Source organism: Mercurialis annua, linkage group LG6, assembly GCF_937616625.2.
Source record: "Mercurialis annua linkage group LG6, ddMerAnnu1.2, whole genome shotgun sequence".
In the NCBI taxonomy this organism is placed as follows: Eukaryota; Viridiplantae; Streptophyta; class Magnoliopsida; order Malpighiales; family Euphorbiaceae; genus Mercurialis; species Mercurialis annua.
The window spans coordinates 45115179-45356352 of record NC_065575.1 but is presented as its reverse complement, the minus strand read 5'-3'; the positions used below and the strand labels follow the sequence as shown (position 1 = coordinate 45356352).

General features: G+C 31.1%; 24 protein-coding genes, 5 long non-coding RNA genes and 2 other non-coding genes across 44 annotated transcripts; 17 read left to right on the top strand and 14 right to left on the bottom strand.

Annotated features, from left to right (window-relative positions):
• Positions 1-4587: 4587 nt before the first annotated feature.
• Positions 4588-8561, top strand: LOC126687269 (vacuolar protein 8). 4 transcript variants are annotated; one of them, XM_050381763.2, is made up of 4 exons: positions 4589-4762; positions 5099-5392; positions 5782-5839; positions 6674-8561. In XM_050381763.2, exon 4 carries the CDS (start codon positions 6713-6715, stop codon positions 8393-8395), a length of 1683 nt encoding a protein of 560 aa, XP_050237720.1. In that variant the 5' UTR covers positions 4589-4762; positions 5099-5392; positions 5782-5839; positions 6674-6712; the 3' UTR covers positions 8396-8561. The 4 variants fall into 4 exon arrangements, with proteins under 4 accessions (XP_050237722.1, XP_050237720.1, XP_050237721.1 ...); XM_050381765.2 differs by lacking the exon at positions 5782-5839 and having other exon boundaries at positions 4588-4762; XM_050381764.2 differs by lacking the exons at positions 4589-4762; positions 5099-5392; positions 5782-5839 and adding an exon at positions 5912-6215.
• Positions 8562-9186: 625 nt separating this feature from the next.
• On the top strand, positions 9187-11553 carry LOC126653744 (peroxisomal membrane protein 11C). 2 transcript variants are annotated; one of them, XM_050347675.2, is made up of 8 exons: positions 9187-9342; positions 9673-9887; positions 10175-10249; positions 10347-10421; positions 10534-10614; positions 10798-10872; positions 10955-11128; positions 11322-11553. In XM_050347675.2, exons 2-8 carry the CDS (start codon positions 9696-9698, stop codon positions 11355-11357), a joined length of 708 nt encoding a protein of 235 aa, XP_050203632.1. In that variant the 5' UTR covers positions 9187-9342; positions 9673-9695; the 3' UTR covers positions 11358-11553. The 2 variants fall into 2 exon arrangements, with proteins under 2 accessions (XP_050203632.1, XP_050203634.1); XM_050347677.2 differs by lacking the exon at positions 9187-9342 and adding an exon at positions 9374-9485.
• A 1847-nt stretch (positions 11554-13400) lies between these two features.
• Positions 13401-17269, bottom strand: LOC126653550 (F-box protein At4g00755). 2 transcript variants are annotated; one of them, XM_050347463.2, is made up of 6 exons: positions 17181-17269; positions 16573-16723; positions 15517-15966; positions 15259-15422; positions 14687-14805; positions 13401-13936 (listed from the first exon to the last, which is right to left on the bottom strand). In XM_050347463.2, the coding sequence occupies exons 1-6, from the start codon at positions 17226-17228 to the stop codon at positions 13669-13671; spliced, it is 1200 nt and encodes a 399-aa protein (XP_050203420.1). In that variant the 5' UTR covers positions 17229-17269; the 3' UTR covers positions 13401-13668. The 2 variants fall into 2 exon arrangements, with proteins under 2 accessions (XP_050203420.1, XP_050203421.1); XM_050347464.1 differs by lacking the exon at positions 17181-17269 and adding an exon at positions 16952-17127.
• Positions 17270-17436: 167 nt separating this feature from the next.
• On the top strand, positions 17437-18512 carry LOC126688254 (uncharacterized). Its single transcript, XR_008790993.1, has 3 exons — positions 17437-17528; positions 18166-18256; positions 18330-18512. It is a non-coding gene; the product is annotated as an uncharacterized LOC126688254 (long non-coding RNA).
• Positions 18513-21669: 3157 nt separating this feature from the next.
• On the bottom strand, positions 21670-22286 carry LOC126687944 (flagellar radial spoke protein 2-like). The gene is made up of 2 exons (XM_050382496.1): positions 22264-22286; positions 21670-22111 (listed from the first exon to the last, which is right to left on the bottom strand). Exons 1-2 carry the CDS (start codon positions 22284-22286, stop codon positions 21670-21672), a joined length of 465 nt encoding a protein of 154 aa, XP_050238453.1.
• Positions 22287-36730: 14444 nt separating this feature from the next.
• On the top strand, positions 36731-38967 carry LOC126686280 (uncharacterized). Its single transcript, XR_007643870.2, has 3 exons — positions 36731-36996; positions 38048-38126; positions 38766-38967. It is a non-coding gene; the product is annotated as an uncharacterized LOC126686280 (long non-coding RNA).
• A 794-nt stretch (positions 38968-39761) lies between these two features.
• LOC126686281 (uncharacterized) lies at positions 39762-40505 on the bottom strand. The gene is made up of 2 exons (XR_007643871.2): positions 40053-40505; positions 39762-39964 (listed from the first exon to the last, which is right to left on the bottom strand). It is a non-coding gene; the product is annotated as an uncharacterized LOC126686281 (long non-coding RNA).
• Positions 40506-50152: 9647 nt separating this feature from the next.
• LOC126653447 (uncharacterized) lies at positions 50153-52932 on the bottom strand. Its single transcript, XM_050347343.1, has 2 exons — positions 52719-52932; positions 50153-51207 (listed from the first exon to the last, which is right to left on the bottom strand). The coding sequence occupies exon 2, from the start codon at positions 51200-51202 to the stop codon at positions 50270-50272; it is 933 nt and encodes a 310-aa protein (XP_050203300.1). The 5' UTR covers positions 51203-51207; positions 52719-52932; the 3' UTR covers positions 50153-50269.
• A 12540-nt stretch (positions 52933-65472) lies between these two features.
• Positions 65473-81509, top strand: LOC126688286 (probable methyltransferase PMT16). 2 transcript variants are annotated; one of them, XM_050382925.2, is made up of 5 exons: positions 65473-66213; positions 67596-68104; positions 80567-80959; positions 81027-81104; positions 81196-81509. In XM_050382925.2, exons 1-5 carry the CDS (start codon positions 65557-65559, stop codon positions 81437-81439), a joined length of 1881 nt encoding a protein of 626 aa, XP_050238882.1. In that variant the 5' UTR covers positions 65473-65556; the 3' UTR covers positions 81440-81509. The 2 variants fall into 2 exon arrangements, with proteins under 2 accessions (XP_050238882.1, XP_050238881.1); XM_050382924.2 differs by lacking the exons at positions 80567-80959; positions 81027-81104; positions 81196-81509 and adding exons at positions 68692-69084; positions 69178-69255; positions 69346-69666 and having other exon boundaries at positions 65475-66213.
• On the bottom strand, positions 69727-73783 carry LOC126688288 (plant UBX domain-containing protein 9). Its single transcript, XM_050382932.2, has 11 exons — positions 73523-73783; positions 72893-72954; positions 72405-72816; positions 72214-72291; positions 72049-72135; positions 71745-71798; positions 71417-71620; positions 71218-71322; positions 70266-70409; positions 70112-70168; positions 69727-70027 (listed from the first exon to the last, which is right to left on the bottom strand). The coding sequence occupies exons 1-11, from the start codon at positions 73604-73606 to the stop codon at positions 69920-69922; spliced, it is 1395 nt and encodes a 464-aa protein (XP_050238889.1). The 5' UTR covers positions 73607-73783; the 3' UTR covers positions 69727-69919.
• LOC126688289 (F-box protein At5g07610-like) lies at positions 76780-78934 on the bottom strand. Of its 5 annotated transcripts, XM_056106219.1 has the most exons (3): positions 78483-78934; positions 77602-78395; positions 76780-77178 (listed from the first exon to the last, which is right to left on the bottom strand). In XM_056106219.1, the coding sequence occupies exons 1-2, from the start codon at positions 78733-78735 to the stop codon at positions 78112-78114; spliced, it is 537 nt and encodes a 178-aa protein (XP_055962194.1). In that variant the 5' UTR covers positions 78736-78934; the 3' UTR covers positions 76780-77178; positions 77602-78111. The 5 variants fall into 5 exon arrangements, with proteins under 5 accessions (XP_055962194.1, XP_050238891.1, XP_050238892.1 ...); XM_050382934.1 differs by having other exon boundaries at positions 77602-78934; XM_050382935.1 differs by having other exon boundaries at positions 76780-77157; positions 77602-78934.
• Positions 81510-81536: 27 nt separating the features above from the next.
• On the bottom strand, positions 81537-86694 carry LOC126688287 (plant UBX domain-containing protein 9-like). 2 transcript variants are annotated; one of them, XM_050382928.2, is made up of 13 exons: positions 86435-86694; positions 85805-85866; positions 85317-85728; positions 85127-85204; positions 84959-85048; positions 84671-84724; positions 84281-84484; positions 83564-83617; positions 83217-83417; positions 83039-83137; positions 82088-82234; positions 81933-81989; positions 81537-81848 (listed from the first exon to the last, which is right to left on the bottom strand). In XM_050382928.2, the coding sequence occupies exons 1-13, from the start codon at positions 86516-86518 to the stop codon at positions 81741-81743; spliced, it is 1650 nt and encodes a 549-aa protein (XP_050238885.1). In that variant the 5' UTR covers positions 86519-86694; the 3' UTR covers positions 81537-81740. The 2 variants fall into 2 exon arrangements, with proteins under 2 accessions (XP_050238885.1, XP_050238886.1); XM_050382929.2 differs by having other exon boundaries at positions 82088-82231.
• Positions 86695-95355: 8661 nt separating this feature from the next.
• On the top strand, positions 95356-97448 carry LOC126687437 (uncharacterized). Of its 3 annotated transcripts, none has more exons than XR_008790923.1 (5): positions 95356-95795; positions 95906-95976; positions 96067-96157; positions 96330-96740; positions 97375-97448. It is a non-coding gene; the product is annotated as an uncharacterized LOC126687437 (long non-coding RNA). The 3 variants fall into 3 exon arrangements; XR_008790924.1 differs by having other exon boundaries at positions 95356-95976; positions 96330-96369; positions 96451-96740; XR_008790922.1 differs by having other exon boundaries at positions 95356-95976.
• On the top strand, positions 97446-98597 carry LOC126687436 (uncharacterized). Its single transcript, XR_007644114.2, has 2 exons — positions 97446-97863; positions 98375-98597. It is a non-coding gene; the product is annotated as an uncharacterized LOC126687436 (long non-coding RNA).
• A 7289-nt stretch (positions 98598-105886) lies between these two features.
• On the top strand, positions 105887-108902 carry LOC126687435 (COP9 signalosome complex subunit 1). Its single transcript, XM_050381996.2, has 6 exons — positions 105887-106339; positions 106426-106746; positions 107352-107468; positions 107549-107634; positions 108141-108375; positions 108443-108902. The coding sequence occupies exons 1-6, from the start codon at positions 105974-105976 to the stop codon at positions 108617-108619; spliced, it is 1302 nt and encodes a 433-aa protein (XP_050237953.1). The 5' UTR covers positions 105887-105973; the 3' UTR covers positions 108620-108902.
• Positions 108903-109496: 594 nt separating this feature from the next.
• On the top strand, positions 109497-114013 carry LOC126687096 (probable pectin methyltransferase QUA3). Its single transcript, XM_050381470.2, has 7 exons — positions 109497-110142; positions 110273-110476; positions 110566-110776; positions 110863-111124; positions 111325-111699; positions 112718-112813; positions 113556-114013. Exons 1-7 carry the CDS (start codon positions 109717-109719, stop codon positions 113776-113778), a joined length of 1797 nt encoding a protein of 598 aa, XP_050237427.1. The 5' UTR covers positions 109497-109716; the 3' UTR covers positions 113779-114013.
• Positions 114014-122736: 8723 nt separating this feature from the next.
• LOC126686534 (homeobox-leucine zipper protein ANTHOCYANINLESS 2-like) lies at positions 122737-128682 on the top strand. Its single transcript, XM_050380635.2, has 9 exons — positions 122737-123467; positions 123571-123800; positions 123878-123995; positions 124068-124751; positions 124843-124944; positions 125029-125241; positions 126802-126976; positions 127059-127426; positions 127870-128682. The coding sequence occupies exons 1-9, from the start codon at positions 123285-123287 to the stop codon at positions 128290-128292; spliced, it is 2496 nt and encodes an 831-aa protein (XP_050236592.1). The 5' UTR covers positions 122737-123284; the 3' UTR covers positions 128293-128682.
• A 6720-nt stretch (positions 128683-135402) lies between these two features.
• Positions 135403-137328, bottom strand: LOC126653745 (uncharacterized). The gene is made up of 2 exons (XM_050347678.2): positions 135934-137328; positions 135403-135652 (listed from the first exon to the last, which is right to left on the bottom strand). The coding sequence occupies exons 1-2, from the start codon at positions 136949-136951 to the stop codon at positions 135615-135617; spliced, it is 1056 nt and encodes a 351-aa protein (XP_050203635.1). The 5' UTR covers positions 136952-137328; the 3' UTR covers positions 135403-135614.
• A 7054-nt stretch (positions 137329-144382) lies between these two features.
• LOC130015707 (uncharacterized) lies at positions 144383-147593 on the top strand. The gene is made up of 4 exons (XM_056106385.1): positions 144383-145487; positions 145567-146004; positions 146096-146908; positions 147034-147593. The coding sequence occupies exons 1-4, from the start codon at positions 144383-144385 to the stop codon at positions 147591-147593; spliced, it is 2916 nt and encodes a 971-aa protein (XP_055962360.1).
• A 258-nt stretch (positions 147594-147851) lies between these two features.
• LOC130015706 (protein MAIN-LIKE 2-like) lies at positions 147852-149333 on the top strand. Its single transcript, XM_056106384.1, has 2 exons — positions 147852-147971; positions 148053-149333. The coding sequence occupies exons 1-2, from the start codon at positions 147864-147866 to the stop codon at positions 149331-149333; spliced, it is 1389 nt and encodes a 462-aa protein (XP_055962359.1). The 5' UTR covers positions 147852-147863.
• Positions 149334-150676: 1343 nt separating this feature from the next.
• LOC126686854 (shaggy-related protein kinase epsilon-like) lies at positions 150677-155804 on the top strand. Its single transcript, XM_050381121.2, has 13 exons — positions 150677-151011; positions 152207-152461; positions 152630-152722; positions 153014-153073; positions 153183-153458; positions 153600-153674; positions 154052-154108; positions 154211-154351; positions 154621-154671; positions 154760-154855; positions 154963-155046; positions 155146-155248; positions 155319-155804. Exons 1-13 carry the CDS (start codon positions 150949-150951, stop codon positions 155387-155389), a joined length of 1425 nt encoding a protein of 474 aa, XP_050237078.1. The 5' UTR covers positions 150677-150948; the 3' UTR covers positions 155390-155804.
• A 116-nt stretch (positions 155805-155920) lies between these two features.
• Positions 155921-158804, bottom strand: LOC126686853 (pentatricopeptide repeat-containing protein At4g21065). Its single transcript, XM_050381120.2, has one exon. It carries the CDS (start codon positions 158576-158578, stop codon positions 156179-156181), a length of 2400 nt encoding a protein of 799 aa, XP_050237077.1. The 5' UTR covers positions 158579-158804; the 3' UTR covers positions 155921-156178.
• A 1131-nt stretch (positions 158805-159935) lies between these two features.
• On the top strand, positions 159936-163383 carry LOC126653434 (E3 ubiquitin-protein ligase At1g63170). Its single transcript, XM_050347329.2, has 5 exons — positions 159936-160710; positions 160950-161069; positions 161162-161294; positions 162636-162800; positions 162998-163383. The coding sequence occupies exons 1-5, from the start codon at positions 160160-160162 to the stop codon at positions 163169-163171; spliced, it is 1143 nt and encodes a 380-aa protein (XP_050203286.1). The 5' UTR covers positions 159936-160159; the 3' UTR covers positions 163172-163383.
• Positions 163384-163758: 375 nt separating this feature from the next.
• LOC126654218 (small nucleolar RNA snoR114) lies at positions 163759-163845 on the bottom strand. The gene has a single exon (XR_007632474.1). It is a non-coding gene; the product is annotated as a small nucleolar RNA snoR114 (small nucleolar RNA).
• A 9-nt stretch (positions 163846-163854) lies between these two features.
• On the bottom strand, positions 163855-163925 carry TRNAG-GCC (transfer RNA glycine (anticodon GCC)). Its single transcript has one exon. It is a non-coding gene; the product is annotated as a tRNA-Gly (tRNA).
• A 3871-nt stretch (positions 163926-167796) lies between these two features.
• LOC126653454 (uncharacterized) lies at positions 167797-170062 on the top strand. Its single transcript, XM_050347350.2, has 2 exons — positions 167797-168035; positions 169063-170062. The coding sequence occupies exon 2, from the start codon at positions 169068-169070 to the stop codon at positions 169998-170000; it is 933 nt and encodes a 310-aa protein (XP_050203307.1). The 5' UTR covers positions 167797-168035; positions 169063-169067; the 3' UTR covers positions 170001-170062.
• A 16665-nt stretch (positions 170063-186727) lies between these two features.
• Positions 186728-189662, bottom strand: LOC126686278 (uncharacterized). Its single transcript, XM_050380317.2, has 3 exons — positions 189576-189662; positions 189184-189326; positions 186728-187716 (listed from the first exon to the last, which is right to left on the bottom strand). The coding sequence occupies exon 3, from the start codon at positions 187709-187711 to the stop codon at positions 186770-186772; it is 942 nt and encodes a 313-aa protein (XP_050236274.1). The 5' UTR covers positions 187712-187716; positions 189184-189326; positions 189576-189662; the 3' UTR covers positions 186728-186769.
• Positions 189589-191053, top strand: LOC126686277 (F-box protein At4g00893-like). Its single transcript, XM_056106148.1, has 2 exons — positions 189589-189679; positions 189804-191053. Exon 2 carries the CDS (start codon positions 189816-189818, stop codon positions 191034-191036), a length of 1221 nt encoding a protein of 406 aa, XP_055962123.1. The 5' UTR covers positions 189589-189679; positions 189804-189815; the 3' UTR covers positions 191037-191053.
• Positions 191054-207775: 16722 nt separating this feature from the next.
• On the bottom strand, positions 207776-208702 carry LOC126688125 (BON1-associated protein 2-like). Its single transcript, XM_050382719.1, has one exon. The coding sequence runs from the start codon at positions 208611-208613 to the stop codon at positions 208050-208052; it is 564 nt and encodes a 187-aa protein (XP_050238676.1). The 5' UTR covers positions 208614-208702; the 3' UTR covers positions 207776-208049.
• A 12863-nt stretch (positions 208703-221565) lies between these two features.
• Positions 221566-222382, bottom strand: LOC126688280 (BON1-associated protein 2-like). The gene has a single exon (XM_050382920.2). The coding sequence runs from the start codon at positions 222278-222280 to the stop codon at positions 221702-221704; it is 579 nt and encodes a 192-aa protein (XP_050238877.1). The 5' UTR covers positions 222281-222382; the 3' UTR covers positions 221566-221701.
• Positions 222383-228193: 5811 nt separating this feature from the next.
• LOC126688306 (BON1-associated protein 2-like) lies at positions 228194-229061 on the top strand. The gene has a single exon (XM_050382958.2). It carries the CDS (start codon positions 228305-228307, stop codon positions 228881-228883), a length of 579 nt encoding a protein of 192 aa, XP_050238915.1. The 5' UTR covers positions 228194-228304; the 3' UTR covers positions 228884-229061.
• The last annotated feature ends 12113 nt before the right edge of the window (positions 229062-241174 follow it).

The following is a 241174-nucleotide window of genomic DNA, read 5'->3' as shown; positions in this document are numbered from 1 at the left end:
TTGGGACGGGGATAAGGATCCCCATAGGATGGGAACTACACCCCCCTGCCCCTCCCCATCTTTGTGGATGAGGAACAATCTTCTCCCATCCCTATACCTCTGGGGGCAATTTGTGGGAATTCCCGTCCTATTAGGGACGGATCCCTATGGGGATCGAGAATCCCCTCTCCATTATCATCCCTACTCAAACTCAAATGTATTTACTCAATTTATACTTAAATTCGAATTTGACATAATTAGGGATCAGCAGAGTTGGCTTACATCCCAAATTATTATGCGAGGCTTGTTTCTGGTGGTAGTATACCAAAAATAAGCTATATTAATAAGGAGGTTGTGGTTCCAAAGAACTTCACCAGTCCAGGCTTTAGCAATTGCAGCAGTAACATGAGCTGTAATATTACAAGAACGATGGGATAACATAAAAGAAATATCAACCATAGAGGCACCTAAGGCTTTGATATCATCAATAATTTGAGAGACAATCGAGAGCTTCCGGTTCTTGTCATGAATTGTGTTAATGACAAGGAGGGCATCAAATTCTACAGGCACTCTTCGGATCCCAAATCAATGCATGCCCCCATATATCTCTGTCCCTGCCCGTATGATTATGAACTATTCATTTAATACGAGGAACGTGACGTGATTATTTACAACAACCAATTGATGAAAGACACATTTATTAATGATTATTTTTTCTGTTTTTATTTAGTTGTCGCTTTTAGCTAAATTTATAATATTAAAAAAGTGTAGTCTATTTTAAATTACAAAGATAAAGGCTCATATAATTCTATTTATTAACTCCACTAATAAAGAATTTAGTTTTGGAAATAAAATTATTAATCTCACTAGTGAGAAATTTAATTTTAAAAGTTGAATTGGTATTTAATGGAGCCATTTAATGGAAAGGTTAAATTTAGAATACAATTGGAGAAGTCACGTAAAAATATTAAAGTGACAACGGTTGACAGACAAAATTATATATCTAAAGTGACATCTAAAAAAAATAGTAGTTTTTTTAATTATATCCTTAAGTATATTTTATTTAGAATTAATCTTTTATTAATTAATTATTGTAAATAATCACATTATATTGTCACATATTAAATGAATAATTTATAAAAAATACTTTATAATCCATTTTTTTAATCCATCTTACATGGAAAATTTTCATTCGTTCAATTTCCATTCAAAAATATATATTTCAAAAAATATAATTTAAACAATTCACTTTTTAATTGTCACATTAGACGGTAAAAAAAATAGCTTAAAAGTGTGGGTTTACATATCATTACTCTAAAAAAAACGTAATAGTAGATTTGATTTACCCAACAATTTCTCCACTACACCCAGTCATTTCCCTTTTGATTTCATTTTCCATAGTATTCCATATAATCAGTGTTTTAAAAACCGGACCGGACCGGCCGGTCGGACCGGTTGAACCGCGAACTGGTCAGTGGTCCGGTCTGAAAAATTTAAAAACCGAATCTTTTGGTGGACCGGGTTGGACCGGATTGAACCGGTAAAAACCGGATATTGAACCGGTAAAAACCGGTGAACCTGAAATTTTTTCAATTTCTTTCAAATTATTTAAAACGGTTGAACCGGTTATTGAACCGGTTAAACCGGTTGAACCGGAAACCGGTGGCCTCACCGATTCGGCCACCAGTTCGGTTTTTAAAACACTGCATATAATACAACCTATGTTTTGATTTCTTATTTTTTTCAACCTTTTCCCAAATAAGAGAATAAAACAAACTTTGCATTTAATGATAAGAAAAATATATTGATAAAGCATTCACTACATAAGAAATGGTGAATCAGATTCGAAAAAGCTTTGCATAATAAACAGTCATTGACGTTGACAATTTAATAGTCAAATTTTTTTATTAAGATTTTGAAGTTTTGTTAGGAAACATCTCCAGAAGAAATTTTGTCGGTGCTCATATATTGATAGTCCCAATTTTTTTGGTTGGTCATCCGGTTTTTAAAGTTTGACCTGACTAGTCCGAATCCGATCTGCGTCGCATATTTATTATAGTGTTAAGTCTGTTAGCGGAATTTTTTTATCTTCACAAAACTCGAACTCGAAATTTTTATTTAAACGATAACAAACTATTTACCATTTGGATCAACTTCGTTGGTAGTCCCGACTTTTTTTTTGGAATAAAAAATAAACGTTTAGTCAATTATTAATGCTTGATTAGCTTTCTTTCAGTCATCAAAACGGTTCGTATTGTAATTATTTGAGTAAATGATGTTGCATGTAAGCTTGAATCAGTTCCACTCATCATTACAGTCTCAAATTCAATAGCCAATTAAAATTAATTTCAAATTATTGCTGGTAGGAGTTCTAAATTATTCCAGCAGGTACAATTATGAGTATGCTATTCAAAATTTGAACTTTCTTTCTCCTCACTCAAAAATTTTAAATCATCATTTGATCTCATGTTAATTCTAATTAAAATATTTTCATCTAGTAGACAGATAATCTGAATAAAATATTAGGGTGACTTGGAATTTTTATTATATTAACATATTTTAGTTTTGAATTTTAATATAAAATCATATATAAAAAACATTCATAAAAAAAATAGTAGCGAATTTATATTTTCTTTTTTCAATTTGAACTTAACTTTTAATCTATTATGTCCTCAGAATATTTAACTTTTCTCTATTTCTTATATCACTATGGATTCTATCTTCTTCTTAAACCGACACTAGTTTAGATTGGAGTCTATCATGATCTTAGAGTAGTTTTGCCATCGGTACTAATAACACTCTTCATTTTTTTTGATTTTTTATTATATTAATAAACAATTAGAGTCAATTATTGGAACAATTTTTTGTGGGAATGTAATTTTAGGGTTACGAACAAAGGGTTTACACGCCCCTGAACTTGTGACACATGGTAATTTAACTCAATTTAAACTTTTTTGAACTAGTTCCAAAACTCTTCATTCTTGGAGATTATCCGATAATTTCTATTTTTATTGCAAAAAATAGTTTTAAAATAATTTTATCGCAACAATTAGGGATTTTCTAATTTTTTTTGCATTTCTTACCTTCGATTTGTATTTTATGCATTTTAAAAATACACTTATGAGATAATTTGATACAAAAATGATAAATTTTGTAGTTAATTGCTGAAAAAAATACAAACTGAATTTAACAACCCCGTATTACAAGTTTAAGAGGTGCGTTGACCCTTTGTTCTTAAAGTTACCTTCCAAATCTAATATGCTAATATTAGTTTTATTAGATTGCAATGTGTATATGCTAATATTAGTTTTATTATACATTCATGTTTTAATAAATACAAATTTATAATTACATTGTATGTAATTTTGAATTTCACATTTCACTCCATCATTACAAATATATTTATACCTATTTATACTATATATAAAAACACGGATGGAGGGAGGGAGACAGGTAAATTTACTGAATCAGCCTTTTAAATTTATTGTTAAAAAAGGTTTTATAGTCATTAACAAATTAGTAATATAATTAATCACTAAAGATAATATTAGAATTAGAATACTAATTAAAATAAAATTGTTTAAAATAAATTCAATGAAAAAAAAATAGCTAAAACGTCTCCAAATTAGTAGGTCAGAAGATAAGGTACTGTTAGCGGAATTTGAAAAATTCAAGTAGCATGTTATTGCATATATTTCAAAGACTTGAAGAGAGACGGAAACTTAAAAACTGCCCAATTCAAAAATAAAAATAAGAATATCATAACATTCACGTAACAAATGTATGAAAACATAAGCCAATAATTTAAAATTGTCATATTATAATGGTTCATTACCAGTCGCAATGAGGATCTCTCCTGGAGCCAGAATGCCGCCTGGAGGCCGCATGAAGCAACTCTATGACAAAAAAATTTCTTTACTATGTCTGCTGCATTTGATTCATTTATTTTGTGCTCTGTTGGTCTCGAAGTTGATATAAATTGATGGGGATTGCCAATTGTAGGTATTTTAACTTGAGATTTAACTTTTCGTCAAAAACAAAAAGAAACACTATGTTTTGATAAAAAAAAAACGAAAAAAACTACAAAATTTGTTGATGTAATTAATTTTAAAATTTAATAAATTGATATATTAAATTTATTTTAAACAAAAACTCTAATTAATTTAATATTAATTATAAAAAAATTGATGTAATTGTAATGAAAATAATTAATATATAAATTGACGATTCGCGTTACGAGCCACGTGCGTAGCACGTAATGCGAAACTAGTTATAGTAAAGGTTTTTTTCTTCAGAAAATAGATAAGAAATTTTCTTTAATTATCCCATTTATTTTAACTAGAATTTACTATCCCATAAAAAAAATCGACTATCTGTACCACACACGTGGCAGAAGATGAACCGTAGATAGACTTCCAAATAAAATCATGCCCCCACTTCACACGTACAAGTTCCATTCAAATTTTATCCAATCTCAACGGTCGAATCTACAGTACCACCCACAATCATAGCCGTAAGATAATCAATAACGTTCGACATTTAAGCGTATCATCTCAGAGGAAATTAAAAAAGAATTAATATAATAAAATAAATCTCAGTTTTCTCTCTCACATTTTTATAGAATCCAAGCAGACAAACACTTCTGACACAATTTTCTTCTAGAGAGAAGAACCCTAGTTTGATTTTTGAATCTGGGATGTGATTGTTTTGTTCACTACATTTTACTGTCTCATATTTTTTAGTTGGGTTTTCAAATTTGAGCTCTTGTTTTTATTATTTTAACGTATTGTTTGGATTAGGGGTTGAGATAGGAAAGGAAGGGAAGGGAATGGTTGTAAAATTTCAACCCCTGTTTGGCAATTTTTTTTTAAAGGTTTTGAGGGGTTGAAAAATATTTCCCAACCCCCCTCAACCCTCATATGTCAACCCCCCATATTGGGGTGTTGGATTATTTTTAACTGTTTTTTTTTTATAAACCCTTCATTTACTTTATTATTTTCCCAAACATGGAAGGGTTATGCACAACCCTTACCTTCCTTTACCGTCCCTTACGGTACTTTACTTTACTTTAAAAACCCGTACTTTACTTTAATGCCTTCTCTCCCAAACAAAGCCTAAGTGTTTTCGACCGTTTGGTGTCTGCTTCTCTATCACCAAACTAAAAAACTTCACCTGGCCATTTATTGTAAGAAAAACAAACACCCTTTTTTATTGGGCTGTTTTTGTTTAGTTTTGAAGATCAAACTGAGGAAATTGACTGAAGTTTGAAGATAAAGTTAATTGTCTGCTGAATCTTCCTTAGAAGCATCTTCGGCTTGCAATTGAGACAGAGGGGGTTTGAACTTGAAGATCAAGCTATGTCTGAGTTGCTTTCTTGATAAAAAGACAAAATTCTGGTTCCTGAGGCTTAAAGGTTTGTTCTTGACGTGGATTTTGCTTCTTTTTTCTTTATGCAATAAATAAAAATGGAGCCTTTTCTTTAAATAAACTAGGTAGCACGGATACGAACCGGCCAAATTGGAAAATTTGGACACGGATATGGACGAAACTGTGTTATTTCAAGTGTTTTTTTATATTTAATGTCTGATACGTCAATTGTCCGAAATATTTCCGAAAGTGTCCGAAACATCAAGTGTCCGGAAGATTTCCGAAATGTCAAGTGTTTGAAATGTTTCCGAGCATTAAGTGTACGAAACTCTTCCAAAATGGGGTTTCGAACAGGATATGTTACTGAATAGAGTATTTGTGCTACCTAGTTAATAACTCATCTTCTTATTCTAATCTCAGTTCAATTTTTACCAGAAACTGAAGATACTGTAAATGGGGAATTTGTGGTTGATGATAGTCAAAGCAATTTGAGGTATTCTTTTTGTTTTGTTTTTTTGCATTTAGTGTGTAGATTTGTCTTGTGATATTAAGTGGGGTTTGGTCCATTGGTTCCATCTTTGATAAATTTTAATACACTCGATATGTATATTATACAACTGTTGATAGAGACTTCTATCGTCTCTTCAAAGGAAAGTCTTTTTCTTCATCTCTCTCTTAAAACCTTATTTATGAGGATAAAATTGGCAATTCAGCTATGATTTTCTGTCTCCCCCAAAAATCTTGACCATTAGGATCATATTACCAAACCCCAGAAGCTAAATCTGATACCATCTTCTTCATAATTGAAGATTAAAGTTGAAAGATTGAGTCTTTTTTCACTTTCTACCATACCCTTTTGCTCAATGGAGGTGATTTTTCATAAGGGTGTTTTTGGAATTTGAAAATTGATTGGTATTAGTTGTCTCTTTAGTTTAAAGTTATTTGGGTTCTTTTTCATGATTTGTTTCACAATTTTTTTAATATTGTTGTTAGTTTGTTTAGAATAAGTCTTTATTAAAAGATTAAATTTTGGTAGGCATTTAATGGTGACTTGAAAAAGCTATGGAAAATGCTGACTTGTGTGGGCATCTTTTGTTGTTTTCAGTGTAACAAGTTTTGTGTGATCATACTAGATTCTTTAAACTATTGATGGTGGCTTTTTTTTGTTTTTGATTTTATTTTGATTTTAATGATATCATAATCTTAATTTATAATAATTTATGTTTTGATGATTGCAACTGCTCCACTGCCTTTTGAATTTTATATGAAAAAATCATTTCTGCTTATCTGTTTATCACTTTGAGAGTTGGTTTTCTCTGTAATTCAGTCGGCGCGGAAGCTTTAGTGGCGAATCTGATCCGTAATCATGGTGGAAGATAGAGGAAAAGGAGTTGTTGAAGATGTTCAATCGGTTGAAGATTGGTTATTACATGGCCAAGAGCTTGTTCCTTGTGCGCTTGATAAAGCTAGAGAGGTTAAGGTGTTTCCTGGCAGGTGGAAGATGATAATTTCAAAGTTGGAGCAGATCCCGTCGCATTTATCGGACTTGTCGAGTCATCCTTGCTTCTCGAAGAATGCTCTTTGCAAAGAGCAGTTGCAGGCTGTGTCGAAGACGCTGAGAGATGCAATTGAATTATCAGATTTGTGTATGGGTGAGAAGTATGAGGGGAAACTCAGGATGCAGAGTGATCTTGATGCTTTATCTGGGAGATTGGATTTAAATTTACGAGATTGCGGTCTTTTGATCAAGACTGGTGTGCTCGGTGAAGCTACGTTACCTTTAGCTGTGGCGGGATCATCAACAGAATCCGAGAATGTAATTCATAGCAATGTGAAGGAATTGCTTGCTCGGCTTCAGATTGGACACTTGGAGGCTAAGCATAAAGCTCTCGACAGCCTTGTTGAAGTCATGAAAGAGGACGAGAAGAATGTTTTAGCTGTTTTGGGACGGAGCAATATCGCTGCTCTAGTTCAGTTGTTAACAGCAACCTCTCCTCGTATTCGGGAGAAAACTGTTACTGTAATCTGCTCCCTTGCAGAATCTGGGAGTTGCGAGAATTGGCTAGTTTCGGAAAGTGTTTTGCCACCTCTGATAAGACTTGTAGAATCCGGTAGCACAGTTGGTAAAGAAAAGGCTACAATCTCTCTCCAGAGATTGTCAATGTCCGCAGATACAGCCAGGGCAATTGTCGGACACGGTGGGGTTAGACCACTGATTGAAATCTGTCGAATTGGTGATTCAGTTTCACAGGCTGCAGCTGCGTGTACGCTGAAGAACATATCAGCTGTTCCCGAGGTTAGACAAACCCTAGCAGAAGAAGGAATTGTTAAAGTCATGATCAATCTTCTCGATTGTGGAATTTTACTCGGATCTAAAGAATACGCAGCAGAATGCTTGCAGAATCTCACTGCAAGCAATGACAGTCTAAAGAGGCTTGTCGTTTCAGAAGGCGGAATACGCAGTTTATTAGTATATCTCGACGGTCCATTACCCCAAGAATCTGCAGTGGGCGCATTACGGAATTTGGTTACTTCGGTCTCTATGGAAATGCTAGTGACTCTCGGGTTCCTCCCCCGCATTGTCCACGTCCTTAAATCCGGATCACTAGGTGCACAACAAGCTGCCGCATCTGCAATTTGTCGAGTATGCAGCTCCACAGACATGAAAAGATCGGTGGGCGAAGCTGGATGCATTCCGCTTCTGATAAAATTACTCGAGGCTAAATCAAACAGTGTTAGAGAGGCTTCAGCACAGGCGATTTCGAGCTTGGTGAGCCTTTCACAGAACTGCAGAGAAGTTAAAAAGAACGATAAAAGTGTGCCAAATCTAGTGCAATTGCTCGATCCGAGTCTGCAAAACACTGCAAAAAAGTACGCAGTTTCGTCCCTTGCATCTCTCTCGTCGAGCAAGAAATGCAAAAAACTTATGATTTCTTATGGAGCTATTGGTTATCTTAAAAAGCTTACTGAAATGGATATTCCCGGGGCCAAGAAGCTGCTTGAACGATTGGAAAAAGGAAAATTAAGAAGTTTATTCAGCAGGAAATAGCGAAAATGTTGCAACAATAATTAATTCTCTGTAAGATAAAGTTTTTATGTTTCATTTTCTGTATGAAACAATGTAGACTATGATCAACCAAGTCAAAAATGTGGTACTATGGGCAATCAGATGTATTATTAATCAATATAACATAATATAAGATTGCTTATGAAAATCTAATTTTCTTTTTATGAGTTCTGCAGCTTCAGATTAATTGTGACCTTTGGCCTTGGACCAAAAATTATCGTCTTTTATCTCGTTTATTCTTATGTTTTTTTTTATTTTTTATGTTTTGGAGATTTGTGTGTAGCTGTCGTGTGTTTTAAATGTTGTAAATCCATGTCGTTAAACCAAAATTTTTTAGTGTTTATTCAAACGCCACTTTATTAAGGTATATTTGATGCGGAACAGGTTTTTAAATTTAAAGATGCTAATGGTGTCGGAAAATTCTCACCGCTTAAATTCGTCATATTTATCTATTTGCTGTTAAAAAAAAGCCAATCTGGATTTCAATTTAATTGGAACATAGAACACGTCTTCAATGACATCTCGTAACAGAAAGATAAGAGCCGTCTAAAACTGTCTTAAATTTTTTTATCTGACAAATAACCATGATTCTGAATCACAACCATTAGATTACATGACCAACGTGAATCAACGGTGACTAAACAGTCAACAATAGAAGCAGTTGCAAACTGGATAAAATAAAATGCAAAAAATTTAAATCATATTTTAAGTTTTGTTTTCTTGTTAAGAAAAAGAGGGAGCCAAACAAGCCCTTATCAGAGTCTATCACAAAAAAAAAAGCTAATACAGACACAAAATTGCTGACGCTGGCCTATCTAAATAATTCTTTTATCTGTTAGTTTTGGTGTTAAAAGGATTTAAAAAATTTAAAAAAATTTAGAAATCTCGATTGTGAATTTCGAGGCAAAATCCATCGGGCACTCAATTCGGTACTATTACACCACTCTTATTTCTCTCTCTTTATATATTAATTTCATTCAATTTCCTAACCATAATCCTCAATTTGATTCGTAATTTCTATTCTCTTCCCGTTGAATTGGAGTGGGTCGTTCTAATTTTTTAGTTTTTCCAAGTAATTTTTTGTTCAGTTTTTCATTTGATTTTGTATGATTAAGTTTTAGGGTTATTTTCTGATTTAATTTTTAATGAATTGAGTTTAAATTTTTGATCTCTGGATGTTAAAATTTGCAGTTTCGGATGTGTTATTGCTGTTAATGTTATTATTGAACTTAATTGGTAACTGTTATTTTGACTTGCAGTTGATTTGAGATACTAATACAGAATGAGTACATTGGATGTTCCGAGAGCAGAACTTGCGTTATTAGTTTTGTATCTTAACAAGGCTGAAGCGCGAGATAAGATATGCAGGGCAATTCAATATGGTTCGAAATTCGTCAGCAATGGACAGCCTGGTACTGCCCAGAATGTCGATAAGTCGACCAGCTTGGCTCGGAAAGTTTTCCGTCTTCTTAAGGTTGGGTTCGATTGTGTGTTTAGAATTATAAATTAATAAGTTCAGTTAAGTTCATTTATCGTACTAGTGAGCTATAGCTAAGCGCTGGACTGCTGCTAGGTAGTTCATTTATCGTGTTCTAAATCATGATTGATGTTGGTGGGTTGTATTCGTGTTTACGTTAGCTCTTTCTTTATGTCTCGAATTGTGAAAAAAAATTACTATTGTGGCTATCATATATTGTATTTAATGTCTTGCAAGTTTACTTTCTAGCATAATTCATGCTTGCTAATCTTTTTGATTTGCAGTTTGTCAATGATCTTCATGCTCTCATTAGCCCAGTTCCTCAAGGAACTCCTCTTCCTCTTGTTTTACTAGGAAAGGTATGGACCAAGTGCTAGTATTTATATTTTTGTTTTTTGTACATGGATATTACAATTTTGTTTTTTGCGACTTATGTCAATTTTCTGCTTCTTTCAGTCAAAAAATGCATTGTTGTCGACGTTCTTATTTCTTGATCAAATAGTTTGGCTTGGTAGAAGCGGCATTTACAAGGTATGCCATGCACGTTCATATCTTCACATTTTGTACGTTGTCATTTTCTTTATTGGACTCTAGGACACTGAGTTTTCGTTTTGTTGTTTCTATTTTCTCTTCTTTTTTTCAGAACAAAGAACGCGCTGAGTTACTTGGCAGGATATCTCTTTTCTGTTGGATGGGATCATCAGTCTGTACCACCTTGGTTGAGGTTTGTAACTTTTTAGTTGCTTGCCTGTGAAGAATGACTCCATGTGGTTATAGATATTCTGCAGTTTTGTATTAAAGTTAATATGAAATACAATTATAGTAGAGAGTTTGAGAAAGAATGAGAAAGGGGTATTTCGCTGGCTATATATACATGCTTTAATGCATTGCGTATTTTTTACATCAGATTGGAGAGCTCGGAAGGCTATCTGCATCGATGAAGAAGCTAGAGAAGGAGCTCAAGGATACCGACAAACATCAAGTTTGTATTCTATGCGATTCACAGACCATTACAGTTGCTTCGTGTATGGTGTTCTATTCTTATTGCTTCTTTTTTCATGCAGAATGAGCAATACCGTGCTAAACTTCAAAAATCAAACGAGAGGTCACTAGCCCTTGTTAAGGCGGGTATGGATATTGTCGTTGCAGTTGGGCTGCTTCAATTGACACCCAAGAAGGTTACTCCTCGTGTTACAGGAGCCTTTGGATTTGTTTCCTCCTTAATCTCGTGCTATCAGGTATAGTTTTAGTCTGTTGTTTGCTCTATTGCTTGCTTTACATGTGCATACCGTTACATGTATCCAAATCTAAAAGTGAAATTGTTTGGATCTAGAAATAAAAAAGCTCCTGCGATTTCATTGCATGATGTTTCCCAAAGATTCTGATTTCGGAAATTTGTTTACTAATGGACTTCTACGTGCTGTTATGCAGTTACTTCCATCGCGACCGAAAGCCAAAACTCTGTGAAGATACAAGTCGGATAATCGCAGTGGAAGTTATGTTAGTTAAATAATCATTTGGTGTAAACTTTCGAGCTGTTCGCCCTATCCTAGGTGACCTTTAAAAAGGTCCTCGCTAATTAACGCCAACGATATAGCAGCCTTTGCTGTCACTGTTCATTATGCTTGTCCGTAATGGTAATAATATATTGATGTTATTCTTATTTGTTGTCAAATTTAAGAAATGGTTACTTGTCTGGACTATAACTATATTATTTGATATCTATAATTTTTAGCGGTAAATTTATGTGAATTACAGATTCTGAGCTTATATTAATAGGGCTGCAGTATCATTTTTCGTTTCCATTAGATTGTTGTATGTCAAACAGGAGTGTCAAATGGTTGGCGGATTTTGTTCGTGTCTAATTATTTTGTTGGTACCATTAGACTCAAACACGAATAAGATTTATTTATTTATCTATATCGATGTAAATATTAAATATTTACATGAACTTATCAACTATTTATTTATCGTGTGAGATACGGCAATAATTAATGTGATATTGATAACAATTTAACTAAAATTAATATATATTTATTGATTGATTATTACATTTATTATTACTTTGTGTCGTTCTATAAGCGGATGGTTCATATTCTTATACAGTGAACCAAGTTCGCGTAAGAATTTCTTCGTTATGAATACGAGTGAAAATTGAAATATGTTATATGTATCATCTATATAATCTGTTTAATCTAGTAAATTGATTATAGATTCAAACACGGTTCTTTTTTCTACATAAATAGAAGCTAATTAGGTTTACGATTTTTAGTCAATTCATCCAAAACCACGGGGATGGACTCGAAACCTGCAACAGTCGGGATCGAAACCAAAAGCTGCAACAACAGTCGGGATCGAAACCACAAGCTGTAGAGATTGAAATAGTAAACATTTGAAAATACAATGGAGAGCTTAGCCACCACCAGGGCTAAGAGAATCCCCAATGAACTCTCTAAAATTGTCAAACTCTTTAAATTAAAAAGTTTGACAATAAATTAGGAGTCTAATGGACTCTCTATTCTTTATATTTAGAGTAGAGAGTGAAAATGACTCTCCATATGTAAAGAGCCATTTTCACTCTCTACTTCATTTTTAAAATAGTAAAATTTTAAATTTTAAAAAATAAGGTAGTTATTTTTACTTTTAAATATTATATTTTTACTTTTAGTCAAAAAACTGAATAAATAAATGAATAAAAAATTAAATAAATAAAAATTATTTTGTTAATATTTAATATTTTATTAATATTTTATATGAAAACAAAATAAAATAAAATTTAATATTAGAGAGGCAATTAATTTAATATTATTATTATTTAATACTTTTATTTTATTATTAATTATTAAAATTATATACAATAAAAAATTGATATTAAAGAGTCCATTGGAGTAAAATTTTAAATATCACTCTTTATTTTTAAGATGTTCTTTATTTTACAAAAGATGCTCTTTATTTTAAAGAATACCATTGGGGATGCTCTAAGCATCCTTACGACAAACATGATTTATTTAGGAAAAATTATTTATTTTAAATTAACAACATATTTTGCCTATAAATTAACTATTAATCATATATATCATTTATATTAATCATATACTCTCTCCATCTCATTTTATTTGTTATTTTTTTTACACGTATTATGAATACGTTAAATATCATATGTACATTTCTTTTTATTTTCCTCATTTTTTATTTTGGCAATATGATGTAGTCAACTACGGAAGTTATTAATCGCAAGGTAAGAAAGAAATATATGTTATTAACACAAATGTGATCAAAAAGTAAAAAAAATTAACAAATAAAATGGAACAGTTTAGCTAAAAAAAATCATATTAAATATAAATAATTGAATTGATCTTTAAAAATATAGAAACTAACACAACTAATTATGCGTTGAATTAAATTGATAATACAATATATTTTAATACATTTTAAACCATATTATAAACAAATATATTTCAAGTCATGCCATAAATAAGAATGAAAAACAACTAATGGTACAGAATCAGATACAAAACTAAACTGAATCTTAGAGATTATTATTCCATTCCACACTCGAAACAGGAAATGTTCAAATTTACAAAACAGTGATAACTCGAAAGAGAAGTGACATTTTAAACCGCTCGACTTGAGAGGTGTTGAACAGAACACCTTTATCAAGTACAAAAAGGTTCCCAGAAAATTCTACACTCAGCTTCAAAGATGAACATTCCAATGCGTTGTTATTCATTCTGAAACAACTTACCAGAATATTTATGTTCCAATCTAGAAAATAGGTTTAGAGAGCCATCTCGTCACCTGATTCATCATCTTCATTCCATTCATACTCAACGATTACACCTTGTCCCCGTAGCAAATTCACTATCTGCTCTAGATCTCTCACACGCTCTTCCATGTTCGCATCTGGGGATTCGCAGGACCCATTTTCACCAACTTTTGGTTGTTCATAACTCTGCGCTTTCAACACAAACTTTCCAGAAGGTTCAAGTATTTCAACACCGAATGCAGGAGATAACGGTCTGCCCATTGCTCGAACGTGAGATATGCTGCATGACGACAATAAAGCACCCTTTTAGTCAGAAACAACAAATGAGAGTCTGTACAAGTTATGCTGCATGTCGTGACCCTATATCCTAGCTGCCAGACAATTACTGTGCAACTTAAGAGGCAATTTGCCTTCTCAACTTGCAAACAATGATCAATTAGCACATATTTGAACTCTATGGTCAGTTTAGTCAAACCTGAGTTTTTTTAATAAATGTGCCCCATTTTAGCATAATGATTATAATCAAAGGAGAGAAACACACGTCAAATCAGGTGTAAGAATGGGGTAAATTGATAAAAAAATCCAAGTTTAGGACAAAATTGACCATAAAGTTAAAATATGTGCTAATTGATCATTGATAACTAATTGAGGGGGCAAATTGTCACTTAAGTCATTAGTGCGCTATCATCCAAAATTATATAACTCGAATGTCTACATTGATTTTCTCGGAATCATGGTGCAAAGCAAAGTGCAAACTACTTTAAGGGGAAAGACGGGTTTAAGATAACTGCATTTAGTTGGTTAACTATTTATTGTGTTTTCTCGTGACATACAACAATCTCATAGAGTCACTCATGCATGTAACTCCTGTGTGTAATCAAGCCTAACTAGAGATGTTCTATTTGGCCAATAAGCGTGATCAAGCCTAACTAGAAATGTAGGCTAAGAGTTTTAACATAGTAATAAATAAGAAAAACTACAATATCAAAATGTCAAATCAGACCAGCACAGAATAGTTCGCAGAACAAACCATATGTAGAATAGGCCATCCATTTCTTGTTTCTGGACACGACCCAGCAGCTCAACTTGCAAGATTCCACCAATGCAAAGAACAGGTTCTGGAAGCTTGAAACTCTGTAGGCGATTCTCCTGTTCAAGTGGGAGAGAGAACACTATCAATCACAGATTTTTACTGCAGGAAGCAAACTCTATAGTTTTATGCAATGATATTGTACGGTAGAAGAGCTTAAAATTCTGATTTTATTCATTATGTCGCATGCAAAGAGAAATAAATTAGTGGCACGTGATCATGTTTGACAAATTGATCAGCAACTGGGTGTTCGCTAGAGCTAACACATATCTATTGCCTCTCATTTCAAATGCATTGCCAAAAACAAATGAGTTATTTCACGTACTTCCAAGATAACAGAACTTTTCAACCCAGTCAAAGAAGAATAGACACTACAAGAAGGCACCACATAAATTCGTAACATGCTGGCAAAAGATCCATATCTTTTTATCAAAATTTTCAAACAGCTACAGCAGTACAATAAAGCTAAGGGCATAACAAAATGGAAGAAAAAAAGAAGAGGCGCAACTTACCTGAGCCATTGCAAACTTTGGGGAGATATAAGTCCAAATGAAATTTTCATCAGCAAAATTATCACACGGCTCAACCATGGAATCATCCATTGGCGCTTTGAGATGACCCATCCTAAACCGCATTGATTTTGCAGAATATATAGGATTACCATACTGGAAAAAAGCTAGAAAAACAGCGGAACTATGTCAACAAAGAAGAACAAATGTTCAAACACTATGAAATAATAGATGAACTCATGAAAGTTTTAGAAAAAAAACCTTGGAAAGGCCGCACACTGATTTCTGTGATTATACAAATATCAGCAACCAGCTTATATGTAAGTGTCTCAGGCACAACAGGATTACTCTGTCCTTTGCTTGACCAGTATGAAGCTCTCCTCGCAACTCTGTCTCTTGGTTCCAAAGTATTATGAATGGCAACTCTGTCTCTTGGTTCCAAAGTATTATGAATGGTTTCCTCTGGATAATTATCAGTGCTAGAAGCAATTATCGAATCTGAAATACACTCCCGAACAGCAAAGGATGTACAACCATGAGCTAAAAAGGCATAAACTCTATGCTCTCTAGCCAGAGTTTCCCTTTCCGCAGAATTACTGCATCCGATTTCCAAAGAATTTTTCGTACAATTTGGTTCAGCAACATGCTCTACATTATGCAAGGAAGGGAACATCCTCATGCACAGCTGCTTAAAAAGACCATTTGTGATCACTGGAAAACATAACATACGGTCAATACCAAAGCAACAGAATTCAAGACAATAAAGCTTTATCCAAAACCTTCAAAGCCGACCATCCACCGTCATTTCAATTATGCTCTAATATCATGATCATCCTACATAGAAATTATCCACAACACTATCTATGCACTTTTAATTACTGTAATGCACATTTACACAGGCATTGGGGGGGTTTGAATGCATGTTGGTGGAGGCATGTGCATATGCGAACAATAAAATATCAACTTGTGGCTCGATTTTCATGACTAATTCTAATTTGCTAGAACACTACCAGAAAGTTAGAACATATGGACTAATTCTTATTAGGCCTAACTTACATACGAAAATTATTACTTTCATAACTTTGCAAGTAATTTAAATAGTTGCAAAGTATAAAATTGAGTGAAAACATATTAAAAAAAGTTAACTGTAAAAATAATACCGCATATTTCTGTTTACATGTGACTTAGTAAAATCAGAAGAAACAAAGGCATGAAAGTAAATGTCTCTTCAAAGAGTTTCTTTGCAACCGGTATTTGAAGGACTACACCCGCGTAAAGGAGAAATGCATATATTACAGTAAAAAAGTAAAAACTCACCAAAATGTCGCCAAGAATGTGAAACACAACTAACATGAACGAGATCAGATGGATCATCCAAGCACATGAGAATCCTCATTGAAGCATCGTAATCAAGCCGACTAATGAAATCCAGACATGTCTCCATCTCAACTTTCACTCTTTTTCTCAACTGCTTAACAGAGAAAATAAATTACTGCAACAAAACTCAATTACCCTAAACAATTCCAAACGAGCAAAAATAAAAGATTCAATTTTTCCTAACATAGCATCAAATTTAACAGTTGGGGATAACAGAATCACAAATGTAAATGTACCCAACATCAGAAACAAAAAATTCCCATCAAAATAAAAAGGAAAAATATGAACTTAATCATTCATCTAACCCCTTAAATTTTACCTAAAAGATTGAACTTTTTTACAGGTAGAAACCAGCATACAGTAACTAGAATTACAAAATGAAATCTCATATGAAATACAAATCAAGAAATGGAGAAGATGGCATCACAAAATTCTAAAAATTAAAAAAAACTGAAGCCCACATCAAAATTATTAAAAAAATCAGGGAAATAACATGGATCAAGAACAAAAAATGAGAAAAAGAATCGATAAAAGCATCAGGTTCGTACCTTAAGAAGTTTTTTTTTTGGCGGTGGTGACAGGGACAACGTTGGCATACAAATCGTATCCCTTCATTTTTGTATTTCTTTTAACATTAATTTTTTAATGGAAGGGTGTATTTGTACAATTCTATAAATGAAAAGGGTTTAAATGTCCTAAAAACAAAACAAAAGAGTTTATTTGTTAGAAAACTAAGTCTAAGTGTTGTTCTGTATTTGTGTAAAACTACAAGAGTTACTTTTAACCTTTTGACTTAAACTATAAGACATAAAAAGAAACCCTATTGCATTATTTTGTTTTTTCTGTCTTTCTCCGCCTCAAGCTTTCTATCTTACTCTGGATTTGATATTGCAAAGGTAATTAATTATCTCTTGTGAAGTTTTTATTCAAAAAAGATTAAAACTTTTGACTTTAAATTATGCTTTTATGTTTTTTGATTAAAAAAACTTCATTATGTATATGAGTTTGATTTTAGTATGAGTTTGATTCTCATGTAATTATCTCAATTATAGCTTCTGAGTTTTTTTATTGAATAAAGATGAAATTTTTCTTCTTTTTATTATGTATAGATGTTATTTATGTGTGTAGAACTGATGTTTTTTCTTTTAAATTTTGAAGATTCAATCTTTTTAGGTTGGACTTTTAAGTTTTACCAATTTTTTTTGCCAAATACTGATGTAGATCTGAACTTTTAGATATGAGATTATCAAGGAAATTGCTGATCTGAAAAAAAAATACCTCACATAAGAAAGTAATCGAATTTGAATAAAGATCTAATCTTTTATTAGGTGTCACTTATAAATTTTACCAATTTCTTTGCCCAACACTGAATTTCTTAATGTTGATCTGTATAGATCTGATCTTCACATATGAGAATATCATTGAAATTTCTGATTTGAAAAAAAAATCTAACATAAGAAAGTAATCGAATTTGATTAAAGATATATCTTTAATCAAATATATATGTTAACTGCATCAGTCCTTTTATGACAGTGATGAAAATCTGAAGACCGATCAGTACCTAATATCCTGGATGGATGACCAGGGATGCGTTCCTATTTCCAAAGTTGCCGACTTTAAAAGGGTATGCTTGCTTTCTTTTGCATTATTTTTGCAGCTTAGGTTGAGGGCATTAATTGTAAAAATTTCTATCTCAGGTTAAGAAAATGACTACAGACATACCATTTATCCTTGTTTTGTTTATTCGTGTTAATTACCTTCTCATTTTATTTGTGTATGTACAAATTGGAATTTTAGCAGAATAGCTTGGAAGGTAGTTTTGAATGGTCTCAAACATTATTATCTCTAATATTGGCATTTCAAGATTGTCATTTTCTTTATGTTCAGATAAGGTATTTTTATTTGTTGTTTGTTCCCCGAATTCGGGGTGAGTGGAATTAGCTCTACGATGTTATTGTTAAAGAAAGGTTTTATGCTGGTTTATCGTTTTATGTAGTAACTATTCATTGTTGTGCTGCTGAATCTTTGTTTTTCCTGCTTGGTCAGTTCTATATATGCCCTGAAGTGTTTCCAGTTAAAAATCCGCCTAAATATGCTCGAGACATATACCTAGAATCTCAAAAGGAACTTTAATTGTTAGGTTGGGCATGTGATTTATTCAGAGTGATTTCCTGTTTCATGGTTTAGCAAAACTATTGCAACCACTGTTAATGAGAAAAGGGCCGTCGAATGATTAGATATAATAATAACACGTGTGGGAGTTTATTAGATATAATAAAATCATAGTTGGAATATCACCTAACAGTGTAAATTTTTGGGTTTGAATGATTATTTGACTTAAGTTATGTTCTTCATGGGTTGAGAGTTTTCTTGATTCACTGAATTCTATTCGACAATCTTTAGCTTACATTGATCATTTATTTTTAAAATAAACTCCTATTAAATTATTCAGAAGGTCTGAATTTTCTTTTACTTTCTTCAACTCATGGTGATGAGGTGATTGTTATTTTTTTCCACTTCATTTAGGTAGTGAGGCGCTGCTTTATTTACATGGCATGTATTTTGATAAGATAATGTTAGGTGTGGGAAACTCACTACCACCATATTCACAATTTTTTTTCTTTCTTTTGTTGCCTGCTGCTTTGTTCATATAGTCTAATCCTTCACAATGGTCGCTTATATGTTGATAGGGTGACAATTAGAAGACGCGATGAGTGGTCAAAATGAATTGCAGCTTCCAATGAACATTCTTCAGTGTCAAAAACTTTGTAATTTTTTCTTGCACTCCTGTTGATGTGCTTTTTATTTTCTCAGGATTGATGATGAAGAAGATGAAATGCTGGTCAATGATCATGATGTTCAGAGGCTGGTGATTGTCACCCAGGTATGTATATGTTTGGCAGCTACACGTTGTGAATGGGCAAGCTATTCTTTTGATAGTACTATTTACTTATTTTAGATAATAAAACAAGATGTTGATAAATGAGTAAGATTATTTTTAGGGTTACACTAATTAGCACTTGTAAGGTACTAGGATTAGAAATCGGCCTATGAAACAAATTTAAATTCGATGATATTTGCACTTAAATTTAGATTGTGATACTTTATATATATGAATGTATTGGATGTGGAGTATTTTTAAGCATTCAAATTGAGCAATAATTCTTAGGGCAATGTTGTTGGACTGGGGATTTAATATTGATAGCAGTGTTACTTGATAATATGTTAAGCGAATTCGTATACTTGGAATCGTAATTGCTAAATTGGAATCTTCTTTTCACACATTTAAGATTTTGTTCTTAAAATGTTTCTTCTCTACTTTGACATAGTTACATGATGATGGCTTTATTCTTACTAGCTTTGCATCACTTAGTCAGAAATTTAATTTCTAGTGTTTTCTGTGCAGAATAGTAGAACATGTGAAGGAACCAAAGCTGGCAGTTAAGAATCTTAATTTAATTCCGAAGAGCAAGCCATTGCAATTAATGATGGCCTCTATTTCTTTGAGCAGGTTTAGAATCGTGTGCTTTTGTAAATAATTATGTACTTGAAATGATTTCATGATTCTGTAGATTTCCATCCTTATATTTAGTGATCCTTGAAATATTTTTATTTTGGCAGGAGCTTAAAAATAAGCGATCCAGTCGCAAAAAGAATAGTTCTAGTTTTGAAAACAAAGAAGGGAACACGAGATTTTGTGTTAGTGCTCCAGGAATCTCAAATTCGAAGAGTGGTACTGGAAGTGGTGCCCATTTGGAGTCTGGAAGCTCTAATAATTCAAGGAAACAGGCTAAAGGTTTTTCAAAACCGTAAATAGAAGGTAGATAATATTTGTTTTTGCGAGAACCTGTTTTTTTTTTTTAATTTGTTTTTTTGCTATTGAGAACTTCTTTTGCTTAGAGATAGAAATTTGAGCATTATATACAATGTCATCAACTTTTAGCTTCTGGTGGTTTATTCTTCTTGATATGGTTCTGGTATGTGTTCTATAAGCTGTAATTTAACCATTTCGAATCCTTTTGCAGGAAATGAATACCCTATATAGGTTTTGGACATATTTTCTTAGAAATATGTTAGTTCAATATATAATGAGTTCCGAAAGTTTGCTTTGGAAGATGCTGCTCCTAATTATTACTATGGCATGGAGTACCTTTTTTAGGTTTTATAGGTAATACTGATAAGCGGTGCTTTTTGACTCTGTTCACATAGTATTCTTTTCCCTCCATTATGACCATCGCCATTTGGTGTATTATTTCGTTTTCTTAAAGTTTTAATGTAGATTTTCCATGTTTAATTGAACATTTATTTTCTATTTATGTTTCCTCAATGTTATTCATGCTGTCGTCAATTTTTTAATTTCACCCAATTACATGTTTTTCCAGATATGGATTGGAGAATAATTTCCGAGAGGACTTATACAGGGATTTTGAAGAGCTCACTCTAGAGATCTATCGAAAAGGCAATATTTATGGCCTAGAGAAATATTGGTAAAACTATCTGATTCTTTTCTCCCTTATTTGGAATGTAGAAGTTTTATGAAAATGCAAGTCATACTTAAATGGTAGACCAACACACAATATGTGCACGCACTTTAACAAGCTAATATTAACATAGTACACACATTTAATGTCTAGCGTTTAGCGCTTTAATCGTGACTATAACTTTTTTGCAAACCAATCGCTAACCTTTGTATTTTTTGCAATTCAATGCATATAGCAAGTCGGCAGTGAAATTATGCTGATCAGGCATGCCTGTATACTTTTAAAACAATGATGTTTTACTACACAGTCTTACTGCCAATCGGTTATATGCTTCGAATTGCAAATATTACAAAGGTTTGGGATTAATTTGCCAAAATTTAAAAGTCGCAATAAAAGTGCTAAGCATTCAGTTACGTGAATAAATGATCAAGACATTAACCATCGTGTTGCTATTATTATAGGATGCGAGTCTAAGCATCCTAATCATTCAAAAGTTAAAAACTTGAACTCAGTTTTGTTTAATGCTGCGCAGCAATTATAAAGTGACTTCATGCATTCAAGCATCAGCTTCATCATCACCAGCATTAGCTTCATCATCACCAGCATCAGCTTCATCATCTCCAGCATCAGCTTCATCATCACCAGCATCAGCTTCTTCATCACCAGCATCAGCTTCATCATCACCAGCATCAGCTTCATCATCACCAGCATCAGCCTCATCATCAGAAGCAGCAGCAGCAGCAGCAGCAAGCCTGCGCTGCCTGCGCTCTGCTGCAGCAGCAGCAGCAGCAAGCCTGTCCTGCCTGTTCTGCCTTCGGTCTGCAGCAGAAGCAGCTTGCTGCTGCTCGTGGCCTGCCCTCACGTATGGCGGAAGTGCTTGAAAAGCTGCAGCAACGGATCTGTCGGACCTTTTTATATTATCCACTCTGGCGGTTGTCTTGTCTTTTTTCTTGACAATATTGTTTTCAAGAATTGCAGCTTCGTAGGTTGCTAAGGATCTGTGGTAAACACTTTATACTTATGTTAATAGTCTGTTGGGTATTTCATATAGCTCACCTAAAACACTTGAATAGCAAGTAATTTCAGTTCTTGCAATGTTCTATAAGTTGCAAATATTGTTGTAATGCAACTTTTGCTAACTCATAACAACATTACAAGAACTGGATGGTTCATGGAATAGTAACCTATGTCATCCAATCATTTCTAATTTATTAGCCCATGTTTCTGATTCATTAATCCATGTTTCTAATTCGGTAACCTGTCATCCAATCATGTTTTTAATTCATTAACATAAGTCATCTAATCATGTTTTTAATTCATTAACTTATGTAAACAAATCACAATTCATTAACCTATGTAATCCAATCATGTTTCTGATTCATTAACTCATGTTTCTGATTCATTAACCCATGTTACTAATTCATTAACCCATGTTTCTGATTTATTAACCCATGTCATCTGATCATGTTTCTAACTTATGTCATCCAATCATGGAATAGTAACCTATGTCATCATCATTTGTCATATGACCCACTTCTTCAAACAAAATAATAATAAACTAGAAAACCCATACCTTGCAAGCGGCTTCGTGTTCTTGTTTCTGGTGTCTGCTCAATTTCTGACGGCAAATTTCACATCTTCCCATGGTGTTAATCTGAGTGTGAGTAAAAATGAGGTGACTGAAATTGAAATCGGAAATGACTGAAATTAAATTTTACCAATTAGACTGAAATTGAAATCTGAATAATAACTTTATGGGCTGGGCTTTTATTTTAAATTTTTTTTTACTAAAGCCTTAAGTAGCAATTTGTCTCCTCAATTTGTAAGTAAGGAGTAATTAAATTTGTAGATAATTAGCCGCATTTGACAATTTGCATTCTGAATTTGTAAATTATTTGTTCTTAAATTGGCAATTTGTCCCATAAAATTTTAAGCTAATTTTTTATATATAAAAGAATGGATAGGGGGGTCGGACAGGCAAATTTACGGAATAATTCTTTCCAGTTTACTACTAAATAAAGGTTTTATAGTTATTAACTAATTAGTTATTTAATTAATCACTATTGTAATTAAAGTTCTAATTAGAATAGATAGCTAAATTATCTTCAATTTAACTTTTACTACGTAAAAAATAACTAAATTGTCTACAAGTTAGTAGGAATACCTATCTTTTAGTTTGACTGAACTATAAAATTAAAATACTCTATTTGGTCAATATATTATTATTTAAATTTCTATCTTATTATTTTTAAAAATATTACTAATAAAAATAAGTTAATTATTTAATTATAGTTATTATAAAACCAAAAGAAGAATAAATTCAGTATGAAAAAAAAAATTAATAACTAAATATATATATTTATTAATAATTATAATAAATTTACTAATATATTCATTGACGAGTTACGTTACGAGCCACGTGCATAGCACGTAAATGGAGCGAATTGCCTAAAATATATAATGGTTTTTACACAGATTCCCTAAAAGTGCTATGGTGTTTCACTTTTCCCTCATCATTTTGATTTTGGCAAAAATCTATCGAAAAAAATAAAAAATTTACAAAAATCCCTCATACCCAAGATAAAAGAAAATGAGACGATATTTTCTTTGGTATTTGTCAACATTTTATTGGTCTATGTTTGAGTCAATCAAATGATGACACGTGACAAATGTGGATTTGGTTAGACAAACTAACCAACCGCAACTGACTACCGGCCAAATTCCAGTGCGACGGCCGGACTACCGTGGTCAAAACCGGTCCGATCGGCCGGACCACCGCGGCCACCGCCGGTCAACGCCTGACCACCGCGGTCAACCCGCGGTCAATGACAGTCAACTATAGTGGTGAGATTTTAAAAAAAATTAAATAAAATACAAATTTGCTATTAGCAGGAATAGAACCCATGACCTCTCACTCTTTATCCAAGCGTCTAACCATCAAGGCAAGACATGTTTTTTATCTTTATTTACTCTTTAATATATATATATATATACACATATACTCTTTAATAATGTATAAAAAAGCATTTAAACTAAATACAAACATATTAAAATGGTTGATTATAAATAATATATTATTATAAAATACTAATAAAATATTATGGTTGTTAAAATTTAAATTAACTTATTCTAATTAAATTAATACTAGTGTAAATTAAATATTAATTTAAAGTAAATTAAGTTAAAATAAATTTATAAATTAATGCATTAGAAACACAATTAACTTAATGTCAACTCGATATGAATTCAAAATAAATTATATAAGTTAATTTAGTTGATATTAAGTTAGTTTTTAAAATTATAATAAATTACTAAAAAAAGTAAGAACTTATAGAATTGATAAAATAATTAAAATAATTGTAGTGAAAATATAATTAATTAGTGTAGTGGATTTTTATAGAGCTATTAAATTTTGCTTGTAATTTTTATAAAATCTTTTACAAATTCATAATGTTTAATTTTTGATTCAATTATATAATATATATGTTAACTAAAATATATTATAAATTAAATATAGGTATGTTACCATTATAATTTATATTTATTGAAATAATAGTATTATTATTAATAGTTATATATAATATAGTGATATTTTTTAATATTTTGCAAAAGATTGCAAACGGTCAGGTGACCGTTTGCAATATTTTGCAAATCAATTTTCATAGTCACAAAGTGGCCGTTAGGCTTAGCACTGTCAAATCCAGGTCTTCTATTTGATCAAATAATTCAACTTCTTTTTGTTAGCAGTTAGCACAGTGCAAAACTTAACTTCAAATAGTCACCGACTCACCGTAACATATAATAAATAATATAATAAGTATAATATAATATATATCTATCTATCTATCTATAACTATCTTATATGTGGGAAGGGGGGGGGACAGGCAAAATTACGATAATAGGTTTCATTAAGGGTATAAATAATAAAGAAATAATTAAACTAATAAGTATAAGTTTGATTCAAATAAAAAAAACTAATTCTAAGATAAAAACAAAAATAATCGTGTTAGTGAAATTGTATTTGAGTTAGGACTTAAAACTGCTTTTTGTTTTTCCGTAAAAATAAAAAACATTCAAAATAAACACAAGTTAGTGTTTTAATAGGATATTAAGACTTTGAATTGAAAGTGATTAATTAATTCTTGATAAATCAAATGGCACTAACTCAAACTCATTAAACCCTATATGAAAGTCATATTGTGGAAGTTTACACGTGAGCATCACTAGCTTAGTATATTTAGGAGTAAAGCAAAAATTATTTTAAGACCAAATTTTATAATTTAGTGAAAAAATAAACTAAAGTGGTCAATATATTTTAAAATGACTTTACTAAATGAACATAACTGTCTATACAAATATTATTTATATACTATAATTTTAATTTAAATAAAAAAATCTATAATAATTTATTTATAATTAAAACATTATATTTAATAGTTTAATCAATATTTATATAAAACAACGGGTCATACAATTATTAGCAATAAATTTATTTCATAACAATATTTCAACAACTAAATAATTTTATTTAATATTTTAATTAAAAAAACCTTATTAATTTAGAGTCTAATTAATAAAAAATCATACTAATTTTCGGATTAATTTTAGGCTTTATCTTTTTAGGATTGGTAGAGTCCTTAAGCATAAAAACTCATTCCATATTCTAGATTAAAAGTTAGAATCCTAATAGATAACAAAACTCTAATTTTAATAGGAATCTTTAAAAGTTGATTCTAACTAATATAAATACTAAAGATAACAGTAAATTTCAATTCACAACATTTGTTATATATAGTGAAGTTTGATTATCATGTAAGTAGTTTTTCTTCGATCCTCTCAATTTTCAAGTGCATATTTTAATTTAGTTTGATTACATTGGTTTTGATTATTTTCTTTTTATGTCATAATTATTTGGTTATAGATTTAATAGTTGAAGTAGCTCTATAAAGCATTATCATAGCAGCCATCAATTTTCTTTCATTTACGTAGATCTTTTTTTATTAGGGTTTATGTTGTTTTGTTCCTTTTTCATATAATTTGTGTCAATTATATTTTATGTCAATTACAATATAACATTATATATGTATATATATAGTGAAACTATATATATGTACACACAAAATAGTGGAAACTAGAAAATGTATAAAATATTCTTTACGGGTACGTAAATATCATCGTCATTCTTCAAACAATCTTATATGAGTTTGTTCATATTCTTATAATTAAATTCTATGCTCATTCTTCAGACAACCTTATATGATTTTGTTCTTATAATTAAATTCTATATCAAGTAGAATTTTAAAGCAATCATAAGCTAGGTGGAGTGGAGCTAAGGGGTGGGTGCTGCGGGTCTATCTCCGCAGTCCTTCAAATTTTTAGACGCTTCAAGTAGGTCCCTATAATTTAAAAGTTTCTCTTTAAATTCTCTCTAAATTTTAACTATACTTTTTCAAATTAATTAATTTTTAAAAAGCTTGACTATAAAATAAATACTTGCCGTCTATAATTTGAGGCAAAAGAAAATAAAAATATTGCATATCAATTTGAGACGGAGGGAGTATATTAGATCAACACACTAATTTTTATATTAGACCTTATCATTTATTATTATTATTACATAGTTATGTTTGATTACCATATAAATTAGACAAAAAACCTAAAAAGAAAATTCACTATATGTGACAGAAAAAAAAAATTTAAATTACAACATGAATTAGATAAATTTGCTATTTGAATATATAATCTAATAATTTAATTAATATTTAATATATATATATATCTTTTCGAATTAAATAAAAAATATTCTATAATTATTTATTAACAACTAAGTACTGCATTAAATATTTTATTAATATTTAATGCAGTAACGGGTCATATGAATATAGCTCACGTGCGTAGCACGTGGCGAAAAACTAGTACTATATATAAAAGCACGGGTGGGGGGGACAAACAAATTTACTGAATAATCCTTTTCAGTTTACTACTAAATAAAGATTTTATAGTCATTAACTAATTAGTTATTTAATTAATCACTATTATAATTAAAGTCCTAATTAGAATAGGTAGCTAAATTATCTCCAATTTAGTTTTTAGTATGTAAAATATAACTAAATTATCTCCAAATTAGTAGTAATACCTATCTTTTAGTTTGATTGAACTACAAAATTAAAATACTATATTTGATTAATACGTTGTAATTTAAATTTCTATCTTATTATTTTTAAAAGCACGGATGGGGGGGGGGGGGGACAGGCAAATTTACTGAATAATCCTTTTCAGTTTACTACTAAATAAAGGTTTTATAGTCATTAACTAATTAGTTATTTAATTAATCACTATTATAATTAAATTCCTAATTAGAATAGGTAGCTAAATTATCTCCAATTTAGTTTTTAGTATGTAAAATATAACTAAATTATCTCCAAATTAGTAGTAATACCTATCTTTTAGTTTGATTGAACTACAAAATTAAAATACTGTATTTGATTAATACGTTATAATTTAAACTTCTATCTTATTATTTTTAAAGATATTATTAATAAAATCAAGTTAATTATTTAATTATGGTTATTATAAAACCAAAAGAAGAATAAATTCAGTATGAAAAAAAATTAATAAATATATTATATTTACTTTTACAAAAATTATTAACTAATTTAATATTAATTATAAATAAAAAATTAATATAATTATAATAAATTTACTAATATATTCATTGACGAGTTACGTTACAAGCCACGTGCATAGCACGTAATGCGAAACTAGTAAATATAAAATATAATATAACTATAAAAATATAAATTATAAAATATAATAATATATATAAATATATTAAAATTAAATAATTTTTATTGACGGGTTCGACCGTTTAACCGCCGGTTCCGATCCGGAACCGCTGGTTCACGGTTCCGACCCGGAACCGTCGGTTCACAGTTCAAAAAATTTAGAACTGGTCTCGAACCGATCATTCGACTGTCCCGGGCCGGTTTTAGTATGGTTACAAATTTGACTAGTTTAGGCTGGGTTTGATCGAACCGGTTCTGGGCAGGTTCACGGGCTGACCCGGCCCATGGCCAGCTCTACCTAAACCCTCTCTCTAAACTAAATCCACTTCTCATATTTTAAAGAAATTAGCAAAATCCCAAAGTTGTCCTTTTAAATTTAAAACTGATACAAATTTTAGCATATATTTTAAAATAGAACTTAATATTTTATTTAAAACAAAAATAAACCTATTTTTTCAAGTGAAAAGAAATCAATTTAATGCTTGAGGGTGCAATTGAAAGTAAAAGGTCGTAATTTGGGTATATTTGGTGGTTTTGCAACGTGAGGGTGCAAACGAATTGGGGGTAAAAGGTGAGGGGTTTTTAAGGGGATAAGCCATTTATGATTAATTTGCCCACAAAATTAATTGGCTTAATGCCTTAAAAAAACCCCGACCTTTTATTTTCTTTTCAATCCTACCCTGACGTTGAAAAAATTGTCAATTTTTTCCCAATTTGCATTTTTTCATTACAATTGTACCCTGAAGCATAAAATTGACCTTTATTTATTTGACAAAAGTTCAATATTTTTTTTAAAATGGTCAATTTAGAGAATTTTTGCCAAATAAAAAAAAGTCAATTTTATATTTTAGGGTACAACTGAAATGAAAAAAATGCAAAATGGGGTAAAATTGACAGATTTGCAACGTCAGGGTAGGATTGAAAAAGGGATGAAATGTCAGAATTTTTTTAAAACATTAAGCCAGATTAATTTATGTGTTAACTGCTCATTGATTACAAGTTGAGGGGGCAAATTGCTATTTAAATCATTTACTAAATATGCCATGTTTTTCAAAAGACTTTCTTTTTTATCATAGTTTTTTAATCCCTTACATTTATACCATATTTTGAAAATTTATGTACTTTTATGCCCGATTTAATTTTATCTTTTTGCTAATTCATAATGAAAAAACGACTACTGGCATCTCCAAGAAAACCACCGCTCGCTGTTATCCACTGCCCTCTCGCCGTTATCCACTTCCTTCTCGCCGTTATCCACTGCCTTCTCGTTTCCGGCCGCCTCCTTTCGCCTTCGACATTCATCAGCGCTGTCCTCTACTCGCTGTCTTTTTGTCTCCGCCACCGATCTCCACCGCCTCGCCGTCCTTCTTCCTTATTTCATATTCTTATTCTTCAATTTCTTATTTAAAATGGCGAAAGCAAGATTAAAACCACCTCTTTTTCATTAATTGAATAGACATCTTTTTCACTAAAATACATGCAAAAAGATTAATTAATGAAATTTCTTTAAAATAATTTAACCATTTGTTTTTCATTAATTGATTAGATTTTTTAAAATAAACTCATTTTCATATTCTTTAAATGCACTGGCAGTATTAATACATTCAATTAGTAATAAATGACTTGTTGGATAATACACACCATTTAAAATATAAGTTGCATCATTAAAAACTTTTAATATATCCAAAAGTGTTATACAAACACTTTAATTTTGTGGATATAAATTAATTTGATCTACATTATAAGAAATAAATGTGCATAATAATTGTTTATATTCGTATGACTCTTTGAGTAATTTATAAGTTGAATTCCAACGAGTTGTAACATCTCTTGAAAAAAATTTAGGTCTTTTTTTATTTTCTTTACAAAATTTAAATCAAGATTTGTGAATGTGTCCATAAATATCAAAGTGCTTTTTTAATTGGTGCAATATAAATTTCAAGTGATTTAATACCATCTCGTACACATAAATTTAAAACATGACATGCATATCTAATATAAAAAAATTTACCACCAATATTTAGTTGACAAATATTTTGCAAATCATAAATTGAAGCGGTATTTGCCGCGGCATTATCAAAAGACAAAGATATTTTTATTACTAAATTATATTCTTGTAAAATATTTAAATTATTTGAAAAATATTATCGGCGATATGACGTTCATCAAAAACTTTATATAGAATTATTCTTTTTTATAAAAGTCAATTTGCATAAACCTTATGACAAGTTATTCCCATGTAAGAATGTTTTTGCCAATGATCAGTCCATATATCACTACAAACTGAAACTTGTCCATCAAAATTTAAAAAGGATTTTTTAATCATTTTTTTTCTTCTTGATATAATTTAATAATTGTTCTTTTTAAGGTATTTTTAGGTATACGTTTTACAAAAGGGTTTAAAGCATTTTGACGATAATTAACAAAACCAACTTTTTTACCAAAACTAAAAGCCAAATGTTCCATACTAATCATTTTAACTAATTATATTTTGTTTTTTTCATCGGAATATTTAAATAAAATTGAAGAAAAATAATCTCCATACCTAAACATTTGCATTTACGTCTTTTGATTATCTATTTGTGTTGGATGCTTATTCTACAAATGTTGTTGTAATGTGCCATAGCCACCTCCAACTTTATGCTTGTAACTTTGAGCACAATAGTTGCATATAGCTTCCATAGAACCATCCGATAATTTTTTAAGTGTACCAAAAATATATCGGATTGGGTATCTCTTTTTTGCACTTGCTCTTGTGAAATTTGACATTTTGTTCATCCACAACTCTTTCACAATAAGCTTCATCTTGATTATTTGGATAATCATCTTCTAACTCACCCATAAGACTTTCATAATTTTCATTCAAATTGACCATAACTTTTAATTGAATAAACTAAATCGGAATACTTGAGAATGTAAGAACTTAGAGAATTGATAAAATAATTAAAATAATTGTAGTGAATAAACTAAATCGGAATACTTGAGAATGTAAGAACTTAGAAAATTGATAAAATAATTAAAATAATTGTAGTGAAAATTTAATTAATTAGTGTAGTGGATTTTTATAGAGCTATTAAATCTTATTTGTAATTTTTATAAAATCTTTTATAAATTCATAATATTTAATTTTTGATTCAATTATATAATATATATGTTAACTAAAATTATATTATAAATTAAATATAGGTATGTTACCATTATAATTTATATTTATTGAAATAATAGTATTATTAGTAGTTATATATAATATAGTGATATTTTATAATATTTTGCAAAAGATTGCAAACGGTCAGGTGACCGTTTGCAATATTTTGCAAAGGCCTAATTACTTAAAAAAATTCCACCTTATAACATTTTTTTCGTTTATACCTTCACCTAGAACAAAGTTTATTTGTACCTTTTTTTGATTTTTTGTTTTCATCTCTACCTTAAAATTTAAATTTTTGACAATTAAATTAATTAAAGGATGAAAACATTATAAATGATTAATAACATTAATATTTAATTAGTATATAAGCTAAATATAAAAGATCATTTTGAATATTTTTTCAAACGAAAAGAGGTCAAATTAGCTTTTTAGGGTAGAGACGAAATGAAAAATTAAAAAATGGTACAAATGAATTTTTTCTAAGGTCCGGGTATAAACAAAAAAATATTATAAGGTGGTTTTTTTTTTAAAGTAATTAAGCGGTTTGCAAATCAATTTTCATAGTCACAAAGTGACCGTTAGAATTAGCACTGTCGGAATCCAGGTCTTCCATTTGATCAAATAATTCTTCTTCTTTTTGTTAGCAGTTAGCACAGTGCAAAACTTAACTTCAAATAGTCACCGACTCTTATTGAAAACAGAAACTTTCAAATTTAAATTCAAACCACATTCTCTCGCTCTCAACACAGCAAGGAAATAGTACTTATCTGCCGGAGATGTTGAATCATGGAGGGGAAATGGTAACTGCTTGAAGGCGGTGAAGCATTTCTCATTTCTTCTCGCATACGATCGTTCAATATGGTTGAGCATTTCCCTACGTAATGTATATTAAGTGATTGGTCATTTTAATTAAGGCTTAATGTCTTAAAAAAACTCAGACTTCCCTTTTCAATCCTATCCTGACGTTGCAAATCTGTCAATTTTATTTTATTTTGCATTTTTTCATTTCAATTGTACCCTAAAGTATAAAATTAATCTTTTTTAATTTGGCAAAAATTCTCTAAATTGACTCTTTTTACATTAGAATAACTTTTTATATTAAATTGACCATTTTTATAAAAAAAATTATTGAATTTTTTGTCAAATAAATAAAGGTCAATTTTATGCTTCAGGGTACAATTGAAATGAAAAAATGCAAACTGGGGAAAAATTGACAATTTTTCAACGTCAGGGTAGGAACAAAAATGGGATGAAAGGTCGGGTTTTTTTAAAGGAATTAAGCCTTTAATTAATGCATGATATTGAAGGTTCTCTTCTCTTGATGCTCTTTATAAATTATTCACTGCATAGCACAGATAATGGCATCTATAATCGTTTTCACTAACTCCATCGTAATTTATATAACAGTAAATTTCACAAATATATTCTTATAATTTTCTGAATTGATCCATACCATCATCAATGTTTGTGATGGTTTTTATTTTCTCAAAACTAACCATCATCTATCTATCATCATCTAACATATTTCATCATACATTATTATTAATCATTTTCATTGAAGACTATGAACAAAAATAGATAGATGAATAGGGAGGAAGAAAAATATGTAAGAACATGAATAGAGAGGAAGAAAAATACCCTAAATCTCATCTTTTTTTGCACTTGATTCCAACAGTTGCATGCTGCAGCAACCAACAAATTTTTTTTTCTTTCATAAATTTCCACTTTAGTATATGATTACAGTATTGGATTTTTTTTATATTTCCAATACAGATATATACAAACTTGCAAAATGTAAAATAAAAATACAAAACACAATCGAAGACAGGTTATTTCATTGTAAGTAGCAAACGAGGCACGATCAATATAAACAAAAATTGTGCTATTAGAATCAAAAATATCATCGTTGCCTCATTTTTGAAACGAATATATATTTTTTTTACTAAAAGAGAGAACCCAAAAGAACCATAAGAAACAACAACGTAAACAAAAACAAGATTGCCATTGCCAAGTCATCAAACTTAATGCCTTAAGCATATAGCAAATTTATTTTTTGTATAACTCATTACAGGATTGTATCCAAGCACAATTTCTAAGTTCCTTAATATTGTAAGGAAGTCTATTTGAATAATTCCCTGAAAAAGAATGGTACTTGTGAGTTGAGAGAGAGAAAAATACTGACTGATTTTGGTGACATTTGGGAAAATAAATTTTGTTATTCGTCCCACTAGCTGAACCTAGTTTAAGAAAAGATGTCCCATAACTTAAAAAAAGCATTTTCTGATCTAAATTATCTACGTTTCTCCATGACTTTGTCTTCTCCGAGAGATTCATCCTTTTGATATAAATATTATTTTGCTCCAGAGTTACCAGCACACAAAAAATTTCCTCATCGTGCTTTACCAGGTAAGTGCGATGAACATCCAGAAGAAAATCTCCATAGATTGGTTGATCAGACAATACACTGTTGTCAAACAAAAATTCGGAAAATGATTCCCCAGCGAAAGAGTTTTCCATCTTCTTAAAATCTATTAATATAAGCCGTCCACCCTTTGCCAAACAGTAACATGTCCCCTCATCGACAATTGGTTGACATCTTGAAAGCTCGAATCTGATGTCAAATGGAATGTCAAGGTTTAACCAATCCGTCCACCCAACTTTAAGGATATAGATTTTTGACAACCAAATTCCAGAAATTCCAGTAACATAGCATTCTTCAGAAGTCGGTGGGGCTGAAAAGGCCAAGCTTTTAAAATCTAAATAAAATTCTTCTTCTTCTTCTTCTTCTTCGTCTTCAAAGTCTTGTTCCTGGTCTTCGTCTTTGAATGAATAAGGCGGGAGATCTATCTTTTCTCTTGTGAATGGATTGAAGAAAAAAAGACTACAATTTTCTCTTGATAAAAGTAACCAATCAAATTTTGAGGAGAGAATAAATGCGCCTGCTAGTTCTGAAAATTGTTGTTGAAAAGAGTTTCCGTAAATAGGATGATAAAATATGCAAGTGTCATACTTCAACTCTACGAGGAGAGGATATTGTTGATCGGACATGGGAGGTGGTGAAAATCTAGAGACAGAATCGATCAAACTCCAAGTTTTCCAAGTTAATCGGATTACACCTACGGCACCAGCATCGATATCAAAGAGATGAGAAAATATTTTGGACTCAAGCTCCGGCGGAAGCTTAGACCATAACTCTCTTTCTTTTATATTATGTAATAATTTTCTTGCCGCATCCATTATATGACCGTTTCTACACAGAGAAAATTTAAAAAAAAAGCAAGCAAAAGATTATAGTTTTAGAGACAAATCAATCTACGAGACAATAGAACTGGTTATTGTTATTAATGTTAATTAGGAATAGGCCGGGAAACAACTGCTAATTAGGGTTATGTTTCTGTTGATAGAATGATTATTTAACAAATCAAACTAATACAACTTACTTGTTGTAGAGCAGGCGGCGGCGGCGGCGGTTCAGTGCAGAGGAGTGGTGGAGGAGACAAGCAGCAGTAAGCGGAAGGCGGCAGAGGCAAAAGCAGTGGTGGCAGGAATGGCTTCAAAAAGGAATTAGTATTTAGGTTTTATATAGTAGTTGTATGTGTCTTTAATCTTTATAGATTACGGATTGAATAGTAGGAGGAGGTTAATTCTTATGAGGATATTACAAGTTTAATTTCTATAAGGAGTGTAACAAATTTTCTCATTTATACATGAACTTATAACACGGATATGAGACAATGAATTAATCTGTGTTAAATGGACATTAAAGGATATGAGACAATGAATTATAATATAACTATCAAAAAGTTGCATTCTTTTATTTGGTCTACCATCTATATAAAAAAATTATGTATGCATAATTTACTAATCCTTTACTTCAAAACACATATATCTATATGTAATTGGTAATTTCGATTTTGAATCTTATAAATAATATCAATTAACTATTATTGCTTTGTCAAAAAAAAATTAACTATTATTGATAAGGCAATTTTTTATATACTAGTTTCGCATTACGTGCTATGCACGTGGCTCGTAACGTAACTCGTCAATGAACATATTAGTAAATTTATTATAATTATATCAATTTTTTATTTATAATTAATATTAAATTAATTAAGAATTTTTATAAAAGTAAATATAATATATTCGGTTATTAAATTTTTTTCCATACTGAATTTATTCTTCTTTTGGTTTTATAATAACCATAATTAAATAATTAACTTAATTTTATTAATAATATCTGTTAAAATAATAAGATAGAAATTTAAATAATGTTATATTGACCAAATACAGTATTTTAATTTTGTAGTTCAATTAAACTAAAAGATAGGTATTCCTACTAATTTGGAGATAATTTAGTTATTTTTTACATACTAAAAACTAAATTGGAGATAATTTAGCTACCTATTCTAATTAGGACTTCAATTAGAATAATGATTAATTAAATAACTAATTAGTTAATGACTATAAAACCTTTATTTAGTAGTAAACTGAAAAGGATTATTCAGTAAATTTGCCTGTCCCCCCCCCCCATCCGTGCTTTTATATATAGTATAGATATAGATCTATTTAATTAAAATTTAATATTTATTTATAATAGACATCATCATCTTTTATTCGAGCGGTGGAGCACCATGATTCTTATTTCATCTTCGTATTCAACATTGTAAATTTTATATTTACTAGTAACGCTTTACGTGTTTTACATGTGGCTGGTAGTGTGATTCGTCAAATAATTATAATGATATTTATTAAAAATAGTTTATCTCATTTATGAAGAATATAAATAAAAAATATTAAATAATAATCTATTATGAGTATTTATCTTAATTAGAATCCTAGATGTCTTAAAATAGTACTCTAACTATAATCATTAAATTAATTTATTAAAAGTGGTTAATCTTAATTAGAATTTTAGAAGATTAAATAATAATTGTCAAATTATTTGGTTTCAATTATGGCCAACTCTCAATTTGATTTCAATTTGCCTATGTGGCGCCTATGTGGCATGCCAAATATTAAAAAGTCAGGACTTTTGTGAAACCAAATAATCCATTTTTGGCCAAAATCGACAAAATTAAAAGGTCATGACTTTTGTGAAACTAAATAATCAGTTTTTTGCCAAAATCGACAAAATTGAAAAGTCAGAAATTTTGTGAAACTTTTGTAAAAAGTTTGACATTTTTACAACATCTGGCCTAACATAAATGAATGAACTTCAATGATGAATGAGTGGGTTTAGTGATGAGGGGATTAAATGTGAAAAGAAATGATGTGGTGTTGATCCTTTATTGTACGTGCTCATTAGTGTTAGGAGAATAAGAGGCACAACTAGGCTTAGTTAGACCTAAACTGCTAAACATAAATAAAAAATGATTATATAGAAAGCTTACAGACTAAGAATTAGAGAGAGATTTTGAGAAGATTATTCCATATGGAAGCAGCTTCCTCAGAAGTAAAAGGGTAAGAAAAGAATATTAGAATAATCTAACTTTTTTGACCCTCACAATCTATTACATTACATTAAAGTTGGACCAAAAACACTGTAGCAGGAACAGTGTTTTGGCAACTTTACCCTTTAAAAATCTGAGTATACCGTTTGTGTCTTATCTCAGTTCCTTTTTTAACCCGTTCTTTTTTGCTAATTACTCTTTCAATCCCCCTTTTCTTTTCAATCGTATCTTTCTATTGCTCCTGTCGTTATCCATCTTCCTCTCTATCGTTCTTCAAAAAAGAATTTACTCTAAATTTTGTTCCAAATTTTATAAGATCATTTAGTTTCGTATTTTTCTCTTTCATCACCCACCGCCGCCCGCCGTCCATCACGATTAACGTCCACCACGACATCGTTTGAGTCCCACAAAACCAGTCTAAGAGAGTTATGGAGTTTTTTTGATAGTGTTTAGAGCTGTGGAGGCTGCACAAATAATGCTGAATGGTCGGCTAGGAGGTTGTGCTTTATCCATGGAGTTTTGCTACTATTAATCATCGTGCATTATACTTTTTTTGCTCTCTCTAAATCTCTGGCTTACGAGCTTTTTTCAAGTGTGTACAACAATAACTGTTTATTTGATGATAATTGCTATTGTTATTTTTAATTCATCTTGAATTTAGAGATAAGTATATTGCATTTTTAATCTCACATCTTCTAATATCAAAACCTATTTTCAAGTTTATAATCAAATTATTTATGGATTTATTATCAACAAATTGCATGATGATTAAACTTAATTGGGGACAATTTTTTTTATGAAGGTTACTCATAGATGTCCATCAAGATAATTGGAATCCATAGGCATAAGTTTATTGTGAGTGAATGTTTTTCTGAATTGAAAATATTGATAATAAGTATACCCTCTGTTAGTGTTTGATTTTTTATGTTAGATTTTTATTTTAATATTTGATCTTTTATGTTAGATTTCTATTTTAGTGTTTGTTTTTGTTCATTTCTTCGCTGTGCTTTTGGTTTATTTTGTTCTATGTTATTTAAATTGATAATTAGTACGGAGTTCTGAAAAGGCAAAGTGAAAAGAGGTATCTTGAGTAAATGTCCAATTTGATTCTTCATTATATAAGGCTTATTTAGATCATGGAATGATAGAATTGCAGATCTTTTCGTAAAATTATCAATGTTACTAAGCTGATTCCTAGAGTTTTACTAATTTTTGATGTTTTGAGATTGAATTTGAGATAATGATATTTTTTGAAGTAGGGTTGTTAATGTATTGATAGATGTTTGGATTTCAATTGGTAGTTTAAGGTTTTGAATTTGCTCCTACTTTTGATTTTAATTTGTGTTCTTATTTTAGTTTTTAGTTTAGTGTTTACAGTTGCTAAATTTTCATGTCCACTTTACATTTTACTATTTTATTGGCAGTTTCACCTTGCAATTTGAAATTTAATGTGTAATTTTTCAAATTATTGTATTTAATTAAATTCTACACTATCGTGAAGTTTATGTTTTAGAATTTTAACTGCGATTCTATTTGTGGTAATTGAAGGTCATCGAGTTTGACGATGCATTACGGAGAGCAAATCTAAGGTGAATAGGCGAACGGGGTGTATTCAAGCCAAATTTTGGTAAGAATGCAAAGATTAATGCTTTAGAAAGCTATTAAAGCCTATAAATTAAACGCTACATTAATCTGAATCTGATGTTTGTTGTCATTTATCAATTAGGGTGTGCAGCAAAACCTCATCTCTATAGTATGATTGTTATCAGAGTTGAGTAAGGTTTGGTACATGGTACAATGATTTATGCCATCTGTACCATTTTATTTGACATAAGCTTAATAATGGTACTTTTATTTTGTCAAACGTCATAAATTCATAATTTTTATTTTTATTTGCATTGTATTAAATTCTTCGATAATAAGGTCAAATAATTAGAATTTGTATCATTTCATAATTGGAGATCATGCTAGCAAAATATAGGAACGTCTATTATAACCAAGCTGTATTTCATCTTTATGATAGTTTTGAACATCATGTGCATAATAAAGCTTCAGTTTGCATGTATATTCATTTGTTATGACACTGCTGCCTCATCTTTTTCTAATATACGGAGATTATCATTACGAGTTATATTTGTAGTTTTCCATGGATATATTATGATTTTAAATCTTATGTAGTTTCAGTTTCTATAAAAAAATTGAAATAACTCTCCATTTGAGATAAATATGTGGCTTCAGCTGACATATAATTTGATTTCACTTGCAGGCTTGGCAGAAACATGAGGAAATAAAAGCTATTGAGAAAAGTTTGAATGAGTACATGTATCAAAATTATGGCCCGAAGCATCGCGAGGGCTTCGTTCTAGTTTATACAATAATGAAGCTTCAACTTCAAGGAGGTTTTTTCTTTCTTTGGAGTAATGAATGAACACAAGCAAACGGGTATATAATTTTGGATAGTCCACGCACCCCCGAAACTTTTTGATAGTCCACGCACCCCCCAAAACTTATAACACGGATCACCGACATCCATCCATCACCGGCAAATAATCTGTTTAAAAGTTAAATAAATGTTTAACATATTTTTTTACATATTAAATAATTAAATATTTTTTTTCAAAAATCAATATTTTTATTTTTTTTAACCGGAGAAACAGTTGTTCGGTCGTCTTCTCCGACGGACAGACCCACTCATAAACTGAACACATGCATAATCTAATCCAAAACAAACAAAATTAAAAGAATTATCAAAATATAAATAACATAAATCAATGAACACGAACAAATTTGCAATTCATTTAATTTATCATGATACGGGCTTACTTTGAAGGGATATTGTTCTTTCTTATTTTTTACTGTAGTTGGGAGTGATGTAACCTTTTCTTTCAAAGCTAAAAACTTACTAAGACCTCATGAACATGCAAACTGAACTTTAAAGACAATTAACGGCCAACTGTCATTTGAATAAAGCATGATTCATCGTCAGCTCCGCCGTAACTCTTGAACATCCACCGTCAGCTCGACCTTAACTCAGGTGCCTTTGTTGTCTGGGCTTTGTGGGAATGTCAGTCCGGTGACCTGGTTCCGAAACCAAGTTTATTGAAGATGTTCATCGGAGGAGGACAATAATAAGAGATAGGTTTTAAATTATAAAGAGAAGTGAAAGGTTTAGAAAGAGAGATATTTTAAAGTGAAGGGTTTTAAATTAGAGTTTTTTTAGACAAATACACTGAAATTGGCTAAATAATATCAAGCCTACCTGTTGACTAAATTTAGTTAAAATATACGATTTGACTAAAGTTTATTGCAAAAATACTTTTCTTTTTAAAGATTAACAAAACAACAATGACGGTTAATACAATTCACCGGACCACCACAACCGGCACCATTTTTGTTGTCGGTGACAGTCCTCCACAGCCATGGCTTTGTGCAATTCAACGCGAGGGCAGACCGATCTACAAAACCCTAAAATTCATGTGTCCAAACTGAATTAAGTTTGTTCGGTTTAATCAAACTGAGACAAAATCTATGAAAGCTAGAGAAGAGGACATACCTGTCGACAGCGGCGGCAGAGGCGGCGAGAGGAGAGGAAATTCTATTTTGCGGAAATGAAATGCGAAGAGAGGAGTTTCAATGTAAAATGATTGAAATTGATAGGTTAAAAAATTGACGAAGGATTAGCGAGATGCAAGAAGAGCGATATCCATTACTGCAATCTCTGCAATTGGAACGCCAAAAATGTTTAAGCCTCTGTTGACACCGTCTTTATAGCAGTATATTTCTAGTGGTAATTTTCCATTGTTAGCAAATTCTTGGACATACTTCACTGCAAATTATGTCTTTTAGGAAGGAGATGGAGCAGCCATTCTTTCACCAGAAGCTGATCGGCTATGCTCCAAGTGGATGTTATTTTATGTGATGCAGCTGGACAAGAGGATAACTTTCTGGTATTCTATCTATGTCAAAGTATAATAATTATTAATTGTGGGGTTTACATATTTTAGTAAATAACACTACATTCTTGTCTTATCTGCAATTTCCCTACAAGCTGGAATAATTCCAATTCTTTAGTAAAATTCCTTACTTTTAAACATTGACTAAGCTTCAATTTCCCATCTTCCTTCACTAAATTTCACCCATACAATTGTTTTATTTTCGATGAATGTTAAAAAATCTATTAGTAAATTTTTTTAAAACCCTTAGATATTTTAATGGTACACATATTTTTATATTATATTGAAACCTATTTACTATTGTTTATTTTTAAAAATTATAAAATATCAAACTTATGGTTTTATCGGTTTACTAAATATAAGTTTAACAACGGTTAACTATCAGTTTACTTAAAAACAATTTACTATTGTTTATTTTTTAAAAAGTTATAAAATACTAAACTTATGATTTATATCGATTTACTAAATATAAGTTTACCAATAGTTGACTATCAGCTTACTTAAAAAGAAATTTACTATTGTTTATTTTTAAAAATTATAAAATATTAAATTTATGGTTTATATCGGTTTACTAAATATAAGTTTACCAACGGTTGACTATAAGTTTACTTAAAAACAATTTACTACTGTTTATTTTTTTAAAAATTTATAAAATATTAAACTTATGGTTTATATCGGTTTACTAAATATAAAATTACCAACGGTTGACTATCAGTTTACTTAAAAAGCAATTTACTATTATTTATTTTTAAAAATTATAAAATATTAAACTTATGATTTATATCGGTTTACTAAATATAAGTTTACCAACGGTTGACTATCGGTTTACTTAAAACAATTTACTAGTATTGTTTATTTTTTAAAAATTATAAAATATTAAGCTGACGGTTTATATCGGTTTACTAAATATAAATTTACCGACGGTTGACTATAAGTTTACTAAAAAAGCAATCTACTATTGTTTATTTTAAAAATTATAAAATATTAAACTTATGGTTTATATCGGTTCCCTAAATATAAATTTATCAAAGGTTGACTATCAGTTTACTTAAAAAGCAATTTACTACTGTTTGTTTTTAAAAATTATAAAATATTAAACTTATGGTTTATATCGGTTTACTAAATATAAATTTACCAACGGTTGACTATCAGTTTACTTAAAAAGCAATTTACTATTGTTTATTTTTTAAAAATTATAAAATATTAAACTTATGGTTTATGTCGGTTTATTAAATATAAGTTTACCAACAGTTGACTATCAGTTTACTTAAAAACAATTTACTAGTGTTTATTTTTTTAAAAAAATTAAATATTAAATTTATAGTTTATATCGGTTTACTAAATATAAGTTCACCAACAGTTGACTATCTGTTCAGTAAGTGTAAATTTTAGCATCCACCTACATCAAAAATAATATATAAATAATTCAATATATTTTTTGATTTGCCATAACTAAGAGTTGATTTTCAGATTATTAATACTAAAAATCAATATTACAATCGAAAAGTACGCTAAAATTTATAATCTTATTGCAATTAAGTCTTCTTTTTTAATGGATAGGTGGGACGTATTCTTACCATTTTAATGAAATAAAAAAATCAAATAATCGCCACTTTAAAATTCTCAAAGAACATATCATAATTCATTGTGTACCAATTGCATTTAATTTACTTTTTGTTCTTCTCAAAAAAAAAATTTACTTTTTGTTTTTCAAGGCAAGACCAATAAATATAATTTATAATGACCTAATCAATAAAATAAACATAATGACTTCCTCGTTAAGAATCAATCATAGTGCCTATAAAGAAGAACAAAATAAAAGATTGTAATGGATTGACTATGAATGCAATAGATCGTGTGTGTTTCTAGACTCCCCACACTCAAAACTAATCTTTTCCAAAAAAGTTTATCTAAACATGATCATAAAATAGAAGAGAAGTTATTGCTTTCTTTATACACTTAAAATCTTTATTTCTCTAAAAACAAAAACAGAATTATTTCTAAATTTACCCTAAAATAAATTTAAAGTTCAACCAAATATTTATTTTATAACACCAACCAGCAAGCCAAATGAGTTAACCCTAAAATCAAAGATTCAAATGTTGATAAAAAAACAAACCTTATTGAAAAAAAAAACCTAAAAATCAAATGAAACTAACAAATTTAATCAACCCATTGTCAAAAACAATCTGTTTTCTAACATTTTACTAATCGTCAACTATAGGTTTACTATCGACATACAAAAAAAGTTTATTATTATTTTACAATTCATTTACTAATAGTTAACTAAGGTGTACTAATAGTATACTAATAGTCAACTATCGATTTACAAAAAAAAAAGAGTTCATCATTGGTTTCAATCGGGAAACTAATAGTCAACTATCTGTTTTCTAACAGTTTACTAATAGTCAACTATCGGTTTTCTAACAGTTTACTAATAGTCAACTATCGGTTTACTATCGATATAAAAAAAGTTCATTATTATTTCACAATTGGTTTATTAATAGTTAACTATCAGTGTATTATCAAAAATTAAAATTCAATAATCCCCCCATCAAATATAAAATTCTTTTATATTGAACCATTTCATTTGAATTGAAAACTAATTATTATTAATAATTAACTATCGGTTTACTAATAATTTACTAATAGTCAACTACCGGTAATACTATCGACATACAAAAAAAAGTTCATTATTAGTTTATTAATAGTTTATTATTAGTTTGCTAAAAAAACAAGTTCAATAATATAAACATGTACAAACAAGTTCTGTTTATTACATAATAAAAAAGTTATAAATCATTAATTTAATTTAATAAAAAAAGTAAAACATAAAATTTAATTTCTTCAATATACTTAGATCTCAATCTTGATTATTTTACAATATGGTAATACTAATCAAACCATTTAATTATTGGGTACATGAGTAATATTTAATCATCAATAGTCTCTGATGCTATATTTATGGTCACTATAGAACTTCTAACAACATATTTACCACCATCATGCACCCATCTCAATGAACCATGGACCACATCATCTTCCATTTCTTTTGGACCCTCCAAAGTGACTTTCTAGCTCAACTTTTCGTTCTTCTTTTTGTACTTCAAACTCATTGGCTCCACTTCCATCTTTATACCATTTGATGGCATGATCACCTTTGCACTGTAACCGGACATCGCCTCTCCAACATTCGTTACAGTCCTATGAAATTCGGAGCAAATTGATACTAATTTAAAGTCAATTTCAGATATAAAAGTAGAAAGACAATTAAAAAAAATATATGGACCAAGCTTTTGCTTCCTCAAAATCTGCCACGAAAATGGAGTAATAAGCAATATCAAACTATACAACATTTTCATGCATCGTTCTGAGTAGGGTTTTCAATGATTAAACCTTCATACATATATAGATTTTATCATTTTGATGATAAAAATGAACTGTGACAACTCAAAAGCATAATACTATGCAAAACCCCATATAAACTTATTCAAGTAAAATGTTGCTCCCAATGAACATACTTGATCATAGTGTATGGATAATATTTTCACACTTAACATATATATTCACCAACATTAGCAAACCCACCAATTACTTCCCTCTAAGAACAAAAGTCTCTTTGTGGCATTTTATCAAACAATTGATATGCATAAGCTAAATAATCCTACAGAAAAAAACCTGCTACTTACAACTTTTAACAAAAATAATCCATTAACTAAAAGAAATAAGATTAAGAAGTACCAAAAAGATTTAAAATTGTTTATGGCCATGAAAAAAGTAATCTAATGTAAACCAACAATCTAATATAAATTTAAAAGACTAAAAGAAGTACTGTTGAAATCCTACATACCAAATCTGATGTTACTACTTAATCCAAAGACATAAAAATGACTCCATAATATCTAATTTAAACAGAACAAGGAAAAAAAAAGGGTATACATGCTTATTATAGTCGACAAAAATAGGTATACTTTTGACACCATGAGGATCGAGGACTGACGGAGCTGGAAGTTCCTGAGTGTGAGCGTGGTGGTCGTAGAATCCTCAAGATCATGATTTCCATTACCATCACGGTTTCAGTATTGAAAACCACCTCTTTCCAATCAACGGCAGCCGCATTTGATAGCAGAAATGGCTGCTACGGCACAGGGAAGGCGGAGGCAGAGGAATTTAGAAGAAACTTTTCAAAATTCTTAAATGCGAGTGAAATTGGAATCATTAAAGCAAGAAGAAGGAAACCCATGATGAATCGGGAAATCAAAATGAGATTCAAATATTTGCCGAATTATTGGAAAAAGCTAACAGTAAAAAAGAAAGAAAAAAGATGGAATAAAGTAAAATTTAAAGAGTTAGTAGCGCGTCGTATGAGTGAGAATATTTAGCACTTATTCGGTGTTGGGCCTAATTTCCTCTTTAAATTAAACCTTGGATTAATTAGACAAAACACGGGATTTAGCCAAATTATTTAGACAAATACGGGTGTAACTTTCAGTTTAGAGATTTAGCTTTTCTCTTCTTCTTTTTTGATTCTTATGCTTTCTAAACTTGAAAAATACGATCTTAGGATTTTCTCTCCATCTCCCTTTTTTCTTTCTCAATTCCAACTCCAATTCAAAACCCATATCATCGTTACTTGCCGCCACCGTTCGAGAAGAGATGACCGCCGTTTACAGAAAATTCCAAGCCTACCGCTGCCGCCGTTGTACGTGATTGTTGCGAGAATCTCGTCTTCATTTTCTCCATTCAATCTCGCCGTTCTTCATATCTCAATGTCGCCGCCATTCATCAAATTTCACTGCCGCCGTTCGTCAAATCTCACTGCTGTCGATGCCATTTACGCTAGATGTCGTAGTCCTAAGCCCGCTGCCGTCGTGCACAAGCCCTCGCACACCATCGTTTCAATCAAGTCTTTTTCAGATCTAAAATTGAATCAATGTTTTGTGTGTTATTTAATCCATTTATTGTTTTTTTTTGTGAAAGATGGTGTTGATGTAATGGTGATTCGATTTTTTTGTATTGCACAGCATGTTGCACTCTAGGTGTTTGAACAAATGCTTGTGAGAATTTGTAATATTTTTTGGGTGTTGGGTAACCAATGGTTAACATTGGGTAAACTGTTAGATAACCTGTAATTTTTAGTTTTGATATATCATTAATGAAATCATTAGTAAACACTGTTGCTGAATTTTATGTTCTGGTTCGATTTTTTTTTTTTGTGTTAGACAGCATGTTGCACTCTAAGTGTTTGAAGAAATGCTTATGAGAATTAAGTGATATATTTGGGTGTTGGGTAATCAATGGTTAATATTAGGTAAACCGTTGGGTAATTTATATTAAATGTTATTTTGAATATATTATTAATAAAATCGTTAGTTAACTGTTGTTGATTTTTATTTTTGTTGCTATTTAACCAATGGTGTACTAAAGGTACACCAGTGACCTTTGTTTTAAATATATTGTTGGTTAACAAATGATTAACTAATGGTTAATCAACAATTTTAAATTTAAAAAAAGACGATTTAGGTTTTATTGTTGATTGCTCTTGTGGTGATGAAGGCGGATGGGTTTATAATAAAATTTTCAACTAGTTTTATAAAAATTGAAGTTTGAATTTGTAATAGTTTTGTTTGTTGGTTAACCAACAGTGTTAGTATACCGCTGGGTAACCAAAATCGTATTCCTAAGATTAAAAAAAATATTTTTGAGAATAACAAAAGTTATTTTTGCAAAAAAAAAGTACAGATTGTATATCTCAAAAAAAAACTTTGAGGTAGTATTCTTGAGAATATTTTATCTTTTTTTGGTATTTATCTAAAAAGCCCTTAAACCTTTTCACAAAAGAACAGGCCCACCACGGTGGGACTATCCGCAGGAGAAGACGGTTGTCTTTTCCGGATAAAAAAATATTTTTTTTAAAAAGGGATAATTATTTTTAATTATTTAAGATTTAAAAAAAGTATTTTTAATATATATTTATTTTTGAAATTTTTTTGGGGAAAATGATTTTTTTGATTAAATTTAATATTAAAAACTATTTAGAATATAGATTGAAATATAAAGTATTAATATAAAGTTTTTGCCAATAAAAAAAACTCATTTAATACTTTGAAGGGATATGGTAATTGGATAAAATTAGCGATTTTAAAAGATAAAGGTGCACAGTTTCTGTTTTTTTTTTTTTATGAATTTCTATTTTCTAAAATTTTGGGTCGTTTCAATCCAATCGGTCCTTCATATCTTGATTTCATCTTCGCATGGAGCAAAATTAAGCATGTCTTGCAGTTTGGAGCAGTGGCGGACGCAATGATTATAGTGTGGGTTTATTTGAGGAAAATATAAATTATACATATGCATATAAATGAAAAATAAATAAAAACATCCATCGGTTTATGTGTGTTTCAAATTAACTAAAGTTGCAGCAACCATGAGATGAAAAATAGAAAAAGTACATATTTGGTGCTTCTATTTCCTATTTTAGAAATAGACAACACTGGTGTGAAATTATTACCATTCTTACACTTTAAATTGGAAACTTACAAATCAAAATTCTAAGCAAAAAAATTGAAACACTTAAAAAGTTAGATGTATTTTTTTCTTTTTTTTTATGTTTATTAAAATTTAAAATTGCACTACTCTATTATTTATCTAAATTTTATTTAATAGTTTTATTTGATTTATATATTTCTTTTATTCGGTAATCATATTGAGATATTAAAAAATAAAATCCATCAGTTATTAAAATTAATAATTTATTTAATTTGACACATGCTAATTATATTTTTCTGTTTTAATATTGTTTATCTAAAATTTATATATTTTTAATTTATATATTTATTATATATGGACTCCACCATACAAAAATCCTAGATTTGCCCTTGGTTTGGAGGTTTTTTTTATATGTTTAAGCCTTTTATGTGGTTCTAAGGGCATTGTACATTGCATTGTAATTCAAGTACACGGATATTTTTTATTTTCTTTTTAAAATTTTGGTACTAGAAAATTCAAAAAAAAATTATTTGTCCTAGGATGAATTTATGAAAAGTTACAGTTTACATGAAAGTAATTCGTTACAAACTATTAGTTTCGAGAAATGTAATTTTATTTGCTTATAATATTATAATTAGTTTCATTTTAATTTAAATACTCATATACATCTTTTTTATAAAATCAAATTACTTTGTTCCTTTTACAACAATAACAAATTTTAACAATAATTATTAATAGTCAATAATTAACATCAAAACAATAATTTAATTACAATAATGATTGAAAAAATAACAATTATAAGGATTCAAAGACTTTAACTACTATAAAGAGATTAAGGATGTAATTATTAAAGAAATAATTGAATTAATAGTAATTAAATTCAAGCTTATTAATTAATTTAATTCCGATAAAAAAAACAAAAGTATAATACTAATTGTGATGGAATTGTTAGTTAAATTCTTATTATTTTGCTAAAACAATATCTATGTACACTGGGTGGAGATGAAGGAAAAGCCATAAATGTTAAAAGTATATATTATTTTCTAATCTTTGGTGTAAAAAGAACTGGTATCACTCATTCAATGGATTAGTATAATTTAAAAACTCATGAGTTCAATTTCAAATTAAATTCTTGACTAATTTATACATAATAACATACACAACTATAATAATAACTTATAGAATAAACATCAATAACAGGTCAGATAAAAGATAACAATATGCATAAAATATGCTTAAGATATCAACTTTCCTTTAAAATAATTATTTAGATTATTTAAAAAAATGATTAATTTTTGTAAATAAATAAAAATTATTTTCTAAATTTAACCTTAATAAAAAAAACTACTACTACTAAATAATGAGAAAATAAAAATAAGACAATATTTTAATAAGTAAATATAAAAGTAAATAAGGATAATCTAGATCATAAGTTTGAGAAAAGTACCATTATGAAACAATTGTTGTATACAAGTCAAATTTTATTAAGTTTGATGATTATTACAATTTATGTTATTATTACAATTGCATGAAATAAATAATTAGTAATTCCTAATCAAACAATAATAACTCATAGTATAGATAAATATGATATAATGGATTTAGTAAAATCTCTAATCAAACACCATTAATTCATAGTAAATACATGTACACTTCCTAATAGAATACCACTATTTTATTAAACGTAAATAGCTTAAAGAATGTGTTAGTGTTAGAAATTAATATTTAAACAGAAAACTATTTCAAAAGATACACGCAAATATTATTTCAGTAAAGGTAAAATACACAAACAAAACAAAATTCAATACTCAATATAACAAACACTGTTATTCAAAACTATCAAAATCTGTCAAACAAAAAAATCAAAATATTATACATACCTGCAGACATACATAATTCAACACACACAAAATTTACAACCAAGCCTATTTTTGAATACCAAAATTATTATTAAATTAAAATAACAAATTCAACACTTAAAATTTTAAAAATTATATAATGCCACAAAAAATAAAATTACAACCAGACCTAATTCTTTGAATATTTTCAATTCAACCAAAATTACTTTAAAAAAAATTAGAAAATACTTAAGAAAATTAATAAAATAGTTAAACAAAAAGAAAATAGAGAAAAACATAATCCTGATAAAGTATAGTAATAATATATTACTAAAATAAAAATATTTAAAGGGTGAAATACTTTTTGTATTTTTTTTATTGAAGTAGAAAATTATATTATTTTAAAAAATAAAATATTTATTCTTATTTTCTCTAATGTAAATGAAGTTGTTTGGAGCAATAAGGTGGGATCAGCTTACTCTATAGTAATAGCTGTGTGTTCCCAGTTGGCTTCGTGAAAAACTGTAAGTTGTTATAACATGCCATCTCAGAGAAGCAGAGATGATGGTTAAGCTTGTCGGTCGATTCCAGCTCAAGGGTGGAGAAACGTGAACATGGACGGTGCAATTTTCGGGGATCGACAACAATTTGGAGCAGGGATTAGTAATTGTTCCATTTTTTCCTTTCGTAATAACTTGTTTCGAGTGTCTATTTATTTTTTATCGGTATTTATGAATTGATTACGAGTAGAAATATTTTTTGAGTGGGTCTTACCAAGGTAAAATCCAATTTTTTCCCACCTGGTTAGGGACAGTTTGGATGATATAGTTGAAGCTCGTTATGTGAATTGGTCGAGGAATGTTTCAATGACAAAATTAATGGGCATAAGTGAGGGATTGAGTTGACTTAAATATGGATCCAATTTGATTACAGAGCCCAATGTGTTGGAGGTGGTTTTAAATATTAGGAATTAGAGTCTTAATAATCATGAGTTCCTAGTCGAGAATTCCATAGAGTTAACAAAGAAGCTTTATGATTTTTTTATAAGACGGTTTGCGAATTAGGCGGCATATAGTCTGACATAAAAAGCATGCTACATGTCAAATCATCAAAAGTGATTTTGTGATTTTTCTGAATTTTTTATATTTGTTATTGCTTTGAATTTGATTTTATGAACTCTATTCATTTTAATTTTTTGAAGAAAATAGTAAAAATTTAATAAGTCAAAAAACCAAAAGTATAAATTTAACTTTACCAAAAATATAAATTTAACTTTACCGAAAGCATAAAATTTAACTTTTTGCGTGTGAAATACTTTTTATTCAAAAAATGGAGTATTTTACAAATTTCTTTAAAAAACTCTAGACAACTCCATATAAGATAAAAATATATATTTAAATCTGATTCATAAATAAGTTACTAAACATACTAAAGAAAATCAAACATGTTTATAAAAAGAAATAACTTGTATTACATTATTTAATAGATGAACTTCAATGATCAGCGAAGCTTACCCATTCAAATTCCGACACATGTACGTCACAAGATAAAGACATTGACAAACTATTGTCTTCTATATCATAAACATATAAACATCTATCATCCGACTTATTCACAAAATAAATTGAGTTCTTCTTCACATTTGATGTTTCTTCTGCAATGCAACATGTTCCCCTTTGAAAAGAGAGAAATATTGTCCAGTCTCCAATGCTATCCATTTTCATCCACCGATTCCTTGACAAGTCGAATTTAGAAACGATAAATGTTGCCACGTCATTATTATAAAACCCATAGTAAACCGCAGAAACATATAAGAGCTCGCCATGAAATTCAATCAAATAGTTCCGGTTCGTCATTCTTGAAAATAATGTACCACCATAAACATCAAATTGATCATGCTCCGTATTAATTGTGGAGAATTCAAGCTCCGACCCTTTAAAATCTATAACTACTAATTGATAGAATATGGTTGTACAGTACAACTTTCCTTGAAACATTACTGGAGAGCACAACAAATCAAAAGTTTCTTGCTTGATAAATTTCTCATCACCTGGTCGACAAAACCATATCGCCTTCTCCGTATTACTAATACACAAGACATAACAATTAGAATTTAACGGAGACGATGATAAAATAAAAAAAATATCGTCTGCATCACATTCTAAGGACGGAAGCTCAAGTTTCTTCGTTGATATAGGATTCAAAAGATAATAATCTTTTGACTCGCTATCATCTTTCAACATAAACCATCCTCCAAAACTAGTGCATATCACTTTATCTTGCACATCTGAGATGATACCTTTGTAACATTTATTTTCGGATACGTTGAACAAAATATTTCCCTCTTTTGTATACGTTTCGTCCTTAGCATAACGAATAGCAAGCCAAGGATGAGGTGGAGAAACTAATTCACTTGTTGTTTCCATGAATTCTGCATATAAATTCAAATAAAAATATATATCAAATAGTGTATCAATGCAACAATTTATAACATAAATTGGTCGAGAGCATTAATTATTAACCCTATTATCCTAGGGACTCTTTATTGTATTTTTCATTTTCATATTAGGAATATGAATTATATTTTATACAGGAAAAAAAATGGTCCATAATTTTTTTTAAATTTTGCAACTCTTCATTTTTATTTTTCATATTAGGAATATGAATTATATTTTATACAGGAAAAAAAATGGTCCATAATTTTTTTTAAATTTTTTTTCGTTTTAGGAAGGAATTACATTATATTTAGGAAAACATAATCGTTTTCTAGCCTAGTCCTAATAAAAAAGAATTGGGGAAACTACTAGAATATCCAACAACACCCTATAGTATTATTTATTACAAAACTATTTCAAATTTTTTTGTAATGAAACCATATATCTCGCATTGTCAAATGAGCAAAGAGAAAAAAAGCCAGATTACACCCTGAAAAAACGACACTCCATAGCATTATCATATTTTGATTTAACTAAATGTATTTGAAGAGGCTTTTAAAAAAAAAGGTTAAGACAATGAACCCAATATTTAATTTATGTTAAATTTTTGTTGAATATATATATATAATTTAGTTCAGAATACATTTTTTTGTAATCAAAGGTCTTAATAATGTTTGTTTAAAGTAAAAGAATTCTATAGTTTAGTTCCTCCTTTTTTTATTGTACTCTTATAATTTATTTCCAGAGTAGTAAATTTAATTATTATTAAAAAAAACTCATCTGTTTTAGTCATGACTCATTTATGATTATTTATTATAATAAATATTTATACTATATTCAAAATTGATATTCACAAATAATTGGTATTACATTATTTAACTATATTTTAAATTTAAGTTTTTTTTATTTATCCATATTAGGAAAATAAGAAATACATAATATTTTTTATTTGATAAAATTAATGCTGGTAATTTTTTTAAAATAGAGATTATATTTATTTGTTAAATTTATGAATTTATATTATTCAAATAACATTGTCAAATTGTTTTATTTGAAAACCATTTGATTCCTTCATTTGGAAATTTTAAAAAAATCAACAATCAAAATAATAATCATCTAAATTTTACTTCTTTCTTTCTTTATTTAAAATAAATCTTTACATTCTGGAAAAACGATATGAATAAATATGATTTACATTGATTACAATAATTACAATAAATCTTTCTTTATATATTTAAAATAAATCTTTACCTACATTATTACTAAGTTAACTACAATAGTTATTTATTAGATAAAATTAATTAAAACAATAAAATTCCAGCTAACTTTTTTTGATGGAATCCAGCTAACTTTATTTAACATAACTTAATAGTAACAATTTACGAATTATATAACAGACAATTAGTACAAAATTATTAAAATAGTATGCAAATTAAAATTACTAATTTGATCAAAAATTATCTAATAAATAAAAAACATTTAAACAAATTAAACTAATTGTACTTACATGGAGGAGAGCAGGCGGCAGCGGTGGCTCCGGAGAGTAGGCGGAAGCGGTGGCTCTGGTAGCGAAGGAGGCAAACAGTAGAGAGGTTTTCCGGCAGCGGAGAAGGAGCGGTGACGGGATGCGAAGCGGTGGCGGGGACGGGTGCAGAGGAAGGAATTAGTTTTTATGTTCAGGGATAGTTTTAGGTTAGAGTATAGTGTCTATAAATAATGAGTAATTTATTCAGTAGGAGGTTAGTTTTACAGAACAATCTAGAAGTTCTATTCCTATACGGAATGTAAGAAAATTAATAAGAATCTAACATTAGATTCTCAGAAAATCTAACCTGCAATTCCACTTATGCCCTTCAATTTTCATCTTATTTGCAGGTTCCACGGAAAACTAGGTGAGGATTTTTACGATCCAATACTTTTCATATTGACTATATCACCCTCATCTTATTCTCATCGTATGCGGCTCCGATTCATTTTACAATCGATCCTCTAATAATTAATACATATAGAAGATTACAATTTATTAATTATTATAAATATTAATTTATTGAATTTATATAAAAAAAATATAAGATATATTTCAAAGCATTTTCATTGGTAGACTTAATATTAAAATTATATTAATAAAAATTAATTAAATACACTTTACAATCACTCAATTCAAGGGAAATCAATTTGTATTCAGTTCAAAAAATATTAATTTGGTATTAAATTAAAAAATAATTATTAAAAAATTGTATTTATAAAATAAAATAACGTAAAAAAATTTTGTATATTAGAAATAATTGACTTACTTTTCTTTCCCCATCTAATAATTTTTCTTAAAATCTTCTCAAATGAACAAGAAAGTCATAATTTGATGATATTTCAGATTCCGCCTTAAGATAAAAGATAGTGTTACCCCAAATAAATCATCAATTGTTGTATGTGTTACTATTTTTTCTTTGTAAAAATATATTTTCTTTAGAAAAATCTCTCTAATAATTAATATTCCTACATAATATATTTTAAATTTTATTAATTATTAAATAATATAATTATTAATTAGCCGATGGTACTTTTTTCTTCTTTTCTCAAATAAATTCATATAAAAACATGTTATATTTTTACGTGTTTTTTAATAGACTACTTTTTAATATACATATTAAATTTCTATTTAGAATGCACGGAAATAAAAATGGAGAAATTGATTTCTTTCAAAATATATGAAACAGAAACATAGGGAAAACGTGTAAATAGTAAAGATATAACAGTATATTTATAAATATTTAAAGTTATATATAAAAAAATATAACATATATCAATAAATTTTGGAAATAATAATAGGCTGAAAATTTCAAAATTATCCATAAAATCCAATAAAATCCAACATAACTAAAAAAATAAATTTGCTAAAATTTTATAGACTAGCATTGCTACCTCTAATTTATTAATTTTCGTTGTCAATAAAAAATACGGATGATTCATCTAAAGTAAGGTTGGCAAATTCAAAAACACCCTTTCTTGCATACTTCTGAATTCATCACCACCAACATCTCATATTTTGGTTCTCTCGTCACTATATTGGGAGTTACTTCTTAATAAAAGACGAAGATTATTATGAGTAAAACCCAAGTCTTCTGCACGCTTTGGAGTTAATCTATAGGATTTTTTTAGGAATTTTTAGCTCTCTTTATTTATAGCCTTTTATGGTTTTTTTAAAACTTTTTAGGAATTTTTTTAAATAGGAAACGAGTTTCTTTTTAGAAAACGAGTTTCTAACTTTTCGTATTTATAGAAATGTCCCAAAATGTTTCCGACGAATTTCTGAGAGTTTTCGAAATGGAAACGTTTCCGAAACGGAAAACTCACCCTAAATAAGGTTCATGTGCATCAAAGAATTCTATGCACAACACAGTCGTAGTGGGAATTCTTCCGTTCTCTGGTCAAAGACTTGGTTGGATGCGGAATTTATTCCTCGAGAAGCGGTACGGACGTAGATGATATCATCGCGACATCTCTTTTCGTAAGAATCTGTCGCCTGATTGAATCTTCTTGTTTATGATCCCAATTTAAATTTTTATTTATTGAAACTAAATCATTAGATTTAATAGGGTTCTTACACTTTTATCTTAAATAGTGCTTTTGAACATAAATTTTAATTTTTTAAGCTGTCTGTTAATTTGAAAATACATTGATTAATTGTTTAATAATGTAGAATGATGATAAAATCAATTATTTTTTTATGTTTAAATAAATAATAGTATATTATGTGAATTGAAATTAGTAATCAATTTATGATATCATTGCATATTTTTTCTCATTCAACAACTTATTTATGAGCAGAATGATGATAAAATCAATTATTTCTCGTTTGCTACTTACAATGAAATAACTTGTCTTCGACTGTGTTTTGTATTTTTATTTTATATTTTGCAAGTTTGTATATATCTGTATTGGAAATATAAAAAAAATCCAATTCTGTAATCATATACTAAAGTGGAAATTTATAAAAGAAAACAAAATTTGTTGGTTGCATCATGCAACTGTTGGAATCAAGTGCAAAAAAAGATGAGATTTAGGCTATATTTCTTCCTCCCTATTCATGTTTTTACATATTTCCCGACATCTTATGATATTCAATTTTTTTAGAGTCCTTAAGAAAGTACTTTGAGAAGCTCATGTTAGTTCTTGGTGCGAGTGAGACATTAAAACTGCTTCAGTAGCGAAGAAAAAAGTGGCTGTAAATTCATTAAAAGTGGTCGTAATATATCTATTGGGACAGAAAAAATCCGGTCGTAAGCCATCGTAATAGGCTCCGTGGTAAAAAGTATTTGGGACGGTAGAAATATTCATCCGGTCGTAATAATTTTGTGAAGGTAAATTTCCCGTCGTAATTTAATTACTACCTTTATAATTTTATAAAGTAATTGCGACCACAATCTAAAAACATTTGCGACCGAATTCCCTTCATAATTTCATAAGTTAGCTTACAAATAATAGTACTTAAGACCAATCCCACAAATTAAACATTCACTTAACAGTGTTATGTCTTCTTTTGATGATTCTTTCTGTCTCCTTCCTCCATTCTTGTTTTTTGCTTCTCCTGTATTTATTACATATCCTTGTTAGTTTATTTGAATCAATAATTAATGTACCACATGCAATCAATCCTAAAAATTAAACATTCATTTAACCATGTATGTTGTTGATAAACAAAGTTAATCACCAGATATTTAGTTCCGTCAACACTAATTTCATTTATATGTATAATCACGGATGAAAAAACATTAAGTTAAGAATCTCATGAATAATTGTAAGTTCAGTCAACTCTAATCTAATGCGAATGTTATTGGAATATCCTATAACCAACCACAGAACTAAAAAATCAGCTCTGATCCTGCCATTAGCTCTGATCCAAAACAATTGCAAAACAATAGTACAATATACATTTAAATACCAGCAATCATCAATAATAATATACAATAAAACAACAGCCAATATACTTAAGTAAAATTAAATTATAAGAATCTAAAAATAAAACTTAACACAACATTTCACATTAAAACACTTGCTATGGATTTTGTAGAGAGGTTTAATAATCTTCATTTTCGACCAATTATTCAATCTGACAATCATCGATACCACTGCCATTTATAAACTCGTATAATCTCATGGTTCATATAAATTAAGGACTGGTCTCATGGTTATTGCATTAGACCTTCGAAACATGTAAGAGCTCGCCATGAAATTCAATGAACTAGTTTCGGTCCGTCATTCTTGAAAATTATATACCACCATAATTATCAAAGTGATCATACTCCGTAATTGTGGTGAATAAGCTCTGACTCTTTAAAATCTATAGCAACCAGTTGATAGGGTCTGGTTGCTCAGTACAACTTTCCTTGAAGCATCGTTAGAGAATACAACGAATCAAAATTTTCTTGCTTGATAAATTTCTCATCACCTGGTTAGATCGCCTTCTCCCAATTGCTAATACACAAGGCATAACAGTTAGAATCAAGTGGAGACGATGATAATATGTAATAGATATCCCCACCATATTCTAAGGACAGAAACTCAAATTTTTTCGTTGATATAGGATTCAAAAGATAATAATCTTTTAACTCGTTGTCGTCTTTCAACATAAACCATCCTCCAAAACTAGTGCATATCACTTTATTTTATACATCTGGGATGGTATCTTTGTAACAGTTATTGTCGGATACGTTAAACAAAATTTTTTTCTCTTTTATGTCTATTTCGTCCTTACTGTAACAAATAGCAAGTCAGGGATGAGTTCTGCATATAAATTCAAATAAAAATATATGTCAAATAGTGTATTCTCATGGCGAGAGGGAGCAGCTCGCTCCTTCTTGGGCGGTGCAGCGGGTGCATAGGCAACAACAAGTATATTGATACTCCTTCTTTTCATTCATCCTCATTTTTTAATTATAAATTTCACAATGAGTCATTATAGGTAAGTTATAAATTTAAGAAAAACTTCTAAATTTTAACAATAACCAATCCAACATTATTTTATATTTTTTTAAACATGTCTTAACCACAATCAAGACCAATTTAAATAAAGACCGATTAAGAATTGAAGATTTTACCATTTGAGACAAACTCATGTGGATCTGCATTCGTCTTAGACAAATTGGTTTTGTATGATAATTTAAGAACAAAATATCATTTCACGCCCCTCACCCCTCAACTTGACACGAAGTAACAAAATATCAATCTTATTTATTTCATTTTTATTAGGAACAATTAATAGTTTAGAAACTAATTAAACAAATCAAGAAAATAATATTTTATTTCAAACAAAAATAAATAAATTTAGAAACCCGAACCTTGCAAGATGCATTGTGTTCCCCTTTCTCATGTCTCCTCAGTTTCTCCTTGCAGATCTCACATCTAGTCATAGTGCTTAGTGTTTGATGCCTTCACAATCTGAATGTAGAGTATCGCCGATCTGAAAGATAAGCTCAGTGGAATGCTCAGTGGAAATGGAAGATTACAAATGATAAAAAAAAAATTACAAAGTTGAGCTAAACACGGGCCTTTATTTAGATCGGGGAACACACTGAGCTTATCATTTAAATCGGCGATACTCTAAATTTGGTCGGAAAATTGACCATGATCCAATTCGAAAAGAGAAAAAATCGAAATATTCAATAATATTAATTTTGACCGGTCATATCAAAATTTAAATTGACTCAACTAATTCGATCGAAAATAAATTATGACCCGATTCGAAAGGAAAAAATAAATTTTTTGATAATATCAATTTTGATATGTCTTACCAAAATGTAAACTGATTCAAATCTACTATGATCTGATTCGAAATGTGAAAAAATTAAAAAATTTAATAATATCAAATTTTGCCGATCTTACTAAAAATTAAACTAATTCAATCAAAAATTGAGTATTATCTGATTCGAATAGAGAAAAAAATAAATTTTTTAACAATATCAAATTTTAACGGTCTTTTCAAATTTTCAACTGATTCAACAAATTCGGTGAAAAATCGACCATGATCTGTTTCGAAAGGAAAAATAATTAATTTTCAAAAATATCAATTTTAATCATGCTTATCAAAATACAAATCAATTCAACTAAATCGGTCGAAAATTGACTATATAACTCGATTCGAAAGCAAAATAAAATAAAATTGATACTACCAATCTTGATCCGTCTTATAAAAATTTCAAACAATTCAATTAATTTGGTTGAAAATCGATTACATGTGATCCTATTCGAAAGGGAATAATGGAAACTTTCAATACTATCAATTTTACCGGGTTTGCAAAAATTTAACCGTTAATTCGGTCAAAAATCGATTACGATCTAATTCAAAAGGAGGAAAAATATATAGAAAGTTTTAACAATATCATTTTGTACCGGTCTTATTACAATTTAAACTGACTCAACTAATTTGGTCAAAAATATATGATCTGATTTGAAAGAAAAAAAATTGAATTATTCAATAATATCAATTTTGATTCGTCTTACCAAAATTTAAACATATTCAAGTAATTCAGTGGAAATCGACTACAATTCGATTCTAAAAGAAAAAAAAAATTCAATAATACAAATTTTTTCAAAATTTAAACTGATTCAACTAATAGGATCGAAAATAGACTGTGATCTGATTCGAAAGGAGAAAAAAAATGAAATTTTTACTAGTCTTTCTAAAATTTAAACTGATTCAACTAATTAGGTTGAAAATCGGCTATGATCTAATTCGAAGGAAACAAAATTAAAATTGTCAATCGCATCAATTTTGATCGGTATTACGAAAATCTATACCGTTTCAACTAATTTGATCGACAATAATTTAACAAATCGGCTAAATTATTAATTTTTTAAAATTCGATTTTTATAAAGAAAATTAACCAGTCGGTCTGATTTTATTAAAAACCCAGGGTTTGATTCATTTTTAGATATTATTTTTTATTTATGTTCTAATGTAAATCAAACCAAAACAACCAAGCCAAAAAATGATCGAATCAACCGGTTCAATTCAGTTTGGAAAAAAATAATTCTTTCAAATTTTAGTTCAAATATGTTTTATAAAAAAATAAAGTTTCAGTTCGGTTTGATTTGATTTAAAAAAAATGATTCAACACTAATTGACCAAAGCGAATGTTCGATTTGGTTTAAAAAATTCTTTAGAATTTTGGTTCAATTTAATTTTAAAAAATAAATTTTTTAGATCAGTTTAAAGAAAAGTCATTTTAGCTTGATTCGATTTGATATTATTAAAAATTGAATTTATCAGTTTGGTTTGATTCGATGCGGATGACATAGACATTAGGCCGATGAGATATAAACCAAATCATAAAACTGTGCTAATATAGCATCTTGTAATCTCTCTGATGGTCAAATGGGGTATTATTATGAGAAAATTACAGAAAAGGGCTGAAAATTGGTCCAATTTTCCACGTTGCTCTTTATCTTTCAGAGTTTACATTTGGACCCATTTTAATTACAACTGTATTTATAGATCATTACCATAAATTTACAACTCTTCAGTCGAAGAAATCAATGCTTCATCTTCTTCTCGAGACATAGTTCTAATGATTTTTGAATGTTTTCTTTATTAATTTTTGAATAGCGTTTTAGAGAAGATGAGTGTGAATTATAGAATTTGAATTTGGAACTTGATATATATATCTAGTACAATTATTGCAATTTAATAATAGATACATGTATAATACATTAATTATAGTTAAAATAAAATAGACAGAATAAAAAAATAATTAATATTAAAAAATAATTTTTAAAAAATAATAATATGGTGAATTTAATTTATATAAAAAAATAAAAAAAAATCAAACATACAACAAACCACTTGAAAATAAATTTAAATAAAATATTGCCAAATTTTATATAATGAATACATCTCTAACGCATTCTTGATATATCTTTGATACATTTTTAATACATCTCCGATACATTTTCAATACATCTCTGTTACATTTTCGATACATTTAGATGTAGTAAATTGAAATTGAATTAATTGAATTAATTAAATTTTTAAATTTTTATTTTTATTTAGCTTAATGCCTTAGAAAACCCCGACCTTTCATCCCCTTTTCTCCTACCTTGACGTTGAAAAATTGTCAATTTTACCCCATTTTACATTTTTTTTCATTTTAATTGTACCCTAAAGCATAATATTTACCTTTTTTTATTTGACAAAAGTTCAATAATTTTTTTTTTAAAATGGTCAATTTAATATAAAAAGTTAATATAATGCAAAAAGGGTCAATTTAGAGAACTTTTGCCGAATAAAAAAGGATTAATTTTATACTTTAGGGTACAATTGAAATGAAAAAATACAAAATAGGGTAAAATTGACAGATTTGCAACGTCAGGGTAGGATTGAAAAGGGGATGAAAGGTCAGGGTTTTTTTAAAATATTAAACCTTTTTATTTTTATCAATTTAATTGAATCAACTGATGCATTTTTATACATACAAAAAACATTTGAAAACAATAATCGATGTATCTCCGATACATATTTGATACACCTCTCGTACATATTTAATACATTTCTAATACCTCTACTATATATATATATAGCAGTATAAAACATAAATTAGTACCGGATTTTTATACAACTATTAAATCTTATTTATAATTTTTATAAAATCTTTTATAAAATATATAATATTAAATTTTTAATTAAATTGTATAATATATATGTTAACTAAAATATATCGTTAATTGAATATTAACAGTATATTAACATTAAAATAGTACTAACTGTTAAGTTAACAGTTTGCAAAAGATTGGAAATAATCTTGATCATAAAGTGACAGTTTGCAATCTTTTTTTTATATGATTATGAGGTGTCCTGAACATTCTTTTAACTATAAAACGGCACTTTTAAAGCTCTCACATTCAAGTAATCCCCATTTGAACCGGATAGATTCTTTGCGGGAGGGAAAGCTCTGACCCAAGTTTTAACGGCTGCATACATGAGTATGGTTTGAACTCGCGACTTCACTTAAGTCGGGAGAGCGCCTTACCAACTCATATGCGCCTTGGGGTTAACCGTTTGCAATCTTGCAAATGTGACTTTGTGACTGGTTAGTTAGATATCTTTAATGTATAGTATAATATATAAAAAAAGCCTTAAATTAATGCACAAAAAACAACCAACTTTCGCGTGTTTTTTGTATTTAATATTAATCTTTTAATTTTGGCAAAAAAATTCACGAACTTTCAAAATTTTGCAATTAAAGACACCAGCACCTTTTTGGAAATAAAATGACACTATTTTCCAAGGGAAATACACACGTAGTCTTATTTGCAAAAAAATAGAAAGTTCATGTTAAATATGTCAAAATTAAAAGATTATGTTAAATGCCCAAAACAGGCAGAAGTTGATGATTTTTGGTGCATTTAAGCCTAAAATAAAATAGGGCTAATGTTATAAATATTTATCAACTTTACACATTTCTCATTTTAATCTCGTTGTTTAAAAATCGTCATTTTCATATACGAACTACCAATTTTTCTCAAATTCATACACTGTTCAAAAATCCGGTGGAAATTGCCGAGTTGGCAACCAGATAGTGACATGACATAACGAACCGGATAGTGATATGTCGGTAGTTTTTTCCTTTTGGAGTGGTGTATAGATTTGAGAAAAAATAATAGCTGTTATGTGAAAATGACGATTTTTAAACGGCGTGATTAAAATGAGAAAACATATAAAATCGGTGAATTTTTATAATATTATAAGTTGGTGAATTTTCATAATATTATCCCTAATTGTATTAAGAAGAGGTTAGTTCATAGAAGGAATTCAGTTCCTGTACATAGGATAAGAAATTTAGTAAGATCTATATAATGAAAATATATACGGAGGTTTTAGTAACTTTAGATTCTCCTTATGCCTAATATTTCCAGACTTGAATTCACCAATTGTCCCTAATTTTAGGGCTTTTTAAGCCGAACCACTTTAAATCTCTGTATTCCTCTTTATAAACTCTAATTTAGTTTAAAATTCTCTATTCCACAATGTAAATAATTTTAATATGTCATTTATAATTTATCCATCCATTTTAAGGTTGCTATTGGGATTTCATGTATCTTAAGATTAAATTACTTATTTTAATTTTTTTTAAATCAAGTAGATTTCAAAATTTATATTTTGAAAAAATAGATCACTTTAGTAAATTAGATTTTTAAATTTGTGTCTCGCGATCAAATAAATCATACGTTTGGTATATATTAGGAATTATTTGATCTAACTTACAATAATTTTAAATCTAATTGATTAAAATGTTAAAAATGACTCATTTAATACTAAAAATAAAATCTGCAATCTAATTAACTAAATAATTGGATTCTGAGATATAAATTCGAGGACTGGGAGCTTTGCTCTATATGATAATACTGCAATTTCAAAATGGTATAAAAATAAAAGTAAATATTGTTTAACTCATAAAAATTAATTTATTTTATTGTACTATCTGACCTGACAGATTTTTATTTGCTCAATTTTTTCAAAAATTGTATGTCTCAGATTTTCTTTTTAAATATAGTCATTGATTTGTTGACACATTAGACAGTCAAATAAGATGGGTTAGTTTTAATGGATTATATAACATTACTCAAAAATAAAATAAACTTACCTAAATTATAAATAACAAACTCGAAGTGAACAATTTCTTTGATGGGCCCATACCTAGATCATAATACGGGCTTTTGAACCCAAATGTTAACCATTTCCACCCCTACCAATGAAATTCTAATACTGCAACGGAATGGAATAAATCTAAAACCATAAAGAAAGAAAAGCACATTTCAACTTTTTACCCAAATTTATAATTTCTTATTCTCAATAAATAAAATAAAAAATATTTACTTATTTTTCTATATTCTTTGTAAAGGAAAAAAAAATTATGCTAATCGTCTTTTTTTCCAAAGCTAAAATTTATTCATTAAAATTAAAATATCAAAAAATAAAAGTCATAACAAAAAAAATTAAATTTAAATTACTAAATAATAAACAACAACTTAATAAATTAATAATAAAATTAATTGAAAACAAAAAATTTAGATATGAATTCCGAAAAATTAGTACAACAATGAACAAAATTCCGTTCGGCTGGGTATTTTGATATCTTTTTTTTCGATATAGCAGACGATTTGCTCGATCCGTTGAAGTCCAGTATTTTCCAGTTTTCATCTTCAATGAGTTTCTAAAAAATTAGATCGACAACCTTCCAATTTCTTAAATCTATAAAAACTTGAATGTAAAGTCCGTACAAACCATAAAAAAATCTTGAAATCTGAAAAATCAAACCAAAAGATATATAAACACCAGATACTTTTTATTCAAACATGATAAATAACCAAACCGAAAGAACAATTTCCTAACGAAAACTTATAAAATCAAAGAGTAGTCTGAGTAGACCTATAATAAGTAGTAGTATGCGCAAAGAGAATAATTTATTGGTAAAGTCGAAAAAATTATCTTCTCCAATCCTAAAAAAATGAGTTAAAAAAGAGCAAAATTTTTAAAGGGACGAAATTTGTGTTAATCCCATTGTGATTATCTATATAGCTTCATAATCAAACTTAACGTAATTTATCACAATTAATTTGTGAAACTAAGGTTATAGGAATCCTAAAAAATTCTATGGCTTTTCTATCCGGTTGCCCTTAATCATGAAAGCTTCAAAAAGAAATTAAGAAGTCTAAAGGTAAAATTCACTCAAGTTTTGTATTGGTTTGCATGATAAGAAAATTTGTGAAAAAAAAAAACACTAATTTAAAACATCTAATAAAATATGTATATCGTCCATATCATGCACATATGCACTTGGCCATTAAGACGACATGATTTGATGATAGTAATATAAAAAATAATTTATTGTTAGTTAAAAAAGAAAGTCAAATAAGAATATGTGTATATTAAGCGTTAATCATTAGATTAGAAGTTTTAGCCCTTAATCATAAATCTATCCTCCAGGTATAGTTTCTATCTTTCTGATAATTAAGGGGGTTCCACGCTAACCAACAAATCATTAATTAATGATCATAATATAAATTGTTCAAAACTACCTTTGCATGAAAATCATACCTATAGATCTTTAATTCAATGATTAAACGGGCTTCCGATTCTATATATTTGCTTAGAGTTTAAAATCCATTATATATATCTTCAAAAAAGGAGATAGAGATAGAAATGTAAATTAATTTAGAGCAAAAGACAATTATCATAACAATTTTAAAATATAATTACTCATACAGATTGAAAAAAAACCACAAAATTTAATAATTTGTAAAATGGGCATACTACAATTAAAATTGATAATTTGTTGGTTGCCGAGAGAAGAAGAGAAAGACTACGTCCGTAGTTGGACTTTTTCTTTATTAATTTTAGTTTTATTGAGTCTTCATTAAATTTTTTGGTTTGAAAAGTACGTTTTATTATTCATTTTGTGTACTCATTGTCCTTTTTTTTACATGAAATATTATCGTTTTAATTTGCATGAAATGAAAGTGTATTGTATTATTTCGTCCGAATAAAAATCGCACATACATAAAATTAACAATAAAAAACTCTTTGAAATACAAAAAATTATTACAAGGGCCAAATAAAATAAACATCATTAAATTACTATTCATACATATACATTTATAAAATTAATATCATAAATTATTCATCATTCTATGTAATTAATACTTATCATTAACTTTTCCAATAATCTTCATTAACTATTCGAATTTGGAATATGAAAATTTGTATGCATGCATGAATGTTAACTTTCATTACACTTGGGAATATATAGTATGTATCAGAAGATTTAAATTTAATTTTAATTTATAGGTAAAAATATAATTTACTCTAAAATGGAAGAAAACAACCTTTAATTATTAATTTACTTGCTTGGTATTTAATAATACAATCATACAAATACATGCTAAATCATGTCTATGCAACAACCTAGCTACGTGCAAACCACAAATTAATTAAAAACCACCATAATTGTATATACCTCCAATATATTATAAATTTATAAGTATATTTTCAAAATATAAAACTAAATACATTTACAGAAAAACAACAATAATATAGGAAAATAAAATTTAAAATGGAATGACGAAGAGAATCCTAATTCCGATACAATTTACCTTAATAAACACATACATTCCATTAATAAATTCAGACAACTTTAAACCATTTCACGAGTAATAGCGCGTACGCGCGTGCTTCTTCTTCACTTTCAAATACTCACCTCTCCCTTTTAATGCACATCACACACCTTCAAAAAAAACTTCACTCCTCTCTCTCTCTCTCTCTAACTTTCTCTCTCTAAAATATATATTTTACCATGCCGCCGATTATATCTCCGGCGTCGTTTCTTGCACTGAAAACCAAGAAAGCAAATTTATACAAAATTACAGTCACCACAATTCTCTGCACAATCTTTTATTTGATAGGTTTCTATCAGAATTCTCGGGGTAGAGTCCCAGTTTCCGCCTCTCACGCTTCCATATTCGACTGCGCTGAGCCAGTCTTCAACGCCACGCTCGACTTCAATCCCCACCACGTCCTCCCCGACCCGCCTCTCAAGGAGGCGCGTGCGTATCACCTCCCTCCGTGTGATTCTGAACTATCCGAGTATACTCCATGCGAGGACCGTAACCGTTCTTTGAAATTTGACAGAGATAGACTGGTGTACAGAGAGAGACATTGCCCGGAGGAGAAGGAGGTGTTGAAGTGCCGTGTGCCGGCGCCGTTTGGATATAGAGTGCCGTTTAGGTGGCCGGAGAGTAGGGAGTACGGGTGGTTTGCGAATGTTCCTCATAAGGAGTTGACTGTTGAGAAGAAGAATCAGAATTGGGTTCGGTATGAAGGTGACCGGTTCAGGTTCCCCGGCGGTGGAACTATGTTTCCTCGCGGTGCTGATGCTTATATTGATGATATCGGAAAGTTGATCAATCTTAGCGACGGCTCTATCAGAACCGCCATTGATACTGGCTGTGGAGTACGTATATTCTTGTCTCTGTCTATACATTTTTCTAGTTTTTACAGCTGAAAAACCAAACCGGTTGAACCATATTGGTTTTCGGACAGCGTTGTTCAGCCGGCATAAAAACGGTTATGAATTTACGTGCGTTGAATTTAGGCAACTGGGCTGGACTGGATTCTTTCTCATTTTTTATAATTTATTTTCCTGTTTTGTACATTTAATAAAAAAATTAGAAAATAAAAACTGGGTTATATTTGAACTGGTTTAGGAAGAATTTAGGTTGCCTGATTAAGATAAATAAGTAAACTTACCGTGTAATTATGCAGAGAGTCCAGTTGTCATTTTTGACCTAGTGATTAACATTATTTTTATTTTTTGTTTTAAATTTTTTTGACCAAAAATATCAGAAAAATGGTTTTTGGTAATGTATTATAAATAACTTATGGTTGAAGGAATATATATTAGTTAGTAGTTACCAATTGGGTCAACTATATTTGGTGAAGAAAAATAATAATAATTGGGTTTACCTTAGACTACACTTAAATTTCATTTGATTAATTGTATGATTAATCATTTTTTAACTTACTTTTGGCACAATTAGGTACGATAAACAAGCATATTAAATTAATTAGGAAGTAGAAGACTATATGTATATAATATAATCCTAATTTGAATAAAAAAAAGACATAATTTTGATTCTTGAAATTGAAGTAAAGTTTATACATGTGCGTCCAAAATTTTAATTGCGACTTGTTTATGAAAATCATTTCTTAATGTGCTTTGAAACTGTCGTTAGTTGTCAATATCAATGAATAGGTAAAATTATGCTGATTGCAATTTGCAAATAATCAACCTTAATTTTTTTTTTAATAATAATAGTAATATGATCATACTTTTTGCAATATCTGTTAGTAATTTGTAAGTCAATTTCTTATGATTTCATCAAATTATTTTACTTTTTACGTTACTGGTTATTTCTATATGGTCGTTATGAAACTAAGCCATAGAATTTTTTAGGATTCCTATAGTATATGCCAAATCTACATGATCATGTAATTATAGTTAGATATAGTGAACTTGCTTAAGCTATATTAAGTAGGGGTTTGCATTAGGTATTTCGGTTGAGTTCGATAAGAAAAATATAAAAAACAATTTTATTTTTAAAAAAAAAAATCAAAACCAAATTGAATATAAGAGTAAAACTTTAGTTCGGTTTGGTTTTTAATTTCATCTTTTAAAAAGTTTAATGACGAAAAGATAATAATATATTATACATTTTAACCATATGAAGTTCGAACACATAAGAAAATAATATTATTTTAACCATGCTGAAATGGTTTTTTAGTTGGGAATGCTCCTATTATTAATGACTTATTTAATATAAACAATTTTTGTAGGTGGCAAGCTTTGGAGCATACTTATTATCAAGAAACATAATAACAATGTCATTTGCACCAAGAGACACTCACGAAGCACAAGTCCAATTCGCACTCGAACGTGGAGTTCCTGCTTTAATCGGTGTTTTCGCTTCCATGCGCCAGCCGTACCCCGCAAGAGCCTTCGACATGGCTCATTGCTCTCGCTGCCTAATCCCATGGGACAAAGATGACCAATACTTGATTGAAGTTGACAGAATGCTCCGTCCCGGTGGCTACTGGGTGCTTTCCGGGCCTCCGATTAACTGGGAAAATCACTGGAAAGGCTGGGATAGAACTACTGAAGATCTTAATGAAGAACAGACTAAGATTGAGACAATTGCTAAGAGTTTGTGCTGGAAAAAATTGATTCAAAAAGGTGATATTGCTATTTGGCAAAAACCAACTAATCATATTCATTGTAAAGCTAACAGGAAGGTTTACAAGGAGCCTCTCTTCTGCCAGGCACAACAAGATCCTGACATGGCATGGTAATTTCATTTTTTAATTTGAAGTGACACTTACTATTTTTGAGCTGTTTTATCACATGCTTTTGAGATTATATGTTGGCTACTTTGATCGAGTTGGGCACATGTCTTATTCCATGCAGAAGTTAGGCATATGTCATTAAGGTCCAATAAAAGTTCACTTCGATCCTCTGACTTGGGACGAACGATTAAAAGAGTCCAAATTTGTGAATTTGGACCCTTTTGATCTTTTGTTATACGTCCGAGGGTCGAAATAATCCTTTATAAACAATTTTTTGTAACGTAGGATTCGGTAAGTTACGTAGGCTATAATTAAACTTATTGACAAGAAATTTGGTTTGCTTTCAAGGTTCCATTTGTCTAACATCTTTGCACTGTTAAGTAGCACTTTAATAGAGATGCCAAAACCAACTGGTTAATAAAGGCAAATACCCAATTGACGACATTCTTAGTTGAAGCTTCTCTTGTTCTCAATTGCTTTTTCTTGCATCTTTTGCCTCTCTTTTTTTACCAATTGATACTATATTTAATTGTTGTTTTGTCATTATGCTTCAGCGTTAGTTGAAAGCTACTAACATTTTCTTGTTTAGGTACACCAAAATGGAGACGTGTATGACACCACTGCCAGAAGTATCCAACTTAAGAGACATAGCAGGTGGGGAGCTAGCAAACTGGCCGGAGCGGTTGACTGCAGTTCCTCCGAGGATCAGCAGTGGAAGTGTGAAAGAAATTACTTCAGAAATATTCACTGAAAATACAAATTTGTGGAAGAAAAGAGTGGCGCATTACAAGTCAGTTGACTATAAACTGGCTGAATGGGGACGATTTCGAAACATACTCGACATGAATGCGTATTTAGGAGGATTTGCAGCTGCGTTAGTCAATGATCCTGCGTGGGTTATGAATGTTGTTCCCGTGGAAGCAGAGATCAATACTTTAGGAGTCATCTACGAACGTGGCTTGATTGGGACATATCAAAACTGGTACATTTTTTTATCTTTCTATTTTTCTACATAAAGTTTTCAAAAAAAAAACGGAACGCTGAAACATTAAGACCGTTTTTTTTTGTATTGTAGGTGCGAAGCAATGTCGACTTATCCGAGGACTTATGACTTGATTCATGCTGATTCAGTATTCAGCCTCTATAAGGACAGGTAAATAACAAATTGCTAATACTACTCATAATAAGGGCTTTATTTCTCCATTTTGGCATGTATATGTAGTAATAAAACATTCCATTGCAGATGTCAAATGGAAGATATTGTGTTAGAAATGGACAGGGTACTAAGGCCAGAAGGCAGTGTAATAATCAGAGATGATGTAGATATATTGTTAAAAGTGAAGAGTATAGTAGATGTGATGCAATGGGATGCAAGAATTGCAGATCATGAAAGGAGTCCGCATGTGAGGGAAAAAATTCTTTTTGCCGTCAAGCAGTACTGGACAGCACCGCCATCCGAACAACAAGAATCTACAATACATTTATAGATATTTCCTTTTTCTCATTCATTGTTTTGAATATTATTATTATAATTATAATTCTTATCAATCAATTTTTTTTATAACTCGCCTTTCCGTTGTCTTGAATATAGCACTTCCTATAACACCAAACAATAAGCATGATATGTAGTTTTAAAACAGAACATTGTTCCTACGAAGTATCATTTAGTTTTTAACATAGTCAGATTCAGGATCGTTGTGTTCAACATACACAGCCTGATCCGTTTTAGTCAATTACAATAGCTTCAGTCAGCAGAGTACTGTTATCAAACCAAAAAGACCGAAACAAAATACAGGGGTGATCTTACATTTGGTATTCTATATGAATTCCAGATACAGAGCTTCCTGTTTATTGGAGAGACCGAGTTCTTCCAAACTCAGTGAGCTGTCAGCTTCAGAAAACGAACGTCTCGGAAATGGCCTAACCTGTTCAAGTGTAAAGTGAAGCAGTATGTTAACAGTGTATATACGAGTCGCACTATCAATTTCACAAGAAAGTTTCTAACTTACCATCCTGTAAGTTCCAGGCTTCACTGCTCTAACAACCTCCATATAGTCAAAAAGAAACTGCATGATAAAGAAAATGCCAAAAGGAAAGGGCAAAATGTTAGTCTAGCCAAGAGATGGACCTTCGCAAAGTTGCTAAAAAATTGTGATAAATTACCTTAAGCTTATCAGACTTGAGAAAACGGCGACTGCAGCGGTCACCATCTGGCATGCGAACAAGAAGAGTTACTGCATTCTCATCGTTGATTGTCGGTTCTTTAGGAAGCAAAGCTTTTTTTGCAGCCCTCAGCCTTTCACATTCCTGTTTTTGACAGGTTTAAACAGAAAAAAACATTAGATATTAATGTTTTGTTTCCATACACAGCTATAATTAATATAATCAGATACAAGGCGAGTAGGAATGTTTTCTTTCAAATTCCTGCCATATTTTTGGAACTGTTTTGAAGTGCAGTGCAGTACAATACAGCTACACTGAAAACAAGCAGATATAAAGCATTAGTGATCACTTGGAAAGAACATGATCCATAACGCAATATTTAACAAAATTTAAAAAAAGTAGCACTTGTTTCTATAACTGGTTTGATAACACAACTTAAACCTAATTTGATTTGTTTAATTAAGTCAAAAACCAATTCAATTGATAATTCAAAACCACTTAAAATGATAAGTTAAGTTTTTTAACTATTGAGAATTTAAGATTGTTAGTTTTTCTACACTAACTTTATAATTAAATTATTACTACTAAGAAATCAGAAATTCCTTTTTTTATTATTTTTCATATCTCTATAATAGTATTGACTATTATGCCCTTATTTCTGATTAAATCATACATGTTCTTGTTTGATAATTCAAAACCTGTTAAAATGATACTTATAAGTTTTTTAACCATTGAGAATTTTAAATTATTATTTTTTTGTTAAAGTGTTTTTTCTACCCTCGCTTTATCATTAAATTATTACAAATAAATTCAAAATTCATTTTTTTTTTGTGTTTATAATATTATTGACTATTATACCCTTATTTCTGATTGAATCATATATCCAAGATGAACATACATATGTATGCCAAATTAAATTCAGCAGTGATAGAACTCAGATAGAAGCACTCACAGTCACAGCCTCTTCAATAAGCATCTCGTCTGGAGATCCAGGTTCCTTGACAGTATTCCTTTCCTTTTCTTTATCAGCCTGAAGAGATGTGAAATATTCATCATCCTGAATATTTCACCAAATGTGATAGTGATAATTCACCAAATTTGTCGAGAGATAGAACTTTCACTAAAAGAAACCACAAGCAGAAAGGTTAGACCTGCTGTTCTCTAAGTAGCCTCTTTTCCCTAAGCGATTCAGATGAGTTCCCAGCTACTTGGTGTGAATTCTGACCTTTACTTTTTCCTGGTGTACTTGGTGGTTGAGGGCCATGCTCGTATGAAGCTTCCTTAAGAGTTTTACCGAAAATAGCTTTCTCAAGAAGAATTGCTTCCTCGATCTCCTTGGATGAAACACCCTCCCACTATCGCCAGAAGGAAAAACAAAGATTCAGCACAAGAGGAATAGAGGTTTTTAGTTACTCTTATTTTTTTTGGACTGCCATTTTCTTTTCTTCTTCTAAAAGTTGTTCAACAATTTCCACTCACCAATGACAATTCTTGCAATTTTTCGGCTCCCCCTTGAAATGATGAGCTTCCTGGCTACAAATCCAAAAGAAAAAGGGTTAAAAATGACTCATAAAGAATTTAAACTAGGTTGCTACTTTTAAGGGAAAATTATTACCTCTTTTGAAATGTTCTCTTCTCATAAGGTCTTAAGAGTTTTAAATTTATGTTAACAAAAACATGACATAAATTGTAATGATTGTAATGGTTTCTAAGATGTTTGGTTTCTAAGATGTTTTTCAAGTTATGTCAGCAATGTGTCACATAAACATGAGAAGAAGCACACCTGACATCGCCTAGCATTTGAACTGTGAACTATTTGGTCACGGTCCTGTCTTGTTAGCTCACGTATTGCCTTTTCTTGCTCTGCTGTCTGAATATGGTTCATGTTGAAACTAACTCACGACAACTGAGATGAAAATTGAGATACACAAATATTCAAAGGCCAAACCTTCAGGGATATTGACATTGCATGAGCCAGTTCATCATCTTCCTGGTTAGGATGCATTCGTGAAAGACCAGATATTCCCTACATCAAGGACGATTGAACGGAACATAATTGAAATCTGCGTCAAGTAGATGACTCTGGCCTTGACATACATCAGGAAATATAGAGTATTTATGCTGAGGAGTTTCATTTACCTCCTGCTTAGAATTCTCTATGGCAGCCTGAACCATTTGTTCTTCTATATCAGCACTGTGCAGGTTTGCTTCATGTTCTCTTGAGAGATTATCTTGAGATTGATAATTATGCGGCAATGAACTTACATCTGCAAGGTCAAAGGCAGGCATAGGTCCTGAATGATAAGGCTGCCCATAACCAGGGTTGTAGTCTCCTCCTGTATGTTGATATCGTGGTTCCCGCCTACCGAAAACAGAAGAACCAATTTGGTTCACAATGTTTCTCCTAAAATTGGGATTCGGTACCAATGATGATAACCTAAAATTTCTCGCAGCAGAGAGAAATGGTGACGGCCCATGGGAACCATTTTGTGTTTGAATTCTTGTATTCACAAACCCTTGCTGTGGAAAAGCAACAGATACAGAAGTAGAACTGCACAAAAACAGGGAAAGATGTAAATAAAATAAAACAGATACCACAGTAAGTTCCCTTGAGTAGAATGTCATACATATGTCTTTCAACTTCAGAATAATGTGCGTTTATAGCCTCGCCAAGATTCAATTCATATTCCTGATAGAACATAGTACACAGAAAACTTCCAGAGGTTACAGAAAATAGAAAAACAAAAAACTGCACAAGTTACACAAAAAAATCGAAACAGTCAAATGTATGCTTAAGCAATGGACATTTATTATGACACAATTTCATGACAAACCATGAGTACATTGAAATAAGAAATTAGTTAATCACAATGCAAGAACAATTACACTAAGCAAAATACATGCAACCAACCAACCAACTCTTTCTAGGGAGATTTCACAAACCATGAGCTGAACACAAAAAATCACAATCGCAAAAGATTTAATAAGAAATCCAGGATTCTTACAACATATGAAACTCAATTATTCAACTTTAGAAACGTTAATTTTTTGACCTAAATCATAAAAAGAACCCTAAAAAACCAAATTGATCACAGTGTTTCCAGATCTCGAAAGAAAGAATATCACACATCACACATCAGTAACAATCATAAAACCGAATCAAACAACGTCATAGTTCCGAAACGCGCAGAGATTCTTGAAAATGCAATCAAGAATAGTCACATTATGAAAAGATAATCAAGATCAGAAAACCTCACCTCCAACTTCTGCACGGCGTGCGATTCAGACGCGCCGGTGACTCTCATGAAAGTGTCGATCGCGTCCCGAGTCGGTCCCGCCATTGCCGTTGAAAACGAAAGAAGAGTAGTAGAGAAGTGAGACTGTGAGAGTGCTCGTTGCGCGCCTTTATTCAACTTTAGAAGCGGTTATTAATATTGTGACACGTGTCTCAGGATCTCGTCTGTTTCCATTTTGGGAAGCCGTTTGGATTCGGCGTGCCTCATTATTTCTAAAGATTTGAAGCGTGCCTTGCATTTATCCTGTTCTTTCTTAAATTGGCAAAAAGGGGTTTTTGATATTTGGGTGCCTAATTCTAAATCAGTGCCTCTTTCGGAATTAATTCTGAAAGAGTGCCTGGTCCCACCCGTTCCGCATTCTAGGAATGCGGAACAGGTGGTGTTCCGCATTCCTAGAATGCGGAACGGGTGAGCAGCTGATTAACTTATTTTAATCAGCTGCTTAAGCACGTTCCGCATTCTAGGAATGCGGAACGTGCTTCCCCAATGATTGGGGAGACAGATTTGTCTCCCCAATCATTGGGGCTGCAATGATTGGGCACTAAATGCCCAATCATTGCAGAATTTTAATTTTAAAAAAAAATACCATTTTAATATACACTATAAACTAAAAACAATTTAAAATATTAACGATATATTAATAATCGATTTAAATGCTTGTTTGATTTAACTGCTGATTTTAGCAAACATTTATAAAAAAAATTAAAAAATTAACAGACGATTTAAATATTTATTTTATTTAATTAATAATTTTAACAGACGCTTATAAAAAAATAACAATTTTAACAAACGATTATAATATACAGAATATAGTAAACATACAACATATACTAAAATACAAAAATCGATAAATGAACAAAAATATGAAATCTAATCCTCATATCTACGAGTCCTCGGTCTCTGTATCCTCAAACCGTGAGTCTCTCGACGGTGCCGCGAGCTGTCTGTAATCGAGTGAAACTGTCTGGGTACCGGAGGGCTCTCGCCGCTGTCGTGGGCGTCCTCGTCCTGGACTGAATGCTGAACGTCTGCTGCTGGTGGTGCAGTATCGGTCTCCTCCTGTGTGGGCGGTAGGAGTCTAAAAGATGGAGGTGTGAGATCCGGTCGTGATAAAAGCTCCTCGTACGCCTCTGAACTGATCTCCGTTATATTTAAAATGCTAATCTTAAATTTATAGCGTTAACATATCAATCGTAATTACTATTACTTTATTTCTAATATTTTTTTCAAATAAAAATAAATTAAACATATCCTAATATAATTGTATGAAATTTCTAATTATACACTTCCTTATTACATGAAATTTTTAATTATATTCTAATATAATTATATTAAACATATCCTGATTTTTTTATATACATGCATTTCTAAGTTACAATTAAAGTCTAATATTTTGCTATATTAAAATTAATTTTATAACAATTTTACATATTATTAAATTTCTAACATTTATAAACACTAAAATTATTTAATACAATAATTAAAAAAATTACACGTACTAACCTCTTGTAGTCCTTTAAATAAATAAATATCGAATAAAAAATATAACACTTCACGAAGAGATCCGTTTAGCTCCGAAATATAACTTCTTCCAACTTTTTCCCGAAATATTTTTCAAAATATAACCTCGAAACTAATTTTTTTTCTCCCCTATACTCTTATTTTTTTTTTCTTTCATTTAGTATAAACCCTCCCCCATCCCTTTTATAGCCAACCGTTGGGAGCTGGTCTCCCAACGGTCTTAAATGCGTTCCGCATTCCATGAATGCGGAACGCATTTAATTTACCGTTGGGAGACCAACTCCCAACGGTAATATTGGCAGTGTTCCGCATTCCTAGAATGCAGAACACTGCTAATCAGATTATTAAATCTGATTAGTGTGTTCCGCATTCTAGGAATGCGGAACACCACCTGTTTAGAATGCGGAACGGGTGGGACCAGCCACTCTTTCGGAATTAATTCCGAAAGAGGCACTGATTTAGAATTTTGGGTGCCTTTGAGGCACCCAAATATCAAAAACCCGGCAAAAAGTAAAAAAAAATTCTCGTAGTTTTGTCCAAAATACAGATCAGTCTTTTATTTTATTTTTGCATATAATTAAGCTCTTTTTATTTTTCAAATATAACAAATAACCCCTTTCGTCCTATACTGTTAGAAATACTCGTTAATGGCTGACATGTCTTTCATAATCATATAGGACAAAAGTTCAAAAATAATTTTAATGTTTAAAATATTTTCCAAAAATTTAAGGTGATAATTGTTCAAAAAGTAAGTTAAAAGGGTTTATTTGTTTAGTTCAATTTTAAAAACACGAAAGCTTAATTATTCCTAAAAAAAAAGTAAAAAAGCTTATTTGTACTTTTAAGGAAAAATCGAGATTTTTTAGATTTTTTGGTTGATATCATCTTTAATACTACAAGTTTAGCTATAGAATCTTCATTATCTTGTTCATGCTATTATTCTATTTACTCATTAAGGACCTTCTTACTTTTGTTATGTCTATTAATTATTATCTTGTAATGAATGTTAGATTAACTATGGTTGGCTAAATTCCTAAGTCTAGGGGTTGGGGTTGTTTGTGATTACCTTTTTTTTACGGAGGATTGAAGTATTTCATTGATTTGAAAAATGACTTACAAAAGTTTCGAGTCTAGCCACACCATTTGTGATAGCGGATTATTACAAGACTCATTATCTCTAAGGGCTTTAATGGCTACTCTATAAGCCACCTAGTTACAATTACGCCTAACAAACGAAAAAGAAAATGATCTTAAGTCTTCACACAATTTCCTGCAATCCTAGAGAATAACATCATAGTGCTTATCCACCGTTGCATCGTTTTGCATTGCTTCAACAAGGCCTTTAGCATCTCCCTCAAAAATAGTGAACGGAAGTCTTGACCTTTCGGCTAAAAGAATGTGCTGCATCTATTATTTTATGTTTGCATCTTCTAAATCAATAACATCCTCTAAATAATTTTTTTTAAAAGGTCAGACACCAGTGGTGCAATTTTACCTGGAATAATCTATTTTTGCCCTCTCTGTCCACTGTTCATCGCATTTTATCAAACCAAACCCCGTCTAATTTCAGGGGAATTAAATGGGAAAAAACCCCGTAAAGTGTTGTGTTTTTTATTGTTTATATTCTCCTATTTAATTTCTGAATAGCTTGCGCGTCAAACAAAATATTTTAGGATTTCAATGTAACAACATCAACATTTGCAGAGCTCGACACAGAACAACTTCATCATTCAAAATGATTAAATGTAACAGTTAAATATTTCACACAAAAACCAGGTCAGCATTCGAACTAGACAAATAATAGAGACAAAGTCCCACATACCATTGTATTAGTAAATCTCAACCAGAAACCTCTAAACTGAATAGAGTATTTGACTTCATAGATTTTGAAATAGATAGATGCCTTGTAATACAAGTATGAATATCATAGCTCTCACTGCTGCAGTTATCACCTTGCATGTCCGTCGATCCACCCGTGTCATAAATCTGCAAGCATCTAAACTAGAAAAAATACTCGATTTCATCTCAAGCTCTTCTAGACAGTGCGTCTTCAGCTTCATAGCAAGTGATAAAACCTGCAATCACAAGTGACCGACCTAAAAAAACAAAATCAGAAAACTGAATGTGAAAAATCAAATCATTCAAAGATGTTTAACAAATAAAAGAAAGATGACTCATTATTACCAAACAAATGTTATAAACAGGACTAAACTAAAGTTTAACAGAAATGTTACAAGAAAATATTTATTATTAACAAACACTTCCCCTAAAATTATATGAAAAATATTGGGAGATCTTGGGTTGGTAAACATCTATCAGTATAAGAGACAAAACAAGAGCATACGGCATCAATTAATGATCAATTTTCAATCATGTGTCCTACTCTCTGTATCTTTTATTTTTCCGCATAATTGTATGTACAAATTACTAAAGCCATTCTTCAATAGATTGACACCAAAACTGTCATGGAACACTAGTTGAATAATATTTTCTAAACCAAAACAATATAATGTACATACCTAAATCTATGAAGATCCCTTGGTGAAGTCATTGAGAACAATAAAGCAGGGAGAGTAAGGGAATACCCAATATTTGCCTCCATTTATTTTTTTGCCTCCGGACATTTTAAACATCACTTCCAGTTTTCCATCTTGAAGATTATAACTGAGGAGCATAGTAGGGAATCCAAGAAAAACAATGTCAGCACTTGGATGAATAGCATAGGCCATAAAATCCTTAGAGATGCCATCCTTGCACAGTTTTCTAACTTCGGGACTTAAAGACATCAAATGACTAATTGAAATGCAATGCTTCAATCTCCAAAAACAGCCCTCAAGAATCCAAAAACAAAAGTTAGATTTGGAAGAATCATGATTGGCATAATATAGCCACCCTTTGGAAACGCCAATAAAGCCAGACTTATATACAGAATTAGGAACAGGCAGCTGAATGGCCTTCGCAATAAGATTGCCCAAGTCAAAACAGAGGAGATACTCTGAATTAGATTGCCTATATAACTTTCCATTCAACTAAACAGTGCGCTCAACAAAATCAACAGAACTAGAAATCGATTGTTCAATGCGAAACTTTTGCTTCATCCAGTTTCCAGTAGCTGAAGAGAATACATCTAGCTTTATAAAGCTGGAAGCACTACAACTGACCTTCATATCAAGAAACCGGATAATTTTGTAGTGTGGCGACATGAAATTTTCAAAAACAAGTGAAGCATAATCATAATTGTCTTTCCAGTGGACATAAGGAACAGCAATGCGCTGCTTGGTAGTTGGGTTGCAGACGTAATAGCGACCATCTTCTGAAAAATATAAAAGCAAGCCGTTGCATAAATCCAGCCGTTTATAACGTTTGCTAGGTATAAGGTCTAAACAAGATTTCACAAAACCTGGACTATCATCATCACAATAATGACCTTCTGGATAAGAAAAATAGGCTGTATCAAAAACGGACGTTTTCCGTAAAATACTGAACAAAAAACCTAAAGGGGCACTGGATGCAATGCAAGAAATTTTGGGGGCACAAACATTAGAAATGAGGTTGTACCACCCTTTAGAAACCCTCTTAAATTGCATCAGACTCTTCACTGGAACTCTACATAGAATTTCAACTACTAAATCCTCAGTTAATGTATCACCCATTATTTTTTACTCAAGAAAATCAAATAGAAAGATAACAAAAATTACAGGATATAATGACCGAGAGCAATTGGAGCTGTTTTAGATACATAAATAACTCTATTAAAACATTTTCCAAAACGGAAAAGGAACAGACTTTATTCTCTAATTTATCTAAATAATTACTATCAAACTCCTTAATTTACAAAATCATGACAAGGGAAAATACCTAATTCTCTGAATCAGGGAAGAAAACTGGAATTCAGACCAGATAGCCACCATCAAAAACATCCAAACTTTACTCTTTCCAAATACACTTTCACACCGCCGCCGCCACCTCGTCGTTGTTTGAAGATAATTAATAGATCTGGCCAAGACTAGACCTGACAATTTTAGACACGACACGATTAAATAATACAACACGACACAAAGTTAAACAAGTTTGGATTTGATGTAAATGGGTTCGGGTCATAAACGAGTCAACTCGTTTATGACATGATTAATTTCGGGTCCAAATGGGTTATACACGCCTAACCCGTTTAAACACGGTTAATTATTTTTAATTAAATATTATTATTATTTTAATTTAAATGTTATCAAATTCTTAATTTTAATTAAATTTTTTATATTATATATAATTAAAATAATATTTATCTCAAAATATAGTAATAATTCTTTTAGTATTATATTAAATAAATTAAAAAAGCAGTTAAATAATTAAACGGGTTTAAACGTGTCACTTTAAATGGGTTGATCTATTAACACGTTTAAATAAACGTGTTTATACGTGTCGTGTAGGGTAAACCGTGTAATATCCGTGTCGTGTTGGATTTTGTATATCAAATTCTATTAATAATCGTGTTGTGTTCGTGTTTAGCCTAATCGTACGTGTCTAAACGGGTTTGACCTATTTATGATCCGTAGACACGAATTGCCAGGTCTAGTCAAGACCACAATGAATTGCATGTGTGTGTGTCTCTTTCCTTAGTAAATTTTATATAACATAATAAAAAATATATTTTAATCAATTTTAAAAAAACTAATAAAAACTAGTAAATTTTAATAATATTTTTTAAAGTGTGCTTTTCGCATGGTAATTTCATTTTTTAATTTGAAGTGACACCTTCTATTTTTGAGTTGTTTTATCACATGCTTTTGAGATTATATGTTGGCTTCTTTGATTGAGTTGGGCGCATGTCTTATTCCAGCAGAAGTTAGACATATGTCATTAAGGTCCAAACAAAGTTCACTTCGATCCTCCAACTTGGGACGAACGATTAAAAGAGTCCAAATTTGTGAATTTGGACCCTTTTTATCTTTTGTTATATGTCGGAGGGTCAAAATAATCCTTTATTGCATAAAGGTTAGTGTTCCTACATAGAAATAAAAATGTTGAAATGAGATAAACAACTTTTTTATAATGTAGGATTCGGTAAGTTACGTAGGCTATAATTAAACTCATTCACCTCAAGAAATTTGGTTTGTTTTCAACTTGGGGTTGGGCACGGTTCGGGGGAATCCGGGAATTGACAAATCTCCGAAACCAAACCAAAAGTCGGGGATATCAAAAATTGGATATCCGGATCCGTACCAGTAATCGGTTCGGTTCGGTTCGGAGATTTGTCTAACATCTTTGCACTGTTAAGTAGCACTTTAGTAGAGATGCCAAAACCAACTGGTTAATAAAGGGAAATACCCAATTGACGACATTCTTAATTGAAGCTTCTCTTGTTCTAAATTGCTTTTTCTTGCATCTTTTGCCTTTTTTTTTTTTTACAATTGATACTATATTTAATTGCTGTTTTGTCATTGTGCTTCAGCGTTAGTTGAAAGCTACTAACACTTTCTTGTTTAGGTACACCAAAATGGAGACTTGTATGACACCACTGCCAGAAGTATCCAACTTAAGAGACATAGCTGGTGGGGAGCTAGCAAACTGGCCGGAGCGGTTGACTGCAGTTCCTCCCAGGATCAGCAGTGGAAGTGTGAAAGAAATTACTTCAGAAATATTCACTGAAAATACAAATTTGTGGAAAAAAAGAGTGGCGCATTACAAGTCAGTTGACTATAAACTGGCTGAACGGGGACGATTTCGAAACATACTCGACATGAATGCGTATTTAGGAGGATTTGCAGGTGCGTTAGTCGATGATCCTGCGTGGGTTATGAATGTTGTTCCCGTGGAAGCAGAGATCAATACTTTAGGAGTCATCTACGAACGTGGCTTGATCGGGACGTATCAAAACTGGTACATTTTTTTACCTTACTATTTTTCTACATAATATTAAGACCGGATTTTTTTTTTTGGATTGTAGGTGCGAAGCAATGTCGACTTATCCAAGGACTTATGACTTGATTCATGCTGATTCAGTATTCAGCCTCTATACGGACAGGTAAATAACAAATTGCTAATATAACTCGTGATAACGGCTTTATTTCTCCATTTTTGCATGTATATGTAGTAATTAAAAAATTCCATTGCAGATGTCAAATGGAAGATATTGTGTTAGAAATGGACAGGGTACCAAGGCCAGAAGGCAGTGTAATAATCAGAGATGATGTAGATATATTGTTAAAAGTGAAGAGTATTGTAGATGTGATGCAATGGGATGCAAGAATTGCAGATCATGAAAGGAGTCCCCATGTCAGGGAAAAAATTCTTTTTGCCGTCAAGCAGTACTGGACAGCACCGCCATCCGAAGAGCAAGAATCTACAATACATTTATAGATATTTTCCTTTTTCTCATTCATTGTTTTGAATATTATTATTATAATTCTCATCAATCAATTTTTTTTATTACTCGCCTTTCTATAATACCAAACAATAAGCACAAACAGGACATTGTTCCTACGAAGTATCGTTTAGTTTTTAACATAGTAGGATTCAGGATCGTTCTGTTCAACATACACAGCCAGCTCCGTTTTAGTCAATTTCAGTAGCTTCAGTTAGGTTAACCATCAGTTTGGTTAAACTTAAGCAGAGTATTGTTGTCAAACCAAAAAGACAGGGGTGATCTACATTTAATGTTCTATATGAATTCCAGATACAGAGCTTCCTGTTTAGCAGAGAGACCAAGCTCTTCCAAACTCAGTGAGCTGTCAGCTGCAGAAAATGAACGTCTCGGAAATGGCCTAACCTGTTCAAGCGCAAAGTGAAACAGTACATTAACAGTGTATATATGAGTTGCACTATAATTTTCACAAAAACATTTCCAACTTACCATCCTGTAAGTTCCAGGCTCCACTGCTCTAGCAACCTCCATATAGTCAAAAAGAAACTGCAGGATAAAGAAAATGCCGAAAGGAAAGGAAAAAATAGTTAGTCTAGCCAAGAGATGGAACATCGCAAAGTTGCTAAAAGTTTGTGACGAATTACCTTAAGCTTATCAGACTTGAGAAAACGGCGACAGCAACGGTCGTTATCTGGCATGCGAACAAGAAGAGTTACTGCATTCTCATCGTTGATTGTCGGTTCTTTAGGAAGCAAAGCTTTTTTTGCAGCCCTCAACCTTTCACGTTCCTGCTTTTTACAGGTTTAAACAGAAAGAAAACATTAGACATTACTATGTTGTTTCCGTACACAGCTACAATTAAAATAATCAGATACAAAGCAAGCAAAAATGTTTTCGTTCAAATTCCTGCCATATTTTTGGAACCGTTTTGAAGTGCAGTTCAATATAGCTACATTCAAAACAAGCAGATCTAAAGCATTACTGATCACTTGGAAAGAACATGATCCATAAATGATCTTCAATTGGATGTTTGATAACACAAATTTTAACTAAAATTAAAATTTTCAGCACTTGTTCTTTTAAATGGTTTGGTAACACAGATTAAACCTAATTTAATTTATTTAATTAAGTCAAAAACCACTTCAGTTGATAATTCAAAACCACTTAAAATGACAAGTTAAGTTCTTTAACTATTGAGAATTTAAAATTGTTAGTTTTTGATTAAAGTGGTCATTCTACACTAACTATATCATTAAATGATTACTAATAAATTAAAAATATCTTTTTTATTATTTTCCCTGTCTCTATAATAGTAGACTATTATCCCCTTGTTTGACAATTCAAATGATATGAGTTTTTTAACAATTGAGAACTTCAAATTATTAGTTTTTTATTGAATTGATTTTTCTACCCTCACTTTATCATTAAATTATTACTAATAAATCAAGCATTCCTTTTTATCATTATTTTTTGTGTCTATAATATCATTGACTATTATACGGTACCCTTATTTCTGATTAAATCATACATGTCCTTGTAGTGGAATCCAAGATGAACATGAATATAAATGCCAAAACTCAAATAGAAGCACTCACAGCCACTTCAATAAGCATCTCGTCTAGAGATCCAGGTTCCTTGACAGCATTCATTTCCTTTTCTTTATCAGCCTGAAGAGATGTGAGATATTCATCATCCTGAAACAAAATATAATTCACCAAATGTGTTAAGAGATAGAACTTTCACTAAAAGAAACTACAAGCAGAAAGGTTAGACCTGCTGTTCTCTTAGTAGCCTCTTTTCCGTAAGCGATTCAGATGAGTGACTAGCTACTTGGTGTGGATTTTGACCATTACTTTTTCCTGGTGTACTTGGTGGTTGAGGTCCATGCTGGTATAGCTCTTTAAGAGTTTTACCAAAAATAGCTTTCTCAAGAAGAATTGATTCCTCGATTTCCTTGGATGAAACACTGCCCCACTATTGCCAGAAGGAAAAACAAAGATTCAGCAGAAGAGGAATAGAGGTTTTTAGTTACTCTTATTTTTTTTGGACTGCTATTTTCGTTTCTTCTTCTAATCTTTCAGAATGGGCCAACTAGAAGTTGTTCAATTGTTTCCACTCACCAGTGCCTGTTCTTGCAATTCTTTGGCTCCCTGATGGAATAATGAGCTTCCTGGCTGCAAATCCAAAAGAAAAAGGATTAAAAATGACTCCTAAAAAATTTAAACTAGGTTGTTATTTTTTAGGGAACATTTTTTATATAAGAAAAATAATAATGTAATGATCACGCTTTTTGCAACTGTGATCTCTCTTAACTTTGCAAAATCACTTTTTGAGGATTTAATTCATCGACTTCTTTAATTTTTACGTTAATATTTATTTCTATATAGGCCATTACGAATTTTTTAATCTTAAAACAAAAGTAGATGAAGTTGATTGATTCTGCATTTTGATGATGATATTTTAAATCTACATGATGATGTAATTATAGTTAGATAGTGGATTTTCTCAACATATACTTTTTCTTTTTTTGATGATTCTAAACATATACTAGTAATTAGATTCTGTGGTTATCGATTAGGGGTTTGCATCCAGTACTTCGGTTTAGTTCAATAGTGAAAATCTCAAAAAACATTTGTTTTTAAGAAAATAAAAAACAAATCGAATAGAGAATTAAAATTTAATTTGGTTTGGTTTTTTGTTTTACGGAAATAAAAGAACAAATCATCTTTTAAAAAGTGATGTGAGATATTCATCACCCTGAAACCAAATATAATTCACTAATCATGTTAGAGATGGAACTTTCACTAAAAAAAAATCCACAAGCAATGAGATTAGACCTGCTGTTCTCTTAGTAGCATCTGTTCCCTAAGCGATTCAGATGAGTGATCAGGTATTTCATGTGGATTTTGACCTTTACTTTTTCCCGGTGTATTTGGTGGTTGAAGTCCATGCTGGTATGAAGTCTCATTAGGAGTTTTACCAAAAAGAGCTTCCTCAAAAAGAATAGCTTCATCAAGATCCTTGGATGAAACACCTCGCCGCTATTGCCAGAAGGAAAACAAAGATTCAGCACAAGAAGAATATAGATTTATTTTTTTTAATAAAAGAATATAGGTTTTTAGTCGCTTCTATTTCTCTTTCTTCTTTTTTTTGGAATACCATTTTCTTTTCTTCTTCTAATCTTTTAGCATGGGCCAACTAAAAGTTGTTCAATAATTTCCACTCACCGGTGACCGTTCTTGCAATTCTTTGGCTCCCCCTTGAAATGATGAGCTTCCTGCCTACAAATACAAAAGAAAAGGATTAAAAATGACTCGTAAAGAATTTAAACTAGGTTGTTATTTTTAAGGGAACATTATTACCTCTTTTGAAATATTCTCTTCTCCTAAGGTCTTAAGAGTTTTAAATTTATGTTAACAAAAACATTGACCTAAATTGTAATAATTGTAATGGTTACTAAGATGTTTTTCAAGTTACGTCAGCAATGTATCTTATAAACATGAGAAGAAGCACACCTGCCATCGCCTAGCATTTGAACTGCGAACTCGCATTTGTTCGTGGTCCTGTCTTGTTAGCTCACGTATTGCATTTTCTTGCTCTGCTGTCTGAACATGGTTCATGTTGAAACTAACTCACGACAACTGAGATGAAAATTGAGATACACAAATATTCAAAGGCCAAACCTTCAGGGATATTGACATTGCATGAGCCAGTTCATCATCTTCCATGTTAGGATGCATTCGTGAAAGACCAGATATTCCCTACATCAAGGACGATTGTATAGAACATAATTGAAATCTGCGTCAAGTAGATGACTCTGGTCTGATATACATCAGGAAATATATAGTATTTATGCTGAGGAGTTTCATTTACCTCCTGCTTAGAATTCTCTATGGCAGCCTGAACCATTTGTTCTTCTATATCAGCACTGTGCAGGTTTGCTTCATGTTCTCTTGAGAGATTATCTTGAGATTGATAATTATGCGGCAATGAACTTACATCTGCAAGGTCAAAGGCAGGCATAGGTCCTGAATGATAAGGCTGCCCATAACCAGGGTTGTAGTCTCCTCCTGTATGTTGATATCGTGGTTCCCGCCTACCGAAAACAGAAGAACCAATTTGGTTCACAATGTTTCTCCTAAAATTGGGATTCGGTACCAATGATGATAACCTAAAATTTCTCGCAGCAGAGAGAAATGGTGACGGCCCATGGGAACCATTTTGTGTTTGAATTCTTGTATTCACAAACCCTTGCTGTGGAAAAGCAACAGATACAGAAGTAGAACTGCACAAAAACAGGGAAAGATGTAAATAAAATAAAACAGATACCACAGTAAGTTCCCTTGAGTAGAATGTCATACATATGTCTTTCAACTTCAGAATAATGTGCGTTTATAGCCTCGCCAAGATTCAATTCATATTCCTGATAGAACATAGTACACAGAAAACTTCCAGAGGTTACAGAAAATAGAAAAACAAAAAACTGCACAAGTTACACAAAAAAATCGAAACAGTCAAATGTATGCTTAAGCAATGGACATTTATTATGACACAATTTCATGACAAACCATGAGTACATTGAAATAAGAAATTAGTTAATCACAATGCAAGAACAATTACACTAAGCAAAATACATGCAACCAACCAACCAACTCTTTCTAGGGAGATTTCACAAACCATGAGCTGAACACAAAAAATCACAATCGCAAAAGATTTAATAAGAAATCCAGGATTCTTACAACATATGAAACTCAATTATTCAACTTTAGAAACGTTAATTTTTTGACCTAAATCATAAAAAGAACCCTAAAAAACCAAATTGATCACAGTGTTTCCAGATCTCGAAAGAAAGAATATCACACATCACACATCAGTAACAATCATAAAACCGAATCAAACAACGTCATAGTTCCGAAACGCGCAGAGATTCTTGAAAATGCAATCAAGAATAGTCACATTATGAAAAGATAATCAAGATCAGAAAACCTCACCTCCAACTTCTGCACGGCGTGCGATTCAGACGCGCCGGTGACTCTCATGAAAGTGTCGATCGCGTCCCGAGTCGGTCCCGCCATTGCCGTTGAAAACGAAAGAAGAGTAGTAGAGAAGTGAGACTGTGAGAGTGCTCGTTGCGCGCCTTTATTCAACTTTAGAAGCGGTTATTAATATTGTGACACGTGTCTCAGGATCTCGTCTGTTTCCATTTTGGGAAGCCGTTTGGATTCGGCGTGCCTCATTATTTCTAAAGATTTGAAGCGTGCCTTGCATTTATCCTGTTCTTTCTTAAATTGGCAAAAAGTAAAAAAAAATTCTCGTAGTTTTGTCCAAAATACAGATCAGTCTTTTATTTTATTTTTGCCTATAATTAAGCTCTTTTTATTTTTCAAATATAACAAATAACCCCTTTCGTCCTATACTGTTAGAAATACTCGTTAATGGCTGACATGTCTTTCATAATCATATAGGACAAAAGTTCAAAAATAATTTTAATGTTTAAAATATTTTCCAAAAATTTAAGGTGATAATTGTTCAAAAAGTAAGTTAAAAGGGTTTATTTGTTTAGTTCAATTTTAAAAACACGAAAGCTTAATTATTCCTAAAAAAAAGTAAAAAAGCTTATTTGTACTTTTAAGAAAAAATCGAGATTTTTTAGATTTTTTGGTCGATATCATCTTTAATACTACAAGTTTAGTTATAGAATCTTAATTATCCTATTCATGCTATTATTCTATTTACTCATTAAGGACCTTCGTACTTTTGTTATGTCTATTAATTATTATCTTGTAATGAATGCTAGATTAACTATGGTTGGCTAAATTCCTAAGTCTAGGGGTTGTTTGTGATTACCTTTTTTTTACGAAGGATTGAAGTATTTCATTGATTTGAAAAATGACTTACAAAAGTCTCGAGTCTAGCCACACCATTTGCGATAGCGGATTATTACAAGACTCATTATCTCTAAGGGCTTTAATGGCTACTCTATAAGCCACCTAGTTACAATTACGCCTAACAAACGAAAAAGAAAACGATCTTAAGTCTTCACACAATTTCCTGCAATCCTAGAGAATAACATCATAGTGCTTATCCACCGTTGCATCGTTCTACATTGCTTCAACAAGGCCTTTAGCATCTCCCTCAAAAATAGTGAACGGAAGTCTTGACCTTTCGGCTAAAAGAATGTGCTGCATCTATTATTTTATGTTTGCATCTTCTAAATTAATAACATCCTCTAAATAATTTTTTTTAAAAGGTCAGACACCAGTGGTGCAATTATTGATAGAAAAAACTTTTTTGAAAAATAGCAATTATATTATCTTTTAGTATTTTAGATTGATAAGCATTAAGATTAAATAAAATTTTCAAAAACGACAAATATTGTAAAGCGGAAAAATTCAAAAACGATAAATATTATGAATAAAAATATATAATGATCTTTTTTTATTATTATGAATAATGCTAATGCAAGCCTCGCTTGGTTGGGGGTAAGTGAGTAAGGGAAGTTTAACTTACCGGGAAGTAGCAAGATTTTCTTATTTGTTTCAACTTATACGTGTTATTTTCCGAAAAGTTAGCAATTTGACTTTCCTTTAACTAGGAAAGTGACTTCTCTAGGCAAATCTAGGTAAGTAGAGCTTTCCTAGTTAACTTGATAGAAAATACAACTATATCCCTATATTTAATTAGCCTAGTTAGTTATTAAGGATAAAATCATCTTTAAATTTTAATTTATTAAAATTAAATTACAACTTCCCGAAAAATTAGTAAGTAAACTAAGTAAAACAATCATCAATTTCTTTTCTACTAACTTTCTCAGCAATTAATTTTTCGAGAAGTATACTTTTCGGGAAGTATACATTTACGAACCAAGCGAGGCCGTAGTTTTTACTTTAAAAGATAACCTTTATGAAAAACAAATATCATAAAATGAAGTAGATGTAAAATCGTGAACATTAAGGCCGCACACATATTTTAAATATTGTTTTTGAAGAATTAAATAGTATCATTCATAACCAAAAACGGTTACATTAGGAAGAAATTCAGGATAGTTGAATGCCAATTTTGATGATCTGACACGAAACGAGCATATTACTCTATTTTTGAAAAGAGGATAATATTCAACCTGATTTGTTGTGCCGACTAACTTGACAACAAACAAGTGGACAAATTTAATGAAAAAATTAAAACATAAACTTTTGAAAAGAAATTAAACAAATGAAAAACCAACACATCGTGCGGTACAATAAAGCGGGTTAAAATAGATGAGTTAAATAATATGATCCATTTAGATAATAGTCTTGAAAATAAAAGTATCACTTATCCCTAATAAATATGTATTTCTATCTTCAAATGAAATATGTTGTTTCATATTTTAATATAATTACTCATCAATATATTTAAAAAATTATTAAAAGGATAAAAAGATAAAATAAAATAATAAATTTTAATCAACTCAGCCAGATTTTTTTAAATATTGTGCTTGTCCAAATGGCTATCAATTTGAGACAGGATGAAGGGTATGTTATTCAATTGCAGTTTAAACTATTAGAATTCACCATTGCACTCTCGAGAGTCATTAACTGACAGATACCTAATTAAATCAACTAATAAGCAAATAACTCATTCTCGCATAATTAGTAACCTAATTAATCAATCTAGTTAGATTGATAAAAAAAACTCTGAAAACACATATTTTTTAATTTACTCTCGCGTAATTAGTTTATAAATTGTTAATTATTATGGTGTATTTCAGATAAACTTTCTCAAGTCATATAAAAAGACATGGCAATGATTCGATAGGCTAAAATAAACCAAATATCAAGAACAATATATAGCTTATAACTAATTCAAAATCTCATAGTCCTAAATAATCAAATAAACAAAACCCAAGTTATTAATCCCCTATTTAGGATTTAGTTACTCCTAATTCAAAACAAACAATAAAGATTAAAGAAAAGTTCATGGTAAAAGAAAATAAACAATAATTCAATATTTCGAAAATCGTTGTGATTTTCGGCCCTCAACTCTGAAAATAATCTTGTTGACCGATTATAAAAGATTGAATATAATTATCTAAAAACACTATTTTAAAATTTGTAGTCTAATATTAAAAGTGCAAATCCTTTCTTAGATGTAAAAGACCTCTTTCTATATAGCTTTATCTCCGAAATTAGGGTTCACAAATTAGGTGAAATCCCAAAGTTATCATGTTGTATTGTGCACGACATTGAAGTTAAATAAGGACAAATTCGTCTTTTCATTTGTCAATTAGTATTGTGTGATTAACATGCTGTTTTGCCTTTTTTTTACAGATGATTGAAGAATTTCATTGATTTGAAAAATGACTTATAAAAGTCGCGAGTCTAACAATACCATTTGCGATAGCGGATTATTACAAGACTCATTATATCTAAGGGCTTTAATGGATACTCTATGAGCCACCTAGTTACAATTATGCCTAGCAAACGAAAAAGAAAACAATCCTAAGTCTTCACACAATTTCCTGCAATCCTGGAGAATAACGTCACAGTTCTTATCCACCATTGCATCGTTTTCCATTGCTTCAACAAGGCCATTTGCGATAGCGGTTTATTACAAGACTCATTTAAGGGCATTATCGATTCTTTAAGTGCTAGAGGAGAGCTTCCTGAGGTATTGTGTCGTGATTTTCCGCGTTATGATCCTTGTATTCGTCCTTTTGCTGTGGACCTTTTTATTTCATTATGATTTTTTTTAGGTTTTTAATTAGCTAAAATTTGTTGGAAAGTCCCAACTACTTGGTACTGAACATACTCAAGGGCGGACCTAGGAAAAGCGTATGGTGGGCAACTGCCCCCCTTATAATTGTCACATTTTCTATATTTTGTTTCTGTTTTTATAAATGTAACATTTTGTTATTTTGTTTAGATACGAAAATCTTGTATTTTAAAGGACTTTTTTCTCTTTCCCCCCTGTTAATGGAGTTTCTCCTTGGGCATGTGGGGAAGATAACTAAATACAAATTAAAATTTCTAAAATCTGAATTTTAAATTTTAATCAAAACCATTTCAATTTATATTGAATTTGAATGTTTATATTCTTCATAAAAAATAAATTTTAAAGATAAAATTACTTAACTGGATGGTGCACTCCGGTTTTAGATTTGCGGTTCAATCCGGTTCTTCCGGTTTAATTCGGTCAAATTCGGTTAACCCAGATTTCCGGTTAATAGTGGTCAGTCTAACCGGACCACTGTTCAGCACCCGGTTCAAGCGGTTCAATTGTCCGGTCCGATTTTTAAAAAACTGTTATTTTATGTGGTTGGCTAAGATATTTATTTTCAACATATTAAGTGTTTAATTGAGTTTATAAATAAAAGTATAATTAATATTTTAAATTGTAGGCCGATATTTACAGTATTGGAGTCGTCTTTTTGAAGCTGTGGCATCCGTTTAGTAGTCGCACTGAAAGTACGCATTATCGATTCTTTGAGTGCTAGAGGAGAGCTTCCTGAGGTATTGTGTCGTGATTTTCCGCGTTATAATTCCCGTATTCGTCCTTCTGTTGTGGACCTTTTTACTTCATTATGATTTTTTTTAGGTTTTTAATTGGCTAAAATTTGTTGGAAAGTCCCAACTACTTGGTACTGAACATACTCAAGGGCGGACCTACAAAAAGCGTATGTTGGGCAACTGCCCCCCTTATAATTGTCACACTTTCTATTTTTTGTTTCTATTTTTATAAATGTAGCATTTTGTTATTTTGTTTAGATACGAAAATCTTGTATTTTAAAGGACTTCTTTCTTTTTCCCCCTGTTAATGGAGTTTCTCCTTGGGCATGTGGGGAAGATAACTGAATACAAATTAAAAATTCTAAAATCTGAATTTTAAATTTTAATCAAAACCATTTCAATTTATATTGAATTTGAATGTTTATATTCTTCATAAAAAATAAATTTTAAAGATAAAATTACTTAACTGGATGGTACACTCCGGTTTAGATTTGCGGTTCAATCCGGTTCTTCCGGTTTAATTCGGTCAAATTCGGTTAACCCACATTTCCGGTTAATAGTGGTCATTCGGACCGGACCACCGGTCAGCACCCGATTCAACCGGTTCAATTGTCTGATCCGATTTTTAAAAACTGCTATTTTATGTGGTTGGCTAAGATATTTATTTTCAATATACTAAGTGTTTAATTGAGTTTATGAATAAAAGTTTAATTAATATTTTAAATTGTAGGCCGATATTTACAATATTAGAGTCGTCTTTTTGAAGTCGTGGCATCTGTTTGGTAGTCGCACTGAGAGAGTACGCATTATCGATTCTTTGAGTGTTAAAGGAGAGTATCCTGAGGTATTGTGTCGTGATTTTCCGCGTTATGATCCTTGTATTCGTCCTTTTGCTGTGGACCTTTTTACTTCATTATGATTTTTTTTAGATTTTTAATTGGCTAAAATTTGTTGGAAAGTCCCAACTACTTGCTACTGAACATACAGAGAGCGGACCTAGGAAGAGCGTATGGTGGGCAATTGCCCACCTTATAATTTTGAGTCCCTTTAAAAAACGTTGATATGAAATTGAAAAACATGATTTTGTCACCTTAAATTATATACTTTCCCACCTTAAAATTTATTTGTTGCCAATTTTACTCATTTTATAAAGTTTTAATATAATTTTACTTATTTTATAAAGTTTCAATATAACTTACATACTGTATATTTACAATTATTTTTGATAAAAATATTGTTAATAGTTGTAATACCCCGTAGAATTATTAGTGTTTATTTTCGCGCGTGTCCAATTTTAATTAATTAGGATCTCGAAAATAGTGAATAAATTCACGAGATGAATTTATAAGTGTGAAAATGTGGTTTGGTATGTGTTTTGCCTTAAGTTTGACTTTTGGCAATTTTACGTGTTATAAGTGAATTTTGCGATTTTTCACTAAAAACCGTCAAAATAATTATTTTAATTATTTTTAAAGGCTCAAAAATATTTTAATTCAGCCCATATGATATGATTTAATGTTTTTAAATATTTGAGAAACTTGAATTTATTTTGCCCCTAGAGTTCGATTTATTTACAAGAATGCCATAATGGCAAACTTGTAAATAAATGAAACATCAAACTAATATCTAGATATTTCTCTAGACAAGCTTGGTGCCCAAGCAATTCAATCTTCTTCTTCATTTTGTGTGGGTGCCGAATACATCATAACTCCAAATACAAAACTTTACACTTTGATTTTCTTACAAAATTTTCTTAACGAAAGTTGACGGGAAACTTGCGTAGATCGTTAATCTATATTTGCATGTTGAATCAAGGTGAATTTCAAAGCTCAAAACCTTACTTTTATTTTCTGATGTTGATGAGTCTTAGAAACATGCTTAGGATGGTTAAATATTGTTGTTTGATGGTTGATTAGTTGGTTTTAGTTGCTAGTTTGATGGGTTTCGGTTTTAAAATAATTTTTACGTGAAATTAAATTATTTATTTTTAATTTCTGGGCTGATCTATATGATGAGACTAAAATATGCTTTAAAGTGTAATTTTCATGGATCAAAAATGTTAAATAATTCGGGTATTAATTTAATGGTTGGAGTTTCGATTTTTAATGGTTTTAAAGCTTAAAAATAGCTTAAAAAGAGTAAATAGATGGATTTTAAATTTCTGGAAATAAATTTTTTTACGAATGATTTAGATGTTGGGTTGATGGTGAATAAATTTTTAGTGGTGAATTTTTAATGGTTTGTTAATCGCGTTTAATTTTGATAATTGTTTGTTCGGTAAAAATTGTTTAAAAAAGGTATTTTCGTCATTTTAATTTCTGAGCAGAAATTATTCATGAAAAATTTATGAAATATATATGATGGTTATTTGTGGAGTTTAAATGATTTATGTAAAGTGTTTTGACGGATTAATAATCGGTTTTGATTATTAATGATTATTTCGGTTTTAATGGTTGAAATTATGAAAAATAATTATTTTAAAATTATGGGCTGCTATTTTTAAAAGAGATAATTAAAAATCGGTTCAAAATAAATTTTGGTGAATTTCGGTGTTAAAATGGCTTAAAATGGATTTTTAAGTGTTTTTAGCGTTTTTGAGTTTTCCAGCTAAAACCACCGGAATACGGTGACCGGAATATGAGCAGAGGGGATAGAGTATGGTAGCTCAGTCCTAAGCTCAGCTGGCAGCAGTTAGTGCCGAAATGATTTTGACGGAAAATAAAGGAGGCCGAGCCCCGGGTACAAAAATATTTGACGGAAAAATATTTTTGGATATTTTAAAAAATTGTGGTATATTTGTTGAAATTTTCTAAAAGTGTATTTTAGAAAATTATGTGAATTGTTTAAGTGTTAGAATTATAATAGAATTATAATTCTATGTTTATTTAATGAATTAAATAAACTATCATGGATGGAGTGTATCGTATAGAAATACGATGACGCGGAAAGAGTTAGTCGGAATCAAATTTGGTTATGTGGTTATGCGGTTTATTTGGTTGAGTCGGTCTAGAGTTATCCTAGAATTTAGAGTTAATACATTTATTAATGTTTAATTTCTAAATTAGATCCAGCGAATTCTGTCGCGGAAACCGGCGAGCTAAGGATGTTATCCTTGAATTTCGAAGCGTTTAATTATGTTTTGAAGTGTTTAATTGAGTTTCGATTGTTTCAATAAATGAAAAAAAGAGTGAAAATAGTTTTAAAAAATCATAAATATAAAATTGGTAAATATTTTAAAGGGTTAATTACATATAAAATCACCACCTTTACACGAATTCTCAAAAATAACACGACCTTTAAAACGTGTCAATTCAGGGCATCACCTTTCATTTTTTTTCAAAAATAACATGGGCACGTTTTTAGATAAAATTTTGCTGACTTGGACACCAAATGAGAGTGCAACGTGTCATGCCACGTCAGCAAAAACGCCACTAAAAATGTGCTCATGTTATTTTTGAAAAGAAATGAAAGGTGGTGTCTTGAATTGCCACGTTTTAAAGGTCGTGTTATTTTGCAATTTCGTGTGAAGGTGGTGATTTTATATGTAATTAACCCTATTTTAAACATTAAGGATGTTTTTGAAATTTTTTCCTAATAGCCACGTCATCAGTTAGACGGAAGAAACTAACGGTGGTGCGATCTGAGCCAGTTTCGACAATGTCAGGGGATAATTGAGCCAACTTCGACCTCAGGGTCTTATTAATTCTTTCGCTCTGACTTTAGGGGTTAAAGTGAGCCTTTTGCCATTAACAGACATATAAAGTTTATTTTAATTGCAAATAAAGTTGTTAATATAGTTCACTAAAAAAGATATACAACTAATTTGCATAATAAGAGAAATTTTATAATTCCAAATAAAATACAAATAAATATGGATTTAGTTGTCAATAAATTTTTATTGTAAAACATTTAAACTCAAATTTTTCAAATAAGGATTTAATTTTTAAATCTTATATACAAAATAATATAAAAATAACAATAGTACTAATAACACTTTGTTTTGATCTTGCACATTTTTTTGTGTAAATTTTTTATTTAAATATGAAATGGTTTTATTAAAAAATACTAACAAACATTTAAAGAGATTAAAAAGGTGTCGGCTATTCAGACTACAATCTAATAACGCACATGATTTGAGAGACATGATTATTTTTAAAAAAATTCATGTCAACCACATCAATACAATTTTTTTTTTTAACAATAGCAAAACTTATAAATATAAATGATAAACGTAGTATATAATTAAAATAAATTATTATTAGATGTTACAGTTAAATATATGCTAAAATCTGTATTAAAATTTAACATAAAATATAATATATTTTAAATTTAATACAAAATACAACATTATATTAGTTTTGCATTTTAAAATTTAATACTAAATGATAGCATTATACTATATCTATATACTATCTTATAAAAGAGAACCCAAAAACACTGTACATTGAACAGTGTTTTTGGGTTAAATTTCCAACTCTGTCCCTTGATATTTAGCATAACTGCCTCCGTACCCTTTCCTTCAATTTTCTTTTTCTAATGAAATTAGGTTTAGCGGTGGTCTTCTCTTTATCGCCGCCTCTCTCTACCTACGCCTCTTCTTGCAATTCATTCTCCGTCGACTTTGAAGAAGATATTTATGCTTCATCAAATCACAGATCCGTCAAGGAAGAAGACAACACAGATGGATGTTGAAAGCGATCACAGTGGTTTCTCTAACTTTAGTTCTGACTCAAACATCAGCGGCAGGCGTCGAACATGTCTTTACCGATCACGTCTCAGTTTGATCCTCTTCTGTTTTCCTCGACGTGTTTGATGTCGACCTCTCTTTTTTATCTCCCTACCTCTCTCTTTAATACCTAATCATGTATGTCTTTTAGTTTGTCTTTTACTTTTTTGTTTTTCATGAATCAGTGATGATAGAAGTACTGCTCTCAATATCTCAGACTCTATTTTAATTATCTTTTAATCTTTCAGGCTGGAATACAGTAAAATATGATTTACGACGCCACTACTATTGAGAAAGCTGATCTTCTACTGTTTAGCAGGTCATATTAGCTTCCTCCTTTGTATTTTTTTTGAAGAATACCTTTTTTTATTGTGGAAAGTGCACATAAATTAATTTATAATGTTTGTAGGCAATTGATCCAATAACATGCAAATGTCTGTACAAAATGCTCAATCGAGATGTATTTCATGAATAAATGGCACACTTCTACTGCGAAAGAGGTAATTATAAACTGATTTGGCTATTTATATACAATTTTGAGCTCAATTTGTTTAGTTTTTTTCTTTTGGTATTGAAGTCAAATTGTATTTGATTTGCGCAGCATTTTTATAACATTTTTATATAGTGGACGATTACGAGAGATGATAAACTGAAAATTTGCTATTTTTTCAGAATCTAATGATTGTGCTAGATGATAAACTGAGGCAATCAAGTGAGTTTCTTCATTATTGATGTAATGCAATGAATATATGGTTCATTTATAGTTCAATAAAAGAATTTTGATGCATTTTAGCGTTGGTTATATGAAAATCGAATGAGCAGCTACGGAGCAGATGTGTGAATATACTTTGCATTGGCATTGATGGAAAAATTTGAATGGGCTCAAGGTTATAGAAAACATTTTTGTTTGCTTTATATGGATTATAAGAATGGTCTTGCCCGACACCCAAAATCTTTAGCATATTGTTAATTACGTTGTCCTTCATCGGAATTTTAAGAGCTTTTTTTTATAATGTAAATTGACAGTATCATTGGTTACTTTGAATCTTTCGCAGGTTGCCGGTGCGATGTCAACAAAAATTGGTAAGTTGTGCAATCTGTTAAGCTCCTCATGCCATATGTCTAAAAGTTTGTCTTTGAGTTCTTGCCTTAATCATTATATTTCATGTGTTTTGTGGCCTGTTATTCAGAGATTATATTTTTGGTTTTTCCCTTCATGTTTGGTTGTATTGTGTATATTTAATATTTAATGCTTGTGCGAGGTATGCGTGGCTAGCATCGTTGGCATGCAATTTTTTTTGTAATGTGAATAATTGATTAATTTTTCCAAAAACAACAAGAAGAAAGTTATATTTTTGATGTGCATGGACATTTGCATTGCTCTATGCGACTAATCTCAGTGTAATGATCTTGGAATGCATCAACTTGATGATGTGGATGAGCTCTTTTTAAAACAATGATGCTAGCCACGCATATGGAACAAAAATCAAAAGTTTATTTTTAAAAATATTTGCAGCTTCTTTATTAGTTTACCCTTTTTGCTCCCCTCATCAATTACATTTAATTTAAGGCACGTCCTGGCATTTGTCCAATGTCACTCGCACATATTCAATCTTAACTTAGATAGAACATATGCTTTCAATCCTTTCAGTTCTTGTGCTAAAATTCATGTTCAATTGCTTTTAAATTTATTTTTCTGTCAATTTCTTGATTGCAGAGAAGGATTACCTTTGCCTATATGGATTTTTCAATGAATAGTAGTATCAATCTGGCTGTTGAAGAGGTGCCTCCGGAACTTCCAGAGCCTTATTTGAGTATTAATTTTGCTAGAGATGGAATGCAAAAAAAGGATTATTGGTTGCAGTTCATAGTGATGCATGGTTGCTTGCCGTGTCCTTTTATTTTGAGGCTAGATTTGGATTTGACTAACCTGATAGGTAATTCATTTTCTCATTCGACAACTTATTTGTGTGCTACTATGCATCTGTTGAATTTTTAGTCCCTTCGGATTTTTACTATCAATAGGCATGGAGACTTTGTCATTGTTAATTTTCAGCTTTTATATGTTGTCAATGTGGAAGGATAATGATTCTGAATAAGCAAATTCATTATCAGTTTTAACAAATATCACCAGGCTGTTAATTATGAGTTTTATGTTGGCTTGCGCCTCAATATGATATTTGAAGGGAAAGACTCATGAAAGAAGGTACCTCGATTTTTTATTTTCTGATTATGTTGCCTTTTGTGTTTCTGAATTGATCATTTTTTCTGCATAAACTCATTGACTAGCAATCTATAAACCTGTTGCTGCTATCTATTTTCTTGAGCATGTGTACTAATAAATATATCCGAGGTAGCTAATTTTGGAATTGGTTTTGAATATAAAAGGTTCCCCATTCAATTTCCGGCTTTACAATTTTTATGAATATCTGCAAAACTCATACGTTATATGATGTATAAGTATCTATCGCATGAAGCTCTCCAACAAATTAAGTTGGTCTCTTGGGAGTTCTTCCTAGCGCTGTATGCTTAAATTAATGTACACCTACGAATTTGGGTTTACTTTATGGAGTTCTTTAATTTATGAATAATAGGCACAAACTGAAAAGGTTCTTGAGGAAAATAGTTATAACAAATTTTATTTGAGCCAGATCGTTAATAATATTTTGATGCGGCATTACTTATGATGTTTGTTTCATGTTCTTTCCATGTTTCAGAAACAAATATGCCCTTAAAAGTCTGCCAAGGCATGCAACCTGGATTCGCTCAAGTGATTTTGTTGAAGCTTTGCCTGAACTGAACTCTTTTGATTCTTAATCTGATAAGCAACAGATGTCTTAATATTATCTTCCCAATTGACCTGGATTTGACATGTTGAGATTGATTGTTTTCCAGGAGAAAGTACTAATTAGTAGTATAATAATTTTAAGCTTTTACTTATATTTTATTCCATAAGCTGTGTAAGATAATACCAATTTTGTATTTAAATGTTAATTATGGATTATTACTTAATCTTTTATTACGCATTTATTATTAGATATTTGTAAATTGTGTATTATCTTTTTTAGTTGTTATACTTTAAATTTAGAAACAGTTATCCCGAAGCAACGCGAGGGTTTCGTACTAGTATTAAAATGAAACAAAAACGACCTAGATGTTAAACAACTAATATCTTTTAAAGAGCAGTGAAACTTTTTGGGCAAATGATGACACGTTGTTGGCTTTTGGGTCTTTGGCAAATAAAATCCAATGAGTGAAATTGCTACATTCTACCGCCACCTAATCTATATCTATCTATACTATATATAAAAGTAGGGAAAAGGGTCATTTATGCCCCTAAGGTTTGTTTATGAGATCAAGTGAGCCCCTAACGTCCATAAAGGTTCAAATATGCACCTAACGTCTTAAAAAATGAACAATCAGGCCCCTAATTTGACTTATAAATGAGACGTTAAGGGCACGGTTGTCAAAATCGGAGGGCTGTTTGATCAATTTTTAAGACGTTAGGGACATAGTTGAACCTTTCCGGACGTTGAGGGCTTACTTGATCCTCGAGTCAAACCTTAAAGGCATAAATGACCCTTTTCCCATAAAAGTACGGATGGGGGGGACAGGCAAATTTACCAAATAATCCTCCCTTAATGATTCTTTAAATTATGGGTTTATGGTAATTTGTTAATCAAATAATTTAATAATTTGAACATTCGTTTACTATTATTACTAGGGAATAATTGAATTAGAATAAGAAATCTATCTAACTACTACTACTAAAAAAGAACTTAATTAGATTCCTTATTCTTTTACCAAATAATCCTCCCTTAATAATTCTTTAAATTATGGTTTTATGGTAATTTATTAATCAAATAATTTAATAATTTGAACATTCGTTTACTATTATTACTAGGGAATAATTGAATTAGAATAAGAAATCTATCTAACTACTACTACTAAAAAAGAACTTAATTAGATTCCTTATTCTATACAAATTACTAAAACTTCTTATTATGCAATGTAATCTTTAAACAATATTTTGTCCATTAAACCTCTTTTCAATAGCAAGTTTCTTCGGTCATTTATCAGATATTATTATTGGGTATGCTATCACATGGAAAGAAAAAAAAATTAATATGTCAGTTTAGAGTATTTCGTGGTTAAGAATAGTTAAACATTGAATCATATATTATGATGGGATGCATCTAGATTATTTTTTTGTTATTTGTTAGTTTGCATGAAAATTTTCTGCATTTGTTTAGCATTCAGATAATCTTAATTATTTTAATTTATATTTTTGTTGTCTTTTATAACAATACTTAATAGATTAGGTAATAAAAATTAAATAATTACTACTAATTTTTTATTAAAAATTGGAGTCGAGAAATCAGAAAACGCACCCGAGCATCTCAACTAGGTTGACACCCTCATAGCGTATACATCATTTTTCTCGCAACCATATATTAAAATCAAAAGAAAAAGTTTGATTACAAATAATTACTCCTAATTATTATCTTTCCGAATACAATAATTATTAGTGTTAATTAAAATTAGAGTAATAATCAAAATAAACTACTTATAATATTATATAGGAATAATTGTTTAGAGTACAAACTCAAATAGACTACTTCAATATTTAATAACTATTATTTTAATTATTATTTAATTATTTAGAATTTTAATTAAGATAAATTATTTTAATAAATTATTTTAATAAATTATTTTAATAAATTATTAATTTAATTATTATTTAATATTTTCAATTTATATTCTCTATAAATAATATAAACTACTATATCAATAATTATTTAATATTTTACACTTAAATATAATTTATAATTATAAAATTAATTATTAACTAAACATACATATAATATTTTGGCGAGTCACACCACGAGCCACGTGTGAAACACGTAAAGCAACACTAGTATGTTAAATGGGGTAGAAAAGTAACATTTTTGCTCCTTATATGTGTTATGAATTACACTTCAATCTTTACTTTTTATTTTTTAATAATTTAATTGTTTTTGGAAGATAACGAATTTTGTTGAAGACACCTTATTAATTTGATATTAAAATAAAGATATTTTATAACTATAACATAATTAAATGATTGATTTAAAAAAAATTCTATCATATCACTTTTATTATGTATAGAAAAGATACAATTAATTTAAAAAAAAATTAAAAATTATAAGATTATTTAAATTTTATTCTGATTTTTTAAAGATCTTTCTTATAAGTGTATTTTGTTAATTATGTATAGAAAAAATAATTTTATGTGTATTTTAAATTTTAAAATACATGTTATATAAAAATAAAATAAAAACTCTATATATGTAAAAAACATTAGGTCACAAATGGTAAAAAGAGCTTTTGACTTTAAAGTCCCCTCTTTATCCATAAATATGCCAAAAAAACCGATCAAACCGATTAACCGAACAAAAACTGAAAAACCAAATTAGAAAATATGCTTAATGATTTAGATTTAGGAATTGTAGTTTTAAAACCATAGTTAACCGGTTAACCAGTATATATATATAACCTATAAAAAAATTAATGATTAAAATACACGTATAAATCCTAAACATAAAAATATGTGGAAAAGATATTTCATTTATAAATAGATTTATATTTTAGGAGAATATACATATAAAAGTATTTTATAAAAAAACTATTTTTCTTAATTAAATATATACCTAATAAGATTATACGTATAGGATTATAGTTGACATCTCACTTGGACAACACAATAAGTAGAAATAAAAATATATTTATACTATGTTTAAGATTCTGTATCTAACATTTTAAATGGTTATATGGTTAAAAACTGCAAAACCAATAATTAAACCGTTAACCGATTTAATGGTTAACCGTTTAAAATTTTAGGTTTTGATTTTTAATTTTAAAAATTATATTATTATGAACCGGTTTACAAATTATTCTCATGGACCGGTTAACCGGTCCATGCGCACCCCTAATAAATATTAAAATATTGGTGAATACGATAAAGTGACGTGAATATAAAGAATAAAAAATTAATTTTATTCAGTTAAATATATTTAGGAAAAAATGGTCTTAATTAGCATATTATTGAAATTAATGATCAAATACAAGAAATTATTTTTATTGGAAATTTTTATGGACAACAAAGAATATCTTGCTTTGCATGAGTCTGATCAAATACTTTTAAATTTTATAATAGAATGCGAAAATACACTTACAAATTATGAGACGTTTTATAATTAGTAATAAATGTAAAAGATGCAATATAGTAATAAAAGATTACTAGGGTAATCGGCCAATCAATATTATTTTATCGGTACAATATCTGATCCTACTCTATTAATAAGTTTTATTATACTAATTTTGTTGGATGTAGTATATATATTTTTATATTATATAATGAAAATCTGCAGCGTAACCCGGGTATTGTGCTAGTTAGCACTAAGTGTATACATAATTAACCAACACGAGGACTTCGCCAAGGGGACCCTTTATCTCCACTCATTTATGTGTTGTGTTATGAGGGTGTCACACATATCCTAGCAAGGGCAGTGCAAGCAAACACACTGACAGGAATACGTATAGCTAAACATTGTCCAACTATTACACATATCTTCTATTTGCAGATGATACTATCATTTTTTCGAAAGCCACATTTTCAAACATAACTGTAATTCAACATCTTCTTAAGCAATATGGCGACATCAGTAGGCAGTATATAAATTTTCACAAATCGTCAGTTATTTTTAGTGTCAATGTTGATCCTTACCATAGAAGCCTATTGACTCATCTTCTTCAAGTTCCCCAAAACATCATTCAAGAAAAATATATGGGCCTCCCGTTTCAGCTACAGCGTTCTAAAACTCGTTCTTTTGCTGGTATTGTCTCCACAATTGTATCTAAGTTACATGGATGGAAGGAGCAATTCTTATCTTCAGCTGGCAAAGAAATTATGATAAAAGCCGTAACATCTGCTATTCCAGTCTATGCCATGATGTGTTTTATTATTCCAAAATCCCTTTGCACCCGTATTACTCGGGCAATTCGTCAATTTTGGTGGGGACAACAACTTGACGAACGGAAAATTTGTTGGATATCTTGGCAAACAATGAATAGAAGTAAATGGGAAGGAGGACTTGGCTTCAAGGATTTGGCAACCTTTAATCATGCGCTTCTTGCTAAACAATGCTGGCGACTGTTACATTCCCCACATTCACTATTATATAAAGTGTATCAAGGGAAGTATTTTCAAAACTCAGATTTTATACATGCTTCCATAGGTAACAGACCTTCGTGGGGATGGCGTAGCCTCCGTTGGGGTTTCCAACTACTCTCTAAGGGTCTCAGATGGCATATTAATAGTGGCACTTCCATACACTGTCTTTCAGATCCATGGATTCCGAGCTCATATCCTTTTAAACCCAAATACTCGGCCAATATTCATCTTGCTCCCCAATTTGTGGCACAAAATTAATCCTCAACAACGCAGTTGGAATGTGCCATTAATTCAACAAATCTTTGATGCAGAAGATGCCTCAACAATTCTTTCAATTCCTCTTCCTTATTGGCCGCGACAAGACAAATTTAGTTGGCATTATACATCCAATGGACAATATTCTGTCAAATCAGGATATTACATGGCTTTACACCAAGGTTTCCAACCGTTTACATCGTCTATTCCTGCACTGAACAAAAAAGATTGGCAATTCTTATGGGGCTTATTGATTCCTCATAAACAGAAGCTTTTTATATGGAGATGTCTGCATGATGGTCTTCCGACAAGCATAACTTTAAATATACGCCTACATGTTGATGCGACATGTGGGTTCTGTGGAATACAAGAAGATCTTATGCACATACTTTTCCATTGCACTAGAGCTCAACAAATTTGGCTCACTTCCCCTTTAAATTTTCGTTTCATATGGGAAATGAATTCTACCTTTGCAGTGATATGGAAACACGCTACATCTCAACTTCAGCAATTGGATCCTTCTGATGCAGCTACTCACCTTTTTGTTTCCATCCTTTGGCATATTTGGAAATCTCGAAACAAATGGATTTTTCAGGGTTTAGAGACTCCTACACTTACTGTTATAAATACTGCTCTTCAAACATGCCAGGAATTTGAAGAAGCTCGGAGGTCGGACCAACCAGGAACACGTAGGACATCACATAATACCAGTCAGTCTGTTCCGGAAGACACAAATATGGCAATTCCGGATGGATTTCAAAAATTATCTTATGATGTTGCGGTGAATTCTCACAAAAAATTTGGTTGTATTGCGGTGGTGGCCATCAACTCTTCTCATTCACGTCTACTCAAATTTTCAGCTGTTTTCCGACATATATGGGACCCTGGCATACTGTTTGACACTTCGAGAGACTATGAATTGGGCAATTCAGAATGAATGGAAGAATGTTATTTTTGAAGGCGATGCACTCCAAGTATCCTCTATTATTAACTCCAACATTTGTAATGTTGCAGTTTTACAGGGTATTTGTGAAGACATTTGGCATCTTAGACGATCCTTCACTTCGACAATCTTTCGATACATTCCGAGACGGGCAAACAAGCTAGCGCACCAATGGGCACAATCGGTCAAAGCTTCATATAGTTAACCTTAATCATTTTTGTTTCTTGATTTTTTAGTTTTGTTGTTCTTCTATCTATCTCTGTTTAAAAAAAAAATCAAATAAAAATGGCTTAATCACTAAAAAATACCAAACCTATACGTTTTGTGTCAATTATAGCCAAACCTTTAAAAATCACCAGATTTAGCCAAACGTTATATGTTCTGTTTCTTTTTTAGCCATTTTTAAATCGAACCGGTTTTTTTGACACCATGTCGTCCACATCACTGCCAACTAAGCAATTGGCTGGCATGACAGCTGAAATATTTAAATAAGGTTTGGCTATAACTGACAAAAAAAATAGGTTTGGTATTTTTTGGGTGAATAAACCTGATTTTAAATTTAAGCCAATTATTAAATTTAATAATTAGTAAATTAATTATATCATTTATGAAATTTATATATATTTAAAAATAATTAATATTTCCTATTTCATACTAATTAAAATTAATTTTAATTTTTATTAAACCTAATTAAATCTAATAAATTTATATTATAATATATTTTAATAAATATGTAATTAAAAAAATGAATTAATGTATTACTTAAGAATTAATGTTGAATTGAATTTGGTGAAAAAGTTTAATGTTCATGATGATTTTGATTTTGATTTATTATTTTTAATGTTGTTGAGATCTTGTTATGACTTGGTTTAGATAATAAATAAAATAGTTATGTGTAAATTAAGATAAGTTTTTGGATATGCCGAGTAAAATGACATATGCGTTTATGCTTATAAACATCATGATATATATTGATTACACCACAATGAGCTTCAATTTTTAAAGAAAAAAAATGAGAAAATAATTACACTCGTCCTATTAAATAAGCAGTCTATTCAGCGATTATTTTTATGTTTATGTGTGTATAGTTGAATTATGAACACTGTCGTATGTTTGTTGTGTATATTACTCTCAGATTGTTCGTCGGAAGACGAACAATTGGGTCTCAAACGGCGGCGGTGTCAAAGAACCGACGACTGGAATTAAAAAAAAATGTTAAGATGAATATGACATTTTTTTGTTTTTAATAGAATTTAAATTAATTATATATCCATCAAATATGTAAAAAAATTATTAGAATTATTTAAATTTAATAAAAAAATAAATTAATTTTAATTAGCGTTAAATAAAAATATTACTTTTTAAATATATATGAATTTTATTATAATATAATTAATCATTTTATTATTTAATTTAAAAATTAGTTTTATTCACCAAAAAATACCAAACCTATGCATTTTGTGTCAATTATAGCCAAATCTTATTTAAATATTTCAGCTGACATGGCAGCCGATTGCTTAGTTGGCGGTGACGTGGACGACATGGTGTCAGAAAAACCGGTTCGATTCAAAAATGGCTAAAAAAAAAACAGAATATATAAAGTTTGGCTAAATCAATCTGGTGATTTTTAAAGGTTTGGCTATAATTAACACAAGACGTATAGGTTTGGCATTTTTTGGTGATTAGCCCAATAAAAATTTGGTCAAACGTGTAAATCTTTACCTTTCAGGAAAAAGAAAAATAGAGTTTCAATAAAAAAAAAAATAGAGTGGCAGTATTAAACGATGTCGTTTGTACAAAAGTTAATACAGTTCTTCTCTAATTAGCGGCCTGCCAGCCTGCCTGAGAGAGCAAAATCAAAAATTAGAAGCCCTATCCCCCCGAGGAAAAACACCGCCGATCACGATGGAAGCCGACGAAGAGATTTACGCCAACGGAGGCGACAGTACCAGCCACCCTAGACCAATAATCAGCGGCGAGCAGCTCGACATCGAAGCATACGCCGGTCTCTACTCAGGAAGAACCAAAATCGCAAGGCTCCTCTTCATAGCCGACCACTGCGACAACCCTACTATGCAATTAGAGGCGCTGCGAATGGCGTATGAAGAAATCAAGAAAGGCGAGAACACACAGCTGTTTCGCGAAGTTGTTCTTAAACTCGACGGCAGACTTGGCCCTAATTATGGTACGGATAGCTCCTGGTGCGAAACTGTTGATCGGAGAGCCGACCAGCGTAAGGAGAGGCTCGAGAACGAGCTCAATGCGTACAGAGTAAGTAAAACCCTAGCTTAATTGTCTTTGTAATTGATGACGTGGCATTCGATTAGGGTTTTAATTTGTTGTTAATTTTGTTGCAGACGAATTTGATTAAAGAGAGTATAAGAATGGGATATAATGATTTTGGAGATTTCTATTATGCACATGGCGCTCTAGGTGATGCTTTCAAAAGCTATGTTCGGACTCGCGATTATTGTACTACATCGAAGCATATTATTCATATGTGTATGAGTGCGATTCTTGTTAGTATTGAGATGGGTCAGTTTAGTCATGTTACTAGCTATGTTAGTAAAGCTGAGCAAACTCCTGAGGCTCTCGATCCTGTTACTATTGCGAAGCTACGGTGTGCTGCTGGATTAGCTCATTTGGAGGCTAAAAAGTATAAGCTTGCTGCCCGTAAGGTTTGTCAGCTTCTGCATTATTAGTTCTCTATTCTATGCTCATTTTGTGAAGACTTAGAATATCTGCATTGTGGTTACAAGTGTATTATACTTTGTAAGTCATGAGATATATGCCTAGTGTAGCTGAGATAGCTATATTGCAGTAATCTATTATAAAAGTTGTAACATGGCTTTAGACTGATAATTTTTGGCCAGTAAGGATAGGTTTTTGAAGGACTTGGGGGATATGAGAAATTGATTCTGTGTTTAACGCTAGTCACTAAAAATAACAATTTGATGCTAAGACGTATCAGGTTGATATAAATCCCGCTGTGATCAATAAATATGAGAACAAGAACAGCATAAGTTCCGTTTGGCTATCACGGGACTTTAGTTTTTTTAAAAATTTGTGGCTTTGTTTCTCTGTCTGGCAATATCCTTGCTTTTGTTTGGCTTATGATAGTTGGGCCTTTCTTATAAATGTTGAAAGGCAACGAGTTTCATATACCAAAACTCAATGACGCTTAAGTACTACTTGTGGATCCTCATTATGAGTGTGTATATTGTGTTGTTAGCAGTGGATAATCTTATTTTCTTGCAATTTTTCTGTTGTCGTATGTGTTCAGTTCCTTGAAGTGGCTCCTGAATTGGGAAATTCTTTCAATGAAGTCATTGCACCTCAAGATGTTGCAACATATGGAGGGCTCTGTGCTCTTGCAAGTTTTGAGCGGACAGAGCTGAAGGTATTTCATCATTTCTGATTCTATGACATCTTAATGGGAACTTCAGTTCTAATTTCTGATTCCATAATTTTCATTTGCAGAACAAAGTAATAGACAATTTGAACTTCCGCAATTTCTTGGAGTTGGTACCTGAAGTGAGAGAGCTAATTCATGACTTCTACTCAAGGTACACTAAAACTGCAAAGAATATGTTATCCTAATTTCGTATAGTATGCTTTGATTTTGTGACAAATTGCTACAAAATAGCTAGGAAAAATTGCGGTGGTTACACTTCTATATGATACTCTTAAGTATAGCAAGGCAGAGGAAAATAACTTATGTATTTAATTTCATCTATTTAACAAAAATGCTATTAAGGTTGGATTGTTTTTAATTCGGGGTGTAACTCAAAACTAGAGAAGAAAACCGATAGTGAGGTGGTGAATCTACCACATCTTCCTCCTTTTAGTGAGGGACATGCAAGAAGCTAAAACGTTGCAGGTTAAAATATTTGTTTGACATTCTTATGCTATTCGTCAGGAACGGAATAATGAAACAAAAGGCTGCCATTTCTAATGTCTTATTTCCAACTGTTTAACGGTCTTTGACTCTTTATCATCATCGTGAATCTTTTTGGGTTCTTTTTTGGTTAAAATCCTGATAACATAAACATCTCGTCTTGTTTCATTGCAGCCATTATGCTTCATGTCTAGAGTATTTGGGAAATCTCAAAGCAAACGTACTGCTCGACATCCATTTGCACGATCATGTTGAGACATTATACGATCAAATTCGTAACAAAGCCCTCATTCAGTACACACACCCATTTGTGTCTGTTGATTTGAACATGATGGCAAATGCTTTTAAAACAAGTGTTGCAGGGTTAGAGAAAGAACTCGAAGCCTTGATCACCGACAATCAAATACAGGTGTTTGTTCTTGCTTCTGTTTGTATCCTCTTCTTTGCTTTATTATCAAACTATATTTCGTTTGCAGGCACGGATCGATTCGCACAACAAAATTCTTTATGCACGGCATGCAGATCAAAGAAACGCCACATTTCAACGAGTTCTACAAACCGGCAGTGAATTCGATAGGGATGTTAGAGCAATGCTGCTGAGGGCAAGTCTTATCAAACATGAATATAATCTGAGGGCTTCTCGGAAACTTTAAATTAATTGATTTTGGAGCTTGACGGACTTTTTTTTTTATTACAATTTCTGGAGCTGTTCAAGATAGTAGATTGCATCTTAAAGGCATCAAGAAACTTGATTTTTTTTTTTTGAGCTGGGATCATGCAGTACCCTGGTCAGCATATCTCATTTAGTTTACTGAGCTGTCCATGGTAATTAGATTTTGAGGATTACAGGGTGCATGTGTAACAATTGCAAGTATCGGGGGGTGAACTTTTATTTTTGTATATACTTGGATATATACCAGAAATTGCGGTCGTTAATTTCTTTTGCAATAAAGGTTCATTTCAGCCCTCCCACTTAGAACAAAAGACCAAAAACATCTAAATTGGTGATTTTTGACAAATAAATCCACAGTTCATCAAATCTGTATCATTTTACCCCCAATGACCCTATACTATAATTTCAGGATATACATTTTTAGAATTCTAAGGTAATACAAAATATATGTTTTTAGAATTCTTGGGTAATATTGCTAAATTTTATCAAGATGTCGGTTTATTTATTTAACAAATTTGAACACTTTTGATATCTTGTAATAAGTTGGGGGCTTAAATGAACTTTTGCTGATTTATTTTGTCACGTTATTTTTACTATTAAGCCTAAAAAATACGAACTATGAGAGATTAATTAGTACTTGAATAGATCTATTTTATTGGTTTAATCATTTTCTTAAAGAAGGATTGGCTTTGCAGCTGTCGTGCTGCAGCTATCTAATTACATCAATTAAAACAAATTTCATTTGTCTGTTACCAAGCCAACTATCTATTAGTCACAGCTGTACTACACCTCGCCACAATCTCATGCATTCACCGTCAGATCCATCACCGCCAAGTACAAATAGCCCTGTCCACTTCCACCTCTAACTAATACCACACTTGCAAAGACTTCCCAAACTTTCCACTCCATCTTCACCGATGGAACTGTAAGAAAATCCAATCTGTAACGCAGCTTCTTCTTCAAAATCCCCTCACCGTAACTTATTAAAACCACCGTTAATCTCCGCCGTTCAAAAAGATAAAAAAAATCAGTATCATCACAATGTTTTAATCAGATCCGAACACACCAGAATCAAAAATGGGTCACTTAAATCTACCGGCGTCTAAACGGAACCCTAGACAATGGAAGCTTCTAGACCTAGTAACAGCAGCATTCTTCTTCTTAGTATTTCTCTTCTTCCTATTAGTCTTCACTCCACTAGGCGACTCTCTCGCCGCCTCCGGTCGTCAGTCTTTACTTCTATCCACGTCAGATCCACGTCAGCGCCACCGTTTAGTGGAGTTGATTGAGGCTGGCCGACATACTCAGCCAATCGAAGCTTGTCCTGCGGATTCCGCTGATCACATGCCGTGTGAAGATCCAAGGCGTAATAGTCAGCTTAGTAGAGAGATGAATTTTTACAGAGAGCGGCACTGTCCGGTTCCCGACGAGACGCCTCTCTGTTTGATTCCTCCTCCTAACGGCTATAAGATTCCCGTCCAATGGCCTCAGAGTTTGCATAAGGTATCCGAAAATCGAAATGTTGTGTTTGTAATGTAATTTGATTGAACTAGAAATGAATTTATGCAGCTAATTGGTATTATTGAGTGGATTGAATTGACAATTAGGCTCTAAGTTAACTACTATGCTGTAGATATGGCATGCAAATATGCCGCACAATAAAATTGCGGATAGGAAAGGGCATCAGGGATGGATGAAGGAGGAAGGTGAATATTTTGTGTTTCCTGGTGGGGGCACTATGTTTCCTGAAGGGGCTATTCAATATATTGAAAAACTCGGACAGTATATTCCTATTAGCGGCGGTGTGTTGAGGACTGCGCTTGACATGGGATGCGGGGTAGGAGTTGTTTTCCAGATTGTTTTTGCTTTTAGATGTTATGTGTTGGATGATAAATGTGGCGTTCTGTGATTTGATTGTTATTGTAGGTTGCTAGTTTTGGAGGTTATTTGCTCAAGGAAGGGATATTACCCCTCTCGTTTGCGCCTAGAGATTCACACAAATCACAGATACAATTTGCCTTAGAAAGAGGAATTCCGGCATTTGTTGCGATGCTTGGCACTCGAAGACTCCCGTTTCCTTCTTTCTCCTTCGACTTGGTGCATTGCTCTCGGTGTCTGATCCCTTTTACAGCCTATAGTTAGTTCTCTTTTCCTGAGGGCTTGTGCATTTCTTTTTGTTCAGCTACATCTAGTTAGTTCTTACTGTGGAATAATATTTTTCAGATGCAACTTATTTTATGGAAGTGGATCGATTACTTCGCCCTGGAGGATATTTGGTTATCTCTGGTCCTCCTGTTCAGTGGGCTAAACAAGACAAAGAATGGGCAGATCTCCAAGGTGCGGCAAGGGCACTGTGTTATGAGTTGATTGCTGTGGATGGAAACACTGTCATTTGGAAAAAACCAGCTGCAGATTCATGCCTGCCTAACCAAAATGAGTTTGGGCTTGAATTATGTGAAGACTCGGATGATCCTAATCAGGCCTGGTAATAAGCTAGCAATGCATTCTCAATTTCTGAGAGTCGAGTGGAAATGAATTTTAAGAAACTTGATGAAAAATACCTTTTTGGCCACATTGTCATGTATACGTAATATTATGATTTTGACTTTACAGTGTTTGATATGTGAGATGTAATCTGATTGTGACTAGCCAGCGATCTTAGAATAAGGTTTATTTGTATTGCAGGTATTTGAAATTAAAGAAATGTGTGAGTAGGATGGCTTCTGTTGATGGAGATCTTGCTGTTGGGACAATCCCAAATTGGCCAGATAGGTTAACAAAAGCTCCTGCAAGGGCCATGATGATGAAAAATGGAATTGATCTGTTTGAGGCTGACACTCGACGATGGGAAAGGAGGGTATCATATTATAGGAATTCATTAAATATGAAACTAGGGACTCATGCTATTCGCAATGTCATGGACATGAATGCGTTTTTTGGGGGTTTTGCTGCAGCACTGTCATCTGATCCTCTGTGGGTGATGAATGTTGTTCCTGCTGGCAAATTGTCAACTTTGGGCGTCATTTTTGACCGAGGCCTCATTGGGGTGTACCATGATTGGTAAGTTAGTCTTGCTCTTTATTGAAAATGAATAAAACTGTATGTGGATGTTACTACTATTGATAATATGTATTTCTTAGCCTTCCAAAATTGTTGAACAAGCTATGATCAATTTGTTGCATATGATGAAGTTGTCTATAAAGGGCGGTTCAATTAGACCCAGATAGTCATAACAATTTACTGTCTGGACTTGTGCCTAGTCCGTGCATTTGTTGCATCAATGGTTAAACTGGAAATGGAAACCCGTATCCTAGTGTTCATTGTAGTATCTCCTTTTATAATGTGTAAATCAGGAAACAGCATGGAATATGCTGCAGTGGTGATGTAACTTTGTTTGGTGGAGGCGGGGGAGGAATTTCTGGTTAAAGCTGTACAGCACATATATCAAGTGGAGTAATCAAATGGAATGTGGATTCACATGCCTTACATATGGGAGAAACTATACTACATAAATCTGATTCTGCTAAACAGAAAAGCTCAAAAGATTAGAGACCATGAGAGTAAAATTGTTCTTTTAATTATTGGGCTCCTAAAGCAAAATTGAGTTAACATTAGCTTTTACCTCCCGTTTGCAAGTTACAATGTAATGTTGGGGGCAATCTGCTAGGATGTGGTACTCTAGGAAAGAAAGTTCTGCCAGTTTCGTGTCTGAATTTTCATCATCATGTCTAGGAGATTTTTATCATGACCATTTGTCTTAACTACTAGTTGTTAACATCGTCTTTTATTGCAGCTCGTATTCCCAAATAGTATTGTGATCGTCATCCTGTCATTACATTATTATTGCTGCACATTAAATAAATAATGCGGGTTGTAAATTTTTTATTTTGCTGTATTTGGAAATTTTGGAATGCAACGGCCTACATGGCCTTCTCCTCTATTCATTGCTGTTTGTCAATTTCTCCATGTAGTTATCTTGTTAGTGGAAATGAACTTGTCTTGGAATTATATCAAGTTAACAATTGCAACACATCTTACTTTTACTTATGGTACTGATTATGCTCTTAATTTGTAACAGGTGTGAACCTTTCTCAACATATCCTCGAACTTATGATCTCATCCATGTAGCCAACATTGAATCGCTAATTAAAGATCAAGGCTCAAGCAAACACAGGTACTGTGAATCTACATTATGTAGTTCACTCGATAGTTAATAATTTCCTATTCGTTTTAACCATATTAAGAAAGTTACCTGCTTCATTAGGAATTTGTGGTTTTTTTGTGGAACTCTTTTGATAGCAGCTAGCTGATTGACACCTGCCTTTGTTTGCCTTTTCTATTGCTTGCTTGCTGTTTAGGATAATTCATTCTTCTTTTATCAAAATACGGAAACATTGTTGTCCATTATTCTTTCAGGGAAAGGAAAACTATCGTTGGAAGTTTAATATAATCGTGATAATCTGCCTGTTTATCTTATGCTAGGCATGCATGCTTCATTAGCATGTTGATCTGCATTAGTAAGTAGAATTGAACAGCATATGATGCTTCGTGCTATAACTTTTTTCCCCATTTCATGCATGATTTTGATTGTAAGAGATTGATGTAGCATTATACTACATAACAAGTATTATGCTCTTGGCTTGTTGTTTCCTAGGTTCTCTTTATATTTGTTGGTTCGATACTTGGACGTCGTTCAATTGGTGAAGCAGTGAATTATTCTTTGTATTTTATGATTATAAATATGAAATCTGCCACATAAAGTCTTCTTGATTTACATAAAGTAGTAGTTTATTGCATCTCTTGCATAAAACTGGTGTTTGTGCAAGTCGAACTCCATTTATTTGCAACCTTAGCCACATTAGCGAGCTTACTATCGTTAAAATTCGGAAGTTGATCAGTCATAAATTATATTGCAGATGTAACCTTGTTGATTTGATGGTGGAAATGGATCGAATATTACGTCCAGAAGGAACGGTTGTGATTCGCGATTCTCCTGAAGTTATCGACAAAGTGGCTCACATAGCTCATGCTGTAAGGTGGACGGCTACTATACATGAGAAAGAACCTGAATCGCACGGGAGAGAACAAATTTTGGTAGCTACAAAAAGTTCCTGGAAGCTTCCTTCAGCATCTCACTGACACAATTGCTCTTTGTAATGTACCATTTTGTCCCTCCCTTTTTCTCTTTTTGTTAATTCTTATATGATGCCAATTTGTAATCTGCATCCATAAAATGGCTGCAGATTCCTTTCTTGATTTTGTTCTGCTATATTTATGTGAAGGAACAGTAGGAAGTATAAAAATGAAAAAGACATTCAGTTTTATGTTCAGAATAGGTATAGCTGAAGGAATGATAATTTCATATTGTGATCCATTCCAACGTATTTGACTGTCACGATTCGACATTACCTTCTTCCTTGCCTTCTTGACCTAGGGGTGTAACTCGAGAGCTACTTGGATTAATTCAAAAAATTAATTGACTCGATTAATAATTTAATATTGAGTTGAGCTCGAATTGATTGCCAAATCAAGTTCAAATATTAAAATACTCGGTTCGGTAGGCTTGCGAGGTCGAGCTTTAGTTTATTTACGTTTTTATCCTTCAAATTATATTCACTTTGTCGACAGTTTAGGACAAACCTATAAATTAAGAAATTTAGTTTCTCTAGGTAAAATGAATTAGTTTATAAAAAGTATGCTTTACTTTTTTTTAATTGTTCATTTAAGTGAAATTATCCCTTTTTTTGTCTTAATTTTAAATATAAAGATATATAGAATATTATTTATCAAGTCATTAGTTAATTAATATGTTATGAAGGCACAAATTTAGTTCTACAAAACTGAGCCACATATTTAATAGAATATTTATATGAAGGATAAATTTGAAAGATAATTGTTAAAACCATCTAAAATTCCTAAAACGTTAAGTATTTAGAGAGAAATATATTTGCATTGATTTATTCTTAATTAATGTAATATTAATTTTATGAATTTTTTTTGCATTTTTTTAATATATTTCATTATAATTAATAAGGGCACATATTAAAATTACTCATTAAAGTAGTCTGAGTGTGAATAATTTTTTTTACAGTGGGGGCCTATAATTTCAAATAAAAAAATTTAAAATCATGTCCATCAATTTGAGATGGTTGGAGCGTATAATTACAATTATTTTTTTATATGAAAAAAAATTAATTTTTAAATATTACAGATAATCAAGTCGAATTTGATCTTTAATTACTCTATTACATACCAATGAGTTGTAGCTCAAATGGTATAAGCGTTCGCAACAATTTACTATATTGTGGTCTAAATTTTTTACACAAGTGCGTTTTCCTTTACAATTATCAAAAAAAAAATATTCTATTACGTTCGAGTTGAGTTCGAACTCTTAAAATAAAATTTGATTGAATTTATACGTTCAAGTTTAGCGGTACTTCAACTCAATGCGATTGCAGTCAAGTACCGTTGTGAAGTCCGGCAAATTGGAGGCAACGAAAGGGGCAAACCCCGTGTAATAAGCGCGGATGGTGGCGTGGGATAGGTGAGAAAATAAATTTGGTTGGGTAGAATTGGACCTTGTTTTCACGTGTAAGTCCATACAAGGGTCCCATCTTATTAACTTTACACATTCATTCATGTTCGTTCAGTCTCTGAATTACAATGCAAACTGTTTGGCTTCCCTAATAACACAAGAAAATGAGACCCCAACTCATAAAGTTAGGAGGCAATAACCGGTCAAGTTTGGCGAGGTCGTATGCATAAGGAGCGTGTCTACGTAGTGTTTGATATAATGTTTAGCAAAGAATGTTACTTTTAGGGTGTCAAAATTTGTCATGACACACTAACAAGATTCGCCTAACGCGAAAAAAATAACAGATTAGAGTTGAGGTTAAATGTTTTTTATGTTATAAGCGACTTAATTTGTTTATAATACGACTTAAAACGTGTCATGCTGGGTTGGCATTCGAATTCATCCAGTCTGGTATAATTTAAAACTTATAATACCATGTCCACTAGACCCGAAATGTCGATAAATGTACAAATTATATCGTATTAGTGCTATTTATATTGGATATGGTTAAATAAATGAGTTTAATATGTTGTGTTAGTATATGATCAACTTTTGGTAATTTTTATAAATGAATCAAACGTGTCACATTGGTATATATTTCATATTTTTATTCGTTTATAATAAATAGATTAAATGGATTGTGTTGTTATGACTCACAATTGACCAACTGATTAAGCGTACTATATAATTCATTTAATTTTGTGCCTTGTTAATGTTAACACGATTATTTTATGAGTTGTCCGTGGGTCAATACGATACGAAGACGTCCCATTAATTCATTTTGACACCTTTAAATGATCAAGGATGTAGAAAAATCAAACTAAATCAAATAAATAATTAAACTAACTCCATAAATTTGATTCGGTAGTTAAACTCCGCTCCGAGCTTCGATTATACTGAAACTTTATAGGTGGTAGAGGAGAAGGCCTGAAAAAATAAGGAACATAACTCATTATATAAACATACCTTGTTGATATGATTCATATTCTAATTAACTCATTTATAATAATTGGATTAAGTGAGTTACATTGCTATGACTCGTATGAGTCACATAGCTATGACTCATAATTGACCAACTAGATTAAACTTGACATGTATAATTCGTCTTGTCTCGTATCTTGTTTATATTTACCTATTATTAAATTATTTATATTTGACACTCTTAAATGATCAGAGATATATAAGAATCAAATCGAATCAAACCAAACCAAATAAATAATTGAACTTAGCAACTAAATTTGATTCCATAATCGAACTCGCTCTGATTGAACTGAAACCTTATGGGTGGTAGAGGTGAAGGGACTCATTCATAACTCATTATATTGTCAATGCCACCTTTTTGGTTAACTCGGTACAATCCTTTCCGAGAGGGACCATCTTTGAACTTCTAATGAGAAAATATGAACTCTTGTCATAATCTATCTTTGAAATTCATTTTTTCAAACTTCATTGCCTAGAAGATTGCTTTATTTACAAGAAAGAGACTACACTTTCATTCATCATCCAAACTTATACTACATTCCAATTCAATCTTTTAAATTTTCCTTTTGGTTGTTCCATTATAACTAACACTTTTTATTTATGATAATTTTTTATTTTCTTTTTCTACTAATTTTCTTTTATTATTTTTGTTAGATTTTTTTAAAATACGTGATATTTAATGTAATATGAAGATATGAAAATAAAATTACATATTATTTATTGGTTTTTCTAAAATAATGTATGTAAAATACTTTTTATTAGATTGAGAGGAAATATAAAACATGTTTAACTTTTTCTTCTATAACAATTTTTAGATTTTTTTATATAAACTATGTCTATCACATCATTTGTAGAAAAAGCTTATGACATATAATACATTATTAAATTGATTGTAATATTATAGTTTAGTTTATTAAAGTTTTCGCACATTAAATGATGTGTTATAGTATCTATTGGCTATGTCTAAGAATGAAATGATAGACTATGTTTATGTAAGAATTTGTCTATTTTTCTATTATTTTGATAGCTGCTCTAAACCAAGATGATGACTAGATGATCTTGTATAACAGACAGCTTAATTACATACATAATTTACTGCAATACTAGTAAATATAATCATAATCAGTTTCCTTTCAAATTAATCATTTTGAGTTTGATTTTTATGTTCAACATAGGCCGAAAGATAATTCTTAATGCTCAGGCTGAAGGTTTCTATATGATATAGAAAGAGCATATGATATGATGGATAATTATTTATCTTATAAACAAATGAAAAAATATTAATATAAAATTAAATAATAATTTTTTTACTACAGAAAATTCACCTTTTAAAAATATTATGGATCCGCCCCTGTACAAAAAGAACTAGGGGGTTGGGCGCATCCGCCAATCTCAGCAATTTTAATTGTTTCTATCGTCAAACAATGATTTGCAAAGTCATCATCGTTTTCGGTTATATTTTATTTTTAGTCATTTTATCACACCCTTAACTCGGTGGCTGACTATTATTTCCCCCCTCACCTCCTTCATTCATTTTTATGGTTCTCCATATAATATTGACTTAAAGCTAATTTACGAACTAAAATTTCTTATATACCAGCTTATGTTGAAGTTGCTAGAAACTAGAAATACGACTTGAACATAATTTCTTTAGTTCCTTTTTCAAAATACAGAGTCATCGCCTAAAGATAAAAGAAAGGCGGCTTAGATTGCATTAACAGTCATGGGCTACAACACCAAAAATATTAAAACAACGCCATTAATGCAACAGCATATAAGAAATGGAGGTGGTCGGCCAAATATACTAATAAAAATATCAAAATATTATCTAACACATTACATGTACCCCGTTAATTTACAAAACTCTCTCTTAACATATGACTTTACATTTTAGACATGTATGTAAGGGCGTCAAAAGTTTATATAAATCCACTTTATTGATACGATTAAAACCAATATGAATATAGTCCATTTAACTAAATATATTGAAACTTCCAGTTCTAACATAACACAAATTTTAAATGGCAACACGGCACGACCACTGACAGCATGCCTCTCCCTCCAAATTTTTAAAATTGTTAAAATTAGCACCAACATTTGAATATTTTATAATTTAACCCCCTTAATTTTTAAGTTTGTCTATTTATATAGTGTTTATTGCAATTTGACCCTCGCTATGTTGAAGTCCTAGTTCGTCACTGGGCACGACTAACATATTAAAATAAATAAATAGTACAGCAAACACAAATAATACAACTAACATGATTTACTTAACCTATACGACTATTTAAAATATTTAAAAATCAATTAACCTTAAATTTATCAATATGTACCCAAATTATGCACATTTAATATAATTTAATTTAAATTTTTAATAACTTTTTTAAGATTTTTTAATAATTTCAAATGTTTTTACTTTTATACTATCACGAGTCGTATAGTCTATAAATAGGTTAGGCAGGTTCGCGAATCAATCCATGACACACTCATTTATTTCGTGTCATAAACTGTTGACACAATTTTGAAACGAACCCGCTAAGTCGATCCGTATCCGCTAATATTACGATTTTGCAAAATCAGATTCCGGTCTCATGATATATTTTGACAGCCTTATATATATATTGATTATTTAAACTGAAAAGGAGAAAACTTATTATTAACACTCGAGCGTTGTAATATAAAATGACGTGATAAATCTGTTGCATTAGATAAATAGTATTATAGAAAAACACTTTTTTTCCTTTCAGAGAAGGAAAAAAATGGCAATATGGGTATCTGAAATGTGTTGTTGTATCCTTATACCTGGAGTCATGGAATTAATTAGGGATTGTTGGCATGCATGGCCAGGAAAATTAAAGGAATTTAGGGTTTCTGTTCAGATTACAACCAAAACAGAGTGAAAGGTCATGTGGCTTGTGGGCCTAAAGATTATAACATAACCCTTTTACCCACTCTTTTGCATTTTCATTACTCTTTCTTTACATCTCCACTTTTTTTTTAAAGACTTTTGATTGCAAAATGCCACTTTTTGTGACAGATTTTGATCTTTTTTTACATGTTTATTAATAACATATACTAACTAGTATGGCAACTTCTTTGTATTTTCTCTATTTCTGAAACATGCTTTTTCCTTGTCCTTCATATCTACTATGAGTTGCACTCTCCTTTTGTACTTATGGAGATGAGACAAATAAATTAGGTTGAAATTTTGTAATCATGCTTTAAAATTAGCTAAAGAAGTTATCAGTTTTTCAATAAAATCAAGCCAAGTGAATGTGTGACAAGTAGGCTACCTCATCATAACGATTTGGACTACTCGGGAACTACTCGAATCAACTCAAACAATTAAAGTCGAGCTCGAGTTATTAGAATTTATTCTCGAGCCAAACTCAAATATATATATAAAAAAGACTTGTAAAGCTCACGAGTCTAAACGAGTTTCTCATACACATAATGATAATAATTTATTTTTAGCTAAATTATTTTTTAAATCCAAATATTTACGTTTTTTATAAATTGCGACTAAACCTTTTAATTTTTTACAATTATATGTCAACTTAAAAAGTTTATTACAATTGTTGTCAAATTTTTAACGTCTCACTTTTTAAATCCAAATTTTGTTGTCTTTACCAATTGCGACCAATTGGAAAACTATTTAGAAATTGAAGTCATTATATACTTAAAAGATTTGATCGCAAATTGACTATGGATGCAAATGTTTGGATTTAAAAAGTGATGTTCAAATATTTAAATAGAATTGCAACAACTTTTCAAATTGAAATATAATTATAAAAATTTAATCGCAACTGATAAAAAAATGTAATTTTCTGGATTTAAAAGTGATTATAATGACTTTTATACCTTTAAACGCATCATATATATGATAATTTTTGTTTTTCATTGAACTTATTCAAATCGATAGACGCAAATAATTTGAATGTTAATTGTTTAGCTCATATTTAAATCTTAAATTTGTTTGAGTTTGAACTCAAACTCGATCATATCATTTATATATAGCTCGATTTATTTACGCCCCTAACTCATCAATAATTCTATTGATCTTCACTCATTTACATACATTTTCCATATATTTTTGACACTATTATCAAATATGGTAACTAAAAGGAACAAATGTGATAAATACCCCAAATAGGACATAGCTAAATCAAGCAAATAAGGTTGTCAAAAGGGCAAATGCAAGAATAATTATTGCTAAAACTGAAAATAAATCACAAATTACCTCATCTAGTACTAAGTATTATCAAAATTAACTTATTTGATTTCAATTTATGAAGGATGAATGGTACAGCTAGCTACTTCAATTTCCTAAAATTATTGAAAAATCATAAATGGTGGCAGTTTTGATGACTAGAAATTTGTTGGGTAATGGGTGCATGATTTACAATTGTAGCCAAAGAGCATTCAGTTCTCTTCCTATCAAATTTGTAGTATCCAGTTGTATAAATAATTCATACTAAATCATTTCCTCATAATTTGTTGCAAGAATAAATGAACAGTGGTCATGTTTTTGCTCATCAATACAATTCATTTTGTAATTGGATGGTTGGTGTACTGTTTTCTTTATTTTTTCTGCTTCAATTTTTTGGCTATTGATTGAGTGCTAGTAATTTACTAAGTATATACTTTAATTTAATTACGGATGATCCGATGGATAAAATTAGCTTGTCGTAATACACAAAGTATAATATTTCCTCTATCCCGTTAAAATATAAAATGTTCTTATTTTTTGTCTCATAAATATAAAATTTAGTTTTTTTATAATTGAAAAAGGAGAATTTGTGGAAGAATTTGAAACAATTTGCTGCCCAACGATTATATAATAAATATAAAATTTACCGTCTTAGTGAATCCTAACTAGCTCGGTTCACATTAATCCTCGTAATGACTCCAGATATCAAATGTTGCTTGTACTTAAAAAGTTTCAAACAACTTTAATTTAAATTAATTGAGTGTATCCAGTTTTAAAAACATTCATTATTGTATAAGCAACAAACTAAATGTACTTTAGTCTTTGATAAAAAAAACAAACTAAATGTACTGCCAGTAAGGAGTATCTAATTAACTTTGATTACATAATAATCATTCTAGTTACAACAATAATTAAGCCTATTAAATAACAATTATTGTTTCAATAATTAGTAATTTTGGAATCCATAATCATATTTGAAATACATAAATAGCAATTCTCCTTCTTTGAGTATTAAATTTGGTTGAAAATGGACTGCGATGATACATGGAAAGTCAAATAAGATCATCATTTCATACTCATGTTCCCAGTACATTTCTTAATTATTTGCCATCATTGCATTACCATATGGAATTTTTACCATTTCATAAGGTAATTCGGTGAATATGGCAGTAAATTTCAGATTAAAATAGCAGAATCACCCCATTCCTATTATGCCCCCTTAATTTAGGATGAGCAAGAAAATAAAAAGATAATACAGTACTCAAAATCTTATTCTGCTGTTTAATGTCCTAATTTGTAATTTATAAATTATTACTAGTATTATTTTTGGTATAGGTTTAACATTTGGTGTCTTGGATGTCATTTTGAAATCTTTTATATCTAAATTAATTTTTATTTGACCCGAATTTTTATTTATAAAATTAAATTTTAAACGGTTGTATGTCTGGATTCTAAAAGTATATTTTAAGCCCGCAGTGTCATTATAAGCATCCTAAAAGTAATTAAGAAATATTTTAAAAAATCACCTACATATCTGAGTCAAGTATAGCATATTAATAATTTCATCATATCTATAATTTTCAAATCTTATTAGAAAAAAATGGTCAATGACTGTTGATTTTGACAAAAGCCATCTCAATTTAATTTATAGAAAAAACAATATTAAGTATTATTTCATTTATAGTTTATAGCAGTATGAATAAAATAATCTACATGAAGTTTAGTCTGACCAGTTGGACTTTTAAGTCTTAATGTATAAAAAATCAAAAAAATCCAAATTGATAATTAATTTTAAATTATTCCCATATGAAAGTAAGCAGAGTATTTTGGGCCAAAAACCATTATTCGGATTGATAGTTCCACACATTGTTGTAATATGTTATTTTCTCAATAAGTCAATCAATAATTACGATATTAAAATATTTAATTATTATTTAATTTCCATCATCAAATACCAAAAATCGTAAATATTTTGTTAATTTGTTATACGAATAACATAGCACAATCATATATTAATCTCTTCAATTAGTAACATATTTTTGGACATTTTCCTAATAATCTCATTCAAGATTGAAACAGTTCCTACAAAACCCTAAAAATAGAAGTATTCAATTGGTTCTATAATCTAAAACCAAAACTACAATAGAAGTTGAAAACAGGGACAAAGACAAACAACGGATCCAAACCCCTGTAAAAAGTAAAAACTTTTCAAACCCATACCCAGTTTTTCCTTTTTCCTTTTTCCTTTTCAGATCAAAAAAATAAAATCCATTTTATTCAACAAAGTTTTTAACTTTTTGATTTTTATTTTGTAGTATTATGAACTGTTATTATATTCACAGACTTTGAGAGAAAGAAAGAGAGTCAACCGATCCTTTTTGGATCTTTGTATTTGTAAGGCTTCGAAGACTCCACCACAGATTGCCTTTTATCTTTCTTTTTTCTTCAACTTCATCTTCTCTGCAACAATCTTCTCTCTAACCATGCACACACCACAACTATTCTATTTTACCATCCTACCCTTTAACTAGGGTTTCCCATTCTTGTTCCTTCAAAACTCACCTGCAGATTCTTGTTAAACACTCAACAGCAGACAAAAAAAAGAGAGAGGGATAGAGAACGAAGAGCTGAGCAAGAGTTTTGTAAGGGTTTGTTTTTGTTTTGCTGGCCTTTTTTCTCTTTCTTTCTCTCTACAGAGAAAATTTAGAGACATTTGGACATTATTATACTCTTCTTCAAGTGTAGACAAATCCGTTTTTAGAAGTGCTGATTTTATGAAAAGAAACGGAAGCAAATCTCTGCTTGATGAGTGCTGTGTGAAAATAATAATAATTTTTGTTTAAAGAAAAAAGAGAGGAAAAAGAGGCTATAAACAAGTTCATGAGTTTTGGGGGTTTCCTTGAAAACGGAAGTCCAGGTGGTGGTGCAGCAGGTGCAAGACTCGTTGCTGATATTCCTTACCACACCAAGAATATGCCCACTGGTGCAATTGCTCAGCCGCGACTCGTTTCTCCCTCACTCACTAAATCCATGTTCAACTCACCCGGCCTCTCACTCGCTCTCGTACACTCTCGCACACACCCTACTCCTTAGTTTATGCTCAGTTCTTTTCTTGATTCTTCAACTTATAGATGTTTTTTTTTCTTTTGGATGGTTATATTTTTAGCAACAACCGAACATAGACGGTCAAGGTGATCATCTCCATGTGGCGAGAATGGGGGAGAATTTTGAGACGTTGGGTACTGGTAGAAGAAGCAGAGAAGAAGAGCATGAGAGTAGATCTGGTAGTGATAATATGGACGGAGCTTCCGGTGATGATCAAGACGCTACCGACAAGCCTCCTCGGAAGAAAAGATATCACCGACACACTCCTCAGCAAATTCAAGAACTTGAATCGTACATATCATACCATTTTTTAAATATTTTAATCTACTTAAACACCATTTAATCTGATTATTTGATGATTTTGACAGTCTGTTTAAAGAGTGTCCTCATCCTGATGAGAAACAAAGGTTGGAGCTTAGCAGAAGGCTTTGCTTGGAGACTAGACAGGTCAAGTTTTGGTTTCAAAATCGGAGAACTCAAATGAAGGTACTTTTTTCTTAAAAAAGAAACTTCATTTTTTTCGATATTTTCTTGTTATTGAATTAATTTGCTGCCCAGACTCAATTGGAACGACATGAGAACTCGCTGCTCAGGCAAGAAAACGATAAGCTTCGAGCGGAGAATATGTCGATTAGAGACGCTATGCGTAACCCAATGTGTTCTAACTGTGGCGGTCCGGCTATAATCGGTGATATTTCACTTGAGGAGCAGCATTTGAGGATCGAGAATGCCCGATTAAAAGACGAGCTAGATCGTGTTTGTGCGCTTGCCGGGAAGTTTTTGGGTCGGCCTATTTCTTCATTAGCTAGTTCTATGGGTCCTCCAATGCCTAACTCAAGCTTGGAGCTTGGTGTTGGCAGCAATGGTTTTGGTGGTTTAAGTCCTGTGCCTACAACATTGCCTTTAGGGTCTGATTTTGGTGGTGGGATTTCAACTTCTTTGCCGTTAGTGACTCAAACTAGACCTGGGAATGCTGGACTTGATAGATCGCTGGAGCGATCTATGTTCTTGGAGTTGGCGTTGGCTGCAATGGATGAGCTGGTTAAAATGGCACAGACTGATGAGCCTCTTTGGATGAGAAGCTTAGAAGGTGGTAGAGAAATATTGAACCATGAGGAGTATATGAGAACATTCAATCCTTGCATTGGGATGAAACCTAGTGGATTTGTATCGGAGGCTTCGAGGGAGACTGGCATGGTCATCATCAACAGTTTAGCCCTTGTTGAGACTTTAATGGATTCTGTAAGATCATTTAATTACTTTCTTGATTTTGTTCTTGATTTATGTTCAATTATGAGTATTAATTTCTCGATTCTGGTTTGTTTTTCTCAAGAATCGATGGGCAGAGATGTTCCCTTGTATGATTGCCAGAACTTCTACCACAGATGTGATATCTAGTGGCATGGGTGGAACTAGAAATGGTTCACTTCAATTGGTAAGCAATGTAATTAAACCATTTATTAAATCCTTGTCTCAGTCTTGGATATAGATGCTAATTAGGCCATTTTTGGTATCTTAGATGCATGCTGAGCTGCAAGTGCTTTCGCCTTTGGTCCCCGTTCGAGAGGTCAATTTCCTCCGATTTTGCAAGCAGCACGCCGAGGGTGTTTGGGCTGTTGTTGACGTATCTATCGACAGTATCCGAGAAACTTCCGGTGCACCCGTATTTCTGAACTGCCGAAGGCTTCCGTCCGGCTGCGTAGTTCAAGATATGCCTAATGGGTATTCAAAGGTAAATGATCTTCACTTAGAAGTTTGTTGATTTATTTGTTGTCTTATCTTTAGCTTAAGTTGAGATAAGTTTAAGTGAACATAATGATAAAAACCAGGAGCATTTTTCATTCCCAAGCCAAGTTAATTAGGCTCATTCATCTAAGTGTTTTGTTTTGTCTAGTGATTACTCACTGAATCACCACAGTGTCATGATTCCCCAATTTATTTTAGTTTATCAACAAATCTGAACCTTCCTAGACTCTGAATTACTAGTATTTTATTGATTTGGATGCTTCTTTTGGTCCCCAAATCTTGTTGTTTATTAATTTCAAGTTTCAACAACTAGGGTTTCTTAATAAATTTAAAAATTTACTAATAGTACTTTACGAATTCGAGAATACCACATTAAATTTAGCATTAGAAGGCTCCATTACTTAATTTCTGGTGCCTTGAACACATTGATTTCATATACTAGTGTAGAAGTAAATGCCTAGTAATCTTCAACTTCGATCGAATAAACAATATTTTGATGTTTCTATTCCAATCTTTGATGCTGTCTTGATTCAATTAAATAATTGATCTTGATTCTTGAATATGATCTGGTTCCAGTCTTATGCTGTATTTCTATTTTGTAATTAAACTAATCACATACCCACATAGTCAAACTCCAAGACCCACTATTTTGTTTCCACATGAAAATCCCATCTTTATTTAGACTATTTTAGACAACAGTACACATCTCGATGTCACCTTCTACGTTGTACCTTGTTCTTTCAAATCTTTCATTATTTCTAACTTTTTTAGTTCATGTTAATCCTTTAATTTAGACCAACCTCGAGCCATTTCCCAGATTTGCCTCCATTTTTGTTTTTATTCATCACATTATACATTAACAATTTTAATATAGTATAGTAATCTTAGATAGCACGGACAGGATACCGGAAAATAAGATATTTAAATACGGATATGGCGAAACATTGTTATTTTAATATTTACTACTCCCTCCGTTCTTTTTTAGTTGTCCATTTAGACAAATAAATTTGTCTACATTTAGTTGTCCATTTAGAATTTCAAGATAACATTAGCTATTATCTTCCAAATTTAACCCTCCCTAATAAATGACTCTATAACTCAATTTACAAAGCATTTATTATATAGTAGGGTTATATTAGTATTTACTTCTATTATTTAAGACAAAAATCCCACTATCTTAATATGTGCAATTTTGGCTAAATGGACAACTAAAAAAGAACGGATGTAGTATATAAAAAATCAACTTTTGTATCCGATACATTTTCTGTATCGGGACAGGTTTATAAAATGAAGTGTTCGTGTTACATCTAATAACCCTAATGAAATTTTATTCTAATTAATTAAATCTATAATACATCTCATGATCTTTAATTTTTAATCATTATTAGTTGACAAAAAATATCTGAACACAATCTTTTGAGATATTGTAATAAAAAGAAAATCATTCACCAGGTATCTATCAATAATCAATAATCAACAATTGAATAATTAAATAAAAAATCATTGATTCTGTAATCTAAAGAAAATAATTAAATAAAAATTACAGGTTACTTGGGTTGAGCATGGAGAATATGATGAAAGTCTTATTCATCAACTTTATCGGCCATTGATCGGCTCCGGTATGGGTTTCGGCTCCCAGCGTTGGGTCGCCACCCTTCAAAGACAATGCGAGTGTCTGGCCATTCTCATGTCCTCTACTGCTCCGGCGAGAGATCACACAGGTTCATTATAAGTTCTTCAATGGAGTTTATTTTATTTTATTTTTTTGCAAAATATATTAATTGTTTTTGATTAATGGTGCAGCCATTACTGCGAGTGGGAGACGAAGCATGTTAAAGCTAGCTCAAAGAATGACTGACAACTTCTGCGCCGGAGTCTGCGCGTCGACGGTCCACAAATGGAACAAATTAAACGCCGGGAACGTTGATGAAGACGTTAGAGTCATGACTAGGAAGAGCGTGGATGATCCCGGTGAGCCACCCGGCATCGTTTTGAGCGCTGCAACTTCCGTTTGGCTACCGGTTTCTCCACAGAGACTGTTCGATTTTCTACGTGATGAACGGCTCAGAAGCGAGTGGGACATTCTATCCAACGGCGGACCTATGCAAGAGATGGCCCACATCGCCAAGGGCCAAGATCACGGCAACTGCGTCTCCCTTCTACGTGCAAGCGTAAGTATAAGCTTAAATTTTTAATTTTAACCCTAATATTATTTTATTTCTTGTTTTGGGACAAAATATTGTCACATGGGGATAATATAATAGAGCAGTAGGGTCAAAATGAAAGATGAAGAAAGGTTGAGTTAAAAAGGACAATTTTGGAAATTGGATGTATCTAAATGGACAATCTGCTGAAGCTGATTTTGGGACAGTAGTTTTGTTTGGTTTAGCTTTTTAATTTTTTAAAAAGTCAATATAAAAAACACCTGTCACCTTTCTCATCTCATCATCAGCTTTTTTGAAAACTTTTTTGATTGATTTTTGTAGTAAAAAGTTGAGTTTGACTCTCTACACTGACAATACATGAAATTGGCAAAAAGTATTGGCAGTTTATGTAATTGTTTTAAATATACGAGGGTATTAATGTAATTTTGTATACTTTTGGGTGAGTACAGGCTATGAACTCGAACCAGAGTAGCATGCTGATATTACAGGAGACATGCATAGACGCAGCGGGGTCGCTTGTAGTGTACGCACCCGTTGACATTCCAGCCATGCACGTGGTGATGAACGGTGGAGATTCAGCTTACGTAGCCTTATTACCATCGGGATTTGCTATTGTACCTGACGGCCCAGGGTCACGTGGGTCACCTACTGCTAACCAAAATGGGGGCCCATCAGGTAACAACGGTGGCGGCAACGGTGGCCAAGGTCAAGGCCAGAATAGAGTGAGTGGGTCCCTCCTGACGGTGGCATTCCAGATACTGGTAAACAGTCTCCCTACGGCCAAGCTCACCGTAGAGTCGGTGGAGACAGTCAACAATCTGATCTCATGCACTGTCCAAAAGATCAAAGCAGCCCTCCAATGTGAAAGCTAAGCTGATTAACGATCGTGTCTTGTTTTTTTTAACGTTAGTGTGTCTGGTTTATAATTTTATTAGCTGTGTGGGGCTGGTGAGTGAAACAAAATGATAATTTGAGTGTAATTTTGTGGGTGTTGAGTCAAGAACGAACCGCGCGCGCTGGCTGATGACTCGGTTGCATGCATGCAGAAGCTAACCTAATACGCTTTGGCTAGCAAGCAACCTGGTTTTCTTTCCGAAACACCGACAGGGCATGGGTGGTGGTTCGGGTATTGACTCAGGTCTACCCCTACTGAGTTTATTGGGCTCGTGTTTAAGTTTAGTTTATGAGAAAGAAAGAAAAAGAAAATTTAAATTCTGAGACATTAATTAAATTTAATCCTCTCTTAATTTTTGTTAATTAAATATCGTCGTGTGCAGTTTTTGTAATAATCTAATCTTTTTTTACTAAATGTAACCCTTTGGTAATAATAATATTTTGTCTAACTAGATAGGGTTGCGCGTGGTGCATGCAAATGACGCGCCACCGTGGTGTGTCTGAATGTGATAAGCAGGTGAGTGGTGAAAAGAGCATTAAATGAGAATGCAGAAGTTGTTAGGAGAAAACGTTGATATCATTTAATGCTGGAGTTTTGGCTGTCTCCAGGGCTACGTGTACAGACCAATGAAAATTTGACACGTTTAGTTCTGATAAAGAGAAGTTATTAGGTGACAGATCATAGTGTGTGTGTGAAAGTAACGGGGTTTTGGTCTGGTCTGGTTTGATTATTGGGGGTAAATCATCCATATCCATATCCCCCTTGTGATTGAGATTGACGGTGATGTAGAGAGTTATGGCTTTCAAGCAAAATGTTTTAAAAGTCTGAATAGCCGGTCGGACTGAATTAATCGAAAAATAATTAAAATAAAAAAGATAAAATTGATTGAATATCGGGTTAAAATAGTAAAATTCAAGCTATCGATAAAATTGATTAAGTTCAGTTTTGAAAACAATGCTTTCAAGCTCGGATTTGAAAAGGTTACCGCTATATGTGTATTGAAAAGTTTAGTTATCAACGAGCTACAACAATAATAATTTAGATTATTTTCATATATAACTTTATGATTTATTTTAAAACAAAATAAGAAAAAAATTGCGGAGGATGAACCGACAAGGCGTAGACTTATATCAATAATATATATAGAGGTCCCTAAATGTTGGAGAGGCCATCATCATCTAACGTAAGGTCCCTAAATCCGGTTACAGAAAACAAAGCCTAAAAGTGGAAATGATATACAATCTTACAAATAGTATTTATTTGTGAAAATATTGATGTGACAAATTTATAAGATATATTTATATAAGTAGGTTGTGTTAAACATAGCACGCAGTTTGAAAATAATTTGTGTGAAGCATGCATATACATGCAAACAAAGAATAGTGTGAGTGGGTTCCCATCCTAGAAAATACTACAATGAAATTGAGATTATTGTTTGATTTCGTCTCTTTGCAATATAAATAATTGAGGTGGTGGGTCCATTTGAAGGTATGGGGGTAGGGACTTATTATCCTTCTTTAGTCTCTTCCTATCTTTTCTAATGTTCAGACTCACAGCATGTCGGCTAATTATATGAAACTCATGGAAAATTCTAATCTAAATCCGATCGATGAATTTTGTATGAACCTATCGAATGAAGTGTTAGAAAATTTAATATAAATTTTTTTCTTTTTCTAATTTTCTCTTTTTTTTTTATTTTTAGCATTTCAATATTGGATAGATCTAGAATTTTTCCATATATGAGATCTAGATAAGAATTTTCCGAAATTGTAATATTTTTTCTTCCTCTTGTTTTTTTTGATCAAGAAGAAATTAAACTCAATTTTCTTCATGACTTGCACTTTAATTCCCTTTCTTTAATTGACAAGATGGTTCCCTAATCAATTGTTTAGGACAATGTTTTAAGAACCCAATCAGATATATTGTTCAGCCAGTTTGAGAATAAAGATTAGTCTTGCTCAATTTTTTTGGTTAAATTATAAATATGGCTCAACTTGTTTTAAATGTGACCAGCTGCTTTTTGGCTGAATTAGATGATAAATAATAAATTTAATTGTCACGTAGGATAATTTAGATCAGAAACGCTCCGCCCTTGAAAGAGAAAATGCTTAAATTTTTTTTTCTTTAATAATTGAGAAGGGGAGAGGAGCGCGTACAGAATAATTTAAACACACGATCTATCAGTCTGATGCCCATTGCTTATAGCATTTAAGGTATAACTCATTTGACAAATGCTTAGATTATTAAAATGTTAGCACGAGATACATCTATCTATACTATATATAAAAGCACGGATGGGGGGACAGACACTTTTACCTAATAGCCCTTTCTAATTCATAAATTAATAGAGGTTTTATGGTCATTGTCTAAATAATTTAATAATATGAATTAATAACATCGATTTTAAATAAGAAGTTTAAGTTGAGTAAAATATCTAATTATAGTGTTAATTGATAACATAGAATCCCATTAATTTCAAATCTTTTTTTTCCATGTATGGAATATGACCAAATTGTAAACTAATAAATAGGCAGTGCCTTAGACTCGCAGTCATCAATAATTATATATGATTCATGAGAAATTCTTAGGTAGACCGAGTCTACCACGTCATCCGTAGACTAATGCAACACCTCATTAAAATGATGGCAATATCGTAATAATTATGCAATAAATGCATTCAAATCTTAATGGTGATATTACGATATTGCCATCATTTAATGAGATGTTGCATTATAAATGGCTTAGTCTACGGATGACGTGGTAGTCTCGGTCTACCTAAGAATTTCTCATAATTCATATATTATTATATTATTATTTGATTTAATGTTATGCCAATCATAATTAAATTAATATTACAACTTCAAATTCTAGAATTAATATAGTCATGTATTAATAGAAATGTATATACAGGTAATACTGTTAAATACATCGAGTGTCTACTTAAATTTTGAGTAAAAAAATAAAATTTATAATTATTAAAAATAATTAATAACTAAATATAATAATAATATTTTGACGAGTCACACTACGAGCCACGTGTGAAACACGTAAAGCGACACTAGTTCATTTAAAAGTCTAATACCTGAAACTGTATTTTCCTTCAAGGTTCTTAGAGTTTTTATTACTTATTCCATCCTGAAATAATAAGCCGGTTTGGACAAATATATAAAAAATTCAAAAAATAGTCAAGTTGTTTAAAATTAAAATTTTTATTTATTTTTTAATTATATCCTTTTAAATGTTGTTAGGTATTATATCAAATAAATTGACCAACTGCATTGGTATAAAAAAATATTTTGTATATTACTATAAAATAATGAATTTATTTGAAGATAAAAATTAGAAAAGTGGTCTATAATTTAAAACAGCAAAAATAATAAGAGGATATGTCAATTCGGAGAAAGTTTCCAATTTTGCAATTTGCTATTGCTTTTGTTGGTTAGTCTCGGATTAACATATATGCTCCCGGCTAACCATGTAATGTGTATCTATCAAATACAAATGAAAAAAAGAAAATTATCAAAATTAATGTATCCTATTTTTTCTACGAGTTATAATTCAAATGATATAAATACTGAACAGAAAATTGTTAAATTTGTGATCGTGGATTCAATTTCTCTACAAACGTTCCCATTTTCTGATTTTTTAAAAACAAAATACCCCATTTTGAAGTGTTTAATGTTCAGATTGACAAAGAAAATACGAAATAGGGTTCTGTGTGGACTTATGTGATTTTGTAGCTTGAAAACACCTTTTTCCCTTAATTAATCAACTTTCTATGGGACCCAACTTTTGACTTATGAAAATTAACATTATTGTTGAAAAGGGACTATAATCATAATTTTAATGGTTAATTAATATAAACTCATAATTATAAACTTACATATAAAAAACAGTTTCCCCCTATTTTTTAATACTTTAGTTTTGTTTATGTAAAATCCTTAAAGTTATATAAAATTCAAAAGTGAAAAGATAGTAATTTTAACAAAAAAATAAGGAAAATGATAGTTAGAACTTGAAGGGTTAATTGTAACAGTAATCATGAACTATAGTGTTTTTGATAATTACAAAACAAATATTAAAACTTGTCAAAATCAGCCATCAACTATCAATATTTGGTAAATCAGAATATCAACCTATTATTCGTTGAAAAAGCGATAATATGGCTCTCAAAACAATGGATATATATATATATATATATATATGATAATATTAATAGAAATATACGAAACCATTGATTGAATAGAAGAATAAGATACAAAGAAATAGAGGCTAACAATTGAAGAGAAAAGCCTAAATCCTAGAATAACATAGGAGGCCTTTATATAGGCAAGACTAAGCAATAATAAAGGAAAGTATCTTATACTTGGCCACTACTCCAAGTCATATACTTGGCCACTACTCCAAGTCTTATACTTGGCCACTACTCCAAGTCTTATACTTGGCCACTACTCCAAGTCATATACTTGGTCATTACTCCAATAGCATATTAATTATGCTAACATTCCCCCTCAAACTCATGATGCGATAGCAATAAGCATCGAGAGTTTGTCAGTCAAAAAACGAAAGCGCGAAGAGGACAATGATTTAGTAAACAAATCTGCAAGCTGTAAGGAGGAAGAGACAAATGGCAATGTCAATGTGCCATTCTGAAGATGATGGCGAGTAATATGACAGTCAATCTCAATATGCTTGGTCCTTTCGTGAAAAACCAAATTATGAGCAATCTGGATAGCACTCTTATTATCACAGTGCAAAGGAGTTGGTCGCCGCAAAGAAACGCCCATATCAGCAAGCAACCATCGCAGCCAGACGATTTCACAAGTAGTAGAAGCCATAGCACGGTATTCGGCCTCTGTTGAAGACCGAGATATAACATCCTGCTTTTTACTTTTCCAAGAGATAAGAGAATCACCCAGAAAAATATAAAATCCAGTAGTAGATTTGCGGTCAGTAGGATCACCAGCCCAATCAGCATCAGAGTAAGCACATAACTCCAAAGATGAAGTAGAGGAAAGCAAAAGAGTCTGAAACTGAGTGCCACGGAGATATCTCAAGATGCGAATAACAACAGCCCAATGAACTGTAGTAGGAGAAGTAACAAACTGACTGACTATGTGAACAGCATAGGCAATATCAGGGCGAGTGATAGTGAGATAAACCAAACTTCCAACAACCGTTCTATAAAGACTCGGATCTGGCAGTGGAGACCCATCAGAAATAGAGTACCGAGCATTGAGCTCAATTGGAGTATCAACAGTCTTGTTATCCGAGAGGCGAGCACGCTCAAAAATATCAGAAATATACTTAGATTGAGAAAGAAGATACCCTTTTGGAGAAGAAGCAACTTCAATACCCAAGAAGTAACGAAGGGGACCCAAGTCTTTCATGGCAAAACTTCGAGTCAACTTAGACTTCAATAAGCTAATACCAACAACATCATCACCTGTAATAATCATATCATCAACATAAAGCGAAAGCAAAATTCGACCAGCCGAGGTACACTTGACAAACAAAGCAGAATCATGGTTACTTGGGCAAAAACCAAGAGAAGTAATCACAGTAGAGAATTTCTCAAACCAGGCACGGGGAGCCTGTTTGAGACCATAAAGAGCCTTCCTAAGTTTGCAAACTTCACCAGGTTGGTGATCAATACCAGGAGGAGGAACCATATAGACTTCTTCATGAAGGTCGCCATTCAGAAAGGCATTTTTAACATCCATTTGACTGATATCCCAACGACGAACAGAAGCAACCGCAATAAGAGTTCGAACTGTAGTCATTTTTGCAACAGGAGCAAAAGTCTCCTCATAATCCATACCATATTCCTGAGAATAACCCTTAGCAACCAAGCGAGCTTTATATCTTTCAATAGATTCATCAGCCTTAGTTTTAATTTTATAGACCCAACGAGAACCAATAGCACGTTTTCCTGCATGAAGAGACACTAAATCCCAAGTATGGGTTTGGTGAAGAGTAGTGAGCTCCTCAGCCATAGCACGTTGCCAAAGAGGATCAAGAACTGCCTCTTTGAAAGATGAAGGCTCAGAAAGACAATGAATAGAAGCAAGGAATGAAGAAAATGAACTGGAAAGACAAGAATAAGCAAAATCAGGTTGTTTAGTAGACTTACGATTTCGTACAGGATAACGATGTTCAGTAGTATCCGCAGTCTCAGAAGATGATTGGGTAGTGACTGTAGTTGAGGGGCCAATGGGAGTGTCAGGATGGCCATCACGAGGTATCTCATCATTATCAGCAGTAAAAGGATCAATGTGAATAAGATCAGGCATAGATATACTGTGAGAACGGTCAGGAATTGTAAAATAAGGAATATGTTCAAGAAAGACAACATGACGAGAAACATATAGCTTATGACTGACTGGATCTAAACAACGATACCCCTTTTGTCCTGCACCATAACCAAGAAAAACACATATGGCAGACCGTGAAGTTAACTTACTCTGCTGAACACGAGGAAGAAGAACAAAACAGGTAGAACCAAAAACACGAAGAGAAGAATAATCTGGAAGACAACCATACAATCTCTCATAAGGAGACAAGCCAGAATTATGAGAAATAGGAATTCTATTAATCAAATAAACAGAAGTAAGAGCTGCCTCCCCCCAAAATTCACTAGGAACACTAGCAGACAATAAAAGTGACCTAGCAGTCTCAAGAATATGCCTATGTTTTCTTTCAGCAACCCCATTTTGTTCAGGAGTATCAGTGCAAGAAGTTTGGTAAATTGTGCCATCTAAAGCAAGAAGTTCCTTAAAAGCATGAGAAGTATATTCGCCTCCCAAATCACATCTAAAACATTTAATAACAGCTTCATGTTGAGTTTTTACAAGAGAGCAAAACTCATTATAAATGTCAAAAAAGTCTGAGCGACGTTTCATAAGATAAATCCAACAATAACGAGTGCAATCATCAATAAAAGAGACACAATAACGAGAGCCCCCCTTTGTAGGAACAGGAGAGGGTCCCCAAACATCAGAATGAATAAGATCAAAAGGTGAAACAGAAAAAGAATTACTTTTAGGAAAAGGCAAAGCAGAGAACTTTGCAAGTTTACAACCACTGCAATCAGAAATATCATGAGTTTTTAAATCTCCTAAAACTCCTGTAGACGCTAAAAATTGTAATCGAGATCTAGAGACATGACCAAGGCGAGAATGCCACAAATAAAACACAGAAGAAGACTAACTCAAACGAAAAGACAAAACATCCACACTAGGAACAGCAGCCGCAATCTTAGGAGTTTTGAGCTGATCCAATATATAAAGTCCTCCTTTCCTATGGCCGGTCCCAATCACTTCCTGAGACTTTGGATCCTGAACATAACAAGCAGAAGAAGAAAAGGAAACTAAACAACCATTATCATAAATTTGACCAACAGAAGCAAGATTTAAAGTAAGACTAGGAATATGATAAACATTAGATAAGGAAAAAGAAGGTGTAGTAACTGAACCAACACCTTGCAAGGGCATAGGTGTACCACTAGCACTCATGACAGGAACAGAAACTTTAGGAGTCAAAGAAGTAAAAGATGACAAATTAGGTGACATATGATTCGAAGCACCAGAATCTAAAATCCAAGATGAAGAAGATATACCTGACGAACTAGATGACAAACCTATTTGAGATGAAGCTGCCATGGCATGTGACTGAGATGCAAGGAACTGTTGAAACTGCTCAACCATTGATGGATCTAAAGAAGAAGTCGTCAATGCATTGTGAGGACGAGGAAGAAGAGGAGGTCCATTATGAGGAGCTGGTGGTCGGTAACTCCACTGCTGAGACTGCTGATGGGGTTGTTGCTGAGTATATTGCTGCTTTCCTTTACCCAACTTTGGACATTGTGATTTCCAATGACCTTTCTGTTTACAAAAACTACATTCATCACGAGCAACAGTTCCATACGGCCTGACTTGAGGATAAAAGTTTGGTCGTGGAGGCATGGCGAAGACTGATGGAGTAGAGACCGTAGAAACTTCCTTTACAACAGAAGGCTTAAGACGAATTTCCTCAGCCAAAAGTTCACTAACAACAGAATCAACAGAAGGCAGCTTATGACGATGCAGAATGGACCCACGAAGTCCTTCAAACTCATCACGAAGAGCCATTAAGAACTGTACCAATCTCTGCTCCTCTCTTCGTGCAATATAAGGCCCAAAGCCTCGTAATTCAGCAGATTCTGTGAGAGCCAGTTGATCCCACAAATCTGTCATAGCATCATAAAATTCCTGAATACTCATGCTTTTCTGCTGCAGAGCACGAATATCAGACTCCAACTGATATTGTTTTGCAAAGTTAGACTGTGTGTACAGTCTAGATAGATGATCCCAAACCTCCTTAGCTGTCTCATATTTTGCTAACTGGGTACCCATCGAATGCTTAACAGAATTATTGATCCAAGTAATAATTTTGGAATTAGCAACTTCCCACTTATCTAACAGAGACACATAATCAGCAGTTGTGCCATCCTCAGGCTTGACAAAATCACCCGAAATATAACCCCACTTTTGTTTACCCTTCAAGAAATTTTTCATCACATAACTCCAATATGCATAATTTTTACCATCTAACTGAACACTAACTGCTTGAAGCGAATCATCTCGAATTTCAGCCATATTAAAAAGAAATCAACAGAATACTAACAAATTAAATCAACGAATTAGAGAGGACAAACTCAAAGGAGGAGTAGAAAAGACTAACAACCAGACGAATAATTTGGCTCTGATACCATGATAATATTAATAGAAATATACGAAACCATTGATTGAATAGAAGAATAAGATACAAAGAAATAGAGGCTAACAATAGAAGAGAAAAGCCTAAATCCTAGAATAACATAGGAGGCCTTTATATAGGCAAGACTAAGCAATAATAAAGGAAAGTATCTTATACTTGGCCACTACTCCAAGTCATATACTTGGCCACTACTCCAAGTCTTATACTTGGCCACTACTCCAAGTCATATACTTGGTCATTACTCCAATAGCATATTAATTATGCTAACAATATATATATCAACATTTTTCACTGATTGTGTTTTTATTTATCAAAATATGAAAGAAGATAACTAGTTTTAGAAATTTTAAAGTTCTCCTTGCATATGCAAATCACACTAAATTTTTATTTAATTTAGCCCAAACTTAAAATTTTATAGGATTGAAGAGAAAATCTAAAATTAGATCAAGCCAACAAAATACTCATGTTACAAGACTGTTTGGTATAAGTAATGATCGTTTGTCTTGTTAAAACAATCGTTTTTTTGTTCATTCTTTTGATTATTGAACTATCCGGAACGATTGATATTCTTCAAAGCAATCGTTTGTTACAAGTGTTGATCGTTCAAATTGATCGTTGAAGCACACATATGATAGAAACTCTAACCAAACTTTCTCCAAAACAAACAATCATCTATTATTTTATATGATCGTCTTACTATACAGAAACATCAAAACCTTGATCTTTTACACAATTAATTTTAAAGACATTAAACATAAATATTTTCCGATCATTTGTATGCATCAAAATTAGAAATAAAAATACACATAGGTACAACAGAATATTGATCAAATATCTTTTAAATTCAAGCTTTTGTTTTATTTTAATCACGATCAAAAAATTTAATTTTCATATTTATGTCTCAAATTAAGAGATATATCATAATTATGTCCATTTTCAATTTAAGACTTAAAATTAAAAGGTTTATTATAATTATATCTATTTCCAAGCTTTTTTTTTTCTCAAACGTTAAAACTTTCAAGTTTGGGTGTTTCCGAACTCTTTTGAAGGATTTATGTTTTAGTGGCAATATATTGTTCCATGGGGTTCTTATTGGAAACTTTGCCAGATTTTATGATGCTTGGTAGTTTGGGAAATATGTAAATATAGAAATTGCAGTCTTCTGGAATGAAAGCTCTTCAAAGAAGTCGGTGATTTTTTATTATTTTACTAGAGCAACTTTTCTTTTTAAGTGTAGTAATACAATGTTTTGTTACTCGGGTTTAGATTTTTATAGAAATCCTTTCTATATTTTGTATTCAAATAAGTGATTTCTTTTGTTTCTTATAGCCTAAACCTCTAGTGTGCCACCTTGTATGTGTCACTTCTTATGCGAAAACTATAAGTTTCGGTCTTTGCCACTTTTTGTGTTTTATATAAAATTATATTCATAAAAAAATGAAGACTTAATTTTACTCTTGCGGCATGCCACAATATCGTCCAGTTAGCAATAATAATTTTGATACATTATTATTTAACCGGCTTGTGCAATATTTGAAAGGGTTAGATTGGAATAATATGTGATATGTCAGGTAAGCAAAAATGTATTTATTTTAATTTAATATCACAAATTTTAAATATTATTTTTTGTGAATTTTTTATTTATTCAAGGCCGAACATTTCATAAAAATTTCATAAAAGTCCAAACCTTTCAATTTTTTTAAATTTGTCATGAAAAATATGATTTCTTTTCAATTTTTTCAACTACACAATTTTATTTATGTGGCGCTGATGTTTGGTTTGTCAGTGATGGTGGAACGGTGGTGATGGTGGAACGATGGTGATGGGGGCAGCGAATTGAGGGTGGCGGCAAGTTGAGGATGGAAGAAAGAAGAAATGGGGCTGGTTCGTTTAACCTAGGAAGAGGAAGAAGATATAAGTAAATAAGAGCAAAAAAACAAATCCCTGCAATTTAATTTAAAATTTGATAAGATATTTAATTAAACTTTTTTTTTTGTTCAAAGATAGCCTACTTTAATTATAAGCGGGGGTTAGCGGGAGTTAATATTAGACATATTTTAAATAGGCACCCGTGAGTGTTGAGGGTCGAACCCACAACCTCATACACATATCATTAGAGTTTTGGCCAACTGGGCCAAGCCTTCAAGTGTTATTTAATTAAACTTTGAAATTGTAGAAATATAATTGAAATTTGAAAATGTTAAGTATTATTTTCATAAATGATCTAATATTAAGAAAATCGAGAGAAAAGACGGCGGGGGACGGAGTGTGAGAGTTATGGTGGCGGAACTAAAATTAAATTCTTTTGATCAATTAGGATTTCAATTAGGTCATAATTATAAATAATTAAGTTATTTAGAGATTAAATGAAAATTGCTTATGATATTTCGTACCAATTTTTATTCCGATATAATCGTGGAGTTACGGAGTGTAAAAATATTAAAAAAATCTTTCATTTTTTTATTGGAAAAATAATTTAAATTACTATTTAATTTAAAGGAATCAAAACATCTAAAAAAAGGTAGATTTGGGCCTTGGGGTAAACATTAGGGGCATAAAAAATTTGCGCTTAGTTGTACCAGCCATGTCATTTATGCCATCATCCACGTAGAAAAGAGATGACAGAAAATTTGAATTAGTTAACCCCGTCAAATATAAAGACATAAATAGGTCAGTTGTGAAATGTTAGGGTGTATTTTAACCAAAATCAAACGTAAGGGCAAATCCCAATTATAGAATATATATTAGGGATATAAACAAACATTTTCCCATATACTTTCTAACCGCTTCTGTTTTTATCTCTTCTCTTTTTTATTTTCTAAAATTTATTTCCAACTTTAGTTCATTAAAGTTTGATTTTGAAAGGTGGGATTTGAAAAAGTAGTGATTTTCGATCTTAGAACAAAAATTTATCATTTATATTAGTTTCTTTTTTTCTAAAATTATCATTTATCTTATCTCTTTAGTTTTTTTTTCCAATCCTACCCTAACGTTGAAAACTAGTTAATTCTATCCTATTTTATATTTTCTCGTTTGACTCTTACCCTTAAACGTTAAATTAACCTTTTCTTATTTGAAAAAAAGTTCGAAAATGTTCTATTTAAAAGGTCAATTTATTGCAAAAAAGATCAATTTGAATAACATTTTTGAACTTTTGTCAAATGAAACAATGTCAATTTAATACTTAAGGGTACAATAAATGTGAACTACATGGTAAAATTGACCAGTTTTTAACGTTAAGGTAGGATTGAGAAGGAGTTAAAAGATCGAGTGTTTTTATTACATTAGGCCTTTAATAAATTGTTCCGTTTTGAAATCTATTAATTTGTTAATGTGTTTTGCGGTTTCTTTTGATGATTTTAGTTAGTGTTTTTTGATCGATTTTTAATTTGATTTTAGACCGTCTGATGTTTGTTCTAATTTCAACTTTTAATTCCTTGACAAATTGAAATTGTGATCCAATCATTAATGTATATTTAAAATAGGATATGTCAGATGAAAGTATGGAACTTTTTGATTTTTTTTTCAAAGGCTAAAGTTTCCATTAATAATAACAAAAATAATTATATAAACGGTTTCTTAACACATTGAGTAAATTATTCTCGAGAGCTGTAAAAATACAGTTATCGAATAGCGCTAAACTAATCAACAACGGTCACCCAAATACATAAAATAACTAGTTTTAAAAATTAAATGTAGTTAAAAAACAATAATAAATTACAAATTTAAATAATTACAACAAGAAAAACCATAGATTTAGAATTTAAGGAACAATAATCAAGTTGAAAAAAAATCTAAATTTGTAAATTAACCTTTCAAGTAAACGATTTCTTGCAAAAACTCCATCTTTGAAGAAGATATTAGTATTATTTTGGTTAATTTGTAGGAGTAATTAATTATAAATTGGTGAGAATGTGACAACCCCTATGCTTATGAGATATGTTTAGGTTCAAGTATGACCTAATAATTAGAACTAGTTAATAGGTGGTTGAACCTTCACGCTTCTAAACTCATTTATATTTGTTCTTCTAAACAATGTGAGATTATCTTTAACAGAAGACTCCATAAAATAATGAACTCATAGAGAGTAGGAACCCAAAATGAAAAAGAAAAATAATAATAAACTTACTTATATGATAGAATCATTTATTTTATACAATTTATAAAAAAAATTAAGTGTGAGGAGGCTATTAGAGTTTGTGAAAGAAGAAGAGAAAAATTTAGAGAGGGAATGTTGGGGCATCCACACACATGATTAGTTCATTTGCTCAGTGGAATATTTTGATTGAAGTTGATCAACTGTCCGGTTTATTTTACATTTTAAAAGTAAAAGTTTGGTGATATATATGAGTCACTCATGCTATGTTACTATCAATATTTCTTACAAGTTACAATATATGTATACACATGTTTCAAGTGTATAATTCAAAAGATGTGTACGCAGATAAGACATGCTATATGCAATAAGGTAGCAGAGTTCAGAGATATTCCTATCGAAACTACTGCAGAATTTAATTAATACTGCCTTCATTTCAATGGTAGGTTAGAGTCACTTCGGTGCATTTAATAAGTAGGACCGATCGATTTGCTAAAATCACACAGACTCTTTTGTCTACAAATTCCCTCAACTTTATCCTAAATTCTTTAGCTTATCTTTACCTTCCCTACTTTTATTTGATTCATTAGATTACCTCCAAACCGTAACATTTACAATCGTAAAAATTTAACAATAACAAGACGATTTACAACACGTAAACATTCTGATTGCAAATCTAAACTACAAACCTTTCGGAACATATTTAATGAAATCCTATTTTTATGTTAAATTTAGTGTGAAAACATAAATAATAAAATACTATATTTAGATCTTAACTCTATCTCCAATATAATCCTAAATTTACCATAAGATTCTAACTTTTATGTCCAATGCAAGATGTTACACCGAATAATTACAACAATAAATATCTAGTATTCATATATTTTTTTTCATTATTTGTCAATATTTTACAATGATATGGTGTAGTTAAATATAATATATTTTTTATTCGATATAATAATGAGCTCTTCAAAAAATTGTTCAAAAATTGATAAATTAGGCAAAGAAAACTAAAACGACTTTTACCTGTATATAATAGATGAGTTAAATTTTATGATAAATTAACAGATCTAGACCTTTTAAAAAAATTTAAAACCTGGGTATTTGATAGTGTTAAAATAATTAGATAAATATAATATTCATAGCTACAAGTACTTATTTGATATATATAAATATATATATTCTCAAAAATTAAGCTATTAAAGTAATGAATTCAGATGTCTTCAGATACCACTGATCTTACCTATAAATCATTTTAGTCAATTTATGTTTCACATTTAGTATAAATTTCACATCTCCATGGTCGGAAATTTTTAAGAATTTCAAACATTTTAAACATTTGTTGTATTAAAAATCCTAACAAAAACGAATACGTGGACTGCATGGAAACAAGGAAAAGAGATAGGTACGTATAGATTAAAACTCTCCTTTTTCTTCTTCTTTGGAATAACTTTATTCATTTAATTTGATGTTACTCTATACTTTTTGAGATGGTGGACCATTTTTATCAATCAATTAATCATGCATCCATCATTGAAATTAAATGTAGTGTATTATCCCATTTTCATTTTATATTTTATTTATTTCTAACTATTATTTTCCATTTGAAGTTTTAAAATCTAAATCTTTTGATTATTAATTTTATTTAATTTTTAAATTTTGTGGTTGTCTAAAACTCTAAATGAGTAATCATCCATTTTTCTAAATTTTTAAAGAACCAAAAACTTTAAAATTAAATTAATAAAATGATAAAATTCTGATAAAGATCTTTCAGTTGGGGGATCGATTCAATTTAGGGTCATAGACAAGGTTTTCCTGAAATTAAAACGTATGGCCTGAAGGCCCAAATCGGAACTTTATTTCTGGGCTTTAATTCTTTTTGGAATAATTAATGGGTTCAAATTGGGCTAAATCCTTTGAGTAACTAACTAATGGGCTGCATTCAAATAGGCCCCTTGAGTAACTCACATTTTCAAACTTATTTTGATTTTATTATTTTTAACTGTTAATTAATTTTTAAGTTTAAGCATTTAAATAGTAGTATTTTAATATAGATAAGGAATACATTAATTTCATGTAGTAATTGTTTATACTGCAAACAACCCACGAGGAATCAAAACGGTACCAACTCATAAACACAGCCAGAAACTAATAAATTAGTAATTTATTCTAGTATAAAACTATAAGCAGATCATGCATCCCAGTCACATAAACAAATCAACTACCATATCCTTAAAACTGAATCTCTATAACCATAATCTTGTAATAATCATATCAAAACATGCAACCAACTTATCCTCTCTGGTTGGGTTTTTGACAAAAAAGTTCCCCCCTTATAGGGGAAATTCGAATTTTGTGCCCCAGAACACAAAAATTACATTTTTGTGCCTGGGGCCCACGCTGCCCGCAAACAGCCATTGCGGGCAGCAATATTGCCCGCAATGGCTGTTTGCGGGCCAGTTAATCACCCTGATTAAGGGTGATTAACTGGCCCGCAAACAGCCATTGCGGGCCAGTAATGAAATTCCCTGCCACATGGCAGGGAATTTAATGTCGCCCGCAATGGCTGTTTGCGGGCGACATCCCCTATATAAAGGGGTGTGTGGTGAATTGTTTCACCACACTTACACTCAAACATAACAAAAATGCCTTTAGATTAGTTTCGGCGGATTTGGAGTAATTTGGCGGATTTGGAGTAATTTGGCGGTTTATTTTTGGAGCTTAATCGGATTATTTTGGAGCTTAATATTTTATTATTATTATTTTGCGAGGACTACAAGAGGTAAGTCCGTATTACTTTTTATTTTTTATAGCTAATTTTTTTAATAAATAATAAATGTGTATTGTTAGATTTAGAATAATAAATGTGTATTGTTAGATTTAGAATTTAGTTAATATTAGATTTAAAATTTATATTATTAAATTTAGATTTAGAATATTAAAACGATTTGTATGAATATAAAACACAAAAATATTATAAAATGAACATTACTCATAAATATTTGATATAATATATAATAGTTTGGTTAAAATGTGGACGATTTGCTAAATAGTTAAATAAATTAATTTAAATTTTTAAATAAACTGTTTATAAATTGTTAAAAATATTACTTTATAAATATATATGTAGAAATTACTTTAATATTAATTAAGCCTAGAAATGTACATTTGTAGAAATTACTTTAATATTAATTTATTACGCATGTTTGTAGTAATGGCGTCAAACAATATATTATTTGTGATATGGTGTGATGGTAGCATCATAAACTCCCCTCGTGGAGTTGAATATTTGGGGGGTAGATATGTTCATGTGCCGATTAATGGAAGAATAAATTTTGGGGAGTTGGCCGAAATCTGTAGAACGGCAGTATCTACTAGTGTGAGCCCTCCGGAGGTGACGAAAATTTATTTTCGGCTACCTCATGTTGAAAGGTACGAGATATGTTCATACTCGTTGTTCGAAGTGCAAGATGACCAACACGTATTTGCGATTCTGAACCAGACAGCTCGGATGCCGACGTTGAACGTGTTAGAGTTCTACGTGGAGTATCATATTTCGGCTTCTAATGAAACTTCGATGCAACTAGATTTATGTTCTAGTGAGTCTGAGAGAGGCAGTGTGGAAGAGGAAGAAGATGAGCACTATGATAGTGAGGAAGAGGATATGGAGGATATTCTAATCGCTGAACAACCAAGTAATATTACACATTACCAGTCTCGACTTCCGCAACACATACGATATGTCGATCTCAGTGACTTTGATGTGGACGAGACATGGGAAGCGCCGAACATTGAATGGCAGCGGGGGATGGAATTTCAAACCGGGATGATTTTCTCGAGTCGATTGGCTGTGCGAACATGTGCCATTACTTATTCGGTTGATAATGGACGAGAGTTTAAGAGTCGCCGGACAACAAAAACAACACTGGTCCTAGTTTGCAAGCATCGAGAAATGTGCGATTGGTGGCTGCGGGCCACCCTGCTTCAGAAAACCAACACATGGACGTTGACGAAATATATAGGGCCACACAAATGCGATATGCTAGCGTCAACTCGTAACCACAGAAATTTTGGAATTATTCAAATTGCCGATTTTATTAAGACTCAAGTGGTGGGGCAGCGTGATATTCGGATTAAGACGCTTATGGCAGGGATTTTAGAATCCTTAGGACTGGACCTTCCATATAAGCGGGTATGGTATGCAAAAGAGAGAGCAATTAGCAGCGTCTATGGGGACTGGGAATATAACTACACGCAAATCACGAAATTCATGGATAATGTGGTCGAAGTGAATCCTGGATCCTTTTGGCATGGTGAAGGTATGAAAATAAATCACTTTTGTAAATTTAATATGTAATTAATTTTACATTATATCCTAACTATATCCATTTTAAACAGGCCGACTAACTGATTGCGGTGGGGTGCAATGTAGAATTTTCAAGCGAATGTTTTGGACCTTCTTTCCGATGGTTGACGGATTTCCATTTTGCAAACCAGTTTTATTCATCGACGGGACGCACTTATATGGTAAATACAAATTGCATATGTTGATAGCGTCGGCGGTAGATGGCAACAACCACATAATGCCAGTGGCGTTTGCAATAGTTGAGTCCGAATCTAGTGAGAGTTTTGAATATTTTTTGAATCATCTTGGAGATCAAGTCATTCGCGACCGAAAGGTGGCCATTGTATCAGATCGTGCTCCCGGATTAATATCGGTTTTGAAGCGTCCGGAATGGGAAGGGATTGATCATTTTTTCTGTATTCGGCATTTAATGGCTAATTTCCACACTCATATCAGAAATAATGATATGAAGTTGCTGGCTGAGAAAGCAGGTATTTTGCTGTCACTCGTCAACATTTCCGGTTATTGAACCAAAAAAGAGTATAATTTTTGCATTAACAAATACCTCATATTAACGTGTAGGTCGTACTTTTCAAGAGAAAAAGTACAAGCGATACATGGCCACTATGGCAATAAGATCTCCGGCGGGGTATGCTTATTTGACCGATGAGAGATATCTTAAGAAAGAACAGTGGGCTTTGTGTTGGGACATTAAGGCGCAAAGGAACGGTGTAATGACGACGAACTACGCCGAGTCCATTAATGCAACTCTAAAGAATGTAAGGGGGCTTCCAATCACAGCGATGATAGAGGCTATCTTTGACAGACTCAGCGATATGTTCGTCAAGCGTTGGGAAATGTATAAAGGGATAATCGCCAAAGGCGTCATGTTCACTCCGATCTGCAACACGCATCTGAAAAATGCAACATTAAAGGCCCGCACACATAAACTCAAGAAATATAACCCGGACACCCTGACTTATCGAGTGATTACAAAGAAAGACAATTTTCGAAGAAAGGGAGGAAATATTCAGAAGGTCAACCTTCAAATGATGAAGTGCACGTGCGGGAAGTTCCAACACCGCCAGATCCCTTGCTCCCATGCCATGGCAGTCATTCAACAAGAAAAGTTAAACCCTCACAACTACTTAGGGTGGCGGTACCAAACCAAGAATGCCATACAAGCATGGAATACTCAATTTAATCAATTACCTACCGACGAGCTGTGGATTGGTTCTCGGGAGGTGCCATTTATTCCAGACATTAACTTGATAAGAAAGAAGGGACGACCGGTAAACCAAAGGATTAGAAATGATATGGACCAGACCTACAGAGAGGACAGCGACCCTAATTTTTGCAGTAGATGTAGTATCGCCGGCCATAATGCTTCGACTTGTACTAATTATCCTGATATGTGAATTGTATAAAATCTTAATAGCTGCTCTTTTGAAATTTAAAGTCTTAGTAGTTGCTCTTGCAAATTTTGATGTTATTTGCATTTTGCATTGTGTAATATATAGGTATGAGTTCGTCAAGACGTCAAAATTCTTCGACAATTCAAGTTGTGCAGAAATATGAGGATCATTTTTGTGAAGTTTGGTATGGAAAAAAACGAGCTTTTCAAAATAGCCCAATCCATCCTTGCATGGATAAATCACAAGCCGGACATATATTTGTTGGTCGGCACACAAAAAATTTGAATGATTTTGGAAACGTTGTTGTTTCACCTGAGCCTTCGTGGGGAAAGTTGTGGGAACGCAGATGCGAGATGGAGGCCTACTGTGATTTTCACAGCATATCTGTACCGGCGGCAATATCCGCAACAATTTCGAGAAACACGGAAACGGCAATCCAATTATTGATGGAACGCCTTCAGATTGAAATACATGTGATGTCTTTACGGCTCAAGACATTTCACGAAAATTTGGGCGATGGTCGAACCTTTCATGTTGATGAAAGTAACCCCCAGTCATGGTATAGTATGGAATTACAGGATTACGACGACAGTGATTCTGATGATTTTGTGAAATATCTCCCCTGGACTTTAATAAGATGTTGTTCACAGTGCTATAACTGGTGAAAGCTATTGTGATGAATTTGTAACTGGACCTTGTGTTAAATTTGTAAAATCGTATCTAATTTGTATCGAACTTATTCGGTTAAATTTGTATCGAAGTTATCATATGTAATTTCTATTTCCTATTTCGTATGTCAAATTGGTGTATAATTTTTGGAGCTTTCATCTATCTATGTTTTTAATTTGTATCTATGTTTTTTAATGTATACGTTAAATTCGTATATAATTTTAATATATTTAATTTATTCTAAATCTATTTGTGCATTTTCAGATATGGCTGGCCCTGCTCCATACGATTACTTCCTTCCCGGACCGCGGGATGGAGGTTTAGTACTGCACAGACAGCATGATCACAGGTCCGACACGGTTTGGCAGCATCCGGTAGGCAATGATTTCTTTAAACGGATAACGTTTCGTTGTTGTTTTATTTTCCAACTGATATCTTTAAATTTTTCATTTCAGGAGACTTCGGCTTTGGGCTCGCGCAGGAGTGCCTCATTGACCCGAATAGAGGATATTCATCCGCGCATTCGAGATGGAGTATTGCGGACAGCACTGGGACCCTTCATTACTATGCGGCAATACACCGTAGACATGACTCTGGTGACTGCATTAGTTGAGCGGTGGAGGCCGGAGACCCACACTTTTATGTTTCCTGAGGGGGAGTGCACAATAACCCTTCAGGACATAGCGATCTTGACGGGACTCCCCATAAATGGGGCTGCTGTTACCGGACCGACTATCAGAGGTTGGAGCAGTGTTACTCGCCGACTGCTTGGGAGAGATATGGTAGGGAGTAGAAATTGTCAGGGATCCTTTGTTACCACTAGTTGGCTAGTCGATGAGTTTGATAGCTTCACACGGATACCTGATGCGGCTTCAGATGAGCAGATCGACTGGGCAGTTCGGGCGTACTTGTTGTTCCATCTACACGCCTGGTGTTTTTCCGACACGAACAGCGGGCAGATCGGACTGAGGATTCTTCCACATCTGGAGGACTTGACGGCAATAGGGAGCATTAGTTGGGGTTCAGCGGCGCTCGCACACCTTTACCGCGAGATGTGCTTGTGTACTATGGTTTCGCAGAATAGGCGAAACATCGGGGGGCCGCTTTGGATTCTTCAGCTATGGGCATTCGAGTACATCACGCCGCTGGCCACTCCTCCTCCTCCACAGTTCTCACAGCATCCGGCTTCTGCTTTTACCCCGTTCCAGGCGACTCAGACGGCGCAGACACCTCCTCCTCAGACACCTACGTATTTGCCGACTGTTCCTGTATTTGACGATTCTTGGAACTTTAGCTCCCTGACCACTCCTCCCTCACAGCGGTCCCGACTTATGGAGGGGGGCTACATTCCGATGCTGCCAGGTCAAGATCCGGGCTCCTCTTCTCGCCCGACTCAGAGTCCCTCCCAGATGCATTTTTCTCTGGATGATCCTTGGATCAACAATTTGGTTCAGGACCCACAGCCGTTTTGTGACTTCCAAGGAATGCAGGCTCCTTCTTTTTCTCTGGGATTAGGGTTAGACCCCTCCTCACAGGCTCCTGCTCCTGAGGTGGATGATGATGACGAGATTGAGGATGTGGCCAGTCCAGTCGCCGATAGTGGAGAGAGAAGCTCCGGACCAGATGGAAGACGTTACCGCCGTTTGACTGATAGTCAGACGAGTCGACGTGTCAACAGGGGTTACGACATGAGGACACGCTTACGGAGTCCTGATAGATCAGACTTTACTGAGTAGTTTTGTTATTTTTGTACAATTTTAAATTTTTGCATTATTAATTTATTTACGGTTACTTTTAATTGTGTTGTATGGTTTTTATATATTTATGTATAATTTCTTTTTAATTTATTTTTATCGCTTAAATATTACTCGGAAAGACGCTCAATTCCTTTTAAATATCGAAATTGTAGATAATTTTTATTTATAATATTTCAATTTTTAGTTGTGAATTTTTTTTTAAAAATTAAAAATAAAATAATTTGTTTTTTTTTTAAATTCTGCTGCCAATGATTGGGGAGAGAATCTCCCCAATCATTGGCTGCTTAAGCAGCCCGCAATTAGCCATTGCGGGCTGCTTAAGCACTTAATCCAGCTGTTAATCAGCTGGATTAAGTGGCCCGCAAACAGCCATTGCGGGCCAGATTTCTGCCCGCAATGGCTGTTTGCGGGCAGCGTGGGCCCCAGGCACAAAAATGTAATTTTTGTGGTCTGGGGCACAAAACCAGAAATATTAATTTGGGAGGGGCACTTTTTTGTCAAAAACCCCTCTCTGGTTTACCCCCAAATTTTCAACCACAAATTAGCACAAAATTAATTAATAACATGAAAAAAAATGCAGCTTTATCCAAACCGGGACATTCTTAGAGTTCTTAGAAATGATCAGATTAAATGAAATGTTATTAATAAAAATATATTTAATTGACGGTGGTGCTAAACCACATATATAATACATAAAACGGTTAATTAATTACAAAACAATTTTTTAAAAATAACCTATAAAATATAATTTAAATAGTATAAATGCTGAAAAACATTATACAAAAAACTAACAATTCATTTCTTTTCTCATGCGTTCTCCTTTGAAATAATGATAATGATAAAAATAATTATTTACAATATTTTCCAATCAATGATAATTTTATTACTCTATGTTGTTAGTAGTCTGTCCCTTGATAAATTCAACTTGCATAATATTTTATTTGTCATGACTTTTGAAAATAAATTTAATTTTTAGTGACTTGTCTTCTTTAGATTATCATAAATTTTATTTTATTTTATTTTTCTCAGCAAATAAATAACTATTCTTCGAACCGCCAAAGGTTCAAAAGAACCGTCAAAAACCAGTCAAACCCATCCTCCGAATATTCCGCTAGTATCTATCTTTGTCTTCAAAACCCCTCGCAATTACTCACAGCATTCAGGGGCACATTCGTCACACCGCATTATTAAAACATTTTCTCACAACCGTCAGATCCTAATACCCATCAATCAACGGCTACCAATCCTCGTTTGACTAAAGTTCAAAATAAAATCGCAGCTTAGAATGATTGGCCTTTTTTGGTCGAGCTTTGACCACGGAAAAATCAAAACCAGGAGACATTAGAAATTTTAATTACGGAGATTTTTTTTAAAAGAACATAAAAAATTCAAGTTTAGGTTCTTGATTTTTTTCGAATCTGTAAATTAATTTTTAATAAATCCTTCTCTCTTACTCTGTTGAAAAGCGGAGTAGAGAGAAGGTTTAATTTGTTTGCTGCATTTTTTTAATTGAAATAAAGCTGAATGTGTGTGATTTGGTGATTGAAAGAGAAAATTAGGGTTTGGTTTGGTGGTGGAAATAGATTGATTAGCCATGAATATGATGCGTAGGTTAAAGAGCATTGCCTCTGGTCGGACTTCTACATCGTCTGATCCTGTAAGTTTGTTGTTCGTTTCGTTATTTTTACTGTTAGTTTTTAATGTTTTTATTTCGTTTTATTTGTTGTTTGAGGTCAGATTCGAGATCGGAAGCTGCATTGTGTTTGCACATTTATTTATTTTCGTTTCGGCTTATATTACGCTTAGATTCTTAATTGATTATCATTTTGTTTTTATTTAGCGATTTGATTGTGTTATTTTTACTTGAGTTGATCTCCTATGATGTTTTTTGCTTCATTTCCGTCGTTTATCGGAGGCGCCGAATTTAATATAAAATTCATGCCATTTTTCATATTATTACTAGAATCATTTGAATTTTAAAGGCTGTTTTCAGAGGTGAAAAGATTATTTTATTGTTGCTGAAAATTGGTCTGGGGACCGTGGCATGCTTAATCTTGTGCTAGGTCAGTTATATTGGCTTTGTTTTGCTTGTAATTTTCTAAAAGTGGTGCAGAATTTCTTTTTAATCAGTATTGTATTTTGATAATTGATGCGGAAACTGTAAATTAGTGGTTGGCTAATCTGGAAAGTGGGTAGTTTTGTTACTGCTGTGGTTGATGGGTCGCAATAAATGGTTCTTTCTTGAGATTGGTTTTTATGTTTCTTCATTATCTTTTTTTCCTTTTCAAATAAAGCATGGTGAAAGAGAGATTGTGTGTGTGTTTGTGTCATGCTAGCTTCATGTTTGAGGAAAGTGTTCAATAAGTCTTTTATGTAAGCTGTCCTGTCATTGTGCGATGTTAGCTATTACATCTTATGATTAGTTTGTACGTAAAGAGCAGAATTTACTGCAACAGCATAATAATGTAGAACCCTTAATTTTATAAAGTATCAGCAGCTCCTAGATGCTTACTTACTGGAACGAGTGTTCTCAGGGAAGCTCATATTTTTGTTTTCATGGGTTTATTTAATCAGCGTGTAAGCCAGTTGTTGCTCTATAATTATTGGTTTAGCACTGAGGTAATATTCTAAGTAATAACTTCAGATGCATGCTTAAATAGCCAAAAATTTCATAAAGGCCTGAGCCAACAAATACTGCTATGAGCTAGATATTTCTTCATATTAATGTGGTGTTCTATGCATCTCTCATTCTGATTTATGTAACTCTTTTAGATGTATGGCTTTTGTGGTATAAGAACATGTGATGATCTGCATGTTGAGAAGTCTGATTATTATTTAAATTTTCCTTTTAGGGCGGAGATTCCTTTACAAAGAGAGTAAAAGTTGATCAAGAAATAGAGCAGAAGGCTGATGGTGAATTGAATTCAGATGAGAGAAATGTCACAGATATGGAGCAATACACGGCTTCTACATCATTGGAAAGTGATGCGAGCACATCCAACCCATCATCTACGGTGAAAACAGAAAAATCAGGATATGAACAGCTACCCAAAGAAATGCACGAGATGCGGATCAAGGATGACAAAACCACCAACCATGATGAAAAGGTAATTCTTTTTATTAATCTTTATGCTTAAACCCCTCACATCAGCCTGATTGGACAAACTCATGCATGGATTATTTGGTGTTATACTGTTAAGGAAACTTGAATGTATGAACTAAAGAAGCAGTTTTACTTACTATCTAGTGATTAAATGTCTAAATGTGCTCTTCAGGACATGGAGCCTACTGTTGTGAGTGGTAATGGAACAGAATCTGGTCATATAATTTCTACTACAGTTGGCGGCCGGAATGGACAACCGAAACAGGTTGGCTAATTTCTCTAATTTATTTTGCTATCTTTAGTGCGTTTAAATTTAATGGCGTCTTTTTCTGCTTGTTCTTATATATTAATATTTCATTAATGGGTATGTTTTTGTTCTTGACCTTACTTGGTGGCGATGGATATGAGCAAGTAGTTTGCTCTTTTATGTTATGTTTTTCTTTATTATCAATTTTTTACTTTAGACCCTTAGGCCTGTGTTGTGGTTTATGAACTGTGTGGATTTATTAGAATCACACTTCTTACATAGTTACATGTGCATCTTTTATTGTCCCAGACAATCTCATTTATGGCAGAGCGTGTTGTTGGCACAGGTTCATTTGGTGTTGTATATCAGGTATGTGGAAGTAATGAACGGAGGCTACTTGCATTTATTTTTCTGGTTATGTCAATATTTATAATGATGCCTTTTCTCCTTTGTTTTGCTTGTCATATATATGCTTTAGGCCAAATGCTTGGAAACTGCAGAAGCAGTTGCAATAAAGAAAGTTCTGCAGGATAGGAGATACAAAAATAGAGAACTTCAGATCATGCGCTTACTCAGCCATCCAAATGTTGTTGAACTGAAGCATTGTTTTTTTTCCACTACTGACAAAGATGAATTGTATCTCAACCTGGTTCTTGAGTATATAGCTGAGACTGTTCACCGAGTCTCGAGGCACTATAGCAAGATGAACCACCAACATATGCCTATTATATATGTCCAGCTATATGCATATCAGGTAAATTTTGAAATACTTCCCGGCTTTATCTAGTTTTCTGTTGATTGTCAGATCTACATTCATGTGCTGTAGAGTCCATCATTTTTAATGTATTTATTTGCGTTTTGCGAGAATTAAGTGTTTTGCTCTTTGTTCATGTAGATTTGCCGTGGTCTAAATTACTTGCATCATGTGGTTGGTGTGTGTCACCGTGATATTAAGCCACAGAATTTACTGGTAAGATTTTCTAGTATGATCTTTCATGTTGTCCTTCATGCATCCTTATGTATTCCCCTGAGAAATTGATCGTGAAATTTCCATAGTTTATGTATTGCCAGACATTGAAAAGTATAACCGATCACTTCAATTGTAGCTATATCTACGTCATTATGATGAAGATTACCACTTATCATGTAATATTAGAATTTTAACATTTTCATTTACCTAACTTGAAAGAGAATAAGTATTAATAAGTGAACCTTAAAAGGGATGGTATTTAAAGCAACCTGTCGCCGCCTCATTTTTGTGCCATTACGTTTTACGTAAACATTATGTAGATGCTTATATATATTGTCAAAACAAACATCGACTTAAAGTACTAATGCATTCTGCAGGTCAATCCTCATACACATCAGCTGAAGATATGTGATTTTGGAAGTGCTAAGATGCTCGTATGTTTGATTTTTTTTCATTTTAATTTTCCTGAGTACGAGTTGAGAACCATTGCTAATTTGCTGTGTAGTGAAGTACTAACAACTATCCATTGTCTTTAGGTGCCAGGTGAGCCCAACATATCATATATATGCTCACGTTATTATAGGGCACCAGAGCTCATATTTGGGGCTGCTTCCTACACAAATGCAATTGATATGTGGTCTGCTGGTTGTGTCCTTGCTGAACTTCTCCTTGGTCAGGTGGGTGTTTTTTGTTTTTCTTTTTTCACTTTGTTTAGTTGCTATTTATGAAGTTTGATTGAAAGCTCGTGGTGAATTTATGCCAAAAGTTTTCCATTTTCCCAATAGAACAGTTATACAAATTTTCTCCTAGTTATGATGTGCATAAAGTAGACGTACTGATTTCTTAACAGTTGTAGTATTTATGGCTTTTATATCGACTGTTTAAAACCCTTATGATGTTCATTTATTACAACTTGTGATGCCGATTGTTTTTTTTTGTTTTTTAGCCTCTATTTCCTGGGGAAAGTGGTGTTGATCAGCTGGTGGAAATTATTAAGGTGTGTCATATTGTAGCTTTTTATGTTTTAGTTATATAAAGCTTTTAGCAAGTTTCTTAGTTTGCTTTACTACCTATTCTGAAACCAGGTTTTGGGAACACCGACAAGAGAAGAAATTAAGTGCATGAATCCAAATTACACGGAATTTAAGTTCCCTCAGATTAAAGCTCACCCATGGCATAAGGTCTGTTTAAAAAAAATTAAGGATCTTGCTTCTGATCTCATAAATTATAAATGTTGCCACCTTTTTAGATGATAATGGACAAAACTTATTAGTATTTCAAAATGCAGATATTTCACAAGCGAATGCCGCCAGAAGCAGTGGATCTTGTTTCAAGGCTGCTGCAATACTCACCAAATCTACGTTTTACAGCTGTAAGAACATTATTAATCTTGTGGATGTCTATTTTAAGTTTTATTTATGTTTAAAATTTGCTTCAGTCAGAAACTTAATTTCCTTTCTATGGCTCTCAGTTGGAGGCATGTGCTCACCCTTTCTTCGATGATTTGAGAGATGCCAATGCTTGCTTGCCCAATGGACGGGCACTCCCTCCCTTGTTCAATTTTACAGCTCAAGGTAAGCGAGTCGGCCATTTTTATACATCATTTATGTTTTCTTTGCTTTTCTAATCCAAATCGTCCTGCAGAGCTGGCTGGTGCATCGGTTGAACTACGTCAACGTCTCATTCCAGAGCATGCAAGAAAAGAAGATTTGTGAATCTGATATGGTCTATATACAGACATTGTAACTTAGGGTTTTGTATGTTTATGCACCCAAGGAAGTTTCTCTGTCTGCTCCATTTCTCAAGGATTGACGTTTTTTGACCTCCGCTCGGGTTGCTGAGATAGATGATAGGAGAGTTTTGACATGTTAATGGCTGATGGATCACTATCCAAAGATCTTCTGATAAAGATGCAACGGAAGTATTCAGTTGATGGGTGAATCGCAATGAAGTTCCAACTTATGCGATTTGATTTATTTAAGATATTGTATGTTATAGGTCTCCAAAGAGTGTAAAATGAGTTACAATTATGTTGATCACGTTTCTTACATATAGTTACGGGCATTTGTCACAATGAGCTAAACTAATAATTCAGGTTAAACAAGATGTCTCCGTACATCTTACCAGTTCCCTTTTTTTGTGTTATAACGTAACTGAAATCACATTGTTCTATGCCTTCTAGCAGTTTCCTCTTATGATTTGATTTGAGCCTCCTTAAATAAGTATTTTGTAAGAAAGTGACAATATATCTTCCAATTGATGGCAGAAATATGCTTAGCTAAAATGAAAAATTTGCGGATTTAGTTCCGGGTACCTGTTATGTACATCCGTACTTTCTAAAAGCTAATCACAGGTTCTCTTCTATCAGAATAATAGGATTTTACTCATTGCTAAACTTGTGAAAGAGATAAATACAGCCAAGGTATATCTTTTTGATCCGAGGTCAAAAATTAGGATAAATTTAGGGAAAATATGAATTTCAGTTCAATATTCAATCCTTCCATCTACCAGTAATCTCCACAAGAACATTTTCCTTCTCTGAAATGGTGGAAACAATTCGAGTCCCTTAAAATAATATGCCGTAGGTATATCTTCGATATATATTTCATGGCAGTATGGCAATCACCACAAACCTTAAGATTCTTGAAAATGCGAATCGGTGCTCCAGGTGGCACGGTGAGAAGTCCGAAAGCAACAGCTAACTTCTCACTGTGAAAAGCTAAACCACGCTCTTTACCTTCTTCATCCATGTCATGAAGTGCAAAATTCATGTCTGGCATATAACCAGCTTCCTTAATCAACATAATTATCTCATCAATCTTTAAGTAAATTTCATTCATCATTGGATGACTTCTATCTTCAGACATAAAGGTGTGAACTTTACTGTTCAACTCAATCCAACTGCAACCTGGTTCCTTACTAATTCCTCTCGATTTCATTAATCGCCTCACTCTAGCAGCATCTTCCCATCTGCTAGCAGCAGAGTACATGTTCGATAACATTACGTAAGGCATGGAGTTTGTCGGTTCCAATTCAATGAGGTTTTTCGCTGCAATCTCTCCGAAATCCAATTCTCCATGTGCTCTGCAAGCAGCGAGCAGAGCCTTCCATACAGTTGCATCTGGTTCCACAACCATTTGATTAAGTAGTTCCTTGGCCTCGGAAAGTTTTCCTGAGCGTCCATATAGATCAATCATACATGCGTAGTGTTGAGGACCTGGCTTGATACCATATTGCTGATCCATTGATTCAAAATAGCAGCGCCCGTCCTCAACAAGACCAGTATGGCTGCAAGCAAATAATAAACCAATAAATGTTACAAAATCTGGCTGTGTTCCGGTTGCAATCATTTGATTATAAAAATGTAGTGAATTCTTTCCTCTACCATTCTGTGCATATCCAACTATTAGAGCAGTCCAGCTTATGACATCCCGTATTCGCATGAAGTCAAAAACACAATTGGCATCTTCTATGGCTCCACATTTTGCATACATTGTCACAAGAGAGTTATGTACCGATAAGGATGAACAGATACCGGATTTAAGAACAGTTGCATGAACCTGCTGCCCAAATTCCATAATTGTCAGTTCTGCACAGGCACTAAGAACACTAGCAAGGGCAAATGGGTCAGGGCACACACCTGAAATTCTCATGTCACAGAACAACTTTATAGCATTTTCATGAGCACCATTATATGAGTAACCTGTTACTAGGGAGGTCCATGAGATAACATCCTTGTCTGTCATCTGGTTAAATATTGTATATGCATAATCTAAATTTCCCTGTTTAGCATACATGTCAACAAGGGCATTGTTTACAAGCTTGTAAGCCCCAAATCCAGTTTTCATTATCAGACACTGAACGGACTTTGCATATTGTGTATCCTTCATTGACGCTAAAGAATTTAATACGGACGGGTATGTGTAGTCGTCAATTTCCATATTTCGTGTACGCATTTCACGAAACAGATACAAAGCTTCCTCTTGAAACCCCTCTCTGACACACCCAACTATCAAGGAATTCCAAGAAACCACATCATTAACCTCCATATGCTCCAGCACCCTTTTTGCGCTACTCAAGTCTCGACATTTACCATACATATCAACCAACGCACTTTGGACAAAAATATTAGCTACCAAACCACTTCTAACTATGCAGCCATGCACTTGAACTCCAAATTTATGATCCGAAACAGCTCCACAAGCTGACAAAATGCTCGGAAAAGTAAACTGATTAGACTCGACACCTTCAGCTCTCATGTCCTTGAAAAACTTGATCGCTTTGAACCCCTCTGCATTATGAGAATATCCCGTAAGCATAGCGGTCCATGTTGCATGATTCTTGTTATCAGCCACCATTTGAAAAATACATTCAGCTTCTGAAATGCACTCACACTTAGCATACAAATCAACAAGACTGGTGCCAACAAAAACGTTCCCATCAAGGCGAGTTTTTAAGGCGTACCCATGAATCTGTTCCCCTTTTCGAAGAAGTCTCATTCTTGAGCACAGTTTAAGTATGCTCCCTAAGGTGTACTGATTCGGCATATTCCCCTCTAACTGCATTTGTAAAAACAAGCCGAAAGCTTCAATTTCGCAGTCATTTTTGCAGTACCCAGATATGAGAGTAGACCATGTGATTGAACTTTTGAACGGGGACTCACTAAAAAGTTTTTTAGCTTCGTTTAATTTCCCTGAATTGGCATAAGCTGCAATAATTGTGTTCCAGGCAAACTCATCCCTCTCAGGCATTTTGTCGAACATGTAGCGTGCTTCATCTATTCGACCAGTCTTCGACAAATTATTTAAAAGTTGGTTTGATTCAATTGCAGAATCAGAAAAACCCGTTCGATTTATTTGCGTAAATGGAAGCCTATGCAAGTTTAAACTTCGCAATTTGGGCATGCCCGCCTCTTTTTTTGTCAAACAAAAATCTCTATGTAAAGCTCTCACAACATATAAAAGAATGATTTATTATTATCCGTTGTTCTTTAATAATTCAGATAGTTCCCCTGAAAAATATTTGAATGAGATTGGAAGATATGCATTTCAGACATGGCGATGGCGGGAACTTACCTAACAACTAAAATTTGCAGTGTCGGTTAGGGATGAAGAATATACACGTGTGTGTTTAGCAAACCCGGGTTTTTTTTTTGAGATAAATAAGGTGTCTAAACTTTTTACAATATTTCATTTGAGTGTGTAAACTTTTATTTCTCTTAAATTAGCGTTTCAACTTTTTCCAAAGTGCATAAAATGTGTAATTTAATTAAAATGTCTTAAAAATAATACTCCCTCCGTTCCACAAAGATAGGCCACTTTTTTATTTTGAGCATTTTAATTTACAGGTCACCTTCTATTTTTAGTTAACAATTTTAAAACAAAAAATCTTAGTTACCCCTAATAAATATACATTATTATCTTCAACTTAATTAATTACTCCATGTTCCAATATGAAATAAATATCAATTTTTAATATCAGTACAAAATATAACAATACAAAAATTAATTATTAATATATTATTTATTTATTTAAAAAACTATAAAAAGCTAAAAATAAAAAAATACATAAATAAACTAATTTTAACTAGTCTAACTATTTTTTTTCTTAATTTCCATGTTTTTTCAAATGACCAATCTTTATGTGACGGAGGAAGTAAACATATACGTTTCATGTTAACTCTAACCAAATCTTTCAAAATCAACCTTACTTAGCCCAATTTAAGAATTTCTTTGTCAGTTATAGTTAACTTAATATTTTAATAAGATTTTTTGGCAACATGGCAAAATTTAATTTTGCGCAAAATCTGATCATTTTCGAAATTAACTATAATTAACACACAAATTCTCAAAACGGAAAAAAGGAGGTGGTTTAATATTTGGTAGTTCTAAGATATTAAATTTTATTTTAGTCATATTCAAATCACCAGACTGTTGATAACCAAAAAATAAAAGATGAGTTTTGAGATAATATTGAAAAATTTATATACTATCTTTATTTATAAATTTAAGCATAAACTTTAAAACATCTACGCAATAGATATTTTTGAAATTAAATTTTTAATTTAGATATAGAAGGAAATTATGAAAATATAATTCAAAAAAGTAAAACTAAATTTTAAAAGTAGAATATATAAATAATTTTCTATATTTTTTATTAATTAATTTATTTAGTAATAATTATTTATAGAATACATGTCAGCAAATTTCTTTCACTAGCTGGTCCATCATCATCACAAAACCATAAAAATAGACCCAGTTACCCAAATAACGTTTGTCCTTTCCGATAATATTTCTATCTGTGAAAAAAGTGTCGGAATCCAACCAAACTAACCCCTCTTAATTATTTGTTCGTACCATAATTATTGAGATTCAAACACTTCAATCCAAATTTCCATCAATTATCTCTCCATTTCCTCCGCTCCATCAAATTCAAAAATTATTAGGTTTCTCCGATTTTGAATTCTTCAACTAATTCAAACACACATGTTATCTCCAAATTCCGAATCAATGGACACGTCACCACTGCTCAACCACGCAATCTCCGACCATCTCCTTCGCAGCCGCCGTCTCCTACGGCGTCAACCGCCTCCCCTCCGCGACGCAGCAGCTCGGATTCTCCGGCAAGCAAGCAGCCGTCGGATGATGTTACGCGAACCCTCAATGCGTGTTCGTGAAAATGCCGCTGAGCAGCTCGAAGAGCGTCAGAGCGATTGGGCCTATTCAAAGCCCATTATAGTTCTTGACGTGCTATGGAATTTATCCTTCATCGGAATAGCTGCCGGTGTGTTGTGTTTGAGTGTTGAAGAAGAGCCGCGAGTTCCGTTAAGGCTGTGGATTATTGGGTACGGTTTGCAATGTGTTTTTCATATTGGGTGTGTTTTGTATGAGTATAAAAGAAGGATTCATGGGGATGGTGGTAGTAATAATGCAAGAGTGGAAGGTAGTGGGGATTCTAGTTCCTTGTCGGAGAGTGACGGTGGTGATTCAGCTGGTGATTATGGTGGTGAACAGCGTGGCAATGATGATGAAACTAGGTAATAGTTTGCTTTTTGGGTAGCACGGACACTTCGTTCAATTAACGTGTACAGTTTGGAAACATTTCAGACGTTTCGGACATGAAACTTTACTTTTACATAGGAAACATTAAAATAACACTATTTCGCCGTGTCTGTGTCTAAGTTTTCCGTTTCCCCGTGTCCGTATTTTTTAAAACATTATTAGTGTTTTTAGTTGTTCAGATAATGCTGATGTTTTTATGCTGTTTGAATTGAAGTGGTGTAAAGCAATTGGAGTCAGCAAATACAATGTTTTCTTTTGTTTGGTGGATGGTTGGATTTTACTGGGTTACTGCTGGTGGTCAAAATGTTACACATGATTCACCTCAGCTCTACTGGTTTGTTCTTTTGTGCTTATTTTTCTCTGCATATAATGATATCAAGTTATGTTATCTGTGTATTTACTTGTTTACTGGCTGCTTTTTGGCAGGCTTTGTATTACGTTTCTTGCTTTCGATGTGATTTTTGTGATTATCTGTGTTGCTGTTGCTTGCCTAATTGGTCTTGCAATTTGCTGCTGTCTTCCTTGTATTATTGGAATCTTATACGCCATGACAGATCGGGTAATTACGATAAATCCCTTTTTGGCTCTATAATGCAACAGATTTGTTTGTTGTTTTCCTACATGTATGCATGCATGGGCACTAGTAGAACTAAACTTATGTTGTCATGCATATCTTTTGTTTAGCCATGCGCCAGTATCAAGCGGCACTGTTTACTAATTAGGCAGCAAACTGAAAGAAAAGTAGGTATCTCTCTGCAAAATGCAGATTAATTAAATCGGACATGTCTATTGAGCAATGCACTTGAGCCCAAGTTTTATGTTTGTATGTGAAATTCCTGATTTAGGCTCAAAAAGTCATATAGCTTCTCAGGACTGGATCATTGTTGCAAATTTAAGATAGAGACTATATCTGGTGTAGGTAACTGTTTGTGATAAAGCTGTCCAGGAATTTGTTCTTGCAGACAGTCTAGTCATATTCTAAAATATCAAACTAAAAGAATGAGACCCAATTTTTGCTGCTTCATTTTTTATTATCTTGTCCTCTCTTTTGTAAGGATACTGAACTGAGCTTGAGGCTTAGCTTACATGCTTTGCTGCAATGACCCAATTACTGAACTATTATCCAACTACTCCCTTAAAACAGAGAAATAAATCAGCTTAATATCTATGACCATGCAGCCCTGTAGGGTTAGAAACCTCCCCCCTCCTTGTATAGAATAGTTTGCACTTCAAAATGCATTAATTGCAATAATTCAGTTAAGTATAGTTTAGTTTTGAGAAGTTAAGCACTACATATTGAATGATTAAAGGTAGAGATATTCTGTCTGAGCTTTTAAACTCTGGCACATTGTTGCTTTCCTTGGAGCAAATACCGGTCAGTGAAAATACTTGTGAATATACCAAGTCTGAGTAAAAATGTGTCTTTCCTTAGTGTATTTTATTCAACCACCATAACTAATTATTTCGGCATTCAGCTGTCTAGGTCTGCTGAAATTTGTAATGAAAGATTACTTGTAGTTCTCTTCTTGAATGATTACTAAGACCAAATTTACGCGAAGCCTTATCGCTGAAACACATTAAGGTAATGTTTATATCGCAAGTACCAACGGGTGCTTTTTGCCTGGTTTATGGTTGGTCGTATAGTTATACTATCTTTAAACAAGATTTTGATCTGTAATATGAAGGCTCAGTAGTTAGGTCCCTTTGACTCTTTTGTTGCTTGTGCTATATTTTCATGTCTCCCTGCAAGCCATGCATGGTGAAGTGCTTTGCTGGTTCTTAGATTTGTTAGTTCACCAAGAACATGCCAGCCTACATTCATGACACTGCTGGCGATATTTTCATTTCATATTCTTGGTGTGTTGTGGCTGATTTCAAAGCACTATTAATTGAAAAACAGGAAGGAGCAACTAAGGAAGAGATTGAGCAATTACCCACGTACAAGTTCCGCAGAATAGGAGATTTTGAGAAAGTTGATGGTGAGATTCAAGTAACTCTTGGAGGGATTATGACTGAATGTGTAAATGATAGTCCCACAGAGCGTCTTCTTTCCCATGAGGATGCTGTAAGTATTTCGGAAGCATAAGCTCTGTTTTCTCAATTCTACGTCTCTTGAACGATTTACTTTGCAATTGGACCGTAATGGCTTTACACTCATTCAAGTACTAAAGAACATTCATGGAGCCTGAGTTTACGTCCTGCATAACAGACAGAGATCTTAAATTTGTTATTTTCTAAAACATGCATTTCTATGAATTGCAGGAATGCTGCATCTGCCTCTCGGCTTATGAAGACGGAACTGAGCTGCGTGAACTTCCTTGTCACCACCATTTCCACATCACATGCATAGATAAGTGGCTTCACATCAACGCCACATGCCCTCTTTGCAAACTCAACATTATAAAGGCAAGCAACCCTAATGGTGAAGAAATATAGGCATGAATTTGTCTACAACGCTGTCGGGATTAGCTTCTCCGCTAGTTGCATTATGGAGTGGAAACTGTATATGCTGGAGAAAAGATTTAGTATTTGCTTTTGACTAGCTATTAGCAAGAGTAATGTAAATGATCTTTTAGATAACTTATAGATCACAATATGATTACCTAAATTGTGTAAACAAGCTTTATAGAGTGTTAATTCGGGTGTAAGCTTATCTTCTGTTAATAGAAAAAAGCGAGTAGTTGATCATAAAAGAATGGCTTAACCATTGAAACTAACCTACCTTTTTCAATTTTTTTGTTTATGCTTCAAAAACTTTTAAATCATCCATTTTAACTCATTTTTTTAGTTTCAATTTTAATTGTAACACTTTATTTTGAATTAGAAAAAAAATATATTCAAATTCGACCTTCATATTTAAAATTTGCAATGGTAAACATGCAAATAGTATTAGATCAGCTTAAAATAAAAAAATTAGTAAAAAAACGATTTAAAAAGTTTGAATCATAAGTAAAAATATCAAAACATTTTTGAAAATTTAAATCTACAAAAATTAGCAACAATGATACTCCTAAAAAAAACAGGAGCTCAGATGCGCTGATTTTCAATCATCAGATCAGACAAGTGTGACAGACCCAACTATCACAAAAGCGCTTTTATCCTCACAGCTATTTGAGAAATGCACCAGCCGGGAATCGAACCCGGGTCTGTACCGTGGCAGGGTACTATTCTACCACTAGACCACTGGTGCTTATTGTGAACATCTTAAACGAGTACATACTAGTATGTAAAACATTTCATTTTAACAAACTCAACTTAAGCAATTTAAATTGGAAGAACTTATCTCAAAATAAAATTAAAAAAATTGAAGGACTAAAGTATTTTTTCAATTGCGTGATTTGAAAATCCATAAAGCTTGCTAATAACTTAGGAAAGCTGCAATATATAAATCCCGTTTAAAATAGTACAAATGAATTTACATTAACATACATGGTTTTCAAACTCGAATTGGACCAGCCGATTCGATTGAAAAACCTGGAAACCAGTTGGGTTATTGGTTTGTGTTGCACTAATAATCCGCTAATTAAAAACTTTTTGTTTTTCAATCAAACTGGCCGAGTAACCAGTTTAGCTGATAAACCCGGCAATGGTTGGATCGGATAAACCACCCTTATTGAAAAAAAAGGGATCAATGTTGCTAGAAATTGAACCTATATATGTCTAAGACTCGATTCATTAGGTATATAATGAACGAAGGATCACTTTACCCCCTCAACTTGGCATAAAATATCAAAAACGCCCAAATTAGCAAAACCAGATCACTTTTACCCTGAACTTGGCTAAACCGGATCAAAAGCCCCCATATGCTGATGTGCACTTAATTGGAGAGTGAGATTCTAAATGTTAAACAATTAACTCTAATTAACTTTAATTTACTTAATCTAATTAAACTAATTTAATTAAATATTGAATTTAAATTTTAAACCGATAATTATCGGTTTTGTTCCACTGCCACCACCATCCTTTTCTTCCTCCACCGTCCTCTTCCTCTACCTCAACCAACCACCGCCAAAAACCAACCACCCGCCGCCCGAAACCCACAACCATTGATTCATTCCGTTGAGACCGAACTCAAATGGGTTCTTCTCCAACGGAGACGAACCGATCGTCTCTGTCAGAGACAAACCCATCTGGGTTCGTCTCTGAACAGAGACATCGATCTCTGTTGAGAGACGAACCAGATGGGTTCGTCTTTCAACAGAGACGACGCTCGTCGTCTCTCACAAAGACGGCGAGATTCGTCTCTATGAGAGGCGATGATGAGCAGCTCATCAATTAAAAAAAATTAATTTTTTATGTAAAAAATACATAAAAGTCCTTCATATTTTTAGTTAATATAAATTTGATATATAAAGTTTTATAATTAGATTGTTTTTTTAAAATTATTATGGACTAATTTATACTATGGTGAAAAAAATAGGATTATTATGAATCTTTTGCCATCAAAAACCACCTAGAAAAAAAACCACCTTTAAATCCGGAGAGTGTGCCTCACTCTCTTAGGTGAGAGTGGGGAGGGGGGGGGGGGAGGGGGTTGTACCAAATTTGACAAGTTCAGGATAAAAGTGATCCCGTTTTACTAATTTGGACGTTTTTGATACTTTGTGTCAAGTTCAGGGGTAAAGTGATCCTTTGTTCGGTATATAATAATTACCTGATTTTTGTTTTATTACATATATAATACTAATATTTTGTAACCGAATACCGCTACTTCTAAGATGTATAATTTATATGTTTTAATTATATGTACAATTAAATAGAAATATACATTGTTTTATAAAATTTTACACTAAATTCTTTTGATAACATATCCATATATTTTTCTTTTTCTATTATTTTAGTAATTTATTTTAATTTATGTAATATACTATCCTAATTCTAATAATTTTATCATTTAAAATATATATTTCTCATATAATTATATAAATAATTATTATTTTAATTTCCGGTCGAACTTCGGTTCTATCCTGATTGAAACCTTAACCCTTAATCCTCTATCCTTACCAGTACAATGACCGGGTCGGTTTTGAAAACATTGTTAAAATAAAGAAATAATGATAATGTTATTTTAGGAGTTGTGATACTCATAATACTTGAGGGGTCAAGTTCAATAAATTTACATTATTTATTACCAAATAAATAGTATAGATCAAAAAGGTAAAATTTTAAAATAAATTGACCTATACCATTCCTTATCAAATGAATGATGTAGATTGTGTATTTAACCTCTTCAAGTTGAAATAAACTTAAAAAAAATTTAATCCAATATTTTATCTTTTCTTTTTCTTTTTGTTAATTGTTAGAATGACACCAAATAATAAACTAAATGTTAAAATGAAAGTTTGAAATAAACCAGTAAAAAAATAGGTCAATTACAAAACAAATCACACATTTTGAACTTAAACAAGCAATGATGAACTTTTTAAGTGTGAGAATTTTGAAGCGATTTAGTATTAAAATGAAGAAAGATAATATTTTCATAAAAAAAGTAAGAGTAAATTACTCTAAAACTTCATATATATATATATATCATAATTTATAATTTGATCTTTCTTGTTTAAAAATCAAACTATTTGATCCCTCGTTTTTATTATCGTTACTGATTTAGTTTCTTCGTCTATTTTTAGTGTTTGTTAATCGAGTTAAAAGACTAAATAAAAAAAAATATTGGTCCCTCCCTTTTGTTTTTGTCTATAATTTCATTCCTTATTTTTGAAATTAATTTTACCCCTAAGTGCTTTGACTGGATGGACTAATACTAAAAATAGACAGAGAGACTAAATTGTTAACATAATTAAAAATAAGAGACCAAATCATTTGATTTTCAAATAAGAATGATCAAAATGTGAATTATGGTAAATGAGACGGGTTTTAAAATAATTTGCTACAAAAAAATAACTTTTTTTTTATGTGGAACCTGTAAATAAGATGGAAAATGTAGGGCATAAGTGGAGTCTAAAGTTAGATGTTTTTTCCCGATAGAATCTAAAGTTAGATCTTATTAAATTTCTTAAAGTCCGTATAGGAATTGAACTTCTAAATAGTTCCTTGCTTTCTTATTAGAAGGCTTAATTATTTAAAAAACCCTCACCTTTAATCTTTATTTCGTTTATACCCTGACCTAGGAAAACTGTCACATATACCCTTAACGTTGTTATTATGTTTCGCCTCTACCCTTTAGGTATTAAATTGACCTCTTTTCATTTATAAAAGAGTTTAAAATAATCCTTCATTTTTACATATATTCTAATTACACGTCAATATTATTAATTATACAAAAATACCTTCTTCTTTAAAAAAATTCAACTAATAATAATAATTTAATTTATATTAATTATTAATAATATTTAAAAAATAAAAAACCGTAAAAAAATTTACATAGAACAAATAAAATATTCAGACTAATTAATTTCAACCTAATACCGTATTTTAATTTTAAATCTATTTATTTATTTTTTTTAAATATTAAAAAAAATAGCTCCTCCTCCCATAGAGGAGCAGCTGCTCCTCCTCCCATGGAAGGAGGAGCAGCGAGCTCCTTCCTTCCATGGAAGGAGCTCGCTGAGCACGCTGCTCCTTCCTCCATGTGAGGAAGGAGCAGATCCAAGGAGGAAGGAGCAGCTCCTTCCTCCATGGATGGAGGAGTCCATGGAGGAAGGAGCTTAGTTCCGTAAAAATAAAAAAAATAATATTAGCGGTTTTTTAAATAGGAGTACGGTTATAAGTAGGACTTAATAAAAATATTTTATTTTATTTATTTTATTTAAATTAAAAAAATTAATTTGTTTTAGGATTTATTTGAACGTTTTTAAAGATGAAGTATTTGTTTGTACATTTTTTTAATAAAAAAAGGTATAAAATAACCCTTAAATTTAGTTGTTTTTAATAAATCATCTTTTTTTTTAAATTTGGGGTAGAGGTGAAACATAATGACAACGTCAAGGGTATATGTAACAATTTTCCTAGGTCAGGGTATAAACGAAATAAAGATTAAAGGTGAGGGTTTTTTAAGTAATTAAGCCTTATTAGAATTAACCTCCTATTCCTATTATACATAAATTACTCATTATTTATAAACACATACTATTATATAAAGCTCTAACGTAACACCTCCCTAACCTAAACATATCCTTGAACCTGAAAACTAATTCCTCCCTTTGCAGCCGTCCCAACCACCGCTCCGCATCCCCTCACCGCTCCACTTACCGCTTCCGTCTTCTCCTTTGCCACCACTTCTCTGCATCGAGCCACCGCTGCCGCCTACTCCCTAGAGCCACCGCTGCCGCCTGCTCTCCAACATGTAAGTACAATTAGCTTAATTTGTTTTAAATACTTTTTAATTTATTAGATAATGTTTTATTAAATTAATAATATTAATTTGTATACTTTTTTAATAATTTTGTCTACTACTTTACTTTAAATAAAGTTTGCTAAAATTTTATTGTTTTAATTTTATCTAATAAATAATTATTGTAATTAACTTAGTAATTTTTTTTTTGATAATAACTTAGTAATATTGTAGCTAATCAGTGTATATTTTTATTAATTTTTTTAATTTTGTTCGGTTTTTTGTCTATTTTATTACATAAATTATATAATGAATAATGTATACTATAATGTTAGTATTTGAATTCTATTATGAAATAGTAAATTAAACTATTAAAATTATTGTGATAAGTAATTTAATTTCATGTGTCCCCCTCCTTCCACAGATGGAATAGATTCCCTGCATCAACTTTTTTTCTTTCTCTTTTACATATTAGGAAATTACAATCTATTTAGGAATTGTTGCCCGACCTATTCTTAATATTAAAAAGGAAACAATTTTGTTCCCCTTTTAATGTTAAGGATATGAAATAAAAAATTATTTATCTTTTATGATGTTTAAATTAATAATGTAGTACTGTAAATTAGATTAATAATACATTTGTAATAAGAAAATCGATTATTTGTTAGTTCAACTCATATTTATTTATATCATCTTTTTCAGAAAGTAAAGATTTTGAATCTTTTTGAAATACTAAGTTTTGTTTTGTAAAAAAATTTACTATAGGGTGTTGGATATTCTAGTAGTTTCCCCAATTCTTTTCTATTTGGAGTAGGCTAGAAAACGACGGTATATTTGTCTAAATATAATGTAATTCCTTCCTAAAATTTAAAAAATGGACCATATCTTTTCCTGTATACAATATAACTCATATTCCTAATATGAATATGAAAATAAAATAAAATAAAGACTTGCTACTGTTAAGTTGTCGACCAATTTGTGTTATAAATAGTTGCAAATTTGCAATATAGTATTTGACATATATTTAATTTACATGCAGAATTTATGGACACAACATGTGAATTAGTTTCTCCGTCTCATCCCTGGCTTGCTATTCGTTACAGCAAGGACGAAACATACATAAAAGAGGGGAATATTCTGTTCAATTTATCCGACAATAAATGTTATAAAGATATCATCCCCGACGTGCAAGATAAAGTGATATGTACTAGTTTTAGAGGATGGTTTATGTTGAAAGACGACCGCGAGTCAAAAGATTATTATCTTTTGAATCCTATATTAACGAAGAAAATTGAGCTTCCGTCTTTAGAATGTGGTGAAGAAGATATTTTTTATATTTTATCATCGTCTCCGCTTAATTCTAATTGTTATGTGTTGTGTATTAGCAATACGGAGAAGGCGATATGGTTTTGTCAACCAGGTGATGAGAAATTTATCAAGCGAGAATTTTTTGAGCCGTTGTATTCTCCGACAATGTTTCAAGGGAAGTTGTACTGTGCAACCGTATCATATCAACTGGTGGTTATAGATTTTAAAGGGCCAGAGCTTGAATTCACTGCAATTAGTACGGAGCATGATCACTTTGATATTTTTGGTGGTACATTATTTTCAAGAATGAGAAACCAAAATTATCTGATTGAATTTCATGACGAGCTCTTGTATGTTTCTAAGATTTACTACGGGTTTTATAATGACGACGTGGCGACATTTATTGTTTCTAAATTTGACGTGTCAAGGAATCGGTGGATGAAAATGGATAGTATTGGAAATTGGACAATATTTCTCTCTTTTGAAAGGGGAACCTGTTGCATTACAGGAGAAACAACAAGAGTGAAGAAGAATTCAATCTATTTTGTGAATATGGCGGAGGATAGATGTTTGTATGTTTATGATATAAAAGACAATAGTATGTCAATGTCTTTACCTTGTGATGTAGATATATGTGGATTTGAATGGGTAAAATTCGTTGATCATTGAAGTCCTTGTATACCTCTTTCTGGTAAGTTAGTTATTTTTATTTAGTAAGTTTAATAATTTATTATTGAATCAGATTTAAATATGCATCTTTTGTCTTATATGGGGTTGTCTATTTTTTTTTAAGGAATTTATAAAATACTCCATTTTATGAAGGTTTAATCATCGAAAAAATGTCAAACTTATATAGTCAAATCTTTAAAAGTTTTTAATTATAGCCGAATCTTATATATTCAGTTTCTTTTTCAGCTTGAATCGAATCAAATTTTTTGTCTATATGTCACTTCCAACTCGGCAAAATTAGCTGACATGACACATTTCAAACCATTAACTCAAACCTAATCAAACTAAAAAGTAAATCAAACAAATCTAAATTCAACTAAATCAAATCAATTTAAAAATTACTTAATTTTTAAAATAAATTAATTAGAAAAATTTATTAAAATTATATTTAATTAAAATAAATTTTAATTATCTCAACATTTGATTTTATTTTTCCGATTAAAATTCACTCCAACTAATAGCTTTACTTTTAATTATATTTTATATAATTTTTATTTATTTATATAATTAAATAAAAAATATTAATTAAATTTACTAAATCTTTTTTTTAAAAAAAATTCAATTATCGCTACCCCCCCCCCCCCAAAAAAAAAAATCTATTCCAAAACTCCGATTATCCGCCCACAATTCAAACCAACTGCCAGATTTATTTTCCAGCGGTCTTCCCGGACCTGTTCTTCCATGGGAAGAACAGACATGGTCTATTTTTCCATGGAAGAACAGGTCGGGGAAGACCGCTAGAAAAAAATGTTGGCAGTCGCTTTGAGTTGGCGGGTAAAAACTTAGTGTTTTTAGAATTAATTTGGGAAAAAAAATTGGCGATAATTTAGAATTTTTTAATTATTTTTTTGAGGTGGTGGCCAGAAAATTCATCTTGGATTTGTTCATCGGAGAAGACGAACGGGTGCGTCCCGTTCGTCTTCTTAGAATAAAAAATATTTTAATTAAATTTAGGAATAGATTCGGTAAAAAATCGGCAGTATACTATATGTAAAAGCACGGATGCGGGGGGAGGGGGGTACGTTAATGTCCTTTTTACTTATAAAATTTAATTATCAATTAAAAACTATTAAGATAATCATTAAAAGTAGAGTACTAACTAAAATAAACTGCTATGTTAAGATAAGTTAGAGTACTAACTAAAATAAACTACTATATTAAGATAATTGTCTAGAGTATTAATTAATATACTATTAAGATAATCATTAAAATTAGAGTACTACATAAAATAAACTATTATGTTAAAATAAGTTAGAGTACTAAACAAAATAAACTACTATTTTGAGATAATTGTATTAAGTACTAATTAAAATAGATTACTTTAACTATATAATGATTATTATTTCAATTATTTTTTATTGTATAGAATTTTAAATAAGATAAACTATTTCAATGAACTACTATTTTTATTTTTATTTTATATCTTCTATTAAAATTATCTATAATAGAAAATTTGAGCACCAATTTAAATTTTTTAAATAATTAAAACTGTCATCTTAAGTATTTAATAAGATAAATTATTCCTAATCAACTATTATTTTAATTTTTATATGATAATTTGACGAGTCACACTACGAGTCACGTGTAAAACACATAAAGCGACGGTAGTTTAATAAAAAATTAAATTATATATATATATAATTTTATTAAATCAAATAAATTAATATTAATTTACGACGGACGACATGATACTACTGCACCAAACTCTCTTTCTCTCATCTATTCCATGATCCATCATCTTCTTTTCTTCTCATCTATTCAGAGGTCAGATTTGTATCTTTTTTGTTTTCTTTTACCATTAAATGTGTTGTCCTAAACATAGATTCTGTCAATAATAAAAGGCAAAACCTATACAAAGATCTCTATACTTTACATTTTTTCTGCGACAGGTTCCTAATTCAAAGTTGCTCACGCGGAGATCCCTGTACTTGGCATAATCGAATATTGAGGCCCTTACTTGGATGAAAAATGTTGCGTGTGCCACACTCTCCGTTAACTAACAAAAACACTGTTAACTAAAAAAATATAATGCCACATCACAGTACACATCATAATTATATGCCACGTCACAATTTTCTTTTAAAAATAAAAAAGTTGAAGGATCAAACAAACCATTTTTCCATCTTCTCCTTTTTGGTCGATCAAATTGGTACAAACAGCCCAAGAACAAAGCCATTAATACAAGCAGCCGAAGAACAAAGCTTTAATACAAACTCTGCGACAAGAGAGATCAATTTTAATCTTATGAACAACAACTTCTCAGTAAAAGAAAAATATAAACCAAGTAAACAATCAAAATAAAATTGCCCAACGATTCCACGATGGTGCTTGAAACCGATCAAGATTTGGCGGTTCAAACCTTGACATCGCTGACAATGGATAGAGAGCAACAATTAAAGGATCAGCCGCAACCGACGGGATCTCCAGCGTCTCCAACTTCTGTTGCGGTGAATCCTGCTATGCTATATGAACGTTGGGTTTTTGGGTGGTGGAGCTGGTATTGTGGCGGAGGAAGTAGGAGAAATAAGAGGCGGGCCGGAGATGGCAGAGACGATGGTAATGAAGAGAAGAGAGGGAAATGGAAATGGTGAGAATAGATATTTAGGAATGTTTGGTGTTGCTGAAAATGATTATTTAGGTAGCTGAGTTTGCAGCAGTAATCGTTGTGAAAGAGACGGAAGTTGGCTCGAACGGGGGAGTGTTGTTTAGCGGAAATAAAGGTTGGTGGAGGAGATGAGGTGGTGGTAGACAGTAGAGGAGGAAACGGTAGTAAACTGGGAAAAGAGGAGGAGAATGGTGGTGTTGGTGGTGGCGATGGTGGCTTTCATTTAATTGAATTACAGTAGAAAATGAAGGGAAGAAGAAGTTGCACAACCAGAAAAAAAAAACAATTACATGTCATAATTTATTAATTTTTCTTTTCTAATATGACTTATTTTGCTCTCCACTCTCATTAACGGAGAGTGTGGCACACACAATATTTTACCATCCAATTAAGGGTCTCAATATTCGATTATGCCAAATACAGGAATTTCCGCGTGAGCAACTTTGGGTTTGGAATCTGTCGCAGAAAAAGTGTAAAGTAGAGGGGTCTCCGTATGGGTTTTGCCATAATAAAATTACCGAATATACAACAATAAGAACAATGTAGTCCCATGAATGAAGTGGACGTCATTCTTAATTATCCCCACAAAATCCTAAACTATATGATTACTAATCATCCATGGCTCCTGATATTTTGGGGTCTGATTATAAAATTCCGTAATGTTTAAAAACGATCATAAAACCCCTTAATATTTGTGGTGGTTGACACAAACCCACTGAGTGAATAAATCGACGTTTTTTTCAAAAGAAAGTGACGTGGCACGCAATTACTCGTTCTGACAAAAAAGGCCGCGTCTGTCCCCATGCACGCATGTCTGACATGTGTCTTGTGTTGTCGGTTGACTTTTAAAAATAAAATAAAAAATACCCAACTCAATCAAAACCAATCTAATTAAAGCAACTTTTCTAAAAGTTGATGAAGCTTTTATACAATCCATAATCCGGTTCATTAGTCTACAACTTTTCTTTACAAGGATCTGAATACAATATCGTAAGCTAACGTGAAGTTATATCTAAGCGGCCTGGGCAACACCCAGTTTGAGGTTACCGAAGTCGAACACTGTGTGATACACATCAGTGGCAGATCCAAAATTTTTTTCTACCCCGGGTTAAACGATATACAATTCATAAATAAATTAAATTCATTAGTATAAAATTTATATTAATAAAAAATAAATAATATTATTTACCTACATTAGTTTCGATTATTGTGAGACAATTGCATTTTTCGCGTCTGCATAACTTTAAGTTGGATTAAATAATATTATAAATTACATGTCTTAATTAGTTCCTTACTTTTTTTTTAATCAAAGTTCCTTACTTCATTATAGAATAATTTATCTTAAGTTAGACTTTTAATTTGCAATTTCACCGTGTCACTTGCTACTGCATAACAAGTTCTTTCCGTGAATTCAAATTAGGCTAATCTCCTGAAAAAGCCTCCACCTTTTAGCCCCTTTTTGTTTGCACCATGACGTTGTAAAATCATCAATTTTATCCAAATTCACATCTTTCATTTTCAATTTCACCCTTAAGAATTAAATTGACATTTTTTCACTTGAAAAAGGTCCAAATCAATGCTTAATATTTAAGGCTAAACAAGTTTCCGAAAAAATTAAACTAAAAATGATATAAAAATATAATTTAATTGATTTAAATTTATTTTCGGAATAAAAGTAGCAAGTTTTAAATATAAATTTTGTATAATATTTATAATTAATTTTTAAAATTTTAGAAAGTTGGTTTTTTTGTTTTAATTATAACATTAGGGATTATTTTGAATATTTGTTAAAACATGAAGTATTGGAAAAAAAATCAATTTAATATTTGAGGGTGTAATTAAAAGCAAAAGGTGTGGATTTTACTAATTGAGGGTGGAATTGAAAATAAAAGGTGCGGATTTGGATAAAATTGGTGATTTTACGACATGAGGGTAAAAACAAAAAGGGGCTAAAAGGTGAAGGTTTTTTCCAGAGGATTAGCCTCCAAATTAACAATAATATATTAATAACAGATCAATAAAGAGCAAGGGAAAAACATGAAGTGGTCACGAATATTCAGAGCTCCTTCGTAAGAATGTTTAATTTCCTAAGAGTTGGAATTGAAGCAATAGCCAAGCCTCCAGTACCGATTACTTTAGGTCCACATTCACCTTAATTCAACTCTTCCGAACAAACAATTTCTTTTACAAGCCACACGCCCACATCAGTAACTCTTATCACATTCAGCAAGAATCAACTTTTTCAATGTTCTTGAAGAAGAACCAGTTGCTAAAAACTTCATTCCATGATCAGTAATTAAAGAACAAGCTTCCAAATTTAAAAAAAAATGATACAATTCAAAGCCCCAATTGTTTCAAGTGAACTATCATTGATTAAACAACATTGTTAACACGGAATTTTTGTCCTAAAATTAAGAAACAAGAAATAATGCACAAATGTCAATTTTATTAAATTTAATTAAAAAAGCGAGTACAATCTCTATGAAGTAATTTCTACACGTGTAGAAATTAAATCCTTTGATGCCTTCCTTCAAAATTTGTGGATTAAGGGCTTATGAAGCTTGTTCTTGAATCCGTTGTAGAATCTCCTTCGATTTGGTGAAAAACATAGTTGAACCGTTGACGAGTGATGAACACGCCGTATGAAGATTCGATTTGAAGACTTGATTTGATATGTAGTCAATTGGTTGAATCCTCGACGGGGGATGAATACGATGTATGAAGATTCGGACATGGAGGCTTGATTTGGTATAGTCGCTTAGCTTCTATATTGCTTTATTTGCAGAATTCCGGCGACTAGAAAATTATGTGTATGTCTGTTTTCTTTTTGTGTGTTGTGAAGACAGTCCTATTTATAGGAGTGTAGAAAATATGTATTTATGCACATATCTCTATAATTTGAAAAAATAATTAATTAATTTTAATTAGTTAAATGAGAATATTCACTTAACTAATAGAAAAATTAGTATATTCTCTAATATTAGGTAATTATGATTTATTGACTTACTCGAAATGATTTATTTAATATTATTTAGACTTTATTTAATAATTAATTTTAAATTATTAAATATATTTAAAAGTCCAATAATAGTAAAACCCATAAAGAGTAAGAGTCCAAACTTCACTAAGGAAGACAACACAAATATAAATAAAAAAAGAAAAAAAATACCAACAAATTTCAAATCTGTGATTATTGATGGAAGATAAACTAATACAAAATTTAAATAGAAAATGAGAGGGTGTGAGGTGATTTTGAACAAAAAAATGGCCAAAATCACTTCTCTCTAGTTGCGGATAGGGTTTTTGAAAATAGAAAGAGAATAGAGATGAGAGATATTTTGATAGTTTTGAATAACAGTGTTTGTTATATTGAGTATTGAATTTTGTTTTGTTTGTGTATTTACCTTTACTAAAATAATATTTGTGTGTATCTTTTGAAATAGTTTTCTGTTTGAATATTAATTTCTAATACTAACACATTCTTTAAAGGTATTTACGTTTAATAAAATAGTGATATTTTATTAGGAAGTATACATGCATTTACTATGAACTAGTTTCGCATTACGTGCTACACACATGGCTCGTAAGATAACTCGTCAATGTACATATTAATAAATTTATTATAATTATATTAATTTTTTTTATTTATAATCAATATTAATTAGTTAAACTTTTTTATAAAAGTAAATATAATATATTCATTTATTAAATTTTTTCTCATATTAAATTTATTTTTCTTTTGGTCTTATAATAACCATAATTAAATAATTAACTTAATATCTTTAAAAATAATCAGATAGAATTTTAAATAATAATATATCGATCAAATGCAATATTTTAATTTTATAGTTCAATCAAAGTAAAAGATAGATATTCCTGCTAATTTGGAGAAAATTTAGTTATTTTCTACATATTAAAAACTAAATTGGAAATAATTTAACTATCTATTCTAATTGGATTTTAATTACAATATATGTTTAGTGATTAATTAAATAACTAATCCATTATATCATATTTGTCTACTATGAGTTAGTATTGTTGGATGAGGAACTACTAATTATTTATTTCATGCAATTGTAATAATAACATAAATTGTAATAATCATCAAGCTTAATAAAATTTGACTTGTATACAACCATCGTTTCATAATGGAGTCTTACTTTTCTCAAAGTTATGATCCAGATTATCCTTATTTACTTTTATATTTACTTATTAAAAAATTATCTTATTTTTATTTTCTCATTATTTATTAGTATTAGTTTTTTTAATAAGGTTAAATTTAGAAAATAACTTTTATTTCTTTACAAAAATTAATCATAATTTTTTTAAATAATCTAAATAATTATTTTAAAGGAAAGTTGATATATAAAGCATATTTTTATCTTTTATCTGACCTGTTATTACTGTTTATTCTATAAATTATTATTATAGTGGTGTATGTTATTATGTATAAAATAGTTAAGAATTTAATTTGAAATTGAACTCATGAGTTTTTAAATTATACTAATCCATTGAATGAGTGATACCAATCCTTTTTACACCAAAGAATAGAAAATAGGTTAATTTCATAAAAAAATCACGACCTTTACACAAAGTTTTATTTTAATCACAATTTTTATAAGTTGTCATTTAAAGGCACGACCTACTATCATCGAAATAAAATTCAGTGTATTTTTTCTGACAAAAAATTACTATCTTACATACTCTAGTCAAAAGATAATAATATTTAGTTTCGATTTATAATTTGGGTTTTCAATTAATGGTTTAATGAAGAACTTACTCAATAAAAATACATTAAAACGATAGATTTGAAAGAAAAAAAAAGGTCGTGGTTTTACATGTCAACTTTTAAAGTTCGCGATTAAAATAAAATTTCGTTTAAAGGTCGTAATTTTTTATAAAAATTAACCCTAAAAAATAATATATACTATTAGCAATTATAGCTTTTCCTTCATCTCCACCCAGTGTATATAGATATTGTTTTAGCAAAATAATAAGAATTTAACTAACAATTACATCACCATTAGTATTATACTTTTGTTTATCGGAATTAAATTAGTAAGCTTGAACTTAATTACTACTATTAAGTTAATTATTTCTTTAATAATTACATCCTTAATCTCTTTATACTAGTAGTTAAAGTCTTTGAATCCTTATTATAGTTACTTTTTCAATCATTATTGTAATTAAACTATTGTTTTGAAGTTAATTATTGACTATTAATAATTATTATTAAAATTTGTTATTGTTGTAAAAGGAACAAAGTAATTTGATTTTATAAAAAAGCTGTATCTAAGTATTTAAATTAAAAGTTTTTTTTTGGAATCCATTCTTTTTTCTAAAGCCTACAACTCTAGATGGCTAGGGTTGACAAGCGAGACTCCTTGCATTATATGTTTCTGTCCTCCGGTGGCTTCCCGCTGCCGGAAATTTTACCGTTCATCATGAGCTACTTAAGTCATCTAGCATGTTTGCCTCGGTCTCCAAAAAAACATGTTGTTCCAAGTGTTCCTGGGGGAAAATCTTCAATTTCGGAGAAGCCAACCTTTGCGGAAATCATGAATGGAAAAAAAGAACATCTTATTCCAGCAGCTATACCTGAGAATAAGGGAGGATATATTGCGATCAAAGTCAATAAGGAGAGGTATGAAAAAGAATCAAAGAATGTGAATTTGCCCGAATCGACAGAATTATTCTTAACAAAGGAGACACACCATGGAAAGTTTTGGATTTGAAGAATAAATTAAATGATTTGTGGGGATTATCAAATTCATGGAGATTGATATCAATAGGGAAGGGGTTTTAATACATAATTCTATCTTCATTGGAAGCCAAAACGAAAGTCTGGGGAATGGAATCAATTGTAGTCAAGCCGGGCATTCTTAGACTACAACCATGGGTTCCAGATTTTAATAAGTTTACAAACGCACAAGTTTGGGTTAGATTCTACTGGCTTCCTTGAGATTATTGGGATGTTCAGATATTAACAGATACAACAAGAGGGATTGGCATTCCTCTCAGAATTAATGCAGCTACTACGAATGGAGACTTAGGACACTATGCCAGGGTTTTGATTGACGTTGATCTAGCTTCTGAGTTGCCAAATCAGCTGCTTAAAAGGGTTGGAAAGAGTTTTTTTATTGATGTGGTATATGAACATCTGCCATACTTTTGCAATTATTATAAAAGTATTGGTCATCTTCCATCTCTTTGCAGATCTAGGAAATCTTATGTTCATGAGGATTTTAATAAAATGGAGGAGATAAAAACAATAAACAATGTGAAGCTAAAAATAGTTAGACTCCTAAAGTGGATGAAGATAAAACTAGAGGTGAAAGTTCAACTCCAAAAAATTCAAAAACTATTCCTGAAAGGTCGAGTGCAAATGATGATATTCAGGAAATCAACCAGAATATTGTTGAAAATTCTAAGCCATTGAAGCATGTTGAGCTTCCTTCATTCCATATAGATTTGCCTTTGGATTTCATCAATCCAATTTTAGAGAAGTTGGAAGTTTCAATTCAGAACTCTTGGGTAGAGGAGATTAATGTTCTTATTTTGGCAATTACAAATGAAATTAGGCTGACATAATGGAAAAGGAGGAATTACAAGCTACTGAAGCAGAGGGCTCTTGGACCATTGTTTCTAAGAAGAAAAATAACTCCGGGAAAACAGTGGATTTAGGAACAAAACAAGTTGCTCAAAATAAAAGTATGGATGATAATCACATAGAAAAGTCCAGAGACATGGGAAAAAATAATTCAGATGTGAATTTGAGTAAGGCAAATTCTTCTTTATATGGCCATAGTGATATAAACTCCGGTGAGATTGTTCCAAAGGCTCAAGCCGTTTTGGATAACAATATTAATAAGATTAATGCATGTACTATTGATCCATTACAACATATTTAGATATTATTGCAGTGGTTCCTCAGAGATGGGGAGATTTGTTTGATTCAAATTCTTCAAATGATACTTCAGATAATATAAATATAAATATTGATAATTATTTTGAAGCAAATTGGTTCTCGTAATTGTCAAATATGTATGAGGAAGAATACTGGACCACAGTTCAAAGAAAAAACTTAGCGCATCAGAAATTTTTTAAGATAAATCTTTCTAAAAGAATTTCCAAGAAACCAGTAAAGCTTAACTTATAAGAGCGAGTACAGAGGCGATTTTCAAGAAAGATCATCTAATGTTGAGATTTATTTTTCCTTTGGTTGTTTTTATTTCTTGTTGGATGGTTTAGTTTTAAATTTGCAAACTCTTTTATTTTTTTTAATAATATTTGCAGCGAGGAATCTGATTTATCGAATGCAACCTTTTACTTAATTAAAAAGTATTTAAATTAAAAAGAAATAAATTATAATATTATAAGTAAATAAAAATTGCATTTCTCTAAACTAATAGCTTGTAACGAATTACTTTCATGTAAACTAACTTTTCATAAATTCACCCTAGGAGAAATAATTTTTTTTTTGACTTTTGTAATACCTAAATTTAAAAAAGAAAATAAAAAATCTCCGTGTATTTGAATTACAATGCAATGTACAATGCCCTTAGAACCACACAAAAGGCTTAAACATATATAAAAAAACCTCCAGGCCAAGGGCAGATCCAGAATATTTGTATGATAGAGTCTATATATAATAAATATTTGAATTAAAAATATATAAATTTTAGATAATTAATATTAAAACAGAAATAATATAATTAGCATGTTTCAAATCAAATAAATTATCAAATTTAATTGCTAATAATTTTATTTTTTAATATCTCAATATGATTACTGAATAAAAGAGATATATAAATCAAATAAAACTACTAAATAAAATTTAAATAATAATAGATTAGTGCAATTTTAAAATTTAATAAACATCAAAAAAATAAAAAAATACATCTAACTTTTTATGTGTTTTTATTTTTTTTGCTTAGAATTTTGATTTGTAAGTTTCCAATTCAAAGTGTAAGAATGGTAAATAATTTCACACCAGTGTTGTCTATTTCTAAAAATAGGAAATAGAAGCACCAAATATATATACCCATGGTTGCTGCAACTTGAGTTAATTTGAAACACACATAAACCAATGGATTTTTTTTCTAAGCCCATCCGGCTTTTATGGTTTCTGACTAATCCGAATTCGACCCGCGTTGCGCAAGGTGGATGAGTCTAACAGTGGAAATTTTCTGCATTCACAAAATTCGAATCTAAAACCTTATTTAAGTGATATCAAGTCGCTTACCACTTGTAAGCAATTTTCCTCAAATGGATCCCACCTTATAAACCTCGTGTCCGCCACTGTTCCAACTACAAGACATGCTTAATTTCGTTCCATATGAAGAAGAAATCAAGATATTGAAGGACCCGATTGGAAATTTTACATCTTAAATAATTAAAAATAATTATCCATTTTTAAAAAAATATTTTTTTTATCTGGAGAAGACGACCGTCCTCTCTGGCGGATAGACTCACTGTGGTGGGTCCGTTCTTTTGTGAAAAAGTTTAATTTAAAACCCTTCACTTCAAAACATCTCTCTTTCTAAACCTTGATCACTTTTCTTTATAATTTAAAACCTACTTCTTATTATTGTCCTCCTCCGATGAACATCTTCAATAAACTTGGTTTCGGAACCAGGTCGCCGGACTCACATTCCCACAAGACAACGAAGGCACCTGAGTTAAGGTCGAGCTGACGGTGGATGTTCAAGAGTTACGGCGGAGCTGACGATGAATCATGCTTTATTCAAATGACAGTTGGCCGTTAATTGTCTTTAAAATTCAGTTTGCATGTTCATGAGGTCTTAGTAAGTTTTTAGCTTTGAAAGAAAAGGTTACATCACTCTCAACTACAGTAAAAAAATAAGAAAGAACAATATCCCTTCAAAGTAAGCCCGTATCTTGATAAATTGAATTAATTGCAAATATGTTCGTGTTCATTGATTTATGTTATTTATATCTCTAATTTTGTTTGTTTTGGATTAAACTATGCATGTGTTCAGTTCAGGAACAGACCTACCGTGGTGGGTCTGTCCGTAGGAGAAGACGACCGAACGACGGTCTTCTCCAGTAAAAAAAAGTAAAAATATTGATTTTGAAAAATAAATATTTAATTATTTAATATGTAAAAAAATAGGTCTAATGGTAAAAAAACCCAAACCTTTACGATTTGTTGCAATTATATCCAAACCTTTTAATTTTTGCAATAATATCCAAATTGCATTTTTTTTGTTGCAATAATATCCAAATTGGATTTTTTGTAGCAATAATAGTCAAATTGATGGCTAAACTTGTTGTTTTCAATTAAGATATTAGGCTATTATTATGTTTTGATGTGTAATAATATAGTAAAAGTCTCAAAAAATGGCAAAAAAACTCAAAAAAAATTCATATAAAAAGTGCAATTTGGATATTATTACAATAAAATAATGCAATTTGGATATTATTGTAAAGGTTTGGATATAATTGCAACAATTCGTAAAGGTTTGGGTTTTTTTGCCATTAAGCCAAAAAAATATGTTAAATATTTATTTAATTTTTAAACAGATTATTTTCCGGTGATGGATTGAATAAATGAAAAAATTTGTTAACCTCCTCCTATTATTCAATCCGTAATCTATAAAGACACATACAACTACTATATAAAACCTAAATACTAATTCCTTTTTGAAGCCATTCCTGCCACCGCTGCTTTTGCCTCTGCCGCCTTCTGCTTACTGCTGCTTTCGGCAATTCCACGCTGCTGCTTGTCTCCTCCACCACTCCTCTGCACTGAACCGCCACCGCCGCCGCCGCCTGCTCTACAAAAAGTAAGTTGTATTAGTTTGATTTGTTAAATAATCATTCTATCAACAAAAACGTAACCCTAATTAGCAGTTGTTTCCCGGCCTATTCCTAACATTAATAACAATAACTAGTTCTATTGTCTCGTAGATTGATTTGTCTCTAAAACTATAATCTTTCGCTTGTTTTTTTTTTAAAAATTTCTCTGTGAAGAACGGTCATATAATGGATGCGGCAAGAAAATTATTACATAATATTGAAGAAGAAGAAGAAGAAGAAAAAGAAAGAGAGTTATGGTCTAAGCTTCCGCCGGAGCTTGAGTCCAAAATATTTTCTCATCTCTTTGATATCGATGCTGGCGCCGTAGGTGTAATCCGATCAACTTGTAAAACTTGGAGTTTGATCGATTCTGTCTCTAGATTTTCACCACTTCCCATATCCGATCACCAGTATCCTCTCCTCGTAAAGTTGAAGTATGACACTTGCATATTTTATCATCCTATCTATGGATATTCTTTCCAACAACAATTTTCAGAACTAGCTGGCGCATTTATTTTATCCTCAAAATTTGACTGGTTACTTTTATCAAGAGAAAAAAATTGCAGTCTCTTTTTCTTCAATCCATTTACAAGAGAAAAGATAGATCTTCCGCCTTATACATCCGACGACGACGAAGACGAAGAAGACGAAGAAGAATCTTATATACGATTTACAAGCTTGGCCTTTTCAGCCCCACCAACTTCTGAAGAATGCTATGTAATTGGATGTGACTGTGCAAGATTCTTCATCCTTAAAGTTGGGTGGACGAATTGGTTAGACCTTGACATTCCACTAGTTGGCATCAGATACAAGATTTCAAGATGTCAACCAATCGTCGATGAGGGGATATTTTACTGTTTGGCAAAGGATGGACGGCTGATATTAATAGATTTTAAGAAGATGAAATATTCTTTTGCCGGGGAATCATTTTCTGAGTTTTTGTTTGACAGCAGTATCTTTCCAGAGGATTCATTGGTTTATTATTATCTTGTCGATGTTTTCCGCACTTACCTGGTCAAGCACGATGAGGAAATATTTTGTGTGTTGGTCACTGAGAAGCAAAAAATTATTTATGTCAAAGGGATGAATCTCTCGGAGAAGACAAGGTCATGGAGAAACGTAGATAATTTGGATCAGAAAATGCTTTTTTTAAGTCATGGGACATCTTTTCTTAAACTAGGTTCACCTAGTGAGACGAATAATAAAATTTATTTTCCCAAATTACACCAAAATCAATCTGTATTTTTTTCTCTCTCAACTCAGAAATATCATTCTTTTTCAGGAAATTATTCAAATAGACTTCCTCATAATATTAGGGAACTTAGAAATTGTACTTGGATACAATCCTGTAATCAACTATACAAAAAATAAATTTGCTATATGCTTAAGGCATTAAGTTTGATGACTTGGCAATTGCAATCTTGTTTTTGTTTGCGTTGTTGTTCTTATTGTTTTTTTGGATACTCTCTTTTAATAAAAAAGAATGTGTTCGTTTCAAGAATGAGACAATGATGATATTTTTGATTTTAATAGCACAATTTTTGTTTATATTGATCGTGCCTCGTTTGCTACTTACAATGAAATAACCTGTCTTCGACTGTGTTTTGTATTTTTATTTTACATTTTGCAAGTTTGTACATATCTGTATTGGAAATATAAAAAAATTCCAATACTGTAATCATATACTAAAGTGGGAATTTATAAAAGAAAACAAAATTTGTTGGTTGCAGCATGCAACTGTTGGAATCAAGTGCAAAAAAAGATGAGATTTAGGGTATTTTTCTTCCTCCCTATTCATGTTCTTTCATATTTCCCGACAACTTATGATATTCAATTTTTTTCGAATCTTTCAGAAAGTACTTTGAGAAGCTCATATTAGTTCTTGGTGCGAGTGAGACACTACAAGAAACTGCTTCATTAGCGAAGGAAAAAGTGGCCGTAAATTCATTAAAAATGGTCGTAATATATTTATTGGGACAGAAAAAATTCGGTCGTAAGCCGTCGTAATAGGCTCCTCCGTAAAAAGTATTTGGGACGGTAGAAATATACATCCGGTCGTAAAGATTTTACGAAGGTAAATTTCCAGCCGTAATTTAATTACATTAATAGCGACCGGATAATTCAATTACTACCTTTGTAATTTTATAAAGCAATTGGGACCGAATTCCCTTCATAATTTCATAAGTTAGCTCACAAATAATAGTACTTAAAACCAATCCCACAAATTAAACATTCACTTAACAGACCCTACTAGCTTAAAAATCAGAATTAACAAAAAATATAGTCATTCAAAAGTCATAGATTCCAGATATTTGAACAGGTACATAATTATCGCAACGGTTGCGTGCAATAATTTTTCTTTTGATAAATAAATTAGCGAATTAGGTAGCGATAGGAATAAAAAAAAATGGACCAAAATGCTGTAAATATTTTGGCAAAAATAGATATTTAAAAATAATCCCTTTAATATTTATCGCGTGGTGTGGTTAGATTCGAGATTTTGATAGTCAAATTCCGGTAAAAAAAGTATTTATTATGAACCAAAATTATATTTATTATGAACCAATTTTGCATGAATGATCAATATTAGAAGGAAACCGCCCGAAAAATGATAATAATTAGTCATATTAAATAAAAGGCAAAAGGCTCACTTTAGCCCCTAAGGTCAGAGCGAAAGAATTAATAAGACCCTGAGGTCGAAGTTGGCTCAATTATCCCCCTGACGTTGTCGAAACTGGCTCAGATCGCACCACCGTTAGTTTCTTCTGTCTAACTGATGACATGGTTGTTAGGAAAAAATTTCAAAAACATCCTTAATGTTTAAAATATTTACCAATTTTATATTTATGATTTTTTTTAACTATTTTCACCCTCTTTTTTATTTATTGAAACAATCGAAACTCAATTAAACACTTCGAAACATAATTAAACGCTTCGAAATTCAATAAAACCAATCAAAATTCAAATAAAAATATTCCGATCAAAAATCAAATAAAAAATCTAATAAAAAAGAAACAATATTTTATATTTTATGATTTTCTAATTCACCCGCCCACCGCTACACACCCGCCGGATAACACCTCTATAACTTTCGATAAAAAAATTCCGAACAAAAATTAAAAAGAAAATTAATCGAAAAAAAAAACGGTATTATTTTTTGACCATTCTCTTTTACCGGCCGCCGGAATTTATTTCCGGCGGTCATCTCCGCTCCACTGTTCTTCCCATGGAAAGAACAAGATTTCTTCTTGTTCTTCCCATGGGAAGAACAGTGCTGTTCTTCCCAACCTGGGAAAAACAGATCTGTTCTTCCCAGGTTGGGAAGAACATCCGCTGTACTTCCCAGGTTGGGAAGAACAGCGGCGTTCTTCCCAGGTTGGGAAGAACAGGTCTGTTCTTCCCATCCTGGGAAGAACATAGCGATGTTCTTCCCAGGTTGGGAAGAACAGATTTGTTCTTCCCAACCTGGGAAGAACAGTGGCTGTTCTTCCCTTGGGAAGAACAGATCGGCTGTTCTTCCCAAGTTGGGAAGAACAGATCTGTTCTTCCCAACTTGGGAAGAACAGCCTTTGTTCTTCCCAAGTGGGAAGAACAGATCTGTTCTTCCCAACTTGGGAAGAACAGCCTTTGTTCTTCCCAAGTGGGAAGAACAGATCTGTTCTCCCATGGGGGAACAGCCGGCTGTTCTCCCATGGGAGAACCGGAGAAGACCGCCGGAAAAAAATCCGGCGGTCAGTAGAAGGCGGTGATATCTTTTTTAAAAAATAGATTCGAAAAATATTCGATGGGTTTTACGAAATTTTAATTTTAGTTGATTTAATCAGTTTTAAATTGAATTTTGATTGGTTTAATTGAATTTTGATTTGTTTAATTGAATTTCGATTTGTTTAATTAGGTTTCAAAGAGTCTAATTGAGTTTCGATTGTTTTAATAAATATTTTAATTTTAAGTATTATTTAATTATTGATATTTAAATGAAGAAGAGGGTGAAAATGGTTAAAAAAAAGTTATAAATAAAAAATTGGTAAGTATTTTAAACGTTAAGGATGTTTTTGAACTTTTTTCATACGTGCCACGTCATCACTTGACAGAAAACTAACGGTGTCAAATATTTCGGTGGGATGTGAACCATTTTGGACAACTTCGGGGTCTAAATTGAGCTACCTTCGACCTTAGGGTCTTATTAATTATTTCGGTTTGACCTCAGGGGCTAAAGTGAGCCTTTTGCCTAAATAAAACCTTTATTAAGAGCTAACTAGGAATTAAGAGGAATACAAAGAATTTACTGATCAACGAATCTTATCCACTCAAATCCCATTATATCAGATTCATGTATATCTCCACAACATAAAGACATTGACACACTATCGTCCTCTATATCATAAATATAAAGACATCCATCATCCTGTTTATCTAAAAAATAAATTGAATTTTTCTTCACACCTGCTTTTTCTTCTGCAATGCAACATGTTCCCTTTTCCAAAGAAAGAAATATTGCCCAATTCCCAATTGTATCCATTTTCATCCACCGATTTCTTGACAAGTCGAATTTAGAAACGATAAATGTCGCTACGTCACCATTATAAAACCCATAGTAAACCTTAGAAACATATAAGAGCTCGCCATGAAATTCAATCAGATAGTTTTGGTTCAACATTCTTGAAAATAATGTATTACCATAAATATCAAAATGATCATGCTCCGTACTAATTGTGGTGAATTCAAGCTCCAACCCTTTAAAATCTATAGCAACCAGTTGATAGCGTCCGGTTGCACAATACAATTTTCCTTGAAACATTGTCGGAGAATACAACGAATTAAAAGTTTCTTGCTTGGTAAATTTCTCATCACCGGGTTGACAAAACCATATTGCCTTCTCCCAATTGCTAATACACAAGACATAACAATTAGAATTAAGTGGGGACGATGATAATATGTAATAGATATCTCCACCACATTCTAAAGACGGAAGCTCAAGTCTCTTTGCTGATATAGGATTCAAGAGACAATAATCTTTTGATTCGTTGTCGTCTTTCAACATAAACCATCCTCCAAAACTAGTGCATACCACTTTATCTTGCACATCTGGAATGATGTCTTTGTAATATTTATTGTCAGATACATTGAACAAAATATTTCCCTCTTTTATGTTTGTTTCATCCTTACTGTAACGAATAAGGAGCCAGGGATGAGATAGAGAAACTAATTCACTTGTTGTTTCCATGATTTCTGTAAATAAATTCAAAAAATTATATGTCAAATAGTCATGTATTGCAACCATTTATAGCATAATTAAATTGGTCGAAAAGATTAATTATTAACCCTAGCAAGTCTTTATTTTATTTTCATTTTCATATTAGGAATATGAATTATATTCTATATAGGAAAAGAAATGGTCCATTTTTTTAATTGTTTTCGTTTTAGGAAGGAATTACACTATACTATTTAGGAAAACATAGTCGTTTTCTAACCTACTCCTAATAAAAACGAATTGGGGAAACTACTAGAATATCCAACACCCTGTAGTATTATTTGTTACAAAACTATTTCAAAAAGTTTCATAATGAGCAGAGAAGAAAAGTCAGATTACCCCTTGAGAGAACGACACTACATATTATAATGTTTGTTTAAAGTAAAAGAATTCTATAGTTTAGTTCCTCTTTTTTTTTTATTATACTCTTATAATTTATTTCTAGCATATTAAATTTAATTATTTAAAAAACTACATCATTTGTTTTAATCATTTATGATTATTTATTTTAATTAATATTTATACTATATTCAGAATTGGTATTCAACAAATAACTGGTATTACATTATTTAATGATATTTTAATTAAGTTATTCTTTTTATCCATATTAGAAAATTAATTCTTGTAATTTGTTTTGAAATATAAATTATATTTATTTATTAAATTTATGAATTTATATTATTCAAATAAAATTGTCAAATTGATTTATTTAAAACTATTTTGACTTCTTTATCTATAAATTTCTAAAAATCGACAATCAAATAATAATCATTTAAATTTTAATTCTTTCTTTATATATTTAAAATAAATCTTTATTTTCTGAAAAAATGATATAAATTAATATGATTTAAAATTAAAAATAAATGGATTTTCTTATTAAAAAATTTATTATTAGTTAATCTAATTTATAAAAAGTAAATAATTTTTTTTTTCATATCCTTATATTAAAAGGGAACTAAAATTTTGTTTCCTTTTTAAAAATTAATAATAGGCCGGGCAACAATTGTTAGTTAGGCTTACGTTTTCCTTAATATATAGATTGTAGTTCCTACTGAACTAAAATCTATTCCTTTATTTGTCTCTAAATTTTGTGAAAGGAGGGGACACATAAATTAAAATTACTTGCTACAATAAATTTTAATAGTTTAATTTTAATATTTCATAATAGAATTCCTACTGAACGTTATTTTTTTTTGATAAAATTATTCATTAATAAAATGAATGAAACACAAAACAAAATTAACAATTTGTTTAAAAAATACATTGACCACCTACAACTAAGTTAATTGCAGTAATTATTTACTAAATACAATTTCTCGCTAACTTTATTTAACAATATATATTATTAACAATTTCCAAATTATTTAGTAGACATAATTAGAAAACAAATTATTAAAAAAGTATACAAATTATTAAAATTATTAGTTTAAACTAATTGTACTTACTTGTGGGAGAGCAAGCGGCAGCGGTGGCTTAGTGCAGAGAAGTGGTGGCGAAAAAGACAAGCAACAGGGTGGTTTTCCGGCAGCACGAGACGCGGACAGCAAGGGGAAGGCGGCAGAGGCAAAAGGACCGGTGGCGGGGACGGCTGCAATAGAAGGAATTAGTTTTTAAGGTTAGAGAGGCGTTTATGAATAATATAGTAGTAGGAGTCTCTATAAATAATGAGTAATTTATAGGTTAATTCTTAAAGGGAAGTACGGAACTATCTAGAAGTTCAGTTCCTATATAGGAATTAAACTTCTATAGTAATATCCTGGTAAGAATTAACTTCCTAATTAATATTCAATCTTTATTTATTTATAACTCTACTACTATGTAAAACCTAAATATATACCTCTCTAATCCAAAACTATTAATCCTTCACCTAAAGACTAATTCCTTTCTGCAGCCGTCCCTGCCACCGCCAGTCCTCCGCCGCCGCAACCTGCTCTACAAGAAGTGAGTATTATTTATTCTATCAACAAAAACGTAAGCCTGCTTAGTAGTTTTATTTTCATAATCAGTTTTATTCTATTCCTAATTAACATGCATTAATCAGTTTTATTGCCTGGTATCTGTGAAGGACGGCCATACAATGAATGACGATGATGCAGCAAAAAAATTATTCCATAATACTGAAGAAGAAGAAACAGAGTGGTCCAAGCTTCCGCCGGAGCTTGAGATAAAAATATTTTCTCATCTCTTTGATATCGATGCTGGCGCCGTAGGTGTAATCCGATCAACTTGTAAAACTTGGAGTTTGATCGATTCTGTCTCTAGATTTTCACAACTGCCCATGTCCGATCACCAGTATCCTCTCCTCGTAGAGTTGAAGTATGACACTTGCATATTTTATCATTCTATTTACGGATACTCTTTTCAACAACAATTTTCAGAACTAGCAGGCGCATTTATTCTATCCTCAAAATTTGATTGGTTACTTTTATCTCGAATGAATTGTAGTCTTTTTTTCTTCAATCCATTCACACGAGAAAAGATAAATCTTCCGCCTTATTCATTCGAAGACGAAGATCAGGAACAAGACTTTGAAGACGAAGAAGATGAAGAAGAAGAAGAAGAAGAATTTTATATACGATTTACAAACGTGGCCTTTTCAGCCCCACCAACTTCTGAAGAATGCTATGTTATTGGAACTTTACAAGATTGGCCTTTTCACTATTATGCAAAATTCTATATCCTTAAAGTTGGGTGGACGGATTGGTTAAACCTTGACATTCCAGTTGACATCAGATTCGAGCTTTCAAGATGTCAACCAATTGTCGACGAGGGGACATGTTACTGTTTGGCAAAGGGTGGACGGCTGATATTAATAGATTTTAAGAAGAGGGACTACTCTTTCGCCGGGGAATCATTTTCTGAGTTTTTGTTTGACAACAGTATCTTTCCGGAGGATTTATTGGTTGAAGATTTTCTTGTGGATATTCATCGCACTTACCTGGTAAAGCACGATGAGGAAATTTTTTGTGTGCTGGTAACTCACGGGCAAAATAACATTTATGTCAAAAGGATGAATCTCTCGGAAAAGACAAAGTCATGGAGAAACGTAGATAATTTAGATCGGAAAATGCTTTTTCTAAGTTATGAGACATCTTTTCTTAAACTAGGTTCAGCTAGCGGGACGAATAATAAAATTTATTTTCCCAAATTACACCAAAATCAACCTGTATTTTTTTCTCTCTCAACTCGCAAGTATCATTCTTTTTCAGGAAATTATTCAAATAGACTTCCTTATGATATTAGGGAACTTAGAAATTGTACTTGGATACAATCCTGTAATCGGCTATACAAAAAATAAATATGCTATATGCTTAAGGCAATGCCAATCTTAATTTTGTTTACATTGTTGTTATTTCTCATCGTTCAATGTCTCCATTTCAAGAATGAGACAAAGATGAAATAACTTGTTTTGGACTGTGTTTTATATTTTTATTTTATTTTTTGCAAGTTTGTGTATTTCAGTATTGGGAATATAATTATATAAAAAAAATTCCAATACAGTAATCATATAGTACTAAAGTGGAAATTTATAAAAGAAAATAAAATCTGTTTGTTGGTGCAAAAAAGATGAGATTTTGCTATAGGTCACGTTCTTACATATTTCCCAACATCTTACGATATTTAATTTTTTTTGAATCTTTCAGAAGGTATACTTTGAGCGAGTCAGAGCAGTGTTCCTTGTGATGGTATAGTAATAGTATAGTGTTGTTTTTGCAGAGGCTTGCCTCTGTCATATAAACAAAAAATTCTTAGATGCACGTAGAAGTATGAACCACCACAAATAAATTGATTATTTATTATAATTATGCCACGTGGTACATCATTTGTGGTGGTTTATAGTCCTACGTGGTGGACTAGGTTCACCTAAAATTTCTCCATATAAATGGGCACTTACAGATCTTATTATAGGGAGGTTAGTATTCATCCTACTCTCATATCACATACTTATTGTTCTTTTTGAAAACCTATCGTGATATGCTTGCATGCATGCTGTACTACTGTTTTCTGATATCATAACATCTTAGTTTCAAATCCACAAAAAATGTCTTGAAGTTTGCACATTTTGTTGCTATCATATAACCTGTAAATTCCAAAGCGTTAAAAGCGTGCAAACTTTGTTGATCTATGCTAGAAGTTTGCACAAATTCATTGATGTGGCAAAGCTGTTGAAATGTCCCAAACCAGTTTGCAGCAAAGAGAAGAAATGTATCGATGCATCAGGTAATGTCTTTGACGGATACCTCAATAGCCTACTTAACGTAGCAGCTCGTGCTATAGGAGATCGGCACACCATTTAGAGCTTATGATGAATTGCTCATCATAGGTTGTGATGGCATCCAAAATGCAGTAGATTTTGCCTAAAGCTATGGCGAATGAAACTTTGACAAAATATGCATTGAAGACACTGTACCATTTTTGTTGCTTTCTAGATCGCTAGATATGTATTGATAATTGTTTCCAGTTTCCTCTTCATCTTTAAGATGTATGTGATCAGCTCAAATGAGAAAGTGGAACCATTATGCAAATTAAATGTTTGATTTATTTTGATTGCCACATTAGCGTTATTATTGTTTGCTCTTTTTTAATAAACTAGCTTCGCACTATACGTGTTTAGTTCATTAATTATATATTAATTTAATTTATTATAATTATAATTATATAAATTTATTTTATTTATAATCAGTGTTAATAGGCTTTTTGATAGATTAAAAAATACCTTAAAAGTTTTCTTTTATAATTAAAAATACTTTATGAGTTGAATTTAATTTATTACAATTATTTTAAATTTATAATTAATAGTAAGTTAGGTATAAATTAGTTAGAATTTTTATCAAGTTAGAAAATATCTTATAAGAAGAATTATAATTATTAATATTGTTAATTGGTTACAATTAATTTTTATAATTAATACTAAATTAATATTAATTGCTGTTGTTAATATATGGATATTTCAATTCTTTCGTCCGTGGATTTAAACGTTATTGTTGATCTACATAAATCTCTTATATTATATATTTAATTTATTATATTGTTTTTTGATAGATTAAATTTATAATTATACCTATCAAGTGGTTTCGATTTTCCTGCACATATTCACTCGATCATAGTCTCTCTTTTCTATTCTCTAAACCTAGCATCTGAACACAACAAGCAACAACCTTACCGCCGCACATCTTAGGGAGGTGATTTAATGTTGTTTCTCTAATTTCTCTAATTAAAGAAAAGATGTCTCATAACTTAAAAGAAAAAAAGCATTTTCCGATCGAAATTATTTACGTTTCTCCATGACTTTGTCTTCTCCGAGAGATTCATCCTTTTTCATATAAATATTATTGGGTTAATCTTTATTTTTATCTTTATCTTTACTATATATAAAAGTACATATGGGTGTGGGAGGACAAGCACATTTATCAAATAGTCCTTTTTAATTTATTGCTAATTGATCACTTTTTTTTCGAGAATTCATCGAACTTCATTAATCGAATATGAAACAATTACATTTGTAAGAAATTCGGGAAAATGCGAAAACTAAATCCGATGACCTGACATGGAACAGAAAACATGCTGCCTGATTCGCAGATACTTACAAAAATAAAAAATAAATTATCTAACTGTTTCGCCATTAAAGTGCCGTCTTCACTCAATCTTCACCATCACCCGCAAATTGATTTATGAAATCAGAAATTACAGCTGTGACATCGTATACAACCACCACATGAAAACCCTTCGTAAAAAAGGGACAACAACCTTTCACATAGAAAGGACAACAAACCCGTCATATAGAAAGGACAAAATAAAATTCTCAAAATAAAATACAATATTAAAACAATAAAAAAACTACTATAGCTCATGAACGATTTCATCTTTGTTGTTTAAAGATCTTCAATCTATCTTATGATTTGTGCTTCGTCGATAAATATTAATCCATCAAGAAAAAAATGAAAAAAATTGGCTACTTATTATATTGTAAGAAATTAAAATAACATAAAATAAAAGATGGCTACCGTCAACGGCATATACCTAAACCATTGACGGCAGCCGAAGAAGAATTGAGAAAAGAGCTATGGACGGCTAGGGTTTCTTCAGAGAAAAAAGAGAGAAGAGTAGCTAGGATTTTTTCTAAGCACTACTTGTTTGCTAATTGATCACTTAAATAAAGGTTTAATGGTAATTTACTGATCAATTAATAATATAATCAGAATATTCATCAACTATTATTAATAAAGAAGAATTCAATTAGAATAAAGAATCTATTTTAACTACTCAACATTAGACAAAAACATAGAAATTTTCGTTCATTATATGTCAACAGTCTGTATAATATTTATCATGGTCTATTAACCTTTCTTATTCCATTGTTTTTCCTATAATCCATGTTTACATTAATACTTTCAATACTATTTTAATTAATGGTGCACTTATGTGAAGAATTAGTTCTTTTTTTTTTGAAATCGATGGATTAATTTTAATTACACAACTAAGTTATTTCCGCATTCAGAGAGGAATGGATTGGTTTAATTACTCTTGGCACATATTAATCAATATAATCACCAAAACTTATCTATTAATAGTGTTGGAATATGCCTAGAATTCTAATTCCTATTTGTATTAGGACTCTATTAATGAAGTGTTTGGGAGAAGGATAACTTTGTTATCATTAGCTAATTAGGAAGTATAAATCCAATTAGGATTAATACTCCTAATGCCATATAGATTATTTACTCACTATATATAGCCTACCTTATTCACCTTTTAGAAAACACCAAAAACCGAACACACAATGTAGACATTGATGTGAATAAGGGGAAAAGGGGGTGTGTGTGATGTGAGGAATATAAGTTAATTCTTACCCTTTTGGGTACTTCTTGTAGAGAGAGAAACACTTTGTGGGTTTTTTTTCTAAGGGCATATTTACTAGAGATGTTCTCTATTTGGTGATTCTCCACCAATTTTGTACTCCTTTTGATGATCAGTGGATGGCTCGAATCTTTCGCTCGTGGATGTACGCTTTAATGCAGAACCACGTAAATCTCTTGTGTTATTTATTATTTTGCTATATTATTGTTTGTTGATCAAATCCATAATTAAATACCTACCATTGGTTTCGATTCCGCTGCGCATACCAATCCGGTCAAGAACCGGTCACGACAATGGTACCAAAGATTCAAGAATCGGTATCAATGTTACAACAATTGGTATCAGAGCCAATTTGGTTTTCAGATTTAATTTTAGATTATGATTATTATGGCAAAGTATTATTTGGAGGATTTCGCAAGACGAAATTACATGACACAAAGAAGATGTTTTTTGGAGATAGAGAAGCCACCAAATTTGGAAGTGCCGAAAGTCGTCAATTGAAGACAAACTTGGGTATTAAAATTCTTAAGGAGATTTTTGTGATGGAGATTAATATGCTACTTTAAACTACAAAGAAAAAAAGGTATGACTTTTCTAAACACACAACTATTTGAGGATTTTATAGAGCCTTTGTAAGATGAATGATTGGGGTAATCTCTTTATACTCTCATAAAATTCTATTAGTAATATAAAAATTGCTTTTAAGAGTTTGTTGAATGAAGAGTTCGTTTGGGCATAATCAGATTTTGATAAAATCATGATATTGCAAAAGAGATTTTGTTTTGAATAAGTAGCAATCTTAGATACAAGATGGATTACAACGTTTGTAATTTGGAATGGCGTCACTATTGGATTACTCATAAGTCAATTTGTTTGGAGATAATTAGATGAGGACTGAATGCTAGCAGTTACAGGCGAATCAGGTTAGAGAACCAGTCTACGCCTAAATTGCAGCATAAGTGTTTTTTATCCGAAATTTATGCAGATTCAGGTTGTTCATATCACATATGTGCCAATTTCGATTGGTTTTCTGACTACAACGGAGTTGATAGTGCAGTGTAGTTATGGTCAACGGTCAATACATGCAGAATTTTGGATTTTGGTTCAGTCAAGGGCAAGATGCATAATGAGACAGTTAGAACAATAATGAATGTTCAACATGATTTCTATATGCACATGTCTGGTATCTCAATATATAAAACTACGAGTTTTATGGGTTATTTGGCGATAAAGTGAGATTGGATGCTGCACTTGTGATGTATGCTCATTGGGTTGGTCGACTTATGAAGATTAAGGGATAAGCTACGACCTCAACATTTGTTTTTTGATTTAATCATTATAGGCTACTAATGACGTTTGTTTCTGGTATCAGTTTTAAGACCAACAAAATTCGAAGCTTCGTGAAATTTTGATTGATACACCCGAAGATAATAAATCTTCAAGTCATTTTGGTTTCAGCAAGTTCAAGACGTTCTTGAAACTTGTATGGTCCTCCTCAAAGAACCTCTTTTGGAATAAGTTCAGTTTGGACTTAAATGGAGAAGGTGGAGCACAACAGTAATCACAGTTTATTGGAGAATTCAAGTCAAGGTGGAGATTGTTGGAATATGCCTAGAATTCTAATTCCTATTTGTATTAGGACTCTATTAATGAAGTGTTTGGGAGAAGGATAACTTTGTTATCATTAGCTAATTAGGAAGTATAAATCCAATTAGGATTAATACTCCTAATGCCATATAGATTATTTACTCACTATATATAGCCTACCTTATTCACCTTTTAGAAAACACCAAAAACCGAACACACAATGTAGACATTGATGTGAATAAGGGGAAAAGGGGGTGTGTGTGATGTGAGGAATATAAGTTAATTCTTACCCTTTTGGGTACTTCTTGTAGAGAGAGAAACACTTTGTGGGTTTTTTTTTGGGTTTTTTACACAAATCTCTCAAAAGAGCAACTCTCTATCATTTTTCCCTCACAAAATAAAAATTTGTAGAAATCACTCAAAAAGATAAAAAAGTTTAAGTAAATCACCCATACCCCAAAATAAGTTGATTTTGTAATTAAATAGGACAGCTCTACCCTCTTCTATTTCAAAACACCTGTACTATATACAGAAAACGAACATACCCTTAGTTTTTAATTTCCTAACTCTGATCTTCAAGAACAACGGCGCATATAATTTCGAAGTATAATGAAGATGGCCATTAAATCGAGTAATCGTCGAAGCTTCTCATCAGAGGAAGAGGAATCGGTCGTTGCTCCAGTGGAGAAGGTTGTTGCTACAGCGAAGGGGAAGGATTTGATGGCAGCGACAAGAATGAAGCGGAGTGCAGATCGGATTTTAAAATTTGACTGACCTAAATCGGAGACGGTAACCATGGAAGCAATGGCGGCAGTGGTGAAGTGAGAAAATAGACAATGATTTTGTAAATAAAAATTAAAAGTAGATTGAAAATTATGTCAAATTCAATAAAATCTTAATGTACAGTAATTCATATGTTTTTCAAATAGTGAAGCATTGTTTGTTGTAAGGAATTTGATTGGACTGCTTCAGGTGGTTTTTAATTGAAACTTATTAATTGGTCTTAAAGCACTGTGATTCAAAAATAGACATGGAATATGTACTCTGCATTCTATATGAGGAGAGTTTTTGGGTATCATGACGATGGAGCGTCGGATGTTTGTGTTTATGTTTGTGAGAACGGGTATGTCTCCTATGCTTGGGCGGATTTGCCGTTGTATACTTGACAGTGTTTTTCGATGGGTGTTTAGGATTTGAGTTTTTTCTATTTTTTTTAGTTTATAAATGTAATTATATTCTATCGTTTATCTATGAAAAACCATTGTTCCTGTTGTAACTATAACAGATTTGAAATTGCATACGTTATAGTGTTTTCATGTTGGTATCTATGATACATTTTTTAACTCTATTTATAGTTTGTATGTACTGTAAACAATCAGTTTTAAATTGAATTACGATAATTTAGTTGATATAGGTTTACATCCGGTTCACATCAGGTTGATTTTCGATTTTATAGAGTGTCAAATATATTTCACTTAAAAAAGATATTCAATATGTATATGACACTAAATCTCAAAATTCTCTTTATATAAAATATCATTTAAGATTGTAAAAAGCAGAAAGACAAATTTTATTTAAAAAATTGAATTAAGGTAGTTCAGTTGATATAGGTTCACATCCGGTTCACATCAGGTTGATTTTGGGTTTTATTAACTATCAAATATATTTCACTTAAAAGGGATATTCAATTTGTGATTACACTAAATCTAAAAATTCTCTCTATATAAAATAGTATTTAAGATTGTAAAGAAAAACAAGACAACTTTATTTAAAATTGAATTAAGGTAGTTCAGTTGATATAGGTTCACATCCGGTTGATTTTCGGTTTTATAGACTGCCAAATATATTTCACTTAAAAAAATATATTCAATTTGTGATTGCACTAAATTTCAAAATTCTATCTATGCAAAATGTCATTTAAGATCGTAAAGAACAACAAGATAATTTTTATTAAAAATTGAATTAAGTTAGTTTGGTTGATATATGTTCACATCCGGTTCACATCAGGTTGATTTTTGGTTTTATCGACTGTCAATATATTTCACTTAAAAGAGATATTCAATTTGTTATTACGCTAAATCTCAAAATTATCTCTATATAAAATATCATTTAAGATTGTAAAAAACAACAAGATAAATTTTATTAAAAATTGAATTACGTTAGATTGATTGATATAGGTTCACATTCGGTTCACATCAGGTTGATTTTCGGTTTTATAGACCGTCAAATAGATTTCACTTAAAAAAGATATTCAATTTGTGATTACATTAAATCTCACTATATAAAATATCAATCAAGACAAATTTTATTAAAAATTGAATTAATATAGTTCAGTTGATATAGGTTCACATCCGGTTAACATCAAGTTGATATTCGGTTATATAGATTGTCATATACATTTTATACAAATTCATGTTCCATACCTCAATATAAAATTAAAAATAAAAAAATAAACCGAAAATAACAAAAAGATGTTAGAAAACTACAAAGAATTTTAAAACATAGCATACATAAAAATACAAAACAACAATTAGAACATTTTCTTGAATTTTACTATTTGGACATCTAATAATTTTTGGTTCCATCAAACATTTTCAAAAAAAATCACATTCAACTATAGATGTCCTCAGTCACCAATTCGAAAATAAGCATAATCGGTTCACTTGTGCCATCTTTGCCCTCCACACATTCAAGTCAAATTCTAATTTCAATTTCTCAAATTTGCAGTATAACCCAACACATCAAATCCTCAACTAATTCATCATTCAAATAAAATTTATCCATTACAACAGAACTACAATTATAATTTCATTTTCTTACCTTAGTTAGGTCAACACGCCGCCGTTGTTTAGGTCTAAGACCAAGACGATACTCATGGTCAACCAATTGTTGAAACAAAGAAGCAACAAAATCTATTCTTTGATCAGAATTCAGATGATTTCCTCTAAAACAGTCAAAATACAGAAGTACACAGAGAATGACACAATTCATAGAAATTAACATGAACAAACAAACTCAAAACAATTCAGAGAAATTCAAACATTATTCATATACTGATGTAATTAAGTTGAATAAAAATTGGTGATAATGAACAAGAAATAAAACAAAACTGCATTTCAACAAACAATATGAAAAAATATACAATAAGATCATAAATTGTCCCTTATGTCAAACTCATCCATATTATAGAAATCAAATAATAGAAGAGTTGGCAAAGGATTAGGAAACATCGGCACCTGCTTGCTATAAAGCAAAACTCCTTAATTTCTTGTTGGTTATAATTACTCATCTAAACTGAAATTCCTTAATTTCTTACTGGCTTTAAGGTAAAATCGGAACCTGCTGCCTATTGAGACCACCGTGGCTTCGATTATCGAACACCATCATATTTCCTCCGACCGCCGCTGCTCCAACCACCGAATGGCGACAATCAATTTCCGATCATCGCTGCTCCAACCACTAAAATTGTTGGTCCGACCACCAACCCACAACACTGTTGGTCCGGCTACCAATCCACCATCGATAATCAAGACAGTGAGGGCGGTAATTTATCCATCTCTGAGTTCGTGGGATAATCTTTTTTTGTTCTTTCGAACATGACAGTATTGAGGGATAATGAGGGGGGTAAAATAGGGAAGGGAAATATTAAAAGGTAGACATGCAAACTATTTTAAAAAATTGGGAGATTTCTACAAGAAAAAAAAAGGTGGGTCACTAACATAAAGTTTTCAGATTTTGGGTGATTTGGTGTAATTTTCTCTTTTTTTTTCTAAGGGCATATTTACTAGAGATGTTCTCTAATTGGTGATTCTCCACCAATTTTGTACTCCTTTTGATGATCAGTGGATGGCTCGAATCTTTCGCCCGTGGATGTACGCTTTAATGCAGAACCACGTAAATCTCTTGTGTTATTTATTATTTTGCTATATTATTGTTTGTTGATCAAATCCATAATTAAATACCTACCATTGGTTTCGATTCCGCTGCGCATACCAATCCGGTCAAGAACCGGTCACGACAATGGTACCAAAGATTCAAGAATCGGTATCAATGTTACAACAAATAGATTTAATCTCCACACAAAATACAAGCATTACTAATTCGTATTTTTTGCTTAGATATTGCTACTACTTAATATAACAATAAAACTTTTATTATAATATTATGATATAATAATTATCTAAAATATTAAAATAGATTATTTTAAATATTTAAATATTATTATTATTTAATCATAATCAAAGTAAACTACTTCTAATAATTTTTATTTTAATTATTATTTAATATATTTTATATATATTTTCTGTAAATACGATAAACTATTCCTAATTGACTATCATTTTAAATATTATTTTATATTTATAATTAAATACAATATAATTATAGAAATAATCATTAATTAAACATAAAAAGCAATTATCCTAATGCAAATAGATATAATTATCATTATTTGACGAGTTATACTACGAGTCACGTATGAAACACGTAAAGCAACACTAGTTTCTAAAAAAATCACGAACTTTACACGAAGTTTCATTTTAATCATGACCATTAAAAGTTGCATTTAAAGGCACGAACTTTCATATTGTTTCAAATTCATCATTTCAGTGTATTTTTATTGACTAAATCCTCCACTAAACTATCAATGAAAGACCCAAATTTTTAATCAACATCAAATCTTATTATCTTTCAGTTAGAGTATCTAGAATTAGGAATTTTTAGTCAGATAAAATACACCAAATTTTACTTTGGTGATAGATTTGAAATAAAATGAAAGTTCGTGCCTTTAAATGACAACTTTTAAAGGTCATGATAAAAATAAAAGTCCGTGTAAAGTTCGTGATTTTTTTAGAATTTAACCCTTTTAAATAACATTCAAACTTTATTTTAATAAGGTAGTAATTATGGGTGTTTTAAAAACCGAATCGAACCGGCCGTTCAAACCGGTTAAACCAAAAACCGGTCAGTGGCTCGGTCTTATACTTGTAAAAAAATTTACGATTAGACCGTACCAGACTGGTACAAAACCGAGAGGTTGAACCAATAAATTGAAGGTTGGATTGGTTAATTGAGCAACAAGAATCAATGACGAAAAAATCAATGGCTAAACACCTAATATCATTTGTTATTTTTTTTTCATTTTAAAAAAAAAAATTATCAATCCGGTTGAACCAGTTCAACCGATTGAACCGCTCCAATCAGTTGAACCGGGAATCGGTTTGGCTACTGGTTCGATTTTTAAAACACCGGTAATTATAACGGTAAGAAAACAAGATATGTCTACTTATTTCTTATAATAAGGTGTTTATATTAAAAAAATATATACACTTTTTTTTTTATAATTGAGAAAGAGAGAGCGCTTTTAAGAGGAATCAATCTCACGACATTATACGATTGATATTTAACGCTTATAGTATTTGAGTTACACCTCATTAATAAATGTATACGTATTTATCGCAACATAAAAATATATGCATGAGGAATTATAATAATTGAGCAATTAAAATGATTTTAATTTTTCAACTAATTTACAATTTAAAAATTTAAATTATTGTAAACATTGTTGCAAGAATAAACAAATTTAAATTATCATAAAAATCTTTAAATGAACCAATAAAATTTCAGAACAACTAAATTCGTTAAGAATCAATAGAGATAAATTCACAAAATAATAAAATTTTGATCGAATCTGAAAAAACTGTCAACACAACAAACTTTCATCACATAACCATCAAAATATCTTTAAGGAAAACGAAAATCAAACTAAAACTCTATAACATTTTATCTTATTATAAAACATATAGTAATAAATTATGTACGGATGAATAATCAATAATTTCTGCTTAGAAGTTGAAGATTATCGTCCTCCACCAACAAGAGTTATAATTTTACAATGAGAGGTTAATTAGTTGAATTAGAGATAGATTAGAGAGGGATTATTTTAAGACTCGGTCATTTTATTCAACTCTCTTAATCGGTTGATTATTCCATGCAACTGCTGTATAATATAAAATGTAAAATAAATCAATTAGGATATATGACATGTTTTTCATATAATTATATAGTTTGTGTAAAACAATTATCAATTTCACACATCTGATTAGTTTCTCATACATAGAGCATGGACATGACACTTACGTGAAATAATTTTTCCTCTTATCCCTAACTCTTTTCCTTTCTGCCATATTTAAGGTCACACTCTCTTATTATTTCCTCACACGCTGGAAATTGTTATTAAAAAAATTATTATTAAAAAAATTACTTTTTAAAAAAATACTTATTTTAAAAAAAAAGTATATTACAAGAGTAAAGTAAAGTGGGAAAATTTAATTTGTTGTTTTTATTTATAAGTTAAATATAATATATAAATAGATATATATACTAATAGTTTGAGTTGGTTAAAATGAAATTAAGAGCATCCCAATAATTTTTTTTATTTTAAAAAGTATCTTTAAAAGAATAAAGAGCATCTTAAAAAATAAAAAACTTATTTATATTTTATGAATTTTTTAAAATTGCAAATCAAATCGACTGATCTATAGATAAAAAAGAAAAATAAGTTGTGAGAATTTTTATGAATAAAACTAGATTATTTTTTTATTCAAAGAATTTACAAAATAGAAATATAAAGTAGGATTCAAAAAAAAAATTAAGTTTCAGAAGTTTTAATTACAAAATTCTAATGTCATCGAAAATTTAATTGAAACTTTTATGAAATATAGACGACTGAAGTAATTCAAGCAACAGCTCCTCACATCCATCCATTTAACAATCCGTATGCACAAATATCATATAGTGAAGAAGCTCCTGCTAGCGTTGTTTCTGTTGTCGCTGCTAATGAGACACCAGCAGTGCCACTCGGTGAGCCAATAAATTTGATGATAGTATTGTCGTTGGTGTTGAGGTAGATAAAATTAATTGATGAAAATAAGAAAGAAAAAAACACAGTGGAATATGAAAATTGTATCATGAACTGGGGAAAGTGTTAAATGAATAGAGTGCACATAAAACAACACAACCATAAACTTCTCCAAACAAATTTGCTAATTATTGAGATTAAGCTTTCAAATCATATGATAAAAATAATAAATTAAAATTTGTGTGAACTCGTTTTCAGATTTTTTACAAAAGGCTTCCAAATGCAAGCAACGTCGGAGGGAGGGGTAGATATAGAATGGCTATGACCCCCTTCAACTTTTTTAAAATGTTAAAATTAATATTTAAATTTTTAAATTTGGCTCTTCCTAATTTTAAAAATTGTCCCTCTATATGCTCCCTCCGGTTCATAATATTTGTCGCATTTAGCTTTGGCACAAAAACTAAGAAAACAATTAATATATCTTAATTTGTAAACACTTTTACTAAATTAACCCCACATTGAAACTTGTTTACATTTATAACTATCATTTTCATTTGTTTATTATATTAGGCTAATAATCACCCACGGCCCCTGACTTTAGGGGTACCTTACGCTAATACATAATATTTAAAATTTAAATATTATTAGTCGGAAATTATATACGTATTACTAAGGAGTATATTTAATTTTTTGAAATATAATTTACAATACCAATTATTAAATTTCCCGATATATACATATATTAAAAGGTTTATTTTTAAAAGATTTAAAATAAATATGGGGCCCTTTGTAATTTAGAGCTTTAATTATTAAAATATTTAATTAATCTTTAAAATAATACATATCACTAATTTCAATAATACATATCACCAAATTCAATAAAACATATTTAAAAAATTTAATATATATATTTTATAACATATTTAAATATATATTTTGAAGGACCCCATATTTATATGAGGCCCTCAAAAAATGGAGGCCCTAGGCATAGGCCTTAGTGGCCTATGCCTAAGGCCGGGCCTGGGAGGGAGTAATATATATAGTGATTTGACCCCTTCAGAATTAAAACCATGGCTACGTCAGTGCATGCAAGAACAGTTGAATACCAAGCGGCATAAATTACTGGTTTTTCTTAAAGGTTAAAAGCACAACACCTGAAAACCACACAACGTGGAAAAAATGTCACAATAACTGTGCATGGAAAGTTAAAGTCGTGGACAATGTAGTTATCTAATTTTTTGAGGTTGGAGAAGTTAAAAGCAGCTAAGTATTAAAAGTTGAAAAGTGTTTCTTTGGAGACATTTTTAGGTGAAACTTGAAGAAAGCATGAGCAACTGTTACACCCACTCAAGATAAACCACCTGAGGTTAAAAAAAAACTAACTTATTGAGGTTGTTTTTTTTTTTGAAATTTAACCGCCAACAAACAAATAATTAATTCTGAAGGTCATTCTATTTTTCAGATTCGATAAAATAATCACTAAATTAAAAAATGCTATAAAATGATCATGTACTAAATAAAAAATTGCATCTGGAGGTCACTAAGTGAATTCCAGTCAATTTTATTCCATGCGGCAGCCGTATTTTATTTATAGTCCACATCACAAGCCACCTCACATGAAAAAAAGGTTATTTGCACTCTTCCACTTTGCACACAATTTTTGAAACAAGATTTATCCTATCCACCTTTATCAGCCTTCCGAGAAACCCACCTTCCGCCTGAACTCCTCCAAATGAATCTCTTCTTCTAATGGCTCAAACCTAGACGAAATCTTCGTTTGGATTTGAACCAGACGAAGATCTCTTCGTCTGGGACTCGGACGAATAAGAGGCGGCGTATGATCGCGGAGATGGGTGGTAGTCGCGAGGTAGGCTGGTGGGGGTGGTAGGAGATGGGTAGAAGATCGTGGAAATGTAAACAAAATTATTAATTTTTTTATTTTGAAAATTATATGCAAAATTAAGAGAAATTAAGGTTTTTTATATGATATGCCTTGTAGGGTGCAAATAAAATCTGACTGCCACATGAGATAAAATATACCGGAATTCATTGAGTGACCTCCGGTTTAAGATCTTTATTTTCTAAAGTAACTATTTTATAGCGTTTTTTAGTTTAGTAACTATTTTATTAAATCTAAAAAAATAGAGTGATCTTCAAAATCAATTATTCCGCAACACATGAGTATAAAAACTAGAATAGGGTTATTGTTCAAACTTGTCATAAATTTCCAAAAATCAGCCTAATGGATAAAGGCTCTAACCCAAACACTTTATATTTCATATGTGTGAACAACTTTACAAGTTTGGATTCGATTATTTCTTTAACGTCCAATTCTAAATTCCTAGGCATGAATTGGAGTATTTGCTAGTTATTATTAGGTTGTGAATTCAAATTCTCCCATAAACGCACTGATTATTAAATAAAAAAATATAATGCACGCAGAACATGGCATATGTATTGCCTCAATAATTAACTAACTAATGAGACATGTGTCCCTTCTGATCATGTGCATTTCTTTATATTCAGGAAACAATAATGGAATTATGAATAAATGCTAAATGCTTTATCAATGACGTGAAGCTTCCTTGATGGTTAAACAAAGCTGACAATCAAAAACCAACAAATTAAAGGCATTGACAAATGTTTCTTTATTAGCTGGTAGCTCTGGTAGTAATATTCTTGTTAATCAATTGGGCAATAAATTTATGAAGGAAATTGTATTTCCATGTGCCATTTATATCTATCAACCTATAATTAGTAATAAGATATTGAAAGATAACAAAAACTTTATGGGGTATGTTTTTTAGTAGAAATTGTGTATTTGAAGGAAATGTTCTTTTTTCAGTAAACGAACTTGTTATCGGTTCTTGATTTCTTTTAAAGCGCATTCTTAATTTTCATAAAAAAAAAAACACACTATGAATTAGCATCAAAATATCTTCAAGAATCACATTCAAAGTAAATGCCCGAGTATTACTGAATTTTTCAATAACCTTTTGACCTAATGGCTAGGGTGAAGCGTAAGATCCAAAAGATACTGAAAAAATGGATAAATTAAAGAATATTATTTGAAGAATAAAATTATTTGGAGAAAATGATACTAGTTATTTGAAGAATGAAATCGTTTGTAAATATTACTCGTTGTATTGAGTCTATTGATGGATTATGTCACCAATATATATGTAATTTTGCAAATGATCTATTTTGTAACTCCGGCCTAACCCCTTAAAAAATCCCGACCTTTTACCCTTTTTTTCAATTCTACTCTGACGTTGAAAATTTGTCAATTATTTTTTATTTTATATTTTTTCGTTTCAATTTTACCCTTGAGCATTAAATTGACCTTTTTTTATTGGACAAAAATTTAAAAAAATTATTTAAATAAGGTCAATTTAATGCAAAAAGGTTAATTTAATATAAAAAAGGTCACTTTGAATAATTGTTTTGAACGTTTTTGAATTAAAAAAAATCAATTTGATGCTAAATGATACAATTAAAATGAAAAAAAATACAAAATAGGGTACAATTGACAAGTTTTCAACGTCAGGATAGAATTAAAAAAAGACTAAAAAGTCAAGGTTTTTTAAGAAGTTAGGCCTGTAACTCCTCTCTATCTTTGAAAAAAATAATAATATTGGATTTCACATAGTGCCCAGCTTGATTTTGTTTTAAAATTTAAAGTACCATTGTTTTATAAGTGATATTTTTGCTTGATGTCTCAAATAAAAAAAATTATATAATACATTCCAATTAATTATAATCTAAATAATTAATTACTTTTTCATTGCTAAAAGTATGGATTATTGAAAAGAACAAGACATGTATTTAGATATTTTCCTTCAATTCAATTTTTTTTAATTTTACATCTCCTAAAAGAGATAAATGAATTCCATTCGCTTTGTACGTATAATATTTTATCTTGAATATTATTTACACTTTTTATCATTGAGAAATATCATATGTTAAAACTTAGTAGATTGTCTTCAAGTGATGATATCCAACTCCAATCCAAATTATTCGCGACCAAAATGATAATTGTATATTAAATGCAAAAAAGCCCTCAAATTAAAGAATTCATTACAATTTCCAATTATTAGCAAAATTTAAGTCCCTATAACAAATTTCATAAAATAAAAAAAAATCAAATGAATTCTAAAATCCACTTAATATAAATGTTAATTTCTTTTAAATAGCACATTGTCTATCTTTTAAAATTTAAGTCCCTCGCTTGGTTCGTTTTATAGCAATTGCCGGGAAGTTAACTTCCCGGAAATTATAGTTCCTGGGAAGTTAACTTCTCAGCAAGTTGATAAATATTGTTTGTTTTGATTTTTACTTTCCGGGGAGTACAAAACTAATTTTTAATTAAAAGACAAAAATGTCCTATGATAATTTTTATATAAATTTAAAAAGGAAAAAAAAAAGTAAGGTTAAATTAGGAAAATACAACAAAAGTGCTAGGGAAGTTCTACTTTCTTGGGTTTTGCTAGGGAAGTTACTTCCTAGTTAAAGGGAAGTCAAACATCCAATTTCCCGAAAAGTAAAATGTATAAATTGAACCAAACAAAAAATATTTGCTACTTTTCTAGAAGTACAACTTTCATATCCTATTTACCCCAACCAAAGCGAGGCTAGTGGAGAATTAAATTGCTTTAATTAATTGTACAAATGTACAGAGTAAAGACTTGACTTGGTTCATTTTATACGAAAAATTAACTTATCGGGATGTACAGTTATGAAAAACTAGCATAACAATATTTCTATTTCTACAATTTCCTGGAAACTTCATGATTTTTGTAATTAAACCACAGTTGGAAACTTCAATCTGATCCACTACTATGCGATTTTTTAGCCGTTGCTCAGATTTTGAAAATGTTTCAACATTCTTCTCCAGAAGTCAATTCAGTTACAAATTAACTTTCCAATTTCAAATCCATATATCTTAATTCAAAATATGGATACAAAATAAAAAATAAAAGACCAAACTACCCAAACTTACTAACCAATTTACATAAGACTCGCACTCCAAACAGGAATACCCGTAACCACCCCGGAATTCTTCTCGCCGCCATCGCCACCGCCACCGTTAATCAGACTCGCATAAGCCTTCGAAGAACAGCCATTATTCTCCGGAAACCGCTGCTTCTCGTTACCTTTAGACAGATATTCCGGCGCTGTCACCTTCACAGAGAGATTGATAATCCCGTTCCTCTCGCCTCTTGCGTCCGTTAACCGATAACTCAATATATTCAAATAATTATCCGGTAAATATCCTCCCGTGAAATCAGTCACCGGCATTCTCGCGGCGGCGATGATTCTATCACACGACGACGTTTTGCAGTGAGCTTCAAGAATTATAAAGCGCTCGTGCAATGGCATGTCGATCATAAGTTTTTCATTCCATGACGGGTAGCTTCCTCCTTCTGTGTCGATCTTTGTTGCGCGAGAGTTGAGATGGTCTGTTCGAACGACGACGTATGAGTTTTTCTTGACGGATTTTCGATCATTGCGTAAATCTTCACATGAAAATATTGTAATTTCGAGAGTTCGAGATGTGTTTTGGAATTTCATTATTGATTGGTGAAGATGAGAATTTTTTGAGTTAGAATTTTTGTGTCCCTATAGAATGGTTCTTTTGTGTGTTGGAAGCCTTTATATAAACGAAAAGGAGTAGGGTTATGACCAAGTAGATGATCTCTAAATATATTTCTGTATCAGTGTGGGCGTAATTTTATTTTTTTTAATTCATCAAATCTCATTAAATCGGATATGAAACAGTTACATCTATACTATATATAAAAGCACGGATTGGGAGGGACAGGCAAATTTACCGAATAATCTTTTTCAATTTACTACTAAATAAACGTTTTATAGTCATTAACTAATTAGTTATTTAATTAATCACTATTGTAATTAAAGTCCTAATTAAAATAGATAGCTAAATTATCTCCAATTTAATTTTTAGTATTTAAAAAATAACTAATTTTTTCTCCAAATTAGTAGAAATACCTATCTTTTAGTTTGATTGAACTACAAAATTAAAACATTATATTTGGTCAATATATTATTATTTGAATTTCTATCTTATTATTTTTAAAGATATTATTAATAAAATTAAGTTAATTATTTAATTATGGTTATTATAAAACCAAAAGAAAAATAAATTAAGTATGGAAAAAAATTTAATAACCGAATATTATATTTACTTTTATAAAAATTCTTAACTAATTTAATATTAATTATAAAAAGTTGATATAATTATAATAAATTTACTAATATGTTTATTGAGGAGTTATGTTACGAGCCACGTGCATAGCACGTAATGCGAAACTAGTTTGCAAGAAATTCGGAATAATTTGAAAACGAAACCCGATAACCTGACATGGAACAGACAACATACTGTCTGATTCGCAGAAGTACTTACGAAAATAAATATAAATTATTAACTGTTTCGCTAATTAAGTGTAGTCTTCAATCAATCTTCAATCAAACTTCATCCATCACCCGCAAATTCACATCATCCGATTCAACCACCACTTGATAACTCTTTCATAAAAAAAAGACAGCAAACCTTTCATAGAGGAAGAACAACAAACCTTTCATAAAAAGGGACAAAATAAAACATTCAGGAAAAAACAAATAATGAAAAATAAATAAACCTAATATAGCTCATAAACGATTTCATTTTGTTGTTAGTGATCTTCAATTTATCTTCGCTTCTTGACAATTTCCGATTCGTTGATAAATCTTAATCCATTAAAAAAAATGGAGAGGAATTAGCTATTTATTATATCTATAAAATTAAATTAACATATGGCTACCGTCAACAGTAAAATCAAACCATTGACGGCTGCCGAAGAAAAAACCACAAAAAAAATTATACAGCTAGGTTTTGCTTTGAGAGAAAAGAGAGGTTTAATTAATTGTGTGGTCTTAATCAAGTTGGTTAAGTTGTCTCCAAATTCATTTGGAGTCCGTGGGTTCAAACCCTGCCTCCATAACTAAAATCCAACAAATGAGACTTTAATAGTTGGATGTTATTTATGTTAAAAAAATTCGCAACTTGGCGTATAATTTAGGATAAATATAAATATTTTAAAAAATTATTTTATCCAGATAAAATGAATAAGTGTATAAATTCATAAATATAGTATATTTTTTTTATTTAATATAGTAGTAAATGTTTATCTTTTATTAATGAAAGGGAAATATATGCACCTAATATTTAAGCTCAGATCATCTATGTTTTAATGGTTTGGAAAAGTGGATATATGTCATGTCTTTAGTATTTTTACATGGACTCATTTAAGTCACTAATATTTTTAGAAAAAGATCATCTATGCTCTTGACCGTGCTAAGTGTGAGGGCCGAAATGAGTCCATTTTAAAATATTAGAAAAATATATATTTTTTCGAACCATGAATACATAGATATACTAAGTCCAAACGTTAGAGATATATGACCCCAAGTTTATATTTTATATATGTGTTTAACGGGTTAAATTTTAGACAGTAAAATAGTATAAATATGTATAAATATGAATATATGCATAATTTTTTAATATATGTTTAATTGAATGTTATATGTATAAAATATGAAGTAGTCCAAATAAGAATTTTTTGAATAGGGTAATAAATAGAATAGAATTAGGTCAGAAGCACTATGCAATGACAAAAATATGAGCACTTTCAAAATAAATATGTATAAATATGAATATATGCATAAATTTTTAATATATGTTTAATTGAATGGTTATATGTATAAAATATGAAGTAGTCCAAATAAGAATTTTTTGAATAGGATAATAAATAGAATAGAATTAGGTCAGAAGCACTATGCAATGACAAAAATATGAGCACTTGTTTGAAAGTTGATGCTCTTTTTTTTTCTCAATTGTAAAAAAGTACTGAAGTGTCAAACTTATCCTAATTTATACTTTCAAGTATTTAATTACTTGTGTTCACCAAATATGAATTCCTAGTGATCCATGCCTTTTAAAGTGCCCAAACCCTGAAAGCTAAGTATTAACTCATTTTATGGTAGAAATCACTGCATATATATGATCAACCTAAAGAGATAAACATGAAATCTTAGCCCCTCTCACTTGCTTTCTTAACTTGCTTTTTTAACTGCATAAGGGCGAAAGCATACTTAGTTGGACCATCAAATTGGTTGAGCCTCCAATTTGAAAGGATCATAACAAAATTTATATTTTACGCCCTCAATAATACCTATTAGAATAATGCCTAAAATAATATGACAGAATATGTTTAGAATAATGCCTAAAATCCTATTTGAATTAAACTTCTATTGATAGAATATTTGGATAAAGGACATTTTTAAAAAGGGTTAAATGTAAATTCATACACCAACTTTGATCTAATTCGCAATTACAACATAAACTTTGAAATTTGGCAATGTCAGTAACCAACTTTACATTTTTGGCAAATCGATACACCAAACTCAAAAAACACTAACATGGGCATTGTAACAAACCGTCATTTGTCGTATTATAATTGGTCGGTGTACCAATTTGCCAAGAAATGAAAGTTGGTTACCGACATTGTCAAGTTTAAAAATTATGTTGTAATTGCAAATTAGGTCAAAATTAGTGTATGAATTTGCATTTAACTCTTTTAAAAATGTTAACACAATATGAAGTTTAAACACCAATCCCGTCATGAATCAGTCACAGTAATTGATTTTAATGTTAACACGAATAACTATCAGCGAATTTGAAATGATACAATTACACACTTGGTGGTAAATAAGACAAGCAAATTTTTTGAGGCGAGAGATTCAAAGATGAGTAGCATTCATGCAAAATCTTGTAAATAAAATTGTATTGTAGTTGTAGAAATTGAAGTTGATTGGATTTATTTTTGGGTGTTTTACACAAATCCTTCAAAAGTGCTATAGTGTTTCACTTTTCCCTCACCATTTTGATTTTGGCAAAAATCTCCCAAAAAAAAAAAAGTTTTCAAGAATCCCTCATAACCCAAAATTAAAAAAAAAGACAATATTGTCCTCAATATTTGGCAACATCTCATTGGTCTATATTTTAGTCAATATGGGTTTGGTTAGACCAACCAACCAACCACAACCGACAACCGGTCAAATTCCGGCCCGACCGACCGGTCAACGGCGGTCAACGCCCGGTCAAAGGAGGTCAACGCCCGGTCAACGGCGGTCAAAGGCGGTCAAAGCCCGGTCAGCTCGGTCAGCGGCGGTCAACTCCCGGTCAGCGGCGGTCAACTGTAGTGGTGAGATTTTAAAAGAATTAATAAAATATAATTTTGCTCTTAGTGGGATTCGAGCCCATGACCTCTCACTCTTTGTCCATGTGCCTAACCACCAAGGCAAGACATGCTTGTTGTCTTTATTTACTCTTTAATATTAATACATGTACTCTTTAATAATGTATAAAAAAGCATATAAACTAAATATAACCTACTAAAATGGTTGATTATAAATGATATATATTACAAAACACTAATAAAGTATTACTCTTGTCAAAATTTAAATTAAATTACTCTAATTAAATTAATAGTAGTGTAAATTAAATATTAACTTAAAGTAAACTAAGTTAAATAGATTTTATATATTAATGTATTACAAACACAATTAATTTAATATCAACTCGACAAAAACTCAAAATAGATTATATAAGTTAATTGAGTTGATATTAAGTTAATTTTTAAAATTATAATAATTTATTAAAAATTTATCTTGCATTGACATGTAATTTACAATGAGTTGACATTGAGTTTACATTAGTTTGACATTGAGTCAGCGTTGAGTTACTAAGTTTATATTGAGTTGATATTAATTTACATTTCAAAATTAAAATAATTTTCTAAAAGATTACTTCAGATTGACAATAGGTTTACATTGAGTTAATATTATAATTATATTGAGTTGACATTAGGATTATATTGAATTGACGTTAGGTTTATATTGAGTCGTCATTAAGTAGACATTGAGTCGATCTTCAGTTGATATTAAGTTAATTTTTAAAAATATAATATTTTACTAAAAAAAATTACTTTGAATTGACATGTACTTTATATCAAATTTACATTGAGTTGACATTGAGTGAACATTGGGTTTACATTGAGTTGACATTTAGTGAACATTAGGTTCACATTGAGTTGACATTGATTCAACGTTGAGTTATTAAGTTTATATTGAGTTGACATTGAGTGAACATTAGGTTCACATTGAGTTGACATTGAGTTAACATTAGGTTCACATTGAGTTGACATTGATTCAACGTTGAGTTATTAAGTTTGCATTAAGTTGATATTATAATTATATTGAATTGACATTAGGATTATATTGAATTGACGTTAGGTTTACATTGAGTCGTCATTAAGTAGACATTGAGTCGACCTTCAGTTGATATTAAGTTAATTTTTAAAATTATAATATTTTACTAAAAAAATTACTTTGAATTGACACGTAGTTTATATCAAGTTTACATTGAGTTGACATTGAGTAGACATTAGGTTCACATTCAGTCAACATTGATTTATTAAGTTTATATTGAGTTAATATTAGTTTACATTTTAAAATTAAAACAATTTACTAAAAAATTACTTCATATTGATATTAATTTTACATTGAGTTGACATTAGGTTTATATGGAGTTGACATTAGGTTTATATTGAGTTGACATTAGTTTTACATTGAGTTGACATTAGGTTTACATTGAGATGAGATTAGGTTTACATTGCGTTTACATTGAGTCGACGTTAAGTTAATGTTAAATTTACATTGCGCTGATATTAAGTTGACATTAAATTTATATTGAGTTCAAATTAAGTTTATATTGAGTTCACATTAAGTTGATATTGAGTTGATATTCAGTTCACTTATTTTAAATTTACTTTTTGTTCATTTTAATAAAACCTTAGATAGTTTAATTCAAATTACTATTAATTTATCTCATTTCATAAATTATTTTTAGTAGTATAAATAATGAAGTTGACATTGAGTTGATATTGAGTTTACGCACACCACGACGGGTACCACTACCACGTATCCGACCATGACCACTTCGGTCCGACCACCGAACCACCATATTTATTAATTTTAACAAACAAAATATATTTTTCAATTTTAACAAGTGAAAAATCTTACTAGTTTTACTCATGTATGAATAAAAAGTGAAATATAAATTTTTTTATTATGTAATTTTTTAATAAATAAATTAAATTAGACTAATTTAATATTATATTTATAGTAAATTTAATTTAATTAGATATTTATATTTTATTTAATTTGTATTGTAGAACTAATTTCATTTTAATAAATTAATTTAAATTTATAATCAGTTATATATATATCATATAGAGCAAACATTGACAACAATAAGGCCTTGCCTTGATGGCAAAGCACAAAGTCTTTCATTCAAGAGGGCAAGGGTTCAAATCCCCTTATCCACAAAATGGTGTTTTATTTAATTTTTAATTATCTAACCAACATTGGTTCAACCATTAAAAATGGTTAGACCACAAACCATTGTTGGTCCGACCAGCAATGGTCCGACCTGATGTCAACCGGCCGTTGACCGGCGTTGACCTCCGTTGACCGGCTGTTGACTTCCGTTGACCGGCCGTTGACTTCCGTTGACCGGCCGTTGACTTCCGTTGACCGGCCGTGACTCCTGTTGACCGGCCGTTGACCGGAAATGGTCCGGTCAATAATATTCCGACCAATGGTTTGATTTATAAAAAATGGGGAAATTATTGAGTGTAACAAAAACACAATAGGTAAAATACACCATAGGGATAAAATAGGAAGAGTAATTATAAAAAGGTAGGCATGGAAAGTTTTTTTAAAATTTGAGAGATTTTTGCAAAAAATGAAATCATGGGTCACTAACATAAACTTTTCAATTTTTGAGGGATTCCATGATATTTTCTCTTTATTTTTTTCTAAAAAAATGGATATTTAATTATGAATTTAATTTAACAGCAACATAAATAAAACATGAATTTTACATGGTTCAATAATCATATTTTCATTAATTATAAAAAATCAAAATTGGTGAAGAATCACCAAATAAACAACGCATCTAATAAATATGTTTTTAAAAAAATTCACAAAATGTTTAACTCTTTATAAAAAGTAAATCAAAACATACTCCTCTTATTCACAGCAATGTTTGATTCTATATTATATGTATGGTTCAATTTTCCATTAAAGATTAATAAAATACAGGGGAATAAGTTTTCTTTATAGTATTAGGAATATTGGTTCTAATTGGATTCTAATTGTCCAATAACAATAACTTATCTTTATCTAAATACGATCAAATCATCAAAGTTACATAACATTTTCTTATTTTTTTTCTCCAAATTGTCCTAATTTTAAATTTTATTATTTTTAAGTTATCCTTTTCTGTCTGAAATTCTGAAAACAATAAAAGAAAAGTCTAATGTTGTCAAAAAAAAGTTAATTTTCTTTAATTTTCTGAACATCTATATCCAATTTTTTTAAAACTTATAAATTCATCTTAACTTGACCAATTCGCCAAAATCTAATTAAAAATGATTTAATTATGTATATGTGGCAATTGATTGTGTATATTTTTTTAAAAACGAAGAGTTATCAATTGAAATGTCACGTAACTCAAATAAATTAATCTAAATATAATTACACTAATTTTAAAAAATTAAATCGATTTTCACCGAAATAGTTAAATTGAAATAATTTTAAATTGACTTTTCTCCTAGCAGAAACTAATGGAGAATTTCCAGCTAACGGATTTATTGGAGAATATTGTAGGGTTACACATTCCTGTAAATGGCTTTGTCATGCACATTACGTAATCTCAACTTCGTAAGCATACAGTAAATATTTTTAGTCTTTCTTTATATTAAACAAAATCAGATCGAATGTTATTTTGAAACGTCAAATTCATAAATTTTATAATTTCTTGGTCTTGGTCTTCGTCTCTTCACTTTCATTTTTATAATAACAATTGATGAATATATTAGGGGAAAAACATTTAATGGAATTCAAATTTGATTTTAAATATTTCTATATATAATTAAATGGCTGCGAATCTACTTCTCATACAAGAGTATATATAATTCCACTAGTTGGTGGCCGATCTCTTACCAAACTTTTGTGGCGATTAGGAACTGAAACTGATTATAATTAATGTCACATTGCCAAATTAAACCTAAAAATATGTTCGGTGGATTGTGTTTCAAAGTATGCAGGATATTTTTTTCAAACCTACATTCCTTTTTAAAGTAATAATAACATGAAAATAAAAACTTTTGGTATATTTTTTTTTTCGCAATGAGCAATGTAGCAATTTTTTTTAATAATTGGAAAGGAAGAGTGCTTGTGAAAGGATTTGAGACTACAACCTACCAGTTTACTGCTTAACACTTATATCATTTAAGTTAGATGAAGATTATTTTTAATTATTAAAAAAAATGAGTACTTGTAGAAAAAAATTAAATTCACAACCTAACAAAGTTTTTAGCTACTATTTGAGATATAACATAGCGCTTTTTATAAAAATATTTATTTCCAGCTAAATGTTTACAAAAATACGCTCTAATCTTTTTTTTTTTGCAAAAATATGCTCTTTTAGTAGATTATTGATAGATTATTAGTAGATCGCGTATTTTTATGAAAATAATTAGAAAAAAGTATTTTTGCAATAGCAAAAAGTTAGAATGTATTGTTGTAAAAATTCAAAAAAAAAAAAGAAGACATACAGGACGTAATTTTTTTTATAACTTATTGACGATGGAAAAACTTTAATTAACCAAATTTTGCAGGCCTAATGATATATTCTTTTGATATTATTATTTCTTAATTTTTTTACAACAAATAGCATAGTATTTGGCCTATTGTTGTGAAATAATATTGAGCTCCTTCAAAATTTAAGAAATATATAAACCGCATAAAAAAACATATGTTTATATATGTTTTCATTTATAATAATTTTTATATTATTAAGAAAAACATACTAACAAAAATTAGTAATATTTTAAAACTATATTAGATAAGAGGTTTATATTATTAATTTTCTCATATTTTAAATAATTTAAAATTTATTTTAAGAATTTAAATTGATAGTGTAGTAGTAACTCATTAGGGGCGAAGCAACCTCGCCGAAATAAAGTATCACTAAGTCAAACAATAAATAACACAACTTAATCAGGATGCGGATAACTTGGAAAAATCTCAACATGGGAACAGCTCGGGACACATAAGTCTATTAATAACTCGAAACCTCAGCACGAGAATAGCTTGGGAACCCCAAAGTCCTTCAATAACTCGGAACATGTCCATGGCGTCCGCTGTCCGTTCATCCGAAATATCGAACACTTTACATCATGTCGGAAACTTAGTTGGATACCCTTCATTAACTAACACATGTACGTAACAATCTTAAGGGACCACATGAGATCTTCTGGCACACAAAAATATTCCTCGCGCATTTCGCACTTGATACGTACACCACTTAAGGTGAAACCGAATTGATCACATGTGGCAAACAGAAAGTGAGGCGAGAGAGAAAAAAGAGAAAAATTTGCACAGGTGATTATAAAAAGCACATTATGTGCAAACCCTAAAGATACTACTCTTTTCCACACATAATCAATTTGCTTCCTTTATCTTCTTTCCCACACTTAAATTGACTTGAGCGTTTGAGCAGACAATTAGTGAACCGCACCGGCGTTTTTCTAACCTCTGTTAGCTTATTGTCTCCTGATCCTTATAGAGTAGCTTGAATTGTAATTAATCATAAATATTTTTTTGTTAGCCCATCTGGTTTTCAGAGCTTAGCTCTGATTAATTCGGATCCGACCCGTATCGCGCACCTGGCATGGTGGATGAGTCTGCTAGTGGAAATTTTCTACATTCATAAGACTCGAACCCGATATCTTACTTAAGCGATACCAACCTTTTTTATAATAGTTAAAAGGGAAAAGGGTCATTTATGCCTCTAACGTTTGTCTATAGGATCAAGTGAGCCCCTAACGTCTGAAAAGGTTCAAATATGTCCTTAACGTCTTAAAAAGTGTAAAACCAGGCCCTAATTTTGACTCATAAATGAGACGTTATGGGGCTGGTTGTCAAAATCGGAGGGCCTGGTTGTTCACTTTTTAAGACGTTAGGGGCATATTTGAACCTTTCCGGACGTTGAGGGCTTACTTGATCTTCGAGACAAACCTTAAGGGCATAGATGACCCTTTTCCCTAGTTAAAAAGTTGAAGTATTACTTTTTTCTTTATCAAAAAATAAGTACACGCATCCTTATGAATACATTCCCCTTGTAACTTTCCCCAACTTTGGAAGGGAAGAGATTCTCCGCATGGGTCATCCTCCCAGCTCCACATCTTGAAATAAATCTCTCGATGCGTCTCTTCTAAAAAAGAATTATTACTCCATCCGTCTCAATAAAATTGTCCATTTTCCTATCACATAGTTTAAAAAAAATTATTATTTATAAATTTTGTAAAAAAAATAATTTTCTTATCATACTCCTATTTAATATAGGGTCCATTTGCAATTTACTCAATTTATTCATTAGTAAATTTTAAATAGGGATAATATAGAAAATTGAACGTAAAAATTAGTTACTTTTTGAAAGTGGACAAGAATATTAGGAAAAAAAATTTCTCAAAGTGGACAACTTTATTGGGACGGAAGAAGTATTTCATTTTACTTATAGTTTTAATAGATATAAATTTATATATATTAAATATAATATATTATAATCAATAAAAGTATATGTTATGTCTAATCATTTAAATAATATTTATAATTAAAAAAGATAAAAATATTACTCTTTCTGATTTATAATACTTGCCGCCATAGATGCATCCAAGGTAGGTCAGGCAATGACCGGGTCCTACCTCAAATTCTATTTTAACAAAATTATCTAAAAGAAAAATAAAAATATTCATTTCTTTATAATAATGACTTATTTTATTTTAAAAAAATAGTATATTATTTATAGTAAATTAAAATTAATATTTTTTTAATTATATTGTGGCCCGTTTCAAATTAGGGTCTGACTTCGTCGCTGCTTGTCGCTTTAGATAATTTATTTTATTTCATAATTTTATGATATCAAAATTAAACTTATTAATTTTTTATAAATTTATTGTTTATTAATTTATTAAAGACCAACAACACAAATAAAGAATGAATAGTAAATGTAAACAACATTTAAGAATAAAGTTTATTTTTCTACATATTTATAAATTTAGTAGATATAATTTCTAATTTTTGTGTCATCAAGCATCTATCAATTAATTATTCATCAAAAAAAAAGTATCTATCAATTTGAAGTAGTGTCACCAACAAACTATAACTGGATTGATACAAGTGCTCAACAAAAATCTGTTGAGTTGTGGTTTTAATTCTTTTTACAAGTGTTTTTTTTTTCGACCAATCCAAAATTAAGAATCTCCGAACAATATTAAAATGCGAAAATAGGCTTTGACCAGCTTTGGACTGTTTCCAGTCTTTGGCGGCTGTGAAAATGAAAATTGTGAAGCATGAACCGGGCAAACATGAGCCTCCTCTTTCTAATTCTAATAAGGATTTAGATTAGTTCATAATTCTTTATCTTCTCCACCATTCTATTCTTTTTAAATAACATTCAAATTTTATTATTTTAATAACGTAGTAATTATAACGGCAAAAAAAATATTCTACTTATTTTATTATATAGAGAAATTCTTAAATAGACGGAGTCTATCACGTTATCTGTGAATGAACCTATCACATTATAACACGTCATTAAAATAGTGACACTATATAGTAATTTTATTTGTTACTATTTTTTTACACATTTGAATAAAATTACGATAATACCATTATTTTAAGACGTGTCATATATAATATGACAAGTTTAGTCTAGATATTTCTCCGATCTATCTAAGTCCATAATATAATAAGTTGTTTATGTTAAAGATATATACACAACTATCGAAACATAATGATTATTAAGCATGGGGACTTATTATAATTGAGCAGTTGAGATAATCTTCATACTTCAACTAATTATCTACAATGTGGAAACCTAAATTATTGTAAAAATTGCTGAAATTAACAGTAATCCCCTACAAACAAATTTGAGCAATTAATTATAACAAAATTTTAAATGAATCAATAATATTTCAAAACAATTGGATTTGTTAAGAATCAGTACATAAGTGCTCATATATATAAAATAATAAAATTTTGATCGAATCTGAAAAATTATTAACAACAAACTTTCATCACAACGTTGAATTAGAAATAAGTTAGAGAGGGATTATTCATTCTATTCAACTTTTTTTCTTTAAAAGTCCAATAAATCGATTAATATATAAGACATTTTTTCATATAATTATATAGTTTGTGTAAAAAATATATTAATTTCACACATCTAATTAGTTTATCGTATAAAGAGCATACACTAACAATTTCTTCAAATGATTATTCCTCTTATCCATAAATAACTATAAGTTTCTATAAATAGTTTTCTTTTTGTCATATTTATAGATCACACTCTCTTATTATTTCTCACTCTCTTGTATTTTAGGCATTGTTGCCTCCTCCCCTTAACAAAAAAAAATATGAAACATCTGTTGCATTGAATTGTTTTTCACTTGTGATCGCATTAGTAAATGTTGACAAAGGAAAACATTCAACCCAACGCAAATGTAATAATCATAAAAATTGTATATAATTTTTTCGTATTCAAATCACATGATAAAAATGATAAAATAGAATCTGTGTTGAACTCATTTTCGGGTAAAGTGCATAAGGTTTACAAATGAATGTAGATCTATTAAAGGACTATAAAAAGAGCTCAAGATACAGATCCAAAAAAGATTAAAAAAAAAAGTGGCCAAATGTGCCATAACCATACAAGAATAGTTGGTTTAATGGTTTCCTTAAGTTTGAAAAGCACAATATCTGATAGTCTGCAATTTAGTAATATATGTTTTAATTGTGTAAGACGATTTGCGAATGGTGCGGCGCATATTCTGGCGCAAGCTTCTCGTTATGTCAGGTCAGCAGGAATGGTTTGATAACTTTCCGGCAATTTTTACTCATGCAATTGCTTCTGATTCAAGTCAAATTGATTTGTTTTATCAGAAAAAAGAAAAACTTCTTGAGGTTGCTTTGAAGTTTAACCGTCAACATACTGATTATAAAAGTTAGATTAGGGCTATTGTTCAGGACTGCGAATAAATTTCCAAAAGTCAGCCTAACGGCTAAATGCTCAAACACAAACATTTTTATTATTTTTGCTTGTAAACAGCTTTACAATTTTGAATACAGTTTTATTTTTAGCTTTCAATTCAAAATCATTTGGAATATATTAGAGTATTTGGTGAAAGGTCAATCAAACCTACTAAATCGTTTATTTGAAGTCAATTCCATACATTTATATTCGAAATTCATTTTCTGACACGCTCCCATTCAGTCGTTTACTGTTCGATCTCGCCAAAAGACCTAATAATTTGTAATTGGAATTGATAAAAAATAAAAAATAAACAATACTATTATTATTATTTTAATTTATTATGCCAACCGTATATTGATATCAATCTGTGTTTATACAATAAATTGTGAGTAGTTAGCCTAAAACTGATACGTAAAAGAAAAAATGTCTGAAAAGATTAAGCACGAGATGCGCACCAAACAGGAACATCTGTCACAACTCCTCCGTCGTAACAATTCTTGTCGCGCGCCGGAACTCCCCAAGTTTGCTGTTTCCTCGAAGAAGACGACGCCGTATTATATCCTTTTACAGCCGGCTGTAAATTCCTTTTCACTGCCGGAATTACAGAACCAGCAAAACTCTTAACTTTAACAGAAACATTTATAACACCATTCCTCACATTCCTTGAATCTCTTAACCTATAGCTCAAGAAGTGCAAATAATTTAACGGCGAGTAACCGTCCATAAAATCAGAAACAGGAACCCTAGCTATCCCGATAATTCTATTTCCGGAGCCGATCTTGCATTGCACTTCTAAAGTGATGAAGTGATCATGCATTGACATGGCCATCTCTAGTTTTTCATTCCAATTAGGGTTTCGTCCTCCTTCATGATCGGCTCTTGTTGATTTATAGTTAACGGGGTCGATTCTTACTACAACAAACGTGTCCTTTTTGACTGGTTTTCCGTCTAAATGCAGATTTTCTGCGGAGATGACGTTAATTTCAAGATTGTGGAACGTCGACGAAGAACTCATATTATCGAGAAAAACAATAATAAAAGATTCAAGAATTTGCTGGAGAGAATATTTATCGTATCGGAGTATGAAAATACTGAAAAATTTGTTTTGAAAAAATTATGAGAGGTTACTGAGTTTATATAACAGCGTGTGTTTTGAAAACAAGAAGGTAAGAAGAAGTGAGGTAGAAAGAGAGTGGATATTTCTTGGATCCTTGTGAGGGGAGATTATGGTGACACGTAGGTCATGAAACAAGCCAATGATATAAGTTGACTGCATGTATTGGAGCTATTCATTGGACGGTTACATATGTTTTTGATGGAATTGGAATTTCAACTTTGGCGTGGTTATGGAGGTCAATGGAATTAATTAAGGGTTGAGCATGAATTATTTGAATTGTTAAGTGAATTCCTTAACTTGAAATTATATACTTTACAAGTTTTATTTATTTTATTATAATTCAAAATCTTCAATTTAATTTTTTATATTTTTATATTATTTTTCTCTTTTTCAGAAAAAATTATTCCTAAGTCGTAGATGAAAAGCGCATTCATTGATTTAAATAAGAGAGCGGATTCAAACCATACTCGTATATATAACTGTTTAAAAATTAGAGTCAGCATTTTTGTTTCTACAAAAAATCTATCTGTCTCAAAAAAAAATTAATCTAATAAACAAGGCATAAAAATATTGTCTCATAGTTGAGACATTTCAACACAGTCTGTGTACCATGTATAAAATCAACTTAGTAATTTCTAATATTCGATAAAAATAAAAGTATATTATTTTTAATTTATAGTTCAAGATAAAATTAATAAAGTTACAGTCTTACCATATTAATATTAAGTACGAAACTTATAATTATTTAAATAATTAATTCATAATAATTTTTTAAACTTTAATAAAATATTATAATTACAATAGATTAATTTTTTTAATTTTTATGAAAGTGTAGTTTTTTCATTTTAAAAGATGGCTGGTGAAATATTATATTTATTATTAAGAACATAGATATAATTTTCAAAAAAGTTGTATTTGATGAATGTATTGAAATTTTGTTTATTGTAAAATAAAATGTGGAGATTAAGTTATTTTAATATATTTGTTTCAGAAGGGAGTTATTTTATTATAATAAAAAAATTAGATTATAAAATTTCAAGAAAATAGATTGGTGAACGATCTATTGCAAAGATGATACACGTGTTTGCAAATCAGTGTGGACATAATTTAAATAAAGTCGCGAGTCAAAGTGGATAATAATATTTAATCAATTCTGACTTGCGTGTGGGTGCATTAACAAATTTCCTCCACATGAGAAATGCTTTGCAGCTAAATATTCAGGTGTTCTGCGCTCGAAGTTTCATTTTCAATGCACAAAACTTATGTAAAAGCAACATGGGATTATTTAAAGGATAAGTACTTAAAGTTAAAAGCAACAATATTTGAGCAATAAAAAATACCTGAATATGAGACATGAAAAGCAAGTTACAATCTAAAGCAATAAAAAACAATATTTGAAGTTTCAATAAACGAATAAAAATATTTGATGTATCCTACAGGTTTTTCCTTTATAGATCATCTATTATTTTATTAAGTAAATGTACTTTTTATCCGCAGTCAATAAATACAATAGTCAAGTACACGTTATCTCGAACTTCTATCAAATACTTCCTCTGATTTATAATATTTGTCGCATTTAAGAAAATTTTTTAGTTCATAATATTTTTCAAGAATATCAAACATTAATTATAATTTTTCTATATTTATTTCACATTAATTTATTGAAAGAATACAATAAACAAATAAAAATAGTAGTCATAAATGTAAAAAAGTTTCAATATATAGGGTTAATTTAATAAAAATATTTACAAATTAAAACTTAATTATTTTTTTAATTTTTATATTAAAATCTAATGCAACAAATATTATAAATTAGAAGGAGTACAAATTTATTTGTTAATGAAAAATATAATAAAAGTGAATGTTTTTGTATATTTTTGTAAACTTAGAAATCTCCATTTGTCTTCAAGGACCAAGTCTTTTTGTAAGAAATATTTCACATTCATACATGATAGCAGTTCATTCATTGTCATTAAAAAAATCTAAAGGCGGAACATACTAGCACTTCATTTGTCGTCTCATTTAAATAGTTTTATTTTTTTCGTAATTTATTTTAAAATTCCATTATATATTTTCAAAATTTAACTCTTTGTCTATTTTATTACTTTTAGCCTTTTAAAATGTAGTCAGCCTTCTATTTTGATAACCAATTTAAAAACTAAAATTTTATTTACCTCTAATAAATATATATAGTCATCACTAAATAATTTAACTACTTTATATTTTAATATAAAATAACTATTATTTTTAATATCAATGCAAAATAAGATGGACTAATCAACTTATTTTATGCAAATATACTAATAAGAATGTAAGCATTAATATGATATTTATATGTCTATAAAACTGTAAAAGAGTAAAATTAGAAAAATAGACAAAAAAGTTAATTGAGAATATCACAAAAATACCACAAAAATGGCTCAACATTTCATATATTGTCACCTAACTCCATTATATATCATTCCTACCAAAAAAGCACAAAATTTTACAACAAACACTATTCCATTAAAAATGTGACACATGACAAACATGACACTATCTTAATAAAAGAGAATAAAAACAGCTAGCACATGTGATTTGTGTGTCAGAGTGCGTCAGCGCGCGTCATAGCGCGTCAGCGCGTCATAGCGCGTCAGCGCGTCAGAGCGTTAGCCTATAGCACGCAAGCATCAACAAATTAAAAACACAGTTTTGTAATATCATCTGATACATCTCCGATACATCTCTGAGATGTCCTTGATACATTCTCCAAAAAAATAAAATTGATGGTTATTTATTTATTTTTAAAAAATATATTTTGATTATATATCGTCTTTATTATTCATGTATATTTATAAATAAAAAAAATCCACAAAATTATTCAAAGTAATATTTATAAATATTAGAAAGCTGGTTTAATTAACTACAATAAATAATTATGTATCAATGATGTATCAAAAAAAATATGTAAAAAAATATACAGTGTATAAATTTAGTAAAAATGTATCTATCATGTATCTATTTAAAGACATTTAAAAATATATGTATCGTGTATAAATTATGTATCATCGATATATCTATTAAATATATTTAAAAAAATGTGTTTATTATGTTTATATATTTTTTTTATAGAATTCGGCGATGATTTATTTGAATATATCAGATATGTATCCACTCTACAAATAATACTCCAATGATGACAGTCCTTGAAACTATAGAACTTGACAAATCAAAAATGTATCAGCAATGTATTAAATATGTATCAGAGATGTATCAGATTATATGTTTGATAATTTTTCAATTTTCAACGTAATTTGACAATAGTCTTTTTAAACACGTATAAATTATGTATTAGGTATCACATATGTATCCGAGATGTATCAAATATTTATCGAATATTTTATATTACTACTCATTTTTTTCCTTTCTTCCACCTTGGACTTCCGGTCAAACCATAAAACCGAGCTGATCAAATATAAACAAAACAATAAATATAATAATACTAATTAAAATGAATTAATTAGTTCATTTTAATTAGTATTATAACATATATGTTTATAAGCTATTTTAAATATGAAAATGAACCAATCAAATTAGTCAGTTAGTTCAATTAATGTATCAAATATATATCATGTATAAATTGTGTATCAGAGATGTATTAAAAATATATTAAAAATATATTTGAATTAATGTATCAAATATGTATCTATCATGTATAAATTGTGTATCATATATGTAGCGGAAATATATTCGAATTAATTCACATAAAACTGATATAAAAGTATTATACTCATTTAATCGAATAATCTAAATAGATTTTGAAACGAAAAGAAATTCATAATGGGGAATACCTCATCAGTGATCTGGGCTACTTAAAATGGTGGATGGTTTGAATTTTAAGGACTTTGTGGCTTTCTTAAATGCAAGTACGGAACAAAAATAGGACATAAGTATTGACCAGGCTGATAATGTGACATTTCTACTATTTATGATTAGTAATTTTCTTTATTTGTTGTAGTAAGGAAGATTTCGTATAAATACTGGTGGTGTGGGTTATTAGGATGGCCGAAAACTCACTGAGATTGATCTTATGGGCTTTGGCTGGGACAATAGTGATGCTCCATTCCATTCTCGCACATATGCAGACCACATATATAGTTGCTTTCAGTGTAAATGTGTTTGAGTGAAATTATAACAACATCAGCAAAATGGTAAGGTTGAATCTTAACGATTTTGAACTTTTAATACCAAACTGTTGTATTCTCTTCTTATTCTCCTATTACTGCCATTATATTACTGATTTTAACGAGACTCTACTCATCTCTTCTTTTTAGCTTTATTTATAACGAGATCGGCGATGGCAGAGCTGAAACGGGCTTGACGGCGGTGAGCAAGGTGGCCCGATTGCTACGGCCGGGTGGCTCCGATTGGAGAGCTCGGTAACTTGCTGGGGACGAAGTTTCCGACAGAGAGTGGCTGGCGAAGAGTATGAGAGTAGTGGTGGTGGAGAATGATGGTGGTGAAGGATAGGATAATGGAGAAGAAGAAAGCAATTATGACAAAAAAAAATGGTCCAGTGAGTGTTACATAGGTGAACACGTGTAAATTTAAGAAAAAAATGGTGGTGGTTGAAAATAAATGAGAAAAGGTGGTGATTATGTAAATTAAATAGTGATAATGAAAACAGAATCATAAAAATTGTAAAGTGCGAAAATAGGAACAGTTTTTATTGCTTTTTTGTTATTTTCTCAAGTTAATTTTACAATTTTGAACTATTTTTTCTGTCCCATTTTGAAAATAACACATATTCTATTTTTGTTTGTTCTATTTTATAAATCCATTTCATAATTTTAAAGTCGCTTTAAATAAAACTTTCCCTTTTCATCATTTATTTTCTTTCAAAAATTAAATGTTACATTTTTATACACAATTTACAAAATCGATAAATAAATGATATTATAAATAGTATTTTCTTTATCTATGTGCAAAATAATTATACTCTTTTAACAGGAAAAAAGAGTATTTTTTGCTTGAATTTATCAAAACAGTTTATTATTTTAAAACAAAAATAATAGAACTTTAAATTAATTATTAGCGTTTAAATAAAAATGCAATTATTTTTCTATAATTGGAGACGTGAGGGCGCTTGTGAGAGAAATTGAACTCACGATCTAATAGGATACTATTTGACGCTTATAGTATTATTTAAGATATAGCTCTTATATAAACAGAAAAAAAAAGAGATAACACAATGAGTTTAAATGAGATAATATAATAACTATATATAATATGACGTGATAAATATAATTTATATAATATTAAAATTTAAAATTAATATATTTTTTAAATTTTTAATAAAATAATAATTAATAATTTTTTTTTTTGATAATTAAAAAGAGAAGAGCGTTTGTGAGAGAAAACGGATTCAAGACCTAATATTTTGTTTATACATACAGCTCCTTGGTATTAGTGAGTTCATAGTTTTTCATTGGAAAAAAATACCTCCCAAAGCTCACATAATCTATCTCAATCCCTTAATTAATTCTATTGACCTCTTTGACCACGCCAAAGTTGAAACTTCAATCCCATTGCCAAAACCATATATAACCATCCAATGAATAGCTCCAATACATGCAGTCAACTCATATCATTGGCTTGTTTCGTGACCTACATGTCACCATAATCTCCCCTCACAAGGTTCTAAGAAACAGGATCCGAACCCGACAGGAAACATATTAAATAGAAATATCCACTCTCTTTCTACCTCACTTCTGCTTATCTTCTTGTTTTCAAAACTCACGCCGTTATATATAAACCCATTAATCTCTCATAATCTTTTCAAAACAAATTTTGCAGTATTTTTATAATTAATTAGTTCTGGGATACAAAAAATATTCTCTCCAGCAAATTCTTGAATCTTTAATTGTTGTTATTTTCGATAATATGAGTTCTTCGTCGACGTTCCACAATCTTGAAATTAACGTCATCTCTGCAGAAAATCTGCATTTAGACGGAAAACCAGTCAAAAAGGACACGTTTGTTGTAGTAAGAATCGATCCCGTTAACTACAAATCAACGAGAGCTGATCATGAAGGAGGAAGAAACCCTAATTGGAATGAAAAACTAGAGATGGACATGTCAATGCATGATCACTTCATCTCTTTAGAAGTGCAATGCAAGATTGGCTCCGGAAATAGAGTTATCGGCATAGCTAGGGTTCCTGTTTCTGATTTTATGGACGGTTACTCGCCGTTAAATTATTTGCACTTCTTGAGCTATAGGTTAAGAGATTCAAGGAACGTGAGGAATGGTATTATAAACGTTTCTGTTAAAGTTAAGAGTATGGCTGGTTCTGTAAATCCGTCAATGAAAAGGAATTTACAGCCGGCTGTAAAAGGATATAATACGGCGTCGTCGTCTTCGGGGAAACAGCAAATTTGGGGAGTTCCTGCGCGTGACAAGAATTGTTACGATGGAGGAGTTGTGACTGGTATTCCAGTTTGGGGTGCATCTCGTGCTTAGGGTTTTTGTAAATCTCTTTACATTCTTTTACATATTAGTCTTAGGGCTAACTGCTGATTTGCTTGCCTGGAAATCATAATTTATTGTAGATATATACAGCCAGAATATAATTGATAATCAGTATTTAATTTGTTCGAAAATAAATAAATGATACTATTATATAATTTTCTTATGATTATTTGTGTTGTGTTTAGAATGTTTTCTTTTGTCAGCACTCTTCTTGCAATGACAGGAAATAATGATCAAATGTGATTTATAAATTCCAAGAATAAAATGTTTCTTAGAATTCATGGAATACTAATAAAAGTGTATTATATTAGCAGTAAGATGATCAAACTGTATAATGCCAGGAAATAGTAGCAGAAAGTTTATGATGTGGTTTGTCTAATAAAATGGTTCGCATTTTATTTTTCTAAGTATAAAATTTTCCTACAACCTTGTTTGTAGGAAACTCCTACAACCATGTTAAATGAACGTATTATTTGATGGTTCATAAAGTAATTACCATATTTATTACCGGAGTGACTCGTTATTTCTATATAATTATGGTCATTCTCTAATTGTTACATTTGAAAATAAAAGTGTATGATGCAAGAAAATTATGAGAAAATGTTATTTATAGATACCAAAAATAAAAATATCTTAGAATTCATGTGGAATTCTAATAAAAGTGTAGCATATTAGCAGTGATTTGATACAATTAAATTATAGGCAAAATGATTTTATATATTCATAATTTTGACAATTTTATTAATTATGTTATTAAAATATAATTTAAACATTCTGATCCGTTAATTTTATAAATCTGAACAAATATATTTAATTCTCAATTAAATCTATTTTGGGCACATAATTTTTTTTATTTTAAATCAAATAACATTTTCTAAATTGAAATTAAAGATCAATCATATAAAATAATTATTTATAAAATAAAAAAATTGTAAAAGTGAATTCTAAAAAGTAAGTATAATTTAGGGTTTGGATATATATTCTGTTAGTAAAATTGACTAATCAAAATGTTCAAATTATACTTTAGGAAGATATTTGATAAAAATGACCAAAATTGTATTATAAATTATTTACCTAATTTTATTTTATTTTTGCGATTTAAGGGATTTCTTTACAAGATAAGAGGCAATCAAAATGTCTGTTGAACATTCCTAATGTAAATAACACCACAAATATCGTGGTTAATTCAGTAAACTAGACTCTAGACAAGGACGGGGTTTGATTATGAGAGACATTAATAACCAATGATCATCGCTAATAGTAGTAAGATAATTTAAACGTAAAGAGCCATTGAGAGAACGTTTCATTTTCTTCGGTTTTGAAAGCAGGAGATGGAGATCTTCTACCTCTGGCTGAAAATCATAGCTTTTTCGCTTGTTTTGCTTCATTTTTGAAGATTTGTGTTAATGTGTTTTGGGTACTGTAAATAGAGGTTGGCGGGGTTATTGATTATGGGAGTCATTATATTTTTTTAAAGTTGTAAAATGGTCACCGAACAATTTTTTGTTCCAAAATGGTCACTGTACTTTGTGATTAGTAACTTCTAGCGATCACCAAATGAAATCCGGTGACTTTTGTCCTATGTGGCTTGCCGGAAGCTTACTCACACCTTCCTCTTTGCCATGTCATTGTCGATATCACTCTCATTTTCTACATCATCATCTTCTTCCCTAATTTTTTAAACATTTTTCGGCAAAAAGAAAGGTGTGAGTCAGCTTCCGGCAAGCCACATAGGACAAAAATTTCATTTAGTGATCGCCGAAAGTTACTAATCACAAAGTAGAGTGACCAATTTGGAACAAAAAATTGTTCGGTGACCATTTTGCTACTTTGGGAAAGTACAGTGACTCCCAGAATCAATAACCCGAGGTTGGCGTGTTAATCTTTCATTAAATTGAATTTTTTTAGCATTTGTTCAAGGTTGATTCATAATAGTATATCTAGAATGGAGCACGTTTGAAGATAGAAATTCTAAGGAGCAAATAATCCATAGGAATTTTCATAAATTTGAATTTTTTCGGCATATGGGCAATGTCGAAATTTCATTCTTTGATTTCTATTGAATTGTTTCGTTTTTAATAGATCAATCATTTAAATTTTATTTTATTTTTGATATTTGGTATTAATTACTTACTTTTTTTTTGGATAAATGATGGTTTTATAAAGCACAACCACAAGGAGTGGAAGGAAAAAGACCCAAAAAAGAATCAATCAATGAGTTTTTACAAAGCAATCTATGCATCTAAACACATCATTTCCGGAAAAAGGAAATTTTGGATGAAAGGAAGCGTAAAACAAAACCGCTTTACAAATAACCGAGTAAACCAAAGCATCCGTCGAAGAAAAAGCATCGTTGAATACTCTATTATTCCTAACTTTCCAAAGCTCCCAACAACCAAAAAACCAAACGAGCCTCCATAAATCTCTATAAGTCGGAGTCGAAAACGAGATCCATAAACTGATTCTATCAGTATATTTCTACCTTTGAAAAAACATATAGAAGCATTATTTTTGGAACAATTGTATTTGATAATTTGAATAAAATGTTATTTATTGTAAATGAAATACCTATTTAGGTTGATCATGTTGTGTTATATATTTATATATACAATTAGCCATTTTTAGGATAATTTATATCATCAGTGTCTAAACCTTTTAAACTTTCTATTTTAATATCAATTTTTTTGATTTTTTACATATTAGTATTTTAATTTATAAAAATGTGTGAAAATGAGTGCTTTGTACAATTTCAAACAATAATTTTTAAATTTTATAATATGATTTATCATTTTATTTTCAAAGATATAATCAGTGGCGGATCCAGAAATTTCATATGGTGGGGTCCATATATATATATATATATAAATAAATGAATAATAAAAATAAATATATTTTAGTTAAAATATATTGGAATATTAAAACAATTAAATATAATTGTTTGAAAATAATAGATAATCACTCATTTTATTTTTTGTAATTTTTTAATCATTTTTTTGGCAGAAAAACATATTCAGTGTACCAATTTTAATAGCAAATATAATGTGAAAAATGGTTAAACTTATTGATCTCTACTCTCTTTTTGCAAGTATTATATTTCTATCAAAACTTGTGATTTTATCATCATCATGGACATCAATATAATGATTTTTAAGTTAATATTGGTTTCTTATAAATAATATTTTGAAAACAAAAAATTAGAAAACGCAGATATGCATTTCAATTAGACTGATCTTTTAAAGGGTGAGAGAAGATGATTTCCGATCTTAATCAGAAAATCATCTTCTCTCCGTCCAAGCTATTATCTATCTCTATTATATTTTTTTTATTAAATAAGTTTTTTTATCTAGAATTTTTCTTGTGTTTGAATAAAGTTTTTTATTAAGATGTGTTTGATCTATTTTTGTACGATCTATTGAAGATGAAGATCGGAAAGTTAGAATTCAATGGATCACGCGGATCGTACTAGGATCTATATTGAAGACGGGACTTAAAAAGTTTGAAGATTCAAGATTCAAGCAGTTTTAAGATCGTATTTTCAATATTTGAATCGTATATGTATTTGGGTAACATTTTGATGGTTGAAAAGCCCTATTCGATGACTGTATTAACAGCTCTCATCATTATTTAGAATAGTTCTTTCAATTTATTGAAGAATCGTTCATATTTGTAATTTTCATTATCATCAATAGAAGTTCTAGCCTTTGGGGGAGAAAAATACTACTCCCTCCGTCCCATTTAAGAAGGGACATATCTCATTTTTATTTGTCCCACTTAAGAAGGCCATATCGTGTTTTCTGTGCCAATTTATATGAATTTTCCCTTTTTACCCCCTTTTCTCTTTCTATAATTAATGATTATTAGTCTATACACAAAATACAACACTATCATAAATAGGGGCAAAATAAGAAAACACTATAATAATTAATGCTTTCTTAATCTATGTGAAAAAGTCATTTGTCCCTTCTTAAACGGGACGGAGGGAGTAATAATTACATTAAACTAAAACAACTTAATATAATTTAAATAAAAAAATAAAAAAATGCTCTCTAATTATTGGATATTCAAAAAACACAATTAATAAATTCAGCAATTTAAAATTGGACAGTGTATGAATCCACTCTTGGGTCTCTTGTTTAAATCAATTTTTAGAATTATTGTGACAATAATGTCAAACAAATGTCCTTCTAGCCATTTTTCCATTGCTAATAGAGAGATTTAGAAATTTACCTCAAATAGAAAAATAATAGAGTTTTATACCTCAATGTGGAAAAGTCAATGAAAATACATCACGCTTTTAATTTTATTATGTTTGTACTCCCGTGTCTAAAAAAATTAGAATAATACTCTGACTATAAATGTGCAATCTGACACTTTTCCTCTCTCTCTCTCTCTCTCTCTCTCTCTCTCTCCCCCACTCTCTCTTTCTCCTTTCTCTTTCTCTTTCTCTCTCTGCGTTCCATGCATGTGATGTGCCCACTACAAAATGTTGACAAATTTAATTATTTTTTATTCAAATGTCCAGTTTTTTTATTTCTTTTTATTTCTTCATTTTTTAAATTAATAAATATGCAGATTATAAATTACCAACAACTAAAATATTTTCTTTTCATTTATTTTAGTATTATCAAATATTTTATAATTTAAAAACTTATGCTACTACTTAGATATTTTATTATATTACCAAAAATTATATGAACTAAATAAAAAATTACAGTATCACATTATCATGTGGTTATCTGTAATACCCCGTTTTTTTTTTCTTTTCTTTTTGTTGTAAATTCCGCCATTGGGTTGATTGTCTTTCTGCTTCAGTTGTCCTGTTTGACTTATTGAATAAACTAAAAATTTTCGTCATCACTTTTGGGACTTATAAATTTAGCATTTGCTGTTGGATACGTAAAATAATAATAATAATAATAATAATAATAATAATAATAATAATAATAATAATAACAATAATAATTATTTTATAATAATAATAATAAAATAAATAAGGATAATAATAAAATTGGGGTAAGGTTGGAATTTAATTTTATAAAAGCCCTAGATTATTAATAGGTTATAAATACCTAAATCCTAGCTTTATTAAAGAAAGACAAAGATAGTGAAACCCTAAAATAAAAAGAAAAGCTCAGCCACCGCCGCTCAACTTTGAATCAGCTCATAAGGTATTTTATTTTCCATCACAATTATACTATGTGTTATGTACACCATTTTTTTTATTGGTCTCTATTTATTAATCTATAGGAATTCAAGGAAAGCCCGTATAAAAAACAATTGCTTTTCTAGATTATAGTGTAGCTATAATACTAAAGTAGGTAATGCTTAATGTTAAAGAAGGGATGATAATTTGTTTGGACAATATGAGAATTACATAGACTATTGCTTGAATTATTGTAGTGATTTTGTGTTTATATTTTGGTTTGGTTACTGTTGGAAGTCATCTTTGGCTTTTAAATTACCTAATATTATGATTTTTAGTTTATTTTGTTTGAACATTTAAAATATGAAATTATTAATTTGATTATTACCAATTTTGAAATCGAACTTTTGATTATCCATTCGGCCGTTAAAATGCTAATTATTTTAAATTTAAAAATAATATTAATTTTGATTATAATTTAAATTGTTTTGCTTAAACCTAATAAATCCCTCAAGTTACTTTATCTATTGTTTTGATAATAACTTGAACTCGTTTGATTTTAAATAGACAATTTGAATACATTAAATATTTTATAACTTAAATTAATATAATGACTCGGGTAATTATATCTAATTTTAATTGAAATGTCAATTTGGCTAAATTACAATTTAGCCCCTAAATGTATTTAAGACTTATTTGATTAAGTTGTTGGTTAGTTAATTTTTATTTTGTTTTGAATTAAAAACAAATATTCTATATTTAATTTCGATTATCTATTTGGCATGAAATTGGATAAATTACAATTTAGCCCTTGAATATTTTTATAACTTAATTAAGTGAGTTTTTGGTTGGTAACTTTATGGTTTGTTTTAATTATAAACAAAAGTAATTAATTTGATTTCGAATATCAAATTGGCTAAAGTACGATTTAGTCCCTTTTGGCAAAAGTACAGTTTAGCCCCTAATTGGTTAAAGTACGATTTAGTCCCTAAACTTTTATTAACTTAAAATGATTAAGTTTTTGATTTGTAACTTGGGTTACTTTGAATTGAAGTTATTGAGTTCCGCTCTTAAAATGGTTTATTATTTTATGGAATTATTTTATAAATATAAACTCGGGTTTATATTTGATAAACGTTTTGAATCGGGTTAGACTTGGGTCACCCGACAAGTGAGGTTAGCTTAGTAGTTATTGGTAACTCGGCTAACCCACTATTTGGAAATTATTTATTATTTAAAATTATTAAATAATATTTTTTTTTGAATTATAAGCGAGAACTCAATAGACTTATATTAATTGGGTTTTATTACCTAATGGGTATTATTTGTGTGTGCCTTGGATTATTTATACCTACGTGTTAATTGTGCTAGTCTTATGTGGTGTCTAGTACTCTCTAGAGTTAGGGTCTGATTTTAATAATTATTTTATTGTCTAGACTCGTCTACTGTTCGTGCTTCAGAGGCGAATCAGAGTTAGTTGCTTGCCGGTATTTCACGTGGAATAGCAAGCAGTGAGTTTATATTTACTATTTACCGCTTTATTAAGTAAATTGTTATTTTAATATTAAATATATATACTGTACGTATATTTCGAACTGTTTTTATATTACGGCTCTTAGTTGGAACGTGCTACCTAATGGGCATCATTAGGACTGCGTGCGCACCGGTATTGATCTGGGTAAGGTATATATGGAAATGTGGTAACTCGGTGTGAGCATAGCTCTCGGGACCAAGTAGAGTAACTCGGTGTAGCTCAGCTCTCGGGACTCTGGTATAAGTGTGGTCAGTGGTAACTCGGTGTAGCTCAGCTCTCGGGACCAGACCTATTGGATCATGATTATTATTTAGAATTGTGGATTAGGGTTCCAACTATTATCGGTAATATCGTTATTAAATGTTTTAAACGTTTTAAAGGTTTTCCACTTAATAAATGTAAATAGTGGTATGAACTCATCTCAGTATATCTGACCCCGTTGTTTTCCCAATTTTCCCCAGGGTTATGATCTGAGAGAGTCTGGTGATCTCCGCATTTACTTTTCCTCGGAGGTTCCTTTTATTTTGATAAACTGTCAAACTATTTTATTCTTAGACCGCAGTAGTTGACTAGACGTCTTTATTATTATTACAGTTGTTTGTCGGTTTGGTCTGACTAGTTATATTGCTCTGGCATGTTATGTATTTATTTTGGATTATTTATGTTATGCCTATTTTAGACCCAAAAATTGAATAAGCATGTTATATTCACTGTTGATTATTATAACTGCTAGTTTAGGCTGAAGTCTCGGTTGCCCCCGAGCATTGGTTTTCTGCAGGTTTATGTGTTTATGAATTAAGTGAAAGGCTAGCTACGGGTTTCGGTACTACATTACCCATACCCTAGCGCCGGTCGCGATTCATGAAAATGGGTCGTGACAAACTTGGTATCAGAGCTTTGGTTTCAAACCAAGGCCATTGCTTGCTATGTGTTTACTCTGTTAAGTATTGTTGTGTCTTAGGAACTACTGCGGAATTAGGATTCGTGTCTTGTCTTTTAAACGTCATCATTTGTTTTCAAACCTTCAGCCTACATCCTATAGGTGATGTCTGTCAGTCCTTATTTGGTATTGATGCTTTGATTGACAATTTATTTCACTTGGATGTTAATTGCTGTGTTTTATCATGTTGAGATTATTTCACTTGGGTGATTATAGTTGCTTTTGATTTCTCGGGAAATCATAGGTTGGTAAATTTTCCTAAAGACTCATACTTGGGTATGATATTTGATAAAATTTATGGTAATGTTACAGTTATTTTACGTGATGCGTTGAACTGCTTTTGCCTTGTTAATAAAGTACATCTTGGCTTTGGCCTCAATTGTTGATGTTAAATGTGATCGTATGTTGGACGTTAGCCTTATTTTTCAATTAAAGAGATTTTGGGTTAAACCTTAAAAACGTGTTTGATGGTCATGCATTGTTTGACCACATGTTGATTTAGAGATTTTTATCGAGAATATTGTTTTATCCGATTTGTATTTCGACATAGAATTATAAGAGAAGTTTAATTTTAAATTCTTAAAAAGATGGTTTTTGGTTGAGTTGCCAGTAAATATCTTGAAATATTATGTTTGGTCTGGTGTTAACAAGCGATGGTTTCAAATGATGTTTTATGAGATAAGTCATTGTTTTAAGAATTTAACGTTGAAGTTATTTTATCAGGTTGTAGTATGCCAGCATTTTAAATTTTTGGGATTTACAGAATAGATGTTTGAAATCAAAGATTTCTCACTTGAGTTTTAAATTACCGTTTAGCGGTTGGTTTAAATTGAGCTCCCAAAATTTGAAGGGATGGAAATTTTATTAAAATACTTTCCCGGATTTACAAATATTTTAAATACGTTTTATAAACGATTGTTTTGGGTTCGACTTGGGTCACTCAAATTTAGGAGTTGAGCTTGGTAGTTGTAATGACTCGGCTAGCTCGATAATTTTATTGTCTGAGATACTTGGGTATCCATTTTAAAGCAACTGATTAATAAGAAAAGATTTTTTTTACAAAATGTGATTTTGTTTTAACCTTGGGGCTCAGCAGAATTTGGAAGTTTTCGTATTTGTTTTTAATTTCAAAACGAATTTTGAAGCGTACTATTAAAGGACGATATATTTACATGGTAAATTTATAATGAGATTTCAAGGAAATGTTGTGGCATATCCTGATTTGTTTTAAGAATGCTTGAGTAAATTGTGTTCAATGGCATGGTTTCGTGGTTTTCGATTTTCAGATTTGTTATCTTGTGAACATTATTTGTGTTTTATAACTCGCTTGTCTGTTGGACTAAGTTGATTGTTTTAGTTTTGTCTCTTCGTGCGGTGTAGCACGTGAGATGATCTAATCATGTGGTTATGGTTGGCTTACCTTGATGTATAGTTTTGACCTTTGAGTAAGATCTTCTTTTAAATCTTGTTTCCCTTTTGTTTCGGTTTTGGGTTGCGCGGGGCTTTACTATTTCTGTTTAGTGGATCGAAACCTTGGGTTTCGATATCGAGGAATACAAGGGAGGTACTCCCTTTGGATTGGTTGATGATTTCTGATTATCCTAGGATGGGTATTGCAAACTCTGAACCGAAAATATAGATCGATGTATTAATACACTGGTGTTTCCCTCAAGTCTGATGATGCGATGCGGGAGCTGGCGGTAAATTTTATAGGAACATATTTTATGTGCTATTTTCTTTGGTTATATGCTCAGTCTGGATTGAGGTTAGTTAGATACTTTTTATAATAGAGTTGTAATGAAGTTATTATGAGGAATTGTTGTATAGCATCGAATGTTGCTAGGTGCAAGTAAGGAAATTTTGAGAAATATTTTGAGGTCATCGAGTGCATCTCACAGAGTGTAACGTCTAGCAAATGTTTATTGAGAAATGGATTTCAAAGATTGATTTGCTGAAATATTTGAAATATTTTCAACACGTAATTGTGCCCAGACATATCATGAACATGCATTTTGAATGTCACGAATAGGTTTGCATTGAACACAGAGTATGTTCACTAAATATAAGATAAAATAATAATTGATACATGCATAATAGTACATGCATCACGTGCATAGAAATTATTAGGGTTGGATGCAACTCTTTGGGGATGAGAGATGTCATCACCCTGGCGCACAATTATGTAAAATGGATTTTATCGATAAAGTGTTTTGAGAAAGATGTTTTGAAACAAACTCGTGAGTTCCTTTGAGGTAGATGTATTTATAAAGTTGTGAAATTTCAAATGATTTTAAAATTGTTACCGAAAGGTAGCTAGACAAATACTCTGTCATGATGGTGATGGTTATTGGATGTTTACGTTGAAAGCGTTGGTCTGTAGAATCAGAATCTTGTGGTTACGAGTAAGAATGATTTTGAGGTTGCGCTCGAGATATAGTTGTGCTAAGTGCGGTATAGTGTATTTTAGAATAGTAAGCTTCATGATAATTAAGGATTTGTGGATTAAGGATGTTGGTTATGCTCCATGTGTGTATATACACTATATTTTTGTTTTAAACGAAACTTTATCTTTTCAGATTTGAAATTGTCCAAAGAATTTTGGTGTATTAATATAAGGAATGTTTATAAACAAGAAATTTACATTGCTGATTTTATCTTTCTGAGGAAATGGAGAATTTTTGTCAAAATTGATTCAAAAGGGATAATAAATTTTTCGCTTGAGCGATTTCTTCAATTTTGTTTTTGTTTGAAAAAAAAAATTTAGAAGCGACTTAAAAATTTTGGGATGCTTGAAACATCAATGTGTATTTTGAATACGGAAAATTCTGCCACAGTTGGTTTTTTTTTTAAAGTATAAATTATTAAAAAGTGTATTAGCAAGTTTGAATTAAAAAGAACATAAATTTTTGTCAATTAAACGGTTTTATAGATTTGCAAATGTATTGGAAAATAAGAGGAAATTTCGGATTTAAATGTGGAGGTCTTGAAATTTTTCAAGGGTTTGCAAAATCGATGGTTTTTCAACGGTAAGGGTATTTGATTTCGAATGAAAAGGAGGTGTAAGACGTAGAGTCTTTTAATCAAAGTGGAAATTCTTTTTGTGTATAAAATATTTGATATTAAAAGATTTTATACCCACAGTAGTTGGTTTTGAGCATAACTAACAATCTGATCGTATTGATCTCTCGTTGTATACGAGACTGTAGTCAATTGATTGAATAATTTTGAGGATTTGAATTCGATTTTGTTATATGAGGTAGTTGATTTTAAAAAAAAATCGAAATCGCGGTTAATAGGTTTCGACAACTAAAATAGGTTGATTGATTTTGTTATAGAGGGTATTATCGTAATGATGGATATAGTTGGGTCAGCTGTTGAACCCGTGGTAAGGGGCGACAAAATTTTATGTTGTCAGATGCAGTCGATGTTCAGAGTAGTCGTGGCGTTATATTTCTGGGTGATTGGAAGAATCATTATGATGGATATTGGTTATCATGGATATAGAAATTTATTTTGTTACCATGAGAGAGGTTCGCTTTTCTCTGAATTGCGATATGAGTTTTTGTGTTGTTGATTCACAAGTTAATAGTATTATCGAGCTGGTACTAATCGTTAGGATTAGATGATTATTATAATGTTTGTTTTGGGAACCTAAATATTATCTGAAGTTATTGGGTTTTGTTGTCGGTCATTTTGATGTCGAGATGTTATAAGAGGATATAAGAAATTATTTTAGAACGATAGATTTTAACAGCTATGTTGCAGTGTTATTGTTTTGTTTAAGGCTAAAGAGTTTAGATTTTGGAGAACAGCAGTTGAGTTAGCGCTTAGTCTTATAGTGGACATTGGGAATTTTATAATAGTTAAGTTTCGAACTGGTTTTGGAAACCACTCCGGTATAGAGTAATTGTGACTCTCAATTGGATAATTGTTGATTATTCACATTTTGTTGACCGAGTAATCATAGAGCACCGGTTTATTAGAATCGGAATTTTGTGAATATGTGTGTTATGACTGTTATAGTGCGAATCAGTTCAAATTTAAAATTTGAGGTCAAATTTTTCATAGGTTGTGGAGAATGTAATACCCCATTGTATTTTCGGCATGTTTGGTCTTGTGCTGACCTTCTCTAAGTAGGAATTTTGATTAGAGTTATCAGTAAAAAGATTCGAGGTTCGTTTTGATTTCTCTAAGTATTTAAGTCGAGTTTTCTATGGGAGAGTTTGTATTCCCTCGCTTAATTTCACCTAGATATGGCGTTATCGTATATGTAAATGGAGGTTAGTGTCAATGCTCTAGCGACCATTTGAGTTTGTTTGTTTTAGACAAGTGATGGTATTGAGTTGTTTGAGAGACAACTTGTTGAGTTTTGCTTACGCGTGTGCGTATGTCGTTGAGTATGGAATACCTTTGATTACATTTGGGTTGGGTTCTTGGTTGAGAGCTGTTCTTTAATGAGAGAGGTCGTTTGCAGTTTTGTTGTTTTTTTTTTCTGGTTTACGTTGGGTATCTTGTGGATGCTTTTTCATATCGGCTTTTGTTCAGCTAGACGTGTAACTTTATGTTATGTGGTACGTCGATGGTTTTATTTTAAATTCGAGGACGAATTTTTAATATGTTGGGGAGAATGTAATACCCCGTTTTTTTTTTCTTTTCTTTTTGTTG

Bases quoted from the DNA above. Each gene is read 5' to 3' on its own strand.
- LOC126687269 (XM_050381765.2), top strand. From the start codon at position 6,713: ATGGTGGAAGATAGAGGAAAAGGAGTTGTTGAAGATGTTCAATCGGTT.
- LOC126653744 (XM_050347675.2), top strand. From the start codon at position 9,696: ATGAGTACATTGGATGTTCCGAGAGCAGAACTTGCGTTATTAGTTTTG. The intron at 9,888-10,174 runs GTTGGGTTCGAT...TTTGATTTGCAG, and splicing joins AAGTTTTCCGTCTTCTTAAG to TTTGTCAATGATCTTCATGC. The intron at 11,129-11,321 runs GTATAGTTTTAG...GCTGTTATGCAG, and splicing joins CCTTAATCTCGTGCTATCAG to TTACTTCCATCGCGACCGAA.
- LOC126653550 (XM_050347463.2), bottom strand. From the start codon at position 17,228: ATGCCAACGTTGTCCCTGTCACCACCGCCAAAAAAAAAACTTCTTAAG. The intron at 15,423-15,516 runs GTTTTTTTTCTA...CTGTTTTTCTAG, and splicing joins CAGTGTGCGGCCTTTCCAAG to CTTTTTTCCAGTATGGTAAT. The intron at 13,937-14,686 runs GTTTGTTCTGCG...GTCGTCATGCAG, and splicing joins GATGGCCTATTCTACATATG to CATATCTCACGTTCGAGCAA.
- LOC126687944 (XM_050382496.1), bottom strand. From the start codon at position 22,286: ATGAACCATCCAGTTCTTGTAAT. The intron at 22,112-22,263 runs GTTGTTATGAGT...TGTTTACCACAG, and splicing joins AACCATCCAGTTCTTGTAAT to ATCCTTAGCAACCTACGAAG.
- LOC126653447 (XM_050347343.1), bottom strand. From the start codon at position 51,202: ATGGAAACAACAAGTGAATTAGTTTCTCCACCTCATCCTTGGCTTGCT.
- LOC126688286 (XM_050382925.2), top strand. From the start codon at position 65,557: ATGCCGCCGATTATATCTCCGGCGTCGTTTCTTGCACTGAAAACCAAG. The intron at 66,214-67,595 runs GTACGTATATTC...CAATTTTTGTAG, and splicing joins CCATTGATACTGGCTGTGGA to GTGGCAAGCTTTGGAGCATA. The intron at 80,960-81,026 runs GTACATTTTTTT...TTTGGATTGTAG, and splicing joins ATCGGGACGTATCAAAACTG to GTGCGAAGCAATGTCGACTT.
- LOC126688288 (XM_050382932.2), bottom strand. From the start codon at position 73,606: ATGGCGGGACCGACTCGGGACGCGATCGACACTTTCATGAGAGTCACC. The intron at 72,955-73,522 runs GTGAGGTTTTCT...ATGTTCTATCAG, and splicing joins ACGCCGTGCAGAAGTTGGAG to GAATATGAATTGAATCTTGG. The intron at 71,799-72,048 runs GTGTGCTTCTTC...TTGGATTTGTAG, and splicing joins CAAATGCTAGGCGATGTCAG to CCAGGAAGCTCATCATTTCA.
- LOC126688289 (XM_050382934.1), bottom strand. From the start codon at position 78,735: ATGGGTGATACATTAACTGAGGATTTAGTAGTTGAAATTCTATGTAGA.
- LOC126688287 (XM_050382928.2), bottom strand. From the start codon at position 86,518: ATGGCGGGACCGACTCGGGACGCGATCGACACTTTCATGAGAGTCACC. The intron at 85,205-85,316 runs GTAAATGAAACT...TCCTTGATGTAG, and splicing joins TAGAGAATTCTAAGCAGGAG to GGAATATCTGGTCTTTCACG. The intron at 82,235-83,038 runs GTGAGTGCTTCT...ACCTGTAAAAAG, and splicing joins AGATGCTTATTGAAGTGGCT to CAGGAACGTGAAAGGTTGAG.
- LOC126687435 (XM_050381996.2), top strand. From the start codon at position 105,974: ATGGAAGCCGACGAAGAGATTTACGCCAACGGAGGCGACAGTACCAGC. The intron at 107,469-107,548 runs GTATTTCATCAT...TTTCATTTGCAG, and splicing joins TTGAGCGGACAGAGCTGAAG to AACAAAGTAATAGACAATTT. The intron at 108,376-108,442 runs GTGTTTGTTCTT...TTTCGTTTGCAG, and splicing joins TCACCGACAATCAAATACAG to GCACGGATCGATTCGCACAA.
- LOC126687096 (XM_050381470.2), top strand. From the start codon at position 109,717: ATGGGTCACTTAAATCTACCGGCGTCTAAACGGAACCCTAGACAATGG. The intron at 110,143-110,272 runs GTATCCGAAAAT...ACTATGCTGTAG, and splicing joins GGCCTCAGAGTTTGCATAAG to ATATGGCATGCAAATATGCC. The intron at 111,125-111,324 runs GTAATAAGCTAG...TTTGTATTGCAG, and splicing joins GATGATCCTAATCAGGCCTG to GTATTTGAAATTAAAGAAAT.
- LOC126686534 (XM_050380635.2), top strand. From the start codon at position 123,285: ATGAGTTTTGGGGGTTTCCTTGAAAACGGAAGTCCAGGTGGTGGTGCA. The intron at 123,996-124,067 runs GTACTTTTTTCT...TTTGCTGCCCAG, and splicing joins ATCGGAGAACTCAAATGAAG to ACTCAATTGGAACGACATGA. The intron at 127,427-127,869 runs GTAAGTATAAGC...GGGTGAGTACAG, and splicing joins TCTCCCTTCTACGTGCAAGC to GCTATGAACTCGAACCAGAG.
- LOC126653745 (XM_050347678.2), bottom strand. From the start codon at position 136,951: ATGGCTGAAATTCGAGATGATTCGCTTCAAGCAGTTAGTGTTCAGTTA. The intron at 135,653-135,933 runs GTATATCTTCTT...TGTTATGTTCAG, and splicing joins TTTGTCATCTAGTTCGTCAG to GATCCAAAGTCTCAGGAAGT.
- LOC130015707 (XM_056106385.1), top strand. From the start codon at position 144,383: ATGGCGTCAAACAATATATTATTTGTGATATGGTGTGATGGTAGCATC. The intron at 145,488-145,566 runs GTATGAAAATAA...CATTTTAAACAG, and splicing joins ATCCTTTTGGCATGGTGAAG to GCCGACTAACTGATTGCGGT. The intron at 146,005-146,095 runs GTATTTTGCTGT...ATTAACGTGTAG, and splicing joins GTTGCTGGCTGAGAAAGCAG to GTCGTACTTTTCAAGAGAAA.
- LOC130015706 (XM_056106384.1), top strand. From the start codon at position 147,864: ATGGCTGGCCCTGCTCCATACGATTACTTCCTTCCCGGACCGCGGGAT. The intron at 147,972-148,052 runs GTAGGCAATGAT...TTTTCATTTCAG, and splicing joins ACACGGTTTGGCAGCATCCG to GAGACTTCGGCTTTGGGCTC.
- LOC126686854 (XM_050381121.2), top strand. From the start codon at position 150,949: ATGAATATGATGCGTAGGTTAAAGAGCATTGCCTCTGGTCGGACTTCT. The intron at 151,012-152,206 runs GTAAGTTTGTTG...TTTTCCTTTTAG, and splicing joins CTTCTACATCGTCTGATCCT to GGCGGAGATTCCTTTACAAA. The intron at 154,352-154,620 runs GTGGGTGTTTTT...TTTGTTTTTTAG, and splicing joins CTGAACTTCTCCTTGGTCAG to CCTCTATTTCCTGGGGAAAG.
- LOC126686853 (XM_050381120.2), bottom strand. From the start codon at position 158,578: ATGCCCAAATTGCGAAGTTTAAACTTGCATAGGCTTCCATTTACGCAA.
- LOC126653434 (XM_050347329.2), top strand. From the start codon at position 160,160: ATGTTATCTCCAAATTCCGAATCAATGGACACGTCACCACTGCTCAAC. The intron at 160,711-160,949 runs GTAATAGTTTGC...TTTGAATTGAAG, and splicing joins GGCAATGATGATGAAACTAG to TGGTGTAAAGCAATTGGAGT. The intron at 161,070-161,161 runs GTTTGTTCTTTT...GCTTTTTGGCAG, and splicing joins GATTCACCTCAGCTCTACTG to GCTTTGTATTACGTTTCTTG.
- LOC126653454 (XM_050347350.2), top strand. From the start codon at position 169,068: ATGGACACAACATGTGAATTAGTTTCTCCGTCTCATCCCTGGCTTGCT.
- LOC126686278 (XM_050380317.2), bottom strand. From the start codon at position 187,711: ATGGAAACAACAAGTGAATTAGTTTCTCTATCTCATCCCTGGCTCCTT.
- LOC126686277 (XM_056106148.1), top strand. From the start codon at position 189,816: ATGAATGACGATGATGCAGCAAAAAAATTATTCCATAATACTGAAGAA.
- LOC126688125 (XM_050382719.1), bottom strand. From the start codon at position 208,613: ATGAAATTCCAAAACACATCTCGAACTCTCGAAATTACAATATTTTCA.
- LOC126688280 (XM_050382920.2), bottom strand. From the start codon at position 222,280: ATGAGTTCTTCGTCGACGTTCCACAATCTTGAAATTAACGTCATCTCC.
- LOC126688306 (XM_050382958.2), top strand. From the start codon at position 228,305: ATGAGTTCTTCGTCGACGTTCCACAATCTTGAAATTAACGTCATCTCT.